Source organism: Bos taurus, chromosome 19, assembly GCF_002263795.3.
Source record: "Bos taurus isolate L1 Dominette 01449 registration number 42190680 breed Hereford chromosome 19, ARS-UCD2.0, whole genome shotgun sequence".
NCBI classification, from domain to species: Eukaryota; Metazoa; Chordata; class Mammalia; order Artiodactyla; family Bovidae; genus Bos; species Bos taurus.
The window spans coordinates 13,774,890-14,061,883 of NC_037346.1; the positions used below are offsets into that span (position 1 = coordinate 13,774,890).

Here is a 286,994-nt window from a genome sequence, read left to right on the forward strand (position 1 = left end):
GAGTAGGGAAAAGGAGCCCAAAATGGTGGTGGCTTAAAGACAAGGAAGGGAAAAGCCTGCGAAAATAGAACAAAAGAAGGTCTGAGGACCGGAGTAAGGACCTCAGGTAAAACAAACAATGCTCCTGGCTGGCCCAATTTACACAGGACAGGCCCAGGGAGAGAAAAACATATAAAGAGAGGAGCCAAAGCTAGCTCGCTCTCTTTCTCTCTCTCCCCCGCGCGCTGGGGTGCTCTTCTCCTCGTGTCTTTGGATTGACGTGCCCTCACGCCTCGAAGGTGGATTTTCCTGCTATCTTCTAAATAAAATAGAGCTGTAACACTGAGCCGTAACACTGATTTGTCTAAGAGCTATAACACAATCCATTCGAGACCTGAGACCTATAACACAGTCTATCCAAGACCTGAGAGCTCACGGTCTATCCAAGACCTGAGAGCTGTGACATGCCAAGGGGGCTTTAATGTCCGTCACTCCAAATCTTTGTTGTGACGAGACAAAGAGCCGAGGAACATACACTTGCGTGACATCACTTTAGGAAAAATGTAGATATATAATAACTAAAGTTTCCAGCATGATGAGTCAGAAGACCAAACATAGAAGCTTTGGAAAGCTAACTCGTTTGTAACTCCGAAACACCTTGACTGGTTTCCAAGCAAGAGAGCTGTACTGTGTTCTAAACAGCATTCTGGAATATCGCCCATTCTTTGTTTAAAATTTATTAATTTGGCTGTGCTGGATCTTGCTTGTGGCACATAGATAGGGGCTTTAGTTGCAGCACTTGGAATCTAGTTCTCTGATCAGGGATTGAACCCAGACTCCTTGCCCTGGGAGCATGGAATCTTAGCCATTGGACCATCAGGGAAGTCCCTCTTCCATTCATTTTTAAGGATGTCTTTGTAGATACCTTATACACTGTTATTAACACAAAAAGCTTTCCTACACCTTGCATGTACCTGGCTTTTTAATCTGAATTTCTGAAAGTTAGTTCCATTCAAGAGGAAGCTTTGCTTTCCTTTCCAGTGTGTTCAGCTGGATGCGAGTAACCTCTCCCAGATCGGCCAGAAAGGACCACCTCTGCTACAGTGGGACACTGCCATGTCTGTAGCCTGTGCAGAAGAGGTAGCCCAGCCATAATAAAGACTTTCCCTTCAGTCGGACACAATAACCGGCCCTCTGCATGAAATGTAAGTGATACTGATCTCGGGGTGCAAGGAGAGCCAGAGCAGCCTGGACAGGACGGCAGTGGCCGTGCTGACATGGACACTTGTTTGGGGAGAGGGAACAGTAGTGAAGAGTAGCTTGGAGGTATCTTGGAACCGAAGTCTCCTATCCACGGAGTCCTCATTGGCATTGTATGCTGCTTCTGCAGGCTAGAGGGTGGGGACAGGTAAATCATTTCCCAGAAACTTGGAAAGCCGGTTTTTGTTTCTAATGGAGGCAGTTCTTTGTCTGTTCATTGTTTGCCTTGTTGCTTTGGCTTCTACCAGTTGAGATGCACTGAGATAAACTGCCCTTTGATTCAACTGACCAGCCTTACAAGGCAAGAGACACAGGTACTTGAAGGATAAATGTCTTGCATCTGTCATTAAAATTCCTTTGTCACTATGAGTTACTTGCTTGGTATGTGTTACGTACTGGGCCCCCTTCCCTGTTAAGAGTAGGAATAAGGAAGTTGAGATAAGAATGTAGAAAATGACCATTAAAATGTTTAATACCCCAAACTGAAAGCTACAAAAATGTTGATTTAATAGATACAGCCTTGAATAGCACCATACCTCCCCTTGTCTTTGAAAGCTGTGGTTAACCTATGCCAGCCCAGATTTGTTTTTCATCTTTCTGGGCTGGGTAATTAAGTCCGAAGCACTTACATTCTACTGTCGAGCACAGGGGATGGATTTCTGTGGCAGCAGATAAACCATTTGATTGAATTAATCTCATGTTCTTAATCAAGCCACATGGTTTTTCTGCTTTCTCTGGCCTCCTGGAGATATTACATGACAGCTTTCAGGTAGTTGGCGATTAGTCTTGTCTTGGTCGAGTTATGTTGATCAGAAGTAGCATCTCAAGAAGTGTGGAGAGGAGAAGGCCTCACAATTGTTTTAAGAAGCCAGCACTTTATTACTAATCAAAGCAAAAAATGCTGAAATGCTGTCATCGCCATTGTGAACTGACAGCTAATTGCCAACTCGTAACACTTCCAATGTACCTCTCTCCTCCCCGGAGAGCTTTCCTTCCAAGTACACTCCCCGTATCTGTATTGTTGGCTAACCTAACCCTCTTTTCTCTCACTAAACAATAGATAACTATTTGAATTCCCCGTCCCACCCCCCACCCCCATTATCACAACATATAACATTATTTTAAGAAGTAAAAAAATACTGGCACCTGCACTGTGGAGTTTAATTTTAATGTTCCCAAACAGTATACCCTATTGGAAAACTGAGTTGGGACTAAGTATCTGATGTTCTTATTTCAGTTTCCGATCTTAGGATGTTGTCTAAGATGAAAAAAGCCATTTTCAGGGTAATTTAATCGCTTTTCCCCAAAATCATTGAAAAGGGGTGAAAAGTTCAGAAGTGCCATGAAGACACCAGCTCCCAAGTACCAGGGGCCTCGGAGATGGGTGAACTGAAAGGAACGCTCAGGAGAGGAGGAGAGCACCGCAGTGGGCCAACCGTCACCGCGTGGGAATTTGCTTTGCCTTTGAGAGGTGGAACGGTTTTCCCATACAGTATCCTGTGGGGAGCCTCTTTTTAAGCAAAGTCAAACTGCAGCAGAAAAGCCACTGGACTGGGGGCAGGAGCCAGAGCCCTATTTTTTTTTTTTTTTTTGCCTAGAGGATGACATCTTGAGAGAGAGAGAGAGAGAGAGAGAGAGAGAGAGATTTTTTTTTTTACCAAAGGACATTTATCTAAGCTCTAGCCACAGGTAGGTGACAGCAATGTCCATCTTACCTGGCTGCCCCCACCCCCTGCTAAGATCTTTGCCTTGTTTTGGGTGTGCATAGTTTCAGATTCAAGACACCTGTCAGATCTCAGTGAGCATAGGTTTAGCTTCAATGATGTAAAGCAAAACGCTTTTGAGAGCAAAATCTCCCAGGAGTGTCTCCACCCCCAGCAACTGCAGAAAAGAAGGCGTTGGTGGGAGAGAGGGGTGGCTATAGACGTCATTGCATCTTCCAGATCCCAGCTGTGACCTGGCTCAGAGTTTTACAGTTAAAAATAACCAGGGCTTAGAGTTGGGGGGGGGGGGGTGGTAAACTGTTTCGTCTCCATGGAAACAAGGAGGAGGGTGGGGGGAAGCCGAGCCTTGGATTTCCAGCAGATGTGGCAAGAGGGGGCGGATGTAGGGGCTGGGAGTTTAGAAGCCCTCTGGTGAAGGAAGATATCCCTGATTAGCATCCAGATTGTAGTCAGACATTGCTCCAGGGTTCTGGAGACAGAACTGCAGAGGTTATGTTTGTGACAATGTATACATTTTGGGTGGGTGCAGTCCTGTTTGAGGCTTACAATTTCCTGTAACACAGATTTGCTACTATTTGGCAAAGCAGAGAGCAGATGAGCAACACAGTAGGGTAGATGCTGCCTTCTAACCAATCTGGGAACCTCTGCTACACCCCCACCCCTTCAGTTGCCCTTGTTTTTATTTGTATACTCAGAGGTTTGACATCAGAATATTGTCACAATTTACAACTAGAGGGGGCTGATGTTTGCAACCTGGGACCTGGGCTAATATGGTCATTAACTCCCTTGCAGTAGGATCAGGTTTTTTCTCTTTGGTATTGTAGGAGATTATGCAAAGTGGCATTAATTACCTAATAAGTCCTTAAAGTTATCTCTTACCATTTCTGGTATTATTACTACAAGAGGTTACTAACTTGTGGTGGGGGAGGAGGTATTTTATTTTTTCATTTCCCTTTTCTTTGAAGGTTTCCTTTGAAACAATTTTTTCCCCTCAAGAAATACATGAATATATTCTAGTTAAAGAAAAAAAAATCAAATCCCTCTATTTTCCTTTTTAAATGACGGGTGCATATGCTTTCTTGTTTACCTGTCTGGCATATTGGGGTGACTTAAGTGCTAATCTTTGTACTGCTACTTAATAATAATACAACCTTGGGCAATCTTTTTTAACCCCTCATTTCTGAACTATGATTGATAAAAGCTACCCAACTGTGTTTGATGAAGATAAATGGGATAAATAAAGTATATAATTCACCTGACACCTCCCTTCCCTTCCCATTGGGCCTTTAATATTTTCATTTAACTCCAGCCAGGTATGAAGCAGCCTTTGATTTTCCCTGGTAAATGGTAAATTCACACCACGATAAAGTCTCACAGAGGGACACTAAGCTCTGAAGAACACAGATCAAATGTTAAAATAGGCACAGGTGCATTTTTTCATGGATGTTGTTTATATTGGAATCTTCATCACTGTGCATCATTGCCACAGCCCCAGGGTTGAATTAAGGGCGGAACGTTTCAGAGACAGATAGATAGATACTAAATGTCTAGTTATCCTAGACATGTTGCAATAATATTTCCTTATATAATGCCTAGCTCAAGAAGCTTGAACTCAGGTTACAAAATTGTAGGTACACTGTAAGAAAACTAAAAAGTCAGGCATGGAAGAAAAAAAATCAGAAAAAGATGCTAATAGTTGTTTCGTTAAGTAGTAAAATTAGGGGTGATGCTTTCAGGTCCCTCTCTATCTCTCCTGGGTGTTTTGTTTTTTTGTAATGTGACTTTTTCATAGATGGAAAAATAAATTACATGAGAACTAGTAAGACTGTACAAATAGAAGTTTATAGTATTTTGCAATGAATAATATCTAGTTAATCCTTATGATAGCCATATAAGGCGCTATCTTACATCTTATAAAATAGCACAAGCATTAGGCAAGTTTCTATAGTAAATGAAATATGTTTTTTTTATTTCTACCCCTCTTGTTTTGGGGGTTTTTTTTGTTTTTAAATATTTTCCACATTTATACAGTTTTCTCCCAGATACCTCGTGTCCACTGTCCCTCTTAAATGTGTGAGAGGACAATAACATCAAGCTTTACTTCCCTGGGGGACTTGCCTTTTTATAGCTATTAATGGCATAGACTCTGGAATTGCAGATATTAGTAAGCAGGCATTCCATTCCAGACCCCTGGGACCTGATGACCCCCTGAAATCAAGATGCTATAGACTGGGGAGCCCTGAACACAGCTATCTTCCACTTGTGACAGATACGTCAAATCTGTCACCCATTTGTTAACCAGAAGAAGCAATACAAGTGGAAGATGCAACTATTTGAGGGACTCATAAAGGTCTGATTAGTCTCAGGAGCAGTCATTGCCCAAGCAATTACGGAAAATATTTTTGGAAAGGCAGACATCAGAAGCCAAGCAGAGTAGACGTTTCCACCCTCTTATTTACTGGGTCTAATCAGATCAGCTCTTATTTTGCACGGAATCTACACTGCTCTAAAGCACTGCTTATATAGATGTAGTCAGGAGCATCCACACCTTCCCTGGGCACAGACAAGTCAGATTTTTACAGCAGACGATCTCTAAGACGTTCCTACAACTAAAATAATTGACACCTTTAAATGTACCTATTTATAGTCTAGTAAAGCACTGCCCAGTAAGGAAGTCACTGGCCTCATGAGGCTATTTACATTTAAATTGATTAAAATTAATTACAATTTAAAAGTCAGTTCTTCAGTCACACTAGTCACAGTGCAAGAGCTCAAAAGCCACGTGAGGCTAGCAGCTACCGTACTGGACAGTGCAGTACAGGTAATCTCCAGCCCCCAAAGTTCTATCCGACACTGCTGGTCCCGAAGACAATACCTTCAAACTGCATTTTTTTGTCGAGGCCTCTGTAAACCCACGTTTCCACATTCTGTAAAGGGATAAAGCACCTCCCTACCCACAGGCATATATGTACAGTCACTAAATGATCTTTCTGAGTTTAGCACTTCTTCCTACTTTCCTTAATCTCTAGATCTTTACACATACATTACACTCAGCACAAACTTTATTTTAGCCCTCCTCCCTCCTCTTCGCTGATGAGGATTTGATTCTTCATGGTAGGCTTAGTTCTACAATGTGTGAAAATGCCCAGTTCCTTGTCACCAAGGAGCTGTTCTGGAAACCTGCCTTCTGTGTAATAAACAAGCTTGAATCTGAAGAGGGATGTATCTATGCGTGCTGCTGAGTCACCAAATTGAAGGAAAGACTGTGGGGGGAGAAACAGAGAGGAAAGCAGCATACAATCGTTTCTATTAGAGATTTTGCTATTTTGGAATTGGCATGTCAAAAATAAGTCACTGGATGAATTGATGGTGGCGCAATTTGGTACTGCAAGATGCCTTTCCCAGGCAAGATTTGAACTAATGTGTTATCCTGAATCAGATTCTGCATTGTTCTCTCTTCGAAAGATTAATTTTGCTTAATTTTAAGGCTTTCTCTCTTTATGATGGGAAAACTAGACATCTTTCCATTCTAGGCCTTTTTAGCTCCCTTAAGATGATCACTAAAATGGCTTTGATGTTATATTTTTGTCTGGAAAGCAGACAGAACTTTTGGATATTCCTGCACCCACGGAATGACTCGGAATCCGGTTGGAGATCAGAAAGAGCATGAAAAAGCCTCAAAGCTTGCGGTTGAAGATGCAGGAGGTCAGGAGAGTGGGATGCAAACCCAAAGCGCTGTGTTCACATCCCTCACCCATCCCTCCTCCCAAAACTATGATTACTCGTTTGACTGATCAGCAACTCTGATGCCAATGATTTACACCCATGAGGAGCTGGGTCTGGTGACTAAAGGGCTGGGTGTGGAGTCGGGACTCTCAGGAGCCTGACTCACTGCCCAGCCTCGAGGAAGTTGTTTATACCTCCCCTTGCCCGCCAGGGCAGGGATGTATTGAATGTCCGCTCTGCATCTACTCAGGTTATAGAGGGACAAACCTACATTAAAAAGAAAAAAAAAAAGACCCTCAGAGTGACACAGCAAATAAGCCCTCCATGAATTAATGCATTCAGCCTGCGCTCCCGAGACCCTCAGCCCTGCCTTGGAGGCACAAGGTGTGGACTTGGTGTTTTGAAACTCAGGTGGTACCTGTGGTTCATGACAGTGGGTTGGCGGTCTTGGGGCAGGCAGAAGATGGCCACTGCTGCTGCTACTGCTGCTAAGTCGCTTCAGTCGTGTCCGACTCTGTGCGACCCCAGAGACGGCAGCCCACCAGGCTCCCCCGTACCCGGGATTCTCCAGGCAAGAACGCTGGAGTGGGTTGCCATTTCCTTCTCCAATGCAGGAAAGTGAAAAGTGAAAGTGAAGTCGCTCAGTCGTATCAGGCTCTAGCGACCCTATGGACTGCAGCCTACGAGGCTCCTCCGTCCATGGGATTTTCTAGGCAAAAGTACTGGAGTGGGGTGCCATTGCCTTCTCCGAAGATGGCCACATCTATAGCCATTTCTGGGCTTCTTTGGTGGGTCAGACGGTAAAGAATCGCCTGCAATGCGGGAGACCGGGATTCGGTCCCTGGGTTGGGAAGATCCCCTGAAGGAGGGCATGGCAACCCACCCCAGCATTCTTGCCTAGAGAATCCCCATGGACAGAGGAGCCTGACGGACTACAGTCCATGGGGTGGCAAAGAGTCGGACACGACTGAGCGACTAAGCACAGCACATAGCCCCTTGAGTCTCTGACAACATAGCCTCCCACAGTCGCTGGAAACTGCCCATACCTGCCCAAGCAAAATTCAGCCAACAGCTGCCATGAGATTTATTTTCTCTTCCCTCTTTGGTTCCAACTCCGGGCTCCCCCTTGCAGGATGGAAGGTGGGGGTAGGAGATTAGTCACTATCTGCAATCTTCACACCTTTTATATTTGTATCGTTTTCTTGCCTTTAACCCTCTCACATCCACAAAGTACCCTAGTTCGCCATCCCTTGGCCCTCGCCGAAACCTAGTTTGGAGGAAGACGCTCAAGTGGGAAAACAGCAGCGTTGGATGTTGTGACACAGACGGGGACACCGCTGCGGTCCTTTGAGCAGAGGTCTGCCGGGGTACTAGGGATGCGCGCGCGGGATGCCAGACTCGGCGGCGGAGCGAACAGTGCGCACGCGCGCCGCCTGCAGCTCCGCGCGCCCCCGGGTCTGCAGGCCGGGCGCTCGCCGCGCGCCTCTCGCGCCGAGGCCCCGCTCCCGCCCCGAGCGCCGAGGCCCCGCCCCCTACCCGAGCGACCGCCCCGCCCCCGTGAGAGGGCGGTGGGGCGCAGCGAGCGTGCGCGCGGCCCGCCCCGGGCGCGGGCGGAGGAGAGAAGGAAGGGTGCGCGCGGCGGCCAGCCCGCAGACGCCGGGAGCCGCGCAGCAGAGAAGAACGCTGGCCGCGAGCCTGGGCGAGCCGGTACGGGGCCCGCGGGCTCGGGCGGGGGGCAGCGGGCGGGCGGGACTTGGCGCCGACCGGGCCCCGTGGGCCCTAGCCGGAGCGGACAGCCATGGGCCCGCGCGAGCCGGGTCTCCAGAAACTTTGTGCCGGCGTCCCCCACCTGCTCCCGGGAGCTTCTCGCATCTTCTGGTCGGCGGGGAGAGGAGAGGCCCGGCGACCTCCGCCGCGACCCCTCCTTCCCGCCCGGCCCCGCCTCGCGGGCGCTCGGAGCACCTCCCAACTCCGGCCGCCCACCCGGGCTGCTCTCCTGCTGCGGCGGCGCCTGGGCCCGGGTCCCGGCCCTCGGCTCCTCGCGAGCATCCTCTCTGCTCCCCTCCCCCTTCTTGACCCCTCTGCTCCCCGGTCCAGCCATGGCCTCTCTCTGCCTCTTCGCCCCGCCGCCACCGTTCTCCGGCTCCGAGCCTCGGGAGCGTCGGCGGCTTCTTGCCTCTTCCGAAGGTTTCTGGTGCATTGATAGAAGCAACTTGACTTTCAGCAATGCCAAGTATTCAACTTGAGGGTTTCTCTACGGTGGTGGATTGGTGTGCACAGTGCCAACGTTATCTTTTTATTTCTCTTAAGTACCCTTGCTCCAAAGCGAAGTTGAGTTCTTGTTTGTGTGCGAGAGGAGTTAGTTGCATGTTGTATGTAGCTGCCTTCTCTGGATTGTATAACTATATTTTATTTAGGTGGATGTTGCCAATGGTACCAGCTACTGTTATGGTAACTGGGCATCCCAGAGGCAAGGGAAGGAGGTGTGACTTTAAAATGCAGTTCTACTGTGTAGGGATTTTTTTTTTTTAAGTACCGCGTTCTTTTCATCCAGGAAGACCTCAGGGCATTTAGCATGTGTTAACTAGCTGTTCTTAGTTTTATGAGCGAGGTAGGTAAAGAGCAGTACCATCCTATTTTACAGATGTGGACATGGAGGCAAAAAGTCAGGTCCTGATTCTTTACTCATCTGAAAAGAATATGGACCAGGGTTCCTGGAATTCCTAGTCCGTGAGGGATTCTTAGTCAGAAGTGTCATGGAATGTTGGAACTGACTCCCTGAGATTGTACAGAGCAGTTAAAAGCCACAGAGGCTGGAACTGTCAGCATCTCCATGCTTGAGACTCAGCGGTGTCACAGAGTTAAGTGATACCAGACAAGTCATAGCTGCTCTCCGTGTGTTTCCTGCTCTTTACAACCAGAGGAACAAAGGTGCTGTATTCTTTCCAAAGTTATCTGAACGCGTGTGGAAGCTCCACTGTCTTGCGCTGCGTTTGGTGTTTCGTGATTGTTCCTTATTGTGGGCTCCTAGAGGCCTCCATTCTCGGGTTGTCTTTAGAAATGCGGGGAAGGAGGCACCCGTTAGAATGAATAGCTGCCTCTTCAGGAGACACCCCTGAGCCTTCACACCAGAGACAGGCTGAGGCAGGGACCCTGACCTGGGTGGGGGCAGAGGGTTGCCTTGTGAAGGTAGGAAGGCGCCCTGCACGGGCGGCTTGACACATGGGCCCTATTCCTGCCTCCAGCTCTGACTCATCTTCTGACGCTTGGGGGAGGAGAGGTAGATGCTTGATATTTTTGGCTTTCCCCCCATAAAACGGGAGACAGTTTCCTTCATTCCAAGGCTTTTGAACGTCACTGTCCAACGTGTCTGTCTATGCTGAGTTCTCAGTTGAACTCTCTCACAGTGGTTGAATGCAGGTATGATTTCTGCAATATTCTTTAATACAATGGTATAAGTATATATTCTTATTATTTAAAAAAAAAAAAAAAACTGGCCAGGTGTGTAAGTCCAAGAAATCCTTTAAAACTTTAGCATTTTTACATGTTGGCTCCTAAGGAGGAATCTTTGTTTGGTAGATTCTTTCGCAATTGGGATTTTATTTTAAGGCAAGATGGTTTACAAATACTTTTTCCCAATACCACAAGAATTAAACATTCTGTTTTAAAAAATTAAAACTTTACAGATAAGATTAAAACTTTCTTTTGAGCATCTGTCGCCAAAGTAATCGCTGTGTATATTTTTATTGGTTTATGTGTTTTCTTTCAGACTTTGCTAAGCATTTTTTTGAATGTTTGTACAGAATGATTCTTTTTTCTGGTTTGCATAGTCTGAAAACTTCTAGCTTTGCTTTTTTTTTTTTTTCTGAGTGACATTTTTAACTATTTTATTTTATTATTTTTAAGTATTAACTTTAAAATGTCCTGTTTATAGACACTTGGTTTCTGTCTAGAACAGGTAGCTATGTGCTTTTAGTCCAGCTAGTCATTAAGTTTTACTAACCCTGATAGCACTGGTAGTATTTGCTCCAGACAATAGGCAAATGATCCTTTCTTAACTTTAAAACAATTAAATCATTAAGATCCTTGGTGCTTCTCTTGGTTGCAAAGGAAAACTTTGCCATTAAAAAATCTCGTATATTTGTCTTTTCTTTGCTTGTGAGGAGGCGTAAAAGGGAGTGGAAGGCGAAGGGAGTTGCTGAAGCAACAGTCCTGGGTGTAAACTTAGCGAGCGTTTAAGATGATAGCTTTAGTTATTTATGACAGTCTCACTGGGGTGAAGACAGAGAAAGGAAAACATTAACGTTTTCCGTGAAAACTGTTCAAATCAGTAATTTCAGAAGATAGATGAGCTAAAACAAAATTCACGTCCAAGAGTTTATGGGCTCCTGGTCGTCCAGTGGTTAGGACCCTGCAATTTTGCTGCTGAATCCTGGGTCTAGTCCCTGATCAGGGAAATTAAGATTTCACAAGTTGCTGGACATGGCCAAAAAAAAAGAGTTTATGGATTTATGTGTTAGACATTTATTAAGACTTCTGCTATGTGAAAAGTTAAGTGCTGACTACTGGGGTAGAAGGCAAATAAGGTCACTGACCTCATGAAACTGACAGGCGGTAGTGATATTCCAAGCAGAAGGATTCTCTCCCCAGATTGGCCAGAATTTGTAAGGCTTCTGAATTCCTGAAAACCAACATTGTGTTTATTTAACCTTTCTTAAGTTGTGAATAGTAGAACACAAAAGGGTATAAAACATACATGGATAACTTAATTATTTTAAAGAATACACAGCTGTAACCATCTTGCAGGTCAGGAAGCACCCTCTTTCCCAATGACCACCTCTCTCCTCACCCTAGAGGTAACCTAGCCAGTACTAGCTTCATTTTTGTGAAAATCATCCCCTTTCTTTTCTATAGTTTTTATCACCTAAATATATGTATATTTTAGTTAATTAATTTCATTTTTGGCTGCTCTGGGTCTTTGTTCCTGTGCACAGTCTTTCCTTGGTTGCGGTGAGTGGGGGCTGTGCTCGTTGCGTGGTGCAAGCTGCTGCTTGCGGCTTCTCTCGTTTCCGAACTTGGACTCTACGTACACAGGCTTCAGCAGTTGTGGCTCACAAGCTTAGTTGCCGCGAGGCATGTATGATCTTCTAGACCAGGGTTTGAACTCATGTCCTGTGCATTGGCAGGTGGATTCTTATCCACTGTACTGCTAGGGAGGTCCTGTCACCTAAAGATTGATCTCTAAACAATATAGTTTCATTTTGCCTGGTTTTCATCTTTATGCAAGGAGAATCAAAGTAGGTATTCTTGTAAATCCTTTCTTTGGGGGTGGCAGCCCATGTCACATATGTGTATATATGTAAGTGTGTGTATATATACATTCATATATGTATTTACACATGTATATGATTTTTTGGTTTGAATTCTTGCTGCATTACAGTTTTTTAAGATTCATCCATGTTGTTACCTGTGACTGTAATTAGTTCATATTTGCATGAATATTCCACATTTATCTATTTGTCATCTGCTGTTGATGGACGTCTGAGTTCTTTCTGGTCCAGGGCAGATGAGTATTGCTGTGTCATAGATGCGCGTATCCTCAACTTTACTAGCTGAGGCCAATTTTCCAAAGTGGTTGTACCAATTTACATTCCTCCAGTGGTGTCAGCCTTGAATTTATAATCCACTGTGCTTGCTGTTTAACCACAATATGTTTGGATATTTCCTGAGTGAATGAATAAATGTCACAGAGGTGGTTTGATTTGACCCCTGGCCCTTCCTGTACCACTGTATTTTTATATACTTATGTTTAATTGTATGGTTTGATCTAACATAACACCCAGCGCCAGAGATGGTTTTCCACTCTATGGCTGAGAAATATACAATAGAATCCTTCCAAAGGTCTTTTTTTTCTTAGATAGATGTGTAGTTACAGGGCAATTTAAAGATTGTAAAAGGAAGCATTAAAAATTAAAGTGTCTAGTAGTCTTGTCAAGGTTTTGGAAGACTTACCGCTTGGGCCACGAGATGCCTTGTGGTGGTGAGGTGTGTCGTGCTGGAGAAGACTTGCCTGGTTCCAGGCCCTGAATGGGCAGGCTTAGAGTGTGACGTGTGCAGGAACCCAGGCTAGTCGTTGTGAAAATACCGTCTGAGGGAGGGTTGGTACTCACATGCTTGTGTACACGTGCAGATCCCGAGAGGCACCAACGCAGGAATTCCCTGGCAATACCAGGAACCACAGCTTCTTTGCTATGAGAAGAAATGGTTTCACAGTCTTTGAAATGTTTTTCCAGGTCTCCCTTCGTACTGGATGGTAGAGGTAATTCACAACTGGGGTTGATAGTTCCTGCTCTCTGAGTAACCAGTTGCTGGGTTAACTTGAATCGCTTGTGTTTGGTGTTGCTAGCTGGATTTAAAACTGGTGTGTGTGTGAGAGAGAGAGAGAGAGAGAAGAGGAAAGAGGGAGGGAGAGAGGATAGGGAGGTCATATCAGGACAATTATTAAATTATTAAGTCCAGGTGTGTGTTGAGCATCTCGTGTACCTGGTATTATCTGCTAACAGTCTGTTTATATCCTGGGGGCAGAATTACAGTTCTGTAGGTTCAGAAAACACCCTTCAACTGTCACCATGAAATTAACTGATAAACTAGCATCTGAAAAAGAAAAAAATGAAAACAGGGCTTCCCCGATGGCTCAGCAGTAAAGAAATCCGCCTGCAGTGCAGGAGACCTGGGTTCGATCCCTGGGTTGGGAAGATCCCCTGGAGAAGGAGATGGCAACCCACTCCAGTATTTTCCTGGGAAAATATCCCAGTCCATGGGGTCACAAAGAGTCAGACACCACTGAGTGACTAAGCACACACATACACACACAAAAGAATATAAGATTTGTAATATACTAAAGGGTCCCCCCCCCAGATTCTCTAAAATAACCATAATTTAAAAAAAACTACTTATATATAAATTAGAATTTTTTGAGAAAAGATACCCACGGGGGAAGATGAAAAGTAGAGTCAGAACCTTAGTGATGGGGGAGATATCTTATTTGTGTTTTTTGATACCCTTTTCCAAAGGATGTAATTTGCAGAGGAACTGCGTTTTCCCCCTGTTGCAGGGAGGAGGAGGAGCTCTGGTGCCGAGGTCACGGCCCTGCCTGCTCACCTCATCATTTCCCATTCTTAACCTTATGTTGACAGAGAGTGACCTCCCATCCAGTTTGGTCAGCTTTCTGCTACCATCTGGAGGTCTCCGTGGACAGAGGGGCCCTTTTGAAATTCATATGTAACTCCTGGGCCCACTGGTGCCTTGTCCCAGAACAGTTCCATCGTCAGTGGACTGTGGCGGGTCTTTCTGACTCTTTAGGTCTTTCTGACTCTTTAGGTCTTTGAGGTTGCGGAGTGGCAGGAGAAAACTCTTTAACAAGAGGGTGTTGCTTCTGTTGACTAGTAAACAGTGACGTAGGCGATAGAGCACCTCTGGAGCCTTCCAGCCAGCAGCCCAGTGAGTCTCATGCAGGATTCTCATGCAGGGTTCTTAGGGCCACTTGGAAAAATATTTCTTTGCCATCTGCTGTGATGGCTTTATAACATAATTTCAGGGGTGGGCAGTTTTTTTTCTATGAAGGGTCAGATAGTACATATTTTAGGCTCCTGGGTCATACAGTTTTTGTTGCAACTATTTAACTTGCTGTTTTAAACATACCTTGTGACACAAAAAGGCGTAGTTAATATGTAACAAATGAGCGTGGCCGTGCTCTAGTAAAAACTTGACTCATGAACACTGAAATTTTAATCTCATACAGTTGCTGTGTGCCATGGAATGCTGTTCTTTTGAGTTCTCTGTTAACGGTTTAGAAATGTATTAACCATTCTTAGCTCACTGGCGGTAGAGAAAGAGATGCCTGACCGGACGTGGCCCGCCTGCCACAATTTGCCGGCCCCTGATTTGAACAAGAGTAGAGTTTAGGTTTGGGGGCTTCCCAGGTGGCGCTAGTGGTAAAGAATCGGCCTGCCAATGCAGGAGATGCAAGAGACACAGTTTTGATCCCTGGGTTGGGAAGATGTCCTGGAGAAGGAAATGGCAACCCACTCCAGTGTTGCTGGGATAATCCCATGGACAGAGGAGCCTGGCAGGCTACAGTTCGTGGGGTCGCAAAGAATCAGACACGACTGAGCAGGCACACAGAATGAGGTTCGTAGGCCAGTGGAGTCTCATTTAGCATGTGACTGGGGAGCCTGCAGTCTGTGGGGTCGCACAGAATCAGACACGAGTGAAGCGACTTAGCAGCAGCAGCAGCAGTAATTAGTAGTGTAATCTACAAAGAACAATGTGTATTATCTTTTTGTGTCAGACTATATTTCACTTAGTTTTGGCTGCACAGGGTCTTCGTTGCCGTGTGTGGGCTTTTTCTAGTTTCAGCAGCTTCTCTTGTCGCCTCGCCGAGCACGGGCTCTAGGGTGCACAGGCTCAGGAGTTGTGGCGTTTGGGCTCTGTTGTTCCATGGCATGTGGCATCTTCCTGGATCAGGGATTGAACCCGTGTCTCCTGCACTGGCAGGAGGATTCTTTATCATGGAGCCACCAGGGAAGCCCAAGATTATTTGTTTAGGAGACAGGTAAAGCCAAGGGAATAACTTGAGGATACTATGTTCTTTGACTCCTGTTTAACTAAAACTTTGATTTCTCCCTTTGCTCCAGGAAGGCTGAGATACACAGTTGCCCTCAGAATTCGGAAAGCCTGCTGTCCTTTGGCAGGGATATAGGAGTATGTGTGGCATTATCAGGTTCCCTCCCTCCAGCTAATTGCAGAGACCTAGCCTGGTTATCTTGTTCAGCTCAGAAACTCATACATGCCGCCTCCCTAGTGGCTCAGCTGGTAAAGAATCCGTCTGTAAGGCAGGAGACCTGGGTTCTTTCCCCGGGTTGGGACGATCCCCTGGAAAAGGGAAAGGCTACTCACTCCAGTATTCTGGCCTGGAGAATCCCATGGACTCTAGAGTCCATGGGTCGCAAAGAGTTGGACACGACTGAGTGACTTTCACTTTTGGTTTATAAAGAAAAATGGGAGGTTAATTCATCAATAGTTTACAAATGAAATTAATTTGGTATAAAAGTACTAAAAATGTGGAATTTGGCCAGGGGCATGAAAAAGAAATCCCCGTGGGGAGAAAGTCGAGGCTCACAGCTTGAGTTTTTTTTTATTTTTTAACTTTACAGTATTGTATTGGTTTTGCCATATATTGAAATGATCCACCACAGGTATACATGTGTTCCCCATCTTGAACCCTCCTCCCTTCTCCCTCCGGGTCATCCCAGTGCACCAGCCCCAAGCATCCAGTATCGTGCATCGAACCTGGACTGGCGACTCGTTTCATATATGATACTGTACATATTTCAGTGCCATTCTCCCAAATCATCCCACCCTCTCCCTCTCCCACAGAGTCCAAAAGACTGTTCTATAATACATCAGTGTCTCTTTTGCTGTCTCGTATACAGGGTTATTGTTACCATCTTTCTAAATTCCATATATATGCATTAGTATACTGTATTGGTGTTTTTCTTTCTGGCTCACTTCATTCTGTATAATAGGCTTCAGTTTCATCCACCTCATTAGAACTGATTCAAATGTATTCTTTTTAATGGCTGAGTAATACTCCATTGTGTATATGTACCACAGCTTTCTTATCCATTCATCTGCTGATGGACATCTAGGTTGCTTCCATGTCCTGGCTATTATAAACATTGCTGCGATGAACATTGGGGTACACGTGTCTCTTTCCCTTCTGGTTTCCTCAGTGTGTATGCCCAGCAGTGGGATTGCTGGATCATAAGGCAGTTCTATTTCCAGTTTTTTAAGGAATCTCCACACTGTTCTCCATATTGGCTGTAGTAGTTTGCATTCCCACCAGCAGTGTAAGAGGGTTCCCTTTTCTCCACACCCTCTCCAGCATTTATTGCTTGTAGACTTTTGGATCGTAGCCATTCTGACTGGTGTGAAATGGTACCTCATAGTGGTTTTGATTTGCATTTCTCTGATAATGAGTGATGTTGAGCGTCTTTTCATGTGTTTGTTAGCCATCTGTATGTCTTCTTTGGAGAAATGTCTATTTAGTTCTTTGGCCCATTTTTTGATTGGGTCATTTATTTTTCTGGAATTGAGCTGTTGGAGTTGCTTGTATATTTTTGAGATTAGTTGTTTGTCAGTTGCTTCATTTGCTATTATTTTCTCCCATTCTGAAGGCTGTCTTTTCACCGTGCTTATAATTTCCTTTGTTGTGCAGAAGCTTTTAAGTTTAATTAGGTCCCATTTGTTTACTTTTGCTTTTATTTCCAATATTCTGGGAGGTGGGTCATAGAGGATCCTGCTGTGATGTATGTCAGAGAGTGTTTTGCCTATGTTCTCCTCTAGGAGTTTTATAGTTTCTGGTCTTACAGCTTGAGTTGTAAAGATATTGATATATCCAGTGAGACGTCAGATGGTTAGATGATCAGAGTGCCCAACTCTTCACTCTTGAGCTCTTAGTCCTATGAAGTTTATTCTAATTTTTAAATTCATTTTTGTCTTCTTTAAGTTAATAATGAGCATCTAAGTACTGAGATCTTATTTGTGAATGGACCTGAGATATCACGATTCTGCTTTTCAAGGAATTTTGAGGCAAACTTATACTTCCCTTGGGTTTAGTTGTTGATGTGTCATTTTTTTCTTCTTCTTTTTTTTTTAATACTGTGGGTCGGGCTTTCCTGGTGGCTCAGACAGTAAAGAATCCACCTACAATGCAGGAGACCTGGGTTGGGAAGATCCCCTGGAGGAGGGCATGGCAACCCACTCCAATGTTTGCCTGGAGAATCCCAATGGACTGAAGAGCCTGGAGGGCAAAGAGTCGGACACAACTGAGCGACTAAGCACAGCATAGCTGAATACTGTGGGTCCAGATGTTCTTCCCTATGGAAATCAGAGTTTACCAGGAATCTATGATTCATGTTAAAGTATTATTTATATAGGCTGTGGCATAAATTGGTTTCCACTTATTACCAAGCAAGCTTAAATGTGATTGTGGAAATATTGCACCTATTTTCTTGGTTCAAGTTGATCAGATTTTTCACACCCAAAGACCATCTCATACCACTTAGCGGTTTAGGATATTTTAGATGAATATTCATATTATAGGTAAAGCACAGTCAGACCAGCCTTACATTCCTTAATTTCTTTCTTTCTATAGTTTTTGTTTTCTTCCCTGGTGAGATGTACATTTTGGTAGTCTTCAGTCAGTCTGTTGTGGTCAGATTGTATGACTCATCAACAAATGAACCGCTGGTGGAGAAGGGGTTCTGGCCTCAGCGGGGGCGCTCACTTTCTGGGTGGAGTCTGGGAAAGTCTCTTGGTGTCCATTTACCTGATTCCTCATCTGGGAACCATGACAGCACAAGGATACTGATCCCGGAGAGGCTGAGCGTGCTCTTGTGGCTTCAGCAAAACAGGCGCTGAGTTTGCAAGTCCTGCGGGACCGACGGAGGCAGATTAATGAGACCTGCGCCTCTCACCCTTCAGTGTGTGTACAGCTTACCTGGGATGTTGTTAAGCTGCAGAATCGGATTCCGCAGGTGTGGGGGTGGGGCCCGAGATTCTGCATTCAGGCTCCAGGTTGATGGCTACTGGGCCCTGGACCACATTTGGTGAGCAGTGAGGGGCTATAGCAAAGGGCTGGTGTTCTTCATTTGGAATCTCCAAATAGGGAGACTTCTTGCAAAGCAGAAACGGAATGGCGCCTGCTTTAAATGGATTGGAGAAAAAGCATGATAGTGTAGTCTCTGAGACACTTCCCCGAGCAGCAGCTCAGGTTTTCAGCACCACTGACTGTTTTGCCTTGTCTTGACCCTGTGCCTTCTCTGCATTGCTGCAGCACCCACTGTTTGCACCACTCATTCGACTCACTTGATGTTGGTCTCTTACTGTTGCTCACCTGCTTTATATGTATATCTTGTGTCATCTCTTGAAGATGATGAAATCCTAGCACAGGGTGATGTCTCTTGTTACCCTGTATCCCTGTTCTGGTGACTCTTGGTGCATAGCACCCCATTCCAGAACCCAGGGGTGTAAAAGTCATTTTTCTTTTGCTCACAGATTCCTGTAGGTCGAGAATTTGGACCTTATGTAGTAAGGACAACTTGTCTTTGCTCCACAGTGTCTGGAGGTGACTTGATGATTGGGAGCTAGGTTCACTGGGGTGTCTTTTTTTTTTTTTTTTTAATACTTTTATTTATTTATTTGGCTGTGCTGGGTCTTAGTTGCAGCATGTGGGATCTAGTTTCCTGACGAGGGATGGAACCCATGCCCCCTGCAGTGGGAGTGTGAAGTCTCGGCCACTAGACCTCCAGGAAAGTCCCGAGAACCACTGAAGTGTCTTGATTCACATATTTAGTAGTTGATGCTGGCTGTCAGCTGGGACGTCCGCTAGGCTGCTGGCTGGAACTCGCACAAATGACCTCTCCACACGGTGACTCTGGCTTCTTTGGGCTGCCTCACAGCATGGCAGCTGGGTTCCAAGAGCACGCGTTAGGAGACCAAGGAGAGGTGTATGACTTGTTCATGGTCTAGCCTCAGAAGCGTCACTTCTACTGTTCTGTTTTGGTTGGTCACGTGGGATGCAGGGTGTTATTGTGGCCATTTTTGGCAAATACATTCTACCATAGTCCCCAGCAGCACTTGGAATAGTGTAAACACGTGGCATGAACTCAGGAAATACTGTTGTGTGCATGAGCGGCAGATAAACATCTAGGGGGACGAGGACCAGGTTCAAAACCTCAGTTCCAAATGGGAACAGGTTGCCTCTGATACAAGTACATGCATACTTTCACCTTTTATAGGTAGTTATTTATAGTCTCTTATTCTGTTTGCAACATGAGAATCTGTGAGTTTATCAGTGGAGCTAAACTTCTGAGGTCTGTGTGTCCCTGTCACTGTCGGCATGCTTTTTTCCCAGCTCTCATCAATTGGACTGCTCCTGTCTTCCTTTGGACTGTGGTCTGTTCTCCACCCAGCAGCTGGCTAGTGCCTTAAAATGATAAGCCTTTGTTAGGCTCAGTTCGTGGGCCGGTTGGTGGTCCATAGGAGGATATCGAGATGTCAGCCAGGCCACGACGACACAGGCAGTTGCTCTACAGCTGCGCTCTATGGGATATCTGTGGCCAAACTATCAAAAGGGTGATTCTCAGATCCCTTAGTTCTCTGTGTGTGATGCATATCTGTCCTCTTCCCAACCATTGCATCAGTTAAATTATATGGCAGGAAAAGAAAAAACAACCCCTCCCCCAAAACTAAGATGTTTTAGCAAATTAGCTTTCCCAATTTAGCTCTCTAGATAAGTGAGAACAATTTGTGAATATTTTTTACTTCGTTTTAACATGAATGCAGCTCAGTATTTGTTTGAATTTTTTTATTCTCAATGTTTTATCAGAAAGTTTTTTTTCTTCCCCTTGAATTTTGCCACACTGTGATTTTTATTTGTAAGAGTTAACTTTTTTCCCCAGTGGAACACATTTATTTTATTTAATATTTTTTGAATATTTATATTTATTTGGCTCCTCCAGGTCTTTGTTATTGCACATGGGATCTTTAGTTGTGGCATGCAGACTCTTAGCTGTGGCACGTGGGATCTAGATCCCCGACCAGGGATCAAACCCAGGCCCCCTGCATTGGGAGCACAGAGTCTTAGCCACTGGACCGGCAGGGAAGTCCCCCCAATGGAACACATTTCTGACTTAATAATGAAAAAAGTAGTATTTATTTACTTACAGCAATGTAGGCTAATGCCTCTATTTTGATGACTTTAAGGGTGTTTTTTTTTTTGAAAGTAGACATTTAATGGAAGAAGAAAATGTGATTACATAGGCTTTTTGTGTATTAAAAAAATAAAAAGTATAGGCCTCCAGTATATATTACAAACCTCTGAAATTCCTAAAGCTAAAAATACCTTAGATCATTTTAAAGGGTCATCACTGGCACCACTGTGGCCATTTTTTTCTGCTTATTCAAAAGAAGAAAAAGCTGTAGATAGAATTTCAGTTCTTTAAGTCCTGATTCTAGTGGTTTTCTTGTCGTAATTTTTTTTTTTTAAAGGTGGCTTCTGTGGCAGTGGGATGGATCCTGTGATTAGACTGCAGGTAGCCAGTCTGCACCTGCTCCGGGTTAGATCCTGGCCCCCACATCCCAGGAGCACTCCAGTTGTTAAAGCTTATGCTTTCCTGAGATTATAGGCCCCCCAGGTAGACACTAATTCTGCATTTTGTTTAGCACTTAGCCCTTTGATGTTCATTATTCAGAGACCAGCATCATCCCTGGCATTTCTTATAACTTGTTAAAAAAAACACAACTCCCTGGGGTTGGTTTAGGACAGCTCCTCCTTTTTGTCCTTCACCTCACCCCTATTCTCCTGGCCCAGAAAGCATTTGTTCCCTCTCAGAAGTAAATGTAGCTGAACACTGTGAACATCCGTGAATGAGCTGAACACCATGGACAGCGACGTGGACATTCCTTGGCGTTCTCTCTGGTCACCCTTGTCCCAGAGACCAGGGCGCTGCAGTGGGAGCAGTGCTGTCACTCAGAGGGCACCTTGGAACCCCTGACCCCTCAAACATGGTCAGTCTTTACTCTCCCAGTAGATACCCGGTTTTCCCTGCATACATTCACTGGGTTGATTTTGACACACCTGTGATGTCATACCCATGTTTTCTTTTATTCACTTTGATTAGAATCTGCTCATCTTAGACATGAAGAAGACTAGGGCTTCTTGCTCTGCCTTCCCGGGGCCTGCTCCTCGCGGTGGTCCCTCCCTCTGCCGTCAGGAGGGCTTTCTGGGACCTGGAGGCTGTACCGTCTGTGGCGCTGTCTCCGTCTTCTGGGCAGTAGAAGAAGCTGGAGCAGCTCAGCCTATCTGGGTCAGTCTTTTCTGTGTGGAGCTCTTGATCTGCTTAGGCAGAGCTAAGGCCCCTCTCGTGCACCGAAGGCACTGGTGGCGTGGGGCGCTGGAAGGGCGGGTGAGGAGGCTGCAGCCGCGCCCCACGGGCACCGTGAAGCGGTGGGCTTGAGCCGGGAGCCTGGCCACCTTGGGCCTCTTCTCGTGAAGAGCCCAGCGCCTTGCCCTCTCCCAGCTGAGATCCCTCGCCCTTTCTGAACCTTATGTTTCCGGTCTGCGAGAAGGGTTTGGGAGTCGTGGTCAGAGGAGCGTCTGTATACCAGTGCCCTCTGAGTGCTCTCTGGCAGAAGTTGTTTTTCTGAACCTTGGACTCGGCTTTGGCAGTTTAAGCAGGTTTTTGGCACGAGACTGACAAGCAGCAGCAGGGAGGGAGCATCCTGTCTGTCTCACTTGGATTCTGCCCCAGGGATTCACAATCTGCTTGCTTTTCCCTGCAGTTTAAGTACTCTCTCACTGCCCAGCGAAGGAGGAGTTAACTGAGTGAGCTAGGCTTTCAGCCTGCCCATCCCTTAACCATGGCCCTTGATAAAGACCTTGCCGCTGAAAAGGCCAGTGAGCCTGGGACCCCAGCCTTAGGAGGGCAAGTGGCTTCCCAAACAGGATAATTATTTGGGAGACCACAGGACATGAATCCCTCTTAATTAGACAGTCACTGGATAACCTGGTTGGAAATTTGATTAGCATCTTCCGCACTGAGGAAGGAGTTATCAGCAGCAGTTCAGAAGCCTTACTTGGTGTGTTTATTGCCACGTGGTGACTTTGCTTTTTAAACTATTAGGATTCTGCCAGGGAGAGACTTGGAAGCGGCATGGGACTGCGCTCTGCTGCAGGACGGGCTGTTCTCTCAAAGTTCTGCCCATTTCCATGTACATTTAACCCTCACGTCCGCACTCGTTTCCTCATGCAGCTGCAGCTTTGTCTTCTTGATGCGATTTCACCTACACACGACCCCTGTGTTACTGGTCGGCCGATGTGGGCCCCACACAAGGGGCGGTAAGCCTGGGAGAGGCAGCTCCCTTGTAGCGAGCAAGGGCAGTTTCTGGGGAGACGCTGAGGGGTCAGCACCGGCACTCTGAGTGCCTCAGTCTGGAAGGGGGATCGGCGGCGCACCGCAGCATCACCTCTGCAGGGTGCTCAGTGTCCCCCGGCCAGCAGCAGCAGCGTCACCTGGGAAATAAATGCCGGCTCCCGAGCCCCCTCTGCGAACCACTAGGTCAGGACCTCTGGGGGCGGGGCCTAGCAGTCTGCTTCCACAAGCCCTCCAGGAGATTCTCATGCTCGCCAAGCGTGAGAGCCACTGCGGTATAAAGCTGCAGCACGTTAGGTCAGTTTCAGGAATGCCACGTAACGATTCCACATGTGTACATACTGCAGAATGGTCACCACGGTAAAGTCCGTCACCGTAGTTAACAAAGTTTTCTTGTGGCAAGAACTTCTAAGATCATTCTCGTAGCAGCTTTCAAATATGCAGTACAGCGCAGATAGCCACCATGCTACATATCACGTCCCCGTGACTGACTGTAAAACTGGAAGTTTGTATCTTTTAAGCCTCTTCATCCATTTAATCCCCACTTCTGAGAACCAGCAATCTGTTCTCTGTGGCTTTGAGCTCTTTTTTTCTAAGATTCCACGTGTAACTGCTGCTATGCAATATTTGACTGACTTAGCATAATGCCCCCAAGACCCATCTATGATGTTGTAAATGGCAAGCTCTCTTTTTTAATGGCTCATTAATATTCCATGGTGTTTGTATCTGTACCACATTTTCTTTCTCCGTTCATCCACGCATGGACACGTTAGGTTGTTTCCATGTCTTGGCAGTGAACGTGGGGATGCGTCTGTCTTCTTGAGTTAGTGTTTTTATCTTTGTTGGATAAATACCCAGAAATGGAATTGCCAGTTCATACAGTGATCCTATCTTTAACTTTTCAGGGACCCTCCAGATGGTTTTCTGCAGTGGTTGCACCAACTTATATTTGCATAAACAGTGGGTTCCTTTTCCTCCACATCCTTGCCAATACTTATTATTTCTTGTCTTTTTGATAGTGAAGTGAGGTTTTGGTTTGTATTTCCCTGATCATTAGTGATGTTGAATACCTTTTCATGCACCTGTTGACCATCTGTATTTCTTCTGTGGGAAAATGTCTATTCAACCCTCTGTTCATTTTAAAATTTGATTTTTTTTTTCTATTGAATTGCATGCACTTTTTATATAGTTTGGATCTTAACCCCTTATTGGTCAAATCATTTGCAAATATTTTCTCCCCTTCCACATGAGGGCTTTTTCTTTCATTTAGTTTCCTTTGCTGTGCAAGAGCTTTTTACTTTGATGTTGTCCTTGTTTATTTTTCCTTTTGTTGCCAAATCCAAAATATCACTCCTAAGACCAATGTCAAGGGGCTTGCCTCCTGGATTTTCTTCTGAGTTTTATGGCTCCATCCTTTCATTATTGCGGTGTGTCACACTGACTGACTGCAGATGTTGTACCATCCTTGAATTCCTGTGATAAATTCCACCAGATCATTGTGTATGATCCTTTTAGTATATTCAGCAATATAGTTTGTTGATATTTCGTTGAGGAGTTTTCCATTAGGTTTATCAGAGATACTGGTCTGTAATTTTCTTGTGGTGTCCTTGTCTGGTTTTGGTATTAATGTCATGCTGGCCTTGTAGGATGAGTTTAGAAGTGTTTGCTCCTCTTCTGTGTTTTAGAAGAGTTTGAGGATTGGTACATATTCTGTAAATGTTTGGTAGAATTCACCAGAAAAGCTGTCTGTATCTTAAACTTTTGTTCATTGGTGGCACGGGGTTGTGGGAAGTGGGGGTTGATGAGGGATTCAGTCTTCTTCGTGGTTACTGGTCTGTTCACATTTTTTATTTCTTCATGATTCAGCCTAGGTGTATAATTACTAGTAGTCTCTTAATGATCCTCTGTATTTCTGTTGTGTATCAGTTGTGAATTTTTTTCCTTCATGTCTGATTTTAAGTCCTTTGTGTGTGTGAGTCTGGCTAAAGATTTGCCAATTTTGTTTATCTATTCAAGGAGTGACCTCTTAGTTTCATTGATCTTTTCTATTGTCTTTTTAAAAATGTTTATTTGGTTGCTTTGGGGCTTAGTTGCAGCTCCGATCGTTGGTCTTCGTGGCAGCACGCGAGCTCTTGTTGCAACCTGTGGGATCGAGTTCCCTGACCAGGGATCACACCCAAGCCCCCTGCAGCGGGAGCTGGAAGTCTCAGCCACTCAGCCACCGAGGAAGCCCTTCCTATCTTTCATAGACTCTGTTTCTTTTCACTCTGATCTTCGTTACTGCTTTCCTTTTACTAACTTGGGACTTTGTTCTTTTCCTGGTTCCTTGAAGTGTCGAGTTAGACTCTCTGAGATCTTGTTTCTTGACGTGCCGGCATCTGTCATTTTGAGCGTCTTAGGACTGCTTTTGCTGTCTCCCGTAGGTTTTGGTATGCTGTATTTCCACTTTAATTTGTCGCAGGTATGCTTTTATTTCTCTTTTGTTTTCTTCTATGACCCATTGGTTGTTCAGTAACGTGGTTTAATCTCCACTTATTTGCGAATTTTCCAGTTTTCTTCTTGTGATGATTTCTAGTTTCAGACTGGTGTGACTGGAAAAGATGCTTGATGTGATTTCAGTCTTAAGTTTATTAAGAGTTGTGTTGTGGCCTAAGTATATGATCTGTCTTGGAGATTGTTGCATGTGCACTTGACAAGAATATGTTCTGCTTTTGGATGAAATGTTCTGTATATATGCGTTAAGGTTACCTGGCCTCACGTGTTTGTTTAAAACTGATATGTGCTTACTGATATTCTGTCTGGATGATCTGTCCATTGATGAAAGTGGAGTATAAAGTCCCGTATTATTGCATCACTGTCTGCTTCTCCCTTGAGGTCTGTTAATATTGCTTTATATATTTAGATGCTCCTATATTGGGTGCAGAAATATTTACAAATGTTTTATCCTTTCATTGACACCCCCCCCTTTATCATTATGTAATGCCCTTCGTTGTCTCCATTTTAAAGTCTGTTTTGTCTAAGTGTAGCTACCCCAGCTTTCTTTTGGTTTCCATTTGTATGGAATATCTTTTCCCATCCTCACCTTCAGTCTGTATATCCTTACATCAGAGGTAGGCAGCACGTCTTTTTTTTTTTTTTAATCCATTCAGCCACTTTCTGTCTTTTGATTGTAGATTTAGTCCAAATACATTTAAGGTGATCACTGGTAAGCCTGTCCTCACTGCTCTTAGTCTCTCTGCTCTCTGCTGTCCTGCTTCATGGTTTGCTGGTTTTATTTATTTATGGCCGCCCTGGGGCTTCGTCGCTGCCCGAGGGCTTTCTCTAGTTGTGGAGGAGGGGCTGCTCTTCAGTTGCAGCTTCCCCTGTGACTGGAAAAGATGCTTGATGTGATTTCAGTCTTAAGTTTACTGAGAGCTGTGTTGTAGCCTAAGTATATGATCTGTCTTGGAGATTGTCGCAGGTGCACTTGACAAGAATATGTTCTGCTGCTTTTGGATGAAATGTTCTGTATGTATGCGTTAAGGTTACCTGGCCTCACGTGTCTGTTTAAAACTGATGTGTGCTTTCTGACGCTCTGTCTGGGTGATCTGTGCGGGCTTCCCGTGGTGGTGGCTTTCGTGCTGTGGAGCCAGCTCTAGGGCGCTCAGGCTCCAGTAGTTGCAGAGCGTGGGCTCAGGAGTCGTGGCACACGGGCTCAGCTGGCCCGCGGCACGTGGAGGCGTCCTGGAGCAGGGCTGGGTCCACGGCTCCTGCGTTGGCAGGTGGCTTCTCAACCCCTGGACCACCAGGGAAGTCCTGATGGCTTTCTGTAGTAGTATGTTTAGATTCTTTTATTTCTCAGACCTTTTGTGAATCTCCCATGAATAGGTTTTTGCTTTATGATCACCGTGAGGGTTACACATAACTTATTAACAGTCACAGTTTCAGTCATTCTAAAACTCTACATTGTCCTCTATCCCCCATGTTTTGTTTTGTTGTTGTTGTTACATTTTACACCATTTTATCTTGTATATCCCTTAACTGTTACATCTTTGCTAGTGTTTTTTTTTAACCTTCATACTGGCTTTATGAGTAACTCATCCACACTACCGTTAGTTTTACGTTTTATTTTTCTAAATTGTACTGTATTTACCTCTACCAGTGAGATTTATATTTTCATATATTTTCCTATTATTACTTAGTGGCCTTTATGTTTCAGCTTAAGAAAGTTGCCTTAATTCTTGTAAGGCCGGTTTACTTTTTGCAAGCCTGGAAAACTTGATTTTTAAATTCTGAATGACAGCTTTGCTGAATATTCTTGTCTGGAAGTGTTTTCTTTCAACATCTTGAGTATATCATGCCACTCCCTTCTGACCTGGAAAGTTTCTGCTGAAAACTTGCTGATAGTCTCTGGTGGTTCCCCTTGTATATACCTCGCTGTTTTCTTCTGCTTTTATGAAAGTTTTCTTGTGTTTCCACTTTTAACAATTATAACGTGTCTTGGTATGGGTCTCTCTGAGGTTTATTTGGAACTTTTCCAAACTTCCTGGATCTGAATGTGTTTTCATCCCTAGTTAGGGGAGTTCTCAGCACTTTTTCCTTTTTCTCATGCTGTGCTTATTTGCTCAGTCATGTCTGACTCTTGGCTACCCCATGGACTATGGCCCACCAGGCTCCTCTGTCCGTGCGGATTCTCCAGGCAAGAACACTGGAATGGGTTGCCATGCCCTTCTCCAGGGGATCTTTCCAGCCCAGGGATTGAACCCAGGTCTCCCGCACTGCAGGCAGATTCTGTACTGTCTGAGCCACCAGGGAAGCTTGATGTTATCTCACAAGTCCCGTAAACAGTCTTCACTTTTTCATTCTTATTTCTTTTTACTGCTCTGTTGGTTTGAGTCTCACTGCCCTGTGTTTGAGTTCATTAATCCTTTTTACTGTCATCTAGTCTGCTGCTGAACTCCTCAAGTGTATTTTTCAGATAAATTACTGTATCCTTCAACTCTGTGACTTCTTTTTGGTACTTTCTTATATTTCTCTTTGTTGAAGTTCATTCATTCTTTTCTCAAGTGAGCATCATTATGACCATGATTTTGAACTCTTTAACAGGTAAATCATTTATCTCCATTTCAGTAAGGACTTTTTCTGAGGTTTTATCTTGTTCTTTCACTTGGAGCATAGCCCTCTACTCCTTCATCTCCCTTAACTCTCTGTTGGTTTCTGTCCATTAAATAAAACAGCCACCTCTCCCAGTTTTGGAGGAGTGACTTTTTGGTTGTCTCTCACATCTTTGTGATTGTCTGCGTGGCCTATTTTTAGCGGCTCCTGGTAGTTGCAGGTGGACCCCAAACTGTCAGAGTTCTATCAGGAAGGGTCTCAGTCACCAGCTTTTAAAGCGTGTAAATTCACAGGCTTGTGGGACCCCTAGCATTAAGTCCCACTGTCCACCAGAAACAGGTGATCTAGAGGTGTTCCCTGGGCCGCAGTCACAAAAATTGGGGTACCAGATGAGTATACAAATTCGTTTCTAGAAGATACCAGAGAGTTGGAGTGAGACAGAGGGAGAACAAAAGATGGTGTCTGCCGACCTCTGTTCCCATCCCCAGAGTGTGCTGAAGCAGAAGCGGCCCCTCAAGTCGGAGCTCCCAGACAAGCAAATAGGCCTCTCACAGAAAGACTGAGAGTGTGCTGATACCTGTGTAGTGCCCCAGGGCTGCCCAGAATTGTGTTTGCCCCCAGAGGTAGGTGATCAAGAAGTGTCCGCGGGTGGCAGCCACAGAATCCAGGGCACCGCACACACGGGTGCCCTGGGACGCAGCAGAGCGCAAGTGCGAAGATGGTGCTCACCCTCTGAGGTCTTCAGGGAGGGTTACGGTAGCCTGCCCACAGGTGGAAATCTGTAACTGTTGTTTAAAAACGATTTTAAAATGTTAAATACGCACATGTCATATGACCCAGCCTTTCCACTCCATGGGCTTCCCTGGTTGGCTAGGCTGGTAAAGAATCTGCCTACAACGTAGGAGACCTGGGTTCAATCCCTGGGTTGGGAAGATCCTCTGGAGAAGGGAAAGGCTGCCCAGTCCAGTATTCTGGCCTGGAGAATTCCCCTGTATACAGTCCATGGGGTCACAAAAGCCTCGGACACGACTGAGAGACTTTCACTTTCCATTCCTAGGTGGTTAACCAGAAGAAAGGAAGGTGTATATCCACTACCTGTCCATTAATGTTTCTGTCAGCTTCACTTGTGCTAGGCTAAAACTAGCGTCAGTAGGTGAACAAACTACATCTGCATGCTGGAACACTACTCAGCAATCAAAGAAAGGAATGACCTGTTAATAGACAGTTTCACAGGTGAATGTGAACATAATTATGCTGAGTGAAAGCCAGACCAAACAGAAAAACCCTGTATCGAATGAGTCCACCGTAGAAGTCTAGAAGATGTAAACTATAGCGACAGGTGGATCAGTGGTTGCTTGGGAGTGGGGCTGGAGGGTGAGGGGAGCGTGAGTTAGAAAGGCGCGTGAGGACATTCTGGGGGCGGATGGATATGTTTATTATTTTGAGGTCATGGTGTCTTGAGTGTACATATGTCAAAACTCATTGTTTTACATCAAATTGTATGTAAGTTATAGCTCCACAGAGCTGTAGGAAAAAAAAAAAATGAAAATGTAAGTGTAATGGTTACCTGGGAAAGGCAGAGGGGACAAATAGGAGAGGAACAAACTCTTTTTCCCGTTCTGCACATGTTGTTTTCCATTACGGTTCATCACAGGATCCGGTTCCTTGTGCTTACGCAGCAGCACGCTGTTTATCCATCCTATATACAATATTGATAGTTTGCAGCCGCTAATCCTAAACGCCCACGCCTTCCCTCCCCCACAGCCCGTCCTTTTAGACAAGTCTGTTCTCTGTATCTGAGTCTGCTTTGTAGATATATTTGTATTTTAGATTCCACGTATAAGTTATACCATATGGTATCTATTTTTCTGACTTCAGTTAGTGTAATGATATCTAGGTCCATCCACGTGGCTGCAAATGGCATTATTTTGTTCTTTTTTATGGTTGAGTAATATTCCACTGTGTGTGTTCATCGTATCTTTATCCATCCAGCACCTTCGGTGGTTTCCACATTTTGGCTTTTGTTAACAGTGCTGTGAACACTGGTGTGCGTGTATCTTTTCAAATTAGTTTTGTCTGGACATCTGCTCAGGTGTGGGATTGCTGGAGTCGGACATGACTTAGTGACTGAACCATATACCACATGGTAACTCTTGGGCTTCCCTGATGGCTCAGCAGGTAAAGAAGAGAGACAGGAGAGAGGGATTTGATCCCTGGGTCGGGAAGATCCCCTGAGGAGGAAATGGCAATCCTCTCCAGTACTCTTGTCTGAAAAACCCCATGGACAGAGGAGCCTGGCGGGCTACAGTCTGTGGGGTCACAGAGTCGGACGCGACTGCGCGCCTGAGCACGCACGGTGACTCATTTTAGTGCTCTGAGGAGCCTCCACACTGCTCCCCGTTGGGACGGTACCAGCAGTGCAGGAGGGCTCCCTGTTCTCCACAGCCCATTCTGCATGTGTTATTTGTAAACTTGTAAATTATGTACACTCTGACTGGTGTGAGGTGGAACCTCGTAGTTTTGATTTGCATTTCCCTAATAATTAGCCATAAGCATCTTTTCATGTGCCTATTGATCATCTGTATGCCTTTTGGTGTCTGGTATTACGGTCTTCTGCCCACTTCTTGGTTGGGTTTGTTTAGAGTTGTATGAGCTGTTTATATATTTTGGAAATTAAGCCCTTGTCTGTTGCATCATTTGCAAATATTTTCTCCCAGTCTGTAGGTTTTCTTCTCATTTTGTTTATGGTTTCCCTTGCTGTGCAAAAAGCTTGTAAGTTTGATTAGGTCCCATTTGTTTATTTTTGCTTTTATTTCTATTGCTTTGGGAGACTGACCTCAGAAAACACTGGTACTATTATGTCAGAGACGGTCTTCCCTGTGTTCTGGGAGTTTTGTGGCGTCATGTCTTGTATTTAGGTCTTAAGCCATCTTGAGTTTATTTTTGTGTGTGATGTGTTCTCACTTCATTGATTTGCATGTGGCTGGGGGAAGATCACATTTTTAATAATGCTGATTGGTGCTCACATTGTCGCATAAATGAGTAAATGAGAGGGCCAACACGGACAAGAAAACAAAATGAAAGTCATTTCAGATTGCTGTCCACCACCAGCACGTTCTGGAACTGACGTTCATGGCCAAGGCCACCTCTGCAGTGCTGCTCTTTGTGGGGCTGGCTGGCTCCCTGCACCCGGCTTGGCTGCTGCACCCAGTCCCACACCGCTGGCCTGGCTGCTGGCACAGGGGACAGAGTTCAGCTTCCTGTGCATTTCTTGCAGGCCCCGTGAGCAGAGCCTTACATGTCAATATGCGGTCTCTGAATCCTCCTCTCAAAAATTCACCTTTACTATGGCCAAAAGTGCACTTACGTGCACGACACATAACCCGTGGTGTGAAAAATCTTAACAGAAAGCTGAGACTTGGGTTGATAGTTTTCAAAATATTTACCTGGCCTCAGCTCAGCACATGGGCATATGAACTCAATTTGTTAAGTTGCAGCACGTGGGATCAAGTTCTCTGGGGATCGAGCCCAGGCCCCTGCATTGGGAGCACGGTGTCTTAGCCACTGGACCCCCAGGCAAGTCCCAGGTTGATAGGTCTCACTGGCACATTCTTTACACATGGAGGTATATTTAACACGCTTTCCACTTCTAGCTTTATTCCAGTCAAACCTAGTTTCATAGTTAAAAAAACCCAGGAGGATTTCTTTTGATCTTCCTGATTGACCACATTCCCACTTCCTTGTCTTTCTACAGATCTGATTTGTATCCAGTCTGATCAGCACTCCCTCACATAAGCCTTTCCAGACCCAGGACTCCAGAGGAACCAGGCACCTCACAAGTGAGTAGCCCCAGCGCCGCCTGTCTGTGAAACGGGGATGCTCTTCTGACTGGAATCACTCCAGGCAGCCCTCCGGGGCCCTGGGTGGGGGATACGCACACTTCTCAGGGCACAGACTAAAGTGGTGTGAAAGACGACATAGACATCCTGTTAAACTTTATTTCCAACACCCATCTTAAGCCAGGGGGCCAATATATCTTGGAGATTAGAAAAATCTTGGGCTGAGAAAAGTGTATTTGGCCAAATCCAGGGTCAGGTCAGCTAAAATGCTCGTTAACTTAGAGGAGTGAATTTTTGCTACCATGGCCTTGAAGTTATCTGGAATTGTTTCCATGGAAATGTCATAGCACAGGTATTCAGATGTCACAAATAATAAATATGATAGAGTTAGCTCTTTTAAATCATAAAGAGCTAAGGTGACCATATGTTCCTGGCTTTTCTATAACTGATCCAATTCAGTATCTCTCTAGTCTACAAAGCCCACTCATTGGAATGTAATACCTAAAGCGGTATCATTTTTACACCTTTGTAAGATCTCTGTGTCTAGAGTTAGGCTTATGAAACTATGGCCATCATAGCCGTGGAGATAGGCAGGAACATATGAAAGAGCATGGCCCTAGGTGGGATCAGAAGTTCTGATCTCTAATTACCACCGAACACCACTCCCCTCAGTAAGAGCAGGACCCCACAAGGCTGTTACTCAGGGATTAGCTGCACTTGCTTTTGTCTTTAACGTTCCCTAAAATAGGAAGACTTTCTCTTTAGTGCCTTAAAAAAAAAAAAATCGTAGCGCTGAATTTTACATTGATTTTGCATGTTGGCATCTTTGACTACCTTTCCTGTTAATCAATGAAAATGATTTGTCTCCATCCTGGGAAGAACACACAGTTATAGAAAATAACCATCTCCAATCGTCTCACCTTCCCGTTCCACAGACACTGCAGAGGCTGCAATGAATCAGTAGCATTTAGGGTACTGACGGATACTGTATCTTGCAGGAAGGCGACTGTAACTTCCGATTCCTTGGTGGAGGAAAACACCCCCTTCTGGTCTTGCTTCCAATGATGCAAGTGTGATTGCTGGTGTCTTCATGAGCTCCAGAGGTCACAGCACGCTCCCCCGGACTCTCATGGCCCCCCGGATGATTTCTGAGGGAGACCTGGGAGGCATTGCGCAGATCACCTCCTCGCTCTTCCTGGGCAGAGGCAGCGTAGCCTCCAACCGGCACCTCCTCCAGGCTCGCGGCATCACCTGCATTGTGAACGCTACCATCGAGATCCCCAATTTCAACTGGCCCCAGTTTGAATACGTTAAAGTGCCTCTGGCGGACATGCCTCACGCCCCCATTGGACTGTACTTTGACACCGTGGCCGACAAGATCCACAGCGTGAGCCGGAAACACGGGGCCACCCTGGTGCACTGTGCTGCGGGGGTCAGCCGCTCGGCCACGCTCTGCATCGCGTACCTGATGAAATTCCACAACGTGTGCCTGCTGGAGGCCTACAACTGGGTGAAAGCCCGGAGGCCCGTCATCAGGCCCAACGTCGGCTTCTGGAGGCAGCTGATAGACTACGAGCGGCAGCTTTTTGGGAAGTCGACAGTTAAGATGGTACAGACACCGTACGGCATAGTGCCGGACGTTTACGAGAAGGAGTCCCGACACCTGCTGCCTTACTGGGGGATCTGAGCCACCGGAGCCCGCAGCAGCAGCCCCTCGAGCGGTACCAGCATCTGCTACACGCCGTCTGCTCCCCTCCTCACCTCTCTTTCCAAATGGTGGACAAATGCTCCTCCCTGAAGTGTTTTTTTTTTTTTACACTGGGTGTTCATGTTTTATTTTGAGAGAGAGGGAGGGGAGGGGAGGAAGACACTGGGAATGCTCACATTGCTACTAACATTTTTAAAACTAACATTTTGGAATAGTGTTTATGAAAATCTTGAACTGGCTTTTAAACAGTTTCAAGTTTCAACATTTTTAACAATTTCAACAGTTTAATAAACTGTTTGGTTCTGCTGTGTTCTCAACCCCATGCCTCTTGGCATCGTGGGAGGAGCTCAGTGCAAAAATCACTTTGGACCCCCATTAACCCTTTAGGTACAGGCTTTGCCCAGGCTGCCAACCAAACAAATGCTTAGGGAACACTGATACCAGCATCAGTCTCCACTGGATCAGCCCTACTCTTTTCCTTTCCTTCTATTATTTAGTGACTCTGTAAGTTTAAAAAAAAAAAAGCCTTTATTATTTAGCTGTTAAATAATTATAATGCAATCTGCTGCAAACACCCTCTTGGAATCAGTGTGCCCCAGAAGTATATTAGCATTATTTTTAATAAATACATCTGCTTAACATATTGGAATTTTTACTGAGAATTTCGGGGGGAGGGGGTGTTTGTGTTGATGGACAAAAGATAGCTCTTGAGTAACCATTAAGGGTATGGCTCCTGTGATAATTGTGAACGCTGCTTAAAACAGACATCGCCTTGAGTTGTGTCAGCGTTTCCCATCCTTGCAGATGGGCGGTATTAACCTCAGGAGACAAACAGCGTGGTCTTCTACACTAAGAAAGTGTAGTTCTCAGCTGTCTCTTGGTAACCGGAGGGCACCGATGCAGTGAGTCCTCCACAAAAGAAGTTGTTTTTTAACAAAAGGTATGCCCCTCTGCCTGCCTACTGACTTACACAGAAATGCCCTAAACGGAACCTCAGCACAAATGATAAGCTAACACAATGGCTTCCTTTGTTGAAACTTGGAAATGTCACCACCCCTCGTAAATCTGACAGCACAACAGGGTAGGTACCCGTTTCTGCGAGTGTCCATTCCATGCCCCTGGGAAGCCACTGCAAGCTCCCACGCTGCCCCTTCCTTTTCGAGGAGAGCCACCTGTCCCAGCAACAGCCTGCTTTTACTTCATTTGCCAGGTAGGTTGTAGCCTGCTTATATCCATAGAAAAATTGCCTAGATTTTGGTTTTGTGTGGCAAGAAGCCCTACATATAATGCCAGTGGCTGCGTATTTATATAAATCATATTCTTCAGATTTTACCTGGTTTGTGGCAATTGTCTCCCTCTGCGTTCTAATTTTGAAAATCTGCCCACTTAAAAACATGCGCCATTATTGTCTGCATGGGAAAATTAAAATGAAATTAATGGTTTCTGTGGGAAATCAGAGCAACCCATAAACGCTTTGGCAGCACATGATCAAAAATCAATCAGAAAACAATCTGTGGTTGTGGGGGCTGGGCTCCTCCAATATGAAGGCAAACTCTAGGCCTGGTGGTCTCTGGAGAAATACCCCAGACTCTCTCTGCACAGGAGGACACCTGGTGGCAGAGGCCCTTTGTAATGAAGAGAATTCTCCTGCGGAGATCCTGGCAGACGTCCACGCCGGGGTGCAGCGAAGCACGCTCTGAACACTTAGGGAGTCTAACACCTTTCTCATCTAAATGTCTGAGTTTATCAGCGAAAAGTCAGAAAGGAAGCTGTGTGGCCTCCAAGGTGTGAGGGGAATTTTTAGTAGAGATCATAAAGGCCCTATCATTTTTTCTAAGCTTAAGAACACACCAGTCATTAAATAAAAAGCAATTAGAAGGCACCTGTAAATAATTGCGTAGATGCACACCACATATATTCAGATGATTTAAGCACCTCTATGAACTGCTAACCAATAGCCACAGGAAAAAACAAAACATAGATAATATCCTGATAGACCCTGTGCTGCTGCTATCTCAAGCGTGTCCAGACAAAAACTACACAGTAAGCCATAAAAAATTTAAAGGCAAAATACACCACCAAAACAGAGCTTACTAATTGCCACTCAAGCAGGGGGGTGAAGCAGCTTGCACAGTGCATTGTGTGGACGTGAGTAACCTTGGTTACTGTTTCCAAGGACACTGGGCTCTTGGCTAACAAGCACTGAGGTGAAGCTGAATGCAGTGTGACTCATTTTAATAAACCTGCGTAAAGAAAATCAACGTGACGGAATTCCACACTCCCCAAATCTTTATTGGCAGATCTAATAAAGCGTTTCCAATTCTAAACAAGATACTGAAAGTAGTGAATACCCTTTGCAGCAAAAGCTTTTCGTTGACGCCTGCTGTATTTTTCCTCTGGCACCTTCCATGAGGTGACTAAACCTATCGTACTTGCTAAGGTCAGCAGTAATTATACTTACGAGTTTCATCTGAGGCGTTCTGGAATACATCTAGAAACGGAAACCTATCTGGTTAACAGGTGAGCACTGTCATCAACATGGACCACTGTGACAGAATAATAGTCCACAAAGCGTTTCCAAAAATGTCTCTGCCGTGGAAATTCTGTCAAACTGGGAGACGTTTCTTGTTGCAAAGGTAGATTTGTGACCGTGGTCTATCATGGAATGTATAACACCAATGAGAAGGCTGCTTGAATTTTGGTGCCATGTCGAAACCCGAGGCACTGCCCAGGCTGAAGTGGAGCCCGGAGGCCCCAGGCAAAGTTTACTAGAAACCGGCCCATTTGTGTCGTCACTGACACCCGCTGGCCCTGCGGAGGGCAAAGGTAACAACTCAGAGACAGCTGTTCCGGTTGTTAGCAGCTGGAGATGGTATCATCCGCAACAGATGAGAAAAAACAGACTGACCTCAGCAACCCTTGTCTGCATCCGGGCATGCGGCCAGGGAAAGCAGAAGCCCCAGCAGCTCAGGAATGAAAACGTTCTCTGCCTTTCTTGGGGAGGGTGGGAGTAAAAGATGGAAGATGGAGCAAAATCGAATTGCCCCAAGTTTTGTCCTGAGGAGGGGAAAATGATCTAATTATGTAAAGAGACAAAACCAATTTTTCCAGTTTACAAACAAAAACTAAGTATGTCAGAGAGCTTAAGCCACACGAAGAGAAGCACCCAAGGTTCAAAAGCGCCTAAGCACGTGATTCACAACAGAGAAACGTGTGTCCCAGGAACAACACAGTCCTTACTCCCTGACTTTTTCCCCGATTTTATGCATTCGGTTTAAGCAGCAAAGAAAATTCCCTGTACCAGAGAGCATGCAGGCGCTCCCTGGTGACCCAGTGGTGTGGACTTCGCGCTTTCACTGCTGAAGACGCAGGTTCAATCCCCGGTAGGGAAGCTAGGATCCCACAAGCTACAGAGTGAGACCAAAAAACCCCCACAACAGAGAGCATGAGCCTTTTCCTTCTAGAATTCAGTGCTGGTTCTGAGCAACGTCCTGCCACTGCTTCTAAGTCACGTGCCTCTACCACAGATACACACCTTACTCTTCTCCTTGCTGGGCCATGAGCTCCACCGTCCAACCCTGAGCAATTTCCAGGTCTCTCACAGAGAAACGGATTGGTCCCTGTGCAGGCGTTCTTGGAAATCTGGACAGAGGCCTTCGCAAAGAGATTTCATTCAGCTGCCTTTCCAAACCTTGTTTGAAAAAAAACACCACGTTCATAGCCTGTGTGTGAGGCAACACAGGGCCTTCAGTGAAGACCCCCAAGGGCAACGACTCATCCAGATACACCAAGATTCAGGGCTCGGTCGAAATGAACATTCTTCTCCACTGCAAAGTTCCCAGGTGTGCTTTGAAAGTTTTCTTGAAAGCTGCTGCTGTTGCTGCTGCTGCTAAGTCGCTTCAGTCGTGTCCGACTCTGTGCGACCCCATCCATAGACGGCAGCCCACCAGGCTCCCCCATCCCTGGGATTCTCAAGGCAAGAACACTGTGGTGGGTTGCCATTTTCTTGAAAGCTGACAGTCTTACAAATGCACGAACAGAGCAGAGAACTGGTTCTGTTGTGACACTGAAGTTGGTAAACCCACCCTCACCCACCTACCACTGTCCAGTGGACAGAAGCAGAAATTTTTCTATAAAAAGAATATCCGTTTAATCACAATTTCCCCCTTTCTATTCATTTTAGATATTAACACACTAAATGTGGCTAAATGCATTCTACTTCACACAACAATAAGTGTTCCAGATACACAAGCACTGGCTCAAAATCCTTCCGACTCCAGTCCTAGAGCAAGAATTTAATTTTCTTCAAATGTCAGTTCTTCACAGTTTCAATGCTACAGCAGCAAATTATTCCTTAGATAAAGGCAATTGTGGTCCATATTTTAAAACATCTTAAGAGAACTAGAGATAAGTTAGCAAACTTCCAGTGCCACGTGCAGTTAGGGTAGGGCGGTTTGACCTGAAACCCCAAAGACTGGCCGCAGGAACTTGGGGGCAAAGTTCGTCTGTGGGAAAGACTAGAACTTGCACAGCCCCTCCCCCACCTCTTGAGGCTTTCCTCCTGATGGGGTGGGCGGGGGGAGCTCCACAGCATTCACATTCCGTTTACTGGTCCCTGTCACCCCAAGGGGTGTGGTGGAAGAAAACAAACCCAGCCGGGTGCGTCATAGAGGAGCTGTCAGGAGCTTTCAGAGCAAATCAGGCAGGATCAGGCCGGGAGGTTTCGGTTCAACACAGTTGATCCAGAAGTTGGCACAGCTGGCGTGATACTGGTGTCCCCCGTACGCCAGCTTGAAGCTGTCAGTTTCCGAGTTGAACGCCTGCCAGGAAGAAACAGACAGGGAGGGGGAGTGGTCAGGCTCCCTCCACGCCCAGGTGCTGACCGGCAGCCGTATGGACCCCGCTCCAGGACACAGAGGCTGAGGCCAGACTGGCACACACACAAAAGCTGAGCAGGTGGCTACAGGAATTCAAGCGAGAAAAGTTTTGTGCCGCTAATTAAAGGCATAAAAAAAATCTTTACTGTTAAACCCAGTTTCAGCAAAAGGAGGCCAGATCTTTCCTAGAAAAGGCACACAGAGGCTGTGGGGGGTTGGCAGGGGTCATGACAGGGGAACGAAAATAGCCAAGGGCCGGGGATCATTTTGATCTCTTTGTGAAGAAGGAAGCCCTTCCCTGAGGCTGGCATTTGACTGTTACATGCCATCCCTGAGGTCTCGGAGGCTCGTAACGTCCTATCATCAGAGAAAACTCAAGATTAAAATGGGACTAATGCCACTGGGAGCTGAGAGCCGAACTGACATCATTAAAATGTCCAAATAGGTTCAGGGCTTGTAAAAAAGATACCAAACACCTAAGAATGCTTTCCAAATGAATAATGCTTGCAGGTAAGTTACAGCCAGCCAGGCCTAACCTCAACCACTTCCTAGGGTGTTTTCTAAACGTCTACAAATAAACAAAACTCTAACTGTCCTGCCCCCTAAATTTGTTTCTGTCTGCTAACAGCCAAGTGCTGAAGCTCTCTAACCTCCTCTGTGTCACAATGACCTGGTTTTCCAGAAGCTGCCCTTTCTGTCACCCTGTTCCTCCTAGAGGAAAATAACCGCCATACCAGAAGCCGATTCTGAGCCACAAAGCATGCACACAAGACAGAAGTGACCCGCGTGGACACATTAGTTGACTGAATCGGACACTGTGGGAATGGGAAAGACTCAGCAAAGCATGTATGATTGGAACAGCTCAGGATGACAGTGCAATCACTGAACTTGCCCTCCACATTCAAAATTAAGATGGGAGACACTAAGCTAACAAGTAAGCGGTTCATACTTTTTTAGGATGCTCTTCTGCAGGCTTCTCTTCTTTCTGAAATAATGTTGAAACCATAAGGTCAACAAAATTCCCAGCACAGGGCCTCTGGCCTGCAAACCAGTCCTTACAGGTCGACCCTTCTCCCTGTGCCACCCTGCCTGCAGAGGGGGCTACAGGCACAAGGCAAACGAGCCCGGTCCACGGAAAGGCAAGACCTGCATCCACTCCTGCAACAGCTCCCCGCACCGCCCCTCGGAAGAAGTCTCTGCTTCTCTGGTCCCATCTCAGGACTTGATCAGCTCCCCGCCTCTGGTCACAGACCGTGCGGAGAAGTGGGCCAGGTGGGCTCGTGCCCCGGGTCCTGTCGGGGACGTGCTCTGCCTTGGAAGTGGTGTGGGGGGAGGTGGTGACTTACCCGGCTCCTGGAGTCTACGTTCAAGAGGCACACCCCGCAAGCCAGCTCCTGAGCATTTTTAATCCCAGGCCGGAGCATACAAGAGGAAAAATCCAGTGAATTTTCATCAGGCTGTGATGACAAGACAAACGGGTAAGGAGACAGCAGTTCCCCACGCTGCTTGGCTCAGCTCTCTGATCCCGCCTCCCAGTTGGTCCAGCAGCAAATTCAGTGAACGCTCTACCACCGCCAGCACAGTCATTCCATTTCCCTGGGGATGTCAGGACGTGTGAAAAACGGTCCCTACCCTCAGAGCTCAGTTCAGGGTCGGGGTGAGGTGGGTATCAGGCAACACGGCGTGATGAGAGCCACACTAGTGTGTGTGTAAGAACCGAGGGCCAGAGCAAAGCGCGGAGGGGCTGGGGCACTGACCCGACTCAAGGGGAAAGGAGCGGGGTGGCAGAGAACGCTTCGTAGAACTTACAGTCATCAGGGCTGAGTCCTGAGGGGTGTTTGGTAGGGGAGGGTGTGGTGGGGAGGGAAGGGTATTTATGTGGAATAAGCAGCATGGGCAAAGGCCTCTAAGCAGATTGGGTAGGAGGAGAAATCTAGGGGGTGGGGGCCGAGCTTATGGACAGAGGGAGGAGACGAAGCGGGAGCAGGAAGGCCTTGAAAGGAGTATGAGGGGCTGAGACTTCATCCTGGAGAGCCTTAAGGGCTGTCACCATGCTGACAGGATGCGGTCTGCACTCTGGACAGACCCTCTGGCTGCAGCGCGGGTGATGAACTGGGGGACTGGTCTCATTACAAGGCTGCGGTAGTGAGCCAGGAGATAGGCCCTGAAGGGCAGAACAGAGGGAGCAACGGTGGAGAGAAATGGACACGGGGAGCTGTTAAGGCCCCAGAATCAACAGGCCTGGAGGACTGGGCACCTGAGAGGATCCACCCTACTGAGGCGGGTGAGAGGAGAAGGAGTCTGGGGTGGAGACGGGGAGAAGAGCCCAGGTTGGTGCGAGCCAAATCGAAGCTGCCTGCGGGTCAGCAGAGCTCTGACGCTGCATGAGCAGGCAGGTGGATACATGGCTCTAGCGCTCCAGAAAGAGGGAGCTGGACATCACTGGCTACAGAGAGTAAACACTGGGCTGACCAGAATGTTCGTCAAGAGTTTTTCCATAAAATGTTACAGGAAAACCCCAACGACCTGTATGCCAACCCAAGATAACAGCAGCTAATACGTCAAGCCCTTACCTGTGCTAAGCAGTACACTAGGCTCTTTTTATGCGTTATTTTATTTCTTACCAAAAAAAAGTATGAAATATGGAATGTAGACTAAAGATTAAAGCTGTTAATTTCTTAAAAGTTATAATACACATCTATCATATGAAGCTTTTAATTCCTCGATGTTTATCCAAGAGAAATGCAAACACGTTAACAAAAGTCTTGTACGACAAATGTTCACGGCAGCTCTATTCCTGTTAGCCCAGACTGCAAACAGCTTGTATCGATAAACAAAAAAATGGATTTTAAAAGAACATAGCATATTCATACAATGAATATTACTCAGTGATAAAAGGGGATCAAACTGATACACACAACACAGATGAATTTTTACAACACGCAATGTAAAAGAAGCTGACACAAGAACATATGCAGCGCATAATTTCATTTATATTAGGTTCCAGAACAGGCAAATCTAGGATAATGCAAAGTTACAGAAAATAGATGGCTGTTTTGGGAATCAGATCAGAGGGCTGGGAAGGGGCAAAAGGGAGCTTGAGCGGGTGATGAAAGCTCTCCACCTATCGATGGGCGCGGGCTACATGGTTGTGTGCATTTGTCAAAACTGATCCAACTATCCATTTACAGTCGGAGCATATCATTACATCTAAGTTATTCTGCAATTATGAAATACACTGAATAATAAAACAAGACAAAAACAACCAAAAATACAAAAGCAGAAAAATGAAACAAAAAACCAGAATGGGAGAAAATATTTGCAAACAATGTGACTGACAGGGGCTTAATATCCAAAATATATCAACAGCTCATACAACGCAACAACAAAACAACCCAGTCAAAAATGGGCAGAGGACCTGAATAGACACTTCTTTAAACCAGACATGCAGATGGCCAGCAGGCACGTGAAAAGATGCTCAACATCACTAATTATTAGATAAATGCAAATCAAAACTACAGTGAAGTACCGCCTCCCACCAGTCAGAAAGGCCATTATTAACAAGTCTACAAATAACAAATGCTGGAGAGTGTGAAGAAAAATGAACCTGCCTGCACTGTTGGTGCGAATATAAATTGGTGTAGCCACTATGGAGAACAGTGTGGATGTTCCTCAAAAAGCTGAAGAGAGAGTCTCCATGTGATGCAACAATCCCACTCCTGGCCTTATACCCAGACAAGACTGTAATTTGAAAAGACACGTGCACCCCTCTGTTCACAGCGGCCCTATCTGGAATAGCCCAGACACGGAGACTGCCCACTGACAGACGAACAGGCACAGAAGATGCGGCACATACGCACAAGGGGATAAAAAAGAGCCATGAAAAAGGACAGAGTGATGCCCACTGCAGCAACACGGATGCACCTGGAGGTTATTATACTGAGTGAAGTCTGAAAGAAAACAGACAAATCCCATACGATACCACTTATACGTGGAGTCTAAAATGTGACACAGATGAGCCTACCTATGAACAGAAACACAGACAGACAGAACAGTCTGGTGGCCTGGAGGGTGGGGACCGAGGGAGGGACAGAGCACGGGCTGAGGTCAGCAGATATAAGCTTTTATATACAGAATGGAGAAACAACAGGGTCCCACGGTACAGCCCAGAGAACTATGTTCAGTATCCAATGATACACCATAATGGAAAAGAATATTAAAAAAAAGAGTGTATATATGTAAGTGAGCCACTTTTCTGTACAGCAGAAATCAATCTATTATAAATCAATTATACTTCAATATAAAAAATCTAATCAAGAAAATAAGATTTTGGATTCTTAATGGGTAGAAGTTAGGTATACCTGAACTAATTTATATTTCTCATATATGCCCTAGAACAGAGTTTCTTAAACTTGGCACCATTGACATTTTAAGCTGGTTAAATCTTTGCTGTGGGGCCTGTCCTCTGCATGTAGGATGTTTAGCAGGATCCCTGGCTAATCTGGGGACAAAACTGCTCCCTTCCCGGCTCAATTAAGAACTGACTTTCCAAAGAGGAAGACGTATGCAGGCATGCATGTAAATATGTACATACGCACAAACACACACCCGTATGTAAGCTTATTATAAACTTTACTGATATGAAGAATGTGTAGCGCACATTTTACAAATAATCAAATATACCACCCTTTTATTGTAAATTTCACATAGTATCTTTTTTTTTAACTGCACTGCACAGCATGTGGGATCTCAGTTGCCCCGACAGTCAGTGTGGAGTCTTAACCACTGGACTGCCAGGAAGTTCTTCCCCCGCCCACCCGCCCCCGTAGTATCTTATTCTCACAAAATGCTTTCTTGGATTTTTGCCCACCTCTTAGATCAACAGGCAACCTCTGCTTGCTCTCCTGAGCGAGTGTTACTTCTAATGTGAATGCTGATGTCTGACGTGGAGGACAAGGGCTAGACTGCCACCACTCAGACATACTTTGGAACTTCATTTGTCTGTCAAATACGTGACTTCTTTGCTGAATCAGATAATAGTTTTTGAATATTGCAGAATCTTTACCCAACTTTTGGTTCTACGCTCAACATAAGGGCTACATACACAAACAGCATACTTTTAAGTTTAACCTACATTAATATTTTCTCTGTATCACTTTAAATCTAGAAAATCAACAAGTCAAGCCCTAGTTTGAAGCATTTGTGGATTTCCATGGTACAAATACTCCTCCATGGTTGATTTTGAGCTACCAGCGCAATGTCACTGAACACAGGGGTGGGAAGAGATCCCACCATCATATAGTATTTCCACAAATGAAAACACTGGACTAGGGTGACCAACTTCCTGGTCAGTGCACGACTACCCCCATTTTATGGACTTCCCGGTGGTCCAGTGGATAAGAACCCACCTGCCAACGCGGGGGACATGGATTCGATTCCCGGTCTGGAAGATCCCACACGCCAAAAGGCAAGTAGGCCGTGCACCACAACCACTGAGGCCTACACCCTGGAGCCCGCGCTCCGCGACAAGAAGCCACCGGGGCGAGAGAGCAGCCCCCACTCGCTGCAACTAGGAAAGCCTGCGAGCAGCAACGAAGACCCAGCACGGCCAAAAATAAGTAACTTACAAAAAAAGACTGTGCCCATCTTAGCTCTGAGGAAACCCCTTGGTCCTGAGCTAACCAGGACAGCTGATTGTCCTCGGACAGACAGGAATAATCTCTAACGCTAAGGAACATGCTTCGGCACGTGGGAAGGAAGTGAGGATGCAAGGACTCCACAGGAACACAGTAAAAGGGGCCACTGTCGCGTCTTGAGAACCAGAAACAAGAGCAGAACAAATCAAGAGCGAGAAAGGCCTTAAGTCACCAAGCTGGGCTCAGAAAAACGTCTGAGTATAAGACTGCCTCGGCTCTGCGGTGTGATGCCTGATTGTAACACAGTCCAGAGTGATCACGCCACGGGGTGGCTTCAGTGAAACAGAGACAAGGGCCTGTAGTCCAGAGTGTGACGGATCTGGGAGCCTGGCGAGTTGGCTTTGGTTTTTCTTCAAGAATACTGAGATGACCAGGAAAACGGCAAATCTGATGACAAAAGAGTGGCTACGTGCTCCATAGTTACTTTAGGCTGAAGCACTGAGGAGTCACCACACTGTCTCTGTATTTGCATAACTATATTACTTTTCCCAGGGAAAAAAAGGGCTTCTCTCACCAGGAAAATGTGTAGATTATATATGATAGTTCCCCATCCCTTCTGAATCTGAAATGGTAAACCACATGCCAGGTTCCACAAACATCTCAAACTAACCTGAGCTAAATCCATTCAGATCACACGGAGGGAAGGAAGAATGACAGACAGTTCTCAGAGAAGAGAAGGGAGGTGCAAGATTCAACTGTATGAACCCACTCCACCTTAGCCGAGCGGAGGATAATTCCTTTTCTTTTTTAGTGCCATCATGACCTATTTGGTCAAACCGAAAAGCAGCCGGCACTGTCACCTGTCCGTCGTCCAATTCTGTCCTTGGAAAAGGGCAACAATTTCACATGCCCTCCCTCCCTCCTTCAACTGGTGTTAGGGTCCTCACAGATACATAAAAAGGGCGCTGGAAAGGACTGAATACTCTAAATGATTATCACAATTATTCACTTTGATAAATAAAACCTAAAATGCTCTTTGAACTGGTTAAAAGCACAGCAGCATGTCTGTAATCTACATTACAGACATTCATCATGTTCTTGAAGAAGGCCTGTTTGAGAAATAATTAGAACCCAAGGAAACTAAATCCTGAAGAAAAAAAAAGTTAATAAGAGCCTTTAATATATGTTTACCAAAGGAATAAAAGAAGCAAACGAAAAGGTGGTATTGTAAACTCCAGTGAAAATCATAAGGCTCTGCATAAATTACTCCGTAGTCAAATTAATCTTTCAAATGACCAAATTAACCTTTATAAATACACATCTATTAGCAAGGGGATTATTGCAGTCCACAGTAATAGTGTGACACCAATCGAAGGGCCTAACTCTAGGAGGAGGCACGCCCTCCACAGGCCACCTTGCACTGCGTGTCACTTACTTTAACTGGCAAGTATGTCACGTATTTAGCGAAGATAAAAAGCCAGCAATATTATACTCGACCTGTATACACTGACAAATCCCAGAGGCAGGCTGGGATATACTGATATAATCCTGAATCTTTAGCCAATAATAAACTACTAAAATGGTATCCAAGAAAATCACTATTAAGGAAGAAGAGTTTGGAAGCAACTAGCATTCCTTACTGATAGCCTTATTCTCCCTCTCTATCCCTCTGCGTTAGACACGGCTGTGTGACTTGTCATGGTGTTGAGAGACTGAGGATAATACGCGCACTTCTTTAAGCACATTGGCCTTAAAGAAGGAAGCCTTTAAGGCCAATGTGCTACTTGTCATGTTCCCTTGATCCTCTCCTGGCGACCAGCTATTTTGTTCCACTCAGTGAAGCTCTATCATCCCAGATGCTGGAGTAAGGAGGGCATGGCATAGAGCCCCTCCAGCTTGAGATGGACATGGAACAGGAGCCGGGGATAGAGCTCTGTTGTTTCACACTGCCAAAGAGGGTGGTGGTGGTCGTGGTGTTTGTTACCATCAAACTTAATTTGACTGCAATAAAATTTACTCTCTTAGAGTCCTGGAGGTCAGAGGTCTAAAATGAGTTGGCAACGCTGCTTTTCTTACAGGACTTCTAGGGGAGAGCACACATCTTCGTCTTTTCTAGTGTCTCGAGGCTGCCTGCACGCTCTGGATCACAGTTCCCTGCCCACGCCAAGACTGCAGCATTCGCCAGTCTCTTTTGATTGGCGCGCTGCTTTGCAGCCATGGAAGGAAAAGGTGCCTGTTACTGGAAGAAAAGCTATGGCAAGCCTAGACAGCATATTAAAATGCAGAGACATCACTTTGCCAATAAGGTCCGTATAGTCAAAGCAAGGTTTTTCCAGTGGTTATGTATGGAGAGTTGGATCATAAAGAAGGCTGAGTACCGAAGAATTGATGTTTTCAAACTGTGGTGTTGGAGAAGATTCTTGAGAGTTCCTTGGACGGCAAGGAGAACAGGGCAATCCTAAAGAAAATCAACCCTGAGTATTCACTGGAAGGACTGATGCTGAAGCTCCAATACTTTAGCTACCTGATGCAAAGAGTTGACTCATTGGAAAAGACCCTGATGCTGGGAAAGCCTGAAGGCAGGAGGAGAAGGGGACTACCAGGGAAGTCCTCTTGCCTTCCTCTTATAAGGATCCTTGTCATGCCTCTGGGCCTGCTGAGATAATCCATGCTGTTTCCCGTTCAAAGACCCTTAATGTAATCACATCTGCAAAGTCCCTTCTACCACCTAAGGTAAAACATTCACAGGTTCTAGGACTTAGAACATGAACATCCTGGGGGTGGGGAGGCGTTATCCTGTCTACTATATCTACCTTTGGTCAAATAGATGGTCGTGTGGAGACAATGAATATTCTGTCTCTAAAACACTATGCAGATTGGCCAGATGATAAAAATGCTATCGTTAAAAAAAATAAACTGCTCGCCTGACATGCCACAGCAACAGGAAGTACTCTGAAATTCACTGCTTATTTCACACTGAAAGGAAGCGGGGAAGAATTTTATTAGACTGAGGGTAATAGTGGAATCACAGAGCCTGGGTGATCTTCAGTTGACTAGAGGTTAGGAGAGTAACAGTCCTGTCTCTTCTCATAGATTTCATATGGCAAAATAAATCAGCTTTGTTTTCCAGGACTGAAGTCTTGGTTACAAACCTACTGAACTTCAATCCACAACCATGAGATAAAACCTCAACATAATAATTCACTCATCAGACTTCCCCGGTGGCACAGTGGATAGGAATCTGCCTGCCAACGCAGGGGACATGGGTTCGATCCCTAATCCAGGAAGATTCCACATGCTGCAGAGCAAATAAGCCCATGTGTCACAACTACCAAGCTGCGTGCTGCAACTCCTCAAGCCCGAGCGTTTTAGAGCCTGTGCTCTGAAAAGAGAGAAAGGTGGGCTTCTCCGCCAGCATACTGAGAAGCCCACGCACCCCAACTAGAGAGTAGCCCCTGCTCTCAGCAACTACAGCAAAGCCTTCATGAAGCAACAAAGATCCATAGCAACCAGAAAAAAAAAAGCACTCACCTCACCTCACTAAAAGAGAGGATTTTTCTCTCTTGAGAAAAAAGTTTCTTCAATCAGTGCTCAGAAGAGGTACGCTTTTGCCACAAGAGGGAGTTTTAGTCCATGGATTAAGGGAGCATTAAACAGAGGGCCGTGTAAAACTGCCGCCAGTGTAACTTCCAACGTAAAGAAATCGTAAGGAGCCACAATTTTGAGGTTAAGACTTGTGCTCTGCTTCCCTTAGCCCAAGCATCACTGCTGCACCCAGAACTTTCTCACTTGGCAAAAGTAACGCAGTCTCCTTTCGATGCAGAGAGTCCCATAGAGTCTTTGGGGGAAGAAACAAGTCATTTTTTAATACTTTGGAAGCTGGGACTAATACAGTAGGAAAAGTGGTTTTAGGCAATGATTTATATTCAATCCCAGGTTTGTGACTTTCAGCCAAGTTTCATCTTTTCTGAGCTCCAACTTCTGCACTTGTAAAACTGGGGATTACGCTGACTTTACGGGATTGTTAACCAGGATTGAACGAGAAGGAATACAGCACAATGTCCAGCAGGTTCTCGGTGCAAAAGAAACAGTAACTATTGTCTCAGTGTTATTGGAACCAAAGAGCCTGGCTGTCGTGACTTAGTTCATTAAGTAGAGCGCAGAGCACGGGGCCTCCAGGGATGCCCTCAGGTAAGGTGTAAGGACCGAAGGCCCACCAGTTAGCAAGAGCAAAGGTCGTGGTATAATCAGGAGAAATATGAGTAGGCAATGACTATTTTTCACAGCTAACCTAGTGAAAACAGCAACGATAACTGGAAGAGCATGCGTGACTGTGGAAATAAACACTCAGCGGCAGCCACAACGCACAGTGCACTCCTGTGGCGTCTAGTGGCGGACGTCTAGCCTTCTGAGGCCTAAAAAAAGGTCAGGCAAAGTCACTCAAGCATCCAGATCCAGACATGGATGCTAGAAACGGATGTGCCCAGTGGGAGTCTGCAGGGGAGGGCATGAATGCCTGGCCACTCTTGCCCTCACGTGGAGGGATTCAGAGCCACCGTAGTGAGGGGCAACACCCCCAGGCTAGGCAGGGGACTAACGCACAGAATCACAGAACCAAGTCCTAAGGCTCCTTTAAAAAGTTTGGGCAAAACTAATCCTTCATGTAAAAAATCAGAACATGGCTTATCTCTGAGTGGGGCGAAGTCAACAAAGGAGCGTAAGGAAAGCGTCTGGGAAGACGGGCTGTATTGGATCTCGACCAGGCCCGGGTTATGTGTGGCATGCATTTGTCAAGACCACTGAGCGGTATAACGAAGATTTTTGCATTTTATTAAGTATATATTTTATTTAAAAAGGAAAAAAGAAAAAAATTAAAGAAAGCCAGGAAGGGCAATCAGAATCTCGAAGGCAAGCCTTTCTCATGAGCAAGATGTACAAGGACGAAACTGGCTTCCACCTCACCCCGAAAGCAGCTCCCTCAGAGCCGTAATCAAGGCTAAGAGTCTCCCCAAATACCCTTTGCTCCAAACAGAAAAGGGCTAGAACCTGCTTAACACACTTGGTCTTCTGTGATATCTTTTCTTTAGAGTTCACAGCCACCTTTTTCTAACAGTACCAGAAGAGAGAGATTTGTATAGCAGTCTAGTTTTCAGTGTTAATAAGAAACCAACTGCCATCAAAACAAAGAACCTTAAAATCTAAGTGGCAAGGGGGCTCCTTTAAGCTCCTCTACAGTCCTGAGATGTTAACCGGGGAAGAAGTATACAGAAAATAACTTGACTGTTTAGATCAAGTCACTGCCAAGACAGACTTCTGGTGTTTCATCTCTTTAACCCCAAAGCTAAGGAACAACTCATCTTCCACAAGAAGGCTTTTGCCTTTCTGCTTTCACCCATCCAATCTGCCCATTCAAGGAGGCAACAGAATACTGTGGTTGAAAAAGCAGACTTAGGACTCTTTCAAACTAAGTCCAGGTCTCACCGATATCTCTGTGCTTCAGTTTCTTCATTTAATCAGGGGAGAATATTATTATCTACCCTCAAGACTGCTGTATTCATTACATCCATGTAGAGAGTCATGAATAGGGTCTGGCACACAGTAAGCATTCAGTAAATGTTGGCTAATGATGCGGACGATGTTTAGGCTTAATGTAGTCCACAGGAGTAGAGAGTTAGGAGCAGAAGATGGGTGACTTAGGAGACACCCAGACCCGCACATTCCTAATGTGTGGCTGTAGATATCTTGCTGCTAAAAAAACATGGAACAGATGCGTGTTGAGGTGAGACCTTTGTGAGACTGAATACAGAGGCTCTGATGAACTTTGATGCCAACAGTGCAAAGGGGACACGCTGGATTTTATGACATCCCCCTCCATCCCACAGCCTCACGGGCACCCACGTGCATCGCCAGCCAATCAACTTCATTTGTGACCGGAGTTTGGAAATACTTTTTTAAAAAGCCAGCGGTGGGACTTGCTGGTGGTCCAAGGGCTAAGACTTTGAGCTACTAATTCAGGGGGCCTGAGTTTGATCCCTGGCCAGGGAACTAGATCTTGCATGCCGTAACAAAGATCAAAGATTCAGGGTGCCACAACTACAGCCCAGCACAGCCAAATAAAACAAACAAAAACCGCCAGGGTTTTATGACCCACACACAACCCTATTACCATTCTGCAATACTCCCTTCCAGCACTGTAATAATAGTTCTGTGTTATTTCAAACTTTGTGCTCCTTTAAAAAATGGCCATGTAACATCCTACTATGAAGATTCACACAATTAAATTCTCCAGATTTGGACTTTTAGGTTATTTTCAACTTTTCACTTTTACAAAGAACAACTTGTGCATTTGAGCTGCTTCTTTTTGTGAGTTTGTATGTAGAACCCTCTACCTTAGGGAGTTTTCCAAAAAGTGGAACTACTTAATCAACCGCTCTGGAGGTCCGTAAATCTTTTCATTCATTCAGCATTTACTGCGTATTGACATGGTGCCTGGCACGGTGCTCAGAGTAGACAGACGACGGACATGTGGTCCTGGTCCTTGTCCTCAATGAGTTCCCAGGTGGGAGGGAAAGCATGCTGCCAGACACCTTTCCCATGGGGTGGCACCAATTTCTTAATGAATTAATTCCCAATAAATTCCCTAAGAAGCAGTCCCATTTTACCACATCAACATGCTAAAGGTTCAAATAAATAAACCAAATCCCAAACTGGGTTTATTAGGTGGTTAAAAAAAAAAAACAACACCTTGTTTTAACTTGAATTATTGTTTACTGATTAGCTGTGCCTCCTCTTTTATGAATCACTTCATGATTTTGCTCTGACTTTACTGGAAGCTGGTGTATTTCGCACTGATTTATGTGTTTTCTTTACCGAACAAAGACTTGAGGCCACTGTCAGTAAAAACTGCCACACTTTTTCTTCTCCTTACCATTTCATCTATTTTGCTCCCCACTTGGAATAACTTTCACTTACTGGGGCTATGCCATTTGATCTACAATGAAAAATTTCCTAAGAAACTACTCAGTGAAACCTGTTGCTTTCTAAAAGGGTTATTTCTGAAGATAATGTAGATGATGTTAGTTTCCTCTCTATGAGAACCCACAAAAGAAATTTCTTTCAGATGTGAGTACCAGGAATAGATATGCTTCCTGAGTAGAGGGTTTATTTTTCTGTTATGAACCCAGTGAATCATGGAACTGATCATGTCTTCTTTACATCAGTGCCTGGAAGGGTCAACGGTACAGCTCACCACCAGCAAATGCCAACACTTTAAAAGCAGGCATTTTTGCACACAACTTCATTCCTGGCTTTAACATTTTCTGCTTCATTTCCCCTTCATTTTCCTTATCCATTTATTAAAAAAATTTAAACCAGTTATTAAAATAATGAGGTATAAAAATGCTTATCTTGTTTGAAAATAAAGGTAAGGTTCAAAAAGTATAAAACGAAAGATACGAAGCCCCACTAATCGCTACGTTAGAACACAGAGAGATAAAGGACACATGCTCTATGATATCACTTACATATGGAATCTAAAAAATATGAATGAATATATACACAACACAGACCCAGAGACACAGAAAACAAACTTATGCTTACCAAGGAAAGAGGGAGAGGGGTGGACAAATTAGAGGAGCATGAAACTAACAGATACAAACCACTGATACTACATAAAACAGTTGAGTAACAAGGATTTACTGTATACCCAGGGAAGTATATCCAGTGTCGTGTAATAACCTGAAGTGGAACATAATATGTAAAAAACCAAAAACAAAACAAATCACTATGCTCTGTACCCGAAACTAACACAATACTGTAAAATCAACTATATTTTTCTTTTTTGGCTGAACTGTGCATACGGGATCTTAGTTCCCTGACAAGGGATTGAAGCCACGTCCACTGCACTGGAAGTGCCAAGTCAACCACTGGACCACCAGGGAAGCCCCAGATCAACTATATTTCAGTTAAACAAACAGAAAAAAAGGACACAGTCCTGATCTTACGGAGCTGAGAAGCTAGTGGGCAAGAAATAAGAAGACACAAGCACCAAGAAGCGTGGAAGCGCCTCCCTGACCAGAACACGCTATGGACACACACAGGAAGGGGCATCTAATGCAGACTGAGGGCCTCTTGGGATGATTTCTGGGGAAAATGACGCAGAGTCCAGAGGGAAAAGCGATTTAACAGAGAAAGACAGGCCAGGGCAGCCCAAGTGATGGAAAAGACCTCCCACACTGAGCTAAGGAGTTTAAACTTGACCCTGAAGACCAGGGAGAGTCACTGCAGGGTTTCAAATGGGATATAAATGCCACAATCAGATTAGCATTTTAGAAAGACCCGAAAGATAGTGGTGTGTAGAACACATCGACTGTGGATAAAAAAGCGAACCAGCAACTGCAGCTATGCAGCCAGAACTGGTAAGGGCCTGAATGATTTACCACATTAAAAAAAAGGTTTCCATTTTTATTATGTTTTTTTCCTATTGTTAATATATGAGAATTTGGTGAAGTTTTGCCAAACTCATTAAATTTAACCTCTCGAATTCAGTTTTCTGGAGGCATTTATCATCAAATAAACAATTCTATCTCTTCTTTTCAAATATGCATACTTCAATTCTTATTGTATTGGCCACAATAGTATTTTTAAAAAATAATTATCCAAACAGTATGATTTTAAGTTATAAATCGAAAAATGGCCCAAAGGAATAATATAAGAGATTTCGGAAATGATTCAAATGCTTTCGGAACTTAATATTACAAACCAGAAGCAACGTAACAATGGCGAGGACCTGCCGCTGATGACAGACAGGTTGCTGGGCGACGTGGGGTCCTCCCGCCCAGCAGCGTGCCACAAAGAGAGCTGGTTGCTCTTAGAAATGGGGCGCCTGGTTCAATGTGGGTAAAGAAGGAAAGAAAATGGAACTGCGCATTTATTCCAGCTGTGGAAGGAAGATAAATTTGACTATTGTGAAAAAAAGGATATTATCTGAGACAAACTGAATTAGCATGAATATATAAAAATAAAATAGCTTTGCCCAGTGAAATATTAAAAAAAAAAAAAAAAAGGTGGAAGAAACCGAAGAGGCAAAAATTAACTGATATCATCTTATGCACATATGCGTGTGTGTGAATAAATCTATTACAAATATGAAATGTGTATGGTCAATAACAGTATTTCACTGAATATATGGCCAAACGGTCAAAAGAGAGAGATGATCAGCTTACACACAAAGGAAATAAAAATAGTAAATTATCATTTGAGACACTAGACAGTCCCTCGGGAAATGAAAGAAATTTAAAAAACACTTTCAGGGAATTGCTTACACACTTTTTAAATTGAGAAATTGACAAAGCTAGAATACAATGTAAGGAAATGTATGCTTCTATGCACTGCTGTCAACTAGCCTTAAGCTACCTGGAAATGCACATAACACGTGGAACAGCAGCTACATGCAGGCATGCATGTACATGTGCAACCATGCACTCTGATTTAAGTCCACTTGCAGAGACTGTACCATCCAAAGGGGAAACAGTCAATGATTTAATGATATTCAGAGTAAAACTATTCGTAATGGGAAAAAATGAAAACAATTCAAGACCTTAAGAAAGTAAAATGGCTCAATGAACCACAGGACAGCAACAAGATGTATCATACAGTCTTCTGTCTGTTTTACTTAGGTCTAAAAAGAAATTTTTTTGCCATATAGTTGATGTAGAATATTATATTAGTTTCATCTATATAACAGTGATTCACAATTTTAAAAGGTTATATTCCATTTATAGTTACTATACAATATTGCCTATATTCCCTATGCTGTACCATGTACCCTAGTAGCTTACTTACTTTCTACATAGCAGTTTGTGCCTATTAATCCGCTCCTCCTCTGTTGCCCGTCCCTGCTTCCCTCCCCTCACTGGTGACCACTAGTTTGTCTCTCTGTGAGTCCGCTTCTTTTCTGTGATACTCATTAGTTTGTTGTTGTTTTTTCTTTTGGATTCCACATATAAGTGACATCATTCTGACTCAGTCTTTCTCTGACTTCTTTCACTTAGCATAATGCCCTTTCGGTCCACCCACATGAAGATGGCTAAATTCCACTCTTTCTCCGTGCCTAAGTAGTATTTCGTCTTCTTTGTCCATGCATCTGTATTGGACTCTTAGGTTGCTTCCGTGTCTTAGCTGCTGTAAACAGTGCTGGTATGAACGTTCAGGTGCGCTATCTTTTTCAATTAATATTAACATTTTTTTAAAAGGACACTAATGGGGAAAAAACTAGAAATGTAAAGGGAGGAACTCAAATCAACGCTTTGCAAAACAGTGGCTTAAGGATATAGATAGAGAATGTTTTCTGTAGCTACGCTCTCATTTAGGTACAATGGGCCTGGAGGCCAACCTGGCGCTATCCCACTAAGAGCACAAATGTTATTAGTATCTCCTTCTGTATTTATAACATTGACTGGCTACAGGAGGGACATCTCCTCCTGTAGCCAGTTGGATTCATCCTCCAATCAAAGGAACATACAGTCAGCTTTGTGGCTTAGGTTTTTTCAAGGAAAGCAACTGCTGAATTGTCTCGTGGGCTTACCGTGAGTGTGGCAAGTGACATGAAGCCAATTAGGTTATTCCATACTTTATCGATGTCCTTTAGCAGCTGCTGGAGCTTCTCACTGCACACCGCAGTGGCTTTTATCCCCAGCTCCACACGTTTCGTTACCCTGTACACCTCGACAACACCTGACGGGGTGAGAGAGGAAGAGTTAGGTGCTGGAGTGAAGAGAAAGAGATAACAAGACACGGCAGCCTCACTGCTGGCTGATGTCCGAGGTGAAACAGGGACTGCGTCTGGACAGATGGGAGCCTATTCCTCGGGATCAATCAACTTTTTTTTTTTTGGCCCGCAACCCCCGGCATGTGGGATCTTAGTTCCTCGACCAGGGATTGAACCTGCGCCCCCTGCACTGGAAGCATGGAGTCTTTTTATTTATTTATTTTAAATTAATTTATTTAATTGGAGGCTAATTACTTTACAATATTGTAGTTGTTTCTGCCATACACTGACATGAATCAGCCATGGGTGTACATATGTCCCCGATCCTGAACCCCACTCCCACCTCACTCCTCAGGGTCATCCCAGTGCACCAGCCCTGAGCACCCTGTCTCATGCATCGAACCTGGACTGGCAATCTATTTCACATATGATAATATGCATGTTTCAATGCTATTCTCCCAAATCATCCCACCCTCACCTTCTCCCACAGAGTCCAAAAGTCTGTTCTTTACATCTGTGCCTCTTTTGCTATCTCGCATATAGGGTCATCGTTACCATCTTTCTAAATTCCATATATATGCATTAATATACTGTATTGCTGTTTTTCCTTCTGACTTACTTCACTATGTATAATAGGCTCCAGTTTCATCCACCTCATTAAAACTGATTCAAATGCATTCTTTTTAATAGCTGAATATTTCATCGTGTATATGTACCACAGCTTTCTTACACATTCATCTGCCAATGAACAGCTAGGTTGGGACGTGTGGAGTCTTAACCACTGGATCCCCAGGGAAGCCCAGGAGCCATCAACAGTTAACGCTGCAGTATAAACTCCCTGGTAAGAGCACAGACTCTAGAGCTATACCACTTGGATTCAAGTCCAAGCTCTGCCACTTACTCGCTGTGTAACCTCAGGCAGGTTGCAAACCTCTCTGTACTTCAGTTTCCTCAAATGTAACACTGGGATAATAGTACCTTCTCAAAGGATGGTTGAAGAGGTTAAACTGGTTAAAACTGTAAAAGGCTTACAACAGCAGATGTTAACCAAATATTGGCTATTTTTTTCCTGGCATCTTTATGAGTCCCTCTGTTTGAATTTGGGAAATACATGTTATACTCACTGAAATAGGAACATTAACAGTTTAAAAGAATCACAATGTCAGGATCACTATAACACACAGGCACACCTTGCTTTACTGCAGTTCCCTCTGTTGTGGTTTCTAGATACAAATATATGAATTTTTTTTACAAACTGAAAGTTTGTGGTAACTGTGCATCAAGCAGGTCTATAAGCACCATTTTCCTGACAGCATCTGTTCGCTTTGCTTCTCTGTCACAGTTTGGTAATTCTCACAGTAGTTCAAACATTTCCATGATCACCATATTCGCTATGGTGACCTGTGGTCTATGATGTTACTGCTGTAGTTGTCTGGGGGCACCATGAACAACGCTGCACATGCTCTGGCTATTCCGCTGACCTGCTCCACCCATCTCCTCCCCAGGCCTCCCTATTCCCTGAGACACAACAATATTGAAATTTGGTCAGTTAACAACCCAATGACAGCCTCTAAGTGTTCAAGGCAAAGAGGAATCTTATCCAAAAACTAGAAATGATTAAGCTTAGTGAGGAAGGCATGTCGAAAGACAAGACAGGTCTCTTGTGCCAGCTAACCAACTTTCGAAAGAAAGGAAAAGCTCTTGAAAGAAATCAAAAGGGCTACTCTAGGGAACACACGAATGATAAGAAAGCAAACAGTCTTATATTGCTGATACACAGAAAGTCTGAGTGCTCTGGAGAGATGATCGTACCAGCCACAACATTCCCTCATCCTGAACAAGGCCCTGACTCTCTTCAGTTCTATGAGGGCTGAGACGTAAGGAACCTGCAGAAGAAAAGTCTGAAGCCAGCAGAAGTTGCTCGTGAAGGTTAAAGCAAGAAGCCATCTCCATAACATCTCTATAACATAAAGGGGCAAGGTGAAGCAGCAAGTGATGATACAGAAGCTGCAGCAAGTTACCCAGAAGATCTAGTTCAGATAATTAACGAAGGTGGCTACACTAACCAACAGGTTTTCAATGTAGACGACACTGCTTTCTTATCGGAAGAAGATGCCATCCAGGAACTTTCATAGCTAGAGAGGAGAAGTCAATGCCTGCCTTCAAAGCTTTCAACGGCAGGCTGACTTTCCTGTTAGGAGCTAACGCAGCTGGGGACTTTAAGCTGAAGCCAATGCTCGTTTACTATTTCAGAAATCCTAGGGCCCTGAAGAATTATGCTACATCTGCTTTGCCTGTGCTCTCTCTAGAAGTGGAATAACAAAGCCTGGATGATAACACATCTGTTCACAACATGGTTTACAGAATATCTGAAGCTCACTGTTGAGGCCTACTGCTCAGAAAAAAAAAAAGATTAAAATATGACTGCTCAGTGACAATGCATCTGGTCACCTAAGACCTCTGATAAAGATATACAACAAGATTAATGTTTTCATGCCTGCTAATAACAGAACATCCATTCTGCAGCCCATGGGTCAAGTAATAATTTTGATTTTCAAGTCTTAGTCTTTAGGAAATATATTTTAAGAGGCTATAGCTGCCACAGATGGTAATTCCTCTGGTAGATCTGGGGAAAGTAAATTGCAAACCTCCTGGAAAGGATTCACCATTCTAGATGTCATTAAGAACATCTAGGATTCATGGGAAGAGGTCACAATATCAACAAGAGGAATCTGGAAGAAGTTGATTCCAACCCTCATGGTTGACTTTGAGGGGTTCAAGACTTCATTGGAGGAAGTAACCATAGACATGATGGGAACAGCAAGGGAATTAGAAGTAGACCCTTAAGATGTGACTAATTTGCTACAATCTCATGATAAATCTTTAACAATGAGCAAAGAAAGTGGTTTCTTGGGGTGGAATCCACTCCTGGTGATGACTGTTAAAATGACAGCAAAGAACTTAGAATATTACATAAACTAAGCTGATAAAGCAGCACAGATTTCAAGACTGACACCAATTCTGAAAAAAGTTCTCCTGTGGGTAAAATGCTATCAAACAGCATTGCATACTATATAGAGAAATTGTTCATCAATGAAAGAGTCCATCGGTGAAACAAACTTCATTGTCTTATTTTAAGAAATGGCCACAGCCACCCCAACCTTCAGCAACTACCACCCTGATCTGCCAGCAGCCATCGACATCAAGGCAAGAGCCTCCACCAGCAGGAAGATTATGACTTGCTAAAGACTCAGATAGATGATGGCTAGCCTTTTTTAATCAATATTTTTAATTTAAGGTTTTTTCAGACATAATGCTATTGCACACTTAATGGAATACAGTCATAAGGTAAACATAACTTTTCTATGAACTGGGAAACCAAAATATTCATGCAACTCGCTTCATTGAGCTATAAGCTTTACTGCAGTCGTCTGGAATCAAACCTTCAATGTCTCCAAGTGAAGTGAAAGTGAAAGTCGCTCAGTTGTGTCCAACTCTTTGCAACCCCATGGACTTTATAATCCGTGGAATTCTCCAGGCCACAATACTGGAGTAGGTAGCCATTCCCTGCTCCAGGGGAATCTTCCCAACCTAGGGATCAAACCCAGGTCTCCCACATTGCAGGTGGATTTTTTTTACCAGCTGAGCCACAAGGGAAGCCCGAGATTACTGGAGTGGGTAACCTGCCTCTTCTCCCGGGGATCTTCCTGACCCAGGAATCGAACTGGAGTCTCCTGCATTGCAGGCCAATTCTTTACCAACTCAGCTATCAGGGAAGCCCCAGTATCTCCCAGGTCTGCCTGTAATTAAGAAATATTTCACTCCTCTGAATGCTCAAAGATTTACAAAGTCTGTGGCTTCATGTATCTTTTACACACTTAACAGGACACAGAATGGTTCTTTTCTAGTGGTCTCTGAATTATGGCTGAATTCTTCCAGCAAGGATGAGAGACACCAAGGTCTCCAAAGACTAAGGACAGCTGCCAGGCATAACCCAACCCCTCCCCTAGCCTGTTCCAGAAAGAACTGGAAGAATGCCAGGGGGTCTTTAGTGGTACACGCTCAGCCTATATACAGCACTGCGGCTTGTCCTTCCTTCCCCAGGGGAAGGTTAGGAATTGCTGCCCACTCTGAGCCAAGTGAGGGGGCTTCTGAGTCAATCTTTCATGCTAGGAAACTACTAGAGGGAAAGATAGGCGCCCCATGAGCTGGTGAACATTTGTTTATGAAGCAGAATTATGCCTGTCTGAGCAGGAAAGAGGAACAAGAGCAGGAGGCAGGAATAAGGAGGGCTCACAGCCTTCAGAGCCACTCACCCAGAGAGTATACACAAGTGACCACTGGGCGCCCAGCACTAGGCGAGGTGCTGGAAACCCAGCTGGAAGCAAATCACACCCAAATCTCTCCCTTCTTGGAGGCGGATTTTAGTGGAGACAGACAGATAACAGATACAAATAACAGAAAGTAAAATATTTAAGATAGTAAATGTGACAGGGCTAGGGAGAAAATCAAGCAGGGAGATGGATAGCAAGTGACAGGGTGGAGAGAGGGAACACGGTTTTGAGTGAGAGGGGTGAGAAGACCTCACTTAGAAGGTGACATCCAAGTAAAGGTCTGAAGAAGATTAGAGAGAGTCCAGTGCCTGTGGTTCTGGCGACAGGCAAACCCTGAGCAGGAGAGGACCACTGAGGACAGGGACTGAGATTTCACGTTAGACTGGGACGTGTGAGAGCTGAAGGCGGCCAGGAAGTTAAGGAATCTGTGAGGTTGGTAAGGGGTAGAAAGGCAGAATTCAACAGAGCCTGGTAAGAACTGACTGGGGACCCAATAACTTAATTTTCTTTTTTAAACCAATGATTTAATGTTAATGCCTCATCTAGTTCAGACTCTTTGATAAACCAGTAACATGTGACTTTACATTGTGTATAACAAGGACTGGGAAACCTGGCCACAGAGACCTGAAGTCAAATAGTTGTTTCTGGGTAGGATTTAAGTGTCTTATCTATAAAAGCAGAAGCTACTTAGTGAAGTCCTATGAGGACTAGGATCCTAGGATCTCTAGGATCTCTAGAAATCACTAGGATCTCTCTTAGAGAGATCTAGATTAAACTACTTGACATAGGGACAACTGAAAAGCCTACAAAGTGTCATGATTTTGAAGAAGTATAATATGAAAGCACATACCTAATAAGTATTCCATGCCTTGAGCTGACTGAATTACTTCTGTGCATACAGAGCTACTACTGATTCCATTTAAAGTATCATTGGCCTTCTTAATGACCTATAAAGAAATGAAATCACATCACCTTACATAATCAGGAAAAGTCATTACAAAGCAGTTTACTATAAGTAGAAAACCCAACAGAAAGCTGGAAGGTGTGAAAATGCATGACTGATTGATGTATGTAGATGACTATGCTGAAACAAATCTCAGAATTTAATTTTGACATTGACGAACCAAGCCTCCGTTTTTTTGGAAGTGGAAAGACAAGGGTTCTTCAGCTTAAATATTATTTTAACTTGGGCAGAGATAATGATATCATTTTGTTACACCTTAAACTCAGTGACGGAAGAGGGCACCGTAAGTGAGTGAGTGGGGTCTGCTACAATAGGTGGGGAAGAAGCCTCTCTGTGTAACTTTCCACACAGGTCCTCCTAGTGCAAGGCCATCAAGGCAGAGCTCGCCCCGAGTCCATCCAAAGGAACCAAGAAGGCAAGATGACACAAGAGGCACACGCGGATGTGTGAACACATGCGACAGACTCACCTCCAGAGCGCTCCCCAGACACCGCTGCCATTCATATGCATACCTCTCGTTCTCCTGTGAAATTTATAAAAAGAACTGGGTCAAGCAGGCAAGCCTGGAACCCTACTTGTGACTTCTGTCAGGCCAGAGTCCTGAAGACTTACTTTCATGTCTATGAAAATCACTAATCCAAGTGCAGTTGACCTTCTGAACGCACTAATGATGATTTTTACTGATAGCTCCTGATAACTGTAACTTCTGAACACATGACTTGTAAATTGGAGGGAAATGGTTTTTAGTGGATTCCCTTCGTAAACGTTGCCTCATTTGTTCCATTAATAGTGGAAGCCTGTTTAAAGGTACACACCACGTAGGCGTCTAGCACGAGAGCCAGTATCAAACCACAGCTTCCTGCTCCACAGTCAGGAAGCTGTGCGTGCGAGTGAGCGTGGGTCTGACAGGACGGGGAGGAGGATGCTCAGAGTGTCGGCTGGAGGAGGAAGCAGCGTGGGACGCACGTTAACCGTGAGAGGATCCAGCACATCTGTCCTCTTTTTTTCTTAAAGATTTTTTTTAAAATGTGGGCCAATTTTTAAATTAGCTACAATATTGCTTCTGATTTTTTCTTTTTTTTTGTAATGTCTTGGTTTTTTGGCCATGAGGCATGTGGAATCTTAGCTCCCTGACCAGCAACCGAATCCATATCCCCCGCACTGGAAGGTGAAGCCCTAACCACTGGGCTTCCAGGGAAGTCCCCCCGCCCCCCACCCCCGCCCCAGCACCGCCTTTTGAGGTTTTACCACTAAGATGATAAAGTCCACACGCTCAAAAAGAACTCCCTGAAGAAACACTTCCCTCCTTGTGAGGTCTCAGGAATAATTCCACTTTTAGGGTCGCTAACTACTCTCAGTGATGTCACATCTAGGAGGAATCTTCATCCGGGGCTAAGGTCACCATGCTCTCACTTATTTAATGACACATCTCATGCCCGGTGCCTTGGGATGGTCTGCCCCTCGCTCCCCAGGTGACAGAGGCAAGCACTTTCTCTCAGGGCCCCAGGGACGCAGAGCCCGCTCACCTCCACCTCTCCCGTCAGGTCTTTGTACTTGTCGCGGATGACGGGCAGGGCAGGCTTCTCGCTCAGCGTGTTGGAGCGGTCCCTGAAAGGCTGCTCCAAAGCCGGGGAAGGAGAAGAGCGGCTTATTTCCTTATCACCAAGGCTCAGGCTTCTCTTGTGCGATCCTGGGGGAGATGGACGGCACAAAAGTTCTGATTACTCGGCTTAATCCAAGCAGAGGCTCTTCCTTGCTCACACGACCCTCTTCTCTAGATGCTGGCGTCAGGAGGTGGTCATAATCACACTTCTCGTTCGGCCTGTCTGGCAAGTGGCACGCTGAACACTTTCCCTTGTTTTCTCATGCCCGAGTCCCCTGCCGTTAATTTTCTCCATTACGCTTCTTTAATCTGTCACAATACTTCCATAACTCTGAATGTGGGATCACTGGAGTCTGGAGGACTAGGGTCTTTCTAAGTATCAGTGTGCAACAGTGTGGCACTTTTCCAGTCATCACTTACGGATTGGTACTGACTTCCTCCATCCTTCTCAATGAACAGAAATCAATGAGCCCTTTTGTCAGGGTGGGATTAAAACCAAAGGGGCAAACTCAAATGCCTTCAGAGAGCAGGTGGGCAAAGGAAATGACTGAAGCAAGTCAGCTGGAGAGGAACATAGTGGGAACCATGACACAGGGCAGACCTCACATCATCTGCTGGAGGGGATGATGCTACTCGGCTCCAGCTGATCATCAAGAGGTGGGAACGCAGGCCTAGGACTGCCAGATACTATGCCTTTCCAAGAAAAGCCAGAAATCCAGGTTGTGAAGTGTCATGGTTTTATGCATCGGCAACTGCTTCACACATTAGAAATCCTTCAGTGTGGGTCAATCAGAGCAGGTCTGCAGACTGGACTCAGATCCACAGGTACTACATGGCACCTCAGCATGAAAAGATATACTCTGTAGCCAGGGATCAAGAGCAGAACTCACTGGCCCACAAGGGGGTCAAACCATTTCTCTGGCTCTTCTAACACAGCACACTTCTCCCCAAAACGAGCCAACAAATTGACCGTGTGTTGCACTTAATTTTAACCCCCAAAGCTGTCATCTGATGAATACTGGTTTAATTTCAGTTCAGTCTCAGGGAAACCCTCTTTTATAGTCTGTTGTCCCAGACTCTGATTTTAAACATTGGAAAATATATTTCCTGCTAACCCAGGGACCACCTTCTTATTCTAAGAACGAACAAACATTTAAATGCAGTGGAAGAAACCAGGATGTAAAATCTGTGTTGAAAGCTACTCACCTTGAACAGAAAGGTCAAAGGTTGCTAGCTCATTTTTGATCATTTCTTCGCTGGATTTCATTTTGCCTTGTGAATTGGCCACTAAAAAGTCAAATTTGCTGATTTTGGGCTTCTCACTCTGAAACTCTCCGAAGTCATCTGTGCATTCCTTGGGGGTGTCGTGAGAAGCGCTGCTGGAGGCCGGGCTCAGGCACATGGCCTCTTGGCTCCGCTCGCCTACAGGCAGGTCTTGTCTGGCGAAATCCCTGAAGTCCCCGCTTTCGTATTCCTTTGGCTCGCTGGCCTGCGGGATCACGTCCTTAAAATTGGCGAAAGGTAGGAAGGTGGTCTCTGGAAGAGGGTCCTCGCTGGCGAAGGTTGTGACTTTGGAGAGAGATGCCACGGTGAGGTTTTCGGAACTGCCGAACGAAGTCTCTTTCTTTTGAAGAACCGAGGCGGCGGCGGAGGCTCCGCTTCCTGCTGAGAGGACAAATGGGGACAGCTTTCTGCCCTGAGAGGCATCATCCCTGTCTGACCAGTCAGAGCTCGTAAGTGTGCTCACTGCAAAACTGCTACTGTAGGTTCCAAAAGCAGCATATTTTAAGTCCTCTATATCTGAAAGGGAAATAAGACCCCACAGTTAGAGGCAAGCTCACCATGTAGGCAAAATGCCCTAAACTCTGCAGAAGCAAAATGTCTAGCGTCTTTGATTAGTTCCATGCGATATTGGAATTGACTAAATTTAGAGCTTGTACTAAAATTAAAGGAGATGGGCTGTAAAATCTGATCTTTAAAAACCTACATTAGCCTTGAGCTGGCATTTATATTTAGTAACAAAGAGTCCATTTCTTCCTATATGACAGTTTCTTAAAAAAAAAAAAAGACAGGAGGTTCATCCACCAATGTATATACTGTTTGATAGAAGGATAGGGTCATTTAATAAAATGTCCATTCACTTGTAAACTTGAAAATGTATTTACAATATTCCCTGCCCCAAACAAGTCTCTTACACGTTTTGACTTCATTGGAACATGTTCATTTATAACATGCTCATATGAAATGTATATGACACACTAATTAAAAATTGACTATCTTGAAACTAAAGTAAAAAAAATGTTATAGCTAACTTTTAATCAATTACTAGGAGTTTCTGTCTAGGCAAGGCCAAATATGAGATTTTAATTAAGTAGTTACTTACCCAGTTGTTATTTTGGTCACTATGGACGTCATACTGCTGTGATGGGAGTATGAGGAAAAAAAAAATCAATCTAAGCTAACTTTAGCCTCTAAACAAATAGAATCAAAGGTCTGGGTCCTCTTGGGCTCTTGTTTCTCTTTCAACTATGTGTAACCTCCTCACTAAAAAAGGAAAAGAAAGAAACACTGGGGAGGAAGACTCATTTTACACGCTTAATATACATTTAAATAATTTAAGAGGTGGCACCAAACAGCAAAAAGAATACAGGTTTTTAATTCAGACAGACCTGCATTCAGCTCCCAGCTGTGCCACCTACCACTTGGGCAATACTAGGCGAGCTATTTAACAGCTCAACTTTGGCTTGCTTACATGTAAAAAAAAAAAAGACCAGGCACTTGGAAGGGCTGTGTTGTGACATTAACGATAGTGTATGTAAAGGGACCAGCCCAGAGTCTAGTAAGCAGCACAGCAATTATTATATAGCACAGCTGCCACCAGCCTCAATGTGAAATTTAGCTGCCTGCTTAGGGCTTAAAATAGAGTTGTTTCAAAGTAAAATGTGAAAAGTCAACCCATCACTTTGGTGGTCTTAGTAGGGAAAATTTCTTGCCCATTTTCCTGAAGCCAAACCAGCTGGGGCTGAGTCATACTGGTGTGGAGAAGCCACCTTCCAGCACCATGGTCCATTCAATCTGGCCGAGATGCGTTTGGTCTCATTTTGGTCACTGTCTACCAGGTAAGAAAGCCAAATGCAAGACTCCCTCTCTGACAACCAAAAGCAGGGCTTACGAGGAAAATGCTCGAAAAGTTCTGTGACCTAGATTCTCATAACTCAGTTAAAACGTGAGCCAGCACCAGGTCTCCTCGTTTCTCTTACACAGCCTGGTTTATGAAAGGGAAGCCATTCATGACACTGCTCCTCTAACAGTGCACCCCAAGTTTCTCTCTCAACCCTATTAGGAAAAGGGCACTAACTTAATATAAACAGGAGGGGAAAAAAAAGATTTAGGTGAAAACATACAGTTTAGAATGAATGAAACAAAACTTTAGACAGAATGCCTTCTTAGTCTCTGGCTGTAGTGTCTGTTTTCCCCACTATTTAAAGGGATCAGAAGGTTCCCTGACTCAAATTAAGTGAAATTCAATCAGAGGGCAGATGCAGTTAAACACAAGATGAGTGAGTCTGCAAAGGGTTCATTCAGAAGAAAGTGTCACAACATAAATTTTTTATTATTAGATCCTACCAGAAAGCTCTTTGAAGAGCTATGTTATGAACTACTCCTAGAATCTCATCTACTAAATTGGTAGCAATTTTCATAGAGACCAAAGATAAATTTAATAAAAAGTTAAGCTCTTGTTCAACCACAACTAAGTTGCTATGGTAATAAAAAAGATCCTCTGTGCAATTATGCAACAAGAAAAAACAAGTTAAAAAAAAAATCCAGAAATGATTGTAATATAATAAGGTAAAAGGCATTATAAACACTAAGGGAATACCTTAGTTGAAGAGCTTTCAAGTATTTTGTGTAATACTTTAGGTCTTCAACAAATCTTATTTTTACTATGAATGATAAACACAATATTTTGCTTTTTGGAACAACTCACGGAAATGACCAATCAAAAGACTAAAATGGAAATATTTTGTATTCTAAAAAATAATGAAGAGTAATTATACAGGATATATGAAAGTTAAACCTCAAGGCTGATTTTTAAATTTTATTTTTGCTTATTTATTGGCTAGACAGTGTTAAAAAAAAATAAGTTAATAAAGTGCAATTCATTTGGACACAAAAGGAAGTACTGCTATTATATAAGGAACATAAGAACACTGTATTCCTAAACCATAGCACTTTATAAGCAATATAAAAATGAGTTGTATTTCCTGGCATGGTGAATATTAGTAAACCATTTTTTTTTTTTTGATGTGGTGAATCAGTTCACTAAGCATAGGTTAAACCAAGAAAATTCTTCATTTCCCACATTAACAGTTCTGTTTTCTAAGCAATCAAATGATATGTATTACTGTATGTTGGTCTCAAAAATATTAAAGATTCTGTAAAACCTACAACATGAGTGATGGAAAAACAACATGGAATAACCCACATTTTATATTGTAATCACTGAAGTTACTGTAGGTGAGTTTTCAATTTGACAGCTGAATTCTGAAAACTGCAGGAGAAAAAGGAAAAGAAAACAGAATGGATGTAATAAAAGGAATAGAGAATCACTACTATGTTTCCAATTCTACTGGAAAACTCTTGGGCTGTGCTGGATTGAACTGCAACTGCACACAGATAATGCACCAAATCGTGTGCTTTAATATACTTATTTGTTTGCAACCAGCAATGTCCTATTACCAAGCCAGAGGAATAAACTACACAATCTGCTTTCCATCGTGGGTCTCAAATCAAGACATGGATTTCCTGCTTATGCTGGCAAGTAACCCCATCAGTCTCTCCCACAACCTCTATTCAAATCCCATCTGAATGGATGTTGTACATGAAAACAGGGTATTTCTTGGAACAAAGAATGTGAGCTGCCACTACAGGATGCAGAAGGCCACGCTGATTTCCATGGATCTTTTCTAAAGCTGTAAGCATGTGCCCAGGTGATAAAGAGTTATTAGCTTTTGAGAAAAGCATTTAGAAAAAGAAAAGAGATACATGTGCAAATTCCAGCACTCCTCAGTGTTTAACAGAGCAATAAAAATGTTCGTTGGACTAAGGAATTTCCAATACTGCTTTAGTCCAAACTCCGTTTTACCAAAGCAAGTCATGAAATATTCATACACTTAAACTTCTGTCCATTTCTGCTCTTATTCTTCCTTCTGAGATCAATCATGTTCACATTCTCTGTTAACTGTAGAGCATGGTTTGACTGTATTGTCTTAAGGATCAAACACCCAGGTGGTGTTGTTAAAGAAAACAGGAATGAAAGTGGTCACGGTGTAAGCATGACAGGGCATAAAATGCTGCTGCTTAATCGCCTTCCAGTGTTTTCCAACCTGCATAGAAACCGACCATTCTTCATTTGTACAGATCCATGTAAATCTAAGGTTTAAGTGCCGTCAGGCTATCAGTCAGCACCTGCAGGTTCCTGGGTCAGTGTTTTAAGTCCAATTGGAAAAAAAAAAAAAAGGTAATCCTCTGGATATTTTTAGTTGGAGGAGGCAGAAGGCCATGGAATAGTGCCAAGACATACCGTGGGACGTGGTCATCATTAAAAAAAACATTAAATGCGCACAGAAGATGGCAATTACAACTGGAGCCTTCGGGCCACACAAGGGAGAGGGCAGCACCCAGGAGAACCTCCTATGCATATCACCCCATATACAGTGACCCTATACAGCCAACATTTTCCAAAACTACTTATGAAAAGCATTCAACTGATGGAAAAACGAAGCTGGAAGCTCTTTAAAACTAAAATGGCTTGATTTTTTGAGCTACTTTAGGATTTAGCCCAGCTTTTTTGATATTGACAAAATTATCACCATGTTCATCAGCTACTTTTAAAAATCAGTAGGGACTTTAATGAGAAAAACAGAGTGACTGTAAAATGTAAATACATCTGAATAATTTCTCAGACACCGAAGTGTGAAGTCAGGCACTAACCACATCTCACTTTACTTGGCATGGGGGCAAACAAAATAGTATTTTTTGGTTTGTTGGAACTTACAGAAGAGAATATAGTCCTTCAAATATTTACTGTGAGTTTATATTATTATATGTATTATCAAAACTTTCTCCCTAAAAAGTAGTGTTACTTTTACTGAGTAATTGTTCAATTTATGAATGTGATTATGTTTTATGCACAGTTATGTTCATTTTCTGCAGCCTGATTTAAAGGAGAAAGGAGTTAAAGCAGCCCCAGATGGACCACTCTACCACTAAACTCCACTGACAAAAGAATTCCTTCACCAAACCCAAAAGACTGGCATAAGAAAATTTCAAACAAAAGGCAACTGATATTATTGCTAGACAGAAGCTACACCAAAATCTTTCTTCCAAATTAGTTAGCACAGATCATAATTAAACATAATATGATTACACAAGGTTTTGCAAACCAAGTATTATTCAACTTGCTAAAGCATTATGCTCCGGAAAACACAGTATTTTGAAGGGTAGACCCACACTTTCTTAGTCTCAATATGCAATCTCCACACCCGCCCCCTCCAACAGCATACTTTAGTTACTGAAAGTAATCTCTCAGGAATTCTATTCAAAATCTTCACCTTCAATGGTTTAATTTTCTTTCTGACTCAAATTTTTAAAAGGAAGTGTCAAAATATAAGAAAAAAATTAAAACCATGGAAATAACTCCTTTTCCCCAAAGTTTTTCACTATTATTATACTCTAAAATGGTAAAAAAAAAAAAAAAAAAAAAGTGTTCAAATTTGGCTTACTCTTGTGACTGACTTTCATGGGTCTTTCTAAAAAAAAAATTCTTTTCTTAAAAATGCAGAGTTAAGAACTTGCCTCATGGACTAAGTTAAAAAAGACCAAAGGAAGGTGGCTTCATAATACATTCTGAAGCTGGAAAGGTAATGCACCCTACAGTTAGAGGAGGAAGTACTCAACTTCACACCCAAATCAAACTCAGTCCGGGACACTCCAGTATTAACAATGAGCACTTTCCACTGCAGAGATTATCTATATTTGGTTCACATATACTCTGTTCAGAAGTCCATCTCAATATCTTTTGATAATTTATAAATACCTAGTTATTAACAGATGTGGCCCTCTTTCCCCAACACTAAACTGAGGTCTTTCCTCTCTCTCTCAGTTTAACTCCTAGTTGAGGCAGGCTCCAAGATGTTTACAAAGCAATAAAATCTACTCAGTTTTGTCACTAGAGGTAAGGAATAAAATTTCTAACATGTAACATAATGTAAGGTTTATACTTTTTAAATGTTTTAAGTTATATTTTAATCCAGTGCCATGTTAAACAGTTATATCAGTGGAATTATAAGAAGAAAAGGCTAAAATGTACCAATACTTTCTTAAGAAAAAGGTGTTTGAGGAAACAAAATAAACAAAAAGGAAAAAACCCTCAAACCACAGGAGGGTTTAAATTTGATATGGACCAGGTATTTTTCTTTGGTCTAACCCTGGAGAAGTATAAATTACACACATCCCCACACTTTCAAAATATGCCAAAGAATTATTTATTAACGTAGGACTTACAGATCACAAAAGAGAGTGATACAGAAGAGCTGGAAAAAAAGTCATCAGAATAAGCATGCAGATCAGTATTTGCAGAGGAATATACCAAAGCAAGTTTGAAAAGGCACATTCACACAGAAAATGTCCCAATTGAAAAAAAAAAAAAAAAGACATCAGAAAAGCAGCCAAAAAATAATAATAAGGCGCTGATTAAAATACAAAGATTTTCAATGTCAAAGAAGAGCTACTTTACAGGTAGGTAAGTAGGTAGCTACAGAAGTCTTGCTAACCCTTTGACAGTGTCACAAAGAGGGTCAGCTCTTGCTGCCAACGAAACCAGATGATCCCAATGACGGCACATCAAGCTGCTATAGTGCTGAGAGATTCAATTTAGTGGGGGTGGGGGGTGTGGGGGGAGAGTGGGGGTGGGGACAAAAGCAGCCTAGTTGAAATTATATGCAGCAAGGGTTCAAAGGGTTAAATGTAATAATATGCAGAGAAATCAGGCAATGTTATTAGTATTATCTACCTTCCATACAAAGAATCATAGCAGGAGTTAAAAGAGACAGTATCCCCTTCAGAGTTAAGTTAGGGTTTCCAAACAGGATTAAGGTACAGAGATAAACTACTAGGTCTTATTCTCTCTTCATCGGGTCACTTCTTATTTCTCGGACAAAATGTACCTTTCAATCCACAATCTAAGAGAGCAAGAGCTACTGTGGTCAAGATGAGGATAATGTAAAACCAAACTGCACTGGAGAAGTCTCTGTGATTTACCTTCTCCAATACATTCACGCAGCACTTCTGCTCAAGAACAATACAGCTCATTGGTCAGACTTCAACCCCTTTTACAACCACTCTAAAGGGATACTGCTCCTTTCGGACAGGAGGTTTACAGATCAAAAGGAGAGAACAATCGGCTTTTAAGAATATCCTCAAATTGAAGAAACTTGGCTTGAACATTACAGGTTCCAAGCAGGGAATGTTTCAGACATACATACTAGGACATGAGCACAGAAGATTATCTTAACAGGTCAATCAGAACAAACTCAGTCATGAAACCAACCTCCCCTCCCAAAATGAGGGGAAAAAAAAGACATCCCAAGCCCAGATTAGACTCATCTCATAACAACATCTAGTTTGGCACTGTGAAAGAATAGAGACTCACTTTCAGAAAAATAGCTTCTAATTCATACCTTCAGAGTCCAAAAGGCTAGTGTAGATATTATGAGATTTTAAAATAAAAAGTCACTATTACTTTGCAACCGACTGCTGTAGCTTAAGCAGCTCATACAAAAAAGAGAAACAGAATCTCTCCAGCAAACAAAGAGCAGCAAAACAGAAAAAAGAAAAACATCTGAAGAAAAGTACATTAAAAAAAGTAGACAGGCAGGGGCATAAGTTGCCCTGCAGACAGCCCACTGCACTAGGCAAAGGCCTTAGCAAAGAGCCCGTGGAACACAGCACTCCTCCAATACCTTGCTCCCGATTCAGCACCCTGTTTAAGACCATTTCCAACATCTCAACAGCCAAAGGATGGATGTAATTTTGTTTTCTGACTTGACCAATTTGATGTATGCAAAAGCCGTCATACTTTACAACTTCTGCCTCAATCTGTAAACTTGGGAGTGTCTTATGTGTCTCTCTCTGGTTAAACAACAATGAACCCTTCACACATGTATGCGTTTTTCTGGAATAATACAGTAATGCTGAGATATTTCTCATTATTAAAGGCCACAAAATAGGTGTATTTCTATATATATATCAAAGAATGAAACAAAATAAAGACTAAGACACTTGGGAATCTAGTTTTTCTGACAGGAGTTGGACTAGAGAATCAACTGCTACATGTAAATCCACATGGAATTTAAACAGGGTTCCCTTCTAAGATTTCTCAAACGTTTTCTGAGGAAGTTAGTAGTTACCCTATCCTACAGTCTACAGACCTGTTACGATTTAATACTTCTAGTCGTAGCGTTAGCACTGAAAAGCTTACCTGAATCCCACTAACAACTGGTGCCCTTCTCCTTGCCAGGCCCTGGCACGCCGGGCACCCACACACAAGCTCTTGCCCTCTGCTTCTCTTGCAGGGATCTGGCAAACTGCAGTACCACTGGCTAGACACTTTTACTTACTTGGCCTAACACGAGTTGGTTTCTGCAAACCAAAAAGAATCCTCTGTGGGCAGCTGACAAACATACCCCGGAGAAGAAAAAAGGAGGAAACACTGACCTCACTCACAGAAACAGAGGGACATTACTGACACCGCAAACATCTTTATAAAATTTCTGGCAATGTGCGGCTCGTTTAGCAGTGGATTTTGATGTGCCTCGAACACCAAGCTGGTGTCAGGTTTCAAACGTCAAACTATTTTAGCTATCCAAGTTTCACTGTATTCACAGTTACCACATATCCGAGTAGCCAGAGAATCAAAAGCAACACTGCTTTAAGGGGACTGGCAATGAAGAGGTTAATTATCAGACATTCATGAAGGTTAAGAGCCAGAGCCTTCCTCTTCTGTAAATGAACACCCACAGAACCACCTCTGACATCTGCGTCACCATCACCAGAGTAATCTCACCAATTCCTCACCTGCGGCAGGAGGATGCTGGCCGCTAACTGTCGGTAAATCCAAAGAGCTATCAGACATGACATGCTTAAGCTCGCCTCCCACATCAGCCAGTTTCATGTCAAACTGAACAGAGAGCGCGTCTTCCGAGTCCTCCTTGCCGACACTGCTGCCCCCGAGGGAAGGGAGATCGAGGGACTTCACCGAAGCAGAGTCTTCTTTGGTGTGTCTGAAAGCCACCGCTTTCTCTCCCAGGGATTTGTCCGAGTTCACGGAGGAAAATTTACTGGAGTGGAAGTCAGCAAAATCATCATCGCTCTTGCCCGAAGAAGTGCTGTCTTTCAGCTCTTCACCACCTAGTCCAGATCCCTCGAGAGAAAGCTGTTTGAAGACGTCATATTTCGTGGACGTAGCAGCAGAGTTTTGTCCACTCTTCCCTGCGATGCCTGTGCTGCTGGTTAGAGGACCAGGACTAGCTTCCTCTTTAAGGGCCTCATATTTGTCATCTGCCTTTTGCTCCGACGAAACAGAACTATTACTGAAAGCCATAAAATCTGCAAAGTCATCCTGTTCCCCGACAGAGGCTGGACTAGAATATTCCCCGAAAAGGTTGAATTCTCCAAAATCATCAGCCAAACCAGCAGTCTTAGTTGACACCAATGCCGCACTGGGTGCCGCAGACCCTGCTGGCTGGGGTCGGGTGGAAACGGGTTTTGATACGCTGAATGCAGCTGAAAAGGACAATGGTTTCTCGTTGCTGCAAGTAACTGAGGAAAACATATCTAGGTCTGCTAAGTTCAGAGGATTTTTCACTTGTGTTTGTGGTTTCTGTTGGGTAGCTCCTGAGGGGAAGGTGGCTGGAAAAGGCTTGTCTTTTGCTGGTGGCTCTAGTGGTGAGATACTATCGGCGGTTTTAAAATCAGTGAAGCCATCGTCGGTCCCTGCAGATCTGAATTCCGCAAAGTTTTCTCCTGAAAGAAAAAACACAACCAAATACAGAAGAATGCCAAGCTGAAAGGCACACGATGCAAAGCGCGTCACAGAACAAGCATATTACAGACATTTGCCCCACAGGCGTCACGCTATTAACCACTAGTTTGATGATACCCTACACCATGTACCCCTTTCGTTTCCACACTGAAGGCTAGCGACAGGGAAACAAATGAAAATCAAACCGAACACACACATCATTTTCATTTTCTCATTTCAGTGTGGTAGGTCTGTACCAGCGCCCTCAACTGGCCGGAAGCATTGCTCTCAGGATGTTTCCTCACTGTGGCTACCCAGCCAAGCCTCCAGGAGAATGAGAAATGGGCGCTGGAGGTACCCGAAGAGAGGCGTATTAAAATCGTGGCCCTTTAACGATAAAATGTGATTTTTACAGTGATAAAATGTGATTACACAGTGATCAATCAGGAAAAAAAAATCACGGTACCTATGAAATATTACAAAGAACTCTGCATCAAATATTTAGGATGTACAAGACTCTGCTCAGTTAGGCACTTAAAGCTTATGCTTAGATACTATGTGGTTTGCTGAAGTATACAGAGGCATTAATTTGAAGGAAATTTGGTGAAAATTTCTGAAAAGGCATCTACTTACTTGCAAAGCATTTTTGCTAAGGGCATATTATAAAGTATTAATAGCTTCTCCCCACACTGTGCGACAAACAAACTGAATCTTACAAAAAGTAAAAAATCTACAAGTACTTGGGCTTTTCTTGAAGTCAGCCATCTCACGGTACCAATCAGCTTTTGTTCCTATTAAAATTCAAAGGGATCTGAACACAAATTCTGTTATTAAAATATTTCGAGGGTTGGATTTAAACTTTATTTTATACTGGGCTACTCTGGGGATAGAGGTACTGACAGAATTTATTTTTTTAGTTATAGAGAAAATAGGTAATAAGGTATTTCTCAGAAATAAACAGATGCAGTTAAGATACTGGTCAAAAAAATCTGGGCTATGGTTCTTAATAGCGTTTCTATTCTTTATTATCACAGTCACATTATCACTCAGGCTTCCCTGGTGGCTCAGACAGTAAAGAATCCGCCTGCAATGCGGGAAACCTGGGTTCAGTCCCTGGGTTGGGAAGATCCTCTGGAGGAGGGCATGGCAACCCACTCCAGTATTCTTGCCTGAAGAATCCTACGGACAGAGGAGCCTAGAGGGCTACAGTTCATGGGATCACGAAGAGTCGGACACAACTGAGCAACGAAAGCACAGTAGAGCATGTAATCACTCACAGGCATGACATTAGGACGTTCAAACAATCTCCATTTTCTAATAGCACCTGAAGGTCTCCCATAAAACCCACTAGGTTATACCAGGTAATGAAAACCAGAGGTAAACCAATTATAAATACAGCTATACTAACATCACTAGTTATTTAAAAATACGAGTGCGATTCTGGAGAGTTATAAACCAAAACACAAGAAGCTTTAATTTCCTCATCTACTTTTTAAAATTATATTTTCCCTAAAAATGAGATAAAGAAGCATATAAACTAGAAAAATGTATGTAAAATAAAAATATAATTCTGAAAATTATCATGAAAATAATACAGGCTTTAAATAGTCTGTGCTTGTAACATGATATATACTTTGATATATCACATGAAAAAAAGCATGGAAAATAATGGAAGCTTATTTTTCTTCCTAATCTGAGATACTTAACCAATCCACCAGCATAATTTATCAACACAGAGAAACCTGTTTACTATTACTAGGGAAATTTTAGAGAGAGAGGAAGAGCATTCAGAGTTTCTATAGTTTATGTTTTCATACATACCACTAATAAAACTAAAGTCAATTTCACAAATTGACAGAAGAAGCAGATACAAAACTTAAAAAACTGCCCTAGAATTTTAGGCAAGTATATCACTGATATTTATTTCTGTAAAATAAAAAGGTAACAAGCAGCCAATTTTGTCAAAGCCTAAATTTTTGAAGTGCTGCTTTAAAATATTTGTGAAATTGACAAGTTTTGCTTGGTTATTTTGTAAAAGAAATCACCACAGCAAACTAAACTTACTGAAGTAGTGTAAATGTTTCCACTAGAAATGTAAGCTGGGTGAAAGGGTTAAAAAGAAATAAAAATGGGTGGGTTTACATGTTCAAAAACACAGGAGATTTTGGGCAAATGAATTAGCCACAGTTATTGGACGCTTGCTTATCAGGAGGTACATAAAGCATATGACTTCGCGGCTACCTTTTCAGTCCCACTTTTGAATCCTCATTAAGTTTCCTGACCTCTACTTTCTAGGCTCTAAAAACATTTCAAAAGATATCACTTTTTGCTAAAACTTAAACAAAAAGTGTCACTTCTCTACACAGTATATTTTCTGCATCTACTTTAATTTATTGTTTAAACTATAGGGGTAGTAAAAAGGAAACATTATTAAACTCAGTCATTTGGACTTAAGAAACTACACCTCTGCTGTAACAGTAATGAAGCCAGTCCAACTTTTTTTTTTTAGTGTTTATATAATCGAATGACAAAGAATTACTGAAATAAAATTACTAAATTCTACACAAAACTGATTATTTGACTAATAATAATATTTTATCAAGGCAAGGCAATAATATTTTAACCCTCTGTGTTATTACCTTCTGTATCAAATATTTTAAAAAACCAATCCACCTAATCAGCTTTCTGCAAAGTTCACCTTTAACATGAGAGCCCCAGTCAACTGCAAAAGTGTTATAAGCCAACAAAGTTTCATTCCATGAGTCAGATGGCCTTCAAGGAGGTTTAACTGTCACACAATCATCTTCCTATTTTACTTCAAATTTTTGCAGTCCAATGTATTCTTAACAAGAGTAGAATTAAAATATATTCTCCCAAAATGAACAAAGTTGGCATCGCTACATGGAGAGGCTTAAAGGTAAGACTGGAATGAGAGCATGACCACAGCAACGACTGTCTGGGGTTCTGTCAGGAAGGCACTGAGAAAGCAGGGCCCGGGTGTACTGCTTACACTGTGGGGGCACCGCAGCGTTTCCCAGGAATAACACAGGTATCACCCAGCCGCTAACACCAGAGCACAGAAAGAACCGTGATATTAACCCACGCTCTTTACTCCAAACTTGCCTTGGCCCATGAGTTGATGACAGCAACACCAGGAGTAAATGCCAAACCAACAAACCTAAGTCCCTCTGGGGTTTATCTTTGTACTCCTAGTACCTAATACAAGCACTGAGCCATTACATTCTACACTATTACTAGGAAACCCAAGGAAACAGTTCTAGAACCTAAGAGCTGTAAAATATTGAGTATTTCTAGAGATATTTAAGCAGAATACTTTCTGTTGATAGTTTAAATTTCACACGTATGCCTTATCCCTCCTGTAACTTCCCTTCACCTCCCTGAACCCACCCCATTACTTGGAGAGAAGGTTGGAACAAATGACTGTGGAAAGATGTCCCAACTTTGAGTGCCCAATACAAAAAGGTAGAATGTGGTACTGTCCACAGGAAGAACTCCTCAGTAGAGAACACGAATTTCACAGCATGCGTTGGTTAAGTTTTAAAGGACATCATTTGACCTATGGATTATCTAAATCCTACACATGAGGTTTCTAGCAGGATTTTGCCACAAATAAAACTTTTGGTCTTTACATATATGGCTCTCAAATTATCACTCTAAATTCCCTTCCACTCTATTTAAGTCCTTCTATTAGAGATGGGAACCACATTGGCACACAAACCCCTCTCAGCCTTCTCATTAAATTACAGCTAATTTTGAAAATCTTGAGGCATACGGACTGGTTGCTGCTGCCTTTTGCACAGTCCACAGATGGCCGCACTGCCAAGAGCTCCAAGTCTTACTGAGCGTTAAAATAACTGAAAGTGGCCACAGGAGCCTAAGGTGACTTGAAGGCTTCTGGTGAAGGGGAATGCACTGTCTTCAAAGGAAATTGCATCAATTTGGGGTCTGCCCTAATTTTTAGAAAATAATTTCCAATAACTGAACCACATTTCACTTCCTTGTAATTTCCAGAGCCACAAAACAAAACAAAAACACAGCCACAACAGTAAAATATAAAAGAACGTTTGGGATGTTAGTGAAAGAATCATAAAAATCTCGTATTAAACAATGAAATAATTCATCCATTTAAGGAATCAAAAACTCACCCAAAGATTTATTCTCTGCTGTCTGTTCGAGTTCTCTGAAAGCACTATATTTATCACCAGGCTCTATGATGAAAAGACAGAAGCTCAATTAAGGTTAGGAACCTTGAGATCACAACTCAAGGACATTTACCATAAAAGGTCACCACTAAAAACTAAGATTTACATTCACAGGTTCATGAATTTATGAACTGCTTTTACCTCCAAACGGAACAGTATTTTCAGAGGGCTTGTCAGCTGCAATTCCTTTAAACACAGCATATTTATCCATTGAAGCTGATGCTTTAGTTCCAGGAAGAGGCATCAACAAAGAAGGGGCACTAAAAGGGAAAAAGAAATATTTCTTAATGACTAGAACATTGTCTCCCTACCATGTCATCAAGGAAGAACTTAGAATTAAAATGGCACACAGATACCTAGTAAAAACTCGTGGCTCCCTGCTTTAAAGAAACTATGTGTACACCACATGTGACCAAAGACATTTTTTTTTCCTTGAAAAAAATAGACTGAAACAACATTCAAGCAGTGATTCTTTCCTTGATTATGTGAAGAGGGGTCAGATCCATGCTGACCATCTAAATCATCTTTTAAGCCATAAAAACCCCTGGAGTGGGATTTTCTGGTGGTCCAGTGATTAAGAATCCGCCTGCCCGTGCAGGGGACACGGGTTCCATGCATGCCGCAGGGCAGCAAAGCTTGTGTGCCGCAACTCCTGAGCCCACCCTTTAGAGCCTGAGTGCCGCAACTCCTGAAGCCCGCACTCCTAGAGCCTCTTCTCTGCACAGAGAGAAGCCACCGCGGTGAGAAGCCCGTGCGCTGCGACCAAGGGTCACCTCTGCTCTCCGCTACTACAGAAAGCCCATGTGCAGCAAGGAAGACCCAGCATAGCCAAAAAATAAATTAATTAATTAAAGAAAAAGACCCACTGGAATGGCATTAGAAATAATTATTACAGAACAACGACCACCTGCAATTTTATATTTAAATCTGTGAAAGTGATAAACACATAAATCTGTGAAAGTGAACTGCTCCAAGTACGTAAACCCAGTATTTTAAATCATGTTAAGCTTCATGTAAATTATTCTCTCAAATGGGTTCAGAATGCAGAGGCGCAATAGTTAAGATAAAAATCTATTTCTGCAATGCTGTTCAACCAAGATGCAAACTGTCCCTCTTGATCATACTACACTGCTTACTGGCAGGAGTTCCCACCTATGATAAGCAGCAGTAAGAGTTAATACATTCAATCTGTATTATTACAAGGATCACATCAAGAAGTTCCAGAAGCTATCTTTGCAGCAAAACAACAATCACTTCAAAATTAGATAAAGATACTTTTGCCTGTGGACACATTTCCCTGCTGAATGGAAAAACAGTGTAATGAGTAGTATCTGTGTGGGTAATTCTTGGATGGCTTAAACACAAACTACAAAAGCTTTGCCTTTTTTTTTTTTTTCTTATCAGACCCTGGCAGCTCCCTGGAAGAACCACCTTTACATATGAATGACTACATTCCACTACTAGTTTGTGGCATTCAATACCACCATACATGCAAGTTATATAAATGGATTTCTATTGAGTTCTTTGCCCTGGAGCAAAAATCTTTCCATAGTCATTTAAATCTTCTTATCAGTGGCCTACAAGCAAGGTAAAAACCCAGCTCATACACATGCGTGCTAATGGGCACCCACAGTGCTGGAGGAGTTAGTGCTTCCAAATACTATCATTTCACTCCACTACCAGGCACCTTCTACACATTTGATCTGGCCAAACAGGTCACTGTTTATACAGAATAGGTGGGTTTTTAACAGTTCCATAAGTAATTAAATGACAACTCATTGAACAGAATGCTGCACAGGAATAAAGGTAATCAATGTCTCAGGAAAAAAACCACAGAGTTGAGTGATTTTTCATGATTTGCGAGTGTTAGCTCTGGGCTTTTAAAGTCTATTGTAAAATCTACTAAATGTGATATTTATTTGAATATCATTAATTTAAAAATTATTTTCAGAAGTGGGAAAAAATAGAGGCTTTTCAGGGTAAGGAAGCAAAAAAAAGCTATGACTCAGATTGTAATTTTACACATATTAAAAAGACATAATTTCAGTTCTATCCTTGGAGCAATTACTAAATAAAACTGTAATCATTATGAAAGTGCTTATGCCAGTCATGTAACATGTTTCATGTTCCAAACATGGAAATGGTTATTACGATTGTTTAATACTAATGAAAGGCACTCAGTGAGAGAGGCATGTCGTTTTAAAATGTAAGAACCTGCATTCTATTGAAAGATGAGACTTAAATAATTTAGTCACCAAAAACTGTTTTCTTCTTTTTCTCTAGTTATCATTTAGGTTTTACAGTTACTCCGTGCGGCTGTGGTAGATGATTTTACCTAGTTGCTCACCCTGCTAAAGAAATCCATTTCAAAAGCAAAACAAGGACTTCCCTGGTGGTCCGGGGGTTAAGAATCTGCCTGCCCCTACCAATGAAGGGGACAGGGGTTCATTCCCTGATCCGGGAGGATCCCACATGCCATCAGGCAACTAAGCCTGTGCACCGCAATTATTGACTCCACGCTCCGCAACAGGAGAAGCCACAGCAGTAAGAAGGCTGCACTCCGAACCTAGAGAGTAGACCCCACTCACCACAAACAGAGAAGGTCATGCACAGCAACCAAGACCCAGCACAGCCAAAAATATATAAATTTTAAAAATAAATAAAAATAAAAAAGCAAAAGAAAATAAGCCAACTCAAAACCCCCATGTGCTTTAATCCTTTTGAACTATTCTAGCATCAGCACCCCATGTCTGCTTTGTTTTACTATATGTGGTTCCCCAGTGCCTGGCACACAGCAAGTATTTTCCAAATGGATAAATGAATGATGTTGCTCCCTTCCAGATGCCCTTTCGTGCCAGGTCTCCAGGACTCCGACATCCAGTTCAACACTGAGTCCAACCAATTTCTCAGATAAACCCTTCTCAGTACCTGTCACTCTAAACTGAGAGCATCTCATCATCTCACAACAGGATTACCATGGAAGCTGCATTTATCCCATACACAGTAGCAAGAATCACTTTCACCATGCCACTTATTTCTAAAACGCTTTACAGATTATGTCACAAATCATAAGGCAGTCCATAACCAGTGCCTGCTCTTAATGTCATTTTTCCCCACAAACGATACTCTCCGCTCCAGCCTATTTCTAACACTTTATTTGCCTTTTCATCTTCTCGAACAATGCCTATTTTTTGGTTATAAATGCTGCCCAAAGTGGTCTTACCTAGCCTTAACTATTTATATCATGACTTAACAAATATCCTTTTCAAATAGTTCACAATATGGAATACAGACCATCGTTAAGATAGGGAATTCATCACACATGAACATACACACGACTGGAGGAGCAGTTCTAAGAGAGCTTTATTGGACAATATAAATACCCAGATAAAGCTGAGCATCTTAGAGCAGGAACTGTGCCTTTTGCTTCTGTATTTTATTTCCAGTGACTACCCCAATGTCTGGCGCCCAGCAGATGCTATGTAAATGTGTCTGAATGAATAAACAAACACTGAGTGTGAATTCTTAGACATGAACAAATGTTTTCATGCAAGGAAACCATAGTAGCAGTCAAGCCAGAATTGAAGAAGAAAAACCTGCAAAGTATGGCTATACATGAAAGTAAACTATTTATGTGGAGATAATGCCACACAAAATTGCTAATACCCTATTAAACAGTTCAAGTCAGGCCACCACCTTAAAACTTTCTATGCTCAAATTTCAATTTCATCTGCTGAAGAGTTTTCTCCCAGAGGAATGAATCATCAATTTGATAAATTCAGTTTGTAACCTTCATACTACAATATATTCATCCATCAAACCTTTATGAACTACATATTGTGGGCTAAGTAATATATATAGACACATGAAATCCTATCGTCAGTTACCTACTGCCGAGGGAGGGGGAACAGTCAGGTAAACCAGTCATGGCAGTTAGGGCACAGATATTCACAAGCTGCCAGGACAGTAGAGAAGGAGACGCCCTGAACTCATCTTGGAGGTAGGGACTGATGGAGAAGGGTTAGTAAAACCTTCCTGCATTAAATCAATTTTTGACATGGAACTAGAATTAACTCTAGAGAAAGCTTCAGATAGAAGAAAACGGGATGTAAAAAGCCAGAAGCTTGAGAGAGCATGGCCTGTGTGGCTGGAGATAAGCTGTGGGGAAATGGCAACAGTCGAGAGGGCTGGCAGAAGCCAGATTACACGGGGCCTTTTCCCACACCAAGCAGGAGCGAGGAGGGGGTCAAAAACAACACATTTCTGATTAGGTGACTGGATATGTGATTTAACAAATTTTTATTTAGCTTTAGCAGGAAAATAATGAATCGTTTTATGCAGGTAATTTGAGATGCCTTGGGTATTCAGACATGTTCTAGACAAGAGCAGAACAGATCAATATGTGGGATTTCCCTGGTGGTCCAGTGTCTAGGACTCCAAGTTCCCAATGCAGAGGGCCCGGGTTCAATCCCTGGTCAGGGAACTAGATCCCACAAGTCGCGACTGAAGATTCCACGTGTCACAACTAAGATCTGGCAGAACCAAATACATACATATTTAAAAAAAAAAAAAAAGTGTATATATATATATATATATATATATATCAATTTGTGCACAGGAAAAGACCTGAGAAAGAAGGATTGTGTGTTTACCACGTTAATAATACATGTGTGGCTTGAACTCCCAGTACTTTACAGTCACATCCCTCGTATGTCTCTTCTATGTGTCATTTACAAGTGCTTGATGTAGTCTTAAAATTAGGAAAATAATTCTTTCCCTATGCCTATCCCTAAGTTGTTCTTATAGTGTCTGCAGGAAGTGCTAAGAGATAATCAACTGGTTAAAACAGAAAAGATAAGTTGCACAAACAGGAATATAAGAGAAATGGAATATGTATCCTGACAAAAACAAGTTCCCAAAACAACCAAAGAAATTCACACTGCTTACTCAAAGCCTCCTATGCTTTACTTGGTGGAAGAAGTATTTATTAATGAATACTTTTAAAAGATGAAGGAGGGATTTCCCTGGTAGTCCAGTGGTTAAGAATCCGCCTGCCAATGCAGAGGACATGGGTTCGATCCCTAGTCAGGAAACTAAGATCCTATATGTCTCTGGGCAACTAAGCCCATGCATCAAAACTACTGAAGTCCATGCGCCCAAGAGCCCGTGCTCCACAACAAGAGAAGCCGCTACAACGAGAGTCTCAAGTACTGCAACTAGAGGAACCCTGCATGAAGCAATGAAGACCCAGCACAGCCAAAAATAAGTAAATAAATGTTTTAAAAATAACAGAGGGACTTTCTTGGCCTGTCAGTGGTTAAGACTTTAACCTCCAATGCAGGAGGTGGGGGTCAATCCCTGGTCGGGGAGCCAAGACCCTACATGCCTTGTGGCCAAAAAACCAAGGCATAAAACAGAAGCAATGTTGTAACAGATTGAATGAAGACTTTAAGAATGGTCCATAACAAACACACAAAAAAAGTCTTAAAAAAAGATGGAAAGGTGTTGACCACATCCTGAATCAGTTACTGTACCTAAAAGTTAAGCTAGTACATAAAACATTAGAAAAACATTTACGCAACTTTATGGTAAAGAATCTGTCTACAAGGCAGGAGACCTGGATTTGATCCCTGGGTCAGAAAGATCCCCTGGAGAAGCAAATGGCTACCCACTCCAGTATTCTTGCCAGGAGAATGCCAAGGACACAGGAGCCTGGCGGGCTACAGTCTATGGGGTCACAAAGAGTCAGACACAACTGAGTGACTAACATTTTCACACAAACGAAAACCTCAAGGCCTAAAAGCCACCGATTTCAACTTAAACATAAGAGAGACATGAATTTTTATATTTCATGTCTATTCATATTTCATATTTCAATTTGAAATATATATGCATTTCAATTTCTAAATGATTTCTGCAGATAGTATACAATATTAGTATATAGTATAGATTAGCAATAATATATACTATATTGCAACATGTTAAAATATGTACCCCTGTCTATAAAGCTTTTCAGCAGTTGAAGACCTGAATCTAATATAAGAATATGAAGTCATCCTTGCCACAAATATACTCAGTTGTAATAAATCAGGTTTAGCACAAGCAGAAAGAAATATTGTCAAGTAGGTGTATACTGGGAGGAACGGTAGAAACTGAAGTTTAAGGTGGACAAAGGGGAAAGAAGTTTGGAGAATAAAAGTATGAATACAGTGGGAATCATCTAGAAATCATGAGAGTAAGGAGTCTTAATTCTCTTTTATTTAGGCTTCTTATTGTAGACTGCCTCTTTCTCAATTATTAAATACTATATTAACGATATGCAACTCTTTTCTACCTGTTTCCATGCTGAGAATTATTTGATTTTGAAGAAGCCGGCAACTCTTGGAAATCACTGAATGAGTCATCAAGTGACCCTGACTTGGAAGCATCTTGAAAATCCTGGAAGTCGTCATCTTCTGGTTTGACCACCTAGGTTTACAGAGGACATTGAAACAGAAAACATCCAATAATAAAAAGCTAAATAACAAATCTTTAACCATCAACTTCAAAGACAACCTTTTAAAATGCTCCCATTTCAGTACAAATACCTAATTTTAGGAGAACACCCTTTAGACATAACATCAGCTCAACCACTTAAGGCAAGAATGCTGCTTAGTACTTGTAAATATTCTTGTAAAAATGGTAAAAGACCGGTTTAACTTAATTTATATAATTTTTAAATAGCTGAATCACATTTAATAGATTGAGAAACTGCCATCTTTATGAAACAGTTTAATCACGTTTGTATATGACAAGTGACACAAACTTGTTTTAATCTATCACATCTATGTATAAACTGTGAACACTCGTAATCCCATGCTCTAGGAAGTGAATGCTGTTAACAGTTCGTTTTATCGAAAAACAAGCTTGTACTATATTGTTCTGCACTTAAATGAAATTATTCAACATGGACATCTTTTTCATGCAGTACATGTGCATCCACCACATTCATCTGAATAATCCAATAGTCTACTACTGTACAGATAAACCAAAGCTTATTTAACATTTTTCTTCTGGTTGATAGATATGCAGCTATTCCTAATTTTCACTCTAACAACACTACAACAAATACTCTTGTATATTTTTGCTCATTTGAGTTACTAGCTCTGTGAGATGGACTCCTAAAAGCATGACTGCTGGTTAAGACGACTCGAATATTTAGAATTTTGATAGCTATTGCCAAATGTGCCTTCCAAAAAGGCTGTACCAAAAAATCCTTTCCCCACATTTTTACTAACACTAAATATATGTTTAAAAAATTTTTTTTGCTAAACTGAGAAATGAAAAATAAAAGGAAACATCTTAATCAGGCTTAGCAGCTTTTTCGAAAGAAACAGCTTAAGGATTTAACTAGCTTTATTAAACTTGATGTTTAAAATACATATGATAAAGAACTACACATTTTTAGCCAAAATTCAAGTATCTGAAGGCTTCAGAAATTCTTTTGCTTTTTAAATAATGAAAAATTCAATGTTGCATTGTTTTGCTGCTGCTGCTGCTGCTAAGTCCCTTCAGTTGTGTCCGACTCTGTGCGACCCCATAGACGGCAGCCCACCAGGCTCCGCCATCCCTGGGATTCTCCAGGCAAGAACACTGGAGTGGGGTGCCATTTAACACTGCTTAATTTCCATTGCCAGTGTCCATCATAATCCAGCAATCTTTACTACATTTCTTGGAAAAAACACTTGCTCGGATTCACTTTCAGAGATAATTTGGAATACACACATCCTCTTCATCTACCTGATTTGCAGCGTAAGCTGACATGAAGCCGCTGGAAGCCTGGGCTGCAGCTCCCCCGACTGGCCCAACAAGGTTAATGCCCATGACTGGCTGCCCGAGGGTGAGGGGCATGGAGCCTGCAGGGCCTGAGGGCATCCCTGTGGGCTGACTCACAGCAGCTGGCAAAGTCACAGGAAAGCCACTTAAGGTTGGAACAGGAGCCGCTGGAAACTGATTCAAAGCATCGGGACTCATGGCAGGAACACCCCTCTACACAGAACAGGAGGAAAACGGGGACATTTTAGGAAACTGCAAACCACATACGGCCCGCATCTGACACAGAGACCTAAATGTAAAATCTGCAGCCCTGGGGTTTTCTCTCTGACTCTCCCAGGACGCAGGAATTTGACTTCAGAAAGTAAGTTATAAGGTTAATGTAAATCTAATATGTAGCAAAGAAATGGCCAACACACACTCAATATGACATTTTCACTCTGACAAGTTTGGTTAATTCACTGTAATCAAATCCTTTACAATGATTTTGTAATATGAGAAAAACTGCTGCCAGACCGAGTACACTTTATCTATATCTAAGGAATTTTAGACAAGGACTTCAAAGGACAGAGAAACTTCATCTATTACTAACTTTCAAGCTCAAAAGGATTACAGTTAGGTCAGAGAATGTTAATATAGTAAAGCCTTTAAATAAAAGAGTATTGTGCTAGCACGCATATCATATAAACAGTACATTCTGAAGAACTCTATCCTGAAAATAACCTAAATTTTAATGTTCAAAGAGTTCTATAAGTTGTACGAAAAAGGATTCATATTCTCCCAGTTTATATTGAAAATATACACCTAACCTTCTAAAGGATGTCTACCTGTGTTGCTGCTATCATGGCGAGAACGGCATAAAGTTCTTCTTTAGTCAGTTTTCCAGGTGTGGTTCGATTGGCCAAGGCCCATATCTGTCCAAGAGTTTCCCTGGGAAGCCCAGATGACATCAGGATGGGATAAAGTTTAGCAGTGTCTATTCCAGTTGGAGTCATTGTGGTTTCTAAAATTTTCTTATAGGCATCTATTAAAGGAAAGACCAGATAACAAATGTAAACATATTACAAATGATTCACCTTTTTTGTTGTCATTGATGCTTATAAACGAATAATCCTAAGTCAAACTGCTTTTACAGAACTGAAGCCACATCAAGGGTTTGAGTTGCTACAAAGATATTCAAGTGGAAATGTCCAGCAGACAATTAGGGTCTGGAGCTTAGAAGAGAGGCTGGAGCTTGGTTCTACAGATGAAGATTTTGGGTTAGAAGTAAGAGGGAGTCTTCTCACCAGGAGACAGTACAGCAGTAAGACAGAGGTGGTGTAAGCAGATGCTCTGGATTTTAAAAAAGAAGTTGTAAAGTAATGATGGTGGAACTAATCTGCAAATATTAATAGCAGTGGGAAGCACAAATTATACCCATATCACCTCTGTCTTGTCCCAGTGAAGCAGAGGCTATTAGAGAAAACATCACTGGGTAAGGTGTTTGGGAACAGAGCCTTCAGAGGAAGACACAGTTACAGATGAAGTGAGAGAGGAGAATAAGTGTTTGAAAAAAAGGAAGGGTTCACTGGGGAGTCTTTCACAATAAAATGGACTTTCTAAAGGACAAAGTGGGAAAAGCTGTTAGGGATAGGGTTGCTGAATAAAATACAGGATGCCAATATTGCATGGGGTATACTTATTCTAAATAATTTTTTGCTGTTCATATAAAATTCAAATTTAACTGGATGTTCTGTATGTGGATTTGCTGAATCTGGTGACCCTAGTTAGAGGAGCTGATGGATGAAAGCAGGTTTAAGGTAGAGAAAAATGTTTAAAAAGAAATTTTACATCTAGCATTATATATGGATTAAAGGTTAGTAGGCGTGCCATACGAACATATGTTTTTTAAGTTTGTATTTATTTATTTGGCTGTGCTGGGTCTTCACTCCTGCATGCGGGCTTCTCATTGAGGTGGCTTCTTTTGCTGCGGAGCATGGGATCTAGGGCACGCGGGCTTCAGCAGTTGTGGCTCATGGGCTTAGCTGCTCTGTGGCATGTGGGATCCTCCCAGACCAGGGATGGAACCCATGTCCCCTGCATTGGCAGGCGATTCTTAACTACTGGACCACCAGGGAAGTCCAAGAACACATATTTTGGCTAGGAAATTACGTGTGTGTTTAAAAGCTTCAGTTGCTAAGTCGTGTCCGATTTTTGCGACCTCGTGGACTGCAGCACGCCAGGATTCCCTGTTCTTCACTATCTCTCAGAGTTTGCTCTAATTCATGTCCACTGAGTTGGTGATGCTATATTTTGATAGTGTCTTTTAAAATAGTAAATTTAAGACAACATTTTAGAAATAAAAGTTATATGATGGTCATTAAGACATTACAGCTAAACATTTTTCCTTCATTTATATAGTTATTTCATATATGAACTGTATTTAATTTTCTGTACTCTTTCAGAAAAAATAAAGTTATAATTTCTTCTGCATATTCTGTAGCCACAATAGTAAACATTTACAACTACACTACAACATTTGAAGTAAAGTATCCAGATAGGAATCTTGGGCAAAAAAGCTTTTTACCTGGAACCAAACTCTCATTGTAAATCCAAGGAGGCATTCTGGGCTGAACAGGATCCTGTGAGGGAAATACCCCCACACCTAGGAGATAAAGAACACCATCTAATGTATGTAATGGTCCGTGCAACAGAAGTGGAAATCACACTGAGTCATGGCTTTTTATAAGAAGCATGCTGGCTGGAGACACTAAAAAAAAGTCACCAATTCAACTAAAATTTGGTTTCTAACCAACTCTCGTACATTAACACTGTCCTAAGGCATAAACTAAAAACACAGTTTATGTTTTTATAAAAACATAAAACAAACAAAAGAAAACAAAAAAACCCTAAGATGTATCAAATCAATACTCTGGATCATATGAAGCTTGTACCATTCACATATATTACAAATTACAGGCAAAAACATGACAGGCAATGGTTTAAAAATTACGTGTACAAAAAAAAAAAAATTGTCCAAGCTTCACTTGTAGCTTTTAATAATGTTTCTTTGCAAAGTTTTATGTTTTAAAATCTTGAATATGACACTGCTGCCTCAGATGTATAGCATTTTTATTTACATTTTTTTGTTTTCACTTTGTCCTGTAAAACAGCCTCCAAGAGTTTGCCTCCTGGGTTGTCCACATTCATCTCTGCAAGCTGAGTTTACAAAAATGTGGATCTTCAGGCAGCAGTGTGTATGGTTTATTTCCAAGAAGCAAAACATATTCTCATTGGTGACTTTTTCAGTTAAATTTTAACTTTTCAACCTTAAGGAAGAACAGAAAGTTTAAGAGGGGGAAAAAGTTTTTATAAAATAAAAGAAGAAATTTTAAATCAGGAATGATTTTGATTAAAAAAACTGGTTATCAAAAAAAATTTTTTTAAAGGAGTAACAGTGTATTGAAAGAATTCAGAGCAAAATCGTAGGGGTTAATTACAGAAAAGAATGCATTACATATTATTTTAAGCAAAAAATTTCAATTAGCAAAATCAAGCAGCATTCATTTTAAGATTAACGCTTAAGGTGTTAGCATTGGAGCGACATTTGGTTACGTGAACTTTTTGCTGAAAATTTCATGAGCTCACCACTCTCTTCAATGCACAGGTTTTGGTCTGAAGTCTTTGCTGCCTCTGCAGTAGTGGTACCACTTACACGTCCATCTACAGCACCCCCATTACTGGCCATTAAACTGGGATGGTTCTTACTGGAACCTGGGCCTAGGGCCTTGTGCCCAACTTCAGAGGTATTAAATTTAATTTGTTCCTGCCCAGATGTACTTAAATCACAAGATACTAGGAGCTTCTCCTCCAAGGAAGAGCCTAAACAAACAGCATGAAGGATTATTTGTATAGTATTGCAAGCTTCTAATTTTTCAACCATCCATTTCCACCCCCAGATTCTAAAGGGAAGGCCCTGCCACATATAATTTAAATTTTGAAATAATTCAAGCCCACACGTTTGTACAGAACTGGAGATACTTGAGTGATTTTAGAAAACTTAACCATCGTTATCTTCTTTGATTCTCAGGAATTCTGTGAGACAGAAGGTAGAATGGCGTGGGGAAAGATGTGTTACCTTAGAAATTTGGTGACCTACACAAGATACAGACACTTCTATAGACTACTGCCTATTTCTGCATCTGTCAACTGAGAAAGTGTGGACAAGAACATGTCAGCTAAGAGCCCTCTCAGCACTATTCTAAATCTCAAGACAGAGTAAGTGCCCCCCCGCCCCACCCCTCGTTCCCACATGTGATTAAAACCGAGGTACAGAAATGTTCAAAGATTTGTCCAAGGACAAACTGATAGTAAATGCATACCCTGGGCTTCTGAACCCCCACATGCTTTATCACAGAACCAGAGAGCACTTTCTAAAGCAGCTTTCCCTGGCTAATTACTCTTAAGAAAATGATCATGGGTATTTCCCCAAACAAGAGTCACCTTCTGAAAAAATCAGTTTGTTACTACAGTTCTAACGTGGTTTAAAGGGATCATAACTTCTTAGATACACCTATCGTTTAAAAGTGGGCATTTAATTTCTAAATACATGGGGCTTTTAAAGTAATCTTTGATATTAATTCTCATTTTGAAATTAATTTCTCATTTAAATGTTTCTTCTCTGCAATCAGCCTCTGTGTTTTTTCAGTCTTTTAACTTTATTGAGGCTTTCAAAGGCTAAGTTTTGGTAAATGTCACAGTGCACTTGAAAATATGTGGGTTATTTTCAAATAACTTTTGATACTGGTTTCTAATATAATTTCATAGTTATAAGAGAACAGACTGTGTATCATTTCAACACCTTTAGACCATGAAACTTCTGCACCTTGTTTTTTTCACCTTGCTTTATGTCCCTGGATATGTTCCAGTGTCTCCTGATTTACAGTTCAGGAAATATGAACAGAGTTTGTATCCTGCTGTTGTATGAAAACCATATAAATCTCAATTGTTGAATTGATTCACAGTGCTTTTCAGGTCTCCTATATACCTCTATTTTTCTGTCTGTTCATTGTATTAATTTTTGAGAGCTTGATACTGAAACTTTAACAAAAAATCTTAATTTACTTAAAAATAACTATAATATTTAGTGGAACTATAACTTTTTTCTGTATTTTCCAAGTCTGCTTTAAATGTGTTAGCATACTTTTGTAATTTAAAAAATAATAATAAAAAATAGGTCCCAAAGTTAGCAATAGAAGTTTCAAATCACTTTTTCAGAACGTGAGGCCCCCAGATTTTTTTTTAAAAATCTAGATTCTTATCTAGAGTCTTATTTTGGTGAATTTCAATAGTACTCACATATTCAGGCCCATGTTTCTTTGCCAACATCACTGTATTATTCTACGTATGTAAGTGAAATAAATTTTTCTAGATTTTTCAAAATATTTTCATTAAGAGCTTAGGAGTTACCTGTTTCCTGCACATTGTATGAGGCTGAAGCAGTAAAGAAACAAGGAATTTGCCCAGGGACACCATGTAAGGCAATAGACATAGGACTCTGACCTGGAGGGAGAGGCTGTGCTCCAGCCTTCTGTACATGCAACTGGCCAAGTGGGGTGGTGGAATGGAAAGACTGAAAAGGCTGGGAAGTGGAGGAAGGCCCACATGTGGGAACTTCAACAGGCCCCTGCATAAAGTCACTGAATTCTTCTTCATCAAGAAAGGCAGGTGATGGGGAGACAGTTTTAGTAGAATGAGATGATGTGGGATAATCTGCAAAACGGAAAATGGCAATGAAACACACAGAAATGAAAATTAACAGGGGAAAAGAAACTGAGATGTAGCACAACTCCAACAGAACATACTGAAGCATGAACAGTGGAGGCGACTAAGAAAGAACATGTAATGACAGTCACACGGAATCATACAATGAATGCAAAACACTTTGATGTCTATCTATAAATAGCTTTTTGGTCTTTTTAAAAAAGAGGTTTTATAGCTATTTTGCATTTGGTTCAAAAGCAGAAAACTGTAAAATTCAAAATTTCTTTCCTCCTTTTATTAGAATAGCACTCATTTTTTTCCTCGAGACCACTAGTAATTTACATCAAAGTGGTGATTACTTTTGAAACTCAACTGATCTGTTTATTTGGATAATATTTTCTCAAACCAATATAAATAAGAAAATCTGCCTATATGCTGCTGAATACATTTTAGAGATACACGCTGATAACTAAATTTCCTTAGGCCAGTAAAAAACAATGCATGACACATACTTATAATTTTTGATAAATCATGCCTAATTGATACACTTAGCATAGTTCATATTTCATAGGAGGATGAAAGCTACTTTACAGGGAATGAAAATTACAGGGGCAACAAGAACATCAAACACATTACCAAAGTGATGCTTTCTTGGGAGAAGCACCAAAATTAGGACACTATAAAGTGTTAAGTCAAATAACTTAGCAGCCAATTAAAAAAATAAACCCTAGCTAAGCACTATGTTTAAAAGAACTCTGCCTCTAAAAGATACAAATGTCACCATGGCTTTTTACTGTCAAATATGAGATTCACTTACGTAATAAACCTCTCTACAGGGATTAGGTTTAATAATCTAAGGCTCATTCACAATAATATTATTGTTGCTTCTTCACATTGCAAACTTTGAATTGCTATAACATTTATTAATACTAAAGTCTAATGTCACAAGGAGCAGTCTTTTTTTTTTAAAGCCCTCATTTGAAAAATGGGGACACTTATGTGCTTCTCTTTTGGATCTATGAAATAAAACCTGGAAGCATTAAAGTTCTATAAAAAACGCAAAATGACTATAAAAAATGAAGAAAAAAGAAAAAAAGCCATGTCATAATGAATCCCAACCCTCCCAATAATGGTTACTGAGAGTGTCTGACAGTGTGTACTTAAGTTCTCAGTTTCGGTTCTCTGACCATTACTGGTAGAAAATAGCAATAATGGAAAACTGAGAGCTACTATGAATATTTTTAGATGGATCCTATTTGGGCTAAACCAATTTTTTTTTTTTTTTTTTTAGGCTATACCAATATTTCCTTGCATTTGACTGGGATTACTTTAATTCTATGTGGCATATATTTGGCTTAAAAACTCATAGCTATATATATATGATTAATAAGAAGTATAAAAATTATGTGATACAGTTTGTATTCACTATTTTAAGATAAACAGTCTATAGGCGAAAATTAAAAGATGTCTTTGGTGGAAAAAGGCTGGAAACTCTTTAGGTGCTTTAGGCCTAGGTTTAAGATCCTAGCTGGAGAAGCTCTGGTAATTCCTTGGGCTTGCTTCAGAAAACAAGTATTTTTCTAGCTAAGCATGAAGCAGTTAACTAGAAACAGCTAACTGCATGCATGCTGAATGAACTCAAGAGATTGACTGAACATCAAAACCCCAATTTATTATTTAACCTGTGAGGTTGTTAAACTATACTTGGCTGCCCAAACAAGGCATTCTATATGGATAGAACAGTATGTGACCTGACAATGACCATCCCTCTCTGCCTTCTTCTCCTTTTTCTAAGCTCCATGCTGGGTCCAATGTTACCATTCCAATGACTATACTCCAATGATTTACTGACTAGCTCATTCAGCTTATACATTTTCACCTTGAGGTAATGCTTTTCCTTTCTGAACTCATTCTGATCACTAATATCCATTCCCTTTTCAATCTCAGTATATATTTTACTTTGGGGCACACTTTTTGTAAGGATAACCTGAGTATATAATCTAACAAGTGAAATTAATGGACAGAGGCAAAGCTGTCCCAGAAAGTCAAGAACTCATTACTGTGCCAACATTAGATTATTTCTTCCTAATATCACCTATAAAATATAAAGGTTTAAGATAAAATTTGTCAATATGACATATGCTAGGAAATAATAGTATTTAGCTGAATTATTTATGAAAACTATTCACCCATTAATGGTAAGCTAATCTTGAAATTAGCTGAGAATAAAATGTCAAAATATCAAATTTTAAAAAAGGATGTGGTAACAGCTATGTGAAGATAAGATTCATTTCAACTGCTACATGTTTAACACACATGCAATCCCGCCCCCCGACCCCCATGAATTCCCTTTACTCTGCTTTATCAGGTACTTTTCCTTTGCTTATTTGATGATGACATAATGAAATGAATATAAAAAATAATGAAATAAAAACTACAAAGAAATATATTTTCAATTCTACAAAGAAAAAACTAAAATTTCACAAGAAAATTATTAAATCCATGACTTTTTAAAGGAATCATTGAGAAAATTTGTAAGTTTAATCACATTGAGTAAAACCTAAACTAGTTCACTAGTTCATAAAAAGTAAAATTAATTTAAAATAATAAGAATGCAATAGTAAACTCATTTACTACATTTGCTTTGAGTGAATGAGTTTTACTAATGTTAACATACTCATTTGTACAGAAGATTTACAAGTAAAGTTAACATACTGACATTTACTAGAAGACAAGAAGTTTTCCCTGCAAGACAGTTATCTAGACCAGAGCTCTTAATCCACTATAAATTTTAAAACATCTAAATCTGTATTTAGCTTGAAGTAAGAATTCAACACTCACTCTACACACACACACACACACACACACACACACGTCAGTTAAAAACACAGGGACTTCAATCATCTTCCATCAAAAGAAAATTAAAATTAAAACTACCTGGTTTCTTAGGGTGTGATGCTGGAGTAGGGTGCATCTTAGCATCTCTGGAAAACCCATCTAAGTTTCCTTTTATGGCTTCCAAAGCATCATCTCTACTCTTCTCTCCTGTCTGAGAGACAATAAATGTATATATATTTCTTCACTTACCTCTCACACTTTGTCCTAAATTCACACAAGTTGAAAGAGAACTACAGATATTCAACTATTTCCTATATTTTTACCACATATGTCAGGCAGTGAATTCTCCAAGTCAGAAAAACACTGACACACAGCAAAATAAAACAATACTCCATAGAATCTTATTAAAAGGTCCATTTAAAACTACTTTAGGGCAGTGGTCCCCAACCTTTTTGACACCAGGGCCCGGTTCATGGAAGACAATTTCTCCACAGATGGGGACGGGGATGGGAGGTGTGTGTGTGGGGTGGCGCGATGGGGAAGGCGGAGATTGCTTTAGGATAATTCAAACACGTGACATTTGTTATGCACTTAATTTCTATTACATCAGCTCCACTTCAGATCATCAGGAATTAGATCCCAGAGGCTGGGGACCCCTGCTTTAGGGTATAGGTGTTCGATATTAAGTCTCCAGTGTTAATGCTTCCCAAGAAAAGGTTGTAAGCACCCCGAAGGTAGTACACACAGGTGGAGAAGATAATGCCTGACATCTCATTCCCTTCAACAATAAAGTCTCTTTACAGAAAGAGAGAAGTCCTTCACTTTTGGACTTAAGACAAAGGAAAATCAATCAACCGCACCTACAGCCGGGGCTGGTGTCCCGGTGACAAAGCCCACTGAGTGAGTGAGAGGAGGCACGCAGTGGGTGTGCGTGGGGCGGAGTACGTTACCTTGGGTTTTACGCTACTCAGAAGTCTGAGCTTTTGCTTCTGCTCTTCAAACTGGCGTCTTTTTCTTTCTTCTTCTAAGAGCTTTTGCTGCTGTTCAAATCGTTTTCTGAAGGAAAAACAACCATTAAAGAGTCAGCTTCAGGGATTATTAACTGACTGTTAGATTCATACTTCTTTTACTAATAGCTTCAGCAACGTCACCTTGCATTTCTAGAACTAAAAACTTCACTGATAATTGTACCTAATTTTCTGAAGATAATCCTATGTCTCCACTATATGAATTCCCAAATATATGAAATAAGTCTAAAAAATGATGTACCTAAATTATAGACATGAACTTATTTCTTATCTAATTTGCAAAAGTAGGAGACAACATTCTACATTCAAAGTATATATATATATATAAAAAAACAAACAGGGAGGTGGACAAAATAAACACACTCTTTGCTCTGCATACAAAAAAGAAACTTCTACTCGGGGAGGCAGTACCATACATGAGAAAGAGCAACGGCTCTGGGAATCAGGAGGCCTGCACTTGGGTCCAGGTTTTTCCAGTAACTGTATAGCCTGGGCTGACAAGTTGCTTATTTCTCTGGACTTCATTTTTCCAAGATGTAACATCAGTGGATTGAATTCTAGGATCTCTAAGGTCCCTTCTGGCTTTAAACTTTTAAATAATAAGAGCATTTTAAAGAGCTTTAAGGGCACTGTGACTGTTTCCTCTTCAAATCTGCACTACAGATTATTTGACCATTTTAAACTTAAGTGCTATCATGCATCTTTATCCTTGCATCCTGAGGTTTCTTACTGCTGCTCCTCAGCAAACTGCTTCTGCATGTCTGGAGTGTACTGTGGGCCTGGAGGACGCATTCCCAGGAATGGTGCTTGTCCCAGGTAAGGCATTCCTCCTGCTGGTATTGGTCCCATTGGGATCCCTGCCTAGAAACAACAGACAAAGACTTAGGCTTAAAAAACACAATTTCTCCTTTTTTTTTTTTTTGGCTGTGCTACGCAGCATGTGGTATCAGTTCCCTGGCCAGGGATGGAAGCTGTGCCCCCTGCAGTGAACGCATGGGGTCTTAACCACTGGATTGCCAAGGAAGTCCCCACAACTTTTTCTTTTAACTACTACAAAGAAAAACTGTAGCTTCCATAACTTTTCTTTTCCTCTTTAGTTGGTGGTGTGTGCTTCTCATCGCGGTAGCTTCCCTCGCAGAGCACAGGCTCTAGGGTGCTCGGGCGTCCGTAGTCGTGGCGAACGGGCTTAACTGCCTGGCGCCGCACGGAATCTTCCCGGAGCAGGGAAGACAGAACCTGTGTCCCCTGCACTGGCAGGCAGATTCTTAACCACTGGACCACAAGAGAAGGCCTGTATTAATTAACTTTAATAGAAGATTCAAAGGACATAGGCTTAAAATGAAAAGCTCCCCTTAATATCTTGCCTCTCCCATGCCTTCATGTCTGAGAGGACCACCACTGCTAACAGTCTGAGGAAGTGTGCATCAAATCTTTCAGACTGGGTGTGTTAGAAAGCACACACACACACACGTTATATCTGGTGAGCTCACTGAGCCATACTCTCTGAGGTGTCGTATCTTACATGTCTTTGTATTTCTAGCAATAGATAAGAGCCTGGCATACAGCAGTTATTCCACAAATGAGATTAAACACGTATTTCCAATATGTATGATAGGATAATGAATATTTTGATATTATTATACCCTTGGTATCCCAACTTTTACAGAAAAAAATATATTTAATGAATACTAAATGACGTATCTTCAAGATCTTTCTGCGTTGTTGGGTGTCGTCATTATAGACATGCCTGAACCGGCTAAGTCTGCTCCTGCCCCTAAAAAGGGCTCTGAAAACGCTGTGACCAAGGCCCAGAAGAAGCACGGCAAGAAGCGCAAGCGCAGCCGCAAGGAGAGCTGCTCCGTGTACGTGTACAAGGTGCTGAAGCAAGTCCATCTGGACACCGGCATCTCGTCCAAGGCCATGGGCACATGAACTCCTCCATCAACGACATTTTCGAGTGCATCGCTGGCGAGGCATCGCGCCTGACGCATTACAAGCGCTCGACTATCACATCCAGGGAGATCCAGACCGCCGTGCACTTGCTGCTACCTGGGGAGCTGTCCAAGCACGCCGTGTCTGAGGGCACTAAGGCTGTCACCAAGTATACCAGCTCCAAGTAAATATAATATGCCTAGCCGCTGTTAACGGAGAAGGCAATGGCACCCCACTCCAGTACTCTTGCCTGGAAAATCCCATGGACAGAGGGCCTGGTGGGCTGTAGTCCATGGGGTCGCTAAGGGTCAGACGCGACTGAGCAACTTCACTTTCAAATGACAAATCAATACAATAGTATAAAGTTTACTGAAGTGTCTAGAAGAATAGCATTGCACAAGAGCTAACCACAAAACTTAATATGAATCATGATGACGGGGACGATGGAAATGATGGTTAACAGCTAATTTTTACTGAGTGAAAATGTCTCTATTCTTCAACCTTCTCCCTGAAAGGTTCCCCTTCAGTTCCCTAACTTGAAACTTGGCTGTCCCTGGAAGCCCTCTCACTTGGGGACTGCTACTTTTCTTCAAACATTTCCTGTAAATGGACAATATTCTCCTTGGTTCCAAACCCCTTTTCTCATCTCTTTTCCTTCAAAACCCTGAACACATTTTAATTTCTTGCAATCAGACTTCATCAGTTACTCTCCTACCCTATTTATGCCATCTACCCCCTCACTCTTCAACTTCAAATCCTTGCTATGGTCCATTCTACTCTTAAACTGCTCCTGGTCAATAACCATGAGGATGACTCATCTAACACTGGCGTTGCAGGTCTCATCACAATCATGTTCAACATACCACTCTAGTTTCCCATTCCATGGTCATCGCCCCGCTCATCTGGCCCAATAGCTGCATCATCTCCAAAATCTTGATTTTAAGCATGCCAATAACTGACCACCACTTTCTGTTCTTCCAGTTCATGCTCTCCAGCAATTCTTTTATTTCATTAATACTTCCCTCCCATCCATTAATCTTTCCACTTTCCCACCACTGATCATGCTCATCATGTCCTCACTTCTCGTCTTGCTCAGCTTAGACTCCAGGATTCAATATTAAATATCCTTGTAAACATCCTTCGCTCCCCTACCTCTGGCTTCCTTGGTATGGTCACCTGGGACTTCATTCTTGTTAGTCAACTAATCACTTTCTCTTATCCTTATACCCAAACCACTTAATCTTACTGGAGAGAAAAACCTTGAAGAGTCACCTTAAATTCTTTTAAAAAATGTTTGTTTGTTTTTGGCTTTGCTGGTCTTTGCTGCTGTGAGGGCTTTTCTCTAGTTGTGGTGAGCAGGGGCTACTCTCTAGAGGCAGTGCACACATTCTCACTGAGGTGTCTTCTCGCATTGTGGAGCACAGACTCTAGGGCGTGCAGGCCTCAGTAGCTGCAGCTCCCAGGCTCTAGAGCACAGGCTCAATAGTTGTGGTACATGGGCCTGGGTGCTCTGAGGCATGTGGGATCTTCCCAGACCAGGGACTGAATCCGTATTGCCTGCATTGGCAGGTGGGTTCTTTGTCGCTGGGCCACCAGGAAAGCCCCATCTTAAATTTCTGGCTACAAATCTCAAATGGTTTCCCAACACAGGAGCCTTACAGGGACTCTTACCTTGTAAGATTTCAATGCTTTGAGTTGCTTGAGATTTGCTATGGCCCAGCATATTTCAATTTCAATATTCCATGTTTGCTTAAAACGAAAGTAATTTTGAGGACTTCCTTGGTGGTCCAGTGATTAAGACTCCATGCTCCCAAAGCAGGGGCATGAGTCCGTTCCCTGGTCAGGGAGCTAGTATCCTGTATGCCACACTGTGTGGCCAAACCAAAAGTGTTTTACAATTGTTGGACACAGTATCCTATTATCCATTAATCAAGTTTGTTAAGAAGCTCGTTTAAAATGTGTATCTTTACTGATTGTGAACTTGTCTATTTCTCCTTATTTTTCCGTCAGTTTCTATCTTACACATTTTGAGGCCAGGTTATTAGGTGCATACAAACTAATATCTTTCTGACGAATTTAATCTCTTATCAAGTGAAATGCCCTCTTACCTCCAGGCTTTTAAGGCTTTTTGACTTAAAAGTATATTTTGTCTGATTTTCCTTTAATAGAAATCATGCTAGTATTTCCCTCAAATTAAAAAAAAAAAAAAGTATTTCTTTTGAACTTTTCTAAAATACCTTCTTGTTCTGAACCTTTACTGAGACTGTGGAAGACTGTTTTAAGGTTTAGAAGTAATACAATACATGTAAAGTACCTGGAACACTGTTTAGCACATATGAGTAAATAAATAGCTGCTAAGTCGCTTCAGTCGTCCAACTCTGTGCGACCCCAGAGACGACAGCCCACCAGGCACCCCCGTCCCTGGGATTCTTCAGGCAAGAACACTGGAGTGCGTTGCCATTTCCTTCTCCAAAATAATAGCAGCTATTATAAAATAATTATCTTTAACATTAGAAGTAATACTGATGACAGAATAGAATACTTTCAAAAACAGTAATGATTCCATTTTTTTTCTGAAACAAGATTCTTCAAATACAGAATTAAACAAGTAGATAAAAGAACACAATAGTTGTAATACAGATATCATTTTATTGTGTTCCTGCCATACGTCAGCCATAGAACCAGTCATATGTATACATAATTCTCAATAAATGTAAGATCACAAGAATTAGAGATAATTCTGATAATGATTAATAAATAGACCTTAAAAAGAACAAACACTTATGAAGTCTGTACTAAGTCCCAGGGGCTTTTCTAAGTGCTTTACATGTATCAATTAATTGAACCCTTATAATAAACCTATGCAGTAGGTGCTCCTATTCAGATAAGGAAACTGAAGTAGAAAATAGTTAAGTATCTCACTCATTACTGGCAATGACAGAGCCAGGATTAGAACCAGGCAGCTTCTGGTTCCAAAATCCATTTTCTCCATCATGCTATGCTGCCTGTCCAGTTATCAAAAACCACCACCAAATTCAGACTTAAAACTATTTTAAATGTTTTTTTCTGCCTATTCATATGCTCAGACACATTACCTGTTCAATGAATACTAGCAACCTGGCAGGTTTATAAATAGTTTCCAGTACTTTACAACTGAAGTTACAAGTAATATTGCTTAATTACTAACACTCTATTCTAAATCCTGGATGGTGGTGGCCATGCATATTTATTTTTAATCACAGTATGGTTCTCTTGCTGCTAAAAATTAGTGTCATAGTCCTAGTATTATATTTCTCCTTCTCCCACTATAATGTAATCAGTTCCTTATTTTTTCCAGTTTTATTGAGATAATTTGACATATGATAATACTGTATAAGTTTAAGGTAGGTAACATGCTTATTTGATACACTTGTTTATATATCACAAAATGATTACCACCATAGCATTAACTAACATTTTTGTCATGTCACATAATTATCATTTCTTTTTTGAGGTAAGGGATTAAATTTCTTTTTAAATTTTGACTTAGTTTACCCAAATCAAAACTTGTTCTTAGTTATGTTCAATAACATAGAACACAGAAGAAATCACTCAAATCAGACAGGCTAAAAGACAAAATGATATATTCCACAAAAATAATAAAGAATGAAAGAAGGTGTTATTATCCACATTGCCTTTCTAGTTACACAATTCTGTTCTTCAAGAAGATTCAAACTTTGTAAATGGCATTGTGTGTTTCTCCTATTCCTTAAAAGTAACTTTATACATGTCATACAGCCTAATTTTAGGCTTTCTTTTGAAATCTAGATAAACTGAAAGGCTAAGAGATACCAATCCTTATCTATACAGTGAATGAATAACACAGGAAAAACAAAAACAAAACAAAACCCACTCAGAAATCTGAGATACATTCAATAAACTACTCAAAAGACTAAAACACAAATAAATTAACCCCCAAGTTGAAAGTTACCCAAGACTACTGAAAACCTGAACAAGTGGAGAGATGCGACAGCAAGACTAAATGAGTGAAAATGTCAATTTCGATCAAAATCCCTACAGGTTTTACATGGAATTTGCTCAACTGATCTCAAAATTCATACTGAAGGGGATGTGGCCATGAATAGCCATTATTCTTTAAAAGAACAACAGAGACTCCACTCCACCAGATAAAGGCTCATCTTGGGTTAGAACACAAGACAGTAAGGCGTGTACTGATGCAGGTATAGACACATACAGCAATGAGGCAAACGAAAGAGCTTAAAAACCAAAGAAAGCATGTGAAGAAATTAGGCATTACAGGAGTCATCTTAGATTTCAACAGGTACAGAATGGGCTACTGATAAATGATTTGGGGGACAACCGTCTATTCAAATAGAAAATAAAATTAGGCCCTTCAGCATCATACTGATACCTAAAGAACAATTCCAGGTAGGTTAAAGACCTATATATAAAAAATTTAATTTGTTAATAAGAAAACACAGGAGAATATCAGTACTACCTCTGGGTTGGATTATGTCATAGATGAGACACAAAAAGCTCAAACCATAAAAGAAATGATTTATCCATCAGACTTAACTTCTACAAAACATGACACCATTGACAAAGTTAATAAATAAGCCTAAGTCTAGAAGGACATACTGACAGCACAAATAACCACAAAGGTTAGAATCCAGAATACATAATGAACACTTATACAGAGTGAAGTAAGTCAGAAAGAAAAGCAGCAATACAGTACACTAACGCACATATATGGAATTTAGAAAGATGGTAATGATGACCCTGTATGTGAGATAGCAAAAGAGACACAGATGTATAGAACAGTCTTTTGGACTCTGTGGGAGAGGGAGAGGATGAGATGATTTGGGAGAATGGCATTGAAACATGTATATTATCATAAGTGAAACAGATCGCCAGTCCAGGTTCGATGCATGAGACAGGGTGCTCAGGGCTGGTGCACTGGGACAACCCTGAGGGATGGGATGGGGAGGGAGGGGGGAGGGGGGTTCAGGATGGGGAACATGTGTACACCCATGGCTGTTTCATGTCCATGTATGGCAAAAATCATTACAATATTACAAAGTAATTAGCCTCCAATTAAAATAAATTTTTTAAAAAATCCATAAACTCAAAACAGAAAGCAAAAAATTGGGAGCAACTTAAGTGTCCATCAACAGAAGAATATATACATATATTTTCCTGCAACATAATACTACAGAGCAGGTGTGTGTGTGTCTATGTGCACGTGTGTGTGCACCTGGTCACGTCTGACTCTTTGCAACCCCACAGACTGTAGCCCGCCAGCTCCTCTGGAATTTTCCAGGCAAGAATACTGGAGTGGGTTGCCATTTCCTTCTCCAGGGAAACTTTGCAACCCAGGGATGGAACCCATGTCTTCTGTGTTTCCTGCACTGGCAGGTAGATTCTTTACCACTGTGCCAGCTGGGAAGCCCCAGCAGCTATATGAACACTTAAAAAAAACCTTTAAATAATACAGTTATAATTTTCTTCCTCTATTTACCCAGAGATTATCACTGTCATAAATTCACTTTTGTTTCCTTTCATTTCTGTATATGTTTATATAATTCATGAATGTCATAATCTCTAGGTTTTAAAATTTTACATGTGTTTCCTTCTGTATTTGACTTTTTTCACTTAACAATGGTTTTCTCCAAAGATTTATCCCAGTTATGGAATGATGCCGATGAAAAATAAAAACGGTGTTGGAAGAAATTAGTCATAAATAAATAGAAACATAATCCATATTTCATGGATTGGCAAACTTAATATCGTTAAAATGTTAATATTACCCAAAGCAATCTACAAAAGAAATCCCTATAAAAATCCCAATGAGATTTTTGCAGCAATAAAAAAATCCATCCTAAAATTCATACAGGATCTCAAGGGACCCCTAATAGCCAAACAGTCTTGAAAAAGAACAACAAAACTGGAGGATTCAAGCTTCCAGATCTCAAAACCTACCACCAAACTACAGCTATCAAAATAGTAATAGTACTGCCATAAAGCAGGCTTCCCTTTTGGCTCAGATGGTAAAGAATCCGCCTGCAATGCAGGGGACCTGGGTTCGATCCCTGGGATAGGAAAACCCCCTGGAGAAGGGAACGGCTACCCACTCCAGTATTCTGGCCTGGAAAATTCCATGGTCTGTATAATTCATGGGCTTGTGAAGAGTTGGACACAACTGAGCAACTTGCACTTCACTTTCACTGGCATAAAGTAAGACTGTTACAGAGCAGTGGAAAAGAACAGAAAGCCAGAAATAAACTCTTGTATATATGGTTCAAATGATTTTTGATGAAGGTGCTAAGACCTGGGTAAACGACAGTCTTTTTCAACAAATGGCGGTCATCAACAGAACTGGGCCCTCAGCCAACACCCTATACAAAAATTAACTCCAAATGGATCGTGAACCAAAATGTAAGACCTAGAACAATAAAACTCTTAGTAGAAAACACAGAACAGAAACTTCATAACACTGGATTTTGCAATGATTTCTTGAATATGACATCAGGCACAGTTAACAAAAGAATGAATAGACAACCTGGACTTCAAGAAAACGTTAAAAATGTGTATATTAAGAGACACAACCCACAGAGTAAAAAGGCAACCCACAGAATGGGAGTTAATATTTGCAAATCACATATATGATACGGGATTCATGTCCAAAATAAACAGGAAAGTCCTAAAACTCAACAACAAAAAACTCAATTCAAAAATGGGCAAAGAACTTGAACAGACATTTCTCCAAAGAAAGACAAAGACTGTATGCTTCTATTTACATGAGGTATTTAGAGTAGTCAAAATCACAAAGACTTAAAGTAGAAGGGTAGATGCATGGGGTTGGAGGGAGGGAAGAATGGGGAGTTATCGAACAATAAGTATAATTTTAGATTTACAAAATGAAGAGAGTTACAAGAATGGATGGTGGTAATGGCTGCATAACAATGTGAATATATTTAATACCACTAAACTGTACACTTAAAAATAGTTAACATGGTAAACTTTATGTGTATTTTACTGTAACAGTGTTGGAGAAAACATAGGAGGAATCATATTACACAGCTAACATAATCAAGACTAGCAGACACACGCATCAGTGGACTGGAACAGAGAACCTAGAAAAACACCCAGATAAACATGCCTAAGTGCTATGGTCGACTATGTCGCCACTCTGATCTTGAACTTCCAGCCTCTAGAACTGGGAAAACTAAATTTCTGTCGTTTATAAGCTATCCAATCTCTCATATTTTGTTACAGTAGCCTGAACAGACTAAAAAACAAGACACAAACTGACAGAAAATATCTGCAAACCACACATCCAAAAAAGGGCTAGTATGCAGAATATATAAAGACCTCTTGACATTCAACAGTTGATAGCTTATGGTGAACAGTGTCAGAATTTGTGGTCTCTGAAGGAGAAAATTTCATTCTGGGACCCAAAAGACACAGTCTCAGTCACTCAAGAGCTTTGTGTAGCAAAGTTTTATTACAGTGAAAGGACAGAGTGAGCCTCCACCAAGAGGCACTAAAAGCAGGTAGCAGAGTGCCTGCCTCACCAGTTGCAACCGTGCATTATGTACTCTTCAACTGGCCGCTTGAATAGACAAAAAACAACACTTCAAGGCTGTACAGATTCCATTAGACCCTTTCCCAAGGCATACATCCTTGAGATAACTTCAGTACAAGATTAGCCAGAAGGAACCTGTTCCAGGCAAGGTGTTTCTGGGTGAGATATATTGTTGCTGAGAAATAGGCTCCCAGGCAAGATTTGTTACAATTTTAATTATTAACATAGAGTCTAAGAAAAGCATTTCCACCAGTAAGACATTGTGCCTTGTGATCATTAGCTCCTAAAGAAAGGCCAGTTCTTGGGCAAGATACATTGTTGCACAAGGCTTAAGGAAAGCAAGAGGGAGAAAGTTCACCTCCTCCTTAAAGGGCCCCGGCCTGCCTAAGCTTTAACTCTCTCACAGTAAAATAACAAAAAAAATCCAACAAGAAAATGGACAGAAGATAGAAGCAGACACTTCTTCAAAGAGAATATAAAGACAGCAAGTAAGCACATGAAAATATGTCTAGCATCATTAAAGAAAAACCAATATGGAGGCCACACTCTGAATATATCCCTAGACCACAGGCTCACAGTCACATAACCAAATTGTAACACTGTTCTGATTTCCCTGAAATGCTGCCTGACCTTAAACAAAACCTAAGCTTTCTTCATGTCAATGTGACATCACAGTATTCTAGCTAATAAGCTACAAAAAAGTAAGCTTAGCAATGAAAAGGAAAGTAAATTTCTAGAAACTAATCACAGTAGAAAACAATGAATTCATTCGTGTTTATAATAAATTGCTAGAATCACTTGTGGTTTGAGGTCTCCCTGTTCAGGAATAATTTGTTTCTTGCCCAATAAAATATCCATATCAAGTAAAGCTCCCTGAATTTTCTTTTGACATTAGTCACAAGGGAAATGCAAATTAAAATCATGAGATATCACAACACACCTATCAAATGGCTACAACAGAAAATAACACCAAATGCTAGCAAGGATGTAGAGAAACTGGATCACTCCTATATTGCCTGTGAGAATGTAAAAGGGTATAACCACTCTAGAAAATAGTTTAACAATTTCTTTAAAAACTAAACTTCCAAATACCATGCCATCTAGCATTCCTGGGCATTAATCCCAGAGAAATGAAGCCTTATGTTCAAAAATCTCTATCACAGCTAAAAAGTAAAAACAGTCCAGATGTCCTTCGGTGGGTGAATGGTTAAGCAGACAATAGTACATCCAATAATGGAATATCACTCAATAATAAAATGAAGGGAAATATTGATGCATGCAACAACTTGGATGAATTTAAAGAGAATTATGCAGAGCAAAAAAAGCCAGTCTCAAAATGTTAGTGATTCAATTTAGCTAATGCTGAAATCATATAATTATAGAAATGGGGGACATATATATTAGTGATTGACAAGAGTTAGGGGGGCATTAAGTGGGAGAGAAGTGAATTTGGTTACAAAATGGCAACATGAGGAGATCCCTGGGGTGGTGGATGCTCTGTATCTTGACTGTATCAAGGCCAACATCCAGCTGTGATATTATACTACCATTCTCCAAGCAGTTACCACTGGGGGACTCTCTGTATTATTTCTTACATACACATGTACCTACTTTACCTCAAAATTAAAAGTTTAACTAAAAATGGTTTACTGCCTCACACATTGTTCATCATATATTTCATTCTTACCTGAATACCTGAAATATTTTGAATATTAACCTCAAAACGTATTTGAAATCTTGTTACCTGTGTTCTTTTTATGAGTTCTGGGGAGTAGAGGGCTATGAGGCAACCAAAACTAATTTTCATCTTTGACTTTTATCTGTGTATCCTTCAAAGATTTAAGGGATGACTAAAGAATAAGAGGTATTCTTCATACACATCTGTGGTTGGTTAAGGCTATTAAGTTTGGAGGAAAAAGGTAAGATTTCTGTAAGTTTCTCCTTTAAGAATACTGAACAGATTCCAAGTAGCATATAATACCTGCCAGCAAGACTAAAGGTTATGGAAAAAGATTTTGGATTATCATTTTTTTAAATGTATTTATTTAGGCTGCACTGGGTCTTCACTGCTGCACGTGGGCTTTCTCTAGTTGCAGCAAGCAGGGTCTACTCTTCTTTGTGGGATCTTCCTGGAGGAGGGATCAAACCCATGTTCCCTGTATTGGCAGGTGGATTCTTAACCACTGGACCAAAAGGGAAGTCTCTTTACTTTAAGATCATTTAGGAGCTCCTGATACTGAGGGAAATTATTTCCGTGGTATCAAACCTAGTAGTTCACTTATTTACTGTTGCTCTGTGTATTAGAGATCCTTACTGTGTTTTGGTTATTTCAAACTCTTTAACACATTTTTCAGATAATTACCTAAGTCAGAAGGGGCTTCCCAGGTGGTGCAGTGGTAAAGAATCCACCTGCCAATGCAGGAGACGCGTGTTCAATACCTGGTTTGGGACGATCCCCTGGAGAAGGAAATGGTAACCTACTCCAGTATTCTTACCTGGAAAAATTCTATGGACAGAGAAGACTGAGGGCTATAGTCATGGGGTCACAACTGAGCAAACACACGTGCAAGTCAGAAAACGGTATTTAGTGTGAAAATTGATTTTAAAATTGTATCCTTTGTTAAGATTTCAGCAGGAAGCTTCAGTTCAGTTGCTCAGTCGTGTCTGACTCTTTGCAACCCCATGAATCGCAGCACGCCAAGCCTCCCTGTCCATCACCAACTCCTGGAGTTCACTCAAACTAATGTCCATTGAGTCAGTGATGCCATCCAGCCATTTCATCCTGTCGTCCCCTGCTCCTCCTGCCCCCAATCCCTCCCAGCATCAGAGTCTTTTCCAATGAGTCAACTCTTCGCATGAAGTGGCCAAAGAACTGGAGTTTCAGCTTTAGCATCAGTTCTTCCAATGAACAACCAGGACTGAGTTCCTTTAGAATGGACTGGTTGGATCTCCTTGCAGTCCAAGGGACTCTCAAGAGTCTTCTCCAACACCACAGTTCAAAAGCATCGATTCTTCGGCACTCAGCTTTCTTCACAGTCCAACTCTCACATCCATACATGACCACTGGAAAAACCATAGCCTTGACTAGATGGACCTTTGTTGGCAAAGTAATGTCTCTGCTTTTGAATATCTAGGTTGGTCATAACTTTTCTTCCAAGGAGTAAGTGTCTTTTAATTTCATGGCTGCAATCATCATCCGCAGTGATTTTGGAGCCCCCAAAAATCAAGTCTGACACTATTTCCCCATCTATTTGCCATGAAGTGATGGGACCGGATGCCATGATCTTCGTTTTCTGAATGTTGAGCTTTAAGCCAACTTTTTCACTCTCCTCTTTCAAGAGGCCCTTTAGTTCCTCCTCACTTTCTGCCATAAGGGTGGTGTCATCTGCATATCTGAGGTTATTGATATTTCTCCCAGAAATCTTGATTCCAGCTTGTGCTTCTTCCAGTCCAGCATTTCTCATGATGTACTCTGCATATAAGTTAAATAAGCAGGGTGACAATATACAGCCTTGACATACTCCTTTTCCTATTTGGAACCAGTCTATTGTTCCATGTCCAGTTCTAACTGTTGCTTCCTGACCTGCATACAGGTTTCTCAAGAGGCAGGTCAGGTGGTCTGGTATTCCCATCTCTTTCAGAATTTTCCACAGTTTATTGTGATCCACACAGTCAAAGGCTTTGGCATAGTCAATAAAGCAGAAATAGATGTTTTTCTGGAACTGTCTTGCTTTGTTGATGATCCAGCAGATATTGGCAATTTGATCTCTGGTTCCTCTGCCTTTTCTAAAGCCAGCTTGAACATCTGGAAGTTCACGGTTCACATATTGCTGAAGCAGGAAGCTTACTAAATCTTAATTAGAAACACATGGTATTCTTTGGTGGCCTGTTTACAATGACTTGCTGCCCTTACTATAAGAAGTTGGCACATCCCTCTGTGGTGTGCATTCCTCCTGGTAGACTCCCCATTGATGTTTGTTTGGGCCACGTTACCTTTGTAAGCAGAAGTGTGATTGATAACTCCTACCTTTGACAGAAAGCTTTAAAAGACATCACAGGGTTTGGTCATCTCTTCTCATTTATGCCAGGAGTCTGAGATGTCCTAGGTAAAGGTCTCAGGATAAAGAACACAGAGCTGAGTCAGAGCCAGCTCATCCAAGGACAGGTATCTCAAATGAGAAATCTGTTTCTGTAAGTCATTGAGACAGGCATTTTTGTTTCTGCAGCATAACCTAGTGAAAGCTGAGTAACTTGAACTTAAACTCTACAAAAGCTTAATTCATTCCCATTTTCTTCCTAGTGGAGATGAATAAAGAATGACTTGGGGATTTCCCCAAGTGGTCCAGAGGTTAAGAATACACCTGCCAATGCAGAGGACACAGATTTAATCCCTGGTCCAAGAAGATTCCACATGCCATGGGGCAACTAAGCCCCTGTGCCCCAGCTACTGAGCACGCATGCCATAGAGCCTGTGCTCTGCAACAGGAGGAGCCACTGTGGTGAGAAGCCCATGCACCGCAACCAGAGAACAGCCCCAGCAGATGCAGCTGGAGAAAGCCCACACGCAGCAACGAAGACCCAGCACAGCCAAAACTTTTTAAAAGCAAATAAAATTAAAAAGAAAAGAATGATTTGGAAGTTTTCCTAAATCTTTACAGACAGCATAGAAACTTTATTTGCTTAAATGACTTCAATGTGACAACAGTTTAAACTTAAATTCTGATTAACTCAACATTATTTATAAGTTATATACATGTGCTCTTGTACTAATATATATATAAAACATGCAGAAATAGAAAATTTTAAATAATTAGGTAAAAAAAGAAATATGTGGCACTTAAAATATTAGTAATACAAAATTCTTTTGCTCTATTTGTGAATGATTTTTTCCCTCCTTTTTTCTTTCTCCTTCTCCCTTTTAAAAAAATAATATAACACTTTTTTTGAATTCCACCAAAGATTTGACTCCTGGATTCAGTTTACTTGGTTTAAATGGATACCATGGCTGAAGATAGTTTACAAAAATATGGAAATCTAAATGGATATGGATAAAGCCCATTTCTTAGGCGGCACTTATTAAGTCATGATACTATCAATTTCACTCACCAATTCTAAACCAAAACAAAACAATTATTTGCTTTAATCGACACTACCTGTGATCATGACCAGTTACACAGGGATATATGTTCAGCATGACAGCAGGAAAATTCTCTTTAATTCCATTGCAACTCTCAGATTCCCATTTACATCTCGTTTTACATGTTATTTTCACCCAACCCCTTGTTTTTTTTTTTAATTGAAAACTTACAGAAAACTTGAAAGAACACTAAAACTAAAAACTTGAAATTAACACTTTGCTCTGTTTCTACACATCTATACTTTTTTTTGGTTGAGCCACTTACAGGTAAATTGTAGACATAATTTCCTTTTTTTTAAAATGAAGAGAAAGTAAATACGAGGTTTATCAACTCCAACGAGTAATAGCATCTAGCTAGTATTTAGTAATACTGTTTTGATTCACCATATTTATTTTTTGGTTATCCTCTGTTACAACGAATGAGGTTTTCTATTTACTTAATAACAAAAGACTCCTTTAAGAAGTTTTTTAAAACATAACAAATTAAAAATGTTAATTAAATAATACATGGCAAAAAAAAAAAAAGCCCACTCCTGTAATCAAGACAGTGGAGTAGAAGGACGTGTGCTCATCTTCTCCTACAAGAGCACAAAAAATACAAATACCTGCTGAACAACCATTGACAGGAGGATGTTGTAACCCACCAAAAAAAGAATAGCCCATGGCCAAGGACAAAGGAAAAGCCGCAAGTAGGAGGGGCGCAATCACATTAAAATCAAATCCCATACTTGCCAGGTGGGCGACCCACAAACTGGAGAGCGATAATGCCAAAGAAGGTATCGCACTGTTGCAAAGCTTCTAGGCCCCACATCAGACTTCCCAACCTGAGGATCCAGCAAAGGGACAGGGAACCCCCAGGGAATCTGACTCTGGACAGTGGGATTTGATTACAGAACTTCCACAGGACTCGGCAAAACAGAGACTCTCAGAGGGCACAAACAAAACCTTGTGCGCACCAGGACCCAGCAGAAAGGAACAGTGACCCCCCAAGACTGAGCCAGACCTGCCTGGGAGCGTTTGAGCATCTCCCCGTGGAGACGTGGGTTGGGGCAGTGGCATATATTCACTTTATTTCAAAGGAAGCCACCTAAGATGCAGACCACACTTATTTCTAAATATAACATTAAGCTCCGAGTACGTAGCTTGGTATGTAGACAATTAACAATAACTTTGTAAACACTGGCTAAGAAGAGGCAAGTACCTGCATAGCAATAGGTCCCTGGGACATCTGAGAACTGTAATTCATCCCTATCATGCCTTGCATGTTAGGCTGCATGACAGAGACCATAGGAAATCCTTGCTGCTGCATCGGCATCAGACCTGCTGAAAAACAAAGATATTGTTAAGGTCGAAAGTAAGCACTTTACTTTCTTAAAACTCTAAGTACCTAAAGGACTTGTTTCTTGGGAAATGGCAGAGTAGAGAGGAAAAGGCATAGGCTCTGGTGTGAGACAGACTTGCTTTAAATTCCAGGTCCATGAATTTCTTAGCTTTGTGATCTTGGGCAAGCTAACAAAACTTCATCTGTAAAATGAAGATAATACTTGTACAGAATTTTTGCACACACTTAAAAAATACACAACATGACCTATCTGGCCTTCAGGATGACCCCCAGGGATCTCTATCTCTTGGCATTCATGTCCTTGTCCTTCCCTCCCACACTGAATAGGGTTGACCAGTATAAGCAATGGGACGCTGTGGAAACGAGGCTTGTTCTCAGTAACTGTGCAGCTTCATCCTTGTTCTCTGGGATCAGCTGTTGGGAAAGCCACTGCCACATCACGAGAATACTCAAGCAGTCCTATGGAGAATGGAGAATCCATGTGGCAAGAACTGAGACCTACCGCCAAAAGACAGCACAAATTTGCCATCTATGTGAATGAGCCATCTCATCAAACCTTTAGATGACTCCAGTCCTAGCTGACATCTTTACTGCAATCTCCTTGGTCCTGGGCCAGAACCACCCAGTGAGGTTACTCCCAGATACCTGACTCACAGACACAGCGTGGTTTACTATTTTAATAGTAAACTGTTTAAGTTTTGGGGTAATTTTCTATGCAGCAGCAAATAACTAGTAGTTAAGAGTTAATATTAATTAAGCTTCTTTTAATACAAAAGTAGGTTAAGAGCATGAACTTCTGAAGCCAACTAAAAATATCACTTGCTAGGTTTGGGACCTTGGGCAAACTTGCTTAACTTCTTTCTGTACCTCGGTTTCACATTCACAAGACTGTTTAATACCTAATATGCTTAAAGAATTGGTACTTCTCTTCTCTTTCCTTATATGGTTAATATAACACCACAAAACAGCCATTGGCATGCAAAGTATATAATGGATGAAAGTATGATTTATCGTATGGTACCTCCCAAACTTTTCCAAAGAAGTAGTCCCAAGAGGACAATGAAAACTACATTCCTCCAGGGATTTAATAAATACTAAATGTCTACTATATTTTAGGCACAGTTCTAAATACTTGGTATGCAACAGAGAATAAAACAAAATCCCTACATAGCCTGAACACAAATTTCATCCTAATTTTATACTGTACCACAGATCACATCCATGCTAGTTCTAGTAGAAGGATTAAAAGAATCAAATTTTGATTAAAAAAAATTAAAGGTCTGGTAAAGCGAAGAGTTGACTCATTGGAAAAGACTCTGATGCTTGGAGGGATTGGGGGCAGGAGGAGAAGGGGACGACAGAGGATGAGATGGCTGGATGGCATCACCGACTCGGTGAACATGAGTTTGGTTGGCTCCAGGAGTTGGTGATGGACAGGGAAGCCTGGCATGCTGCGATTCATGGGGTCACAAAGAGTTGGACACGACTGAGTGACTGAACTGACCTGAAAGTCTACCATGTTTATCTAGTGGATTTTGTGTACCTTCAAGGTATTTACAGAGTTTAGTATCAGAAGCATGGATATTACATTTGAGGTAACACTGATCAGTGGCAAGTTATTCCCTTATATTAATCATTTATTCAAATATTTGAAGCCCTACTCTAAGTCGGGCACCATTCTAGGTACACAGTTTTGGACAAAGCCAGGTCTTGACTCTCATGGAACTTACACTGTAACTGGGGTAGATAATAAAAAGAAATAAGTGAATATCAGGTGAGGGTAGGGGGTAAGAGAGTCAGGGAGAGAAGTGGCTGCCATTTCATAGTCAGAAGAGGTTTCACCAAAAGGATGGCATTTAAGCAAAGACTTGAAAGAGTAAGGGAGTGAGCCATCATGCACAACGAGAGTGCAGAGGCTGGATATAGCACAGGAGGCTGTTATCCCTCTGACGCCTTTGGAGCTCTAGTTTTATGTATTTTCATAATTGTATTTAAGTCCTGAACAGGTAACTCAAAGATATGGCATGACATCTAAAGCCACAGAAGTACAAACAGTTGAAAAACAAGTCTTGCTTCCCTTCTGTCTCCCATTCACTTTGGTGGCCACTCTTCTTGTCAGTTCCTTGTATAGGCTTTCAGAAATAACCCATGTGTAATTTAAAGCCTTCAAAAGATCAAAAAGTCCACTCTAACACACCTGCAAATTCCAGAAGAAAAAAATATCAGGCAACCTTGTGGGCTCTATCCTTGTCCTGTTCCTTTGCTTCATATGTAGATTTTTACTTGAAAGTTTATAAAAATGCAAAATTAGGAGCCACAAAAATAAACACAAAACGCTGTGATGTCTTCCTAAACAACAACAGACCTCCAACCACTTGATCCAAATCTAGGACACATCTAATTAGAGAGAGCTTAAATAATGAATAAGCGTGAGCAAGAATACAACTGACCCTTGGAAAAATTTACCTGAAACTCAGCCTCCATCACTGATTATGAATGGAGACACTGACCACCTGCTACTGAGCTGCTCCTTATCATTTATCTCTACTGGTAACCTGGGAGTCTCTGTTTCTGTAGCAGGCCTACCATAACCGGTCAACACTGGCTTTGTGAGAAGGGCCAGTTTTCAGAAAGGCTTGGACTGTGGAGAGGAAGTGGGTACACAGGAGTGGGGGAAGTGAGAAGACAGACAAGCATATTCTTCTGTCAATGTTCTGTCCCAGTGGTACAGAGACATGAGCTGAGATTATACCCCTTCACTACTGTTTCCTTGAAGACAAAGCTAGAATAGATACTGGTGGGCCCTTGTCTGAAACTGAAAGAGAAGGAATATACCTAGCAGACAAACTGCTAGAAATAAGAGAGACTTAAAATAGTTTAAACAGAAGCAGAATATGTGATAACTTATGTACATGATTATAGTAAGATCAAATTCATATACAGAAAACATAGGCTAAAACAACTAAAGAGGTTCATTTTTTCATTCCATAAGCAGCTATAAAAGACCTGATTATTTCCTATCAGCATGCTGGGTGCTGGAGATACTCATGAACATAAGGCAGACACAGCCCTTGCCCCACAGAGCTAACAATCTAGAAGACAGGAGAAAGTTGGCATTCAGAGAACTACAATTCATTTCATTGTTGTCACTTGTTTCTTTAATACTCCTGTCTTAAAAGTCTCCTTCATCTCTGAGGTTAAATAACAACCTGTTGATTTGATATTTAAATAAGTTTGGGAGGAATGAGGAATAATTTTTCTTATTCCCCAGATTACCCAATTTTTGAGAAATTCTAGGAGTAAGCTGTCAGGTTCAAGACAAGAAAATTTGACTCTATTTGGCAGCAACAGAACTTTTTTTACTCATTTAATCCCCAAGTTCAGAAACAAATAGTGAAAAATGAAAGCTGACAACATAAACGTTCACATACCTTGAGGGGGTCTTAATCCACTGGCAACTGGAAACATGAAGCTGAAAACAGAACAAAGATACATCAGGACTGGGACTTCCCTGGTGGTCCAGTGGCTGAGAATCTGCCTTGCAATGCAGGGGATGCGGGTTTGATCCCTGGCTGCAGAACAAAGACCCCACACGCCTAGGGGCAACTAAGCCTGCCTATCCCAGCTACTGAACCAGCATGTCGCAACCGAGACTCGATGCAGCCAAATAAATAATATTTTTAAAAAATATATGAGGATCTTCCTAGTGCAAAGATTTCAGATAAAACGTAACATTTTACATAAGTAAAACTGTAACCAGGGCCCTGGTATCTGTTCCACGGTATAATAAAGTATTGAATTATCCACCATCAAAACAGGTTGAGCATCCATAGTATGCATGACAGTCAGCAGGTTAGCCAAGGGGGAAAATTTTGAACCAGAAGAGATAAGACTTTGAAACTGATCCTGCTTCTGTCGCTGTGTGACTCCCCTGGATTCCGATCTCTCCATCCATAAAATGAGAGGGCTGGATTAGATTCAATTCAGTGAACATTTATTGGGTGCCTATTACACAAAAGGCCTGAATGAGCTCAGGCTTGCTGAAGACACAGACGCAGGCAAATAACTTTTAACATAGGATAGACTGTACTAGGGCCTGTGAGAGGGCCAGAATACTAACAGAAATGAGAAGAAAACAGACTAATTGGATGGGTTAAATCTTGGGAACGTTTCTGGAGGTGCCTCTCGAGCTATATTGTAAAAGAAAGGCACACTATACAGCAAGTTTGAACAGAAGTTCAGAGGCCGAAGCTGAAGCGCGTTCAGAAAAATGATTTAAGGCTGAATACAAGACACAGGATTGGAAAAGTAAGCAGACTGGAGAAGGCCTTTAAAATGTCTGATTTTGAAGAGTACATAAAGTCAGATTTTTAAGAATTGTGGTAAAATATACATAATATAAAACTTTACCATTTTAACCATTTTTAAGTGTATAGTTCAATGGCATTACGATGTTGTACAACCACCACCAAGATCCATTTCCACAACTTTTTCACCATCACAAACAGAAACTCTGTAGCCATTAAACAATAACTCCCCATTACTCTCTCCCCCCATCAACCCCTGGTAACCACTATTCTACTTTCTGGTTTGATGAATTTGTCTAATCTAGCCACCTTAGATGGAACCATACAGTACTAGTCCTTTTGCATCTGGCTTGTTTCACTTAGCATAACATTTTCAGGTTCATCGAGTTGTAGCACATGTCAGAATTTCATTCCCTTTTATGGCTGAGTAATATTCCATTGTTTGTACTTACCACATGTTGCTTATCCAACTCATCTGTTGATGGACAGTGGGTTGGCTGTTGTGAATAATGCTGTTACGAACATTGATGTACGAGTATTTCTTGGAGTCCCTCTTTCAATTCTTTTGGGTCTCTCCCTAGGAGTGGAGTTGCTGGGCCACATAGTAATTCTCTGGTTACTTTTTGAAAAACTGCTTGTTTTCCACAGCAGCTGTGCCATTTTACATTCCCAATGGACCAGGTGGAGGTTCCACATCCTCCACCAACACTTATTTTCTGGATTTTTGTTTGTTTATGATAGTTATCCTAACGAGTGTGTAGGACTACCTCATTGTGATTTGGATGTACATCACCCTGATGTCAGAGGTTCTCAGCAGAGAAATGATCAGGAATGTGCTGTACATTTCTCTGGTAATGGGGTATGCAGAGAAGACTTGAAGTAAGAAGAAATAGCTAAAGAAACTATTAAAGTAATCTTAATAAGAAAGGGGCCATAACCAGAGTAGGAGGAATGGAAAAGAAGAGATGAATGACAGTTATTTAAAAGGAAGAATCAACAGGACTTAGCAACTACCTGGATGGACAAACAGTATTGAAAAAGCTGAAAGAACTGAAGATGCCTCTGAAATTTGGGGCCTGAGTGACTACAAGGATGGTGACACTGTTCACTGCAGACAGGAACCCAATGTTAGCAGGTGTGGGGAGCAAGGTGCTAGGAAGGTGTCCACAGGGAGCATTCTAACAGGCAATCAGAGAAGTAACGCCAGAGCAAGAGAAGGGTCTGCATCAATCTAGCTAGGCTCTTTTCTTTATTTTTTGGCCACACTTTGTGGCATGTGGGATCTTAGTTCTCTGACTAGGAATCAAATCCGTGCTCCCTGAAGTGGAAGTACAGAGTCCAGTGATTAAGTAGGAAGTCCCCTAGGCTCTTTTAAATAAAGGTAAAAAGAGAAAAAAATATAAGGTCTGGTTGTGGATGAAGGAGTCAAGGGGATGTGTATACATAGTTAGAAGACAACAAAAGGCAACCCTGGAGAATTCTTAGTGAAAACTGTGTAGGGAATGGCCACTGAGAACCAAGGAAATTGATTATAGCTGAAAGTTATAACTGGGGTAGGACCACATTTAAGGAAGGAGTTACCAGTGTCTCATGCTATAGAGAAGTTGATAAGAATGGGGGTTAATAAATAAAGACTGCTGTTTTTAAAAATGATGATCTTTGAGTGAGCAGTTTCATCACAGGATACAGGAGCTGCAGAGATAAAGATTTAGGATACAAAAGATATAATTAGAGACTGAGAAACAAGGTTTTTGAGAGGATAGGATTAACACAGCAAAAGGATGAAGGACTTCTTTCTCTGAGACCAGAGGGAAAGAAAATGGGACAAATACAGAAGAAGAAAAAATCTGAGTGGGAAAAGTCCTTAAATCTGGAAGATAAGAATCTGAAGGGGATTTCTGAGAGTCTTTCTAGGCACATAGTGAGATCCAGGAATATTATGCCAAATTTAAGTGTCTTTGCATTTTTTTATTGCACAACACCCCCCTTGACCAGGAAAAGGCCTAAAACCCAAACTGCAGAGTCTTGTAACTTTAAAATACTTTGATCAAGAACTTTTTTGGTAAGGTGGTTTACAAATTTCTAGTTGGACAGCTATCGGTTACATGTCATTTACAGCCTTGTAGAGGATCTGAAACACTCACAAATCCTGCTGACAAGTGGGCCTGCACCCAAAGAGAGGCCTGAACAGTGAACAGCTTTTCTGAACAGCACACAAAATTTATTAGCTAAGCAATGTGTTAAGTGGATAACATGTTAAAACTGCAAGTTGAAATTTCGTAGGACTCAGTTTTTTTTAAAGTTAATCACACACTAAGATTTATAAACTGAGGAGCAATGTGTTTAAGTAGTCAACATGTTGAGACTTCAAAATCAGTTTTAAAGATTATAGACCTATAAAGGTTACTTTGAAAACATACACAAAAACTAAATTAAGGGTATTACTAGATAAAGAAGACGTAGTACATAATTACAATGGAATATCACTTGGCAATAAAAGGGAACAGAACTGGGTCATTTGAAGAGACCTGAATGGCCCTAGAGACTGTCACACAGAGTAAAGTCAGTCAGAAAGAGAAAAACAAATATCGTATATTAATGCATATATGTGGAATCTAGGAAAACAATACAGATGATCTTATTTGCCAAACAGAAATAGAGACACAGGCATAGAGAACAAAGGTAGGAAGCCCAAGGGGGAGAAGGGGAGCGGTGGAGGAATTGAGAGATAAGGATGACGTATCTACACTACTGATACTATACACTATATACATACTACATATCTATGAGAACCTGCTGCCTAGTTCAGGGAGCCCTGTTCAGTACTCTGTGGTGACCTAAATAGGACAGAAATCCAAGAAAGACGGGGCATATGTATATGTATAGCTGATTCACTTTGCCGTATAATAGAAACTGACATAAAACTGTAAAGCAACTACATTTTAACAAAAATTAATAAAAATAAGAATATTATCGACAAACATGACTTACTCCAATAATTATACAACAACCCAAACTACCTACTGACCTATGTACCACTCATAAGACTCTCTGAAATGTTTAGACCACTAACAGCCACCGTACTTAAAGACTGGTAAGATACTGATAAAGACAGCAAAAGCTTGGCCAAAAACTGGGCAGCAAGATGACAAGCAATTTGACTTCAAAGATGAAACCACTGTGCGTCACTTGTGTCCTGGTATGAAAGCGGCACTGTGAGCTCTATTGGTCACATGCCTATCTCATTCATCCACTTTTAGCTATCTTCGTGACTAACCCAGATCAGCCTTTCCTTCTCTCTGAAGCCTGGACACAACAAGACCTCCCAATGGATCTCCCCACCGGCAGACGCTATGGCTTCTAATGCAGTTCATGTAGCACAGGTGAGGCGCATCTCCCTAAAGGACCATTTGATAAGGCTGCATGTGTGCATGCTAAGTCGCTTCAGTCATGTCTGACTCTGTTAAGACCCCATGGACTGTAGCCCTCCAGGCTCCTCTGTCCATGGGATTCTCCAGGCGAGAATACTGGAGTGGGTTGCATGCCCTCCTGCAGGGGATCTTCCCAACCCAGGGATCGAACCCACATCTCTTACATCTCCTGCACTGCCAGGCGGGTTCTTTACCACTAGCGCCACCTGGGAAGCCCTTGATAAGGCTGCTCCTGGGATTAAACAATGTAGTGATTCCTCCTTAAATCAAATTTCCTTAGTTTATATTCAGGGCCCGCTCCAGTTGGACCAGAATTTTTTCAGTTTTCTCTCACAACTCTTCTCTCCCACTCAGTGCCACAGTCCACCATCCAGCCTACCTGCTGTCCCCTACTGTTCACTAGGCCTTCCCATCTCCATGACAATCTCTTGACCCTTTCCTCTTCCTCAAAATGAAAGAAAGAGAAATTGCTCAGTCTTGTCCAACTCTTTGCGACCCTGTGGACTGTAGCCCACCAGGCTCCTCCGTCCATGGCATTCTCCAGGCAAGGATACTGGAGTGGGTTGCCATTTCCTTCTCCAGGGGATCTTCCGGATCCAGGGATCAAACCCAGGTCTCCCGCACTGCAGGCAGCTTTAACCTCTGAGCCACCAGGGCAGACCCCTCCTCAAAGTGAGGCCCAGCTGAAATAGCTCTTGTTTGCCTCCAATGATGCTTGAATCCACAAATATTTATACAATGTTTTCTGTGTGTACAATGTACTATACTGTGGAAGATAAAAAGATGAGGAGGCCCTTAAGGAGCTTATAAATGCAGGAAATGGACAAGCTTACTAATGATACTATCCCAGAAGGATACAGACTAACCAAGATTTTTCAACTTTTTTTTTTTCCCTAGAATACTTGACTTAAAAAATGCTTTTTTACTTCTCATCTCTTGGACAAATTTTGCCCTTTACACAACTCTACAATTTATTCCAAGTAGCCCATTCAGGATACCAGTCAAAAGTAGGCTAACATTAGTAAAGGTGGAAAATGCCAGTGCTTTTTGCTTCGCCTCTTAGCAGACAGACAAGTACCTAAGAAATACAGTAAATTATGGTTAATGTATTTCCTCTATTAAAAGCTGAGAGAGACCACCTGGTTCTTTTTCTTTTTCCCTAAAATATACTTAGGTCGCAGCCATAACATTAGCTTCTTCAGCCCTCACCACTGGTCTCTAAAAACTGTCCACTTTTTAAATTAAGCATAGTTTCTCAGCCTCGGAAAATCTCCAATGCAGGGAATACTTACCACACATTTTTCAATATAAAATTGAGTTATTCTCTCATATATCCTCTAGTTTAATAATGCAACATTACTACAACCAAATTTTAAATAGAAAACAAAAATTTTAAAGTTCTAATTTCTATCACAATTCAGGCCATATTTAGGGAAAAAAAAAAAACTGTGCTCATGTTAAACTACTACAGACTAAAGGAAACGATCCACTCAACATTCTACACCAAAGATGCCTTCATCTGTTTTGAAAACAAAAACAATCCCCAAATGAAAAACATCCCCCTCAAAAAAAAACAACAAAAACCCCCAAACCTGTGTCTAGAATGCCAAATTCTTTTAAGTTTATATTTCCCCAGAACTTGGTGCCATGATTCATCATATACTTGATCAAATTAATGCCCCTCAAAAAATGTCCTGATGTTCAGAAAAGAGATTTACGTATTTGTCTTCTCCAGCCAGTAATGACTTATGCTAAAAAAAAAAAAACAAATATGCTGAAAAACTAATGCAACAGTGAAAATCTGAAAACAAAAGGGAAAAAAAGCAGTCTTAAATCTAAAGGTGTAGAGAAAATGAAAGATGGAGTCACACACAGGTGGTTTATTTAACAGCAACTGCTTTTTTCTGGCACATATATATATGTATATTACAAGCACCTGCAGGAGGTGATGACTTTAAAGACTTCACACTGTGGTATTCATGACTCCAAAATTAAAACCCTGCATATCAAAAAACTAACACTTGGTTTTCCAAAAATAATTTGGGATGCTTAAGATAAAGAACTAAATTTATCTCCAAATGTGTATGAACCTCGGGTTGGCTAGCAAAACAAAGTCAGACTAGGTCATTAACAGAAGTGGGATATAAACTTCACAGAATCAAGCATTTCCTCAAATGGTAAACTTGCCAGGTTGCACTCATTCATTTCTTTTATCCTTCTGGATATGGGAAGCACTGGCGATTAGCAGCTGAAATATGACAGAGAAAGCAAATTTGTTTAAGGATTAAGTAAAAGTCTGGAAGCTTTGTCCTGATAACTGCCTACGTGCTGTTCAACAGTGAATTGGTGTTTATTGAGGAGACAGGTGTTAAGAATTACCTCTACAAGAGCTCTTTAGCAAATGCAAAGGTCTTCAGGTTTTCCTGTTTCTGGTATGTTAAGGAAGTAAAAGGACAAGACGGTGAAAGACGAAGTGTGCGAAGAGACACACACACATATATCTTGGAAACACCTGTCCAGCTCTGTGAAAAGATCTTTCCGAGCCCCTGGTGAATCCCTGGGAAAGGGAAGTCTTTGGCAGCTTCAGATACAGCCGGGCTAGAAGCGAGGCGTCGAGGTCCCTCCTTGACCCACCCGGCCGGCTGCCAACCGCGCCAAAGGGACCCTCGCCTCCTCCCCGTCTCCTCCCCGCTCGGCCCCAGAGCACCCGAGTGTAGAGGACAGGAGTCCGGCGCCCAGGCTCCATCCGCCCCTTCGGCCCCGGTTACCGGAGGACGACCCTTCTCCCGCAGCCCTAGTTTCCAGGGAACAGGGGTCGGCGCGGGCGAAAACCGCCATAACCGCCGACCACCCGTCGCCGGTGCGGGGCCCCTGCGTCGGCGGGGCGCGTCCTGGTCCAGCTCCTCACACCCACCTGCCTCCCCCGGCGGCCCCTGTGCCGGCTCCCGCGGCCCCGCCGCCGCCAGCTCCACTTCCCGGCCGCAGCGCCATCTTGCTCCGGGCCCGCCGCCGCCACCTTCCCAGCAGCTGTCAGCTCCCGACAGCCACTTCCGGGGCGAACGCCAGGCCCCACCTTGCCGCGGCCTAGGGCGACAGGGCGGGGCCGCGGGCCCACGTGACCCTCAGCGCCTGGGGGAGGGGCCGCGCCACCTCGTCACGTGACCCGGCCGCCGAAGAGGGGACTCCGGGTGCAGTTCTGGTTCGGGGAGACTGGCGGGGCGGTCTGGGCCCAGTTTTAAGGGAGCTGATTCGTTCTCTGGGAAGACTTTGTGGAGGACACAGCTGTCCGAGCTGCAGGGAGTCGTCGTTCCTGCGTTTGAAAAACCATCATCTTGGTTAATGGAAATAGAACGAGTCCAGTTTGAAAAACTGGATGGTGGGTACACGGGTGTTCTTTAATTGCTACTTTTTACACAAAGGATAGATGGAGCCTGAATGCCCCTTTGATAGCTTCACAACGTCCATTAGTGATGAGCTCTACTTTTCCCCTGCAACTTGGAAGATTTTTTTTGGCACCTGTCCTAGAAGCTGAAGCTGTTTAGTCACCTGGTTTCCGCGTTTTTCTTTTACTTACAATCAGGGCCAAAACGGTGGTGCATGGGAAGGTTTATTGCACCTAACCTATCTGGGCATATTTTTACTGTGATTGTTTTCCTTGTCAAACTACTGTAAGAAAATGTAAAAGTTGAACGTAAACTTTTTCAAGCCTTGAGGTATCGTTTGCTTATTAGCAAGTAACGGGTTTGTCGGGTTGAAGGAATTACAAGTTGGAATCAAGATTGCGGGTGGGGATATCGACAACCTCAGATATGCAAATGATTGACAGAAAGTGAAGAAAAATTAGAGCCTCTTGATGAGGGCGAAAGAGGAGTGAAAAAGCTGGCTTGAAACTCAACATGAAAACAACTAAGGTCAGAACATCCAGCCCCATCACTTCAGGGCAAACAGAAGGGGAAAAGGGGAAAGTGACAGATTTTATTTTCTTGGGCTCCAAAATCACTACGGACAGTGCAGAAGGTAGCGGCAGTCATGAAATTAAAGGACGCTTACTGCTTGGAAGGAAATCTATGACAAACATAGACAGTGTAAAAAGCAGAGACTTCACTTTGCCGACAAAGGTTAGTGTACTCAAAGCTGTCGTTTTTCAAATAGTCATGTACGGGTGTGAGTTGGACTATAAAGAAGGCTGAGCACCAAAGAAGTGATTCGTTGCAAGTGTGGTGCTGGAGAACTCTTCAGAGTCCCTTGGCTGTAAGGAGATCAAACTAGTCAATCCCCAAGGAAATCAATCCTGAATATTCATTGGAAAGACTAATGCTAAAGCTCCAATACTTTGGCTCCCTGATGCGAAGAGCTGAGTCATTGCAAAAGGCTCTGCAGCTGGCAAAGAGTAAAGGCAAAGGGAGACGGGGGCAGCGGAGGATGAGATGATTAGACAGCATCACCCAATGGACACGAATCTGAGCCAACTCTGGGAGATAGTGGAGGACAGGGGAGCCTGGCATGCTGCAGTCCTTGGGATTGCAGAATCAGACACACTTAGCCACTGAGCAAGTAATATTATAGTTAGCTTTATCTTTTACTCTTGCTTCAGGGCTTTTACAGGGAGACAGTTCATAATAATAGTTATCCTTTATTGGGCACAAATCACTGGTTAGAAACTTTACTGTTTCAAATCCTCAGTGTCCCTAAGAGTTACTATTGGCATTTCAGATAAAAAAAAACAAGGTTAAAAGAATTTGTAATTCAGACCACACAGCTGCAAAATACCAGGACCAGGATCCAAGTTAAAGTGTTTGACCTCAAAGTCCTTGCTTATTTCAACTACAGTGTGCTATTTTTTTCCCTCATGTCCACAAATTTCATTCCTCCCCTTTTTAGATGGAACTGTGTAGCAGATGTTCCAGTTGATATAAACTGATACATATGACCAAACTCCATATAAATCCATTGACAAATCAAGTAGATATAGGCTTATGTAGCCACTTTAAAAGATGGGTGATTTAAAGACAGGAGAAACTACCTAAAAAAAAAAAGGGGGGAGGAGTATTTCAAGGATCATAAAGACATAATTTCTGTTTCTGCTGGGAATACTTTGTTCTCTTTTGCATGCTGGCTGTTGTAAGTCTCCGGCTGTCAGCCGCTCCTGACATTTCCAGTACAGGTTAGCTGCTCTCATGTGACGCTTCAGCACTGTGGCCTTATGTCTAACATGGCACTTACCACACTATTTGTCCTTTACTTTATCCCCGCCACTACACTGTTAGGGCAGGGACTATGTTATGAGGCTTTGTATTCCTAACCAAACAATGTGTATTTAAAGAATATTTTTTTGTGACGTGATCACATGTCGGGCACAGTGCTAAGTGCTTCTGATCTTGAGACATAGTTGGTATTACCCTCAATTTCAGTAATAATAAAAAAAAGATTGGCAAAAGGGTGGCACCAGTGCATCCACCTCCAGAGTATATTGTGAGTCAAGGATCTGTTTGCAAGAACGAAAACATCACAGGCTTGGTACAGTATTTCTTGCACCTTGCAGCAATAGGTCTCCATTTACGTAAATTCTGAAGATGAACAATTTTTGTCCCATCTAAAATATTTTAAGTTGGAGTCTACCCATCCTGACTCTAGAATAAAAGACTGACTAAAGGAAATAAGTAAGTTTAATTCAAATGTTGCTGAGTAAAGTTTATTACAGTATCGATGACCATAACTAACATTCATGTCAGGTGCCACTCCAAGTACCTTACATGTATGAAGTCAATTTTTTATTCCACTGTACAAAACTCAGTTCACTCAGTCATGTCCAACTCTTTGTGACCCCATGGACTGCAGCACATCAGGCCTCCCTGTCCATTGCCAACTCCTGGAGTTTACTCAAACTCGTGAGTCTGTGATGCCATCCAACCATCTCATCCTCTGTCATCCCCTTCTCCTCCTGCCTTCAATCTTTCCCAGCATCAGGGTCTTTTCAAATGAGTCAGTTCTCCGTATCAGGTGGCCAAAGTACTGGGGTTTCAGCTTCAGCATCAGTCCTTCCAATGAATATTCAGGACTGATCTCCTTTAGGATGGACTGGTTGTATCTCCTTGCTGTCCAAGGGACTCTCAGAGTCTTCTCCAGCACCATAGTTCAAAAGCATCAATTCTTTGGTGCTCAGCTTTCTTTATAGTCCAACTCTCACATCCACACGACTACTGGAAAAACCATAGCTTTGACTAGCTGGACCTTTGTTGGCAAGGTAATGTCTCTGCTGTTTAATATGCTGTCTAGATTGGTCATGACTTTTCTTCCAAGGAGCGTTTTTCATGGCTGCAGTCACCATTTGCAGTGATTTTGGAGCCCAGAAAAATAAAGTCTGACAGTTTCCACTGCTTCCCCATCTATTTGCCATGAAGTGATGGGACCAGATGCCATTATCTTAGTTTTCTGAATGTTGAGCTTTAAGCCAACTTTTTCACTCTCCTCTTTCACTTTCATCAAGAGGCTCTTTAGTTCTTCTTGGCTTTCTGCCATAAGGGTGGTATCATCTGCATATCTGAGGTTATTGATATTTCTCCCAGCAATCTTGATTCCAGCTTGTGTTTCTTCCAGTCCAGCATTTCTCATGATGTACTCTGCATAAGTTAAATAAGCAGGGTGGCAATATACAGCCTTAATGTACTACTTTCTCTATGTGGAACCAGTCTTTTGTTCCATGTCCAATTCTGAGTAATGGAATATTACTCGGCCATAAAAAGGGACACATTTGAGTCAGTTCTAATGAGGTGGATAAACCTAGAGCCTATCATATGAGTGAAGTAAGTCAGAAAGAGAAAGATAAATATCATATTAACACATATACAGAATCTAGAAAAAATGGTACTGAAGAATTTATCTGCAGGGCAGCAATGGAGAAACAGACATAGAGAATAGACTTATGGACAAGGGGAGAGGGGAGGAGAGGGTGAGATGTACAGAGAGAGTACCATGGAAATTTATATTACCATATGTAAAATAGATAGCCAACGGGAATTTGCTGTATGGGGAGAGAAAAGGAATCTCATTGTTATGGCTCCTACTACAAAAAGCCATCAACAAATTTAGAAACAGTGAAATAGAGAGATGAGTAGATTTATTCTTGGTAGACAGCTTGTGTTGCCTCTTGTCCATTTCCCTCCCACCACACCCCAAAAAAAAGTGGGTTCTCAAGCCTTGACTTTGCCATGTGGTTCCAAATGCCTCTCCACAGCATATACAACACCTGCCTTCACACTTGAAGGGAAAAATCCAGCTTACCACATTTGGGTGTTGTTACTTTAAGTACAAGCTTTAGTTCTTCTATAAGAAGTATCACTCTGGATTCAAACCACACGGATGTCATTGAATGTTTTTCCCACTGTATAATCATTTAAAAATCACCTACGAATTAAAACTTGACATGATACACTGAGAATTTAGGATCATTTTTCACCAGTCCCATGTTCTTGTGGTTGACTTCAAATATTTGGTACAGGTGATTATAAGACGATATATTCCATGAAAAAAACATTCATGCTGGAATTATGAAATCACATTGGCGATATAGTTCTTTTAAAAGTCTGTTTTTAACTTTTGTCCTCAGGAGCTACTTTCTTCTTGTTCTGACCAGTGACCTTTTTCCTGTGATAATGAAAGGAAAGTTGAATTAGAAATTTTAGATATATGTACTTTCCAAAGCTCTACCAGTTTAATAAACATTTACTGAAACCTCCACGATCAAGTATATGAGACATTAGTTAAAAAAAGCCGTGTCTCTGCCCTTTAGAAAAACACATCCACCTAAGTGAGACAGAAACACCACAATAAACTACATTACAACATGGCATAAAAGATTCTGACCTAATAAAAAGAATTCACATTGATTAACTGCTAGACACTGTTACAAGTGCTTTATATGTATCAACTCAGATCTTCTAACTTATGAAAAAAGATTCTATTAGTATCCTCCTTATACAGATGTGGAAAAGGAGGTGGAGTGGTTGAGTAACTTGCAGATCATCACACACTGGTAATATTAGATATGAACTCTGATATTCTGATTTTAGAGTCTGCTGAATGGTAAATGCCATCAACTAACTCTTAACCCAAGAAAAACACTTTTGAGAAAATAATCAACATTTGCATACTACAGTAGAGTAATGCCAATCAACTCAATCCTTCACTAACAGCAGCAGAGTTATTATTTATATAACTATTTCCATTACATATAGGGAGAAAGAGGCTTAAAGATGTGAAGTGATTTGTTCAAAATCACACAGAAGAGGTGATATTAGAGCCAGTTCTTGCTCCAAATCCAGTCTCCTCCACCCTCTACTACACCAGGGTGAGTCTGTGGTGCCTGAAGTGAGGTCCACTAGGCAACAGGATTTAGGTGTATTACTCAGTTGGGAAGCAGGGTCTGAAGATATGGACTTAAGAGTAATCAGCACAGAGCTGAGGCCACAGGTGTGGGTAGGATCATTATAGCAACATCTACAGTGGAAAGGCAAGCTGGTGTCAGATCAACTCTTATGTGTATGTTATGTTAAGAAGTATGGTTTTTAAATGTGAAGAAAATAGACAACTAAAGCACCTTAAGCAGGGGCTAGGGACAGGTTTATATCAAGTGTCCTCAAAGTCAGTGCAGCCGTAAGTTTTAATAACTTCAGGGCATAAAGGCTACAGACTTATAAAAATCAACAAAACATATAATTTAAAATATCAGTATTTCTTATTATAGCTCAACAAAGCCACGATCTTATGCTCTAGTTGATTTTCCATCTTGGTAAAAACTTTCCTCAGCTGCTAGTCAGTACCTGAAAAGATTGCACTTTCAATCTTAGCTTTACGATCACCCAAGAATGAGGTTCTGATGTACATGCAACAATTCAGAAAGAGCTCATCGCAGGAAAAAGTCTAGTGAGACAGATAAGGTGACAAAGCAGGGCAACCTCCTGTGCCAATGCACTGGTCTACTAATCTTCTACCAATCCACCCAGGAACTGTTGCCACAAAGAAGAAAAATAAAAAATGCATTAAGGAGGCACAAAACTGATTAGGTATGAATTAATCTTTCCACTGATGTATTTTTGTAAGGTTGTAACATTTATTCCTCCCGTTATTAAAGCTCAAAACCACTAAACCCTTGGGACACTCTGTACATGCCATGTACTGGGGTTGAACATGACTTCCCACAATTAATACAAAATGTCAGGCTGACTCTTCTCAGAAGGAAAGTGCAGGCCAGTTTTCTCACCTGGGTTCACCTTGTTCCTTCTACATGCCTAAATTTTACCTATCCCTGAAGATAATTCTACTTCTGTAAAACTTTTTGCAAACAACACCAATTCATAATGATTTTCCCTTCTCTAGCTTCTATTTTACTTAAAAATTATTTTCTAATTATTTTTTTCATGTATACTAATCTCCTTTCCCTAAGTTCAGGAAAGGGGTCTCATTTTACACCCTTTTAACATCTTACTACATATTATGTATGTAGTACATATGTAATACAAATACATGCAGTAAGGCTAAAGATGGACAGTAAGTACTTGGCAAATGCCCACATTTTATATATGTTATATATTAACTGGTACTGACAGAATTTAAAGTGTCATTTTTCTTAAATACTGGAAAGAATAGTACTATGCAGAATATTTCAGTCTACCTCCATGAGATCATGGTTTCCTAGTAGTGATAGGCAAAAAAGGTAGTCCTGTGTACATTCTAAAAAAAAAAGAAAAAGAAAAAAACTATACTTTGAAATTCTCAAAACATTAAGCTAAATGAACTTATAGTTTACTCAAGTTTATAATTTATATATAAACAAATTTGTGTATAATTTCATATAAATATGTAAATGTTTATAATTTACATATAAATTTATAATTTACTCAAATTATACTTTTCAGAGATGTTTCAACATGCTTCAGTGTAAATCCTACTGAAATCCTTTCCAGAATATGAAGCTTCAAGGAAGATTCCATTGATGTGAGTTGACAGTCCTAACAGGTGGCTTCTGTAGCGTGTCCAGATGCAGGCTGGGTGGAGATAGTGTGTCCATGTGTCCTAAGTCACTGTGTCTGACTCTTTGTGACCCCATGGACTGTAGCTCGCCAGGCTCCTCTGTCCATGGGATTCTCCAGGCAAGAATACTCGAGTGGGCTGCCATGGCCTTCTGCAGGGGATGTTCCTGACCCAGGGATTAAACCTGTGTCTCTTTAGTCTCCTGCACTGGCAGGCGGGTTATTTACCACTAGTGCTACCTGGGAACTCCATGTGGAGATAGTGGACAGTGCAATTCTAATTCACAGTGAATTGAAATCATATTTCCAAAGACGGAAAAAAAATTAATATGTTAAGACAAATTCCAAGATTGAATTAACCAAGTTTCCAAATCATTAGCAACCTGATATATTACTTTTATTAGATTCTATAATGGACTGTTGCTAATGTTTAGTCGCTCAGTTGTGTCCAATTCTTTGCGACCTCATGGACTGTAGCCCCCTAGGCTCCTCTGTCCATGGAATTTTCCAGGCAAGAATACTGGAGTGGGTTGCCATTTCCTTCTCCATAATGGACTGTAGACCTATTAAATTTTATTTCTAAAAATCTATCCTAAGGAAAAAGAAAGCCCATGTTATATGAAAATGACAGAGTCAAACTAACTTTTACCATATACTTACCGTTTATCCTTTGCTTTTTCTAAAAAATATTTTGGAGTTGTACTAATGCTCTCCCTTTCCAAGGGCTTCTTAATCATCTTTTTCTTTTGTTTACTGGAAGTTACAAAGAGAAGAAAGAACTGAATTAAGTGCAACTTAAATTTAGAGAGCTAAAACTAAAACTAGTTTTGGTTCTTGGTCACAAAATTTGTTTATCTACTTACTGGTTTATAGTGACAAAACTGTGTCCACTTTAATATACTAGTTTACCTAATAGTACCTAGAGCGGTAATCCAAAGAGAGGAAATTCAACCAATTTTTACAAAGGCACTGATTATGATTAAAATATGTGTCACTCATATCCTGCCAATAAGCGCTAGAGTCTGATTCTGGCCAATTAACTACTTTTTACTAGCTTTATGAATTAAAATCTGAGCATATTTCACTCACATTTAATATTTTAAAAATCTGAGTACTTAAAATTTCAAGGATGAAAAACTGACAGGGAAAGAGCACACAATATTCACAAGTATTTAAGTGGAAATATTTTTTACTTTAGATTTTTTTTTATAATTTACTTTATTATTTATTTTTATTTATTATTTATTTATAATTTATTATTTATTATTAAATTTATAATTTACTTTAAAATATTTTTACTTTAGAAGGTTCTAGAACAGTAATGTTGATAGAACCACAATGTACGAGTGTGAAAGTAAGAATGTACGTGCAAAGAGAGAGAACTCCGAAGTAAACTTAAGACTGTACCTTAGTAGTTTCTGGAAACCTTTTATGTATTCTGGGACAGGACATCCAGCCTGCTGGATAACATTGGCAACACTGAAAAAGGTACCAGTAAACATAAATTTGTATCTTGTCAAACTGTTGTTTATGTACTTAAACGCTCTGTACAACAGAAGAGGAACTAAGACTATACAAACAAGAAACTAATCCAGTCAAGTGTTCTGATCAATTATTACCAGAAGCAATCACATTGGACTACTGAGAGAAGAGTCTGCTGGACTGCAATCAAGGTACTGCTGAATAATTTTAGCTAGCAACCGATTCTACTCAACATGCATCAAGCCCTAACCAGCACAGCCCAGTGCTGAATGAAAACGCTAAAGTCAGAGTCACACTTAAATTTATTAAATCATAGGGCTTGGCTGACTTGAGCTTCTCATGTACAGTCACTTATTCAATGTACAGTCATTTAGAAGCTTTTGTAGTAAGTATCATCATTATCCCCATTTCCCAGATGGAAAAGAAAACTGAGGTGCACACAATGATATGGGGGGCGGTCATCAGAGTCACATGCTTAGAGCTGCTGAGGAGAACTCAGGTGCATCAAGGCTGCTGGAATACAGTCCCCTACGTATCACACGAGTCTGCTCACGATAAAACCAAGGTTGACAGAGCCAAGGCTCAGAAGGCACAAATCAAAATCTGTGCCACAACTGAGAAACAGGTCAATGTATAAACCACCTCCATCCACAGCTTGATTTGTTAGAAATATGAACTGCTGTCAGTTATCATCAGCCTAACATTACTGTAGGCAGCCCAAGTGTAGGAAATACAACTCAGCTTTTACATTAACATCTAGGATGATGGACTAAATTAAGATGAGATTCTAAAAATGTATCCATCATATGTTACCCAGGCCTCAAGGAGCTACAACTGAATAATACTGGAGTGTGTTACTAAAGCAGTTTTTCCTCTATGACAAGTGACCTGGGACTAAAGATAAACTCCATCTGCCCCTAAAAGTAATGGGAAGAATGTACCATGCTAAGAGATCATTTTGACTAGGCTGTAACATAAAGAGATTCAGGGATTAACTTTAACTATTCACTAATCCAAAAACCTTAATATTACCTTGTGATTAATATCAAGTGATGTTATTGGAAGAATTCTTTGAGTATGAAACTTAAATGAATATTCTCTTGTGAATACTTCCAAAATCTAACAACGGAAGAACAAAAACGAAGCCTTTTGATCGTTTTTCTTTCATGGCTAACATTTGGTTGACTAATATCATAAAAGAATTTGGGACATAGCCATTTTGTAATTATCCATCAATTGTGTATAAGAATAAAGAACTAATTTTGCCAACTTAATGCTAAGCTATTTCTCCTAATTTACCTTCTTAATAATGGTTTATCATCTTCAGTGAAAAATGTAACAGCTTTTCCTTTATGCCCAGCTCTTCCAGTTCGACCTAAGAGAAATCAGATCATTAAAAAAAAAAAAACTCATTTTTGAAGGGAATGGGACCTTCAAGATTCACATATACAAGTCACTGGATTTTTACAGTACTGAAAAAATGAACATGCTGAAGGGACTCTGGTAGACGTGCTAAGACAGATGAGTGGGGGTGGGCATGTGACTCACCTATCCTGTGAATATATTCCACTGAGCTGGTTGGAAAGTCATAGTTGATAACCAAGTTCACACCTTTAAAATCGATCCCTCTGGCTAGCAAGGCTGTACAAATAAGAACCCAGATTTTTCCTGCTCTGAAGCTGTGGACTGTGTTATCTCTCTGGTTAAGAGAACATACGAGAGATGTTTTAGCACCACTCTGGGAATGGAAAACAAGTGCTTCATAAATGCCAGTACTTAGTTCTTTGTTGCTTTGAAAGTTTACATTTGACTTTACCTGTTGCTGTGTTCTGTCTGCATGAATAACATCCACGTTAATACCTTCATATATGAGCTCATGAAAAAGTTCTTTAGCCCTTTCAATGGACTGAACAAAAACAAGAACAGGTGGATTGAAACCCTAAAAGAAAGCACACATAACCCATAATTAAGAATATAACTGCATCATTTCATAAGATTTTAATTCAATTTAGAAATTGCCAAATTTCTCAGACCTGTGGTCTAAGCCTGCCTCCATCTTCCTCAGCATGCATTCTCCACAATGGGCTTTTCCTACTTCCCTTCAACAGTACTCTCCATTTTGCCCATCCCCAAAATCTTGTCTAATTAATCCCCCTTCACCTGTCTACAGCAATGGATGTCTACTCCTTGAAATAAACACGTTTGCTTCTGTGCCTCAGAACATTTTTGTTCCTTCTTAAAATGTAGTAATTATCACTTTAATCCATTATTTATCCTAACTGTGGGTATTCCAAAAAGCTTAGTTCCTGGTTCTCAGTTCTCTCAAAATTATCTTATCAAGTTAGACAAAATTTAAGTTATAACTACCAGCTCTAAGCAAATGATTTTTACATTTTGTATTATCAAACCCTGATTCTCTCTCAAACCAGCTTTCTATATTTTCAACTGTCAGCATTAGGACTTGACCTTGTAATTATGGTCCATACATCCTTTCAGAATCTAATGCGAGATATGAAGCTGTCTAATAGGTAGTCAGACATTCACACAATTTCAGAAGGTTCACAAAACAAATTCATGCATGGCTAAAAATCCCTGGAGTATAATCCTATGTGAATATCTGTCAAAACCTTCTATTTCCTATTGCCAAGTGACATCAATAACTAACAAATAGCACAATGTGCCAAGCACTATTCTAAGTACTATATTTGTATCAATTCAGTCATAAAACAAAAAACCCCACTCCAGTGGGCCCTACTCATGTAAGGCCCCAGTTCTACATGGAAGCAGCAGAGTGGTGGGGGGAGATTTATATATACATGCATACTCTTGTTTTATTGCACTTGGCAGGTTTTTCATAAATCAAAGGTTTGTGGCAACCCTATGTTCGAGCAAGTCTATCGACACCATTTTTCTCCCAGCACCATTTGCCTACTTCTTGTCTCTGTAGCACATTTTGGTAATTCTTACAATATTTCAAACTTTTTCACAATTATTATATTTGCCACGGTGAGCCGTGATCAGTCCTCTTGGATGTTACTAATATAACACACTGAAGGTGATGGTTACCAAGTTTAGCAATAAGGTATTTTTAATTAAGGTGTGTACATTGTTTTTTTGACATAATGCCACTGCACACTTGACTACAGCATATATAAATGCAACTTTCCTACGCACTGGAAAATCCCCAAAATTCCTGTGACTCACTTAATTGTGACACTGGCTTTACTGTGGTGGTCTGGAACTGAACCCCCAGTATTTCTGAGGTCTGCCAGTTCACAGATGTGGAAAAAGGAGGCTTTGGGGGCATCAACTATGTCTTTTCCTAGCCTTCCCTGCGCTGGGGACAGAAAACTTAACTTTATTCTCAGAGGTGAGCCTCTCCACTTGGGACGAGTTGCTCCAATGTGCTTCTTACTGATTTGCCACTGGATTACTAAACACGACGGAGAAGGCGATGGCACCCCACTCTAGTACTTTTGCCTGAAAAATCCCATGGACAGAGGAGCCTGGTAGGCTGCAGTCCATGGGGTCACTAGAGTCGGACACAGCTGAAGCGACTTAGCATGCAGGCATGCATTGGAGAAGGAAATGGCAACCCACTCCAGTGTTCTTGCCTGGAGAATCCCAGGGATGGGGGAGCCTGGTGGGCTGCCGTCTATGGGGTCGCACAGAGTCGGACACGACTGAAGTGACTTAGCAGCAGCAGCAGTACTAAACACGACGCAGGAAAACGTGCTCAGCCTCCCGTCAGTAATACAAGGCTTGGTGAGCTTCATCAAAATTTGAAAATGCAGCCCAAATTTACCTTTTTAACAAGTTCTCTCATGGCCAGTAGTTTTCCAGTCTCTGAACCAACAAAGAGAAGCTCTTGTTCTACCGTCTCTACTGCAGAATTCCTGAGAAAGAAAACATATCTTACAGTGTGACAGCCAATCTTTGTTTTTCCCCATAAATTTTAAATAAATGAAAAAATTTACACATACCTCCAACAGAATGATTTTTTCCATTATCAATATAAGTACCTAATTATTTATGTTTTAAAGACAAAGTTTTTTGAAATTTACTTTTACCTAGAGAATAACTGCTTTACAATGTTGTGTTGGTTTCTGCCATTTAACAACGTGAATCAGTCGTAAGTGTATGTATGTCCCCTCCCTCTTGAGCCTCTCTCCCTGTCCTACGCCTCTCAGTTGTCACAGAGCTCCCTGTGTTATACCAAGGTTTTTAAATTTTAGTTCAAGTACAGCTGATTTACAATGTTGCATTAGTCTCTGGTGATTCAGTTATACACACACACACTTTTTCAAACTCTTTTCCATTACAGGTAATTATACATGGTTTATGTATTTTACCTTTAGAAGTTTGCATCTGCTAACCCCAAACTCCTGCTTTATCCCTCCCCCCTCATTCCCTCTTTGGTATTCCTAAGTTTGTTTTCTATGTCCATGAGTCTGCTTGTTTTGTAAAGAAGTTCACCTGTATCATTTTTAGATTCTACACATATTGTACAATATCACATTTGACTCTACTGTCTTCACTTCGTATGATCATCTCTAGGTCCATCGCGTTGCTGCAAATGGCATCGGTGAGTCGGACGCGACTGCAGCGACTCAGCAGCAGCGGCAGCATTCCACTGTGTATGTACATATCACATCTTGACCCGCTTACCTGTCAGTAGACATTTAGGCTGTTTCCACATCTTAGCTGTTATAAATAGTGCTGCTATGAACACTGGGGTGCATGTATCTTTTCAAATTAGTTTCCTCTGGATATATGCCCAGGAATAAGACTGATGTATCATATGGCAACTCTATTTTTAATTTTTTAAGGCATCTCCATACTGTTCTCCATAGTGGCTGCAACAACTTATATTCCCACCAACAGTGTGGGAGGGTTCCCTTTCCTCTACACTCTCTCTAGCATTTATTCTTTGTAGCCCTTCTGACGATGGCCATTCTGACTGGTATGACGTGGTGCCTCATTGCAGTTTTCAGTTGCATTTCTCTAATAATTAGTGATATCGAGCATCTTCTCATGTGCCTATTGGCCATCTGGATGCCTTCTTCAGAGAAATGTCTATTTAAGTCTTTAAATGTTCTCTTCTGATTATAAAAATGTTATTTCAATTAAAAAAAGACATAAACAATAAGTTGCCCACAATTCTACCATTTTACGATAAATTTTGATATTTTGTTGTGTTCTAGTCATATATTTTCATGTTTCCAATCTTTCAAAATCTTTCTAAAAGTAAAATTAATGGGTAAAATCAGAACATTTTAAAGGTTGCTTCATATGGCTAAATTTTTTTCATAATGATAGCAAAGGTTTATTTACAGACAGATAGTTGGAGTAAGGTGTCTCAAGGCTTTAGAAACACTCTATAAGCCACTGTAATATACTATGTATAAATACTTTTCCCACTCTGTTATCTCCTTTCATAATTATATTTATGGTGAATCTGTTCTATTTCTCTTTTTATACACAGGAGTTTTAAGTTGGAAGTAGCTAGGATATTCTTTATTATTTCATTTGGCTTTTTACTTAACACAGTATTACAAGCACTTTTTCATACAGCCACAATCTTCACTTTTACTACTTCATTTCCATTCTCCTGGCAACAAAACTGGAGTACATGTTCATTCCCTTCTCCAGGGAATCTTCCCAACCCAGCAATTGAACACAGGTCTCCTGCACTGCAGGCAGATTCTTTGCTGTCTGAGCCACCAGAGAAGCTCCATACTACTTCATGGGTTGCACTACAGTGTATCAAGGGGAAGTATTATAATTTCATAAAACTTTTTCCCTACCAATTAGCATAAATGCACCCCAAAATATTTTTAAAAAGGAATTATAAATCAAGTGGCTCAGTAACATCAGCTTCCTTCTCTCAGCCCTACTGAGTTAAGCCATCAAAGAGATTAAATCCTCTGGGTGGCCACAGAGCTCATGGTCATACTTTATGGAAGGGAAAAATCAACTAAACGCACGATGACAGTAATATCTACATGACAATATGAGAATGTCCCTTTAGATTATTCTAACACAGAATATCCTTAATCAATCTTGACTTTAAAGAATATGTTTCAGTAAAACTCTTTTTATTAATCTTAGGCCACACAACCTGTCTCTTTTAGTCTAAAATAATGACTTGTGTGGTTTTTTTAATCAGTGGGATAACGTGGAAGAATTACCTTGCTCCAACGGATACAGTAATGACACTGTCCAAGTTCAGTCTGCACCACTGTTCAACGTCATAGGCAAACGTTGCACTGAACATAGCTCTCTTCACCTTGTGGGATGTACAGGCCAAGAAAATGGAAGCCAGCTGGTCTCTGAACCCAGTTTTGCCATCTTCAAACAGTTTATCTGATTCATCTACTACCAGCCATTCAACACTAAGAAACAACAACAAAAAACATTTGTAGCTTACTGAACTGAAAGATCCAAGACACGTCACTAAACTGTGGGAACACATAAAGAAGTCAAACCACAATGACGCTTCTCAGATCTACATATTGTACCAGAAAAAGGTACAAGAAGAATAAGCAATAAAAAGGTAAAACAAGATCAACATAAATTAATGTACCTATTCCATTAGACCCCAAGGATATGAAGCTCCACTGGCAATGTCAGAACCTCAGATAAACGTTAGGAACTCCATCACCACTGCTGAAAGATGTGAAAAATTTCTAGGGAAACTGTACTAATTGCTTATCAGAATCTGTTAACTTTATTTCAGGCCAGATATTTCTCAGCACCAACACTGACTGAAAGCTGGCAGATAGCAAGCTCCAAAGGGCAATACTACAAGTATTATATTATAGTTGAGGACAAAATATAATCAACTTAATGAAAAACAAACATAAAAGACATTATTAAAGTAATGTACCTCGTTAGGTCTATTCCTGGAGGATCTTGTTTTAATAAATAGATTAGTCGATTTGGAGTAGTCACAAGGATATCTGTAAGGAAAAACAAATGGTACAAATTGCAAAACATTCATCCCTCTTGAACTAGGGGATTAAGCCCCCTGCATTTCAGTTAATAACCTCAAGTGGGGAGAAGTACTGATATGCACTATACCAATAACACAACAAACTAATGTACGTATTTTTTTAATCCATCATAGCACAAACTACTAAATCCTTACTCTCCTTTTATTTGACTTGCATGGATCACAATAAACTGTGGAAAATTCTGAAAGAGATGGGAATACCACACCACCTGACCTGACTCTTGAGAAACCTGTATGCAGCTCAGGAAGCAACAGTTAGAACTGGACATGGAACAACAGACTCGTTCCACATAGGAAAAGGAGTACGTCAAGGCTGTATATTGTCACCCTGCTTATTCAACTTATATGCAGAGTATATCATGAGAAACACTGGGCTGGAGGAAGCACAAGCTGGAATCAAGATTGCCGGGAGAAATACCAATAACTTAGGATATGCAGATGACACCACCCCTATGGCAGAAAGTGAAGAACTAAAGGGCCTCTTGAGGAAAGTGAAAGAGGAGAGTGAAAAAGTCGGCTTAAAGCTCAACATTCAGAAAACGAAGATCATGGCATCTGGTCCCATCACTTCATGGCAAATAGATGGGGAAACAGTGGAAACAGTGGCTGACTTTATTTTTTGGGCTCCAAAATCACTGCAGATGGTGATTGCAGCCATGAAATTAAAAGACACTTATTCCTTGGAAGGAAAGTTATGACCAACCTAGAAAGCATATTAAAAAGCAGAGACATTAGTTTGCCAACAAAGGTCTGTTTAGTCAAGGCTATGGTTTGTCCAGTAGTAATGTATGGATATGAGAGTTGGACTGTGAAGAAAGCTGAGTGCCGAAGAATGGATGCTTTTGAACTGTGGTGTTGGAGAAGACTCTTGAGAGTCCCCTGGACTGCAAGGAAATCCAACCAGTCCATCCTAAAGGACATCAGTCCTGGGTGTTCGTTGGAAGGACTGATGTTGAAGCCGAAACTCCAATACTTTGGCCACCTGATGTGAAGAGCTGACTCATTTGAAAAGACCCTGATGCTGGGAAAGATTGAGGGCAGGAATAGAAGGGGATGACAGAGGATGAGATGGTTGGATGGCATCACCAACTCAATGGACATGAGTTTGGGTACACTCCGGGAGTTGGTGATGGACAGGGAGGCCTGGCGTGCTGCGGTTCATGGGGTCGCAAAGAGTTGGACACAACTGAGCGACTAAACTGAACTTGGCCTCTAAGAGGCAAGAATATAATCATCCCACAGTCTGCTTTTCAAACATTCGTTTGTTTTTCAGGAAAATACTTTCCTTAAATGGAACTTTATTCAGAAGTTCAAGATAAAAGCCAAGTAAAAGAGTTTCTCTGGTGGATGTTAAGAGTAGGGATGTAAGCCAGTCTTATCTGCAGAATACTTCCATGGCAGGTTAACAACCAATAGAATAAAGCAGGGATCATCAGTCTCAGTACTACAGACATTTTGGTTCAGACAACTTGCTGTAGGAGGCTGTTCTGTGCACTGCAGAATGTGTAATAGTATCTCTGGCTTCTATCCCTCTAATAGTAGCACCTCTCCCCGGCTGTCACAAAATATCTCCATATATTGCCAAATATCCCTGGGGTGGAGGGTGAGGTGGAGAACCCCTGGTATATATTTATGTAACTACTGGGTGAAAGGAGATTTCTTTCAGCTTTTCTAAAAATCGAACTAACTACACTTTAAGAATTTTTAGGTGGCAATTAGGATATTTGAAATTTCCAAATCCCTTACACTTCAAGCATGAACTGAACTGAATTTACAGCTTCCATCCTCTTGAATGCATGCTCAGTTGTGTCAGGCCCTGTGACCCCATGGAGCCTGCCAGGCTCCTCTGTCCATGGAATTTTCAGACAAGAATACTGGAGTCAGTTGCCATTTCCTCCTCCAGGGGATCTTCCCCACCGAGGGATTGAACCCGAGTCTCTTGCACTGGCAGGTGGACTCTTTACCATTTGTGCTACCTAGCAATCCCTTACCAAATTTCTTAGATGATTTAGGTCCAAATTTCTTGGCTGCAACTGCTGCTTTGTGGATCATGTGTATCCTGAATCCTGTTCCCTCAGACAGTTTTACTAACTCTCGGTGAATCTAAAACAGAAATGATAAAAACATCAGCTGCTGAAATACTTGGATAAGATGTACAGTCACTTTTTTAGTATTTATAAAATAGATCTAGTATCAATCCGTGAATACCTGAAATTAAGCTTATGATAATCTGTAGATTAACTTGGAATCTTGGCATTTTGGAACATCAATGCCAAATAAGATTCAGTAGTTTCTTCAGGTCTAGTAAACCAGTTCCAAGAGATAAAATCAAAACTCTTCAACTCTGTATTATTTTTAAGAATAAAGTACCATTTCAAAACTATTTCATACTTGGCATGTTTACATTAAGCACACGGGGAGAGTCGAATGGATCACAGTATAGTTTTACTTTCTCAAAAACTGAGATGAGGTTTCCTTTTTTCTAAGTGAGAAAAAAAGTTTTAAAGAGGAACTATATATTACAGACCACATCCCACTACTGTCTGTGGCTCAGACAGTAAAGAATCTGCCTGCAATGCAGATGACCCAGGTTCAATCCCTAGGGAAGATCTCCTGGAAAAGGGACTGACAACCCACTCCAGGATTCTTGCCTGGAGAATCCATGGACAGAGGGGCCTGGCGGGCTACAGTCCATGGACTTGCAGAGTTGGACTCAACTAAGCAACTAACACACATATGTTACAGTAGCCTTCCAACTACAAGGATCTTAGAGCATATACCACAGTATAAATGCTAAGATCATATTTTAGAAAATTATAAGACTTTATGCAGTAAGACACTTAGAAGTATGCTTTGTACACAATACTTGACCATGACAAAGACACGGCCCTTCTCTTCTGGACCTTTCTATTACCCTCAAATAAGAAAGATGACTGGCAAACACAAACACATACTTTTCAGAAACTACAGGTTATACCTGGCTGGCAAGTTCTCGTGTTGGTGATATAATCAGGGCTCTGAAGCCTTTATTTGTGGGTTGTTTCAGGTGCATTAAAATAGGAATGCTAAAAGCCAAAGTCTTTCCAGATCCAGTAGGAGCAGAAGCCAGAAGTTCTCGACCCTAAAAACAGAGTATATTAAGTATAAGGAAGAGTACATACATTTTTAGTGCCAGTCAAATAATGCTACCAGCCATAAAAATAAAATTATACACAGCAAGTCCAGATACTCACATTCCCATCATTCTTCTAACTTCTCCCATATTTGCTTTTCTAACACCACCCATCTCTGCTACCACCACCCCAACGGAGTTTCTGAGCATTATCACTAAAGTTAATTTGAACTGGGTAAAGAAACTAGATAACTAAAATCCAAAGATAATCCACAACCATATTCCCATTATTTCAATTTTCCTTTTCCCTAATCCTCTTTATCAAAGTTAAATCAGAAAACCAACTTTTGGTCCTGGTATCTGTATTGCTCCATCCTTACGGAAAATTTTAATAAATAACAGAAGGACTAAATGTAAAATAAAAAGTGGTGATAACACCAGTGAGAGTCATATATAGGTGACAATCTTCAAAAAGTCACTGTGCTTTTTAAAGCTTTAAGCTAAGGTCACTACAGAAACAACACTTTAATGAAAATTAAAAGCAATTTTGCTATAATGTCAGTAAAAAACATCCTTCAAATATATTCTGATTTCAGTTTCCCAAAGAAAATGAAAAGGATTAATACAGATGAGGAGGGAGGGAACTCATACCCTTTGGCTACTACAATTGGGAAGGCCGCCTTGGTTATGTGGGGAGAAAAAGTCAGCTCTCACTACTATAAAAAGAAACCTCAGAAAAACTTAATTTCCAAAAATCTAAGTTAACTCATACCTCTGTTAACAGTGCATAAACAAATCATGGTATACTCATACAAGAGAATACTACTCAGCATTTCATATATCAGTAACAAATTGATACATGCAACATGGAGGAATCTCAAAAAAAGTTCACAGAGTGAAAGAAAGAAACCAAAAATAAAAGAACACATACTGAATGATGCCACTTATATGAATTCTATAATATACGGCAATAAGAACCAGAACAGGGCTTCCCTGGTGGCTAGCGGTGACGAATCCACCTGGAATGTAGGAGACGTGGGTTTGATCCCTAGATTGAGAAGATCCCCTGGAGGAGGAAATGGCAACCCAATCCAGTATTCTTGTCTGAGAAATCCCGTGGACAGAGGAGCCTGGTGGGCTACAGTCTATGGGGTTGCAGAATCAGACACAACTGAGAGATTAAACAACACGAAGAACCAGAAGAGTGCTCACCTCTGGGTGAGGGTGGGGTGGGGACTGAATGGCAAGGGTATGAAACTGCTGAAATTCACTCAACTGTGCACTTAACATCTATGTATTTTTTCGGTACTTAAATATAGCTCAATAATAAAAGGTACTGGGATATGGGAATTCCCTGGCAGTCCAGTGGTTAGGACTCTGTGATTTCACTGCTGAGGGTGTGGGTACAATCCCTGGTTGGGGAACTAAGATCCCACAAGCTGCGCGGCATGGGCAAAATCTTTTAAAGTACTGGAATTAAAAACAAAGTCAGGTTATATACAAGAATTCAGCACTTCTGAAATAGTTCTTGGATATTATAAACCAAATCAATGATGGATAAACAGAACATAGTCTCTATGCTCAGAAGATGAACACATTTAGTTAAATGGAAAATGTAAGTGCAGTTAGTGCAAATACATAGTATATAAAGTGTAAGATAAATGTTGCAAGAAAAAGAAAACATGGAGAATTGGGTGTTAGGGGAAAGAGTGTTGGTAAAGGAAAAAGATCACATCAAGCAGTAGTGATCAAGACAAATTTTATGGAGACACAGGTATTAGAGATGGAGTTTAGAGCATGGCAAGGATTTCAACAAGGGGAGATAAGGCGGAAGGGAGGATCTCACAGACAGAGGAAACAGAATGAACGCACACACACACACACGCACACACACCCACTTCGAGGCCTTCACACTCACATGCAGCATAACTGGAATGGCTTGCATTTGGATTGGTGTAGGTGTCTGGAAGCCTGCATCTAGAATGTTCTGAAGCAGTCGAGAATTGATTTTATATTCCTGGTCAAGTTGCTGAAACGTAGCAATTGGGTCAGGAAGATCAGTTCCTTGGACATGAATTTTATGTTTATTCCGGAAGAAGTTTAGCTGAAAAGTAAAATAAAGGGATTTGGTAAAATACATTGTCAGATGTTGTAAAGCAATAGTAAGTTTCTGAAATAAGCTTTAGTAGCATATGAAGCTTTCTAGTTAAATTCCAGGCCGTGAAAGAGACATATTAGGTACAATTTCCACCCTTTCATAGAAGGATGACCTTCCTAACAATGAAACCTATCTAGCCACACTTTCCACATTTAATGTGTCAATGCCACGAAGAACATTATTCATACTCATGTGCTACTGTCACAGTCACAATCTTATATAAACTGCTAGAAGACAGGCACTGACTCCATCTAGTTGCTTTATGTGGCACTTAGCACACAAGTGCCGATGCTTTCTAACGATCTACCCTAAAAGCTCTACTTATTAAGACTGAATGCCACTAGAAGAGTCAGGTGATGTTGGGTTTTTTTTTTTTTTTGGCTTTCCCACTCTCTGATCCAGACAGCCAAATTCTGGATTCAGGATTACTAAACGAGCTGAACAACACTCCATCTATAACATGGCAGGAGTGCAGCAAACTCGACAATGGCGTATTTGTTGTCTCTTCTGAAGTCCACTCCTCCTAGTCCCAAGTTAGAAAACAGGTTTCTTAAGAATTCCAACTCTCAAATCCCCGTCACATGAAATTCTTCAAAACCAGTGAGTTTAACATAAAGGATAAAGTGGGCCAATTTTATGTTTATCAAAGGGAAATAAATCTAAAAAAATTAATTCTAAACACATTCTCAAATTTGACCCTAAGTTTCAAGATTTTAAGATACTTTCAAGAATTTTAAATTTTAAAAATTTCAGCCACAGCACAAAGGCTACTTTAAGTTTTCATTAAAGTAAAATCTAGACTACTACAAATAACCTTCTATCTTAACAAAATCATACTGTGATGAACCAAAAAACCCAAGCACAGTGAAAAAGGCACAAGGCCAGAAAAACAATTAGGGTGAAGATATTTTTCTCACCTTTTCTTTTCTTAGCTGCTCTAACTTTCCTGAAGTTAGTTTATTTTTTCTTTTAACATTTTTATCTTCAATCTTTGCTTCCACAGATGATATCCACTGTATAGTAGAAACTTCTTCTTCAGAAGTAATTTCTAAAATATATATTTTTAAAAATTTAAAGATTTTAACTGTAACATTCTCAGGTGGCACAAATAGGCCATATCTTCACAATGAAAGAAAAAGTAACAGTTGATACAACTAGATAGTTTTGGTAACTGGCCTAGTTGACTTTGAAGTTTACGTGATAAAATAAATATGCAAGAATAGCTAAAAAAATTTTAAGAACAATAATTAGTAAAGACTACTTCTGGAATTTCTTTTAAATTTTTTTCAACTTCACTGATAAACTGCATATATTTAAAGTATGCAATTTGAGGAGTTTTGACATATGTATATACCTGTTGGAGTTCCCTGGTGGCTCCGTGGTAAAGAATCCACCTGCAATGCAGTAGACATGGGTTTGATCCCTGACCTGAGAAGATCCCCTGGCGAAGGAAATGGCAACCCACTCCAGTATTCTTGCCTGGGAAATCCCCTGGACAGAGGAGCTTGGCAGACTACAGTCCATGGGGTTGCAATAGAGTTGGACACGACTGAGTGACTAAACAACAGCAACAATACACCTGTTAAACCATCAACACATTCAAGGCCATTTTAATCAGTTCCCAAAATTCCTTGTAGCCCCTTATAATGCATTACTCCATTCCTAGGCAACAACCTGTATTCTCTCATTGTTGATTAATTAACTTTATTTTTTCCTGGAATCTTATACAAATGGAATCATATAGTATGTACTAAATTTAGTCTGGTTTCTTTCACTTAGTATAGTTATCCTGAGATTCATCCATTCAATCTATGTTGGAGCATGTATTGATCATTTTAAACCTTTTATTTATAGGGAGCATCCTATTGTATGGATATACAATCTGTCTATCCTCCACTGTCCAGGGACATTTGAGTCATTTCATATTTTTGGCTATTACAAACAAAGCTATTATGAACACAAGTATACAAGTCTTTGTGAGAACATAGGTTTTCCTTTCTGTTGGGTAAATTCTTGGAGCAGAACAGGTGGATCACATGGTAAATGTATGTTTATTATTATTATTTTTTAATTCTTTTCAATTTCTACCAAAAAAGCCAACTAGAATTTTAACTGGATTTGCACTGATCCTATAGCTCACTTTAGGGAGAAAGCATCTAGTTGCTCAATCAATAAACATGGTATGCCACACTACTCTACTGGGATTTATAACACAGTATTAGTCTCTCAGTTGTGTCCGACTCTTTGTGACCCCATGGACCCTGGTCCCCCAGGCTCCTCTGTCCATGGGACTTTCCAGGCAAGAATACTGGAGTGGGTTGCCATTCCCTTCTCCAGGGGATCTTCTCAACCCAGGGACTGAACCCGGGTCTCCTGAATTGCAGGCAGATTTTTTACTGTCTGAGCCACCAGGTAAGCTCATTTATAACATAAAGCCATGTTAACTGAAACAAGCTTGTACTGGTTTATGAATATAGAATCAGAAGTAAATGAAATAGAACAGAACCCAAAGACCCAAATATATATGGGAAATAAGTTACAATAAAAGCTGTATCTGAATCCAATGGGGAGAAGATGGATTATCAATATATTAAGATAGTCGGCTAGCCATCTGGAAAAAAAAATTACATTAGTTCCTTATTTACTCTTTACACCAAATAAAATCCCAGAGGGCCAAAGATTTCAATATAACAAAATGAAACTACAAATAAGAAAGTATGGGAGAATTAAAAAAATATATATTAATTTAATGCTTAGGGCACAAAAGCAAAAATAAATTATAAAGGAAAAGATATATTTAACACATAAACTGGCAAAAACAAATAAGATTATGAGAGGACAAGCTAGAAAACATGTGTAAACCCAGTATGCTAGACAAGAGTTAATTCGCTAACAAATTAAGAGAAACAGATGGACAGTGTAATAGAAAAAAGGTGCAATGCGACATGAGGAGGCAAATTATAACAACAGAAAAAGAAAACTCTCATACACTGCTGGTGGGCATCACCAACTGGAATGACTTTTTTAAAAAAATAAAAAATTATGCTCACTTTTATGAGGAGACAGTTGGCATTAACAGACCTGAATCATTACTAATCCACAAGACCTTGAATTCTCCCATTACAACTCTTTACATCTATCCGCACTTGCTACTCAACGATTACAGGATGTATCTGTGTGTTTCTGGTTGCCCAATATTTGAATCTTTTCCCTAAGCTGGTGTCAGGTCTTTTTAGAATTCATCTTGATAGAAGGCTTTATAGTAAACTTCCCTGTAGCCAGGAAAGGCAAATGACTTTTATTGCAACACTGTCACCAAAACTGTGGAAGCAAAGTAAATGTTCGTAACACAGAAACTTGTCAAACCAATTAATGGAACATCCCTACAATATATAGCAGGATACTATGCTATGGCTCAATGAACAAAGCAGTGGACTTCCTAATGATACCATGTTTCTGGTGGACAATTCCTAAATATCTAAATTTAAAATAAGTTTATCTGTTAACTATGAAATCCCACTTTTAAGAATTTATCAAAGAGATATACCCACACATACACAAAGTAGAATAACATTTACTGCAACACTGTAAAAGCAAAAGTGGAGAAACAAGTTAAAGGCCCACCACTTAGGAACTTGTCAAATCAATAATGGAATGTATAACGGGATGTGACGCTGCATTAAAATGAACAAGGCAGTGCATTTCCTATTCATTCATAACAAATTCCAAGATACAGTTTTTTTATAAGAGGGGTAGAAGGAAGGAAGTTTCAGAACAGAACAGCACGTAGAGTATGCAGTCATTCATGCTTTTTATGGGAGGTATAAATACATGTCAATAGACTATCTCTACAAAAATATCTAAGAAACTGAGTAACAGAGGTTGCCTCTGGAGAAACAGGGGACTAGAGATAAAACACTGGGAAGAAAATTTACTTTTCACCCTTGTATAACTTTTAAAAATCATGTGTAAGTATTTACTCTACCAAAAAGGTAAAATGGCTAGGAAACTTAATAGATGAACAAGGAAAAAGACAAATACCCCTATAGTTGAGTACTGAAAAAAAAAAAAAAAAAACCTTGTGAAAAATAGCCAATGAGTACAAACAAGTCACAAAACTTGAAATGTAAATATCCAGTAAAGCCTATGAAAAGATGTTCAATCTCACCAGTTATCAAGAAAATATAAATAAAAAAAGTTTCACTCATTAGATTGGGGAGGAAAAAAAAAAGACCAACAGTATCCAACACTGCCATGGCTGTAGGAAGTCACTTTGCAGTTATCTGTTCAAAGGAAGAAGTGTGCGTGCCCTTTCACCCACTGAATCCACTTTGGGGATGCTAATTACAGAAATAACAGCACCTGTATAAAAAGATATGTTTACAAGTATCTTTACTGTAACAATATTTGTAATCACAAATACCCTGAAACAACCTGAATGCTATCAAATGACAAACAGCCATATATTGTCTGACATGTAACCATAAGGTTGTACTATTTCTGTAAACGAAAAAAAAAATTAAAGACAAAAACCATAAATCAAGCCCTAACCTGAAGTTATCTTCTTCTTTTTCCTGTTCTGCTTCTTCCTTTCAATTTGGCTTTCTTCTGTTTTCTCTTCATCTGGTAGCTCCTGATGAGTTCTTAATGCCCCACAATCACCTGGGACAGGCTTTTTGTTTCCAAAAAAGTCCAGTCCCTGTAGCACCTCCGAGGAATCAAAGTCATATTTCCTTTTTCCTATCTAAAACCCAAAAAATTTTAAATGAAATCTGTGGACAGATTTGGCATTGTTATCACTTTAGCAGCACTGACAGTAAGGACGTGGGTACAATGACTCCCAATCTTTTTTGTCTTTCACCAAATATCTGTTGAGCTGACAAGAGTTTGGGCAAATGGAATCCAAGATGACACCTTTTCTGACTTTATAACAGTAATAATAATAATCATAATAGCAACTAGCACTTTTAAGCCTAACATTTAGCTTAATCTGCATAACAATAACACTGCATAATCAGGCAAATTTCTAACCATGTTTAGATATATTAAATTCCTCCTTCCTTCAACTACCCTAACAAGGTAAATAGCAATATTGCAGATGAGAAAAATCGAGGCATTAACAGGTTAAGCAACTTTACCAAGGTCTCAAAACTGGTAACTGGGAGGCCGAGGATTTGAACTTGAATAATCTGGTTCCAGAGTTCAAACTCTTAACAACTACACTATACCGTCAGAGAAAGAAGAAACACAGGTGTGGCACACACACAAAAATGTCTCCAGTCCCAATACCAAAGTTGATATTCAAGATTTTTCACAACTGGGCCCCAACTTCTCTCGATTTATCACTCACTACTTTCCCTCTGTAAGAGCACCCATTTCAAATGGTTCTTCTCACTACTTAATACGCCGTGGAGTAGCGGGAATAAAAAAAAAAAAAAAAAACATGCCCAGGCAAGCCAAGACAAACACCGTGAAATAATCTGTTCTCTCCTTTTGAGGTTGTTGCTGTTTTTCAAATTATTTTCCATCAGTTTCGGAAAAAAGATAATTTTTGAGAGTAAGATTCTAACGGTGCTTTCAATAAACTCAGAAGAGCGGCTAGGGAGGTGGAATGCAGGTGAAACATTTCCTTGCTAGACCCAACCAAGTCTACAGAAGGACAGGTAAACGGTTCATTCAGAAGGCTGCGGTAACCTGAACGCCAAATGAGGGGAAATGCCCCACAACCAGGCCACGGGGTCTCCGAGTGCGGGCTCCCCCAGCAGCCAGCAATTTCTCCGGCTCCCGCCCCTCCTCAGTTACTCGCGCTTCTGCCTGGAAGCGATACAATACCTGGAATCGAGCTGCGTCCGCTGAAAAGCGTCTCAAGTCGAATTTGGCCCCCACGCCGAGCCGGCGAAACAGATCGTGAGCATCCATCTTTACCCAGACAGCTCCGTGGTCTCATAGCGCCTGCGCAGAGGACTTCCTCTCCCAGAAGGCCTAGGGCGGGCGGAAGTGGCTTGGGGAGAGGGCGGGGCCTCCTGGTTGTGAGACGTCGGGCGGGTTTACCGAGTTACGGTCTGTCGTTATTTGTTTGATTAGAAAAATATTTATCTAAATCATGCCAGGCACTCACTGTTCTATACTTTAGGGATAGTTTGGTAAACAACACTACACAAATTTCACCTCAGGAAACTTATATTTTAGTGTTGATAGAAGATGTTAACAAACAAGCAGAATAATTCCTAAATCAGAAAAGTGACAATGCGACAAGGGTAAAAATGGAAACAGGGAGGTCAGTCAAAGTAGAAATGATGGTGGTGGCTTGGACTAGGGTGATGAGCTGAGCTGATGGAATTAAATGGGTAAATTTGAGATATGTTTTGGAGGCAGATCTAAGTACACCTGATGAATTTCATATGAGCGAAAGGGAGGAATCACTCCTATGTTTTTGTTTTAAAATCTGGGGTAAGTGGCATGCCGATTACTGAGTTAGGAAAGACGGAAGGAAGAACAGCTATTTTGTGTGAAGATGAGGCATGGAAAGTGAAAATCACTTCCTATGTTTTGGGCATGTTAAGATGCCTCATAGATTTCAAGTGGCGGTTAAGTCCAAGTGGGCAGTTGATTACATGAGTCTGAAGCTCAGGGGGAAAGGTCAGGGCTAGAAAAATAAATTTAGGAGCCATCAAAATATAAATAGTACAATGCGATCATGTCAAACAAGCATTTAACTTGTTAATTGAGTTATACATATTCAACCATAGAGTGAGAAATACTTTAAATTGTGTGGCTCCTTTACATTCAAGAAAAGCAAATGTGGAGTGAGGAGGAGATGAGGGCTGAGAGTCTGCTGAACCCTCTGATGGAGTTGGTCCCTAATTCTCTCTAGCAGGAGCAGCTTGTTCCAACTGTGTCTGCTCTTTAAAAATAAGTAGTTTTCACGAAATGTGAAAGTTCAAGTACTTTTTCATCTATTTCTCAATGAAAACAATTTATCTCAGTACAGGAGGGGAAAAAATCAACTGAGTTTTTAGGAAATGGAGTATTGGTCTTCAATTTGGCACATAAATACGGCCACAATCATATGTAAAATCAACATGTATGAAACCACAACTGCTGTAGTTTATGTGTGATTTAAGGAATTTCCAAGAATAGTTACTTAATAAGTTTTTTCTTTATGAGCTGACTTTAGAACCCAATCCCTGTGTAAGTGGTGACAAACCTATATGTAAAAGCATGATCATAAATTGGAATACAGAATGAAGCAGGGCAAAAGCTAATAGAGTTCTGCCAAGAGAACGCATCAGTCATAGCAAACACCCTCTTCCAACAACACAAGAAAAGACTCTACACATGGACATCACCAGATGGTCAACACCAAAATCAGGTTGATTATATTCTTTGCAGCCAAAGATGGAGAAGCTCTATGCAGTCAACAAAAACAAGACCAGGAGCTGACTGTGCCAAATGCAGACTTAAATTGAAGAAAGTGGGGAAAACCACTAGACCATTCAAGTATGACCTAAATCAAATCCCTTATGACTGTACAATGGAAGTGAGAAATATATTTAAGGGCCTAGATCTGATAGACAGAGTGCCTGAGAACTATGGACAGAGGTTCGTGACTCTGTACAGGAGACAGGAATCAAGACCATCCCCAAGAAAAAGAAATCCAAAAAGCAAAATGGCTGTCTGAGGAGGCCTTACAAATAGCTGTGAAAAGAAGAGAAGCGAAAAGCAAAGGACAAAAGGAAAAACATACCCATTTGAATGCAGAGTTCCAAAGAACAGCAAGGAGAGATAAGAAAGCCTTCCTCAGTGATCAATACAAAGAAATAGAGGAAAATGATAGAATGGGAAACACTAGAGATCTCTTCAAGAAAATCAGAGATACCAAGGGAACATTTCATACAAAGATAGGCTCGATAAAGGACAGAAATGGTATGGACCTAACAGAAGCAGAAGATATTAAAAAGAGGTGGCAAGAATACACAGAAGAACTGTACAAAAAACATCTTCGCAACCCAGATAATCACAATGGTGTGTTCACACTCACCTAGAGCCAGACATCCTGGAATGTAAAGTCAAGTGAGCCTTAGGAAGCATCATTATGAACAAAGCTAGTAGAGGTGATGGAATTCCAGTTGAGCTATTTCAAATCCTGAAAGATGATGCTGTGAAAGTGCTGCAATCAATATGCCAGCAGACTTGGAAAACTCAGCAGTGGCCACAGGACTGGAAAAGGTCAGTTTTCATTCCAATCCCAAAGAAAGGCAATGCCAAAGAATACTCAAACTACTGCACAATTGCACTCATCTCACACACTAGTAAAGTAATGCTCAAAATTCTCCAAGCCAGGCTTCAGCAATACGTGAACCGTGAACTTCCAGATGTTCAAGCTGGTTTTAGAAGAGGCAGAGGAACCAGAGATCACATTGCCAACATTTGCTGGATCATCGAAAAAGCAAGAGTCCCAGAAAAACATCTATTTCTGCTTTATTGGCTATGCCACAGCCTTTTACTATGTGGATCACAATCAACTGTGGAAAATTCTTCAAGAGATGGGAATACCAGACCACCTGACCTGCCTCTTGAGAAACCTGTATGCAGGTCAGGAAGCAGCAGTCAGAACTGGACATGGAACAACATACTGATTCCAAATAGGAAAAGGATTATGTCAAGGCTGTATTTTGTCACCCTGTTTATTTAACTTATATGCAGAGTACATCACGAGAAATGCTGGGCTGGAAGAAGCACAAACTGGAATCAAGATTGCCGGGAGAAATATCAAGAACCTCAGATATGCAGATGACACCACACTTATGGCAGAAAGTGAAGAAGAACTAAAGGGCTTCTTGATGAAAGTGAAAGAGGAGAGTGAAAAATTTGGCTTAAAGCTCAACATTCAGAAAATGAAGATCATGGCATCTGGTCCCATCACTTCATGGCAAATAGATGGGGAAACACTGGAAACAGTGGCTTAATTTATTTTTCTGGGCTCCAAAATCACTGCAGATGGTGATTTCAGCCATGAAATTAAAAGACATTTACTCCTTGGAAGGAAAGTTATGACCAACCTAGACAGCATATTAAAAAGCAGAGATATCACTTTGTCAACAAAGGTCCGTCTAGTCAAGGCTATGGTTTTTCCAGTAATAATGTATGGATGTGAGAGTTGGACTATAAAGAAAGCTGAGTGCTTAAGAATTGATGCTTTTGAACTGTGGTGTTGGAGAATACTCTTGAGAGTCCCTTGGACTGCAAGGAGATCAACCAGTCCATCCTAGAGGAGATCAGTCCTGGGTGTTCATTGGAAGGACTGATGTTGAAGCTGAAACTCCAATACTTTGGCCACCTGATGTGAAGAGCTGACTCATTTGAAAAGACCATGGTGCTGGGAAAGACTGAGGGCAGGAGGAGAAGGGGACGACAGCAGATGAGATGGTTGGATAGCATCACCAACTCGATGGACATGGGTTTGGGTGGACTCTGGGAGTTGGTGATGGATAGGGAAGCCTGGCGTGCGCGGTTCATGGGGTCGCAAAGAGTCGGATATGACTGAGTGACTGAACTGAACCGAACTGAAATGTAATCACTTAGATTCTGTGAATAGGGAAGAGAAGAGAACCCAGAACTGACTTTTAGTGTATTCCAGCATTTAGAGATCAGGTAGAAGAGAATGTAACTATAAAAATTTGAGAAGCAATCAGTGATGTAGGAAGACAAGGAATGTGGTATTCTGGCAGCCAGACAAAAGTTTCAGAAAGAATGTAGTGATCAGCTATTTAAAAAACTGTTGAGAGGCTGAGCATGAAGAAAAAAAGATCACTGCATTTGGCAACATGGCGGTCACTAATGACCTGATAATTTCAGTGGCAGGGAGGATGGAAATGATTGAGTGGCTAAAGGTAGAGAACTGGAGACTGTGATGAAGCCAACTCTTTCCAAATGTTTAACTGAGAAGGAAAGCAGAGAAGTAGAGTAGTAACTAGAGGCAGATAGGGGTTCAAAGGCAAGTTTTGCTTTTTGTGTTCAGTGTTTTTAAAGATGGGTGCTAAGGGAAATTAGTAAATTGCAGGGAACGATGCAGTGAAAAGATGGAAATTGTTGATGGAACAGAGAAGGGGAGAATAATGGGATGGATGTGGGATGTGATTTTTTTCAGGCAGTGTAGGAGGGCTGAAGAGGAGGAAGTGATATGAAATAACATTCCATGTAGTCAAAGCTATGGGTTTTGAATGTATGAATGAATGTGAGAGTATGCATGTTGAGAGTTGAACCATAAAGAAAGCTGAGCGCAGAAGAATTGATGCTTTTGAAATGTGGTGCTGGAGAAGACTTGAGAGTTCCTTGGACTGCAAGGAGATCAAACTAGCCAGTCCTAGAGGAAATCAGTCCTGAATATTCATTGGAAGGACTGATACTGAGGCTGAAACTGCAATACTTTGGCCACCTGATGCAAAGAGCTGACTCATGGAAAAGACCCTAATGTTGGGAAAGATTGAAGGCAGGAAGAGAAGGGGACGACAGAGGACAAGGTTGAATGGCATCAACGACTCAATCGACGGGAGTTTGAGAAAGCTGCAGGAGATGGTGAAGGACAGGGAAGCCTGGCATGCTGCAGTCCATGGAGTCGCAAAGAATCAGACACAACTGAGTGACTGAACAACAAGAACAACCTTCTGTAAGAATGGGAAAATTTCTCTACTGGGGAAAACATAGTACCTCTGGGCAGAGAATGCCCATTGGAATTGGAGACAATGAATTAAAAAACGAGACTAATCAGCATGATTTAGCTGCTTAGATGAAAGTGTGAAGAAGTTGTATTGCTGGGTTTAGCCAGGATTAAAGTTTTTCAGGCGTATGTGGTAGAAGATTATGGCAGAACCCTGTACTCCCTCTCCTCCAACAAAATCCCTAGGGCTTGATAGTCAACAAAGGTTTGACATCCTGAGAACCAAGGAAGGGGAAGTGCGTAGGCATGGGTCTCTTTTATTAAGAATAATATTCTTCATTATATTAATAAACCAACTCACTTCCCCTCCTTTCAGAGGAAAGGGTTGTATTGAGTGTTGAGTTTGCGTATTTTACTTTCATAAGCACATAGTTGGAGTTAAGTCTGAGTTTAAATTCCAGCCTCTCTTCCTATTAGCTATGACCTGTCAAATTAAGCTCTCTTGGTCTAATTTCCTCATTTCTAAAACGAGGATCATGAAACCTACGACAGAATTGCTATGAGGATTAAGCAGCACTCATAAGGCAATGGCATACAGTGGAAGGAGCATGGGTTTTGGGTGTCAGAAAGACTTATGTGTGAATCATTTAATAATTCGATCTCCTTAGGTAGGTTATTTCACTGCTCTGTGCCTCAATTTCATCGCTGGTAAAATGAGGATTATAGGATTATAATATCTACCTTGAAAGCTAGGAGTAATATTGGTTCAACACAGAGCTCAAATGGTGAGAACTGGCTCAGGATTCTCTCATCTATGTATCATCTATCATTTATCTTTCTATATACCTATTCATCTATCTTATGTATATTTGTCTATATTAGGAATATATATTACATATATGTGTATCTTATTATATAAAGCTTTTGGAACAAAATTTTAAACACAGTAGACGCTTAATAAATATTATCCTTATCTTTCTTGCAGTCCATTCTCCTAAAGCAATAGTTCTTTTTTTGTTTTTTTAATTTTATTTTATTTTTAAACTTTACAATATTGTATTAGTTTTGCCAAATATCGAAATGAATCCGCCACAGGTATACCTGTGTTCCCCATCCTGAACCCTCCTCCCTCCTCCCTCCCCATACCCTCCCTCTGGGTCGTCCCAGTGCACCAGCCCCAAGCATCCAGTATCGTGCATCGAACCTGGACTGGCGACTTGTTTCATACATGATATTATACATGTTTCAATGCCATTCTCCCAAATCTCCCCACCCTCTCCCTCTCCCACAGAGTCCATAAGACTGTTCTATACATCAGTGTCTCTTTTGCTGTCTCGTACACAGGGTTATTGTTACCATCTTTCTAAATTCCATATATATGCGTTAGTATACTGTACTGGTATTTTTCTTTCTGACTTACTTCACTCTGTATAATAGGTTCCAGTTTCATCCATCTCATTAGAACTGATTCAAATGTATTCTTTTTAATGGCTGAGTAATACTCCATTGTGTATATGTACCACAGCTTTCTTATCCATTCATCTGCTGATGGACATCTAGGTTGCTTCCATGTCCTGGCTATTATAAACAGTGCTGCAATGAACATTGGGGTACACGTGTCTCTTTCCCTTCTGGTTTCCTCAGTGTGTATGCCCAGCAGTGGGATTGCTGGATCATAAGGCAGTTCTATTTCCAGTTTTTTAAGGAATCTCCACACTGTTTGTTCTCCATAGTGGCTGTACTAGTTTGCATTCCCACCAACAGTGTAATACCTGGAAAATTTTAAATGCCTACTAGGCAGCCTAGCTGCATGCCTTTCAGCCTGATGGACAAGGCCTCCACCTTTTGGCTTTCCAAACAAACTCCTAAAATGTTCTGTGTAATTTGATGACAGGCAGTCTATACTCTTGCAACCAACAAGTACATGTTTGAAGCAGTAGTTCTTGACCTTAACAGTACATGAGAATACCCCGAGGAACTTAAAAAACAAGACAAAAGAAAACTGGATCCCACCCCCAGAAATACTGTTCTGGAGTAGCTCTCTGGCCTGTAGTTTTTGAAAGCTTCTGAAGTAAATCTAATTGCTATCAGGGTTAAGAATCAGTGCTAGAGTCATCTTTCTAAAGCCCAAGTGACACTATGTTGCTCCTCTGCTTAAAAATTTCTCATGATTTCGGTGGTGGTCTAGTGGATAGGAATCCGCCCGCCAACGCAGGGGAAGTGGGTTTGATCTGGTCTGTGTGCCACAACTACTGAGCCTCCTTGCTTCAACTACTAAAGCCTGCATACCTAGACCAGAGCCCATGCTTCACAAGAGAAGCCATGGCACGGAGAAGCCTGCATACTGCAACAAAGAGTAGCCCGCACACTGCAGCAGAGAGTACCCCAACTCGCCGCAACTAGAGAAAGCCCAAGCAGAGCAATGCGAACCAGCATAGCCAAAAATAAATAAATCCATTTTAAAAAATTTCTCATGATTTCCCATCATCTACTGAGTGTGGTCTGAGCTCATGTGGCATGTATGCTAGACCCCAAGCGGTGATTCTCAGCACTCTCAGGACGCATGACACACTCCCATAAATAACTTTGGCTTGGGTTCAACTGCCTCCAGTTCTCTTACTTGCTAGTTGTGTGATCTCAGGCAAGTTGCTTATCCTCTCTAAGCTTTAATTTTATCATCTAATTTCAGCTATGCCTCTTCTAACTCTGAACATTTGATCCTATTTTTCTTTCTTCTTGGAATGTCCTCTCTCTTTTTGCACTATGGGAAACACCTTATCTTCAAATTTCAGTTTTATGACTTATGATTACCAGGACTTCCCGTGGCTCAGATGGTAAAGTGTCTGCCTACAATGCGGGAGACCTGGGTTCAAACCCTGGGTTGGGAAGATCTCCTGGAGAAGGCAATGGCACCCCACTCCAGTACTCTTGCCTGGAAAATCCCATGGACGGAAGAGCCTGGTAGGCTACAGTCCATGGGGTCACAAAGAGTCGGACACGACTGAGCGACTTCACTTTCACTTTCATGATTACCAAAGGGGTGGGGGGGCATGAAGGGATAAATTGGGAATTTGGGATTAACATATATATATATATGTTATATATATATATATATATATATATATATATATAAAAACTGGATAAACAACAAGGGTCTATTGTATAGCTCAGGGAACTATATTCAATCTCCTATAATAACCCATAATAGAAAAGAATCTGGGGACTTCCCTGGTGATTCAGTGGTTAAAACTTCAGCTTCCAATGATCCAAAATCTTGAAAACAAGATGGAGTTACAGATAAATAGCCTGGAGACAAGGATTGAGAAGATGCAAGAAATGTTTAACAAGGACCTAGAAGAAATAAAAAAACTTCACCGTCCAATGCAGGCGGTGTATGATCCATCCCTGGTTGGGGAGCTAAGATTCCACATGCCTCCTGGCCAAAAAACATAAAACATAAAACAGAAGCAACATTGTAACAAATTCAATAACGACTTAAAATGACCCACGTTAAAAAAAAAAAAAACTTTAAAAAAAGATTCTGAAAAAAGAATATGTGTGTGTGTGTGTGTGTGTGTGTGTCCGTGTGTGTGGTGTTGCTGCTAAGTCACTTCAGTCGTGTCTGACTCTGTGCGACCCCATAGATGGAAGCCGACCAGGCTCCCCCGTCCTTGGGATTCTCCAGGCAAGAACACTGGAGTGGGTTGCCATTTCCTTCTCCGGTGCATGAAAGTGAAAAGTGAAAGGGAAGTCGCTCAGTCGTGTCCAACTCTTAGCAACCCCATGGACTGCAGCCTACCAGGCTCCTCCATCCGTGGGATTTTCCAGGCAAGAGTACTGGAGTGGGGTGCCATTGCCTTCTCCGACATATATATATATAGTGGATATATATACACATATAAAACTGAAGCACTTTGCTGTATACCCAAAACATTGTAAGTCAACTATACGTCAATTAAAAATCAGTTTATGTGTTCTCTGCTAAGAAGCTTACCTTGAATGTCCCCTTCTTGACATAGTCCATCTTCTTTCTCTGAGTTCTTACGGCACTTTGTAAACGTCTCTGTTTTAGCTGTTGCATTTTAATTGTTTTCCACATCATCACATACCAGACTGTAAGCTTTCTGAGGGCTGAGCCTGTATCTCATTTATCTTCATATTATGTTGGCCTAGCATGGATACTGTTTCATCCTGAAGTGATCAATAAATTTTGTTGAATGAATAAAGTGAAATAAAATAGACAAAGATTCCTGAAACTGCCAATCTTGTGGATTCAGCAAAGAACCTGTATCTTTTGCTTGGTGGTTTGGAATAAATTGTGGCTGAGCAAGTAAATAACGTCAAATGAAAACTGTCAGACTGATACCATTTTCTACTGTGACAATGTCCAGCTGACTCATTAAAGGACCATTTCCTCTTGAGAAAAAACAAAACAATTAAAAACCATTGTCAATAAAAGTGGTAAGGACTTTGAATCATGGTTTTGTATAACTGGAATTTCTCCAAAAACCAGTATGGTCTGACTGGTAGACACACATGGTTTCCCAGCTGTAGCAAGTGAGTACACAAACTTTGTATAACACTGCAGTGGGGTTGGTTGGGATATCTTGTTGTTATGGACAGAGTGACCCCTGCATGCCCTAAATGTATGTTTTTGAAAATCTTTTTCTCCTCCACTCCCTGCTCATTCAACAAATTTTGTTATTGTTTTCACAGTGTGCTTGGCATGGACTTGGGCCTGGAGATGCAGAGATAGATATAGTTCTTGTTTTCAAGTAGCTTGAAGTCTGCTAAGGATAGTGACTAAAGTCTGTTAGAACCTGTTTTAAAACAGAGCAAGCACTGTAACATGAGTTACAGGAGGTAAGGGAGTGTTCGGGCTCTGGTGTCAGAATGGGGCGGACTTCGTAGGAAACTAGGAAAAGTTTGTAGAGGAGGTAAAGCTTGCAAACCCTTAAAAAAATTGATGTTGATGAGTTAGATGACAGGCAAAGCTATTCTGAACAAAGGGAACAGTAGCAACAAACTTAAGGGGTTATGATGATCCCTGTTGTGTTTGGGGATCTACTGGTGGTTCAACAAAACCAGAAGTGGATGATGCAGCAAGAGATGGAGCCGAGCAGATGGGTAAGGACTAGCTCCTGTACCCCTTATGAGCATGCCAAAGAGCTTGGACTTGATCTTGTAGGTACTGAGAGCCCTTAAAGGATGTCAAATCACTGATATAAACAGTGTTTTAATTTGAAAAGATCATGCTAGCAGCAACATGGAAGGGAGGCAAGTCGAGTCAGGGAGATCAGAACATCGCAGTAATAGTCAAGTGAGGGAAGAATGCTGTAGCAAAAGGGAGGAGGAGAAAGCAGATCAAAAAGATGTGAAGGTTTCGATGTTGATCGTACTCCCTTAATGATTGAATGTAGGAAGACAGGGAGAGAGAAGCAGCTCCCAGGTCTCAAACTTTGGTGACTCGGTGAGGGGAGCTCTGTTTATGGGGATGGGAAATATTGGAGGGCTAGGATAGTGTAAGAGCAATATGCTGCTGCTGCTGCTAAGTCACTTCAGTCATGTCCAACTCTGTGAGACCCTATAGATGGCAGCCCACCAGGCTCCCCCGTCCCTGGGATTCTCCAGGCAAGAACATTGGAGTAGGTTGCCATTTCCTTCTCCAATGCATGAAAGTGAAAAGTGAAAGTCAAGTCGCTCAGTCATGTCCGACTCTTCGAGACCCCATGGACTGCAACCTACCAGGCTCCTCCATCCATGGGATTTTCCAGGCAAGAGTACTGGAGTGGGGTGCCATTGCCTATAAGGTTTAATTTTAGAAATTTTAATTATATTTAATTATTTTATTGCTTTACAATGTTGTGTTAGTTTCTGCTGTACAATGAAGTGAATCAGCTATATGTACACACATATCCCCTCCCTCTCGGACCTCCCTGCCCCTATCCCACGCATCTAAGTCATCAAAGAGCACCGAGCTGAGCTCCCTGGACTACACAGCAGCTTAAATAGCTTAAATAGGTGGTAGTATATAGAGTAAAGTTTAATTTAAAAAAAAATTATTGTAGGGCTTCCCTGGGGGCTCGGTGGTAGAAAATCTGCCTGCCAAAGCAAGAGACACAGATTTGATTCCCGATCTGGGAAGATCCCAGATGCTGCAGAGCATTTAAGCCCATGTGCCACAACTATCGAGCCCATGTGCTAAAGCTACTGAAACCCGTGTGCCCAAGAACCTTGCAATAAGAAGCCGCAATGAGAGGAAGCGGTGCAATGAGAAGCCTGCAAGCAAAGGCACTGCAATGAGAAGCCTGTGTATAGCAACTAGTAATTCCACTTGTCACAACTAGAGAAATAAAATAAAATTTAATTTTAGTTTTTATTTTTGGCTGTGCTGGGTCTTTGTTGCTGTGCCCGGGGTTTCTTTAGTTGTAGAGAGTCAGGGCGACCCTCTGGTTGTTGTGCTCGGGCTTCTCGTTGCAATGGCTCCTCTTGATGCAGAGCATGGACTCTAGGCACACGGGCTTAAATAGTTCTGGTGCGTGAGCTTAGTTGCCTTGAGGCACATGGAATCTTCCTGGACCAGGGATCAAATCTGTGTCTCCTTCATTGGCAGGCTGACTTCTATCCACTGTACCACCAGAGAAGTCCTAAAGTTTAGAGAACAATTGAGTTTGAGATTTCTGTGAAACACCTAAGTGGGGTTTCTAATGATCATTTGGAAATAGGAATTACTAGTTCTTTGCAAAGGGAGCTAGAAACTTCTAGATCACAGCTTCAGGGTCTTATAGGTAACAAACCTGCAGCCGTTCACACTTAGACAAACATCTCACTTTCCCGGGGGCTAATTTTTTAATATCAAATTCTCAGGACTGACCAATACTCTAGTCCTTTAGAAATCCAAATCAAGGGCTTAAGAAATCCAGATTCATACACTTTTTGTACATTTCTGTTTTGCCATCGAGTTGAATGTACAAAATGTTAAGAGTAAAAGTATGGAATGTACTTTTCATGTTTTAATGACAGTAATGTGTGTGCTTAGTCGCTAAGTCGTATCCAACTCTTTGTGATCCCATGGACTGCAGCCCTCCAGGCTCCTCTGTCCATGGGGATTCTCCAGGCAAGAATACTGGAATGGGTTGTCATGCCCTCCTCCAGGGGATCTTCCCGACCCAGGAATCAAACCAGGGTCTCCTGCATTGCAGGCGAATTCTTTACTAGCTGAACTACAGGGGAAGCCCCTTAATGACAGTAAATGCAGTGTAAATATGAGCACTCAGATATGCCTGTAATCAGACCAGAATTCAAGTAGGCTTTGCCAGGGCCAAAGCTGACCTCAAGGTGGCACTCCAGTCTCACTGGAATAAAGGGCTCTGGCATCATCGTATTCACCTCGAAGTGGACAGTCCACACTGAAGTAAAGAGCTGGCATAAATTCTGTGTCCACAGACCCCAAAGTTAAACTTTCTGGGAGAATTTATAGGGAAGGAAGTGTGTTTGTGTGTATGTTTTAATCCACTCTGATCTAAGGCTGGATCAGCACAAAGGGTATAATATGATAGAAGGTCTCCATCCAAAAAAGACATTTCACCAGGGTTCACAACTAACCAAAATAATATCCTCATTATTATGTAATAATAATTAATAATAAGTAGCTACATGTATTGGTGGGCTTCCCTGGAGGCTCAGTCAGTGAAAAATTCATCTGCCAGTGCTGGAGACTCAAGAGACACGGGTTTGATCCCTGGGTCAGGAAGATCTCCTAGAGGAGGGCATGGCAACCCACTCCAGTATTCTTGCCTGGAGAATCCCATGGACAGAGGAGCCTGGAGGGCTACAGTCCATGGGGTTGCAAAGAGTCAGAAACAACTGAAGCAACCGAGCACTCACACACAGTGAGGACCCCTATTGTGAATTTGAGGCCTCTTCCTGAAACTCTTCACCACCTATAAGAAACAGATATTTAACTCTGTGGGAGAGGGAGAGGGTGGGGAGATTTGGGAGAATAGCATTGAAACATGTATAATATCATGTATGAAACGAGTCACCAGTCCAGGTTCGATGCACAGTGCTGGATGTTTGGGGCTGGTGCACTGGGACGACCCAGGGGTAGGGTGGGGGAGGGAGGAGGGAGGAGGGTTCAGGATGGGGAACGCGGGTATACCTGTGGTGGATTCATTTCGATATTTGGCAAAACTAATACAATATTGTAAAGTTAAAAAAAAAAAAAAAGAAACAGATATTTACATAGTCATGAAATATGGCCCATGGTGTATTTATCAATTATCAATAGCAATTTACAGTGGCGAAATCTAGCTGGTATGTTGAGACAGTGAAGTATAAATGAGAAAGCAAATGCAATAAAATACCAGTATTTGTGCCATAGAGAGATTCTTTTCCTTTCACAGTGGAAAAAAATAGGGTACCGGACCTGATTGGCCAGCAGTGGAGCAGAGGAGAAATTTCTATCTTTGATCTTCATCTGTGAAAGCCCAAATCCCACAAAAGTTTCCAAATGAAATATTTACCTTTCTAAGGGGTAGAGAATTATTGGTGAATCCTATACTCTATAAAGGAAGACTCCCAAGTGAAAGACACAAATAATAAAACTCCAGGATAATATTATTGTACTGACCATACACAGCAGAGGTGGGAGTTAGTTGTCCTTACTCCTGCAATGCTTAATCAAGAGTGTCCAATCATATTTATACAGCATTTTTTAAATGCCTTACGGACATCAAAGCCAAAAAGCTTCTCTGCCTCTCTAGGGGTTAATGTGAGCATTTTGTACATCGTCACCCTAATAGAATGACCAATTTGCCTGAGTTGTTTTTTTTTTTTTTTTTTCCCTTTAAAGAGCTGTTATTTTAGTGAGAAGGAAAAGATGTCCAGAGAAGCTTTTTGTTCAACCTGTCGGTGTTTGCATGATTTACAGTATAATTAACCAGCCCTGGAGCACCAGCCGACCAGCTCCTTTCACTATTCATCATGTTTCCAGTGACTTTAGATCATCAGCTCTGCTGGGAGGAAATACCTCCTCCTTAGAGATGTAAAAATATTGTGTCCCTGATCATTCCCACAGGCGGAATGTGACCCATCTTTGTATTAGTATTGTTTTTCAGACCTAAGGGATTCCTCCCCTATCCCATTATTTTTGCCCGTCATTACTCTCAGAGCTAAAATGTAATTAAGTAATTACATGCAGAATCTAATAATACTTACGGAGAATTTTGCTATTTGATTGCTTATAGTTACTAGAACATATTTGTTAAGATATGAAAGTCTGTAACTCAAAATCTAAAACAAAACACCTAACAAATGCATAATAAATATCATCACAAAAACTATTTTAAATCTCTATATTCAAACCTTGCTAGGTACCTAAAAAACTTCAAAGGTGTCTACTTTGGGTCCAATAACTCTTCTTCTAAAAAGTTATCCTAAATATACACCTCCAACAATATGAAAATACAAATGCACAAGGTTAATAATTGCAGTACTGTTTGTATTTGCAAAATATGGGACACTGTAAATGCCCATTAGCGGAAAGAAATTGAATAAACTATTGGTACAAACACATAATTGAGCACTATATATCTGTAAGAGAAACTGAAGATGATGTCTATAAACTGACAAGGAATAATTTCAAGGATATACAATTCAGTGAAAAAAAAGCGAAGAACAAAAGAGTATCCACAATATGCTGCCTTTCGTGTAAGAAAAAAAGGGAAGTGAGAAAATACACAAGTGACTTTTTTGACCAAAAAGCAAACCAGGAAGGATAAACCAGAAATTAATGAGATTACTGTTACTTACAGGAAGTGGTTGGGAATGAGGTTGAAACGGTGAGTAGAAGACAGAAAGTGATATTTCTCTCGAATATTCCTCTTTGTATAGTTATGTCTTTTGGAGCCATGTTAACGATTCATATATTAGGCAGAACGCATACACACAGAAAAAGAGGAAAAGCCTAAAAATGGAATACAAATAAATCAGCCTAGGTTTTAAATGAATGAAAGTGAAAGAAAGTGAAAGTGAAGTCTCTCAGTCATGTCCGACTCTTTGCGACCCTGTGGACTGTAGCCCTCCAGGCTCCTCGGTCCATGGGATTCTCCAGGCAAGAATACTGGAGTGGGTAGCCATTTCCTTCTCCGGGGGATCTTCCCGACGCGGGGATCGAACCCAGGGCTCTCGCATTGCAGGCAGATGCTTTAACCTCTGAGCCACCAGGGAAGCCCTTAAATGAATAACCACATGGAAAAACGTGTATATATGTGGGACAGAGAATTAACCGAACCCAAGGAACTTTAGAATATATATTTGTTTGGCTATATACTCTCAGACTAAAGAAAAAAGGAACTGTAAGTGCATATTAAACTTGGCTTGGTTTTTTGCAATAGTTGGGTTTTTTTTTTTTTTTTTTTTGGTAGCAGTTCTAAAACTACTTTCTATGTATTCTGAGATTGGGTAAATAAATACACATATAAATATATTATGGACAATGAGTTCAAATTTCTCACTGAGAGAAAAGAGCTTTACAAATATGGAAAGAAAGAAGAGTAGAATGAATTCTATAGTACTGGATTAGAACTGGACATGACAACCCTTCCAGTGAGAAAGACCAGAAGCAGTGTTACCCTAGGAGCAAATTCTGTTTGCTAATAAAAAGATCCATGACTCCTTGAAAGACTTGCTTATTCTAGAGCTAGATCTGGGAAAGAATACACACACACACACACATAGAGGAAAAGTCTAAAATGGAATGCAGGCAAATCAACCTAATGGTTTTAAATGAATAATACAATCACTTGGAAAAGCAGGTGTATGAATATGAGACAGAAAATTAACTGAACCCAAGGAATTTAGAATACATTTTTTTGCTATATGCTCTCAGACTAAAGAAAAAAATGAACTGTAACTAAATATTAAACTGTATGCAGTTTTTGCAATGGTTTGCAAAAAATATATATATTTTTTTGGTAGTAATTCTAAAACTACTTTCAGTGTATTTGAGATTGGGTAAATATTTATGGACAATGAAATTCAAATTTCAAAGAACAAGATGAACCTTGAACTCACTGTATTAAATGAGTAAATTAGGAAATGCTCAAAAAACGGTGGCACATACCAGAATGACAAAAAAAAAACTACACTGAGAGACTTCCCTGGCAGTCCGATGGTTAACTCTAGGCTTCCAATGTAGGGAGCTCAGATTAGATCCCTGGTCAGGGAACCAAAATGCCGCATGCCTCATGGCAAAACGAAAAAAAGAGCTATATCAAAGAGACTAGTACGAGCCAAATCTGGGACAACGAAACATAAACAATGAAAGCCGGGTATTATAACCCATTGAGTAAAATAAGAATATATCAACATATAGATAAATGAAAAGAGTAAAGAATGTGGAAGAAGATAAAGTGAGTCCCAGTAGAATGCCAGCTAATAAACATAGAAGGAATGATGGAATTTAAAAAATCACACACAGACACAAATAATTGCTTTTTTAATAAATTAAAAAATAATTTATTTAAAAAAATCACATACACAAAAGAAAAAAAAATCACTATTTGACAGCTGTCACTCTAATAACTGAATGATTGATGGATGGTAAAATGAGTGGGTGAATTTGGATGAGAAACAGGATATTTACATGACAAAGTATGTTCTTACAAGATATTAATTACAAAGAGAAAAGTAGTGAATTTAGAGTGGAGAAATTGTCAGACGCCGTGTTAACAAAATAATCGAAATAAATGATAATGCAAATTAATAAAATAACAATATTTGGGAAATCTTGGTGAGACATTCACAGGAATTTTGAGTACTGTTTTTACAACTTTTCTGTAAGTCTGGGATTATATAAAAAGAAAAGGTTAGGAAAGGTAATTAAAGCACTTTTGAGGTGTCTGCTAGGCTATAGCAGACAAAGGTCATAATCAGTATATAGGAAGTTAGTTCTGCCTACCTCCTTGGAGACCAGTTTATGGAAAGTCATTGTTGGGGAGTAGGGTGTGGCAGGAGGGCAAAAATTTTATTAAATGTTCCCTTGAATGATATTTTAAAAATTCTTTTTGAAATAATATAAACCTGTTGAAAAAGAATTTTTGATAGCAATTAAAAACATGTATATATAGCTGAATCATTTTGTTGTACACCCGAAAATAACAAACCATTGTAAGTCAACTGTACTTCAATAAAAATAAAATAAAATAACAAAATACATAGCTAATTAAAAATGAAGATTTTTTGTACTTAAAATCTAAGCAAAAGAATTCTATAACTTCTACGCAAAATACTGTATAAAAAGAAAAGCACTAAAATTCTAGTAATTAACTGAAATAAAAATCAACACGATGTTCAAAAAAATAAATAAAATTTAAAACTCTCTACTATGTACCAGAGACAAATTCTTTTTCTAGTCTTTAAATAACTAGATGCAGATTTAAATCCCAGGAAACATACAAATCAAAGAGATTTTAAAGCATTTAGAATGAAGTAATTTCTGTTCTCTTCCCAGATAGTAAATTTAATAGAGATTTCTGATGATGATGGCACTTATAAAGCTTTGATGTTACTGATGCAGAGATACACTCCAAAACTGTTTTTCTCTATCACATAGAGATAAGTCGAAGATCATTGAAAAGAACTGTCCTAGGTAACAAATACTACTACTGCAATGACTTGTTAGACACTGTTCTAAATATTGTTCACATGTTAATAATCCATTTAATGTCACTGCAACCCTGTCTAATAGTGTCTAATAGAGCAGTGGACACTATTATTAGACTCAGTTTACAATTGAGAAAATCAAGGTTCTCAAACTTCCTTGATTAACTGTGCTGTTAGTGTCTCAGTAGTTTTTTCATGGCAACTCAGGCCAATACCTAGTAATTCCATTAACAGAGTTGTTAGGGCCAAATATCTTAACATCTTCCCTTGAAAACAAGGGCTTCCCTTGTGGCTCAGCCTGTAAATAATCTGCCTGCAAAGTGGAAGACCTGGGTTTGATCCCTGGGTTGGGAAGATCCCCTGGAGAAGGGAAAGGCTACCCACTCCAGTATGCTGGCCTGGAGAATTCCATGAACTGTATAGTCCATGGGGTTGCAAATAGTCAGACTCAACTGAGCAACTCACTATCCACTATCACTATCTTAACATCTCTCTGTGATTTCACAACTTAGTAGCCATTAAAATACATGTAAACTGAAAGAGAAAATATATTCTTATTTTATTGTTAAATAATCATCAGTTCAGTTCAGTCCCTTAGTCGTGTCTGACGACTCTTTGTGACTCCTTGGACTGCAGCACGCCAAGCTTCCCTGTCCATCACCCACTCCCGGAGCTTACTCAAACTCATGTCCATTGCTAATGGGATGGATGAGCCTGTTGAGTGCTGTGTGTGTATCTGTGTGTGGGTGTGTTCAGTCACTCAGTCATGTCCAACTCTGCAACCCCATGGACTGTAGCCCACCAGGCTCTTCTTCTAGGCAAGAATACTGGAGTGAGTTGCCATGCCCTACTCCAAGGGATCTTCCTGACCTAGGGATTGAACCCACACCTCTTGCGTCTCCTGCATTGGCAGGTGGATTCTGTCCAGCTTTGAAAACTTTGAGCTCAGATCAGACACTGACACACTCATTTCCTGTTCCACACTGATATTAATGCAGTACTTGCTTTTCATCACAACTGCAGAAAATCCAACTCTTCAAAGACATGGCATCACTGGCACTTCCCTGGTGGTCCAATAGTTAAGACTCTTCAGTCCCACAGGCAGGGGGCCTGAGGTTGCATCCCTGGTTGGGGAACTAAGATCCCAGATTTCACATGTTGTAACTTCCAAGCCCACACACCACAACTAGAGAAGCCTGTGGTCATCGAAGACCCAGCACAGCCAAAAACAAATAAACAAAATTATAAACAAAGAAAAGACATGACATTATCTAAAGGATAATAGTCTAATGCTGGAACCATGATCTATCTTGGTGTACTAGAAGTTCACGTGGTTTCAAACAGATGTTGAGTATCACTGTGTTGCCCTTGAAACTTTAAAATATTCTATGTTGCCCCATTAACTTGCTGCTGTGGCGCTCTACAGTGCCTTGGGGCACAGTTTGAGAACTGTGGATCTAACACAGAATTATTACTCAGTCTTGCAGACAAAAATTCTTAGGGGAAAATCAAAATCAGAGTAGTGTGAACATTAACAAATTGAAGAAAGAGTTAATATTTTACAAATCTTGTTCTCTATGTATCTCTTCCATGCATGTTTTTTATTTTGTTTTTATCTGACTGCTTTGGGATAGATTATTTAAAAATAATTTTATTGAAACATAGTTGACTATAATATTTTATTAGCTTCAGGCATACAATATAGTGATTCAATACTTTTATAGGTTATATGGCATAGACTTCTATTTTGCAGATAACAAAACAGAAACAGAATCATCTGGAATGAACAATAAAATGTTCACATCATATAGGTCAAAGGTAAGTGCTGGCATTTAAGGAGTGGGGAGCAAGGACAGTGCATGATAAATGGTTTAGCTGATAATATATGTAATAAAAATATTTTATACTACCAAGCACAGAGAATGAACTCAAGGAAGTTTGCAAGTTTAATTGAACCTCTCTTTTTTTTGTTGTTGTTATTTCACTTGGTTTTTGTTTGCTGTTTTTTCCTTTCCTATATTTCACTCAGTTGCTTAAAATTTTAATTTATTTTTATTCCCTCTACTGATTTGGAAATTAGGTATTCTACTTCTATTCTTTTAGTGATTAACCTTAAAATATTAACAAATCTTATAATCCTTAATGTAAAGAATAAAGTTCATCAGCAGGTCTAGTCTCCTCTCTCATAATACAAGGACTGAATGGTAGAATCCCTTACATGCAATTTCTTTCTCTCATCCTCTATATTACTCTTGTTGAGCGTTTTATTTTCCTTTTGTTTTATTTTTAATTTAATTTTTTATTAAAATGATGCATGAACTAATCTTAAAATTCTTTTTTTTTTTTTTTTTTTGGCCTCATAGAATGAGTTTGGAAGTTTACCTTCCTCTGCAATTTTTTGGACGAGTTTGAGCAGGATAGGTGTTAGCTGTTCTCTAAATTTTTGGTAGAATTCAGCTGTGAAGCCGTCTGGACCTGGGCTTTTGTTTGCTGGAAGATTCTTGATTACAGTTTCAATTTCCGTGCTTGTGATGGGTCTGTTAAGATTTTCTATTTCTTCCTGGTCCAGTTTTGGGAAGTTGTACTTTTCTAAGAATTTGTCCATTTCTTCCAAGTTGTCCATTTTATTGGCATATAATTGTTGACAGTAGTCTCTTATGATCCTTTGTATTTCTGTGTTGTCTGTTGTGATCTCTCCATTTTCATTTCTAATTTTATTGATTTGATTTTTCTCCCTTTGTTTCTTGATGAGTCTGGCTAATAGTTTGTCAATTTTATTTATCCTTTTAAAGAACCAGCTTTTGGTTTTGTTGATTTTTGCTATGGTCTCTTTTGTTTCTTTTGCATTTATTTCTGCTCTAATTTTTAAGATTTCTTTCCTTCTACTAACCCTGGGATTCTTCATTTCTTCCTTTTCTAGTTGCTTTAGGTGTAGAGTTAGGTTATTTATTTGACTTTTTGCTTGTTTCTTGAGGTGTGCCTGTATTGCTATGAACTTTCCCCTTAGGACTGCTTTTACCGTGTCCCACAGGTTTTGGGTTGTTGTGTTTTCATTTTCATTCGTTTCTATGCAAATTTTGATTTCTTTTTTGATTTCTTCTGTGATTTGTTGGTTATTCACCAGCGTGTTGTTCAACCTCCATATGTTGGAATTTTTAATAGTTTTTCTCCTGTAATTGAGATCTAATCTTACTGCATTGTGGTCAGAAAAGATGCTTGGAATGATTTCTATTTTTTTGAATTTACCAAGGCTAGCTTTATGGCCCAGGATGTGATCTATCCTGGAGAAGTTTCCATGTGCGCTTGAGAAAAAGGTTAAATTCATTGTTTTGGGATGAAATGTCCTATAGCTATCAATTAGGTCTAACTGGTCTATTGTATCGTTTAAAGTTTGTGTTTCCTTGTTAATTTTCTGTTTAGTTGATCTATGCATAGGTGTGAGTGGGGTTTTAAAGTCTCCCACTATAGTCTACGGCCATACCACCCTGAACGCGCCCGATCTCGTCTGAACCTCTCTTTTAAGCAAATTTGTTACTTGAAAACCTGAATGTTTTAAACCATTATACAGGGGCTTGATTATTTTACAAAAGATTATTATTTAAGATTCCTTGGTACATCTAAAGTATGATGTGGTTCATTGATATTAAAATGAATGCTGAATTTTTTAATGCATTAGTTGATAAAATATCTCTCTGCTGTTTACATTGCATTTTGAGTTTCTTTTCAAAAAATTTTATTTATTTGCTTATTTTTGGCTGTGCTGGGTCTTCATTGTGCACATGGGCTTTCTCTAGTTGTGGCAAGTGGGGGCTACTCTCTAGTTGGCATGTGTGGGGTTCTCATTGTGGTAGCTACTCTTGCTGTGGAGAATGGGCTTAGTAGCTTTGGGGGCATGCGAAATCCTCCTGGACCAAGGATTGAACCCATGTCCTCTGCATTGGCAGGCAGACTCTTAACCACTGGACCACCAGAGAAATCCTGCATTTTGAATGTTCTGTCTTTTAGGAGGATAGGAAGTAAAAATTCATCTCCTAATTGTCAACAGAAGAAAATGACATACAGAGAGAAGCAGTGAGTTTATTTAGCATCGTGTATTCAGAAATGAAAAGGCATCTCCTACTCATTTGGGTTGTAAAAAACTCATGTTAAAAATCGCACCTGGCATTTTATTACCAAAAACTATAGTTCTTTTCACAATAAGGTGATGATATATAACAATCAATAAATAAAGTTTAAAGTGCCCAGTTCCACAAGATTTTGTATTAGAGCCAGTGTATGTGATTGTTGCTGAAGAATTTAAGTGTCAATTCTATTTACTGTACTGACCTAGTAAAGATATTGTTGTTTAGTCGCTAAGTCATATCTGACTCTTTTTTACCCCATGGACTGGGGCTAGCCAGTCCTCCTCCGTCCATAGGATTTCCCAGCCAAGAATACTGCAGTGGGTTACCATTTTCTACTACAGATCTTCTCAACCCAGGGGTCGAACCCACGCCTCTTGTGTCTCCTGTATTGCAGGAGATTCTTTACTGCTGAACCACAGGGGAAGTTCATAGTTAAGATAATGCCAGTGTATCCCACGAGTGATATGATGAAAATAGGCTTAATAACCGATGGAAGGAAATGCTTGCTCCTGTTTTATTCCAATGGCCATGATAAAGGGTTCATTTTGATTGTGTAACTTCAGCTCATTGTTACAGCATGAAGAATCAAAGAAAGTTTCATTTCACTTTGTCATCTTCATTTCAATGGCAGATTGACTCAACAAATCTGGGGTTCCAGGAGCATTGAGGGAAATACCACTGAGGTGTCTCTGCAAAGTTATTCTGCAGCCCAGACTGAAATGTCTTCCTTGGGGGCCTCTGCTATTTTACTTTATCTATATATTTATTTTAATTTATATTTTAATTGGAGTGTAATTGCTTTACAATGTTGTGTTAGTTTCTGCTGTACAGCGAAGTGAATCAGTTATACATACACATACATCCCCTGTTTCGTAGATTTCCTTCCCATTTAAGGTCACCAGACAGCAAGGAGTAGTTTCCTGTGTTATACAGTAGGTGCTCACTAGTTGTCTATTTTATCTGGGATTCTTTAAGATAGAAATAAAGGCGTTTCCCTGGGTCCTTGGGAAAAGCAGGGAAATCTAAGAAAATCCCCCGCGGCAAAGTGGTCTTTTTATAGATCTGAATACTAGGTCTCTCATCTGGGTGCCCTGAACAATTGTATTCAGGACTGAGCCATAGTTCACTATCTAAAGTTTCATCTAAATATTATGATGAATTGGCTGCAACAAGTAGATGGGGGAGGAATGTGAAGAATTTGTATAACAAAGAACCATAAATCATCTCTGGTACAGTGGGTCCCCTTATCCCCCAGCCTGTGGGCTTGTCAGGGGAGCTGCAGGGAGCAAGATGAGCGGGAGTGGGGCCTTCCAGCAGTAGGCTACAGCACCTGCGGACCTGGGAAAGCCATTTATCCCCAGCCAAATCCTTCTTGAGGTATCATCCACTCTTCATTAAGAAATATCCATCAAGTGAGTGCCCTCTGTGTGCAAGGCGCCATTCTAGATGCTATCAGGCTAGGAGGAGAGGACAGGGAGAGTAGGACCAGGATGAGTCCGTCATAACCCTGGGTTATGACAAGGACTCTGCTCCCTTCTTCAGCATAAACGCTGGTACATAATTAGGTGTGTGCTTCACTTTGTGAAAGAGAAATACTTCTGAGCCTTTCTGGCATGCAAGTAAATTCCCATCAAGTCAATCTCCTCTACATTCTCCATAAAGCCAACCCTGACATCCTCAGCTTCCCTATGTTCCTGGAGCCCTCTCCTGTGCACGCACCTTGTATCTTTCTTGGTAGGCCTCCCCCACCCCTTTTAAATGTTTGTCTTATTTATTTAGTGAGCGGTGCTGGATCTAAGTTGTGGTCGCGGCATGCAGTGTCCTTAGCTGTAGCGTGTGGGATCTAGTTCCCTGACCAGGGATCCCTGACTGGGCGCCCCCTGCGTTGGGAGCATGGAGTCTTAGTCACGGGGCCACCAGGGAAGTCCCTTGGTAGGCCTTTCTGATGCAACTGACATAGAGTGGGAAGTGAAAACAGCCTGGGCTCTGGAACCAACCAGGCTCAAATCAGAATCCTAGCTCTCCTACTCAATAGCCATGTGTGACCTGGTTAGTTTCTTAACACAGCTAAGCCTCAGTTTCTTCTGTAAAATGGGGATAAAAATAGTTCCTATTCTTTAGGACACTGGGAGAATTAAATGAGATGAGGTATGTTGCCATTGAGAAAATGCCTGGCTATACAGTCAGCATTCAGGAGTTGTTAGTCATCACTATTAGGTGCTTTACAGATGATTGCTTTATAGGTGAGGAAACCAAAGCTCAAGATTTAATAACTTGGGTACGTTGTAACTTGGAGGAAGTATGGCAGTGTGTTTAAAAACTCTGGAGTCAAATAGACCTCATTCACATTCCTTCTCTGCCATTTATCATGTATACAACCCTGAACACACAATTTGATTTCCCTTAGCCTTCATTTTTCTATTTGCAAAATGGAGGTGATGATTGCTAATAATTTCTGCTTCACGCTTATTATGAGGATTAAATGAGATGATGTGTGTAAAGTGCTTGGCACAAGGAATGCACTCAGAAAACAGGAGTCACTCTTATTACCAAAAGTCACCCAATCGACAAGTGACAAGACCTGGATTTAATGGCTCTGAATCCTAAGTGCTTACCCTTTTCTACTAAACTTACTCACCAACTCCTTTGCTCTCTGAGCTAGAATTCTAAGGAATTAGCAGATGTAATCAACACTTGGAAGGCTTTTTCTGTTCCAATGTGCGTGTGTGTGTGTGTGTGTGTGCTAAGTCGCTTCAGTTGTGTCTGACTCTTTGCGACTCCGTGGACTGTAGCCCGCCAGGCTCCTCTGTCCATAGGATTCTCCAGGTAAGAATATTGGAGTGGGTTGCCATGCCCTCCTCCAGGAGATCTTCCCAACCCAGGAATCGAACCCGCATCTCTTATGTCTCCTGCATTGGCAGGCAGGTTCTTTTACCACTAGCGCCACCGGGGAAGCCCCTTTTCTGTGCAATAAAAGTTCTTTACTTTCCTCTTCTGATGATTGGTTTGTTTGTTTGTTTGTTTTTCACAAATATGTACTCACACACCCATAATCTTGAACTAGCCTTTCCCTTCCTCATCAATGGAATATAAATATTTACTGATTTTCCAACCTCATAGAGGAATAGCTAACATCTCAAAGGAAAGGAATACTGCCTTCACCCACATGAACGTTTCAAAGTGCTTGCCTTTGAAAGAGATCATCATCCCGGAGAAAGTATTATAGGGACTCTCTTACGATGAGGTTTGGACTAAAATTCAAGTTTGTGGAATGAAGCCCAGGTGAAAAGGAAAAGCCAGAGCTCATCTTCTTCCTAGCCAGCCCTGCCTCCAGTTACTGCCCACTCCCCATCCCAGGAGGGAAGAGAGCCCAGCCTAGGGTCAAGGAGTGGTGACCAGGTTAGCAACAAGGGCAACAGGGGGAGGAGACAAAAGAACAGAAAGTGGCAGCGGCTGGCTGAATGCCTGAGCATGTTTCTTTGCTGAAAGAGAATGGCCAGACCGTGATTCAAACTGAGAGAGAGGAGGGGGGAAGGGGGAAGAGGACAGCTAATGGATGGGGTGGCCCAGCGGGGGTCAGAGGTCAGGAGGGCACTCAGGAAACTAATTGGCCACTCTGTGCATATTCACTTTCTGCTTCTAGCCTACAGCTGGGCCTGGAGGCAAAGCGATAGGGTGGAAGCTGGCTGTATTTTTTTTTTTTTTTTTTTTAATGTCCCGAGATTCCAGGCCAATGAAAAGCAAGTGAGATAAGGACCTTCTTTACTTTTCCAGAAACACTTTTTCCTTCTTGCAAAGGAAAATGTTGAAGGTTCCACTTCACTCATTCATGCATGCATGCATTTCTTCTTCCTCTTCTCCTTGTCTTTCCTCTCCTCCTCCTCCTCCATCATCATTATCTCCATATGTGAATTGGACGCCCTAGGAAACGTTATGCTGGGCACATTCATAAGACGAGAAAGGATCCACCCTGAGCTTGGATCACAGATAATTAGTTAGGTCTGGGCTTCAGGGATCACCTAGTCCAACTCTCTTGTTTCAGACCCATGGAAGGGAGGAAGGCAATTTGGTCAAACTCTCAGAGCAAGGAGCGAAGGAGGGAGCAGAGCTCAGGTCTTCTCCCTCCTGGGCCGGAGATTTTTTTCCATGACATTCTTCTCAGAAACATATTAACTTTGAAAACCTGAGCAGACTGGTTAACAGCTCAGCCTCAGGGCCAGACAGCCTGAACTAGAATGCTGGCTGCTAGCTTTGGGACCTTACGAACCTTAAACTTTCAAGGCAGCAAGTTGCTCATCTGTAGAAAAACAGGGTTGTTATGGGGATTAAGTGAGCTAAATGCATGTAAGGTGAGCATATGCTTCAATAAATGTTAACTATTACTATTCTTATTTCTTCCGAGCCCAGCATAGACTGCGCTTATGGTGATAAACATGTAACGCAATGAATATCAACTCTTTCTTCTTCTATAATCTCCATGGGCAACCCATTCCAAGATGAAGATTCTCATTCCCCCTTAGTTAAGAGAGCTGTGAGGATTGGAGGAAAATTTTGGAGTCCTGTCTGAACCTTCTTCTGAAAGGGTCTCCAAATTTGGAAGGAGCTGACTCGTGTCAACACATGCAAAAGGCTTAACGCAGTTGCAGGGTACAGAGTTAGCACTCAGGCAATGCCAGCTGTCATTATTATTATTATTCCTGGGAAGGAGAGAGTGCTTTGTCTGTGCAGGGGATCAGGCATTAGGCTGGTTTACCCTTCATCAGGAATGTTGGGAGGGAAATTCATGGATCTGTTGGTAGTTGGCCAAGATGAGGTCTGAGTTCTGTGAATTTTCTTTCTAACTTTTGTGTAGTTTAATAGAATCAGTTGCCTAGCTCTGCGCAGAGTTCTGAAACAGACCATCACTCCAGGACCATTGCACATGGACTCAGAAGCAGATAAAAAGATGAAAATACACTAGATACATAGACCATCTATGAACACTGGCTCTCCAACCCACAGCAGAGCTTTACATTATGGACGTGATAGGGTCACAGAGTGATAAGAGTTTCTATCCAAAACTTAATTTTGAAGCTCCTCTATGCCACATGTTCTCTCCATTACATTATTCATTCATTACTGAAGTGTAATTTACAGACAATAAAATGCAGATCTTAATGTTCAGTTCAGTGAATTTTGATAATGGTATATACTCTTGTAACTTGCACTCAAAACAAGGTCAGGAACAATTCTATCACCCCAGAAAGTTCCCTCTTGCTCCTTCCCATTCAACCTCCCAGTCTTCCTCTTCCCCTCTCTAGGAATTATTTTTTCTTTTAAACTGTTTTATTTATTTATTTATTTTTGGCTATGTTGGGTCTTCATTGCATGCTTTCTTTAGTTGCAAAAAGCAAGGGCTGCTCTCTTGCTACAGTGCTCGGGCTTCTCGTTGCAATGATTTCTTCTGGCTTCTCATTGTGGTGGCTTCTCTTGTTGCAGAGTGCGGGCTCCAGGGCGCTGGCTCATAAGCTGTGACACATGGGGTTAGTTGCTCTGAGGCATGTGGAATCTTCCTGGACCAGGGATCGAATCCATGTCCCCTGCATTGACAGGTGGATTCTTAGCCACTGGAGCACCAGGGAAGTTCTCCTCTAGGCAATTCCGACTTCTGTCACCCTAGATTCATTTTGCCTGTGGTTGGATGCTACACATTTTTCTTTATCTGCCTCCTTTTCTTAAGCATATTTTTTGGGATTCATTCGCATTGCTCATGTACCAGTAATTCATTTCTCTTTATTGAATACTACTCCATTGTATAAATATACCACAACTTATCCATTTTCTTGTGATGGACATTTGATTTTTTTCCAGTTTTTGGCTGTTATGAATAAAGCTGTTATGATTGTTCTTATATATTCTCCTGAGCCCCATTGCATTTATATTTTAATTATAAAATGTATGCAAACAGTTCAGAGATTATTTCAGATATTCATATATCACCATTCATGTTTAATAAATGCTAACATTTTGCCATGTTCAGTTCTTTCAAAAGAAAGTTTATAGATTTAGTTGAAACTCACTCTATATCCCACCCCACTCCTATTCTTCACCTCTGATCCTTCAGGAGTAACCACTTCTCTGAACTTCATTTGAATCCATTCTGAGTTTTTACATATTTGATAATGTATCTGTATGAAAGGATGCTTTCATTAACATGCTAGATACTTACTCCTAAGAAAATTTTCTTTCATTATTTATCAGAGAATTTCCCTTCTGGTTTCTTCTATGTTTTGTTTTGTTTTTTCTTTTTGCATTTTACTTAAACTTTCTGGGAATTTTCTCAACTTTATCTTCCAACTCATTCATTAAGTTTTCCACTGATGTTATCATATATATTTAAAATTTCTAATTTTTTATTTTTTAATTGTCTAAGTGTTCCTTTTATAGTTTCCTGCTCTTGTTTTATGGATATGCTATCTACTCTTACCTGATAAGGAATAATAATTATAGTCTTTTTTTTTGCCTTTATTTTGTTTATTTGCTTTTAGTTTCCTTTTCCTGCATAGAATCTGTTTTCTCCAGGTTGTAATTTCCTGTTTGTTTTGGTCTCTATTTTTCATGTTGGAGTTCTTCTTGAGGAGTCTGGTGGTTCTTAGATGCTCTCTAAAAGAGCATGGGGAACTTAAAAACTGATTGAAAGCTCTGAATTTGAGAGTAGGACTTATCAATTAAGAGGCTCACTGTAGATTTACCTGGCTGTTCCATTTCCTTGGGGGAACCCCTGATGTCAGAAGTGTTAGGCTTTTTCTTGTGAACTAGTGAGAATCCCTAGGGAAGCATTGCTCATTCTCCATCCTGGAGAATGAAGGCTTCCTTCACTACATCAACATTTGGCATATGAACATTCACTTAATCCTCCTGTTCTCCATATAATAACCTGCCCTCAGCTTTGTCTGTTGTTTTCTTTCCAGAGACTCTCTCTTCAAAGTCTTGGCTCCAAGAAGCAAGGGAAAAAAATATGTGACCCTACTGGCTTTTTAAGGGGCTTCCCTGGTAGCTCAGCTGGTAAAGAATCCACTTGCAGTACAGGAGACCCCAGTTCAATTCCTGGGTTGGGAAGATCCCCTGGGGAAGGGATAGGCTATCCACTCCAGTATTCTTCAGCTTCCATGGTGGCTCAGATGGTAAAAAATCTGCCTGCAGTGCAGGAGACCTGGGTTCGATCCCTGGATTGGGAAGATCCCCTGGAGGAAGGCATGGCAACCCACTACATTATTCTTGCCTGGAGAACTCCCATGGACAGAGAAGCCTGGTGGGAGGCAGTCCATGGGGTCACAAAGAGTCAGACACGACTGAGTGACTAAGCACATACATTGGCTTTTTAAAGATTTCCAACCAAAAAATAAAATAAAAAATAAAGATTTTTCAACCAATCTTGATGTTTCACTCCATCTTCACTCATCCTCATTGCCTGAAGTACTTGGTAGAACTACTTCCTACTTTCTCCACTTCTAGATTGGGATTCAGCTTTCTTAGGTTTACTGAGTCAGTTATCTCTCATTTACTTGCTTTCTAGCTTCCAAAATTTCCAAAATGTGTTGTAATCTCCTTTCCCATTCTCTTCATCCTTGTGAGTTTATGCCTTTTGTAAAAAGAATCTTTATTGTTATCTTATTGATGATGGAAGTCTCTCTTACTGTGATTTTAAGTTAAATTTCTCAAAATATTACTGAGGTCTATTACCTTTGAGTATACTTTTTACCTGTTAGGTTTCCATTTCTGTGACTTGTTTGGTTATATTCTTTGAAGATTTTCCTCTTTGGTTGTTGGTCTCTTTCTTATTGATTTGTTGGAATTCCTTATATAATCTGGAACTCATCCTTTGTTAGTAGCATTCATTGTAAAGATTTTCTCCCACTCTGTGGTTTGACTTTTACCTTTATTTATAGTGTTTTTCCCATCTCAATAAAATAAACATTAAATCTATTTAATATATCAAATCTTCATTTTAATTCAGTCAAATTTATCCATTATGGTATTGTGTTTGAGGCTCTTACCTAAGAAATCCTATCCTACCCCAAGGGCACAAAACTATTCTCCAATATTTTCTTCTAAGAGCTTTAAAATTTTGCCTTTTTTAAATCAAAGCCGCAAAGTTGCTCTTTATATACAGTATGAAGTATGAAGCTAATTTTATTTTATTTTTCCATATTGATAATCAGTCATTCTAGCACCACTTACTGAATTGTCCATCCTTTCTCAGTGATCTGTGATGTCATTTCTATAATATACCAAGTTCTTATATTCACAGGTCTATTTCTGAGCTCTCTATTCTATTCCATTGAAGCTATTTATCTTTCTGTGTGTCAAAATCATACTTTTTAGGTTATTACAGCTTTATTTAGGTCATACCTGAATGGTCTAGCGGTTTTCCCTACTTTCTTCAATTTGAGTTTGAATTTGGCAATAAGGAGTTCATGATCTGAGCCACAGTCAGTTCCCGGTCTTGTTTTTGTTGACTGTATAGAGCTTCTCCATCTTTGGCTGCAAAGAATATAATCAATCTGATTTCGGTGTTGACCATCTGGTGATGTCCATGTGTAGAGTCTTCTCTTGTGTTGTTGGGAGAGGGTGTTTGCTATGACCAGTGCATTCTCTTGGCAAAACTCTCTTAGCCTTTGCCCTTCTTCATTCCGTATTCCAAGGCCAAATTTGCCTGTTACTCCAGGTGTTTCTTGACTTCCTACTTTTGCATTCCAGTCCCCTATAATGAAAAGGACATGTTTTGGGGGTGTTAATTCTAAAAGGTCTTGTAGGTCTTCATAGAACCGTTCAACTTCATCTTCTTCAGCGTTACTGGTTGGGGCATAGACTTGGATTACTGTGATATTGAATGGTTTGCCTTGGAAATGAACAGAGATCATTCTGTCGTTTTTGAGATTGCATCCAAGTACTGCATTTCGGACTTTTTTGTTGACCATGATGGCTACTCCATTTCTTTTAAGGGATTCCTGCCTGCAATAGTAGATATAATGGTCATCTGAGTTAAATTCACCCATTCCAGTCCATTTTAGTTCGCTGATTCCTAGAATGTTGATGTTCACTCTTGCCATCTCCTGTTTGACCACTTCCATCTTGCCTTGATTCATGGACCTGACATTCCAGGTTCCTATGCAATATTGCTCTTTACAGCATTGGACCTTGCTTCTATCACCAGTCACATCCACAACTAGGTATTGTTTTTGCTTTGGCTCCATCCCTTCATTCTTTCTGGAGTTATTTCTCCACTGATCTCCAGTAGCATATTATTATATGATTATGATTATACAGTGGAAGTGAGAAATAGATTTAAGGGACTAGATCTGATAGATAGAGTGCCTGATGAACCATGGACTGAGGTTTGTGACATTGTACAGGAGACAGGGATCAAGACTATCCCCATGGAAAAGAAATGCAAAAAAGCAAACGGCTGTCTGAGGAGGCCTTACAAATAGCTGTGAAAAGAAGAGAAGTGAAAAGCAAAGGAGAAAAGGAAAGATATAAGCATCTGAATGCAGAGTTCCAAAGAATAGCAAGAAGAGATAAGAAAGCCTTCCTCAGTGATCAATGCAAAGTAATAGAGGAAAACAACAGAATGGGACAGACTAGAGATCTTGTCAAGAAAATTAGAGATACCAAGGGAACACTCATGCAAAGATGGGCCCGATAAAGGACAGAAATGGTATGGACCTAACAGAAGCAGAAGATATTAAGAAGAGGTGGCAAGGATACACAGAAGAACTGTACAAAAAAGATCTTCATGACCAAGATAATCACAATGGTATGATCACTGACCTAGAGCCAGACATCCTGGAATGTGAAGTCAAGTGGGCCTTAGAAAGCATCACGACGAACAAAGCTAGTGGACGTGATGGAATTCCAGTTGAGCTATTCCAAATCCTGAAAGATGATGCTGTGAAAGTGCTGTATTCAATATGCCAGCAAATTTGGAAAACTCAGCAGTGGCCACAAAACTGGAAAAGGTCAGTTTTCATTCCAATCCCAAAGAAAGGCAATGCCAAAGAATGCTCAAACTACTGTACAATTGCACTCATCTCACACGCTAGTAAAGTAATGCTCAAAATTCTCCAACCCAGGCTTCAGCAGTACGTGAACCATGAACTTCCAGATGTTCAAGCTGGTTTTAGAAAAAGCAGAGGAACCAGAGATCAAATTGCCAACATCTGCTGGATCATCAACAAAGCAAGGGAGTTCCAGAAAAACATCTATTTCTGCTTTATTGACTATGCCAAAGACTTTGACTGTGTAGATCACAATAAACTGTGGAAAATTCTGAAAGAGATGGGAATACCAGACCACCTGACCTGCCTCTTGAGAAACCTATATGCAGGTCAGGAAGCAACAGTTAGAATTGGACATGGAACAACAGACTGGTTCCAAATAAGAAAAGGATTACGTCAAGGCTGTATATTGTCACCCTGCTTATTCGACTTATATGCAGAGTACATCATGAGAAACGCTGGGCTGGAAGAAGCACAAGCTGGAATCAAGATTGCTGGAAGAAATATCAATAACCTCAGATATGCAGATGACACCACCCTTATGGCAGAAAGTGAAGAGGAACTAAAAAGCCTCTTGATGAAAGTGAAAGAGGAGAGTGAAAAAGTTGGCTTAAAACTCAACATTCAGAAAACGAAGATCATGGCATCTGGTCCCATCACTTCATGGCAAATAGATGGGGAAAAAGTGGAAACAGTGTCAGATTTTATTTTGGGGGGCTCCAAAATCACTGCAGATGGTGACTGCAGCCATGAAATTAAAAGACGCTTACTCCTTGGAAGAAAAGTCATGACCAACCTAGATAGCATATTGAAAAGCAGAGACATTACTTTGCCAACAAAGGTCTGTCTAGTCAAGGCTATGGTTTTTCCAGTGGTCATGTATGGATGTGAGAGTTGGACTGTAAGAAAGCTGAGCGCTGAAGAATGGATGCTTTTAAACTGTGGTGTTGGAGAATACTCTTGACAGTCCCTTGGACTGCAAGGAGACCCAACCAATCCATTCTAAAGGAGATCGGCCCTGGGTGTTCTTTGGAAGGAATGATGCTAAAGCTGAAACTCCAGTACTTTGGCCACCTCATGCGAAGAGTTGACTCATTGGAAAAGACTCTGATGCTGGCAGGGATTGGGGGCAGGAGGAAGAGGGGACCGCAGAGGATGAGATGGCTGGATGGCATTACCGACTCGATGGACGTGAGTTTGAGTGAACTCCAGGAGATGGTGATGGATAGGGAGGCCTGGTGTGCTGCGATTCAGGGGGTTGCAAAGAGTCGGACACAACTGAGCAACTGAACTGAACTGAACTGAACAGCTTTATTAAAAACGTTTTACATGTAGTAAGGCAAATGCCTCCTCCTTCTTTTTCAAGATTGTGTTAATTATTCTTAGCTTCTGTCTATCATACTTTAAGGTTAGCTTGTAAGTTTCATATACATAGATACAGTCAAGTTGGTATTTTTATTGGAATTGCATTGAATCTATAATTTGGGATCAAAAAACAATATTGGGTTTTCCATCCATGAACACGGTATATTGCTCTATTTATTTAGACCTCCTGTTTGTCAATAAAGTTTTATTTTTCTCCACGTTGATTAAGACTTCTTTTAGTAGAGGCTTTACTAATATCTTTTAGTTTTGTGGACATGGTGACAGAAACTCTTAAAGATTACATTTTCTACTTAGTTTTGTCCAGGCATATACAGGGATGATTTTTTATTTTTTTGGCATGCTGATCCTGAGTTCAGTCACCTTGCACAATTCTTTTAATAGTTTTGATAATCTATCTGCATATTCTCTTGGATTCTCTATGAAGACAATAGCAAATATCCTAGAAATTAATAGTCTAAAGGGGAAGGCCTAAGGAGAATAGACACATGGAAAGGTTAGTTATGGAGAGGAGAAAGGACAGTGCCCTCTGGATCAGTGGGCAGGTTGCGGATCCAAGTGAGAATCATTCAACTGATTGACAGGGAGGTAAACCCACCCTGGGAGCTGGTAAAGCCTGGAGAATGATCTCTCAGGGATGTAGCATAAATGTCACTACGTTAAAAAGGGGGTTGGATGAGATAAGAAACTCCGAAATTTGAGTTTTGGCCTGTCATGGGACAGCAGCCCCAAGTGACTTCACCTACCCCTGACCAACCAGGTGCTTCCCTGCAGTCTGTCGGCAGCCGCCAAGCTGCTAAATCCATACATTTTCCATCTGAACTATATTACTGAGATTCTAGCTACCCAAATCCTCCTTGCCCTAATGACTGTAGCACTGACAATGCAATCATAAAAATTTAAAATATTCACTGCCACTTACTATATGACACCCATTCTTCTAAGTACTTTATTTATGTTAGCTCATTTTGCCTTAACAACAAAGGCAAACTGTCTCTTGCGGTAGAGACTGTTATCATCCTTGTTTTATAGATGAGGACACTCTATACACAGAGTGTGTAGAACAGAGATGTGCTTGTTCAAGGTCACACAGCTAAAATTGGCAGATGGGACTGGATTCCAAGCAGTCAGGCTGTAGTGTCTGGCTCTAAACCACCATGGATGCTGCTCCTATGAACTGTGCAGGGAGCTGCAGCGGATATGGTGTGTGTGGGGTCTGCAGCCCCAAGCTTGGGTTTCTGCTCCAAAGCTATTCTTTGGCAAATGATTTCCACTTATTATAATCCCTAAGAATGTTCTTAGGGTAGAATCTTTCAGTAGGTTTTAGCCCTTTTACAGCTGAAGAAACATAGGTTCAGAGTGTTAAATAATGGTCTTAGTATCACGTAGGGAGTAAGTGGCAGAATTAGAATGTGAACCCTGCTCTGGGTGGCTTTGTTTGTTTTATTGGCCATACAGGTTGCAGGATCTTAGGGTTGAACCCATGCAGTGTCCTAACCACTGAACTGCCGGGGAATTTCCTCTGGGTGCCTTTAGTGTTCACACACATCTCCTGCCCTACGCCATCTCTATCATGGAGCCAGATCTTCAGAAAGAGCCTACACACTCTCAATTCCCTCTTTTGCATGGGATGGGCAATATGTGGGGGACAGTCTTCAGGGGAAAATCACCATCAACATCATTATTATAAAAAATCCTGTTAAAGGATTTAACAGATTTAACAGATCCCTGACATCTGGGATCACTTTTCAGGCCTCAAAGTGAGGGTCCTTAGAAATGGGAGTCTTTCATCATTGACCTGGCAGCAGTAAGCTGAAGGGTAAATAAAGCCCAAGTAAGTAAATAAGTCCCAAGATAGGTTTCTCCATCTCTGGAGCTGATGGGTTGCATCAATTTACTTCTCTTAGATCCACAGACATAGAAAGCAAACTTATGGTTACCAAAGGCGAAAGTGGGGGGAAGGATAAATAGGAGGTTAAAATGAACATATACACACTACTATACATAGAATGAAGGAGGGCATGGCAACCCACTCCAGTATTCTTGGCTGGACAATCACATGGACAGAGGAGCCTGGAGGGCTACAGTCCATGGGGTTGCAAAGAGTCCAACATGACTGAGCAACTAATCACGGCACGGCACATACATGAAATAGATAACCAATACTGATCTACTGTATAGCACAGAGAACCCTACTCAATAGTTTGTAATAAACCACAAGGGAAGTGGCAACCCACTCCAGTATTCTTGCCTGGAGAATCCCATGGACAGAGGACTCTGGTGGGCTACAGTCCATAGGGTTGCAAAGAGTTGGACATGACTGAGCAACTAACACATAACACACATAAGGGAAAAGAATGATATATATATTATATATATATATATATATATATATATATATATATATACATTCTGAATCACTTTGCTGTATACCTGAAACTAACACCATACTATCGGAGAAGGCAATGGCACCCCACTTCAGTACTCTTGCCTGGAAAATCCCATGGACGGAGGAGCCTGGTAGGCTGCAGTCCATGGGGTCACTAGGAGTCGGACATGACTGAGTGACTTCACTTTCACTTTTCACTTTCATGCATTGGAGAAGGAAATGGCAACCCACTCCAGTGTTCTTGCCTGGAGAATCCCAGGGACAGGGGAGGCTGGTGGGCTGCCGTCTATGGGGTCGCACAGAGTCGGACACGACTGAAGTGACTTAGCAGCAGCAGCAGCAACACCATACTGTAAATCAGTTAGACTTCAAAAATATATGCATACATCTTTGAATAAAGTTTTATAATTTTTGTTATACAAATTTACTGCTATAAAAAATTTACTGTTTCTTATACACTGTTCTCTACTCTTGCTTTTAGATCAAGCATAAGAATTTGTTTTCAGAATTTGAATCACGGGCATGATTCCTGGAGAACTGTGGGGTGGTGCCTGGGATCAGAGACGTGTACATTTCTGTGCACACATGGCCCAAACAAGCACACACATCACACCACCACATTTATGATGAGCAGACCCTGGAGACAAGGCGTGCGTTTGAGGAGCAGGAAGTTCATGGGCTCTGTGGTCTCCATTCCCAGTTCGTTGATGTGGCCAATTACTCCCTGCTGTAGTGGGGTGCAGCCTGCCTTTTTGGAACTGAGTCCCAGCTGGGACAGTCTTTCCAGAGGCTCATCCAGGGGACAGTTCCTATCCTTTGTTCTTGGACTGGCAGGTCAGGTTGCCGAGTGCCCACATCACAGCCCTTAAGCAGGGTCCTGTGTTCTAGGTCGGCGCCAAGCCAGCCTTCCTCCGGCAACGATGCTGTCTTAGGTCAAAAGGGAAAGCATTGTCACTGCCCTGTGGCCGGGCAAACAAGCAGCTAGCTTTGAAGTCTCAGCGGAGGATTTGCTTAGGCTGGAGTGGGGAGCTTGAAGGAGAGGTTTTCAAGCCTGCCCTGAGCCTGGCTGTGTTTGTTAACTCTGCCCGGCCGCCCAGGCCTGGGATGTTTGATGTCTCAGGGGAAGCAGGAGGAGGGAGGCATCCTCTGAGGAACAGCTTTCAACTCCTGCAGAGCCTGCGGTCCTGCCTGCGAGCCGAATGCAGACCAGGCCTGAGTTCAGAAGAGCCGTCACAGGGGACAGGCCTGTGACGGAAGGGAACACCCAGGCCCTTCCCTTCAAGGTGGGCTGCCGGGGTGTGGTCCAGGGTGGAAGGCAGAGGATGATGCTTCCCTTGGGCGCTGTTTCTATTTAGGTTCTTGTTTAGACACTCAGTCGTTGTGTCCGACTCTTGGCGACACTCACGGACTGTAGCCCGCCCAGTGCGCCTCTGTCCATGAGATTCTCCAGGCCAGAATACTGGAGTGGGTTACCGTTTCCCTCCTCCAAGGGACCTTCCTGATCCAGGGATTGAACTCATGTCTCCTGCATCGGCAGGCGGGTTCTTTACCACTGAGCCACCTGGGAAGCCCATATACTGTCTATTCAGGTGGTGGTAGGTAAGAATGAATGGCCAGGGGAGACTTTGAAGAAAGAGAAGACAGAGGCAGTACTGGTACCTTCAATAGCTGTAGACCTGAGGGTCTCACGTGCAGTCTCCTCTTCCCCATCTTCATCCTTCACCAATTGCCTCCTTGACTCCCCCTACCACACCACACCCTTTCTCCCCCCATCCCCAAAACAGCACAGAGGGTCAATTTGCCCTCCCCCCGGGACAGCACTGCTGTGTTCCTGCCTCAGAAACTCTAGGTATGACCAGAGACACTGCCCCCAAGCCCCTCTTGCAAACAACGAAATGCACTGGGTGAGGAACTCCAGTGGGAAGAGGGGGAGAAGCTTCTAGAAGCCTGGGCAACACAATGCTCCCACTGGGCTGACTCTCAGGGCTTGCCTTAGGATTTCTTAAGCGTGTTTGTGACCTTTCAGGCCTGAGCCACAGGGAATGAGACAAGAAATTAAGCATTATTATTAACCAGTTCAGTGTCCAATACACTATTAGTCACGAACAGCTCCATTTCTGTCTCTTTCTATTTCTTTCCTCCTAAATATCCGTTATGCTACAGCCGAAGGTTCACATCCGCTGGAGTTTTACCTCCAACACTGCTCTCTGGTCCATCCCTACACACCTGCCCCACTCCCCCCCGCCCCCGCCCCCCAACCCCTGACATGTTGAGATTGAGAAAAAGCTTGTTCATGATAAGACCTGGAGATCTGGAGTTATAAATCCTTCCAGGATGGCCACTCTATCTCCATGCTAATGCTGGTGGTGCCGCCCAAAAGAGGCTCACCCGGTTGTGACCCATCCCCTCTCACTCCCCAGAGCCCCCTGCTCCTCTTCTGCAAACATGAGACAATGAGCAAAAGGGAGTTACCTGTCTCAACAGGTGTTAGCCTGGCCTCACTTTTCTACAGGGTGATGGAGAGGTCACCTCCGGGCACCGCCCCCCCCCCACCCCGGGCATTCCTGTGATTGCAAAAGCCCACCTTCGGATGTGACCCTCCCTTTGGTCCACCCATGACTTCAGCTGCAGGAGGCCAAGCCCACCTCGGTGGACTTAGAAGACCTCCCTTCAGCTGCTGAGCCCATTGGCTAGAGAGCACACAGCACCCTCGTTGTCTGGGAATGGGGAGGGGCGACTCTGGTGCTGCCACTCGGGTTTGCTCTGCCGCGCAGTCATCGTTTTTCATATTCGCATTCTCTGCTAAGTCACGAGCCCCTTGAGGGAAGAGATTGTTTCTTATTCATCCTCAAATCCCTATGCCCAGCAGACTGCACAGAACATAAATATTTAGTAAGTGACTTGGCCTAATGCTTGTCAAACTCATCACCAGCAAATATTTATTGAGGACAACTTCTATGCAGTGATTCTGCTAAGCAGTGGTGGGCATAAAGATGAATGAGACCTCATTCCCACTCTCAGGGTTTATGCTAGAGTCAGGGAGACCCAGAGGAGCTTCCCTTGCTAGGAGGTCAGAGGAAGGGGCAGGAGCTGGAACTGGGGACCCCGGGGAATCTGGCCACAAAAGTCTGCCAAAACATAAACTCACTGTGGATGCCCCCAGACCCAGATAACCATTCTCTGTGCATCTCTGTATATTTCAGAGTGGAGCTGTTCACTTACCGATGATCTACATGTCTAACTTTCCCCTTTGTGATTCTGTGACTTTGTCTCAAATAAGTGAATAAAACCTAAAAAGTAGAGTCTTTACTTGGGAAGAATTTCTCAACCATTTGGTCCTGAGAACCAAGGAAGTGAAACTTGTCCCCGAGGAACCCCACCCAGAGCCACACTTGTGAGCTGTGCCTGTAATTGTTTGGTTTGAGCTCTCCAGGGATTTTGAGGCCAGAGCTGCCACCGCCCTCTGGAGAAAGGAAGGTGGAAATGGAGGTTCCATTCTAGAGTTCAGGCTATCCCAACACAGCTCAACACCTGTGTGCTGGCCACCAAGAATAGAGAAAACAATAGTGGGGTTATAACTCCTCCTCTCGGACAGAGGACTTTATATATCCAAGAGCCTGAGAGGAAAACAAGTTAATCTCTTGGGGTCCCAGAGAGGCCAGACAATGCGAGGGCCCAATGCTGGGCCCATTGTCTCGTCAAGGGCATCTTCACTGCATGCACTGAGGGTTTAGCAGTGTTCAGGGACAGTGGGAGCACTTTCAGTGGGTGGCATTTTCCATGGGACTCTTTCAGGCTAGTGTTTCTGAAACTGTTCTACTCAAGTAACGCTAGTGGCAGAGAAGAATCAACCTCACACTTCTTCTTGGGCCTGAGGCTTTAGATCACTCAAACGGGAAATTTCTTTGACGCCCCATATTTGATCTTAAAAAATGCCTGTAACTTTTATATTTTCTATCATGACCTTTGAGGTTAAAATTACTTATCTCTGAATAAAATGGATGCTCCAAGATGAACTATGATTCTTATTGCTTCTTGGACCCCCTGACTCTCTGGCCTGTATCCCAGTTTGAGAAGAAGGATGCCTTTCAGGACATCAGACCCAGACACCTGTTCCAACCCAAAGTGGACCTCTAACACACTCGAATGGCCCACAACCTTGATCCCAAACCACTCTTCCAGGTTTTTCCTGTGTTGCCCTGTTGACACACTCCTCCAGTCTGACCCTGGGGGATCATCCCTTCATCTCTGGATTTATCCTGGTCCCTCTAGGAGAATTTGGACATATGCTGGCCAGCAACCCCATTCTTCAGATGTCTAGAGGCAATGGCTCTAAACTTTTTTGCAATCTTCACAGAGCATGCGCAGGGCCGTATGTATGAGATCCTGAGCGGGGTCGAACATAGCTCCTAAAATGGATCCTTAATGAATGCATATCTAAAAGGTTCTGGCTAGGGACTGTCCTTGCAATGGCCTTGGTAGGCTTTGCTTACCCTGATACAACTGTCCACTGTACAGGGCACTGTACAAGGAAACTAGAAATCAAGGCTGCCTGCTTACGTGACGATGCAGAAGTTAGGCGGTCTCAAGTTCCGAGTAGATTTATCATGGATTCACTATATCAACGGATTTCAACTTTCAAAAGAAGTGCCACTAATTCATTTATTCATTCATGAAGTTTCTATTCGTTCAACAGCCTTTTATAGAGAATCTACTGTGTACCAGGCACTATACAAGGTACTGGAGGGGCAGACATAAATAAGAAAAACATGGTCTGGGCCCTCTTAGAACTTGCTAGTAGTAGACAGAACGAAATGGGTCTCCAGGAAGCAAATAGAACGAGGTCAGATGGACCAAGCCCAGGGCTTTCTGCCACTGACCACTGCTGCCTTGGGTGTCACACTAACAGCATAACGATACAGTGAGACAGGCCGGAACTAAGTCAGAGTAAGGGTGAATTGCCTGCGACTATTCCTAGAAAAGTTAAAAAAACAAAATGAAATTTCTCTCTAAGTCTCCTGACCTGCCCAACTGCCTCAGAGACAATGCACCCAACCCTAAGTGTGCAAACACGCCCTAGAGTGAGGAAACTCATGGTTTCGTAAAGTCCTCTCATTAGAGCAGCCATAGGAGAAGGCAACGGCACCCCACTCCAGTACTCTTGCCTGGCAAATCCCGTGGATGGAGGAGTCTGGTGGGCTGCAGTCCATGGGGTCGCTAGGAGTCGGACACGACTGAGCGACTTCACTTTGACTTTTCACTTTCACACATTGGAGAAGGAAATGGCAACCCACTCCGGTATTCTTGCCTGGACGATCCCAGGGACCAGGGAGCCTGGTGGGCTGCTGTCTATGGGGTCACACAGAGTCGGACATGACTGAATTGACTTAGCAGCAGCAGCAGAGCAGCCACGTGAATTGGCACCAGGCTCTCCTCCATGTCACAGACACAGACCCCAAGGCCTTGGAGAAGGGACACAGCCTATGGAAGCCCCCTTGGCCAAGTTAGGCCTGGGATGGGGTTTACACGGGGAGGGGAGTGAGGGCAGAGTGGGGCCTAATTGTGACTCTTGACTCTACTGAATAGCGGGGGGCTGGAAACTCCCATAACTCGCCAGACAGATGCCCATAGTTCCGGAGACTCTAACCACAGACGCTTATCTTTTCTCCTTAGGATCTGTTCTGGTCTGATGGCACTCATCCTGAAAGCTCTAAACTCTAGAACTCGGCCAAGAGCTGGTGGACAATGGAAACCCGGGCTTTGGAATCCATCTAAACAACCCCGCAGCCTGTCTCCTCCTCCCTGAAGACTGACCAGTGACCCCTGAACCCCTGGATTGTTCATAAGAAATCTAGTGTAGCCTTGGCAGCTGCTTGGATTGCCACCCTTTTCACCCTTCAGCACTAGATTCTCTGCATCTTAGCCTGCACACAATTCAACCAAATCCAGAGTCAGTTAGGTTGTATAGCTAATCATGTGTAGAGTCACCTTCTTATGACATTAAGACCTCCAGGGGAGCCACTGAAAAGTCTTGTGAGGTCTGCTAATTCCCCTGCGAGTGAGGAATGTGTTTATTCTTCCAAGGGGCAAAGATCCCCCACTCAAAGTGACGCTGCCACATTGTGTAACCAGGAACACAGGTTGTTGCTGATGTAAATACATGGCCTGGGACAGACCTGCCAGGAGCCCAGGCTCCTTTTCCCAAAGGTGTTTCTAATGAATGGTTGTGCCCAGTGAAGCAATTTCCTGCCTTGTAAATTTCTGCCCAGCAAACCACATCTCCTATCTAGCACTGCCTGGCTCTGGGTCATAAAACAATTCCCCAGAGACCAATCAGAGCCTGACCAGGAGTCCTTGAGTAACAGGAAAATTACCCTCCACCTGCAGACATAATGACACTCTACAAGCTAGTGGCTTTGCAGTTTCTGAACGTAAACATCACATGCCTTACCCCATGCCTCCGCTCTGCTCATCTGAGATGTGGGGCCCACGTATCTGATTCTCAGGCCTTAGTTCACTTCTCAGAGGCACTGGCTGGCTAGTGACCCATTACCTTGACCCAAGAACCTACAGCCTGGAGAACATATTTCACTGTGTCAGATCACGATTTGCAGAGCCAGGGCAAGAGAATTTCAGGCAGGGGGGTCTTGGGCACACAGAAAACAAGTTTTGGGCTGAGACCATACTGGAATTGATCTGGACTTTCTTTTTGCATTTTGTAGGCCGTAGGTCTGAACTGTCTTCCCACCCCCTCTACCACCTGCCTGGTGAACTGACATTCATTATGACGCAGTTCAAGTGTCCTCCAGGGAAACGTCTCTGATTTCCACCCAAACAAGATTTCTTCCACTGTCCTACCACTCTATCTTCTAACACTGACATAGCACATTGGTCATGATAACTTGCTAATTTTTCTGTCTCCCCAGTCAGGCAGGCAATTCCTTCAAGACATCTTGGAATATGCAGTACCCACCACTGTGCCCAGCTCAAGTCAGTGTGCAAAAGACATTTGTTGGATGAATGAGTGAATGGGCATCTATTGTGTATCTCTCTGTTGCACTTAAGAGGCTTTGTATATAGAGCATGTACAAAGAATATTGTCAAAGGTATGAAGCTCTGGGTTAAGCCAGTAAAGAGAGGCATAATCTTCTGTCCTTGAGAAGTCTTCAATATGGTTATATTTCTTTGGGTGATAGGAATATTTGCCAAAGGTATAGAGATCAGAGGGCTTCTAGGTGGTGCTAGTGGTAAAGAACCCACCTGCTAATGCAAGAGAATTGGGTTCAATCCCTGGGTTGGGAAGATTCCCTGGAGGAGGGCATGGCAACCCACTCCAGTATTCTTGCTTGGAGAATCCCATGGACAGAGGAGCCTGGCGGGGTATAGTCCAAAGAGTCAGAAATGGACATGACTGAAGCGACTTGGCACACATGCGTGAGAGAGCAGACTCACAGGTAGACAGAAGTGGTTTGTTTTGGTTGTTGGTTTTCTTTTTTGAGTGTCAGCTCAGAAGCCAGAGTGGGTTCCACGCTGGTCTGTTGCTGCTAAGTCGCTTCAGTCGTGTCCAACTCTGTGCGACCCCATAGACGGCAGCCCACCAGGATCCCCCATCCCTGGGATCCTCCAGGCAAGAACACTGGAGTGGGTTGCCATTTCCTTCTCCAATGCATGAAAGTGAAAAGTGAAAGTGAAGTCGCTCAGTCGTGTCCGACTCCTAGCAACCGCATGGACTGCAGCCTACCAGGCTCCTCCATCCATGGGATTTGCCAGGCAAGAGTACTGGAGTGGGGTGCCATCGCCTTCTCCTCCAAGCTGGTCTAACTAACCCTAATACTGAACTGGCCATAAGACATTACCTAGGACCTCTGTTTTCATCTCTTTCCTTTCTCGTGGCCCCCATTTATAACAGTAATAACAATGACTTGCTCCTTCTTTTGAAGCTTGGGAGGCCCAGACAGAGGTGGTGGTAGGTATACGCTGGGGTCATTTTCCAGGCATACAACTAGTAAACTCTATGACATAGATACACACATGCATTCACTCAAAAAATGTTTACTGAGCGCCTAATGCATACCAGGTATTAGATGTTGGGGACAAAACAGTGAATAAAACTTTTAAGTCCCCACTCTCACAGAACTTACACTTCAGTTAGGGGCAGGCATTCAGTGACGATGGGGATGGGGATCATCGTGTTCTCTCTCACATTGTCCAGAAAGACTGGATGCAAATAACTAACATTTAGTGCAGACTTTCTCATGTACCAGGTAAAGGACTTGATCCACCTTGTATCTCATTTAATCCCTACAACAACCCCATTTTCAGATAATACAACAGGTTCAGAGAAGTTAAGCACCCTTCCCCAGCTTACACAGCTGGTAAGTGGTAGAGCCAGGATTTGAACTTCAGTTTGCCTGACTCGCCCAGCCTGAGCTCCTCATCACGACTCTGTATGGCAGAAGTAAATATTTACCAGCTGAACAAAGGGCTGGATGAATGGTTAACCATCACGACAGTAGCGGCCTGTTGTTTTGCTTCCATGATACAAACGTGAGCACCATGTTTTAAGTTTTTCATTTACTAATTGTGTCAAGCTTTTCCAAAGTGTGCCTCCACAGAAGGTAGATTTCATAAAGATGAACAAACAAGTATCTTTCTCCTCCTCATCTGTATTTCCTGGGGAAGGCAAGCAATTTTACAAAAATAATCGTGAGTTATCATTGACGAAGCCGTGCCAAAGAAACAAGCACCTTCAGTTTTCTTTCCTGGGTTTGTGGTAAAGTCTGTATTAGACTGTGCGTGTGAGTGTGTGCACCTGTGTGCACACACGTGCCTCGTGGCTCAGCTGTGTCTGACTCTCTGTGGCCCGTCATGGACGGCAGCCTGCCAGGCTTCTCTGTCCATGGAATTTTCATTCAAGAATATTGGGGCGGGTTGCCATTTCCTACTCCAGGGGATCTTCCCGAGCCAGGGATCGAACCTGTATCTCCTGCATTGGCAGGCAGATTCTTTAACCACTGAGCCACCTGGGCAGCCCATTAGGCTGTATAACAACCCACCCAAAATATCAGGTCTGAATCTTTGGGAGCCATCAAGGACTGTCAAGGACTCTTTTCCTTAAAGGTGAAGAGTCTTGGCAGATGTGATGAAGGAAGAATATCCTGGATAGTCTGGGTGGGCCCTACACATGATGCCATGCATCCTTAGAGGGAGGAGGAAGAGGGAGACTTGACCACAGGAGAGAGGACAGTGTGACCAGGGAGGCAGGGACTGGAGTGACGTGGCCGTTAAGTCAGGGACCCGGGAGGCTGCTAGAGCTGCAGGAGGCAAGGCAGATTCTCCTCTATAACCTCTGGAAGGAGTTGGCCCTGCTAACACCTGGCTTGGGCGTGATGACACTGATTTTGGACTTCCAGCCCCAGACTGTCAGAGTATATATTTCTGGTGGTTTAAGCCCCTGAGCGTGTGGTCATTTGTTAGAGCAGCCACAGGAAACTAATACAGTTCTTCTAGAGAAGGAGACAGCAGGGAGAACAAATTTTTGACCACCAGTGTAGGTGATTCAGAATTACGCTCTCTTTTAAAATTAAAAAATATGAGGTTGGCCAAAAAGTTCGTTTGGGTTTTTCATAACATCTTATGGAAAAACTCAAGTGAATATTTGGTCAACCCAATAGATTTACCACATGATCCAGCAATCTCTCTCCTGGGCGTATATCTAGATGAAACTCTAATCCAAACAGATCCATGAATCCCTCTGTTCATAAAAGCACTATTCACAATAGCCAAGACATGGAAGCAACCTAAATGTCTATCAACAGATGAATGGATAAAGAAGATGTGGTGCCTACGTATGATGGAATACTATTCAGCCATAAAAAAGAATGAAATAATGCCATTTGCAGTAGCATGGATGCCACTAGAGGTAAGTGAAGTAAGTTAGAAAGAGAAAGACAAATACTGCGTGATATCACTTGTATATGGAATCTAAAATACAACAGAGTACTTCCCTGATGGCTCAGTGGTAAACAATCTGCCTGTCAGTGTAGGAGACAGGGGTTTGATCCCCGGTCCGGAAAGATGCCACATGCCGTGGAGGGACTAAACCCACGTGCCATGACTGTTGAGCCTGGGTTCTAGAGCCTGGGAGCCTGGGCTAGCGTGCAGCAATGACCAAAGCCTGAATACTCTAGAGCCTGTGGTCCACAGCAAGGGAAGCCGCCAGAGTGAGAAGCCTGCGCGTTGCAAAGAGAGAGTAGCCCCCAGTCTCTGCAACTAGAGGAAGCCGGCACACAGCAACAAAGGCCCAGTGCAGTCAGAAGTACGTCAATGAATAACTTAAATACGACACAAATGAAGCAGATGCAGACTCATGGACACAGAGAACAGGCTTGTGGTTGCCAAGGGGGATGGGGTCGGGGGAGCGGTGGAGTGGAAGGTTAGAGCTAGCAGATGTAAGCTATTATATGTGGAAGAGGCAACAAGATCTACTGTGTAGCACAGGGAACTGTAGCCAGCAACCTGTGATAGACTGTAACAGAAAAGAATATAAAACCGGAATCCCTTGGCTATACAACAGAAATGAACAGAACGTGGTAAATCAACCACACTTCAATTAAAACAAACAAACATGCATTCTGTTGCTAGTCAAGATGCCTCCAAAAATCCCTGTCTTGGAAAGCAAGGGGATCCCCCTACCAAAATGGCCCCACCTCCTTCCCCACCCCGCCTCCTTCTCTCAGCTTTGTGTTGCTTTTCATCACCTATCAATCAGTATCTGGCATATTGTATACTTTGCTTATTTCGTTATTGTTGGCTCCCTCCCAGTTGACTGTAAGCCCCATGGGAAGAGAAACATTTTTTAAACTGCTTTTCTCTCCATGCCCAGAAAAGTACGTAGCATGTAGTAAGCACTCAATAAATGTTTCTTGGATGAATGTCAGATGTCAGGTTACCGTCACCTGGCGAGCCCTGACATCACAGCATGCCGTGCTACCCAGATGCTTCCTAAAGTGCCAGTTTACAAAATGCCTGACACAGAGTCTCTGTCCAGGTAATCCTGCTTTCTGTAGCATCGATTTCTATTTCCTGCTTTGTTCAGGCCCCAGACCTTGGAATCCTCTTTGATGTCACATAAAAACTATCAGAAAATTCTAGTGCCTGCAGATCCTCTCCCTTTAAAACCATATCCACAATCAGACAGGCTCTCCTCCCCTCCACCACCAGCCCCTGGTATCAGGCTCCAGTGATGCAATGACTTCCTGAGGGTCTCCTTGCTGCACTCTTGGGCCTTCCCTACAACTCAGCAGCCAGGGGGATCCTTTTAAAGCATAAGCCAGGGACTTCTCTGGTGGTCCAGTGGTTAAGACGCTGCGCTTCTAATGCAGGGGGCCCGGGGTTTGATCCCTAGTCAGGAAACTAGATTCTGCATGTTGCAACTAAGAGCCCACATGTGGCAATGAAGATACGGCACAGGCAAAAAAAAAAAAAAAAGCAAAACAGCATCAGACAGATCTTGCCCCTGCTCTGCTCACAACTTCCTAATGGCCTCCAGCTCCCTCAGAATAAAAGTCCTTCCAGTAGCTTATAGCAGTCCTTACAAAGATGACAAACTCCTTGTCGTTGGTCATCACCCGCAGCCAGCACTCTGCTCACACCCTGACCCCCACGCTCCCTCTCACTCAGCTCTGCAGCTGCTCCGGTCTCCCTGCTGCACTGTTCATAGATCACGTCGCGTGACCACACACACGTGCGCATGCTCATTGCCTGCCTCCCTAACCAGAGTGTGGCGCTTGCAAGCGGAAATGAACTTTCATCTATTTGATTCATTGTTGTATTCTCGGGGTCTAGAACAATGGTGCCTAGCACACAGTAGATGTATTTCTTTTCTTTTCTTTTTTTTTTTTTCTGTTCTTTGGCCATGTAGCATGTGGGATCTTAATGCCCCAACCAGGGATTGAACCCGCGTTCTCTGCATTGCAACTGCAGAGTGTTAACCCCTGGACTATCAGGGAAGTCCCAGTAAGTATTTCTTGAATAAACAAATGAGAAATATTATTTTGGACTAGATGATGTTTCCAAAAGCAAAGGGATACACAGAGGCTTTATAATGGCTTAGGAAATCAGGCATGCTTTCCTTAGAGTATGATTTTTTTTTTTTTTGTCTTTTAAAAAACCAACTTTATCTTTTTATCCCTTTCATAATTAATTGGAAATCATTTAATATAATTGCTTTATTAAGGATGTCTGAACAATAGAGCACAGGAAGGAAACCAGCCTTTGGAGGATATCCCAGTACATATCTAGTGAGACAATTAAGTGTGTGGAAACTGCAAAGAAATTTTGGGTGGTCTGTTGGCATACACATACATATACAGACTGCAAAAAATCTGCTTTGATGATTTCTGCTTTTGATGCCATTCCCCTCATGTTTGCTCTGCTCATTTTTCCTTAGAAAGTGGGGAACTGCCTGCAATGCAGGAGACCTGGGTTCGATCCCTGGGTTGGGAAGATCCCCTGGAGAAGGGAAAGGCTGCTGCTGCTGCTAAGTCACTTCAGTCATGTCCAACTCTGTGCGACCCCATAGATAGCAGCCCACCAGGCTCCCCCGTCCCTGGGATTCTCCAGGCAAGAACACTGGCCAGTATTCTGGCCTGGGGATTTCCATGGTGTGTACAGTCCATGGGGTTGCAAAGAGTCAGACATGACTGAGCGACTTTGAAAAGAAAGGGAAAAAACTGGTCATCCAGGCATGTGTGAAGGTCTGCATACCCCAAAGATTCATTAATAAAATACTGTCATGTTATAAATCTTATCTGACAATCTAGTATTTACCCAGCTGGAATGACCTCTGTATGAAAGAGAGAGACAGACAGACTAAAACAGAGAGAGGTAGAGAGGAGGAGGGAAGGAGGGAGACAGGGAGGGGCTTTATAGACATTTTATTTAGCTGATTGCAACTTCTTGTAAATACTCAGTCTGTTTGAAACAACTGGGAAGTGTTTAAAGTATTTTAAAAAACATGGATTTGTCACTGTGTGGCAAATCCTCTGTGTGGTCCATTATTGGCGATCTGTTCAGAACAGATTTCAGTGGCGTTTATTTGAATTACTTCCTCATTCATAGGGGACACCTCAGCTCTGACTGTCCTTGGGAGGAAGTTCACTCCTGCCTCTTCCTGACCCACTGTTCCTAGATCCCTGTATTTCCCATCACCACCCCACCACCACCAACGCCCTCAACCTTTAGGAGCTTATAGCCAGCTTTAGTCCTAGCTTCCTGGCTCTCTGTCGTCTCCTCCCGATCATCCCCACCTTTTACCTTCTTCTTCCCCTAAAGAGACAGACTCCCCAGTCAAGCCTGCCCTCTCTCTCCTCAGACCTCTTCTCCCTGACTCATCCTTGGTTCTCTGCTTGGTTGGTCATGTACCATAGACATGAGCAAAATCATTTCACCAATTATTGGCAGTTTTATTTACCAAACATTACATTTGTGATGAGCGTATCTGGAAAGATCAACCAGGTCCAGAAGAATATATGAGAAGGCACTCTGGAATTGACATTTATAACCTTATTGCTACTTCTATCTTGGGTATGCCTTTAGAAAAGGTATATGGATTCATTACATATTCTAATGTATTATCTATAGATTATAAGATAAAGTCAAGCATGTATCTGCTGATACTTTTTAAGTTGACCTGTCTTTATACTTAAAAATGTCTGTTAATAGTAGGCTTCCCTGGTGGCTCAGATGGTAAAGAATCTGCCTGCAGTACAGGAGACCTGTGTTTGATCTCTGGTTGGGAAGATCCCCTGGAGAAGGAAATGGCAACCCACTCCAGTATCCTTGCCTGGAGAATTCCATGGACAGAGGAGCTTGGCGGGCTTCAGCACATGGGGTCACAAGGAGCTGGAGAGAACTGAGCGACTATCACTCACTCTGGGATGAGAGAATAGTTAACACACAGTATTCACGAGGTACCAGGCCCACGTCCAAGCACTTAACAAGCATGAACTCATTTACTCAACAATCCTATACAGTAGGTACTACTACAATCACCCAATTTTCCGTAGGAGGACAATGAGGACGGGGTTAAGTGGTGATGCTGGAGATCCTAATCAAGGCATTCTGGCTTCAAAAAGAACATCAAAAACCTTCCCCCCAACCCAGAGCTCAGATTCCCTGGCTGTCTAGACTGTGTTCTTATCCACCTGAATCCAGTAGTTAACACTCTAGCTCTCTCTGCTTTTGGGGGAAATAATTCACTGGTATGGACCATTCAAATCCACTGTCAGGCAGGTTTCCATGACTGATTTCATTGCTTATCCACAATGTGAAACTTAAATCTGCCTTCCCCAGAGCTCACCCAAGAAACCACAGCAGGTCACAGTGAAAACAGAATTGTCTATTAGCCTGAGCTCAGGGTGTAAAGAGATCTTCTGAAAATGTTAGTCTGTAAGGAACTGATCCTTTGGCTCCTGGCTCCCCCAGATAATATTATTTAGGCTAAAGCATTCAAGAGAAAATTCATGGTTGAGTTGAAAAGGGTTGGGGCCTCGGCCAAGTACCATGTGAAAAAAGAGGCCAAGATTTGCTGTCTCTGGTTGAGACAGCATTTGAGACTCCTGGATCACTAAGAACTGCATCTCCCACTATACCGGGATTTTGAAAAACCTGTTGCTTGGGGTAGGAATTCCCAAGCGACTGGTCCATACAGGAAGAAGGCACGGGGGGCTTTAGTTGCAGATGAATCTTTGGAGGGGGTAATGCCCACCTGAGTCCATGCACAGTGGGCCTCCTTGCCACTCTTAGAGTCAGTGAGAAGAGAGATTGGCTTTAGAAGGGAGTGCTCTCAGCTACCAGGGTCACCTTGTATGAGTCTTGGTCCACATAGGGTCTAGTTAAGAAAAATTCCTAGAGATTTCCACCCCTCCCCAAGTCCTCCACACTCCCGGATGACTTCTTGAGTGATTAAGACCTCCTGGGTTTTCAGGATTATTACAATAACACAATGTAATAGATATAAAATCTACCAAATGCAGATACTTACTGCTCCAAAAACAATGTGAATTCAAACATAGGGCTCCAGTTGAGGCTGGAATTCAAGACCTATATTCCCTTCCTCTTCCTGAACTCACAGGAGCCAACGAATAAGCCATCTCCACCAGAGTCAGCAAATCCTGGCCTCTCTTGACACAAGGTGCTCGGCTTTGGCCCCGGCCCTTTCCAACCCATCCGTGAATTTTCTCTCGACCACTTTAGCCCAAATAACATTGTCTGGAGGGGAGCAAGGAGCCAAAAGAGGTCAGCATTTCTAACAGTCTCCATCCCTACCCTGGGCTCTCAGTACCTTTGCCAGGCTCACTAAGAACTGCATCTTCTACTACTTTGAGATTTTGAAAAATCTGTTGCTTGGGACCTCTTCATCATGACGCCCTCCCTTGCAGCCAGCTTGGGAACTGCTCTGTCTAGAAGCCAGAAACCACAGGCTGGTAAGTCTGTGCTGGAGACGGCAAGGAGGAAAGGTCCAGCCTCTCTCTTCCTAGAGTCAACGCTGGATTATTTGTGGCAAAGCGCCTGCTAGAGAGTGTTTAGTCCTCTGGCTTTTCACCTTTTGGACTATTTGTCTTCAATACTATCCTTACCGGAGGCAAGAACCCGGGCAGGAGGTGATACCCACAGGAGCCATTCTCCTGACTACAGCCCCATGGGAGGGAAGAAAGGTTGGAGTTCACGCTTACAATGAAGCTGACAATGTTACCCACGGTGATTCCACGTTTCCTACTTTTTCCTCTGTTCCTGTGACCAACAGTCACCAAGAGTTGGCTCCAAGTCTACTCCGATGAGTCACAGAAAGACAAAGTATTGGAGTCTGACTGGGGGAAAAAACATTTCTTACCTTAGCAATAAGGCTGGCCGAAGACAATGGGACATGTAGCAGCGAGCCCCGTGGAGTAAGTGGAAAATTCCAAGAAGACCAGGGGCCAGGGGTTCTTGGAGAAACCAAGGCAGGGAAAGCATCAGAGGTAGAAATATGAGACTCTGGGCCATGATAAAATAAATTGTTTTAATGGGAGGTTTTCTGAAAGGGCAACTTTTTCTTGTGCTATCAAACAGCCAGCGTCCCTGCCTTGGGGTTTCCTGGGGCTGTCCTGGCTGGCCCCCCAACCCTTCCGGAAGCTAAGACACTACTCTGACTCTCTGTTCAGCCCTTCTAGGGACCCAGAGGTGTGTCTTAACATCAGGAGATCAGAGTGAGCTGGCAGTCAGTCCAAAATACACAGTCTCTGTGTGTGTCCAGGGCCGAGGAAGCGGGTCAAGGGCTTCACTGCTGCCTTGGGTATTTCTCCGTGGGGGAAGAGAGAGGGGGCGAATCACTTTGAAAATTCAACTCTGACCTTTACAGAGAAAATCGATAGACACTTTAGTATTATATACAGGGCAGAGGGGAGAGGAAGTAGAGGGGGGAAATTGCACTTAATTACAGTAGTTTATAGTTTACACCCATTGGACAAATTTACTTCTTTAAAAGAAATCTCCAGATCAGCCGGGATGGGGGGCGGGACAGGGGGAGGTGGCTGATATTTACATTGTGTTTGGCTCAGTTCAATAGCACGTGTCCTCCTCTTCTCATTTCAGTAACAGATTCAAGTTTTCACTTCAGTTTGTTCGATGAAAGAGAGCGATGTAGACACTACGGCTTTCTCTCTTCCTCTTCCGCCGCTTCTTTGTCCCCTGCCTCTAGGACAGACCAGACTTCTTGGGAGAAGCATCGTGACAATACTGCATAGAAGGGGCTGCGCCTGTCAGAGCCAGTGTCCGAGGCGCCGGCAGGACAGCAGGTGAGCAGGGACCTCTCGCAGGTGCTGCATGTCGGGTCACTGCGCTTCTCCATGACAGCTGCCCAGAGGGTGATGATGTGGAAAATAAGGGTCCTTGTTGCTGTGCACAAAGTAAGTGATGTGTGGGCATCACCAGGCTTGGAGAGGACACTGCAGAGAGAGAGGAGAGACAGCTCAGCTGTGCACCTCTGGTGGGGACCTGGGCCCTTAGCGTCTGGCTTCTCTGGGGGAGCTGAGACCCAACTCCACCAGCAAAGAGCTGGAGGCTGGAGGTGTAGGGACCCCGTGCCCTCAGAGTCCTGCAGGGCTGGTCCTGAAACACGCTCCCTTTAGGAAAATCTAGGAGCCGGCCATTCCTAGAAGAGAGAAGTGAATTGCCAATTGCCTTGAAATAGTCATAACTTGCCGACCTTTATGCTGAAATGGGACTCCTCTTCCTGTGAGAGTGCGTTTTATAAATTGCTCAGTTTGGTGGCAATGACAGCTGGATGGGGAGCTTTTGCTTTTGAAGGAAGTAAGGGTCTCATCCTAAGAAAATCTAAGAGCAGGGGTCCCCCAGATCCCTTCCCAAACGGAGTAGCAGAGATCCTGTTAAAAGGTAGATTCTGACTCAGTGGGCCGGGGGTGGGCCTAAGAACCTGCATTTCTAATCAGCTCCCAGGTTGGGCTGATGCTGCTGATCTGTGCCGAGCCCCAAGGCCACAGAGCACAAGAGAAAATCACCACATACTAACGCTCCATCAGGAAGAAGTGTGGGAAATTGCAAAGTGCTTTCTATAATGCTTGCTACTATCAAGACAAGAAATCAGAAAACTGGGATCCAAGGGCTAAAGGCCTTTGAGACCAGGCTTCTGGGTGGGTTGGGGCAGGAGACCCAGCATGGAGGAGTCCCTGAGAAGAGCCAGACCCCCACGTGGGGCAGCCTCCGCTCCCAGAGCCGTGGGCCTCACTCATCTCAACTGTCATGCAAGATCACAGCTCGCGTTTTCCTTCCGGGGAGTCCCTTTTCCCCGGCTTTGCTTCTCTTCCTTCCCTTTCCCCTTTGTTGTCATCTCAGAGGAAGGTTCTGCCCTTTGACTTAACGGTTCGTTTTCTCAAGACTCCCCCTCAAACATTCCCCCTTCCACACAAAGACACAGAAACAGCCACAGCCACACACAACGTGTTCACATATCTATCACACTGTTAAAGGCCTCTTATCCCACTATTATTCCATTAACCAGTTCTCCCAGCCATAGCCTTGTATGGGGCTGCTATTATGTCCATTTTACAGATTGCGAAAGCAAGGTCAAAGAGAGTCCAGGAATTGCCCAAGGTTTCAGAATTAGGAGAGTGTAGGGCCAGAGATTCAAACCAGTTCTGGGAGACCTCCCAGACAGTGTTCTTTACATTACATTGAGGTTAAGAGCCTTCTATTAGCTTTGTTGTTTTTTTTTTTTTTTATATTTATTTATTTGGCTGCGCCAGGTCTCAGCTACAGCATGTGAACTCTTAGTTGCAGCATGTGGGATCTAGTTCTCTGACCAGGGATAAACCCGGGCCCCTGGCCTTGGGGGTGTGGAGTCTTAGCCACTGGACCACTAGGGAAGTCCCTACGAGCTTTGCTCTTGTTCAAACTCCTTTCTCTGGGCCTTGGTTTCCCCACCTTTATGATGAAGGTTGGGGGATTAGATGGGCTGCTAGGCGTGCCGTCCTCCCCGTGGTGCTGGTACAACTGTCCTTGTCAAGCTGCCCGGGGTGCCCTGGTCTGGGCTGCTCCCCGTGCCCCCGCCCCCGCCACCCCCCAGAGCTCCTCAGAGCGGGGCTGAGTGGTGCGTCCATGTGTGGAGACAGGTTTCTGGCCCTTCTGCATTCTTGAGCCCCTGGGCAGGGTCCTCTGATATCTTTTGCCTCCTCTTCCTCCCTCCACCCACCCCTGCTCTCTCCAGTCTCTTTACTCCTCACTATCAAGCTTTTTCCAATTTTCAGATTTCAGGTGGAGGAGAGAGAAAACGGCTTGTGACCTTGCAGGTTTCAATGGAAGAGCAAACACCAAGAACAGATAAGCAGACGCCAGCGAGATTCTATGACCTGTCATTAGGGATGGGCTTCCCAGCTATCAAATGTTTGCTCACATAATAAAATGGTGGCAGAGCCCTAAATGTTGTCAAAGGATCTAGAGTTATTTGCCCCCTTCAGAGTCTAAACACAAACATCTGATAAGGGGCGCGCTGGGTTCCCTCAGAACTGAGGCCCGGCTCAGCCAGCCCCGCGGGGACCCTGCCTGGGGGTCCCTGAGTGACTACAGAGCCCTCCGTCTGGAGGGTAGGGCAGCTGGAGGATTCTTAAGGACATCCTCACCCTAAGAAGGTCTGATCCATAATGGGAAGAGCTGACATTTACTGAGGTCCTACTGTGTGCCAGGCTGCATTGCTAAGGAAAGCCTTGATACGCATCCTTCCATAGAATTCTCACATCACGCCTTTGAATCGTCATTCATTCATTTAACATGGTTTTGTGGGCCTTCCCTATGCTCAGCACATTCGCAGGCACTGGGCATGCAGCTGTGAATGGGACTCTGTCCCCACCTGCACTGAGCTGACATTTTAGTGAGAGTTTTGAACAATGAACGAGTTAAGAAATGCATCACATAAAAATTCAGAAGGAGATGAATACTCTCGAAAGATAAGCATGATAAAAGTCACAATGGCTAGAGGGAAGGGGGAAGAAATTATGCAGGGGGGTCGGGAGGTGATCCCCCCATTCTCTGAGGTTTGAGCTAGATGCAACGAGCATATGCAAAGATGCACTCTAAAGTATACTCCAGCAGAAGGTGTCGCAGGAGGAGAAGTCCTGCGGTGGGAGCCCTCCAGCTCTGGTGTGGCTGAAGCCGAGGGACAGAGGAAGGAGAGGCTTCAGTCTGACCACATAGGGTCTTGGAAGTCTCTGCTTCAATCTGGTTACAGCCAGAAGCTAGTGGAGACTTTTGACAGGGGCGGGGGGAGTGACATGATGGATTTTCCTTTCTCAGAGACCACTCTGGCTGCTGAGTGGTGAACAGAGCACACCCATCCCTGTGGGGCAAGAATGGGAAGTTAGGGGCTGCTACAGGAGCACAAGACTAATGGGGTGGGTAAGAAGCAGTCAGGTAGAGGATACATTTTAAAGGACCGTTAGCAGACCTCGTTGATGGACGGGATGTGGAATGCGGGGTGTGAAATGATCACAGGTAATCTCAGGGGTCTCACCTGAACAACTGATGGCGTTTTTGGAAATGGACAAGCCCAAGCAGAAAGCCATTTCGGTCAGGAGACACTGGGGCAAAATGAAGAGCTGCTGTGTTAGGCAGATTTGATCTGAGATGCTGGTGAGGTATATTAGGCGTGCACCGGTACTTGCCAAAGAGGCACTGGGTCTGTGAATGTGCCCTGAAGGGAGAGGTCAGTACTGGAGATGGAATGATAAGACCCATGGTCGTGTACACCTGACCCAAATTCACGCGGCTGGAGATCACCCAGGAATAAACATGGAGGAGAAAAGGCCAAAGAATGAGTCCCAGAGCCCCTCAACTAGTAAATGTTGCAAAGATGAGCTGGCAGCCAAGGAAATGAGGAGTGGCCAGTGCCATAGGAGGAGAACCAGGAACAGGTAGTGTCCTAAGACTCAAGAGAGAAAAAGAGGGAGTGATCGGCTACGTCAGAGATAGAGATTGAGAAGTAACTGCTGGATCTGGCAATGCGGAGATATTAGTGAACTGGGCAAGAGGGGTTTCAGGAATGTGGGGACAAAAGCCAGTCTGCAATGCTCTCAAGAGAGAACTATGGGGGCGTACAGGTCTCCGTACACCCCCCACCCCAGGTATATACAATAGAATACTGCTGCTGCTGCTGCTGCTAAGTCGCTTCAGTCTATGCAGCCATAAAAAAGAATGAAATTTCACATTTGCAACAGCATAGATGGATTAGGAGGGCATCATGCTTTAGTGAAATAAGTCAGACAGTGAAAGACAAATACTATATGGTGTCACTACATGTGGAATTTAAAAAATACAACAAATTAGTGACGATAATAGAAAAGAGACAGACTCACAGATATGGAGAACAGACCAGTGGTTACCACTGGGGAGAGGGAAGAGGGGTGGGACAAGAGAGGAAATTGAGAGGTACAAACTACTATGAATAAAATAAATAACCCGCGAGGATCTAATGTGCAGCATGGATACTGGAATATAGCCAATATCGTATAACCATAAATGAAGACTAATCTTTAAAAATTGTGAAGTGCTATGCTGAAACTCAGAGAATAAAGCAACTATACCTCAGTAAAAATAAGAAAATAAAAAGAATTGGGGATGAGGAGGTGGAGACAGTGAATACAGATGATTGTTAATAATCTATTAAGGTAGATTCATGATAGCTCTATTCATTACAAGTAATGATTATACTTACAGTGTTTTAGATGAGGGAACTGAGGCTTAGAGAGATTTTAAATGACTTGCCCAGGATGTCTCAACAGAAAACCCACTATGTAAGATTACTGCCTTTTATCTTCTGAGTGGGACACCAGGGGGAAATAAATGCCCCTTACCATTTAAAATCCTCCTTCCGAAGCTCGAGAGACACCCAAGGTTACCCTCAGGGAAAGCCAAGGTTGACCCAGCTGCCACAGACTGGGTGTTCCCAGCCAAGCACTGAGCTGAGTGTTTTACAAGTTTTATTGCATTTTGCCCTTTCAATGATCCCACAAAGGAGAAATCATTATCTTCATGTTACAGGTAAGGAAACTGAAGTTCAGAGAGGCTGGACCTTTGCCTTTGGTCACATAGGTAGAAAGTGGCAGAAGCTGGGGACGGGGTCTGTCTAACCCCTACACTGGCTCTTTACCATCAAGCCCACACTGCCTCACCACTGGGGGGTGGGGGGAAGGTCGGGAGCGCGTGGGAAAGGGGTAGGAGGGGGTGGTGGGGTGGGTGCAGCTTCAGGGGATTTATGATGAGGCTGCCCACCTCCTTCTCATCAGCACCCCTGATGGGTGACTGCTCTGGGCAGAGGGTGGGGTCGGGGGAGGGGGGTGGTGGTCCTCTCCTGACCTCTCTCTATATAAACTAGGAAGTGGAGCAGTGGGTAGAGTTGTGGAAACAGGAGTCTGCTCACAGCCTGCCCACACTTGTTTTAGCCAAGGCTGGTGCTTGCTGTGGTCTGGTTTCCAGGCTAGAGGGCTGTTGTTTTTGCAGGAAGCTCAGGCAGAGACCCACTTAGATGGTAACTCGCCAGGACTCTTTGGGGGGTGGGGGAGCTGGTGACAGGAGACAGGCTCTGGAAAGGACAGAGGGCAGTAGCTGCCAAGGATTCCCAGCAAGAAAGTTCCAGCCTGAGGTTTCTGAAACATGATCCACAAGGTCTTGCGGCATGCCTGTCCTGACGGTGGAAAACACTGGGAGACAAGGTCAAATCCTGGCTTTAGCCTCAGGCCGGCATAACCTTGAGTCATTTTTATAAGCACTTTAAAAATGGATCTTAGAAGGTGAGTGTTGTCGAGTGGATTTGGAGTGAGAAGAACCAAAGTCTGGAACTCTAGCTCCAGATTTACCATCCTGTATGCTTAGCCAGATTCCACCCCATCTTTGAATCTCCATTTTTGGCTCTGTAAATTAGGCATAAAAATTTCTACCTTGCAGGAGGGTTAGCCAGGAAAGGTAAGATGGAAAATCACCTGGAGTCCTACATGGCAAATGGGAGGTACTCAAAAAAAAATGTTAGATTTGAATGTATTCATTCATTCACTCATTCATTCACTCACTCATTCATATTTACTGAATATCTACTAAAGGCCAGGCATTTGGCCACACACAAAGGGCTTGGGTGCTTTGAAAGGCCTGAACTACTGGCTTTTTTTCCTGGGAGGTGGGTGAAAGGGCATCCTTGTGTAGCAGGAGAGTGGGAAGCAGGGATCTGGAGCCCCGGCCCAGAAGGCAGGATGTGCCAGAGAAATGGTCCCAACCCTGAGACATGTTATTGTCAGAACCTCCTTTGACCACGTGCAGACCAAGCAGTGAGTTCAATCCTGAAGGACCTAATGGAAGGTGTCTTCTAGGGGATCACAGACAGAAAGGGGTAGGAACAGGAAGGAAGCTGTCACTTCGAGCATATGACTCAGTACCAGGCATGATCTTCAGGCACTTTGTATATTCTGTATGAGGGAGGTGGGAGCTTCCCCTTTGGAGATGAAGAACCCAAGACTCACAGCCCTGAATTAATTGCCCAAGGTCATGGAGCAGGTGTGAAGGAGCCAGGATTGGCTCAGACCCTTTTCTTAGCATTCTACGATGCCTCTAAAGCAGCCCTGCCCGGGACGGGTCCTGGTTCAATGCCCACATTGGCACAGGAGAGATTCTGAGAAGCCCTGTCCTGTGGGGTTTCTGCTAAACCCAGCTGTTCCCCCAACATATTTGGCCAAGGAATCTTCCTCTCCTTATGTCATGGGCTTCCGACTCCTAGCAATAGTCTTGAAATGCTTTTTGGAAAAGAACACTTTCAAACAACAAAAAAGCAGAATTGCCACCAATTCCCTTCTGAAACTCACCTCTGACCCTTTGCCTTCAGAACAGAGTGTGTACAACTTTTCCTCCCCTTGGGTTCCTCCTGCTGCCAAGAGGCAGCATCTTCACTCTCCTCTTATTTCATTCCATCTTTCATACCCTCTCTTCTCCTGTTGTTTGCAAGAAGAAGGTTTCCTGACTGGAATATAGTTATGTAGGTTTAATTTTTACTCTTGTTCCTGACTGTTACAGACCACAAGAGAAGTGATTACCATAGGCGTTTTAAAGACGGGTATTGCCAGGACTTCCCCGGTGGTCCAGTGGTTAAGAATCTGCCTGCCAATGAATCTGGTCTGGGAAATAAGGCCCCACAAGCCTTGGCTCAATTAAGTCCCTGCACCTCAACTACGGAGCCCATGAGCCCTAGAGCCTGTGCTCTGCAACAAGAGAAGCCACCTCAATGAGAAGCCTCTGTACTGCAAGGAAGAGCAGTCCCTGCTCGCTGCAACTAGAGAAAGCCCGTGCACAGCAGAAGACCAAAAGCAGTGAAAAATAAATAAAAAGATCGGTATTGGAAGATGAGTAGTGTTCAAGTGGGAAAAGTCCAGGATTTAGAAGCTAAGATAAAAAGTCTGGAAGTTCAGTCCTAGCATATCATCTCTTGTGACTTTGGGCAGGTTACCCTGCATCTCTGAGCCTTGGTTTATTTCTTTGTACTTCTTAGGAGGTTTTGGCAAAAAGAAAACAACTAGATAACGTTCATGAGAAGCATAAATTGTACAGTGTTATATGAAGAGTGCTAGCCTTACTAAATGTCATCGTCATCATCCTATAAAACTGTGAGTCTATCGTCAGACTCCTGAAATGTCTGGGGGTTTCGAGATGACTTCACAGTAGTTCTAGAGGCTCGTTCATGTGGTGTCAAGGTCGGCTGGCCACTCAGTCCCATTTGGGGGCCGGTACAGCATCTCAGAGAGCATCTCGAAGCGTTTTGATTAAGAGGCCATTTCCTGAATTCAGAGGACTTGTTTCAACAAGCAAGCATCAAAGTCAACTTGGGAAAGACAGGAATCATTAATCACAGCCCCGTTCAGGGCTGCCCAAGCGGCAGATGGATTGATAAACCTTTCAAAGGGGAAGGTATTCCCAAGCAGGGCTGCTGCGCCTGGCTGCCCCCCTGATTGAGATTGGTGAGCACAGATAAATGTTTTCCCTGCTCACTACAAAGAGTGGGAAATCGCACGGGAGTCGAAGGGCAGGGCAACGGGGACTGTCCTTTCATCTTCCAATGGGTGAGAGAAGGATAGCAAAGTGGGTCCCACACACCTCTCCCTCCCTACCCCACCTCATTCCACAGCCCGAAGGACTAGGTCATGTATGTTTCAGAGCCCAAGATGTGCCAGGCACTTAATCTACATGGCATAATCAAATCCACCCAAAAAGTAGATGCCACGACTTGTTTTAGAGATGAGGAAGGTGAAGGCTCAGGGAGGTCAAGGTCACCGAGCAAGTGGCAAAGCCAGGAACTGAATCCACCTGTTTCATGATACTGCAGGACCAGGAGGAGATGGGGGCAAAGGAAGAACAGAGAAGGCTGAGCCCATGAAATAACTTCCTCAGGAGCACATGGCATTGGATGAAGTGTGATTTGATGGGGGAAAAAAAAAAGATCATCCACAGGACCAAACGCTGCCGAGAGCCTCTGACATGAAGTTCAAGGTTGTCACCTACTTATCTAACAATCAATAAAGGCCAAACAGTTCCCACACTGCACAGACCCCAGCTACTAAAAGGTCCTATTGTGTTACTCTGGAATTGCAACCTGCGTTCAGACGTCTTGTCCTGTTTCCTAACTCTCAGTGTCTTGTTCGAGTCCAGCTGCCCAAGCTGTAGCCTCACCATGGGTCGTCTTTACCCTAATCCTCTCTATGTATGTGGAGGTGGGAGTTAGTCATCAACTGAAATGGTGACTAAGCCTCTGGATTCCCCACTTTCAATGCACCAGGAAGCTGATTCTGAGCTTCTCTATAAAACACCAAGTGAATACAGGCCCCTGGTAAGGCCAGGCTGTCTACTGGGGAGTCCCCGTGGGTTGGCAGAATTGGGTCATTTTCTGGAGCTTACAACACTGGGGGTTCAGGATGAGTTCTGAACTGGGTGAATCAGCCTTGGGACCTCTGACTCACTGTTCCTTTTCTCTATTTGTTAACTGATGGGAAATCCTCAGGGATCCCTCTTGCAAAGCGTGAGACTCTAGAGGGTCTGACTTTCTGAGCCCTCCTTGGGCATACCCTGTCCGTGGATCATGACCAACCCACTGGGGATACTCAACCCCAGTGCCCGCAGGCTCTGTATAATCCAGTCTCCAGCAGCTGAGCACACTTCACTACTCTAGTGCTCTTCTTAGGGATGCTAGGGGAGCAATAAGCCCCTTCAGCCTGTGGCCCATCTTCTTTGCCTTGTGACCTCAGGGATTCTTTTAGAAAGTACCCAGGGAGCCTCAGAAGGACCACACTGAGGCCGAGTGCATACTTGTCACGCTCTCTGCACATCAGCAGTCACAGTCATCCCTCCCCTCCCCCTACCTTCTTGCCAGCATTACCTGTTTACTGGAAGACATGTTGGTGAGCGTACTGATGCTGCTGGTATCTGTGACCACCATCGCAGATGGAAACCGGGAGGTGTGGGAATACTGGGGAGGTTCCTGCTTGTGTGTGTACACTGCAGAGACAGAGTGAAGACAAGGTCAAGGTGCAGATCCCGCAAGAATGTAAGCACAGCTACAGACCACCCCTCATCCCACACCACTGTTCCTTTTTCCCCAGGCAGATAAAAGGGGGTGGGGGTGGGTGGTAGTTATGTTTGGGCAAGGCAGTGTGATGTGATCAAAAAGAATGGCTATGTGTTTAAATCCTGGCTCCTTAATCAATGCAGTTAGCCTCAGTTTCCTCCTCTGTAAAATGGGAATGATATCTGTTGTAGGATTAAAAGAGACTGTGTTTAAAGCAGTTTACCAAATAGATAAATAGGTTTCCACAGTGCCTGGTGGATAGAGGTGGCTGGCACTTCTGTGGCGGGAGCACTTTCTTTCCCTGACTTCCAAAGTATTAGATGCCTGGATATCAGCAAGTAATCCTGGGACTTCCCTGGTAGTCCAGTGGCTAAGACTCCATGCTCCCAATGCAGGGGGCCGGGGTTAGATCCCTGGTCAGGAAACTAGGTCCCACATGCTGCAACTAAGATTGGCACAGCTAAGTAAATAAAGAAATATTCAAAGACAAACAAACAAACATCCCAAACACAACTGATCCTGGGGTATATGTGGTGCATCTGAGAATTTAAGTCCAAAAAAGTTCATAGTAGCTGGCAAAATGAAGGAGCTGGCCTGTTTGCTTAGTTTTTCTGTAGTGACTCAAGTCCTAGGTCTCATGCTAGCAATTGTAGATTGATTAATAATTGTTAAATAGACATGGGTGTCCTTACTTGTATAATTTTGGGCTGTCCCAGTTTGCACTAAAATGCCTTATGACATCACACAAATGAAGTATGATGGACAAACATGTTAGTCGCTCAGTCGTGTCTGACTCTTTACGACCCTACAGACTGAGCCCTCCAGGCTCCTCTGTCCATTGGATTCTCCGTACTGGGGTGGGTTGTCATTCCCTTCTCCAGGGGATCTTCCTGACCCAGGGATTGAACACACATCTCCTACATTGCAGGCAGATTCTTTACCGTCTGAGCCACCAGGGAAGCTCCCTGAGCCTAGATTTCAATAAAAGCTCCAGAAGCATGTGGTTTTCGCTTTTTGTTTTTCCAGTATGTGTCCACCAAGTCTGGAAACTTTGACTCATGCCAGTTCATCCATAAGATTCATGTAAATTCCAGGTCACATGACCAACCCAGAAAGCATGTGGATGTTTGGCCTTGAGGGAGGGACCAGCTTGTTCTACCAAGGAGTCCTCCAGTAGGGAATGGGGGTAAAGGTCACAGCCTGCTGTCTCAGCCTGTCCTTCCCTTGGTGGGAGGCTGGTTATTTCCTGGTCTGGGGCCCCATGAGCTCTCTCTTCAGAGCCAGCCAGGGCAGCGGGGCCTCGGCAGAGCACAGGTCGCTGGTGACCCCTCTCTGTCCCACCCAAGCCTCGCCACTGAGGAATCCTGCCCAGGTGAGGCGGGGGAGCACTGTCAGGGCCGGGGAGGAAGGACAGTGTGACACACGTGGTTCCAGGCTCTGCTGCAGGCTGTAGCAGGTTTTTTAAAAGCCACGAAAATGTGATTGGAATGTGAGATGGTACGCAGGAACCAGCTCTGCAGGCCTGGGGCGGGATGGAGCCCCGAGCGTAGAAGGAGGCTGAACTTAGCCATTGCCCCTCAGACTCGCAGCCAGAAGAGCAACTGAAATCCTGTTTCCCAGCCCTGCCTCCTCCTATTAGACACCCTTAATAAATAATTATTTGCATTTTTATAACTCTTTTTAAATATTTATTTTTCAAATTTTTTGGCCAAGTGGCATGTGGTATCTTAGTTCCCCAACCAGGGGTCAAACCCACACCCCTTGCACTGGAAGCATGAAGTCTTAACCACTGGACCACCAGGGAAGTCCGCATTTTAATAACTCTTAATGCTTACCAAACACAGTTCATACCTACTTTTGTTTCACTTTCATAGTGACTCCACATGCACACTATTTCCATTTTAAGATGAAAAAACTGAAGTTGAGAGTAGCTGAGGAAATCACCACCGGCTACATAGCTACGAAGGCTCAGAGCCAGGATTAAATCTAGGTCTGTCTGATGCAAGACCATTGCTCCATTCCAGAGGCAGCCCAGGTGTGTGCACGGGCTTGTGCTGGAAGATAGAAAACCATCCTTCCCATTTTTTCTCCCCAGACTCGGAGGCAAGGGCCGCCTGACATAGCCAGAGGGCTGGGGCTCTGGGGCTCAGGAGGGGGAGAAATGGGGGCTAGGGGTGGGTGGGAAGTAAATGGTTGAAAGGGGGACTTCCCGGGGGGGGTCCAGTGGTTAAGATCCTATGTTTCCAAGGTAGGGGGCACAGGTTCAATCCCTGGTTGGGGAACTAAGATCTCACAGGCTGCTCAGCATGGCAAAAAAAACCAAAAAACACCCCCAAAGCTAAATGGTTGAAAGGTAGTCCTAGGGTAGGTGAGAACATCGGAGGTGGGAAGCAGCCTCTGCATGGGGCAGAAACTAACGTTCTGTGTGCAGGTGGCTTTTTCCACCCATGTTCATGGTTCTTGATTAGAGATGTTTGGGGGGTGGAAATCGGAGAGTGTGGGGACTCCGGAAGATTTTTCAAATTCAGAGAAGACACTTAGGAGGCAAGTTATATGCCACGTCTGATCATCTGATAACAGCTGCCTGGAATTTTGGGCTGAAAAGGCTAAGTTGAGGCTCGTCGGGAAAAGGGGTGTGCCTGCCTGAGGATCTCTTCCATGGGAACTAGGGCGGGAAAGGGGGCATGGGTTCGTCCCACATTTATATTACCTCCCCAGATCTCTATCTCTAGCTTCTCTTCCCGTATCGGCCTTCACTGGCCTCTGCAAAATCTCCCCTGGGAATTCCAGGGGTAGAGAAGAGGACTGGAAAAGGCACAGCATCGCATAAGAGTTGTGCTTAAGAAATTGTCTTGGGACTTCCCAGGTGACCCAGTGGCTAAGACTCCGTGCTCCCAATGCAGGGGTCCCAGGTTCAATCCCTGGGCCGGGAACTAGATCCCATACGCTGTAACTAAGGATCCCACATACTGTAACGAAGATTGAAGGGCCCATGTGCCTCAACGAAGACTCAGTGCAGCCAAACACATTTTTTAAAAAATGAAAGAAAGAAATTGTCTTGGTTGATCACAGGTAGGGAAAAGTGACCAAACCAGGAAGCTTCCAAGAAACTTCCGACCCAGAGAGTGAAGACACTGGCCATTGAGGCCCCTTGGGGCTCCCTCCCCGACATGCCCGGGTCCTTACTGTGTGAGTTCTGTAGCTGCGTCACTGCAGCCATGAAGGGCTGCTGGGCCATGTGGCTGCCTGGGCTCTGCTGCATGAGGGGCTGCTGGTGAGGGCTGTGCAGCTGCTGGGAGAACTGGACGGGCTGCAGGGCTGCCAGGCTGCCAGCCACGCTGTTGATGACAGGGACGCTCTGAGCTTGGGAGGAGTTGAGGCCTGTGGGAATGAGAGGAAGGATCAGAGACAGCTTCAGGGGTGAGCAAAGGCGAACAGACTTTAACGGTCATCAACAGAGCCCCTGTTGTTTGCCAGCACTGGGTTGAGGCTGTTACATAAGAGGTTGCCCAGGAAGCAATTTTATGGACCCATTTTATAGACTGAAAAATCGAGGCTTAGAGAGATAAGGTGACTCGTCCACATTCCATAGACAGCTGTAGATGGAAATGGGGTTTCAACAGGTCTGACTGAGGTCTGAGGGTTTCCCAAAATTGTCCTGTTTCCCAAAGCCCCCTTGGGGTTGCAGTGCTCTATGTCTGCCCACTCATTGGAAAAGATCTTCATGATGCGAAAGATTGAAAGTAGAAGAGGATGACAGAAGATGAGATGGTTGGATGGCATCACTGACTCAATGGACATAACTCGGGCAAACTCTGGGAGACGGTGAAGGACAGGTAAGCCTGGCGTGCTGCAGTCCATGGGGTTGCAAAGAGTCAGACACGACTGAGCGATTGAACAACAACAACAATATATCTGCCCACTCCACCCATGCCTGGCTCTGAGGGAGGCTTGCTCAGTAAGGTACAGATTACTGCCCAGATATGTCTGTCCAGCAGGGGGCAGGAGTGTGCAGGGGCCCACATTTTGATAAAAAAACAAAACCTCCTCCACAGTCCTAGAGGTGTGCAGCTTGAAGACCCTCCTTGGCCCGCTGTGCAATGATCGGAGAGAGGTCAGATGCTCATTCTCTTAACTAGAGCAGAGAGGCAATAAAATACTGCGACTCAGCCAGTCTGTGAAGTGAGTGTGTCTTATCTGGCAGCACAGGGCTGGTGGCAATGGAAGGACCATGGACTGGAAGGAGGAAGTAATGAGTTGAAGGCTGGTGGTTAGAGTAGGTGCTGCCATCTTTCTGTTCTGGAGGACGGGGCCTCCGTGGTTCTGTACTGTGTCTATAACCTGAGGTCTCTTTAGAACTGGGGCCAGTGCTGCCAAGATCAGGTCCCTGGTACCCATCCTCCATTGGCTCCCTGGGCGGGATTCTGGGGCAGGTAGCTGAAGCAGGGTAGGGCTGGGGATGGGAGGATGAGGGGAAAGATACTCCCAACTTCTTTCTTGGAGTTGCCAAGGTTCCTTTGATTTGACCTCATTTTTGGGGGGGCTTCCCTGGTGGTTGCGATGGTAAAGCGCCTGTCTGCAATGTGGGAGACCTGGGTTCGATCCCTGGGTTGGGAAGATCCTCTGGAGAAGGAAATGGCAGCCCACTCCAGTAGTCTTGCCTGGAGAATCTTGCCTGGTAGGCTACAGTCCCTGGGGTCACAAAGAGTCGGACACGACTGAGTGACTCCACTTTCTTTCACTTTTTTCTGGGAAATGGTGGGGGGAGGGCTAGAACAAGCTGAAGACGGAAGCCCAGAAAAAAGATCTCTTTTTTAGGCAGATGCGGGAAAAGACACCTGGAGAGCCTTTCCTGAGATGGAGAGGGTTCCATAAGCAGGTTCACGGGAGGGGGAAGTGCTCCATGGAGATAGCGCAGAGGCCTCAACAATTGCCTACTCAGAGCTTTAGCTGATACCGTTATCAGAAACCTAAAAGGTGAGCAGAGAAGGGAACGGGAATAAGCCCCCTCCTGGCTCACCTGGGTGGGGCTGGGAAGGAGGGGTCCTCTGATCACTCAGAACAGCACTATCTCTAACTCCCCAGGGGCTCGGCTTCTCCTCCAGGCTCTGTCTCGCTTGACACCCTGATCTGTTTCCTAACTTTCCCATAAGGTCTCAGACTCCAAGGGAGCCCCATGGATTTGCTGTCTTCTCCCCAAGCCCATCGCCACTGCTCTTTTCAGGAAGTCTCTGCCTAGAAAAGCAAATGATGCCGTCTGGAGTGGATGACATTGGAGGACCTGGTTCTGCAACCAGCCTATTGTTTTCGAGTCGTCCTGAGGAGCCCTTTAAGAAATACACATTCCTCGGCCCCACCCAAGACATAATGAGTCAGACCCTTTGGAGGTGAGGCCCAGGAATTTTATTTTCAACACAGGATGTGCCCCTAATGTGCCTCAGTTCCAGGATGGAAAGCCAGTGATGTCATCCGAGCTCTCACGGAGTGTGACTCTTGGCTTTCCCATCTGTTTTCTGGGCACTGGTTTCTGCTTAAGAAGCATGTTATCCAGTCCAATAGGTGAGTAGGGAATGATGAATTGGCACTGCTGGGGGGTCTGTTATCACGTTCTCCTTGGGCCTCTGCAGTCACCAAGCAGGGCCCACATACTCAATAGGATGTGCGTGCTAAGTCGCTTCAGTTGTGTCTGATTCTTTGCAACCCTATGGACTGCAGCCCACCACCAGGCTCCTCTGTCCAGGGGATTCTCCAGGCAAGAATACTGGAGTGTGTTGCCATGCCCTCCTCCAGGGGATCTTCCCAACCCAGGGATCGAACCCTTGTCTCATGTCTCTTGCATTGGCAGGCAGGCTCTTTACCACTAGCGCCACCTGGGAAGCCCTATTCAACAGGACAGGAGTTGGCTATTTATTGCCCAACAACTTGTCTCTTGATTTACTGGCCTGTGGTGTAGAGAACAGAACAAGCTTGGACTCCATAACCGATTCTTCATTCTGACACTCCCTGGGGTAGGACTGCTGTGTCTCAACCATGTTTGCTGGTGACCCTCACCATACTTCATGCTTTCCCCACCGCAAGTACACACATACACACACATGCACACACCCATCTAAGGTCAGTGCACTCTGATATTGGCTGTCTGCAATTGGAGAATAAGATTATTATAAGAAGACAGAGAATTATAGGTGAGAAAAATTAGGAGCAAAATGAAAAAAACTGTGTAACAGCTCCAGGGAAAATTTTAATTCAGATAGTGCCTAAGAAAATATAGAACTGTGTGTGTCAGCCAAAGCTGGAGCGAAGAAAGAAGGTAAATGGGACAGTTTGGTATAGTTTTGGTTGTAGGAATGGAGATGAGGTATCTTATCCATGGGCCTTTTAATCAAATCTCCTAGAAGTCAAGCAAGCTGGTTTCAGCCATAATGGCCCCATGAAAAGGCAGCAAATTTAAAATACCTTTTTTAATTTTGTGAGTCCTCTAAAGGTTCCTTTTATAAAACTAAGTGGGGAAGGTGTCAGTTTCCCAGCAGCTGAGGACAGAGAGGGGGCCAAATGTACTCATTCAATAAACTCAGGTGACTCCTATGGGCTTGGCTCTGTTTTGCCCTCAAGGAGCACAAAAGTCCATCCCTTCAGAAGTGATCTGAGGCTAGATAAGGTTTAGGAAGAATGGACAGAGGAGCGAAAAAGGCAGGAACAAATAAAAAAGTGGTTCATGTGGGCACTGGACACAGGGAGGCCACAAAGACAGCGGGTGATCCCGAGGGTAGAAGAAAGACGGGAAATGTACCTCCCATAGCTATCCCCAAGACCTCTCATGGGTGCTCCCTGGATCACAGGGAAGACTTGGCCTGAGCTGTCAACACAAGGCTGAAAATACACTGAATACGCATCAATGTCATTACTCTGAGAGCAGCATCCACAGGCACACCCATGGCAGCCTTCTTGCACTGAAATGGCCCATCTGTGATGGATGGGGACAGACTGGCTGTGGAAGGTGAGCCCCCAGGGCTAGAAGGACCTGACGCCTCGCTCCATCTTCAGGCCTGGGCATAAACAATCTATTTCTCTTTAAACCTGCCAAGGCTCAGAGATGCTATGACAGTTTCACACAGAGTTCCTTCTCAGTATGTTTCACCACCTGCCAACGAGGTCTCATTTGACCATACAGAATTCCCCATTAAGAAGGAAGCCCATGGACTTCCCAGGTGATCCACGAGTTAAGACTCTGCACTTCCACTGCAGGGGGTACAGGTTCAATCCCTAGTTGGGGAACTAAGATCCCACACGCCATGCCATGGGGGCATGTCCAAAATAAGATCAACCAATTAATAAATCTTATATTTTTTTAAAAAAGAAGGGAACCCCTCATGTCTTACTCCACCTCAAACAACACAAAGGAACATCAACACAACACAACCTCCTGGAACACCCACCACACACTCAGGGATAGGAATGAACACTGGACAAAAATAGAAGCTACAATATTATACATATTCATACTTTATCAATGTACAAGCGTGTCTAAATACCCAGTCATTGGATTGCCCCAACAACCCATTTTACAGATGCGAAGACTGACCCTCATAAAGATGCAATAATTTGACCCAAGATGCACAGCTGGTGAGCTATGACCCAGATTCAACTCCATTCCCTAATTTCTTCTAAGTTTAGGCTGAACAATCCAAATCATGAGGAGAGAGATAAGGAACGAAATGAGTTGAATCAAATCTACAAGGGGTGGATGAGTTGGAAGAATATCTTCTTTACTGTTGTTTTTTTTTTTAAATCAGGTTGACTCATTTCCCAAAGCACTCCTCCCTGCCCCCAAGTTTTCTGACCAAGGACAGAGCTTACTTTGTGCAATGGCCATGACTCCAGAGAGGGGGGTCATGATGAGGTTTTGAGATTGCTGGGGATTGTGGTGGGACAGGCTGTGGATATTCGTCAGGGTGCTGACAGGGGGCAAACCTCCTCCCGAGACTGAGATCTGCTGGAGAGAAAAAACAGGAGCGGCATGAGTGGAACCCAGGAAAGAGCAGTGTCCAAAATGACACCGCTTAGCAATTCCTCGGCACAGCTAAATCACTGATACATTCATGCATTCATTCAGTAACAAGTATTAAGCACCAACTGAGGGACAGGCACTGTTCTAGATACAGAGGAGAAAAAGGTAAGTAATATTGACCATAATCCCTTCCCTCATGTGCATTTTTGTTGACTTCCTTTGAATCGCTAGCCTGTCTTAGAGATTCTTCAGCCCACGTGTATGATATGATTGTCCCTGGTTCATGCTGGAAATGGTTCTAGAAACAGACTCACAGATTTAGAGAATGAGCTTATGGTTGTCAGGAGGGGAGGAGGCTGGGAAGGGACAGTTACGGAGTTGGGGGTGGACATGTACACACTGCTATATTTAAAATGGATAACCAACAAAGTTCTACTGTATAGCACAGGGATCTCTGCTCAGTGTTATAGGTCAATCTGGGTGGGGGCGGAGTTTGGGGGAGAATGGATACATGGATATGTATGGCTGAGCCCCTTTGCTGTCCCCCTGAAACTGTTACAACATTGTTAACTGGCTGTACTCCAGTGTAAAAGAAAAAAGTTTAAAAAATAAAATTAAAAAAGGAAAGAAAGTATCCTCTGTTCTGCTCTATGCTATCTGTATTATTGGTGCTAAAAATATGTGATTGCTACAAATAATAACTGGAGAAATGCCCTGGGATTCCCTAGTGTAGCAGATTAGGGCCCAGGTCTAGAGCCCAGAGTACAAGGAAGCTTTCACTGAGTACAGGATCTGGGAAACACTACTCATGGATTAACTCACAAACCTCACTATACCCATGAGGCACATGCCTCTGCCATTCCCATTTCACAAACTAAAAAACAGGCTCAGAGTAGACATGCATATTACCTGAGAACCAACAACCAACAACCGAATAAATGATACCTCTGGTATTCCAACCTAGGTCTGTTTGACTCTAAAATTCAAGTTCTTACTTTTTATAGAGGGCTCTTCCCCTGCAATTATTACTAAGGTCTGTCTGGGGGAGATTAGTCATTATCCATTATTGGGCTTCTCTGCTTTTCCCAAATCTCTACTATACATTAAAAACAAACACCCCTCCCCCCCCCCCTTTTTTTTCTTTCAAGGAGCTACTATCATAATGACAAAGCTACTAAATAAGGCTTGGTCCCAGGTACTCCCACTCTGTTTCATCATTATATTTTAATGACAGATTAGTAAGAGAAAGCTACTGAGTTCTGTGTATTTTATCCAAGGCCACTCTGATTCCTTTTATTAAGGATTGAATCCTTTCATTTATTCCTAATAGTGTCTTTTCCTTAATGATTGTCATTTTCCCAAGTGTATATATAATGGCATTACAAGCATATAATGCTAAAAAGGTCTCTCCTCCTTGCTAGTGTCATATTGCATGGGTTAGAACTTTCTGAATAGTATTAACCAGTCACAGATGTAATACCAGTAACAATGTAATAGACATGCTTAATTTGATTCTATGTTATCAGAAACACTTCCACTATTTCCCCATGAATTATAAGCTTTCAGTTTTACACACACATACACACAACACACACACACAACATAGTTTTATTCATGATTAAGTACCTTACTTTTTTGTGGTTTTAAAATAATTTTAAAAATTATTACTAAGAAAGGACTGTTCCCCTCTCACTCTGAACTAACCCAGACATTCTTCATGGCACCAGGAATGCTCACAGGTGGCTTAGGGTTGGGATACATACATCAGATGTTTGAGTTGCCTTTTCCTTGTGACCCAGAGCTCCTCAGATTATAGCTCTCAGACCAGTACCCCTGGAAGACACTATCTCCTGCTTGCCCTTCTGATCAATCCCATAGCTTCCAAAGTGAAGTTGAAAAAGAAAGAAAGAAAAAAAACCCCAAACAGGTTTGTTTGTGTTTTAAAAATGAGCATCACGTTGTGAGTTAGGGGTCACATGACCAAGAAGGAATTCTGACCACATCAAACAAGAGAGAACCAGCTTGTTTGCCAGACTTGTTTTTCAAAATGTCAGAGTCATTAAAAAAAGAAAAAAATCAGTGACCTGCCTTCAGACTCTCTCGAGTAATGCAGTCCTTTGCAGAAAGTCAATGGAGTGACAGTAATCTCTACCATTTCAATGTTTGATTTCAATGGTGAAAGAGAAAAGTGGGTGCCGATAATAAAAACAAAACGTGTATGGCTTTAGTGTTGCTTTTCTTTAAATCATTCACGTAAAGCAGAATTTTCTTTTCAATTGGAGGATACTTGCTTTGCTATGTCATGTTGCTTTCTGAACAACAGTGTGATTTCAACAGTGTGATTCAGCTGTAAGTGCTCATATAGCCCCTCCTCCTTGAGCCTCTCTGCCCCGCCCCCCGCTTTAACGTTTCTAAAGTGCTTTCACTGATTGTCCTCAATAGATAAGGACACATGTAGGAAGGCATTATGATGATTGCCCTGTTTTATAGATTAAGAAGGGCTTCCCGTGTGGCTCAGTCTGTAAAGAATCTGCCTGCAATGCAGGAGACCAGGGTTCAGCCTCTGGGTTGGGAAGATCCCCTGAGAAGGGAATAGCAACCCACTCCAGTATTCTTGCCTGGAGAATCCCATGGACAGAGGTGCCTGGCAGGCTACGGTCCATGGTGTGGCAAGAGTTGGACACAACTGAGTAACTAAACCACTGCCACAGAATAAGTAAACTGAGCCTCAGAAGAGTCGAGAGAGTAGCTCTGTGTCACCTGACTAGTAAGTAAGGAAGCCAGAATTCAAACCCAGTTTTGCTGCACCCCAAATTCCATCTCCTTCCTATTTGGGGGGTCACCTTGGTCAAGTTCCTTCCTACTCTAAAATGCAACCACTGGGACTTCCTTGATGGTCCAGTGGTTAAAACTTCACCTTCCAATGCAGGGGTTGCAGGTTCCATCCCTGGTCAGGGGACTAAGATCCCAGATGCCTCGATGCCAAAAAAAAAAAAGATAAGGTAACCAATTCAATAAAGACTTTAAAAATGATCCACATCAAAAAAAAAGAGAGAAAAAATGAATGTCATTTAAAAAATGACATAAAAAAATGAATAAAACGCAACCATCACCTTTGCCTCCAGGACTGATGGAAGACAGGGAGCTGCCAAGAGTATCAGTCTCCATCCTCACAGGGTAATCTGGAGAGTTTGGATGGTATCAGCGTTGCCTTCTGCAGGCCTTTGCTATGCGCTCCACATGCCTACTGCCTATGAGGGTGATGCTGTTACCCCTCCTTTGCAGACAAGGGAATGGAAGTTTGAAGAAATTAAGAAATGTGCGCAAGTGGTACAGTGGCCATGAACGGCGGGCGATCTGCCTCTAGGGCTGAGCTTTTCACCATGGGGGTCTGTTGCTTTGATGCCGTGAGAGTATCCGGCGTGTGCTTTTCTAAAACACAAGGTTCAACACTCACAGACGGCAACCTGAAAGCTGGCCAGCTCTTTGTGGACGTGTGCCACTCGGGAATGGGATGGGGTCCCTGGAGTGCAAAAAGAAAGCTCAGATGCGTTACCCTCGTTTCCAAAACCGATCCCTGGGGGATGATTTCAAATGGACATTCTACTTGAAGTCAGCACACAGAGACTGTCATTCCCTGGCTGGGGCTCACCCCCAAAACAGCAGAATTACAGGCAATCCTCGCCCCACCCCGGTGACGCAGGCATTGTTATCCCCCATTTTCCAGATGAGGAAACTGAAATTAGGCAATGTCCATCCTTCCACTGATAAACAACAACAGCCCAAGACGTGGGCACACTGGTTCCCTCGCTGGTGTTATTTTTAACCATCCTCTCCACTTCTGTCTTTGGTGGATCAAGATCTGCGATGGGCTCGTTACCTATTAACCGAAAACAGAATTTGGGCACCCAGTGATAGTGACATAACATACGAGCCCGGGTGTTGGAAACTAGTGAAAAGCTGGTCGCTGCAAACAAGCTTCCAGGTGTTTGCTAACATTGAGGTGTGCTGTCCTGGTCAATCATCAATCCAATAACAGACTGCCCATTAGGGCGCTGTCGAGCAGAAGAGGAAGAAAAGAGCGTGCCCTGAGGCTGCCTGTGGAGCGCCCCAGCCTGGGCGAGGCCGTTTGCTTCTCAGGAGGAAGGCAAGAAGGGCTCACAGGGAAACACCAAGGACCTTCAAGCAACAGGAGAGGTCTCCCTCCATATGTCCTCCACGGGGGAGCCATGATCTCTTCCTCAAGGCTCCCCTCCTCCTCCGGGGAAGTCTGGGCAATCCTTGGGTCTCACGAGGCAGCCAAAGAAGAAGCTTAAGGGATGAGGGATGGGCAAGGGGGCTGCAAAATGCCTCCCACGGGAGCATCTTTTGTCTCCTGTTGCAGAGCCCATGACCAGGAAGCCATCGGCTCAGGTCCCCAGACTAGAGTTGGCATCCACCTCGGAAACTACACTTTGTTTTTCCTCCAGGGAGCTGGGGACTCAATCACCTGTGACTCACCATTCCTGTGTTGCCTACACAGCGCACACGTCAAGGTCTAAAATGGCCTCAGCTCCCTGCCCCGCCCCCCCACCTGCCTCTGGGTCAGACGCCTTGAGGGTGCAGGGCTCCACCTCGGCTCGGAAGCCAGGAATCCGCAGCTCCTCCCTCCCCTGAAACACAGAGCATGACCCGAAGAATCAAGTTTTCCACATCCTACCCTTCCCAGTGTCGCCACGCTCGTGTTGTCTCGGAAGCCACCCTCCCAAGGGTGTGCTGGTGTTGCTTGTAGCTTAGAACCTTGAAAATTCAGCATCAACTACTCTATTCCTCACCGGGGTGCTCAGCTGACATCTGAGAGGGTAGGCTGTGGTTACTGGTAGAGAAAACGTCATTGAGGGGGAAACAATACTGATATTCACCTAAGAACCACCATGCTGTCATTCACTGAATATTTACCGTCCCAAACACAGTGCTGAGTACCTCTCGTGTTATCATATTTGTTCCGCCAACAACCCTAGTGTTATTACCCACGTTTTATAGACGAGAAAGAAAGAGCTTAGAACCTGGCCAAGGCTACACCGCAATTAAGTGCCAGAGCTGGGATTGGAACCCGGTCATTGCAAACTTCAAAGTCGGTGTTCCCCACTTCCCCCCCAGACTCCACCCTCCGCAATAAGCCCCACCCCACACACCGTTCTGTGCTATGATCCTCACGGGTGCCCAGTGGCCTTCAAAACCCCAGGGCCGGAAGCTTCACCACCTCCTGCCACCCACTCAATCCTGACTTCCCTCACCCTACTAGGCAGCATCAGGGGAGTGCTGAAGAGAAAGGGGAGGGGAGTTTCAAAATGAGGTGCTCCCTGGGTTAAAAAATCTGGCTTTGGAGGCCCTGGGTTGGTTGAGGGGGGGTGGGGATGAACGAACATTTTTATCAACTTAAATGTCACTGGCAGCCCCAAAACAAACAGGGTCCCACCCGGCTTGCTCCTTTATGAGGCATTCAATCAATAAAATGAGAGCAGGGCTCTGTCAGATTTATTGGCTGGGTTCAAACCGAACACCTCTTCCACCCGCCGGAGGCTGGGTCACCGGCTCTACCTTTCCGTTCCAACTCTGGACGGCCCCCGTTTTCCCCGGTGGGGCTACAATGGTTCATTGTTTCAGGCAGGCCTTGTGAGAAGTTGTGTTTGTTTTGCCTCTTATCTTATCAGCTCCAGAGTTACAATGGCCCAGGTGTACTCACCATTTTACCATCAGGTGAGAGGAGATTGTGGCCTGGGTCCAGGCTGGCTGGAGAGACTTGCTGTAAAACCGACTGGCTAGTCACCATGGCGCTGTTGCCATGGTGACTGATTGTTGAGGAGGAAGTGACCTCATTGCTTGCCTGCTGGCTGTAGCGCACTCCTGCAAAACAAGGCAGACCCAACAGTGGGATATTAGTGCCACCTGAGCCCCCGGGATCACTTGTTTTCTAGGGGAGCTGACAAGCGGGGAAAACACTGCCCTCTTTCCCCTGTCTTTCTGTGAGACATATCAGCTGTCTTTCTCTAGGGCAGAGGTTGCTCGGCCTCTGCTTGAAGTCTGGAATGGAAGCTCCATGAGGGCAGAGTGTTTTTATTTCTGTGTTGTTTTGCTCCTTGCTGTATTCTCTTGGTTGGTGTTGTTTAATTGCTAGGTCATGTTTGATTCTTTTGCGACTTCACGGACTATAGCCTGCCGGGCTCCTCTCTCTGTGGGATTTTCCAAGCAAGTATACTGGAGTAGGTGGCCCTTTTCTTCTCCAGGGGACCTTCCCAATCCAAGGATTGAACCTGTGTCTCCTGCATTGGCAGACAGATTCCTTACCACTGAGCCACCTGGGAAGCCCCTTCCCTTGGTAGCCACATGATAAATATGTCAAATGAATGAACAAACAGATGGATGGATTCTACTTCTTGTTGCTTCTACATAGTGCTTTTAGGTTTTAGGGGCTTTCCCATCCCAGCTGGAGTATTTCTTTTGCTCTTCAAAATACCTTTTAGAAATGTTTCCCTGGCATTGCTTGGCTAGGTAGGGCTGCAGAGTATGAACTGACAGGTTTTACAGAGAGGCATTGGCCCAGTGACCCTTGAAAGTGAAAGTGGCTCCGTCGTGTCCAACTCTTTGTGACTCCATGGACTGTAGTCCATGGTATTCTCCAGGCCAGAATACTTGAGTGGGTAGCCTTTTCCCTTCTCCAGGGTATCTTCCCAACCTAGGGATCGAACCCAGGTCTCCTGCATTGCGGCAGATTCCTTACCAGCTGAGCTACAAGGGAAGCCCAAGAATACTGGAATGGGTAGCCTATCCCTTCTCCAGTGGTTCTTCCCGACCCAGGAATAGACCTGGGGTCTCCTGCATTGCAGGTGGATTCTTTACCAACTGAGCTATCAGGGAAGCCATGACCCTTGTAAGGGCCACAACAAAATGCATCGTTCTGTGTACCACCATTCTGGCCAAGGCCCAGTGACCGATGGGACAACAGCAGAGCACGATGGGGCCAGGGCTGTAGCTAGGACGCTTTGGTCCTGGAACTCACATTCCTTCAGTGGGGTCCCCTCTGGCTGACTTCCAGGGCCCAGGGGAAGGTGTGTCTGCCCGGAGGTGGGGCAGGCAGCACCCATAGGCAGGAAGTGAATGCCTAGCAGACCACTGCTGTTTGGTCTGCCAGGGAGGGGAGAAGCAAGCATGTGTACAGCCTCGCGGCTCTGACTCTCCCTCTCCTCAGGAAAGGGACAGTGCTGGGCGACTGGAGGAAGCTGAAGGCAGAAGAGAACCGGGAGCCAGTGTACAGAGTTCAAGTCCTGTTTGATGTGCCCATGAAACAGCCAGAGACAAAGCTGAGGGGGTAGCCAGGCCATCCTGCCCTAAGCTCAAAGCTGAGAAAGACCACGTTCTTATTTTCTGCCTTGGATTTGACAGGTTTAGGGGACCCTGTTCCTACCTGCAAGAGACAGAGAACAAATGCCTAAGGAATCCTTTGGCACGGAGGGCCAAATTCTCCTTCATTTCTCCTTCCGCCCAGTTCCCCAGGATGAAACATCACTGCATCAAGCGTCCAAGTTCTGTTGGCCCGCTCACCCCTGCCCTGCCTCCAGCCCCCAGGGGAGCACCCCCACCCCCACCTGCTCGAGGAGGCTACAAAAGCTCCCCTGGGAGCCAGGCAGGGCTGCCATAACCAGTAGCCCGTAATTAACCAAGACAGAGCTTGCCAAGAGGAGACCCAAGCCAGTTTTCCTTGGATTGTTCGAAGGACGTTCCCCAGGGCTGAAATGACCTAGAGCTTAAGAAGGGTGGGGAGAAAACAAACACACGCTGGAGCAGGAGTCTAACCTTCAAGAGCAGCTTGTCAGACTACAAAGTGGTCTGATGCATGTTCTGTGTGTGCGCTTCTGTTGCTTGTTTCCTTTGATGCAAGGGGCTGCTGATGGGGGTGGTGTCGGAGGCAGGACAACACTGGAATTCAGTCGTTACAGGGCTGGGGCACTATATTTTAGGGGGAACAGGGGCCACAACGTTCAAAGGAATAAAGGAAGACTTCCACGTCTCCAAACCAACATCGCCTGCCCAGTCCTGTCTGTCTTCCTCTGTACCTATCTGCAGTTCCTAGGTCTCATTGCCACTACCCTCTACTCCATCCCACTGGGTTTAAATTAGGTCCTTTTGCTCTGCTCATATTTGCCCCTGGGTTCCCAGGAGGATGCTTACCTAGGAGGAGAGAGATCTGAAACTTTGTGAGCTCAGTAGGCAGCTGGGTCCACCGGAAAAGGGGAGAGGCAGAAAGAAGGGTTTTCTAACGAGGAGAGCTAATGGGAAGATTGTGTGCTCTGGAGCGGGACAAACTTGGATTTCAATCCTAACTTTGCTCTTAACGAAGAGCAAAGATGTGTGATCTTGGGGAAATCACTTCTCTCTCTGTGGTTCAGTTTCCTCTTGTAAAATGAAGAGATCGCTTCCTTAATATGGCTAGTCTGGATCAGAAATAACATCTAGGAAACTCCTCGTAGAAAGTCAAATAAATCGCACCCACGGCTTGGGATCCTACAGGAAGGGAGCTGGTGTAGGGATGGACTCAAAGATATTTGTCCTATGACTCCAGAATTCTGGACAATGGAGGGTAGATTCTAAGTCCTGAATGGAATTACTTCCCACGGAGAATCATTCCCAAAGAATCTGGCTCTGCTGCAACCACTGATGCTTCATCCTGGAAGCAACTTGGGAGGGAGACCTGGCCCCTGCCCTCTTGTTCTTTCCTTTCAGAGAAAATGGACTTCACCCTGCTTTTCTGCCACTTCCTCTGACTCCCTGACCAGCTATTTACCTCCCCAAGATGCTCTGCTCCTGAGAGTGTAGTGATAACGCTGGGAGTCAGGTGAGTTTTCACCTCCCAGCTTGTCCCCATCATCGATTTGGTCTCAAGTCAAACAGACGCTAGCTTTCCCCTATTTAATTTGGCTGAAGGAAGAGGGCCAGTCCTCAGACGATCAAATATGGGTCACTGGGAGACTTCTCCCCTACCCCCAGGCTACATAATTATTTATTTAAAAATAATTAACCAAAGGTATCCACAGGAAACAAAAGCCTGCTTTACATGGGAGCCTGGCAGGAGGGAGGCGAGAGCCGTTTGTTAGTATAGCCAAGGCTGCAGCGCCTTGCAGTTCTTGTTTTCTCCCCTAGCAGAACCTCATTATGGGAGAAATGTAACAGGGAGATGCTCTCGAAAGGCAAATGGTCCTAGACCTCCGCACCCTCCTTGAAGGACCTCTGGTTAAGAGACAGTGTCTGGCTGGGGACTAGGGGATCTCTGTTTTGAGCTCAGCTCTGCCATCAGTGTATTGGGTGAGCTCCAGCCCCCCTTCAGCTCTCAGTCAGAGGACTGCCTGCTTTGGTCGGGGGTGGGGGGGCGGGGAGGAGGAGCTTTTACCACTGCAAAGTGGGGTGGGAAGCAAGTGATTTTTTTTTCAAGTATCACAATGTTTATTGATGGATACAAGTATATAAAATCAGAGCATGAACATAACCTGATAAATTAAGCAGACTTAATACCACTTGCTGCTACTGCTGCTGCTAAGTCGCTTCAGTCGTGTCCGACTCTGTGCGACCCCATAGACGGTGGCCCACCAGGCTCCCCGGTCCCTGGGATTCTCCAGGCAAGAACACTGGAGTGGGTTGCCATTTCCTTCTCTAATGCATGAAAGTGAAAAGTGAAAGTGAAGTCGCTCAGTCGTGTCCGACTCTTTGCAACCCCATGGTCTGCAGCCTACCAGGCTCCTCTGTCCATGGGATTTTCCAGGCAAGAGTACTGGAGTGGGGTGCCATTGCCTTCTCCATAATACCACTTACTAAGAGTGAAAGTGTTAGTTGCTCAGTTGTGTCAGACTCTCTGCAACCCCACAGACTGTAGCCCGCCGCCAGGCTCTTCTGTCCATGGGACTCTCCAGACAAGAGTACTGGAGTGGGTTGCCATTTCCTTCTCCAGGGGATCTTGCCGGCCTAAGGATTGAACCTGGGTCTTCTGCATTGAAGGCAGATTCTTTACCGTCTAAGCCACCAGGAAACCCACAGCTAAGAGGGACCAGTTCAAAGTCTCACCGTTTCTTTCACACCTACAAAGACCACTTTAAGGGCATTTATTATGATCTCTCAAAACTGATCAGTTCTGTGCAAGGAAACCATGTTTCTTTTAAAAAGACCTGCGCACTTGCCCAGGCTCAAGGATATTAAAATGTCGCACATAAAGCCCATTACTAGAGGTAGAAATACCTCTACCAATACTGGTGCTGGTGGTGGACCCCAGAGGAGGGCATGGCACCCCACCCCAGTGTTCTTGCCTGGAGAACCCCATGGACAGAGGAGCCTGGCAGGCTGCTGTCTATGGAGTCGCAGAGTCAGACATGACTGACTAAGCACAGCACAGTGGTAAAGAACCCACCTGCCAACCCAGGAAACATAAGAGACCGGGGTTCGATACCTGAGTTGGCAAGATCCCCTGGAGGAGGGCATGGCAACCCACCAGTATTCTTGCCTGGAGAACCCCATGGACAGGGAAGTCTGGTGGGCTACAGTCCCTAGGGTTGCAAAGAATCAGACGTGACTAAAGCACCTTAGCACACATGTGCACTTGCCCAGGCTCATGGATATTAAAATCGAGCACATAAAGCCCATTACTAGATGTAGAAATACAGGCAATATACTATTACAGCAACAAACATCAATTACAGTTAAGAATTTTTCTGTAACAGCCAAATGGATAATTAAATATTGCAACAACCTGCTCCAGGCGCACCTGTAACCTTTCCTGCTGATGCTTCTCTCACCAAGAATTTGGCAATCACTCAGGCTCCTGAGAGGGAGGCCGTAATGGGCCAGCCGCCTTAAAAGGGGATGCCGAGGTGAAGGGTAATATCACAAGGTCTCTGCCCCCGGCAAGACCAGCCATGTGTTCTTCTTAGAGGATGGAGAGGCCAGGTCCTTGTGTATTTCACAAACTCAGAAGAGGGCTCGAAAGGAGAACTGAAGCAGAATAGGCTCTGGTGCCAGGTGACCCGGGTTTAGATCCTGATTCTACCACATAAGAGCTGTGTGACCTTGGGGGAATTACTTAACGTCTCTGATCTTTGGTTTCTTTATTGTTAACAGTTTCCATCTCTTCAGTCACTGGGGAAAAGACTGGATGTGTTAACAGGTGTGAAATTACCCAGATCATGTTTGGCATATAACAGTTACTTGAGACACATCTGTTTCTCCTGAGGGGGGATGGTCTTTGTCTAAAAGGCATTTTTAGGAAGACTGAATTTACAGAACTCAGAATCCTGTGCCAGGCACCATGGCAGGAAGCCTGGAAGAAGTGGAATGGCATCTTCCCTTCTCTGAAAATGAACATATGACACTCTGGTTTAACAGTGGCTGGCTAAAGGTGCCAGGCAGATAGCCACAGAGCTCCCACAGGAGCAATGAGAAGGCCAGAGAGTGGCCACGTATTTCCCACTCAATTCCTGGTTTCAATTCAGTTAATTGTCCACATCCCTATCACTGGCCCTAAGAACCACAGCAAGTGTGTCCAGCAGCAAAAAGCTGGTATCTAGAGACATCCCTGAGGCCTTGGTGAGGAGGTGTCAACTCGCGCCTGTTTCCAGTCCTCAGCATCATGGGAGATGATGCTATTTCTGAATTGCCAACAGCATGTGGGACAGAGACAAATCACTTGGTTTCTATCCAGTATGGCTGCAAGCTTGTGGTTTCAGAAGCCAGCCTCTCTCCATGCCCTGCATTCCTGCACCCACACCCATCTCCAGGGCACTCTTCACATTGCTGCACGTCGGGATTTCTTTCTAGAACAAAACTGCACCATCGCACTGCCCTGTTTGGACACTTAACACGGCTCTTCACTCCCTCCTGGAAAAGCCCCTACACCTGAGACTGGCAGAATTGGGCCATTACGACTCCGTTCTGCCTTATTTGTGTCGTCTGTCACCACATTCCAGACAGTCATGTCAGAACCCTGCCATCTGCTGCCTCCGTGCCTTTGCTTATGCTGTTCCCTGTGTCTGGAATGCTCTTCCCTTCTTCTCCATGTCCCATCCTTTAAGCAGGCTAAATGTCACCTCTTCTGTGAAGCTCTTCTAGATTCATCCAGTAGTTATCTGTTCTATCCTTTGTATTCTACATGCAGTAGTGACTGACAGCAGAGGCTGGTCACCTGCACAGAAATGCTTGGATGATACGTCTCCTTCTCTGTCTCTCTTAAAGGAAGAGATGACTTTTTACTCATTCGTGCATCCTCAGAACCTAGCAGAGCAGCTGATGTGTGAATATTTACTGAATGAGAGAATAAGCCCTTAGGTGCTTTGAGCATCCCAGCCCCAGAACATGGGAGCATCCCTTCCGGCAGAAGGACAAAATACAGTCAGTGCTGTGCTAATATTGATACTAAAAGTGTGGATTGGGGGAATTCCCTGGCAGTCCAGTGGTTAGGATGCTGTGATTTCACTATCCAGGGCGTGGGTTCAGTCCTTGATTGGGGAACTAAGATCTCGCAAGCTTTGTGGCAAGGCCAAATTAAACAAAAGTGTGGATTGACTCTGGGCTTCCCTGGTGGCTCAGATGGTAAAGAATCTGCCTGCAATGCAGGAGACCCAGGTTCAATCCCTGGGTTGGGAAGATTCCCTGGAGAAGGAAATGGCAACCCACTCCAGTGTTCTTGCCTGGAGAATCCCATGGACAGAGGAGCCTGGTGGCAGACTACAGTCCATGGGGTCGCTAAGGGTCGGACACGACTGAGCAACTAACACACACACAAGGATGGGCTTCAATTCGATTGATGTATTAGGGAATAACTTGAGTGTAACATCCATTTCAGAAATCTGCATCCAGCTGAATGGAGCCACAATAGAAAAACACTACAGTTTTTTTAAAAGCTTTTTTTTTTTTTTTAAATTAAAGTATCATTGATTTACAGTGTTCTGTTAATTTCTGCTGTACAGCAAAGTGACTTAATTATATACATATATATATTCTTTTCTATATTATTTTCCATTCTGGGTTATCCCAGGATATTGAATAGAGTTCCCTGTGTTAAACAGTAGGGCCTGGTTTATCCATTCACATAGGAATACACTAAATGCACGCGTGCACACACACACACACACACACTCTCACACCCTTCAAACATGTCAATTCACTGTATGTGCCATAGCCACATCCGTCCACATCATTTGAAGTTACAACTTTCCTTCCGATTTCAGATAAGTCTCTGCCCACCACCTCAATAATTCACCAGCTTCGCCGCTTCCGACACCCACTTCAATAGGCAAACTTCAGAACTTTCTCAAGGTAAAGTGCCATATTTATTGTTGCACAGCGTTTATGTATTTCCTAAGCATTTAACAGGTGTAAAACTGCTAATGTTTTTTTATTAGACTCTTATCTTTTTTAAAAGGTGTCACTGACGAAGTTTTTGAGTGTTGTGCCCTTAACCCCATTTTTTTTCCCATAAGCACTGCAAATTTTATTGTGTGACCTTGCAAAGCACGGTGGTTTTTACGATGGCTATGTCGGGTTCTAGAAAACTGAATGCGGCCCTATCTTCAAAGATGGATGCAACCGCCTGTCAGGAGGACCCTGGGGAGGAGCTGCCTAGGGTGTAATTAACCACAGGAACTTTCCATACCAGTGCTTCAGGAGCTCAGAACTACCCCCCGCAGAGCTCTCGACAAGTTTCAAAAAACAGTTTAGGAGTTTGGGATTAACATATACGCACTACTAAATACAAACGAGATAAGCAACAAGGACCTACTGAATAGTGCAGGGAACTATACCCAATATTTTGTAATAAACTATAGGGGAGAACCTGAAAAAGAATCTATGTATGTATTACTGAATCACTTTGCTGTACACCTGAAACTAATCAAAATTGTAAATTAACTATAATTTTTTTTTTGTCTGTCCCATGTACCCTTTGTTTACAAAGTCCTTCCACAATTCATTTTTCATCCCATCAACTCTATGAGGAAGAAAGTAGACAGGACTTGTCTAGACTGGATACATAAAGCTGAGTCTTGTGGCTCCAGAGAGCCAGGGCACCACGCTCCTCGGGATGAGCTAGGGCAAAGTGCCGTCTTTCTCTACTCTTGACCCCCCATCTTCTGACTCATGTAGTCCACTCAACAGGAGGATCTAACCTGACCATCTCCTCCCATTTGTCAAAACTTTGTTCTTTATACTTCAGTTTTTCTGTGTGTGTGCGTGCGTGTGTGTGCAGTCACTCAGTCTTGTTCAACTATTTGTGACCCCATGGACTGTAGCCCGCCAGGGTCCTCTGTCCATGGGACTTTCCAGGCAAGAATACTGGAATGGGTTGCCATTTCCTCCTCCAGGGGAATCTTCCTGACCCGGGGATCAAATTTGTGTATCCTGCAGCTTCTGCACTGGCATGTAGGTTTTTTTTTTTTTTTTTTTTTTACCACTGAGCCACTTGGGAATCTCACTTCAATTTTTTTAAATGGTGAAAAAAAGACCAGTTGAGACCCCAATTCCATAGTTCTAGAAATCAACTGGGCACCAGTGTACAGCCACTTTAAACTCATACTCTGCCTCTCTGCTTTGACTTTCTGATGATTCCTGGCCCGTTAATTTCTGGGCTTCAACATTTTTGTCTATAACCTGGGCATGCAGATCTCCCTTCCTCAGAAGCCAGAATGATAAATGAATAAAACGAAGTTAGAAAAAAATATATAAAGTTAGGAAAGCTCTAGGTTTTCCTGGAAAAGAAAATGCTGGGCAAACAGAAGAGCAGTGTCAGTTTAGAAAGTATGACCAGAATTGCTCTTTTATAGAAAGAAGCAAAGAGGTGGGGTCTCCTGGGCAGTGAGAGAGGCTCAGCTTGACCCCATGTGGCCTTTGACCCCGAATCCTGGGGGTCCCTTTCACTGGGGTCTGTGAGCTGCACCCAGAATCCGGTGGGATGCCTTTCACCCTTGACATTTCCAAGCCAATCACCCATCCCTGATAATGCAGGAATGTTCCTCTGGCTGGTGGACCTCTGCCAGCTCAAGGGCTCGTCCCAGCCACCAACAGAGTAAACATTACTCAACCGACCAGGGCCCTGTCACACACATTCTTCCCCTGTGTTCCTAACCTCACGCAGAGCACAGCCCGGCCCTGTCGGGTCTGGAAATGGGAATCGAAAAATCAGGCAGGAGCGAGAGTGCAGAGGAGAAAGAGCTTCCAGAAAGGAAACAACCACGTCCATCAATTATAAGCAGACAGAGCTGTCTTCCCTGTGAAGTCAAAACACACTGGGCTGGCAGGGGTGGTGGCTGCGACAGAAAGGAATTAAGCCAGTCTTGATGGGTCCAGTACCGCATCCTTATAAGTCCTCTCCTCCTTTTCCTAAAGAGGAGCCACTTTTTAATTTTTAGTTGCCGCCTGTGGGATCTTGAGTTGAGGCACGTGAACTCAGTAGCGGCATGTGGGATCTGGTTCCCTGACCAGGGATCAAACCCTGGTCCCCTGCATTGGGACCTCAGTCGTAGCCACTGGACCACCAGGGAAGTCCCGAGGAGTTCCCTTTCTTGAGGAGAGAGGCAGAGACACAAATTATTCAGACTGGTGAACTTATAAGACACTCATTTGGGTATGAAAGAATGCGAACAATTCCCCCGGCTTGAAATTGAGAACTCAAAACTTGAAAACTTTCCAAGAGGCTGGCATTGCTGCCTCAGTTTCCTCGCTGGCCACACAGGACCATCGCCGGTTCTTATTAACATTTTCTTCTCTCCGAGGATACAGATGGATGTTTGCCAAAGATTAAAAATCTGAAAGCCTGGGAGTAAAAATCTGAGGCAAGATGAAAGCAATTTAAACACGGGGCTGGCTTCAATTCCAGATCTCTTTCTCCCCGAGGTGGCTTAGTTAGGAGTCCAATTCAAAAGAGGAGAAACACAGACAGGCCTGCGGGGACGGTAAACATTCTTGAACTCAAGGAGTAAAAGTTGAGTGATACTTCAGGGAAGCCCACAAACTGGTTTTCTTATAAAAATCAAAGCAAACGTAACCAAGGAAAGAAAAAGGCTTCTATCAAAAGCATCTTGGCTGAGAAAAGAAGCAAATGTGCATGCACCTGAGAAATGGCTCAGGTAGGGAGGTGGACAGGGCGCCAGCAGCTCCGCCTGTCCTCCGCACAAAGCCCAGCTTGGCCACCACGCCTGCTCCTTAGCAGAGAGAGGGTTTCTGCTGGCAAACGCCAGAGGGTTTGCAGGGAGCACGCCAGCCTGGAGATGCAATTGCAGGTGGAAGCCACCCGGGTTAACCCTCGAGAAGCTGAGAGGTCTTCACACCTGTAAGTGTTTTACACGGTCTGCTTCTCAGTGGGTTCCAGATGCCCACTGGACAGAGTGGAAAGCCAAGGTTCAAAGAGGAAGAAGTCATTTTCACCACCTCTTACCTAGGGTCTCCCAGCAAAGAAGAGCTATTCTAAAGCTGACCTCTCTCCTTTCCTGAAAGCCCCACATTGACCCCAGATACACACTGACCCCAGAATGAACCTCGGGGCTTCCCAGGTGGCGCTAGCGGTAAAGAACCTGCCTGCTAATGCAGGAGACATAAGAGACACGGGTTCGAATCCTAGGTCAGGATGATCCCCTGGAGGAGGGCATGGAAACCCACTCCGGTATTCTTGCCTGGAGACTCCCATGGACAGAGAAGCCTAGCAGACTACAGTCCACGGGGTCGCAAAGAGTCAGACACAACTGAAGTGACTTGGCATACACACACATGCTGAGCCTCCCATGATAATGCACAAATAGTTTGAAATGACTTTGTCTCTTTTCTTGTTTCTTGGCTGCATCTCTCACTGGAACATAAGCCCGATGAGTGCAGGACCTTGTCTGTCTTCTCCACAATCTCCTTCCTCAGAACCTTGCACAGACTATGCTCTGCCCTCGATAAGAGGACATGAGGAATGAATGCATGACCTGCCCTTCAACCTGACCAAGCAGTGGAGAAGTGACGACAGTATCACTGATCCTCTGAATCTCTTGAGTTTTCTGAGGTTGATGAGACACATGTATTTTTAAGGAGGAAGAAGGGGGACTGAGAGAGATGGAGAGAGAGAGATTAAAATACAATCAAAATGAAGAGAGAGCATTGATGCATTTCAGCAACTTCACCTTGGAAGGTGCAAAATGCGGGTGCCTAGGAGTAAGTATGACACAGCAGCTCTTTCTTTTCCCACCGGAGACCCCAGATAGTGCTTTATCTAGAGTGGAAAGAGCCAGTGGGATGCCTGTGGGGAGCCTACCCATTCCCCACTTCCTTTTTTTAAAAAAAGCTTTTTATTTTATATTGGAGTATGGCCAATTAACAGGGTTGTGACAGTCTCGGGTGGACAGTGAATGGAATCAGTCATACATATATGTGTATCCATCTCCCCCAGACTCCCTCTCATCCAGGCTGCCACATAACATTAAGCAGCTCCTGGTGCTAGACAGTAGGTTATCCATTTCAGATATAGCAGTGTGCCCATGTTTATTCCGACCTCCTTAACTATCCCTCCCTCTCCCATCCTTCCCATCCTTCCCTACCTCTTGAGGCCTAAGCATATACAAGGGGCCTTTAACAGCGTGGGAATAGGCACCTCCATTAACACGAGCTGACCATTTCTAAAGGGTTTAGGCTGCTGGCAGGAACCCCAAATGTAGTCTTGCCATGTTAGAATGCAGTTTTAGGCCCCTTGGGTTAATTCGGGGGTCAGGAGGATCAATTACTGGGGATTTACCATGGCAACCTGGGTAACTCAAACGGCTTTTTATCCAGAGGAGTCTAAGGTGAAACTAAGAAGGGTTAACGATGGACATCGTTAGGCCTAAAGGCTGTGGGGGCAGACAGAGGCCTGCCGCAGTCTGGTTCCTGGGGTTTCCTTTCTGAGAGGCTGCCTTTGCTGGCAGGGTAATGTGGCTGCAACAAAGGCCCCCTCAGCTGGGCTGACGGGGAGAATCATGACGCTCCTGGTGGGGCTGGGGAACGGGGAGGGCCATAAAGTCATCAGCAGACTGAGCCACTGGGTGTCCACATAAAAGTGAGGGCCCATAAACAGACATCAGTATTGTGACTGAAGGGCTAATAAAACTGCCTTAGAAGAGAGAGGTTTTCCACTGCGACCTATTCATACGCAGGACCCTACTGGGAGGTGATACCCGAGAAGATCCTTGGAGGCCTGGCAAGTGTCAGAACTGCCTCATTATGGGATGCTTGCCTGGCCAGACCCCAGCCCCTTTCTCACTGCCGTGGAGGGCAGCTCCAGCATCACTGTCATCACCATCACCATCATCAGCGACAGACAGCCCCGGATCACCCGGCAGGCCCGCGGATGCTGGGCCAGGGAGCAGCAGGTGCTGGGCACTGAGGCCACGAACGTGGATGATCACTGGCTTCCACTGACCAGGAGCACCAGCAACGTGTGTAGGGAGCACCCCGAGACCTGATAGCTGCTTGGTTTCCTTTCTGTCTCTCCATATGACTGGTAGGCAGTAAGTCCCATCCCTTTTCTAGACCTCAGTAGCTCAACGGAAACTCAGGAAGAGTGATTCTTGCTCTTTTCTTGCCCCAAGGGATGCTGGTAAGAGATGATAAAGGGAAGTAATCTAGAGTGAAGTACGTTGGACAGAGAAAGACACATATCCTATGATATCACTTATACGTAGAATCTTTAAAAAAAAAAAAAAGAGTACAAATGAACTTACCTACAAAACAGAAATAGAGTTACAGATGTAGACCCCAAACTTATGGTCACCAGGGGTGGGAGGGAGGGATAAACTGGGAGATTGGGACTGGCAAATACACACTACTGTATATAGAACAGATAACTAATAAAGACCTACTGTACAGCACAGGGAACTCCACTCAGTGCTCTGTAATGGCCTAAACGGGAAAAGAACCTACAAAAATGAATAGATATGTATCCACCTGCAATGCGGGAGACCTGGGTTCGATCCCTGGGTCGGGAAGATCCCCTGGAGAAGGGAAAGGCTACCCACTCCAGTACTCTGGCCTGGAGAATTCCATGGACTCTATAGTCCACGGGGTCCCAAAAAGTTGGACACGACTGAGCGACTTTCACTTTCACTCTTTCATGTATATATAAATGATTCACTTTGCTGTACACTTGAAACTAAAATCAACTATACTCCAATATAAATTTTTTGAAAAAGGAAGTCATCTAGTAGAACTAAACTGAACTAGTAATCCAAGCTAGTACACCAAACTAGGACAAGCTAAATTAGTAGAACTTAAGGGAGAAAGAATAATAACTTGTTCTTTGAAGATTTCCTGGTAGTGTTTAACAGTGAGTGATTTTTTTTTGGTGAACTGTATACTTCAGTTAAGCAGTATTCATGGAAGTGGAGCTGAATGACGTCGTTCCTAGAAAGGGGAGAATATACTTTATATAATAATATGTACATACTATATTGAATAGAATGAAAGTAATTTCACGTTCAGCTTGAAAGTGAATAAGAGGCTTATAAACCAGGGCATTTACGTATGAGGCTTTTGGATAGGAAGCTGTCTGGAAGAGATACTGTCAGTCCACAAATACATAGAAGGTGTATCATGTGCCAGGCACGGGGCTGTGGGCTGGAAACTCAGTGGTGAAAAAAGCCAACTTGGGCTTAGATGTCAGCACAGCCCACGTTTCTCTCACTCGGCATGCATGTTAAGCTCAGCATCTGTCTCTCTCCCTCCTGGATGAGCTGGAGTTTTAGCGGGTTCGGGGACGACCTTCTTCATGGTGAGAGTAAGACTGACTCGTCTTGTTTCTCTGTCTTTGACAGGTAGGAATGCAAACCCTACACTCCACCTGGAAATAGGAGTCTCAAAAAGGAGAAAAAGGCTCATTTCCACTTCCACCCCTAAGACATCCCGAGATAAATTAAGCTCCTATTTTGTATCCACCATGTAAACCGATGTTTCACAAATGGGAGTTGCTGTCTAGAGGTTTTCCATCCTTGCTAAGCAAGGACTCACTGGGCCTCACTGCCAGCCTGATCCAACAGGTGCCGACTGCAAAGATGCCCCCTGTAGCGGGCAGGGCCAGAAGGCCTGGGCAGGCATGCTGCCATTCAAAGGTCCTGAAAGTGTTAATTTTCAGCAGTTATAGGTGTCTCGTTTATATCCATTATAAATCTGTTTATTGTGACTGGCCCCACCCAATCTGCTGGAGCTGTAAAGCTCTAATGGTCCCTAATAAAGGTGGAAGGCACACAGTTCCTGAAATGGGGAAGGAGAAAGGGAGTGAGGGTGACCAGGAGGGAGAGAGGCAGATATGAGCTTAACAATAAAATATCACAATGGCCAAATTCCCTCTGCAGCTTCAAACAGCAGAGCCCCGGAGCCCCAGTCTCCAAATAATAACCTGTCAGAGCTGAAAGGTCTCATCGGCCAGAATCTCTGAGATGTTAGACGATTGGTCCAAGGTCACCCCTGCTTCTCAGTGCCTCGGGGCTCCTGGATCCTAGTCTAGGACCCTCAGACCAGCTCTCTCACTTCTTCTACTTCGACAGGAGACCTTCAAGACTGCCTCCAACCCCTTTAGACTCCAGCCTTGCCCCATCTAGCCTGTGATGTCCAGCCCTGACTATCCATCCACATCTCTTAGGGAATTGTTGAAACTTCCCCTGCCTGTCCACTTATTCCATATTCTGACTCTAAAAGGAGTTGATGGGGGTCTGCGCGTGTTTTCAGTTGCTTAGATGTGTCCGACTCTTTGCGACCCCATGGCCTGCAGCCCACCAGACTCCTCTGTTCATGGGATTTTCCAGGCAAGAAACCTGGAGTGGGATGAAATGGCTTTCCTCCTACAGGGCTCACCCAGGGATCGAATCCGTGTCTCCTGCATCTCCTGCATTGGCAGGCAGGTTCTTTACCATTGAGACATCTGGGAAGCCCCAAAGATATAGGTACTTTTATAATAATAAGCTCCCCAGATGCCTTTGATGTGGCCTGGGAAGCAGATCTGAGAACCACAGATCTTGTCAATACTTGAGTTTCATTCTCCCTGATGTCTCCAATGACTAGCAGGGTTCATGAAAAGGGAAACTCTTCCAGGGTGAAACTGCAAACCACAACCTTGTCCAGAACTCAGGGAGAACCAAAGCTCTTCCTATCTCTTGATGCCCTGAGGGTACCTGAGTCAACCCAATAACTCCTTCCGGGTCAAGCACCACATGGGGGTGCTGGATGCATTTTATCATGTTTAAGCCTCAAATGATAGCCGGAAGGAGATACATATTATGATTCCCGTTTAACAAATGAAGAAACCAAGGCTCAGAGAGGCTAAGTCACTCATTTGAGGCCATATGGCCAGAGAGCGACTGAATCACAATTCAAGCCCAAGCTTGTTTGGGGTGCTATACCTTGCTACCCAGACACACCCCTCTGAGCATGGTCCTGACAAGGGACTGCCTGTGACCAGCTCGCCTGGGGGATGTGGACTTCCCTTAGGAAAGTCATTAGACACTACACTGTACGGTGTGTCTCCAGCTTGGCAGGGACATGCAGTGTACACGTCCTGAGAAATCTCTTGACTACCCGAGAGCACTGGAGAGACTGAGCCTTGCTGGTCAAGCTCCTCCGTGGCTGAACTCACACAGGTGTGGTTTGGACAGGGCTGCTGAAGCCAGACCAGAGGGTGCTAGGGAGGTGTCTTAAAGCAGATGGCTCAGGTAGAGGAACGTTGCTTCTAGAAATTCAGCCCTCAGGAGTATCTGAGGTTTCTGGCGTTCACTGTGGGAACTGCGTCCACCCAACCCCTTCTTACTGCTCTTTTGCCTGAAGTTTGGGGAGCTTCCTTCCTAAGAACAAAGGTCATGAAGCTTCTCAGATTTGGCCTCCACCAGGAAAGCACCACACCCGCTCTAAATGGCAGGTTTCCAGGACTAATTACCAACAAGCAAGGATACTCACATCTTTCATTAAAGGAAAGGAATGCCTTATTAGGTGGAGGAAATTCAGGGTCATCTTATGTACCTGACCTTTTGCTACATGGTCATGACCCCCGTGTACCCCATGGCCATCCATGGTTCTTCCCAGCTTTCTCTCACTGTTTAGCATCAATCCACTGAAACCTATGGCAATGGATGTGTGCTCAGTCACTCAGTCATGTACATCTGACTCTTTGTGACCCCATGAACTGTAACCCACCAGGCTCCTCTGTCCATGGGATTTTCCAGGCAAGAATTGGAGGGGATTGTCATTTCCTCCTCCAGGGAATCTTCCTGACCCAGGGATCGAACCCGGGTCTCCTGCATGGCAGGTAGATGCTTTACTGCTGAGTCATTGGAAAAGCCCGTGGTACTGCAAACGCCCTATGGCTATCACAGAGCAGTCCTTCCTGGAAGTAGAAAAGCCTTCCTCAGACCCAATTACTCCAAGAAGCCAGCTTGAGTCTGCCACAAACACCAAGATGATTATCTAGTAGAACTACTCAAATTGTCTCAAAGTCAAGATCGAAAGATAAGAGCAACAGGAGGAAAGAGGAATAACCCAAACCACTAAGCTCTGCCAGGACTGCTAATAGGTACCATTTATGAGAGCCTGCTACATCCTGGGTGCTTTACATATATTATCTCATTTAATCCTTTGGCATCTGCATGAGTTCAGTTCAGTTCAGTTCAGTCGCTCAGTCGTGTCTGACTCTTTGCGACTCCATGAATCTCAGCACGCCAGGCCTCCCTGTCCATCACCAACTCCCGGAGATCACTCAGACTCACGTCCATCGAGTCAGTGATGCCATCCAGCCATCTCATCCTCTGTCGTCCCCTTCTCCTCCTGCCCCCAATCCCTCCCAGCATCAGAGTCTTTTCCAATGAGTCAACTCTTCGCATGAGGTGGCCAAAGTACTGGAGTTTCAGCTTTAGCATCATTCCTTCCAAAGAAATCCCAGGGCTGATCTCCTTCAGAATGGACTGGTCGGATCTCCTTGCAGTCCAAGGGACTCTCAAGAGTCTTCTCTAGCACCACAGTCCGAAGGCACTTCTGCACTCAGTCTTCTTTACTGCCCAACTCTCATATCTGTACATAACTACTGGAAAAACCATAGCCTGGAGTATCTTTAGCGTGTATTAAATGTCAGTGTTGTTGATAGTCAGACATCTATGGCACGGCCAGGCACTGGGGTTTTTAGAAGTCCTCCAGTTGATTCTAAGGTGCGGCGAGATTTAGGAACCGCTGTCCTAGAACGCAGGTCAGCAAACAGTGGTCTGCAGGCCAAAGCGGCCTGTTTTTGTGTGAACTATGAGCTCAGAATGGTTTTTATATCCTTAAGTGGTTTTTAAAAAGAAAAAGAGTATTATGTGATACACAAAAATCAAGGAAATTAAAATTTTAATCCCCACCACAGCCATGTCCATTTGTTCACAGCTGGTCCATGGCTGCTTTTGCTCTCCAAAGGCAGAGCTGAGCAGCTGCGACTGAGACAGTATGGCCTGAAAAGCCTGAAACAGTCACCATCTGGCTCTTTACAGAAAGTTTGCCAGCCTCAACACTAGAGTTCCTTTTTGAGGGGCTGCGCTGGGTCTTCGTTGCTACATGTGGGCCTTCTCTAGCAGCAGCGAGTGGGGCTCCTCTCTAGTTGTGTTACATGGGCTTCTTCGCTTGTTGTGGTACCTGGGCTCTAGGTACACGGGCTTCAGTAGTTGCAGTGTGTGGGCTCAGTAGTTGGGGTGCCTGGGCTTACTTGCTTCGAGGCATGCGGGATCTACCCCAACCAGGGATCAAACCTGTGTCCCCTGTATTGACAGGCAGATTCTTAACCACTGGACCACTGAACCACCAGGGAAGTTCTATAGCAAAGTTCTTATGAACAGCTAGGATGATAACCAGGATTGAATGTGTTTGACTTTATTTTGGGGCTAGATTTCAAATATACACACATATATTATGGTATATACATATATATGCTTTTTTCCCCTCCCCATCCATGTTTGATATTGTGGTTTCCTATCGAGCAGTTAGCTTCAAACCTTGCACAGCTCCCTGCCTGTTTCTGCACCCTTGGCGCTTAATTCTCTCCCAGTTTTTGTCAGTTTCCATCAAACCTTCAACAAACAGACTCCAAAGACACTTCTCCCATAACCTGCAGGCAGGGGCAATGTGCTTGCAGGCAGCTTCCTTCCACCTTAGGACCCCACGGGAGGCAGCAAGGAGTCCTTGAATTCCCTAAGGGTCCTTCAGGGGGATTAGGCAGGCAGGTAGGGCTGCTCCAGCGATAGGACTCCAGTATCTGCTCGGCCCCTTTGTGACGAGGCTGGAGCCCCACTGGCCTGGGCAGCCAGGCTTCTTTGTATGCAGACCAGGGCTGGCCCGCTATCAGGGGGAGGCTGCCAGCAGAATGCTCTGAAGGCTGGGCCTCTTAATCTCATTAATATCCTGATTGTCTTCCCCAATCTAGTGGCAGCCGATGGGGTGGTACCCGCAAGATAAAATGACCTTTGAATTCAACAGATAAAATGGCAGTCAGATAAAGTCCCTACAAGGAGAACACTGGAGCCCTGGCCACCCCGGAACTCCACATCTCTATAAACATGTTTTCTAAAATAGCAGACGACTCAAGGCAGGGTTTGCTTCTCTTCTGAACGAAAAGAAGCTTCTGCTGAGGGACAATGGGGCTTCTTTTCTATGGGGAGGTTTGCTGCTGCGGAGATGAATATTTTTACAACTGCCCTCATAAACCCCCTCAGCTTGTCTGCTGCCCCGGGAGTGGGCGGGACTCCAGAGGTGAGCCGAGGTGCTCGCACTGTCTCCACAGCCCCATTAAGTTGTTAAGGCATTTAGTGCCCCAGACAGTGCCGACTGCAAGGGCAGTTCAACTCTCCACCCAGATGGGGATGGGGTGGTGGAAGAGGGGGCTTTGATTTCTTCCCTGGGCAGGGCACAGAATCCACCTTGGTCAGGGGCAACAGTTGCGCGGGTTGGGGGTGGAATAAGCCGGGGAAGCCGCCAAATAGCCAGACTGGGAGACCCCACCCTTAAAGCCCCTTTGTCATTCAAAGAGGAATAGTAAGAATGTGGGAGAAGAAGGAACTGTGGGAGGATCCTGTGTGTTGCTTTCCATGCTTGAAAGTGCTTAGCATCTGTGTAATGCAAAGAGAAAGTCGGGTGTATCCCTTCAAAACCAGTCTCTGCCGCTTATGAACTCTATGTGCATGCATGCTCAGTCACTCAGTCGTGTTTGACTCTTTGCGATCCCGTGGACTGTAGCCTGTCAGGCCCCCTTGTCCATGGGATTCTCCAGGCAAGAATACTGGAGTGGGTTGCCATTTCATCTTTCAGGAGATTTTTCCCCACCCAGGGATTGAACCTGTGTCTCCTGCGTCTCCTGAATTGCAGGCAGATTGTTTACCACTGAGCCACTGGGGAAGTTGGACAAAATACTTGCATTCTAAACACCTCACCTTCCTTGATTATAAAATGGGGTAAGGATATAGACAGTGTCTATCCTACGAAGTTGTGAGGATTCAATAAGATGATGCAAATATCAGCCCAGGGCCTGGTATCCAGGAAGGGCTCAATCAGTATTAGCTGATTATTCAAAGTTACTCACAACCCTGCCACTGGGCACTTTTGAGATTTCCTTGGATTCTGTAGATTTCACTGTTAGGGAAAGTCAGAGTGACCACATGGATGTCCTGACTCAGGATCTGGTTAGTCTAAGACCCAGGGTTAGATTTCTGCAGGCAAGTTAGAGATGTAACAGGGGATGAGGGAGAGGCGGGAGGCAGGATTCTCTGGTTCTCCAGCTCTGATCTGACTATGGTGGGGCGGGGGTGTTCGGGGGGCGGGACAAGGACAGCCCTGGGCTAGGAGAGGGAGGAATAGCATTTGCAGGGAGGGAGGAGCAAGCAGCCACAGAAATACACGCCTCTGTAATAGTAGTGGCCCACCAGCTTAGTTGCCCCACGGCATGTGGGATCTTTCCAGATCAGGGATCGAACCCGTGTCTCCTACGTTGGCAGGTAGCTTCTTTACCACTGAGCCACCAGGGAACTATTGAGCCTGTGCTCTGAAGCCTGGGAGTCGCAATTACTCAAGCCTGTGCATCCTTGCTCTGAAACAAGAGAAGTCCTTGCATCACAACTAGAAAATAGCTCCTGCTTGCCTTAATCAGAGAAAACCCACACAGCAACAAAGACCCCGCACTGCCAAAAATGAAGAAGTAAAATGGTAACAAAACAACAACACAAAAGAAAGACACATCTCCTCTTGGGTAAAGAGGCTTTGGGGCTCAGGGCATCCAAAGGTTATCCTGCGAGGCTCCTTCTCGCCTCTGGGACTCCCTTTATTTCCAGGAGAATGAGCCTCTACCTCCTTGAAAGGTGATACAGAAGATCAGGTGTTGGGTGAGTGAAGGCTGATGGAGACCTCTGCCCCTCCCTTGGTGTTGCAAGGAGGCCAAGAGACCTTGCTGGAGGCAGCTGGGCGAGTTTGCCACAGTCAGGAGGGGACAGTACACAAGGCCACCAGAGATGATGTAGCCGATCCCAGGGCTTGAGCCAAGGCTGGCCCAGCTTCCATCCCACGCCAACTTCCTCCTCCTCCTCGGGCGGATCAATACAGGCACCAGTCTCCAACCAGTCCGCTTCCTCACCACAGCCCTGCTCTCTGACCTTTGGGGGGCCTTTCCCTTGATTCTGCTCCAGAATGGAGGTCGGGGCCATCACTCCGGGCCTGCTCAATGGCCTCAGAATGGGCTGTCACAGGGCCTATAACCGGGGACAGCTCCTGCTGGCGAGAGCTGGGATGGGGGGCTGCAGATAAAGGCCTTCCCGGCTGAAGATAAATGGCTGCTGGCAGCCGGCTACAGTAACTCCAGGCCCCCAAGCAGAGCAAACAAAGGGTGCCCCTGTGACACTCCCTGGAAAGATGAAGGCCCATCAGAGGCAGCCAGGCTTGTTCAAAGCCCCAACTTAATTGTCAATTAAGCATGCATGAGGGACACAAAGCCATGACAACCCTGGGCTGCATGCTGGCGTGTGATTGTAAAGCCGGGAGGGGCAACGCTGAAAACAGCTGATTCTGCTGACCATGTGTTTGTAGGGCACCTTGTAACCAATCAGCCGCTGACAGAGGCAAAGGGCTCCTCCTGCCACTCCTATTGTGCCGGACATTCCAGGGCCAGGGTCACGCTGTGGTCACCATGGGCAGGTGGGGCCACAGCGCTGTCAGCGTGGCCAGGAGGGCGGGGGCTCAGGTACAGAACAGATGCTCTCCTCCCCAGGGAGAAGGGTCAAGGGAAGATGCATCTCGAGGTGCCTCCTGTCCTCCTGGCTCGAGGATTGGGATTTGGAGGGGAAAGAGGGGAGAAGGTGGGGGCTTGGGGATGGGGACTTTGTCTTGGGGATGGGGACTCGCAACTCAAGTTGTGAGTCTTGAGCCTGGATGTTCGTTTCTCCTTGGCCACTGTAGAGCTCTTTTCTGCATCCAGGTATGTTTGGGGCTTGATTAGAGACCATACCTTGGTTGCAGGGACCATGATGGGAAGTAAGCATATCATGAGGAATGCAGACCAAAACTTCCCCAAGCGCTGGGCTTCAGCCTGTCATCTGGGTGGCCCTGGGCACACTTCCCAGGAGACGGTCACAGCTCATGTGCTGCCCACCCTGGGAGCTGATGACGGGGACACTTCCTGGGGTGTAGCATCCTATACCCCAGCCTCAGGCCCAGAACATTTCACTGTCTCTTAGCAATAAGGCCCCAATCTGTGAAACTGAAAAGGAAATAGATTCCTGCTGCCTGTCACAAAAGAGGCTTGAAAAGCTATGGCAGAAAAGCTACGACCAACCTAGATAGCATATTAAAAAGCAGAGACATTATTTTGCCAACAAAGGTCCTACACGCAAAGCTATGGTTTTTCCAGTAGTCATGTATGGGTGTGAGAGTTGGACTATAAAGAAAGCTGAACATCAATTCTAAAGAAGAATTGATTGTTTTGAACTGTGGTGTTGGAGAAGACTCTTGAGAGTCCCTTGGACTGCAAGGAGATCCAACCAGTCAATCCTAAAGGAGATCAGTCCTGAATATTCATTGGAAGGACTGATGCTGAAGCTGAAACTCCAGTACTTTGGCCACCTGATGCGAAGAACTGACTCATTGGAAAAGACCCTGATGCTGGGAAAGATTGAAGGTGGGAGGAGAAGGGGATGACAAAGGATGAGATGGTTGGATGGCATCACTGACTTGATAGACATGAGTTTGAGCAAGCTCTGTGAGTTGGTGATGAACAGGGAAGCCTCCTGTGCTACAGCCCATGGGGTCACAGAATTGGACACGGCTGAGCAATTGAACTGAACTGACTCTTGCCATGACCACTTGTTTAGCTTTCTGTGATAATGATAAAGTGAAAGTGAAAGTGAAGTCACTCAGTTGTGTCCGACTCTTTGTGACCCCATAGACTGTAGCCTACCAGGCTCCTCTGTCCATGGGATTTTCCAGGCAATAATACTGGAGTGGATTGCCATTTCCTTCTCCAGGGGATCTTCCCAACCCAGGGCTTGAACCCGAGTCTCCCGCACTGTAGACAGAAGCTTTACTGTCTGAGCCACCAGGGAAGTCCGATAACGACAATGGTGACAGTAATTATGGTTTGGGCTTTCCTGGTGGGTCAGTGATAAAGAATCCTCCTGCCAATGCAGGAGATGTGGGTTCGATCCCTGGGTTGGGAAGATGCCCTGGAGAAGGAAATGGCAACCCACTCCAGTATTCTTGCCTGGGAAATCCTATGAACAGAGGAGCCTGGAGGGCTACGGTCCATGGGGTCGCAAAAGAGTCAGACACAACAGCGACTAACAACAACAAAACGGTTATGGTTTACTGGGAAAGATGCTGTTCACACAGTCTCTCATTGAATTCTCATGTGGACCGCAGGTGCTAGGTACCCTATCTCCATTTCACAGACAGGAAACTCAGAAAGAAATTCTATGAACTGGCCGCGCTGCAGGTTATGGGGGTTAGAACCAGGATGCAAAACTAAGTCCAGAGAATCAGTCCCTGGTGGGTGTGGACCATCGTGATGAACTGAGTTAAAATTCAGGCAGAGAGAAAGGTAGGCACTAAAAATATACAGTGGCCCATAATTATTGTTCCATAAATAGCAGCTCCTCCCTACAAAGGGGCACAAAACTCTCAAAGATAAACTTGATCCCTGGCAGTTCTCCACGCCAGCCTCCCAACTAGCCCAGAGGCCCCCAGGGGCAGGGGCGTGTGTCTTACTCATCACTAGCTTGGTGCCCGCACTCAGCCTGTCTGTGCTGTAGGGAGGCACAGGGTGGGATTCTACAGCCCTGGGTTCTAGTCCTTGTTCCACTACCATCACCTTGGGGAACTCTGCAAAGTTACTACCTTTTCCTGGGCCTCAATTTCCTTCTTCCGAGTACCTCCCAGTTCTAACATTCCCTGATATGTAACACGGTCTCAACTTCCGGGGACTCCGGAGAATCCACGTCCAGTGGAACGTGCCTTCTGAGGCCGATCGATCGGTGGTGTCTTGGCTGTGCTGCCCGGCCCTCTGCCCAGGCCCTAGTACCTGCTCTGGCCCCTCCAGCCCCGCCTCTCTGGGTCTCCTGCCACTATACAGAATGCCTAAGCCGACGACCCCGTGGTGACCTCACCACAACCCCAGCTTGTCAGAAAGCCACTGGGCCTTTGTTTGGCTTGCAGGCTCCCTGACTTTGGTGTGGAGATCACAGGTCCCAGCACAATGGCCATTGTCTTCTCAATAACGCCCCTTGCCCCAGCCACGCCCCCCGCAGCTCTCAGCTCCAGCTCTGTGGATTACTACCGCAGAGGGGCTGCATTACTTTGCCATCGGGCCAGTGATCATCTGCAGGCTTCTCTGCCTCTCAGGAGTGACCCCAACTTTCTTCCTATGTGGCTGAGCTCTTCCCTTCGGTGGCAACAGCACCCAGAAAAGTGCCCCTCCCTGGCCCAGGCTTCACGCTGGACAGAGACCCCTGAGGAGGTCATGCCTGCGGTGTGGGGGGTGGGGGCACAGTGCAGAATGGATGCTTGCAGATGGATCAGGTCGGGGCTCCGAGCCAGTGCCCCTGGCACTCAGGTCAGGTCCCCGGTCTCAGGCCTCTCCCAGCAGAAGGGCAACCAGCTGGTGAGGGTGCAGAGCAGTTTAGAACCATCCCCAGAGTTGGAAGTGGCGCTCGACTCCGTCTGCAAACCCCTCCCCGAGCAGGCAGTAGACCGTACCACGCTCTGTCTACACCGGCACCACACCAACCTCAGTAAACTCATCACACTGGGAAGAAGCCAGCTTTCCCAGAAGGACCCACGTGGCCCTCAGCACATGGGGGTGGTCTCCCACCAGGAAGGAAGGTGTGGGATTCTGTCCTGACAAGCCCACGCCCCAGAACAGGGGCATCCTCACCCAGGCCGGGCGGGGCCTGGCACACACAGCACACAGTAGGTACTCAGCCGATTTTGACCAACTCATCACTGCCAAGGTTTCATGTGACCAACCCTACCCTAACTCTGGGAGCGCACAGATGTCCCCAAGCAGAGGGGTCCTTGCCCAGAGGCCCCTGGACGACTCCTGCTGCAGCTGGACAGAACCCTGGGGATGCACATGAACGGGCGACCCCTCTGCCGGCGGTGTGGACCCGGCACACCTACAAGACAGGCTGCTCCATCTCATCCGGCGGCGGCCCTGACCTGCTGAGTCAGCAGCACCCCCCCCCCCGCCCCCCCGCCCCAACACCCACACTCACACAGAAGAAAAGAGCCTGGAGAAGAACGGGGAGCAGGGCTCCCTGGAGGCTGAGCAAGGATGCAGAGGAAATCTGACCATGGCTACATGCAACTCTCATGAGAACTGTTCAGCAGAAGAAGGAAGTCAGCCCTAGGACCGTCCCAAAGCATTTCCTTTTCTGAGACATCATGAGACCCCGGGGGGAGAAGCCGGAAGGTCAGGTTGCCAAGCGGTGGGGCTGGGCCCTGCTTACCTGGCAGCTTGTTTGGAGGGGAGGTGCTGGGCTGGTGGTGGGGGGAGCCATGGGAGAGCAGGGTGTTCAGGCCATGCGTCTGGCTGGAGCTGTAGGCGTCCATGGCCAGCTTCTGCCGGAACGCCTCCTCCTTCCTGCGGTTTGCGAACCAGTTGTAGACGCGGACCTCAGTGACCAGGTTGGAGCCCAGGCCGTGGGCTTTGGAGGGGGAGACGCCTCGCTGCAAACATTCTGCCCTGAGAATAGGAGAGAGGGGAGACGGTAAGTGAGGGTGGTCGGTGGGGAGGCCCCCTGGCATTTGGCCCCAGGTACACGATAGCGGGGGGCTTCCCTGGTGGCTCAGTGGTCAAAGAATCCGCCTGTCAGATAGGAGACTCAGGTTCGATCTCTGGGTCAGGAAGATCCCTGGGAGAAGGGAATGACAAGTCACTCTAGTATTACTGCCTGGGAAATCCCATGGACAGAGGAGCCTAGCGAGGTAACATACAGTCCATGGGGTCACAAAGAGTTGGACACGAGTGAGTGACTGAACACATATGCATACTATCATGGAGCGGGGGGTAGGTGATGGCAAGGAGTATGAAGCGTTCAAGGATAGAGTATTGGAAGCCTGAGAAATGGCCAGCCTGGGTAGTTATCTGATGAGATGGCTGGATGGCTGGAGCAGTGTGGAACACAGGTTCTGAGCAGGCTCACTGCCCCAGAAGTCTGGGGCTTAGCCTTTGGTGTGGCTCCTGAACAAGAGAGGAAGGTGAGGGGCAGGCATCTCAGGCGGAAGGTCCAGGTGAGCCTCCTGACACCGTATGTGACTATTTTTCCTGTCCTACAAAAGACCATTTCGTTTGCTGGCCTAGTCTGAGCCCCTCCATAGCACTCTGAACGGACTTCTGGTCTTCCAGGGTTTGGACACCCCACAAAGGTGCCATGGAAGCCAGATTCCTTAGTCACATAATAGGAATTCCTTCCAAAGGGCAGGCTGGGTGAGGTATAAATGAGGACACAGCAGAGACAGCTGGTCTCCAGTCATCATCGCTGAGGAAACCCCAGGGCCAGTCGTGAGAGAGATTCTTAGACACCACTGGATACTGGGGGGCTTCCCTCTCATCAGTGGGGGCCAGAGCACAGCTGAGGACTCTGTGACACATCTGGGCAGATGGTTTCATCTCCCCAGGCCCCTGCCAGACTTCCCTAGCTGCATCATCTCCCTGCCAGAGCTGGTCCAGCCCAGAGACAGAGAGAACACACAGGTCTTAGCCAAAGCAAAGAGCAGATTTTTTAAAAAGTGAAGGTTGGAATCAGAGCAGATGGGGCAAGAATGAAGCTAAAGGATATACAGAGGATTTTCTAATAGTTTTCTTTAAAATGTGACAGCCTGGGTGGGAGGGGATTTGGGGGAGAATGGATACACGTATATATATGCATGGCTGAGTCCCTTCACTGTTCACCTAAATCATCACAACGTTGTTTGTTAATCGGCTATACCCCAATACAAAATAAAAGCTTAAAAAAAATGCCATGTCATTAAAAACAAATGAACTCTACAAAAACAACTCTAATCAGTGTGGGCAGAGTGGAGGGAATTCTGACCAATTCTTGCTCTCTTGCTAAGTTTCCCTTTGAACCAACATTTGGTCTCGTCCAAAGCCAGTCTATGGCTAAGGAATAGCTTTCCCTTGGTCTGTAGGGGGATCAAACGCATGATTCTCCCTTCATTGGCATATTTTAGACCATCATTCTCCATCATTCCCTGGGATAACAGTTCTTAGGGCTATGCTACAGAAAGACATCCCCTGGTTAACAATCAGTTCAGCAAAGTGAAGTGTGTTTCTTGACTGCAGGACTTCTCAGAGCCTTTAATATAGGAATGCACGTTGTGACCCCCTAAGAGAAAGTTACGCAGATGATGGTTCTTAGACTGATTTATTAATGACTTGAAATGAGGGTTCTGCGGGACACACTTTGCGAAAGCCCGATTTAGCCACATTTAGCTGGATGAGTGGGCTTCCCTGGTGGCTCAGACGGTAAGGAATCCGCCTGCAATGTGGGAGACCTGGGTTCAATCCCTGGGTTGGGAAGATCCCCTAGAGGAGGGCATGCCAACCCACTCCAGTACTCTTGCCTGGAGATTCCCCATGGACAGAGGAGCTTGGCGGGCTATGGTCCACGGGGTGGCAAAGAGTCGGACACGATTGAGCGACTCAGCACAGCACCACTAGCGTCTCAACCTTCCAGGACCGAGGGGTGGAGCTCAGGCCCCTGTGCTCGCCCGCCTGCTCTGGGGGAGCTTCCGGTGGCGTTACCTGTTACACTCCTCCACTAAGGCCTCCCTCTCTTCCTTGCTGGGGTTCTTTTGCCGGTCGTAGGCCTGGTACAAGATTTGCTGGGACGCGGGCCCCCATTTGAACCGGTTGCGACGCATCTTCTTGTTGGTGGGCTCAGAGCAGGCGTCATCGGACTGCCCAGGCCCCTGGCTCTGTTGACTGAACTCTGGAAAGAGAAACAGCAGCTGATCCTGACTGCTTTTGTCTGTCAAATTTCCAGAACTCTGGACTGTCTGGTTGAATTCTGAAAAGAGAAAGGAGTAGATTTGATAGGGTCTGTAGCCTTCACTCAGCAGGTAGACAGACAGACAGACAGACAGATCAATGGACAAAAATACTTTTATGTCTCTCCCCTGAGCTTTGGGGGTCTGCTGTTAACTATAGGTGGGAATACAGGGGTGGGGGCAGGCTCACCCCAGGCCCCTCACTGCTCATTTCTGTTGGCTCCACCAAAACCAACCCCTTTCCTTTCTTTGGAGGAGCTCAAACGTGGCTGACCATTGTTCTCAGGACAATTTATTATTACTATTATTTCATTGGCTCACTGGCTCTCAGACATGAAGCAACACTCTGAATCCTGAAGTCTTGTGTTTTGATGTCAAGGAGATGAGTTCCACCAAGTCTCAGGTCTAGAGGGAAAAATGCTAAAAGGTACAGCTTGCACTTAGACAGAATGTTCACAGGCTGAAAATAGCTCTCTCTACTCATAGATCCTAGGGATCCACATTATGTTATGCTCTTTGAAAAACCGCAAACCCCAAACCTTTTGACTACTGCTTTGAAATAAATATAACTGGACTTTTGTATTGGAAAAAGAAGCAGCAGCTCTTTAGAGCTCAATCATCTCAAAGGCAATGATGTGTGTGTGTGTTCAGGGGTCCATTTATGAGGAGAACAGCCCAAGAGGGAAAGGTCTTACACACCTGCCCACACATTTGAAAGATGGGAAGTGCAAGAGATGGCAAACTCAGGACTTTCTTAAGAATGGTGTTTTAAGAATTGGAGACAAGTAAATATAGATGGTATGGAGCCCCCTGACAGTCCAATTCCCAGGACCCAGGCATATCATGACCCTCAATATATTTTGATTGAATGAATGAAAGATGACAAATCACCCAGTGGTGATGCCCTAGCCTCTGTGGCTGCAATGAGATTTGATATTTACTCATGAAAGAGGCAGCCTCCTTGTTCTCTTCCTTACATCTGCATGAAGCAGAGTTCATCATGGTATTAACTCCATTTTGCAGATGACCAAGCAGAGAGGCCAAGCACCCTGCTGAGCAAGAACCCATAACAGATTCATTTCCTAACTCCTGGTCCCCGTGTTCTGGACCTTGATGTTTTTCTTTCTTGGTTCCTGGAGTCCTTTCTGCACGTCTCAGAAAACTCTCAAGGTCCAAAGTCAGGCCACAGCTTGAATCCTCTGCATAACACCCTAGCGTGCGGCCTTCCACCTACCTACCTCCAGCAATAGGGAACTTGCTAAGATCTAAAGATCCGTTTCCATTTTGGCCCATCAAGTAGTGGTGGGTCCCTAACAAGCCTAGACCCGCGATACAAGTAGTGCTGGCCTTTGTTTAATTAGTTGTTGATCAGCCGAGTTAACGAGCTGTGTCCTTGGTAGACAGACAGAACATGTCACTGGAACCCTTGATTGGAGCCCCATCCACTTTGGAAGATTCTCAGGCCACTTTGGGCTCTGTTTTCACTGGTTCCCAATAATTCCTTTAGATACCTAAGAGTGTCTCTGCCACATCTACTAGCAGGAAGTCACTGACTCCATGGGATAATGAGGGTCCCAGCCAAGTTCTGCAATTCCTGGTCCCTTGGCTTCTCTGCCTGTGGAATGGGCCTGGTGAGGACTTAAGGGCCCTAAAGAGTCTTTTAGAACATATGCCTCTGGTCAGGATGATGGTGACGACAATGATGGTCATCCAAATTCCCAGGGAAGTTCTACTTTTCAAAGTGCTTTTACAATTCCTGTATTATTTGGTCTTCACAGCAGCCATCTAAGTGCAGGGAGTTTGGGACAATCAGAGCGGGGAGAAGGAAGTCCCCTGCTCAGTGGATGTATGTCTCAGTGTCTCCTCTCCTCCCTGTGGTCCTGTGGAGTTGTCGTGAATAACAGCCAAAGCCACTACAGATAATCGCAAGGACCCAGGATCAATACAAGGTTCCTCATTTGATGTGAAGAGATAACCTGTCATCACAGTGAACGTGTAATGAACCATTTCTACAGTGAGGTTATTATACAAAGTCCTCCAAATGTATCCCTTCAACTAACTCTCACACCTCTCTTAGAAGAATTGTTATCTCCATGAAGAAATTTGAGGTTCAGACCCATTAGAGGCATGGGCAGGAGCCAGGATGTGAACCTAGCCTGTAGACACTGAACTCACAACCCTTGATGGTGATGCCCCATATACATCACCTCTCACTAAAAACAAACCCAAAGCACACACCCAGAAAACCTTCCAACTGGCCTTGGATGCAGGTCACAGAACCTACTCCTGAAGTTCTGCCTGTGGTGGGTGTGAGACGCACTCGCAGCTGCCCACAGGGTAGGGGCCGCCTCTGGCTGTTGGCTGCCCTTTTTGAAGAACCAGACTCCCACACATTCTCCACTCACCACCAACTCTCCCCTACTTCTTTCCAGATTAATGGCAGGAGGGCAGGGGGGCGGTGCACAGAAAATGTTTGTTGCCCATAAAAATTAACTTGGAGAAGATGGCATCAGTAACTTCTTTATAGGCTCAAGAGCCAGTCTGGACAAGGAGATTCTATCTGTGAAGATAGGCTCATGAATATTACCACTTATTACTTTTAGCTTCTTATGAAAATTTGTTATCATGTGTGTTTTTTATTCTCCCGATTTTCTCTTACTACTTGTCACTTGTCCACTTGTGTCCTTCTTTTATTCACCTCTCTTCCTATTTTTTATCCGGTGCTAGTATATCTTGTATTTAACCTTCAAGAATTGGTTCAAATGACACCTCCTCCAGGAAGCCCTCCAAGATGTCTCTAGGCAATTTAGCAATTCCTCTGGCTGTCCCTTGCGTACACTTTTATAACAGCTTTTAGAAAGCTGTCATTATTTATTCAAACATCTCATCTTCCTCACTAGGTTGTAAATCCCTGGAGAAAAGAACCTGTGTATCTCACAGGCCAGCAAGTGCTTGGCACCTCATGCTGCTGCTGCTGCTAAGTCGCTTCAGTTGTGTCTGACTCTGTGGTGCCCATATAATATTTACAGAATGAAGGGATGCTTCTTAAGCTTTCTGTCTCATGGGACTTTAAAACAATAATAACAATAATTGAAAAATCCTTTGCAGAGATGGTCATACATTTTTGCAAAATGTCATTCTCAAGCATCTTGAGAACCTTTCTGGGACTTCTATCTTTTAGAAGTTTTTGGTTGATCTTTCCTGCCTCCATCTTTCTGAGGGAAATCCCACAGAACACAGAGAGGCAACTCAAATGGGAGATGATGCTTGAGGCTTGGATTGGAGTGAAAGCGCATCCCAAGGGTTCTCTGGCCTTTGGGAGACTATGGCTCCTGAAGATTTTTCTTGGGCTTTACAGGAATTACAGAGAGTTGCTTCATGTCAGACACACAAATTCTTAAAGACATAGTCACCATGGATGGTGGATCATCACAGAGTTTAAAAGGGGTCTCTTCCTCTCACTGTGCTTCTTATAACCTACTTATCTAACCACCAGGGAAGCTCCAACTTATCTAATGCTCCCAGCAAAAGAGCAAATCACTGCAATATAAGGTGAACCCCTAACCCTTTCCTTGCATTTTGAAGGCCTTTCCAGCCCATGGACATTGAGACAATAAATACTGAAACCATCACTTCAGGGCAGTGTGTGACAGAAAACAAGAGTGATTTTTAAAAGTAGTCCTCTAGTAAGAGGGGAAAAACTCAGCCCAGAAAGTGGTGGAAACTCATATCTGAACAAAGACAGAGAAGCCCACAGCCCAGAGGAGAGTATGTGGGAAGAGCGAAAACTTACATAAAATTTTCCTAGAAAAAGGGCTGGATTGAAATAATCAAAATATAATGTAAAAGTACACTTTTCCTAAAATAAAAACACTAGGTCACTGATACTCTTATCATTCAAATGCAGTTCAAACTTCCCTAGCCTTCCAAACAAAAATCTCTCAGGGTTATTGCGTGGAAGAAACCTTGGGACAGAAAGGAAATTTGGGAAAGACAATGGGAAGGATAAGAATTCATCACTCAGAGTTGCAGATGCAGATGCTTTTACTGAGTCCTGCCTTAGCCAGAAGCAGATTCTTCCTCTGACAGGCTCACCAGCTGGGGTCTCAAAGCTCTACTGATTTTGGTAAATGTGAGTAAGCATCTTAAGTTGCTTCAGAACTCAGTTGTACCCACCCCCCACCCCATCCTCCCAAACAACAGGGTCAAGTTCCTAACATATCTATAGGTACGAATGCCTTCTATTTTTTATACTCTTCAAGAGAGAAGGAAAATAATAATAACAGTGATTGATATTATTGATTGCTACTAAATGTCTTCCTTGGAAAGTCTGATCCATAGTCATGGATCAAGGCGAGAAGATGCTTGGCTTACTTTGGGTTCAATATTCTGCCGTTACCTACTTGGTTTCAAAGAGAAAGATGTTGCAAGCAGGGACCAAAACATTCAAGGTGTGCTACACACACCGATGGGCTTGTCAAATCGACTGGCTAGGGACTAGGGCATCTCGGGAGAAGAAAATGACATAAGCCAACTCATTGCAGGGCATCAAATCCACCTGACAGCTTCCTTATAGTTGCCAAGTGCCACGCAGACCTTGTTGATGAGAAGGAAACTGAGGCATCGCACAGGGGTCAGAGTTAGGGCAAAGGTCAGTCTTGACTGAGGCAGAGGCCGGTTGAAAGCACTTACGTCGGAGGATCTCCCGCTGCTTTCGGACGTACCAGGTGTACAGGGCGGCGCGCTTCTGGGTCTTCATGGGGGTGCCTTTGTTGAGATGTTGGGAGAGGTGTGATTGGTTCAGGCCGGTGACATCCACTACTTCCCTTTGAGGGATGTTGTGCTGTTGCATGTAGCCTTTGATCATTTTGGCAGCCCTCCACGGGTCCTCGCTAGACAGATTAAGCAGAGGGTTAGGATGCTGGTGGAAGAGGTCGGGGACAAATATCCTCTTTCTAGAGGTTTTCCTTAAACTCTGTGCAAAACTCTGACCTTCCCCTATTTCTCCTCCTGCCCAAGTAACATCCTGAGGAGAGAGGCGAGGCCGAAATAGAGCCTGGACAAAAGAGGGGATGAAAGCTCCTATATAGTGCACTCCATCCCTTTCAACTGAGATCGGGAGAATAAAGAGGAAGATGATTTCCTTGCTTCAGTAATAGGAAAGCAAGCCCAGCACTCTCTCTCTCTGGAAGCAGAAAGAAAAGTTCCTGGGTGTTTCTTTTTGTTTTTGTTTTACGTTTTTGTTTGTTTGTTTGTTTTGCTTTCCTGCACTTTCCTGGAATGTGAGAGATTTTAAAGGAAGAGCAGAGGTGTCATTCGCTTGTGACTAGGCTGGTTGATCCCCACGATAGGAGGTAGCATCTCTAGATTCACCTGGACTTCTTCCACATCACCTCCCTTTGGGATGGGCGTGTCCACTTGTTGCGTAAAAAATGGCAGTAAAACATAAGTGACCACCTCCGGAGAAGCAAGGAGGACGTCTTAGCCAAATGTTAAACAGTTTTCAGAGTTTCAGAAAACTTTTAAGAAATGATGTTCCTCTCCTGGGGGGCTGAGGAATCACTGCACTGACGTGAGGCAAATAAAATTAAAACAAAAAATTCTTCACAGCCCCGCCTCCCAAATAAGACCACACAGACAGAAGGATAATTTCAATTTCTGAATAAGATGTGAATGATTCCAAATGCCACTCTCTTTCTATATTCTTACATGTCTCCTTGGATAGGGTAAGAGTGTCGGGAAGTTAATCTTTCTCATAAATTTCAAGCTTGGGGTAAGAAAAACTTTTCATTTAAGTTCATTTCATTCATAAACACAGGTAATGGAAAAAAACTTCTTTAGAACACTGTATTAGTGCCTCTTAATTTATTCCAAACGTTTTCAACTTTGCCAATATCTTTTCTTGCTTATTGAAAAGTGAGCAATCTAATTGAAAACAAAAATTAAGAGAAGAGTGCACAATATAGAACAAAGATATTCATGAAACAATAGATCCATATATATTATTTGTTTAAGGCAGCTACATCATTAACTTAAAAAACCCCAGCATCCCCTTACGGTTGATGTATATAATAGCCTGATAAAACATGAAAAAAATGAAGGGAATAATTAGGTTCAGAGGTAACAATAAGCAAAATTTCAGAGGGCAAAACAGAGGGCAAAAAACCAGATATAGGTGAAGATGAAATAAGTGATTTATTTCTAGATGATGTCTATGTCAACATGACAATCACCTTTGTGTCATGAATTTTTTTAACCTAGTAATTAAACAGATTTTTGTAAGCATTTGAAAAATTGGGATTATTTTAGCAAGTCTTGGATATTAAATTTATGAGAACACAAGTTTTGATAGAGATGTTTTTGATAAATGCAAACTCAAAATTACATATAGCTTAATATCTCAAGTATTTATAAAGGTACTTCCAAGTAATACAACAATATTTAAGTAAAAACAGGAACAAAAAATGAGGAACTGCGTCCATTTCAAATATGGATAATTCACCTTGAGTAAGAGGAAAGTAATATAACATTTTGAACATGCCCGTGTAAACATTAGCACTCATTTTAAAAGTTTATTTCTGCTAAATACTTGCACAGTATTTTTAGGGTAAAAAAACACCTTCAACAGATATCAACAACAGCTTCCAAAGTTAGACAAAGTATTTGGGTTTTTAAAGGTAATGCTGCTTCGACAGATTCTTTAACATTTTTGGTTTTGTTTAAATTTTTTACTAGTATTTATTTTGTGTGTTTAAGAAACCTAACTGAAATAGTGTAATATTCCGAGAGCAAATAATTCCGTGGAAAAAGTGAATTAGCTTAACGACTGAAAAGGTTTAAAACAAAAAACAAAAGGCCAGGGAAACCATATAAATGATAGCAAATCTTTCAGCCCGCATTAAAGCCTGGGGATAAGATGGCGTAGTTACACCTTTATAGCTCTGACCACAGAATTCTCATGGATTCACCGGGAAGGGCCCCAAGAGTCGGTTACGTTTTGAAATTTAAAAATACAGCCAGTGATCTGGGGTTCGCAAGCCGGGTAAACACACAGATCGGGAGAAGGGCGCCCGGCATTGTCCTCAGGGCGCAGGTGTCAAGCGCCCGACCTCGGCGCCCGCCTCGTCGGCCCAGCACGCTCCTTTCCAAACAATGCCACGAACCGAGAGGCCCTGGACCCCGGCTCCGATCGCCGCGATTTCTTCGTTAAGAAGCCTCCCCCGGGGCTTCTTGGGGAGCAACCAACTTTCCAACTTTTCACCGCGCGCGCCAGCCTAGAGCCGGGGCCGGAACCGGCAGCGCGCAGCCCCGACCCGCTTTCCCCGTCTCTCTCTTTTTGGAGATGGAAAGAGCGGCCAGCCGCTCCCCAAAGTGACTTGTCCTGTTCTTTTCTTTCCGCCTTAGCGGAGCAGTGTGGACCAAAAGGGGAGTGCGCGCCTCTGGCGTGTAGCAGCCAACTGCGCAGTGACCTGGGGACCGCTAGCGATTTCTTGAAAAATTACTTTAATCAAGTCTGACCACTCCTGAAGGTGGGGGAGGGAAGTTAGCAGCCGCTGGGGAAAGGAGGAGAAACCTTAGGGCCCGGCCTGTGTGTTCCCCACCCCCGCCCCCCGTGGGGGTCTTGGGCCCTCTAGCCTGGCTCTCCGCCCCCTGGAGCCCGGAGCTCTGCGCAGCGAAGAGCGCTGAGGTCCGGAGCCCAGGGCCGGGCCTGGCTCTGTGCCCTCCCGGCCTGCGGTGTCGGCGACCTCCGGGGCAGCCCGGGTCAGGCGCGGGGCGGCGCGGGGGCTCTCCTGGGAGGGCAGGGCAGCCCGGTGTGTGTGTGCTGGGAGCTGCGAACAGCCTCGCGAGTCCGCTTTCTCCTTTCCTTCCCTCTCGAAGCCGCGTTTACAACTTCACCAATGAATAACCCGCCTCTCCGTTCAACCTAATCACGACTTTTTGTGTATCTTTCTGTTGATGATTTATAGAAATAAATTAATAACACCCTAACTCCACGTGCTTCAGTTTATATTACATCTCTGCCACGTCTAACCCGGCGCGGGGCTGGGTGCCGAGGGACGCCCCAGGTTCTTCTTCCAAAACCCCGCTGGAAGGCGGGTGCCTGTAGCCAGGCGGATGGGCCTAGGCCCCGCGGGCCCCGGTGCCCGGCGGCCGGACATCGGCGGTTCCTCCCGGCCCGGGGTCAATCTCCGGCCCGCCCCGGCGCCCCAGCCGCTCTTCTGACCCCTCTCACCTTCCTGCACCCCTAGCCCGGGCGGGGGAGAAACCGCCGCCAAGGGGGCAACCCGCCAGGCAAGAAAGAACCTCAAACCCTACGAACTAACTGTAGCAACAGACTTTCGGGAAGTTAGAAAAAAAAAAAAAAAAATCTAGAAATTCCCCTGATTGTTTTGCTAGAGAGTAAGCCGCCGGGTCCCCAGGTAGCAAATTCAAATGCAAGGTCATAACGCATCCCAAACGGCCACTGCGGGCGGGTGACCCGGGTTGCCCCGGTCCTGGGCGCGACTCCGGTCCTGGCCTTGCCTGGGGACTGCGGCGCTGAGGATCCGAGGCCAAACGAGGGTCTCGGTCCCAGAGTAGCCTGGCTGGGAGCGACATGCGGTCTAAGAGAACCGCTCTGCTCCTTGGATAATTAGTAACAAGCTGTCAAAGCCCTAGGCCGCTCAGAAAGGCTTAGCAAACCACCCGGGGCCGGGAGACAGACGGCCGGGCAACCGGCCTGCCTGGATTCCTCGGGGACGCCGGGGTGTCAGCGGCGAGATCCGGGAACGCCCTCCTTTCTCCCACCAAATCCACCGCAAACCCAAGGCTTGAACGCACTGATCCCTCGCTTGCTAGAGACGCGGTTTCATTGCCCCTTGCGAGTCCACTCCAACCCGACAACGTGCAAGCATTTCCTTTCGCAGATCTAAACGGGCTTTGGGGATTCCAGATAACCTCGGGGACTTGCGCGGGCGCTGCAGACGAGAGCGCCCATCGGAGAAGGCACCCCCCAGATCCCTGCCCCGGAGCCGCCGGTCCCTCTGTGGAGAGCCGCAGGACGCGGCTCCCCAGGCCGGTTCCGCAGATGCGGCTCCCCGGGAGAACTGCTTGTGGCCTGGGGTTGCTGCGGGCCTGGAGCCTCCGCACCGGCGAATTGCCGAGGTTTCACTGCGCCCATTCGCACCTTCGGCCGCGTGGGCAACGGCTCTGCAAGCTCGGTTCTCCCAGGCCGAACCCCAACACAGCCGGGAGGGCCCCGCCGGTCCCGGGCGCTGGGCTGGGCAGGAATTCACGAAGTTTCGGGGCTCGGGCCGTCCGATTGAGGGGCTGGGAGGGGTCCAGGTGTTGGAAGAGAAGCGGAGCGCCCCCCCGGGGACTTCTCTGGTGGAAACCAGGCTTGGCAACAGCAGTCGGGGGCCGTGTGGCTCAGCCACGGGGCCCAGGGCTCCGGGTGTTCAGGCGCACCCCTCCGCACCTCGGCCCGCGCCTACCTGAGCATCCGGTCCACCTCCGCCCGCTGCTCCGCCGCCTCTTCGGTGTTGAGCGCTTGCAGCTCCTTGAGGATGGGAGGGGTGTCATAGTCGTCCCCGTCTTCGGAGCCCTCGTCTCCGGACAGGCGGCCCTTGGCGTGGCCGTTCGTCAGAGTGTGGAAGACCGGCTTGGTGTCCGGCTCGGCCCCGCTCCCAGGGGACAGGGGCAGCGTCTCCAGCTTTACCCCGAAACTCGGGGACGGCAGCAACTCCTCCAAGGCCTGGATCAACACCTCCTTGGTGACCCCGGAGCTCAGCAGGGCGCTCAGGAGTTCTTGCTGGAGCGACGTGAGCTTGGACACCATTTTCCAAGGACAGAGAAAGAAGGGGGTGAGGGGGCGGGCGGGTGGGTGCGAGAGAGGAGGGTGGAGGGGAGTTTCACAAGCGAACCCCAAGTCCAGGAACCCCCCCCACCCTTCAGCCTCCAGACACCTGTTACTCCCCGGGGTCCCGGAGTCTCCTCCGAGAGGAGTCAGAAAACTTCTAACTTGCCATGATCGCCACCATTAGGCCATATAAGATATGCAAATTAGCGGGGAGGGCCCGGCTTTCGGCAAGATGCAAATGGTCGGCGGCGTGGGGTGGGGGTGGGGGGCGCGGGGGGAGGGGAACCGAGAGAGTGAGAGTGTGAGAGGCAGACCCGAGAGCCCGAGACCCGAGCCGGGAGCCGGGATGCTAGGGTCCAGGGTATTCACGCCGGGGTTCTGAAGATATTCGTGTACCGCTTCCGTCTATCAGCCAAACTTCAGCTGACCTTTGGACTCGTTAAACGAGTAGCTTGCAGCCTGATGTGCAAGGCGCCGGGACTTTTCCACCCGCTGTGGGTCCGGCTTTAAGTCCGGAGAGAAGGAGAAACTGCGCTCGGGGGCTCAGGTGAGGGCTGGAGGAAGCTGGGGTGCTCTTGGGAGAAGCAGACGGAGGAGGGGTACTCTCGCACGCGTCCCGACCAACCTGCAAGCGGTGGGCCCGGAGAGCCGGGCCGGCGGAGGAAGAAACTGACCGCAGGGGAGTGGACGCGGAGACCTGGGGAAAGAGGGGCGTGTTGGGCGGGGGTGAGTGTGGAATGCAGGGTGGGTGGCGGGCACTGAGTTCTACCTGGGTTACCGCTCTGCCGACCCCAGGCCTTCGGGCGCCGGGGCTGGCGGCTTGGATTTACAGAACTGTCGGTCCCAGAGCGTAGGCCAGCGGGAAGGAGGCCGGGAGAACCCTTGGGACGAGGAGGCGCCGACTAACTGGGTGCAGCGGGGCCGCACCGGCACCCAGCCCGGCCAAGCCGCGGGGAGCTGGGCGTCCGGGCCCCCGGGCTTCAAAACCCAGAATATCAAAGCGCGCGTTCGGGGCAAAACTGGGATTGAGGGGCCTCCTTTCTGCCAGTGAAAGTTGGCTGGGCAGTTGAAGCCGCACGTCTTCTGGGCGCACTGATTTCTGGTTTATTCGCAGCTCCAGGACACAGCGGTTCCCAGGGCCAGAGACTGATCTCTGTGGACGCGAGGTCAAGGCGGCGGTGGCTGGCGACTCCCACGCCAAGTTGGGAAGGGGCCGACCAAGCCAGCGAGGGACAGAAGTGATTGTTCACGCCGGCCCGGCCCAGGAAGGAAGGCGGGAACCTCTCAGCGCTATCGGAGTTCACGGAGGCGCTCAGAGGCGAGGAAGAAGGCAGGAGGTGCGCCCCGACTCCAGGCTGCCCTGGACCTGCAGAAGATCCAGGGTAGCGGGGGCTTTTTAGGACCCATGGCTCACAGTCCCGTAGTTCCTGGGGCAGAGGACACCTCCTTCCCCTCTCTAAGCCTCAGGTTCATCACCTAAGAAATACTGAAACCTAAAGCCCAGAGGATGCGGCATTGTGTACACTGAGTGAGCCCACCTGTGAAACCCTGTATTCCAGGAACAGTGTTCACACTTTTCTGAGAAGGCAGGCAGTCGGTTCCTAGTAGTAAAATCTAGCCCTAGGGAGGTTCAGGATTCTCAGAACCAGGCAAATTCAGCGCTGGGCGTGGGGGGGACTGGGAGCTTAGGGACAAACATTCAGAATGAGCAGGGCATTTGCAAAGGAGCTTCTAAGCAAAGTCTCCCCACTTTCCCACCTTTTAAAGACAGTTAGGAGGAAGAGGGGAATTTCAGCAGGAGTAGGAGTGGGAATGCGGAGGGTCATCAGATCTGTCTGCTTGGTTCAGGTACCAGGGCTGAAGCCCAGATGTTGTTGATCCAAGTCAGGCTGCTAAGGAGCCTGTCGTTGTTATTTAGTCCCTAAGTCATGCCCTACTCTTTTGCGATCCCATGGACAGTGGCCCTGCCAGGCTCCTCTGTCCATGGGATTTCCCAGGCAAGAATACTGGAGTGGGTAGCCATTTCCTTCTCCAGGGGATTTTTTCCCGACTCAGGGATGGAACCCATGTCTGCTGCATTGGCAGGAGGATTCTTTACCACTGAGCCACCAGGGAAGCCCCGCTAAGGACCTAGGTTGACTTTTTAAATTACAGGGTTTGCTCTGTACTCCTGGACCACCCACGAGAAAGGGGTGGTTGTGTGCACGGAGCTCTGGTGACCTTTACAGCATCTCAGTGTCTTTCCCCGAGAAAGGGGTAAGAAGTTCATAGAAACGAGGGCTCTTCATTTCACCTTATTGTCTTGGAGTTTGTTGTGACATATGGCACCTCCTTGCCCCTCACAGTTCAGCCCAATGGGAGAACATTTTTTGCCTCCCCAGCTTCCCTCAGCAGGGATAATGAAGTGTTCAGAGTAAATGTCCCTGGAGAACAATCGCTTTTTCTCTGTCCCTCACTTGCTATCATGATAGAAGCAGTCAAGTGTAATGAAGATCAGTTTCTGTGTTTAGCTGGGAAAACCCATTAAAAAACCAGCCATCACTTCCCTTTTAACAACAAAGCTTTGATTTGTAGTTCCGACTGCTGTGTGCCCAGTCTGACTCTCAAGCTTCCTTATCTCTCAAAATTCAGGTGTCAGCAAACCCATTCTTCCCCCCTACCCCAGCCAATGGAAACACACAGAACGTTGCCCAGAGCACAGGGAAATTTCCTATGCATGTCCAGGTAATCTGGCTAGTCAAAGTCAGCAGCTTCCTGTAACTCTCTTGCTCAGGTATCGGTATATACTACCTGATGCAATATGGGTGCTCACCAAGTAACTGCAGCTATAGATCTGTGGGCAGACCCATTATCTATCTCTTCATATGGAAATTTAGAAAGAAAAAGTGGAAGGATCCCAGCAGGGGGTCCTTAGGGATGTGGGTCACAAACACTCACCAAATGAATTATCTCAAAAAGCACTTTGGTTAGGCTTCCTCCGAACAGAGGAAGCCAGAACATAAGTGAAATACTCTTGTTTATGCTTCACAAAGGATAAAGTAATGATGGACTGAGACAGTAGCCCCATTTTAAAGAACTGGGAAAAGACGATGTAGGACGTTTTAAAGAGGTGGCTTGGAGCTCCTGTAATAAGTTAAAGAAGGGTTGAGATTGGGGCTCAGGATTTTTGAGTAGGGCTTTAGGATGAAAGAGAAAGGGCTCCAGTTTTACTGTGTTGGGAGACGGGAAGTTGAAAGAGGGCATTCTGCTGTGATTCCACAGCAGAGAATAGAGAACAGATGTTGGCATCAAACAGACCTAAATGTGGGTTCTGCAATCAACTTAACCAGCTGTGCAACTTGGATAAGCTTGCGTTGCATAAGCGTCTGAGCCTCAGTTTCCTTAGGTGGAAAATGATCCTAATACTCTACTGGGTTTTTGTGACGGTGAAAAAATAATGAGTTGGTAACTGCAGGTTCAAGTGTCTGACATGTTTAGAAAGAGACAGCCCATCATGAAAACATGCAAAGAAGTAAGGCAGCTGGTCTTCTGGGGCTCTTTTATTCCCGGCTTTTGTTTTTCTTTTTTGAGTTACTGAATTTAAGGAGAACAGATTAGGTTCTTCTACTCAAACAATGAATCCACTCGTTCACATCCCAAGATTTTTCTATGGGGAAATGTAGTCCCTGATCCAAGATAATTTAAAATCCAGTTGGCTCACTAGTCTATGAAAGTTTTCTGGGCACCGTCTTGGAAGTTTCACAGAAGGGCACTTGTGGTTCCCATGGCCTCGGTCTCCCCCGTAACTTCACAGCCCAGGTGACCCTGCTTTCTGAGCTTGTGCACAGTCTTCTTCCTACTTTCCATGGTTCCCCTGATTTGCTTACATCTGGGGGAACCCAGTCCTCTCTGTTCTCTGATGCTCCCCTCTCCACATTGATTGGGGAGAGTCTCTAGAAAGCCTCACAATGAAAGCATCTCTAGAGTTAAGCATGAATACCACCCTATCCTAGTCTGAAAGTGGTTGGAAGCCTTATTGTTAAGAGAGCAGCGTTGCAGCCTAGAGAGCATTCTAGACTGTGTCATTAGAGCTGAGTTCCCATCTCTGGATATAAAACTCTTTTCCGGGTAACTCTTCACCTCCCCCAAAAGGCTTGGCTGGGCACCTTCTCTGATTCTGCTTTTGAAAGATGGCCATTTAAGTTCCCTGTTTTTTCCATGATTTGAAATTCCAGAATGACCACGTTGTCCATTTCCAGACTTTTGGGCAGATGATACATGAGCTCAGGCTGGAATTCTGAGTAGTACTAGAAATGGGACACCATGGAAAGTAAACTCCAAGAAGATGGAGACCGTCTCATGACTTACTCTTCAATGTCCGGAGAGGTGTCTGATCCATAAAACATGCTCAATAAAACCTTGTTGAATAAATGAGCAAGTAATCATTCCTCCACAATACCACTAAGAGTGATTTTTGTGTCCTTATTTATACTTGATTTTTCTAGTTGTCAGCAAGGAAGTAGTAGTCTAAATACCTTTCCCAGACCCAAATGGGTATATCATGTGTGACTCCACTTATATAAAGTTAAAAAGCAGGAAAAACTAATCCATGGTGATAGAGGTTAAATTTGAGGCTACTTGGGACTTCTCTGGTGGTCCAGTGGTTAAATCTTCGCCTTCCAACACAGAGGGTGCAGATTTGATCCTGGTTGGAGAGCTAAGATCCCACATGCCTCAGTGGTCAAAAAAACCTAAACATAAAACAGAAGCAACACTGTAACAAATTCAATGAAGGCTTTTACAATGGTCCTCTTAAAAAAATTGAGGTTACTTTGGGGGATGTATTCACAGGGATGGGTAATGAGGGAGCTTTCTGGGATGCTGGGAAAGTTCTCTATCTTGATCAGGATGGTGGATACATCATCAGGCTACTCACTTAGGATTTGTGGATGTTGCTATACATTAAAACTCTGTTCATGTTAGCTGCTCAGTCGTGTCTGACTCTTTGCAACCCCATGGATTGTAGCCCACCAGGCTCCTCCATCCACGGGATTTTTCCAGGCAAGAATACTGGAGTGGGTTGCCATTACCTTCTCCAGGTGATCTTCCTGACCCAGGGATTGAACTCTGGTCTCCTGCATTTCAAGCAGACTCTTCACTGTCTGAGGTACTGGGGAAGACCAAATGATAACTTAGTGAAAAGTATATAATTCCAAAGCGTAAAATGTAAACAGTGGCAGCCACCTCCTTACTGCCCTCTTGTTTACAGTTTCTGCATGGCCCTATACATTCCTTCCCACTTGTCATGTATGGTTTATTACCACTGAAACTTACAGGCGAGCATGTTTCAGGAGTGGGCAAACTTTTTCCATAAAAGGCTGGATCGTAACACACTGGTAAAGAATCTGCTTGCAGTGCAGGAGATGCAAGAAACTCGGGTTCGATCCCTGGGTTGGGAAGATCCCCTGGAGTAGGAAATGGCAACCCACTCCAGTATTCCTTCTTGGAAAATTCCATGGACAGAGGAGCTGGGTGGACTACCATCCATGGAGTCACAAAGGGTCAGACATGACGGAGCACATCAGTGTGTTAGTAAGTATTTTAGGCTTTTGAGGCTTATAGTCTCGTCACAACTGCTCAATTCTGCTGTCATAGACAATACACAAATGAATTGTGTGGCTCTGTACCAATAAAGCTACTTACAAAAGCAATTGGATGGACTTCACTCGTGATCCAGTGGTTAAAAATCCACCTGGCAATGCAGAACACACCAAAACCAAACCAAAAAACAATTGGCTGACTGGATTTAGCCTGTGGGCTACAGTTTTGCCGAACCTTGGATAAAACTATGTATCCGAAAGAGACCTGAGAGGCATCTCACTTCACTTCTTCGTCTTTGGGATGAAGAAACAGATTCAGGGAGGAGAAATGACTTTCCCAAGAGATATTAGCGCAGATCACCTGGGAGATCCTGGATTTGGAGTCGAATAGAGCAGCTGTTTGTGGGTGTGGCTTTGGGAAAGTTACTTAATTTGAGTCTTCATATTAGCACCATATGTCAATGGTGATAATAGTGGAATTTCTATCTCCTAGGGTTATTGGAAGAATTAAACTAGATAACACAGGAAAACACCTTGTAGAGTGCTTGGACTTGGTTTCGAATGAAGTGCTTTCTCAATCATAGCACACAGCTCAAGGGCTCCTTCCTGTGTCCCTTCCTTCCCTCCTCCTAAACCACAACTTCTAGGGTAAGTTCATTGACAAACACAACCAGGTGTCTAATACCTGTGAAGTCCTCCGGGGACAGCTGCAAGCTTGGGACAAATGGCTCCCGGAGGATGTCAGATCCTACCACCCCAGCCCTCAGCTTCCTTTCTAGAAATCCCTTCCAGCTCTGTGCTTTTATTTCCCCCAAACAAGCTGCTATCAGATGATCTTTGCCAGGAAAACTCCTAAGGGTAGAGGAGAGTTCTCTCATTTGATTCAACAACCCACCTCCTTCTTGCCCGGTCATTTTTAGAAATAGGGTGTTCCCAGGAGCTTGTAAAAGATTAAATTAAAAACGAGCGACCTAGTATGATATTAAACTAATAAATACTACACCTGGCATAGACAGCCTTCACTCCAGAGCAGTAAGCTAGCCCTTCTACTACACCCATGAAAAGTGAGGTTGGCAGGGGGCCCAGCACACAGCAGGGGCTGTATAAGTGTTTATTGAATCAACAATATGGGCCAGGCTAGTGTTCAGAAAAGAAAGAAAGGCGATACCCTTTACTAAGATTTCCTACAATCTGTTTTCAGATTAATAGTCAAAGAATTGTTAGTGAGGGATCCTCATGGTACTCTCCTCTGTATTCTTCCTGCAAACCTGTGAGCTAGGCAGCATCAGTCCTGCTTTAATGATGAAGAAATAGAGGCTCTAAAAGGGTAAATACTGGCCCAAGGACCCACAAACGGTTAAGGAGTGGAACCTTTGCCTTGAATTGAGGACTCCATGGTGCTCCATTAAGTACCTTCCTTCTGGGGCCTTGGCATCTTCCAAACCCAAATGAGACGGGAGAGAAAGGGTATAGCGAAGCATCCTAAACAGTTTCAGGGCAGAGAAATCTTGTGATGTTTTAGAGAGAGAGAGGTCAAAGTCTTTCCTGTCTAAGGCGATTCCAGCCACATAAAGAACTCTTAACATTTGTACAGTGTTTTATGGTGTGCAAAGAGCTTCCTCCTTTCATCTGATCCTCAAAACAGTCTTGCAAAGAAGGCAAGGCAGGCATTAGTATTCACGTTTCACAGACGAGGAAACCGATGCTCAGAGAGGAAAAAAGACCCACCGAAGATTCCAGTACCACCCTCTATTGACCCAAGTCTTCTGAAGCTGGACTCTACAGTCCTCTCCACAATATTGTGTTTGTACAATGATGAGATTAGCACAAGGCACAGCCCAGAACAGGTACAAGATTTAAGGATAAGGTAAAAAGAGTTACCCCCCCATTCTAGTCCTGAGGTCACGCTCAAATGATGGAAAAGCTGGAACGGTGTCACCTCTTCTTCCATGGTGGACACGCCCCTACTCTGCCGGGTGGTGTCTGCTCAGGAGGTTGGTGACATGATCTGAGGCATGAGTGGCCACTGGGCCTCAGCTAAGGGATGAGCAAGGTCTTCTTTAATGCTAGGTGACTAGACACAGACCCTGCTCCCAGGCCTGGGGGTGAAGAGCACACAGGGCTGCTGAGTCAATGCAACAAACATTTGTTGAGCATCTACTGGATGCTGGGCACTCCAGAAGCTGTCTAGTCATGCTGAGATGAATGTGATACTGTTGCTGCTCTGAAAGAGTTGGTTTTATAATGGGAGAGAGAGACACATATACACTCACTTATCTTTTTTAAAAAAATGTTTTGTTGAATTATTTTATGTTGTTTTTGGCCACACCGTGTGACATGTGGGATCCTCGTTTTCTGATCAGTGATCTAACCCATGTCCTCTGCACTGGAAGCAGAGTCTTAACCCCTAGACCACCAGGGAAGCCCCACATACTCACTCCTATTGCTAGACAGGGTGGAGCAGGCTTTACAGTAAGCACAGTGCTGACCGCTTCACATAAGGCATCTCATTCATTCTTCATAACGGCCCTGTGAGATAAAACTATTCCTCCTACTTTTAGATTTCTCCATTTGTGCTCAGAAAGCTCAAGATGTACAGTGAGATCGTGTGTTGCCTAGCTTCACACATTTTCTGTACTTGCCGAAAGGCAGCAACGGTAGGGGGATTCAGGGTAGGGCTAGGAATCAGGCTGATCTAAGTTTGCAGCCTGTCTCTCCTGCTTCCCAGATGTGACCCTGGGCAAGCTGCCACTCGGAACCTCAGTTTCCTCGTCGGTCAAAAGGAAAACAGTGTAGAATTTGGCAGGAAAGATAAATACGTAAGCCACTTGGCACATGAATAAGTAGAAGCAAATGCTAATAATACTAGGAGAATCAGCCACGTTCTGTGGGGACTCAGAGCGCTTGAAGGGTAAGTAGAATTTTGACAAGAACTCAGAGAACATTTCAGGCAGAAAGAATTATTAAGCAAAGTCTTGCAGACATGAAAGGAGGTGAGGAGGTGATGGGGGCTGCAGAGGGCAAGCTGAGTTGTCTGGACCATGGAGGGATCTTGCTAATGATGATGCTGGGAAGTTAGGGAGGACTGATATGAGCAAACCCTGGATGCCATGCCCGGGGTCTGAACCTCTCTCCTTAGGCAAGGTGCGTGTGTGCGTGCATGCTCAGTCACATCCGACTCTTCGTGAGCCCATGGCCTGTATGGACTGTAGCCTACCAGGCTCCTCTGTCTGTGGAATTTTCCAGACAAGCATACTGGAGTGGGTTGCCATTTCCTACTTCAGGGGCTCTTCCTGACCTAGGGAGGATCCTTTCTGGGGTGGGTTTGGGACTCAAGCTGCAGGCCCCACCAGTCCTCTTTCTTCCCAACTCCCACCTGGCAACCACTGCCATCCTCAACACCCTTAGGGAGACTGGTATGGGCACAGAGAGGTGGCGAGAGCATGCTGGAGCCCCACGGCACTGCAGGGACAGGACAGTGGCCATCCCTGATCCAGGCTGACAGTGTCTGTCTGCCGTGGGTTGGAGCTGAGGCCCCAGGAGGAAGAGATGCTTGGCTCGACTTCCACAGCCTCAGTGGGGGCATCGTGCATTGGTCCAGAGGCTGGGCAAGGGGGAAACTGGCAGCTGGTGGGCTGTGTGCCCAGGCGTGTACTGAGTCACAGGCTGGGGTTCCCAGACAGTAACCTGTTATCTTCCCTATCCCCCCAGGGAATCAGGCATTAAATAGCAAATAAAAAATAAACAGGGAGGGAGAGACAGAGAGAGGGAGGCCGAGAGTGAGGGGGAATGTCCCCAAGATCCCGCTGGACGGAGGCAGCGTGTGTTCTCCCCGCTCGGCCTTTGCCCAGACTTCAGCCTGGTAAGAATGTTCCGTCACAGTCTGTGGGCTGGACCTTGGCCTCTTTCCACACATTCAGAAACACCGGCTAATGAAGTGGATATTGTTTTCTGGTCCGTCTCTCTCACCCGATGGCTAGTTCCCCTCCATGGGCCTCGCTCAGCAGTGGTGTCAGGAGTGATATAGAGGCTGACCGTTTCCCATCACTGTCCCACACACCTCATTAACTCCTCCTTGCAGCTGGAGGTGAGCATTACGGATTAGAAAAGCCAGCGGGCTCTTCAGAGAGCGGAGGGACCCGCGGTTTCCCAGAAGTTCCTGACCCACGTGTTCTCTCCTGTAAGACATGGGAGGTGACCTTCTGGGTTATAGAGCCACCGGAACAAAGGCATGTCCACAGCTCTTAGAGAATCACTTTTTTTTTTTTTTAATCTTTTTAATAAGAGACTTGCTTTTAAAAACAGAGGAATAGATTTGAAACTTACAAAAACAAACTAGTGAATGTAACAAAAAAGAATCAGATTCACTGATTCAGAGACCAACTAGTGGTTACAAGTGGAGAGATGGAAGACGGAAGGAGCAATAAAGGGGTAGGGAATTAAGAGGCAGAAACTATCAGACATACGTTAAATTTTAAGGATACACTGTACAACACAGGGAATCTAGCATATATTTTCTCATAACTAAAATGATTAGGGGACTTCCATGGTGGTCCAGTGGTTAAGACTTCGCTTTCCAAAGCAGGGGGTGTGGGTTCAATCCCCGGTTGGGGGGCTAAGATCCCACATGCCTTGCAGCCAAAAAAACAAAACGTAAAACAGAAGCAATCCTGTAACAAATTCAATAAAAGCTTTAAAAATGGTCCGCATTAAAAAAGACTTTAAAAAATGATTAATACTGTAAACTTATGTATATTTTAAGTTATGTCTATTAACTCGAAGTTAAGTTATGTATATTCTACCACAATAAAAACTTAGAAAAAAAAAAGAGGTGTGAGACGAGAGCACTTCAATGTGGAATAAAAGAATATTCTTTGGAATCAAAGAATACCAAAAAAAGAAAAGAAGAGTACAAAATTACTTTACAAAAATTACACCAGAGGAAACCTGAAGCATTATCTATTGAAAGAAATGCCTCTGTTTCGAATCTGATCTAGCCCTGGCACTGGGAGGCATGTGATACTTGTTGGGTGAAGGAATGAGTGAACGGTGTATTTTCATGACAGATCTGTGATGCGTCAAGGTGGACGGTGTCTCAGGAAGCGAAGTGCCCGGCCACACAGTGTGGAAGCCGGTGGCAATACCCCATCCTCCACTGTCGCCTTTTTCCAAGCCGTCTTTTTGTCTCCTCGAGATCTACCACTTGTCAAGACTCTCTGGTGAAGTCATCCCGTGAGGACAATGGTCTGTACTGAGCACCTACAAGAAGCGACCGGCTGCTCCTGGCATCCAAACAGGCCCACTCCCTGGTCCTGAAGCTCTTCATTTTCACCGTGGTCTCCCATGGCTCATTAGTAAACATTTTTTTCTAATCTATGTGAGTATTCACTTAAAAAAAAACAACAACCTACTTTTGTTTTCTAAGCTACAAAACTAATAAACTTCACCCTATGATCCAGCAATTCCACTTTTGGGGGGATATACCAAAAAACTGAAAGCGGGGTTATTTGCACACAAAAGTTCACAGCAGCCCTGGTCACAATAGCTGCAGTGTGGGCAGTTCCCTGGCAGTCCAGTGGTTAGGACTCAGCGCTTTCACTGCTGAGGGCCCAGGTTCATTGGCTGGTCAGGAAACTAAGATCCCACAAACCATGCAGGATGACAAATAAAAAGAAGAAGAAAAAAAAACAGCTAACGTGTGGAAGTAACCCAAGTGGCCAGAGCAGATGGATGGATAAGCAAAATGTGGTGTCCACATATAGTGGAATATTTTCTAACTTTGAGAAAGGAAGGGGAATCTGGCAAATGCTACAACACAGATGAACCTTGAGGACATTATGCTAAGTGAAAGAAGTCAGTCCCAAGAGGACAAATATTGTATGATTCCACTCAGAGGAGACACAGAGAACAATCGGATTTATAGAGGAGAGACTACAGAGACCGTTTCAAGGCAGGGTGGGGGTGGTGGAACTGGGGAAGGGTAGTTATTGTGTAATGGGTGCAGAGTTTCAGTCTGGCCAGATGAAAACCGTTCTAGAGAAAGATGGTGGTGATGGTTACACGACACTATGGATGCACGTGATACCACTGACATATACATTTAAGAACGATTAAGACGATACATTCTGTTTTACCACAATTTTTAAGAACCTAACAGACATGCAAAACAGAAAACAATCAAAACTGGATCAGGTAAAAAGAGAGGCTCCTTTCTTATCTGTTCACTACCTGCTTCCCAATCCCCAACTGTCTCTTTCTCTGAGCATTTGCTGTTCAGTTTACCTGCTTCCTGCATGCATGCTCACACTGGGGTGTATGTGTGTGTGTGTGTGTTGTGTGTGTACTTAAAAAAAACCAAACCAAGGTCCCTGGTTCCCTCTTTTCTGTTGTATACTCCTCAGGGGCTGTCCAGAGGAGACTTCAAGCCCACGGGCAGCGGGGACAGATTGCCGGGTCTGAATTTCCATTCCATCCTGTGACAAGGGACTAAAGGACTTAACCTCTCTGGAGCTCAGTTTCTGCATCTGAAAATGGGTACATTATTAATCCTTGTTCTCTGGAAGTTTCTCCCTTGACCTGGACTCTGAGAGCAATCAGGGCTCAGGGAAGTCTGCAACCGGGGAAGGTGGGGGAGGACCTTCCAGGAGGTGGTAAACGCCTATTTACAACATGTGTTTCATCTTTCCGCAGACGGTCCAGCTAAGAACAAGTTATCTTTATCTCTCCAGCAATCGAGAGCAGCTGTTACAATATAGATATCCTTTTTAAAACAGTAGATCCTTGGAGTGAAAACGCATATTGCAAACTTTAAGAAGAGGTGACAGAGCAGTATGCAGAAAATATTAGGACCCGGGGCACATGGATTGGTAATATTAGGAAGATACTGGGGTAGTGGATTATGCGAAGCACTTGGAGTCAAAGTGCCAAGTTCAAGTTCCACCTTATAGAAACAAATAACCTTGAGTCATACAAACTGTAATGCTGCCAGCCTCAGTTTCCTTGCCCAGAAAGAGGGCATCATATTTTGTATTATATAGAATTACTGTGAGGATTAAACTGCCATAGTATGCAAAAGTGCTTTGCAAACCATACAGCTCTTGCACCTGCTGCTGCTGCTAAGTCGCTTCAGTCATGTCCGACTCTGTGCAACCCCATAGATGGCAGCCCACCAGGCTCTCCCGTCCCTGGGATTCTCCAGGCAAGAACACTGGAGTGGGTATACAGCTCTTAAGCAAGTGTAATTGATTATTACTGACTTACTGTGATAATGGATTTATGTCAATATTTTGCCACAGGCCCATGCAATAGCAGAATCTTTTTTTTTTAATTTTTCAAGAATGAAAATAATTTTTTGTTCTTGGTAATATATAATCATTGTAAAAAAATTAAAGCAAAATGAAAAAGTACAAGTTTCAATAATAATAGCTGCTGTTGACACTTTGAAATCCTTATTTATTTAGAGAGATTTCAATAGATTAAATGAGAAAAAAGTTTCAAGTATTTTTATAGTATGACCCTAGTAATAGCTTATGAATTACTCCCAATCAAGTATTAGTGATGAGAAGAAACATGCAAGTTACTAATTAACATCATATGAGACTTCCCTGGTGGCAGGCACAGTGGATAGGAATCTGCCTCAGGAGACATGGGTTCAATCCCTGGTCTGGGAAGATCCCACACATCTCAGAGCAGTAACAAAGCTCATGGAACATAGCTACTGATGCCTGCATGTTTGATCCGGTGCTCTACAACAAGAGAAGCCACAGCAGTGAGGAGCCTGCCCACCACAACTAGAGTAGCCCCCGCTTGCCGCAACTAGAGAAAAGCCCACGCAGCAATGAAGACCCAGCACAGCCAAAAGTAAAATAAATAAGCAAACAAAATTATTAAAAAATAAGATAATATGATCTTTTAAGGTTTGTGTAATCTGGAAATTCTATCATTTATAAAGAAGTTTCATGCATTTAAATTATAATGATGTACTAGTTAGGACCTAGGTTCAACCTGGGTAAAAATGGATATCACATAGTGTAAATTCATAGTTTTGGTGCAGATTAGATTAGAGAATGCACAGTGTTGTCACAAACTGAGCCTTCATAAATGTTAATTGCTACTATTGTCAATAATAATATATTAAGTTTATTTTGTTCCTGCCTTCTGGTGACGGGTAGTTGATTCAACTAATCTGTGATCACCTGAGGTAAAGTAGTAGAATTCTCAGTTTACAAGGTTTGAAGGTAGAACAGAGCTGAGATGATTGTATAAAGACTCTTTGAAAGTCAGGAGTGGTGGGTGGTAACGGACAGGTAGTCAGGCTGGGTGATGGTCCTGGGACTTCTAACCTGTAATTACCACTGTGGCTTCTTTGGTCTAAACTTTAACCACTATACTGAGATTTCACGTGACTTTATCCCTATCTTCCTGTCCAAAGCTGCTTTAGTGCTACTGACGGATTTGCTAATATGTGAAGAAATAGTACTTTTTACCCCTCTGCCAAAGATGGGAAATATTATAGGAACCATCTCATAGTTCAGAGCAGAAAAAATTTCTTCCCCTTAATCTAATTCTACAGTCTTTCCCCTGTCCCTATCAATAGGAGTTGTTAACACATGGTACATGCAAAGCTTGGGAGAGAATGAGAGACAGTTTTTTGAAGTTTTAAAGTTACTTTTTATGTTTAGGGGAGAATGGGTACATGTATCTATATGGTTGAATCCGTTTGCTGTCCACCTGAAATGATCATAACATTGTGAGTAGGCTATACTCCAATATAAAATAAAAAGTTAAAAAAAAATAAAAATAAAATGAAATGTTATTTTTTTTTATGGTTAAAATATTGGGAAAAAAGTTATTTTTTAAAACCACTTTTGCTATCACAGGAAATTTCTTCCGTATCATGGAAAACACACACCTCTCCCAGTTTGCAATGAATAGTGTAAATAACATTTGTGACTTTAACCACAACAAAAATGTGCCACCTTTTAGGTGGTCTTTGAGGTTCACCTTTCAAAAACTATTTCAAGGAGCTAAGTTTTGGTTTTGTTTTTTTTCTCTGATCACTGCTGACTGACTAAGGACTCTAGGCTGTTTACACGGGAGAGCTTTAGATACGGTTATTTGTGTGGCATTGTATCAAGGCCTTCAAATATTTGCCGGGAGGTTTGGTGGAAAATGTCTAGGCCAGTGCAAACACTGCCGGCCCCAGAGAAATCCAGGAGGCTCAGAAGACCATTCCAGAACCCCTGCTCTGTCGTATTGTCCCTACAAGGGGACAATCTCTGAATCTCTGTCAGACAGAATAAGCCCATTAAAGAGACCTATATGGGTTCACGTCATGAGAGTCTCCTGATTTAGCCACCGCTGGATTCGATCATTCCTCCTCTGTGAGAGGTATGGTGGAAAGCCGTTGACCTCACAGTCAGGCAAGCTGAGCACCAGCCCTCCGTCTGCTGGGCCACTTACTTGCTGGGCCACTTTGGCAAGTCACTGGCCCTCTCTGGGCTCTGATTTTCTTGATAGTAAAAGGAGATGACTGAACAAAATGATCTCTAAGATCCCTTTCTTTGAGCCTATCTATAAGGGCTTCCCTGCTGCCTCAGACAGTAAAGAATCTGCCAGCAATGCAGGAGACTGGGGTTCAATCCGTGGATGAGGAAGATCCCCTGGAGAAGGAAATGGCAATCCACTCCAGTACTCTTGCCTGGAGAATTCCATGGACGGAGGAGCCTGGCGGGCTACAGTCCACAGGGTCACAGAGAGTCAGATGGGACTTAGTGACTAAACAACAACAATCTCTCTATTAAGTACCTCTGGGTGTAGTCACTGAACCAGTAGCCGACGATACAAAGAAAAATAGGTTCTTTGTCTTCAGAAAGTTTGATTGAATGTTTATAGTCTTTTATTATTTCTCAGCTCCCAGCAGTTCCCTACAAGCTCACATTCTCAGAGGGTGTACATGGGCACATAATAAATTATTTATTGATATATTACAATATCAATTGTAATATATTGTAATATATTACAATGCATGTTGAAATAACACTGTCTGTTTCCCTGAAATAATATTGTCTGTCCACTCTGAATTTTTGTACAGGTGACCACACACTCAGAAGGCCAATGTCTGAATAAATCAATCTATAATAACAGTTACCTTTATGTGTAACAATGGCCATAATTTATTAAGCACCTACTAGGTACCAAGCTCTTTGTTAGGTACTTTAAAATTTTTAGCTCAAGAATTCTCAGAACAGTCTTGTAAGGTAGGCCATGTCATCTCCACTTTACAAACAAGGAAAACAAGACTTTTAAGAGGTAAAGAAACCAGCCCAAATTCATATTTATACTAAGCAGCTTCACGTTTGGCTCTCTGTGTTTTCAGAGTCGGGTCTCCTAGCCCTGAACCTCTTGCTTTGGGTATAATGTTCTGCATTTTACAAAGTGTGTATATATATACACGTGTATTTATGTTTTCAGATTTTGAAGATAAGCAGATTCAAGCATAGAGAGCTTCAACTTGGTACTCTGTGACAACCTAGAGGGGTGGGATGGCAGGGGTTTTTGGGAAGGGAAGTTCAAGAGGGAAGAAAAATATGTATACCTACTTATCGGAGAAGGCAATGGCACTCCACTCAGTACTCTTGCCTGGAAAATCCCATGGATGGAGGAGCCTGGTGGGCTGCAGTCCATGGGGTCACTAAGAGTCGGACACGACTGAGTGACTTCACTTTCACTTTCACTTACTTATGGCTGATTCACACTGTTGTGTGGAAGAAACCAATACAACATTGTAAAGGAATTATCATCCAATTAAAAATAAAACAATAATAATTTTAGAAAAGCATAGAGAGCTTACGTATCGTACCCCAAATCCCTCGACTAGAGAGTGGCAAATATGGGACTCCAAACCAGGTGTTCTGACTCAAAAAACCAGAACTTCCCCTCCTTGCCACATCACTTGTGCATTGATGACTGACTTGCTTCTCTATAGGATTTTTTGAACTGCCCACTTCCAGGTGGGGCCAGCATGCCACATGTATCTCCCCCTTCCTACACGGCTCCCCCCTTTGTACACGGCTTCCTATTTCCTTCCTCAAACCTACTTTTCCTCCGATCCCCCAATTCTATAAATGGTATGTCCATCTTTCTACTGGTTCGTGCCTCCGAACAAGAAGGCATCCCTGTCCCTGACACCTGTATCTTACCTTCAGCAACCCCTGTTGGATCTTCCTTCAGAATAAACCCAGAATCTGGTCCCTTCCTGGCACCCCCATCAACACCCGCTCCGTCATCCCAGGCATCTTTCCTATTGTCTGGTCTGGTCCCCCTGCTTCTGCTCTTGCCCCCTGTAGCCTGTTCTCTACAGAGCAGCCAAGGAGTTTTCATTCAATCAAAAGGTAATGTTTGGACTTCCCCTATGGTCCAGTGGTTAAGAATTCACATGCCAATGTGGGGGACATGGGTTCGATCCCTGGAAGACTCCATATGCTGTGGGGCAGCTAAAACTGTGCATCACCACTACTGAAGCCCTGCTGCTGCTGCTTCTAAGTCACTTCAGTCGTGTCCAACTCTGTGTGACTCCATAGACGGCAGCCCACCACGCTGCCCCGTCCCTGGGATTCTCGAGGCAAAGAACACTGGAGTGGGTTGCCATTTCCTTCTCCAATGCATGAAAGTGAAAAGTGAAAGTGAAGTCACTCAGTCGTATCCGACTCTTAGCGACTCCATGGAATGCAGCCTACCAGGCTCCTCCATCCATGGGATTTTCCAGGCAAGAGTACTGGAGTGGGGAGCCATTGCCTTCTCCGCACGTGCTGCAATTACTGAAGCCTGAGCACGCAGAGCCTGAGCTCCACAACAAGAGAAGCTGCCGCCATGAGAAGCCTGTGCACAGCAATTAGAGAAATCTTATGTACAGCCAAAATAAAAAAAAAATAAAAAAGAGATTCATGTTGTTCTCTGCTTCTAAATATACAGTGGCTTCCTGTATCACTCAGAGCAAAAGCCTGATGGAAGGTACTTGACTCCAGCCACAGGGTCTCCTTGCTGTTCCTGGAAACTGCCAGGCACATCCCTGTCCCTGGGCCTTTACACTTGCTCTTTCCCTGCCCTGGGAGGTTTTCCCCAAAGATTTCTCCCTCAAGTCTCTACTGATCTGTCATCTTCTCTCTGAGGCTTTTCCTGCTCACCCTTAATAAAACTGTAGCCCACCTCTTATTTGATATTCTCAAGCCCCATTCCCTTGCCTTTTTTTCTTCTTCTCCAAAGCATTTATCATTATCTGACAAGTCATGTGCTGAACTACTTAATTCGGTTTATTGTCTGCTTTCTCAACACTAAGCCCCAGGAAGGCAGGGATTCCTTTTTTTTCCGGTGGGGTGGGGGCAGCGAGGTCGGGCTCATTCTCTGCTGGTAGAATCTACTAGTGCCACCTGGGCAACCCATATAACCCCAGAATCTAGAACAATGCCTGGCACGTAGTGGTCCCCAATAAGTGTTTTTTGAATGAATGAGTGAATGAATGAAAAACTCCCCTGGTGTTTGCATTTCAGTCCTGCCTGGTTTCATCTTTTCACCATCTGCAGAGCAGATCATTTTTATCTCAGTCACATGGCCATTCTTCCGAGGTATGGTTCATTTATCACTGCCTCTTCACCTGAGCCCAGCTCCTACCCAAGAAGCTCTCCCAAGAGGCGTGGGTGATGCGTGGCGGTACTGGGAACTTCCGGACTAACCTGCATTCTGTGATTGTAACAAGGGACATTGACTTGGGCACTGTCCTAGACTCCTGGATGCTCCCCTCTCCTACACACTCTCATTTTTAGGAGTCACCCAGCTACTGAAGGCTAATCATTCTGCTTGTTGAATGATAATTATTCAAATGTTCAGCCACAAAGACAGAGAGTGAATCAGGCAAGAAAGAAACTTCATATGAATACCCATCATTTCCCCTCCTCTCTAAAGGGGTAAATGCCCTCAAAGGAGCCCCTGCATTTCTGGATTGAAGAGAGAGGGCAGGAGCACAGGAGGAGAGGCAAGGTTATTCATTTTGTAATTTGCGAAAAAGGAGTCACTGATCCACGTTTCTGCCTGAGATATTGAATGATAGGATTGTCATTCAAAATTTCTTTAGGGGTGATGCTGTCGATTAAAAATGAAGCATGCACTTAATTTTGTGAATGAGGAATCAGACATCAAGGAACAGTGGTATTTGCCTTCATCTACCTGAAGTGTCCCTGACCATCTCTGGAGGAGCATGTCATCATGAAATTACCCAGCAATGAGAGAGAGAGGAAGAAGTGAAACTCATTATTCAAGCCCTCCAATCCACCCTGCTAGTGTTGAGTCATGGCTGGGAGCAGAGAAGGCAGGGCTGGAAAGAACTTTAGAAGTGGCATCAGAGATCTAGCTGGGATGGTTCCTAGAGATGTCGAGAGCAAGCTCAGTGGTCAATGGCACATGGAGGCAGGGCAGAGGGAATACTGACTCTGGGTCCTGGTCACATGGGGAGTTCACGACTGGAGAAGAGCCAGAATTCACCCATCGTCAGGTGCCATGTGGAGCCATATCCAGGGTCTCCTTAAATGACCTTGGTGACCAGCCAGTCTCATATCCTCATTTTCCAGATGAGGAAACAGAGACCAGTAAGGCAGAAAGAGCAGTGAGGCCAAGAAGGATATTTAAAATGGACCTTCACCCCTCCGGGTTCTCTTGAGTTTATTTAAGCAGGCCTTGCAGTTCTTTCTGTCCTTCAGTGTCAGAATAACTGATCCATCAGTTCTGTCTAGTCTCTGAGGAAATGATCTTGAACTTGAAAATCAAATGCCTAAATTCACTGGACCAAGTTAGTTTCTTGTACTGTCCCTCCTGTTCCATGCCAGTGTTTCTGCCCAGGAGTGGGGTCAGTTTGGTCAGAGCAGAGGGAAGAAGTATAGGGGACTCTCCCAGGGCCATCATCACTTAACAAGGAAAGGAATGTCCTGCCGATCAACGAACTCCAGGTAGGTAAAGCGCAAGCTGGGGAGCTGGAAGAAGATTCAAGGAGCCATGGGAGTTGTAGACACGCTTTATTTTGGGATGGCTGATGCAGCAGCTGGGAACTTTCCGAGTGGCCTTATTTAGCCCTGCCAACAGAAGTGGCAACTCTCCAGAGTCGCATAATGGTGCACCTGTACCATATCCTATATGAGCTCATTTATCACGTAAGCGTGCTAAGTCGTTATCAACAGGAAATGAGGGGAGAGAGCCTGACCACCACCCTCTTGGGAGAGCCTGACTGTCACCATCTTGGCCTGGCAATGCTCCCCCACAGAGGGACCCCTAGGACAGGCTCCCCAGAGCAGACTCTCCCAGTGTTCTTGGCATACAGCAGGTGCTAAACAGGTGATTGTTGGATTGCCCCAGTAGATGCCATGCTGGAAAACTTGCAAGCTGTCAATTTCACCATTGGACAATGCATGAGTTTACCCATCACTCAAACACTCTACGTCCAGAATTATACTCAGAATTGTGTAATAGTCAAGAGATATATGTGTGTTTTTATTCTGACCTTCATGGGTCTGGAAACCTTGTTCAGTTCTATCACCTGTGACACAAAGTGAGCAAAATATGAGACAGTTCCCATGTAAGACCATGTAACTGAGAAGACTGTGGGAGTGGATGTAAAAGCAGTTTAAAAATAATTAATTATTATTTATTTTTGGCTGAGCTGGGTTTTCATTACTATGAACAGGCTTTCTCTAGTTGCAGTGAGCATGGGGCTACTAGACAGTAATGGTTTGTGGGCTTTTCATTGCGGTGGCTTCTCTTGTTGCAGAGCATGGGCCCTAGGGTGTGTGGGCTTCAACAGTTACGTCACATGGTCTTATTTGCCCCGTGGCATGAGGAATCTTCCCGGGCCAGGGATCAAACCCGTGTCCCCTGCATTGGCAGGTGGATTCTTAACCACTGGACCACCGTGGAAGTCTCAGCAACGTCTCTACATTGTTGTGCTGATGTAACACTGCGTTCGTGCTAAGTCGTGTCAGACTCTTTGTGACCCTGTGGGTCCTCTGTCCATGGGATTTCCCAGGCAAGAATGATGGAGTGGGTTGCCATTTCCTCTGCAATCCCGAACCAGGGATGGAACCCGAGTCTCCTGTGTCTCCTGCACTGCAGGCGAATTCTTTACTGCTTGAACCATCATGGGAAACCTGATGTAATAGTGATAGGTTTCCCTTGTAGCTTAGTTGTTAAAGAATCTGCCTACAATGTGGGAGACCTGGATTTAATCCTTGAGTTGGGAAGATTCCCTGGAGAAGGAAATGGCAACCCACTCCAGTATTCTTGCCTGGAGAATTCCATGGACAGAGGAGCCTGGTGGGCTACAGTCCATTGGGTCTCAAAGAGTCAGACAGAAAACTAACACACTTTACTTTTCAGGGCTGAGTCAAACTGCAATGATTTTCATGCGCAAAACAGAGCCTGGTAGGCATGGGGTCTCAAAGAGTCAGACCGACTAAGCGACTTTCACTCAGTAATAAAGATCATCGTCATCATCATAATAGCTGCCTTTCTCTGAGCAGTGAATGAAGCTACTACTAAGTACCTGCTACTTAGTAGCACATGCTAATTACTTTACAGATGTTGTCTCATTTAATCTACCTAATGACACTAGCAGGCTAATATTACCCCCTTGTCTGAGGTCTCATAGCCACAGAAGCTAGAATTTGAACCCAAGTCCTTCTTGCTCCAAAGCCACGTTCTTGGTTTGGACACCCACAACACGTACTCAGCCTTCTGCCCTACTCTAGGCCTCTGTGTGTGTGTGTGTGTGGCTTCTTTAAATATGACTCTTCGACCTTTTAAACTCTCTCCCCATTGACTGGCCACCATGTCTTTCCAGACCAGTGGCTCTCAAACTCACACAAAAGTGTCCAGACGAGTGAGAGAAGAAGGGGAACTGGCCGAAACCTGGGGCTCCTTTGCCTCCACGCTGTTTGAGAGTGGGGCACACAAGCCGACACTGTCCCAGCATCACCGTCAGATGGAGCATCACCCCCGCTGCTCAGCTCCTTCTGTGCCTCTGACCTTCCTGTTGTTCTCTGTGCAAACTTGCTCTCGTGAGGTCTGCCTGAAATGCCAGGAATAAAATTGTCTCTAAAGCCAACTCTCCTTGAGTTACCTTAGGGCACGCCTCTCACCCCATTCCTCACCCAGGTGTGTTTCCCTGGGGGTGGGCTCAGGTCCCATGGGTGCCTAGTAACTTCTCCATCTAGGACTGTGCCTGGGAGCTGCAGCTCTGCTGTTCTGTTCTCAGGGCCTCTGGCATCTAGGTGCCAGACTACTTTGTTTGGCTCTGCTGCGTGGCCTGCAGGATTTTAGTTCCCTGACCAGGTATCTGCCCCCTGCAGTGGAGGCTCGGAGTCCTCACCACTGGGCTCCCTGAGTGCTGGATTTGAGTCACACCCTCTCCCGCTCCTGTGGTCACACAGTCTCCAGGTTAATGTGGTAGGACACTAAGAGGACAAACCCATTCACCCTCCTCAGATCACTGCGTTGGCTTCTGCATACACTGAAATTCAAATCACCCTACCACAACTACTAAAGGAAATCAACCCTGAGTATTCATTGGAAGGACTGATACTGAAGCTGAAGCTCCAATACTGCGGCCACCTGATGCGAAGAGCCAACTCATCAGCAAAGACCCTGATGCTGGGAAAGACTGAAGGCAGGAAAAGAAGGGGTGACAGAGAATGAGATGGTTGGATGGCATCACTGACTCAAGGGACATGAGTTTGAGCAAGCTCTGGGAGATGGTGAAGGACAGGGAAGCCTGGGGTGCTGCAGTACTTGGGGTAGCAAAGAGGGGGACATGACTGAGCGACTGAACAACAGTGACTACTACCACCACTACTGCTGTCACTACTCTCATTGTTACTACTACCATGACTGCTACTACCACTGTTCTTGCTAACACTATGGCGTCTGACTCTGTGCGACCCCATAGCCAGCAGCCCACCAGGCTCCCCCGTCCCTGGGACTCTCCAGGCAAGAACACTGGAGTGGGTTGCCATTTCCTTCTCCAGTGCATGAAAGTGAAAAATGAAAGTGAAGTCGCTCAGTCGTGTCCGACTCTTTGCGACCCCGTGGACTGCAGCCCACCAGGCTCCTCCGCCCATGGGATTTCCCAGGCGAGAGTACTGGAGTGGGGTGCCACTGCCTTCTCCGCCACGATCACTGCTGGTAGCTGTAGCTGCTACCACTATTAATACTAGCACCGCCAGACTTCCTCCTGCCTCTACTACCATCACCCCCATTCCTACCATCATTAATTGGTTGGTGGTTTAGTTGCTAAATCGTATCCAACTCTTTGCAAGCCCATGGACTATAGCCCGCCAAGCTCCTCTGTCCATGGGATTCTCCAGGCAAGAATACTGGAGTGGGTTGCCATTTCCTTCTCCAGGGGATCTTCCCGACCTGGGATCAAACCTGGGTCTCCTGCATTGCAGGCAGATTCTTTACCAACTGAGCTATGAAGGAAGACCACCATTAGTACCTCCATTACTATTACAATTACTACTCCTGCCCCTGTTATGGCTGGCTGCTGTTGCCAAAGACTTTTGTGCTTGACTCAGGGTATTTTACTTAAATTGCCTCATTCCATTCTCACAACAATCCTTGAGGTAGGAAATACCCCCATCCTTATTTTACAGATAAGATAACTAAGCCTTGAAGAGACCCGTGAGTTGTCAGAATTTCCACTGCTGGTAAGAGGCAAGTCAGGCTCTGAATCCGAATCGTCTGACTTTTGGAGCCCATGCACTTCATCCCCGTGCTCGATGGCCTGCCGGGTGAGGAGGTAACACCCACGCTGGAGTCAGGAAGGCCTGGGTTAGACACCCCACCTAGGTGGGTAACAGGCAAGTTAGTCTTCCCTGTAAAATGGGGGTTTCCCTGACATGTATAGAGTTCTTTCGAGGATTAAATGAGAGGATGTATATAAAACATGTATAGACATGTATAGAGTTCTTTCGAGGATTAAATGAGAGGATGTATATAAAACATGTATAGACATGTATAGAGTTCTTTCGAGGATTAAATAAGAGGATGTATATAAAACATGTAACAGAGAAGCTGCACATAATCTACCCTGATTCCCAGGGAGCCTAGCAGACCTTCTATCTCTGACTCTCCACCCACAGCCAACAATAGGTCCTCTGCAAACATTTGCAGAATGACTCACTCTCCACTCAGGCCATACACACTATGCGTTTATCATTCATTCGTTCACTCACTCATCACACAATTATTGAGTACCTACTGTATGCCAGGCACAGTGCTCAGATCGTGGGGGGTAGAACGTGAGGAAAGCAGACATGGTCACTGCCCTGGCAGATCATGCCCTGGTGTGCAGGCTCCAGGGTCTGCAAAGGCCAGTGAAGGCACAGAGCAGCTAGGTGGTGGTGGGGTTTAGTCACTAAGTCCTATCTGACTCTTTGCAACCCCGTGGATTATAACCTGACAGGCTCCTCTGTCCATGGGATTCTCCAGGCAAGAATACTGGAGTGGGTTGCCATTCCCTTCTCCAGGGGATCTTCCCAACCCATGAATTGAACCTGGGTCTCCTGCACTGCAGGCAGATTCTTTACCAACTGAGCTCTGAGGGAAGCCCAAGCTATGAGGGAAGCCAGGTCAAATAATGTCTTAGCAGACTGGGGAATGGAGAGCTGAAAGGGAGAGAACTCCCATCAAAGGAAAGAGAAATTCCACTGGTGGATGGATCAGATGCATCTTGCCAAGGGAAAGGAAGTGGCCAAAGGTAGCGGCCCAGAGGTGCCTGCCAGGTGACCAGTGCCTCTTTGAGGGTACTAACCTATTCTTCCATAGCAGCTCCATTGAAGAGGGGGCACTGGGACAGTAGAGGTTCCTTCAGAATCAGTAAGGGACAGATTACTAACCAAGAGACAAGACTCCCATCTCGTGCCAGGCACTGGACTGGACTCCAATTCTCGCCACTCATGAATGGCCCCCACTTCACAGATGAGAACATTGAGGCTCTCAGACATTCAGTGACTTACTCAAGTTACTGAATGTGGATGTCAGCATGCAAACCTGGATCCATTTTGTTCCAAAGCCCAGACTCTTTCCATCATGGGACACGTTGCCTCTTTCTTTTACTGAAGAGGCAGGAAGCCCAGGGAACTTCCTCCCTCAGCTCTGATCCCCCAGGGGAGCGGGGTGGTCTGAAGCAGTGTTTCCTGTGACCTAAGGGAATGGCAATGTCTTTCATATGAAGGAAGCAGTGCTTGGTACCACATAGGGTCATTGATGGGATGAGGTCAAGGCCATTGGGCAGTGTGGGTAGTGAAAGGCTATGGAGAACAGCAGTTGGTATCAGGTGGACCTGGGCTTGAATCTCAGCTGGGCCAGTTTTTTTTTAACCTCTTTAAGCCTCAGTTTCCTCCTCTGTAAAGTAGAAGGTAAACTCATGGTACTTATTGTAGGATTAAATCAGTTACTACAAGAGGAGCTTCTGCAATGCATGTATACGGTAAGCACCCAATGTGTATTACTGCTGCTGCTAAGTCGCTTCAGTTGTGTCCGACTCTGTGCAACCCCAGAGACGGCAGCCCAGCAGGCTCCCCCGTCCCTGGGATTCTCCAGGCAAGAACACTGGAGTGGGTTGCCATTTTATCAGTGTTTTTTTTTTTTTTTTAGTTCTTTGTTTATTTATTATTTATTTTTGGTCTGCACTCTTTGTTGCTGCATGTGGGCTTTTTCTAGTTGCAGCGCGTGGGCTTCTCATTGCGGTGGCCACATTTGTTTTGGAGCTCGAGAGAGGGTGCTAGGGCGTGCAGGTTTCTGTATTTTCGGCTCACGGGCTGAGTAGTTGAGGTGCATGGGCTTGCTGCCCCACAAGATGTGGGATCTTCCTGGACCAGGGATGGAACCCAAGTCCCCTGCCTTGGCAGGTAGATTCCTAACCACTGGACCACCGAAGAAGTGTTATGAGTGTTCTTTTACTAGAAGGACCTAGCACCGTGCTATGTCCTCAGGGTGCAGCTAGCTACTGGGCTTCTTTTTTTCTGGGGCCTGACAACATTCTGGCCACCACACCCCTTACCCAAGTCAAGTGGGTGCTTGGTGAGCTTATGAATTTTTATAAGGTTCTGTTTTTTCATGTGATGCTCCAGTGCCATTGGACACGTCAGCTCCTGACCTTTCGGCCGGTGGAGCGCTTCCCATAAACAGAGCCATAAAAGCCCACTGGTTTTCTCCTTGGCACTTGGTACTCTCCCTCTCTCCTTCGCCATTTGAATAGTGATGTCATATTCCAATATCCTCTCACCTCTACTGAAAAAGTCCTCCCCATGATTCCCTCCTGAGCACTCAGCAATCCCCGGAGGGGAAGTTGTGGTTTCAACAAGGTGCAAGCATCATGAAACCGAGACAGAACTGGTGGGGTGGAGAAGTTACTCAAAGGTAGGAGACAGAGAAAAACACCTACATACATTGATAAAGCCCCAGTCAGTGACCAAGGTGGGTTTTTTTGTTTGTTTGTTTTTGAGGCTTGCTGTTAAGACCTTGGCATGAAAACATTTAAGAACATATAAACAGAATAAAACATCCACTCATTTCCTCCCCTAAATGCTAGGCCAACTATTTTCCTCTGACTGCTTTCAAGTTTTCAAACATTTTTATTTATTTTGGCTGCGCTGGGTTTCTCTAGCTGTGTTGCATAAGCTTCTCTTGCTGCGGCGCCCGGGCTCTAGATCGAGCAGGCTCAGTAGTTGTGTCCCGAAGGCACTAGATCAAGTGGACTCAGTAGTGGTATCCCACTGGCTTCATTGCCCATGGCACGTGGGATCTTAG

The 286,994-nt window shown here is 43.8% G+C and overlaps 4 protein-coding genes and 1 long non-coding RNA gene across 21 annotated transcripts; 2 read left to right on the plus strand and 3 right to left on the minus strand.

Annotated features, from left to right (window-relative positions):
* The first annotated feature begins 8,338 nt into the window (after nucleotides 1–8,338).
* Nucleotides 8,339–33,969, plus strand: DUSP14 (dual specificity phosphatase 14). Of its 3 annotated transcripts, none has more exons than XM_010815757.4 (3): nucleotides 8,339–9,620; nucleotides 31,536–31,620; nucleotides 32,619–33,969. In XM_010815757.4, the coding sequence occupies exon 3, from the start codon at nucleotides 32,711–32,713 to the stop codon at nucleotides 33,305–33,307; it is 597 nt and encodes a 198-aa protein (XP_010814059.1). In that variant the 5' UTR covers nucleotides 8,339–9,620; nucleotides 31,536–31,620; nucleotides 32,619–32,710; the 3' UTR covers nucleotides 33,308–33,969.
* A 1,630-nt stretch (nucleotides 33,970–35,599) lies between these two features.
* SYNRG (synergin gamma) lies at nucleotides 35,600–121,031 on the minus strand. Of its 10 annotated transcripts, none has more exons than XM_005220010.5 (23): nucleotides 120,885–121,031; nucleotides 113,664–113,704; nucleotides 110,092–110,213; nucleotides 94,967–95,097; nucleotides 94,159–94,264; nucleotides 93,308–93,419; nucleotides 90,170–90,379; nucleotides 88,256–88,489; nucleotides 87,195–87,272; nucleotides 85,456–85,652; nucleotides 84,596–84,844; nucleotides 83,151–83,284; nucleotides 76,958–77,076; nucleotides 76,760–76,822; nucleotides 71,648–72,595; nucleotides 62,717–63,310; nucleotides 61,434–61,597; nucleotides 60,377–60,430; nucleotides 59,794–59,890; nucleotides 54,427–54,575; nucleotides 39,552–39,662; nucleotides 39,155–39,190; nucleotides 35,600–38,148 (listed from the first exon to the last, which is right to left on the minus strand). In XM_005220010.5, the coding sequence occupies exons 1-23, from the start codon at nucleotides 120,959–120,961 to the stop codon at nucleotides 38,017–38,019; spliced, it is 4,158 nt and encodes a 1,385-aa protein (XP_005220067.1). In that variant the 5' UTR covers nucleotides 120,962–121,031; the 3' UTR covers nucleotides 35,600–38,016.
* A 2,587-nt stretch (nucleotides 121,032–123,618) lies between these two features.
* On the minus strand, nucleotides 123,619–147,701 carry DDX52 (DExD-box helicase 52). 2 transcript variants are annotated; one of them, NM_001103238.1, is made up of 15 exons: nucleotides 147,598–147,701; nucleotides 146,317–146,509; nucleotides 142,683–142,813; nucleotides 141,526–141,711; nucleotides 139,473–139,616; nucleotides 138,487–138,598; nucleotides 136,370–136,442; nucleotides 135,672–135,875; nucleotides 133,286–133,376; nucleotides 131,297–131,419; nucleotides 131,029–131,179; nucleotides 130,780–130,855; nucleotides 129,406–129,477; nucleotides 128,659–128,751; nucleotides 125,071–125,614 (listed from the first exon to the last, which is right to left on the minus strand). In NM_001103238.1, exons 1-15 carry the CDS (start codon nucleotides 147,682–147,684, stop codon nucleotides 125,560–125,562), a joined length of 1,791 nt encoding a protein of 596 aa, NP_001096708.1. In that variant the 5' UTR covers nucleotides 147,685–147,701; the 3' UTR covers nucleotides 125,071–125,559. The 2 variants fall into 2 exon arrangements, with proteins under 2 accessions (XP_059733883.1, NP_001096708.1); XM_059877900.1 differs by lacking the exons at nucleotides 146,317–146,509; nucleotides 147,598–147,701 and adding an exon at nucleotides 143,120–146,286 and having other exon boundaries at nucleotides 123,619–125,614.
* Nucleotides 147,702–199,076: 51,375 nt separating this feature from the next.
* HNF1B (HNF1 homeobox B) lies at nucleotides 199,077–260,724 on the minus strand. Of its 5 annotated transcripts, none has more exons than XM_005219982.5 (9): nucleotides 260,201–260,724; nucleotides 255,420–255,619; nucleotides 250,483–250,669; nucleotides 248,183–248,418; nucleotides 222,907–223,067; nucleotides 217,031–217,163; nucleotides 212,360–212,554; nucleotides 208,985–209,103; nucleotides 199,077–200,015 (listed from the first exon to the last, which is right to left on the minus strand). In XM_005219982.5, the coding sequence occupies exons 1-9, from the start codon at nucleotides 260,542–260,544 to the stop codon at nucleotides 199,995–199,997; spliced, it is 1,596 nt and encodes a 531-aa protein (XP_005220039.1). In that variant the 5' UTR covers nucleotides 260,545–260,724; the 3' UTR covers nucleotides 199,077–199,994. The 5 variants fall into 5 exon arrangements, with proteins under 5 accessions (XP_005220039.1, XP_005220038.1, XP_005220037.1 ...); XM_005219981.5 differs by having other exon boundaries at nucleotides 217,031–217,166; XM_005219980.5 differs by having other exon boundaries at nucleotides 217,031–217,166; nucleotides 250,483–250,747.
* An 82-nt stretch (nucleotides 260,725–260,806) lies between these two features.
* Nucleotides 260,807–265,002, plus strand: LOC101906072 (uncharacterized). Its single transcript, XR_238597.5, has 2 exons — nucleotides 260,807–261,112; nucleotides 261,680–265,002. It is a non-coding gene; the product is annotated as an uncharacterized lncRNA (long non-coding RNA).
* Nucleotides 265,003–286,994: the final 21,992 nt, after the last annotated feature.

Excerpts from the sequence above, each read along its gene's own strand:
- HNF1B (XM_005219980.5), bottom strand. The coding sequence starts at position 260,544 with ATGGTGTCCAAGCTCACGTCGCTCCAGCAAGAACTCCTGAGCGCCCTG. Across the intron at positions 223,068-248,182 it reads CCCTCCAAACAAGCTGCCAG|GAGTGCGCTACAGCCAGCAG; the intron begins GTAAGCAGGGCC and ends CTTGTTTTGCAG. Across the intron at positions 200,016-208,984 it reads ACATGTCTTCCAGTAAACAG|TGTCCTCTCCAAGCCTGGTG; the intron begins GTAATGCTGGCA and ends CTCTCTCTGCAG.
- DDX52 (NM_001103238.1), bottom strand. The coding sequence starts at position 147,684 with ATGGATGCTCACGATCTGTTTCGCCGGCTCGGCGTGGGGGCCAAATTC. Across the intron at positions 133,377-135,671 it reads ACTGTATCCGTTGGAGCAAG|GAATTCTGCAGTAGAGACGG; the intron begins GTAATTCTTCCA and ends TTTCTTTCTCAG. Across the intron at positions 128,752-129,405 it reads GGTTTCCAGAAACTACTAAG|TAAACAAAAGAAAAAGATGA; the intron begins GTACAGTCTTAA and ends TGTAACTTCCAG.
- SYNRG (XM_005220010.5), bottom strand. The coding sequence starts at position 120,961 with ATGGCGCTGCGGCCGGGAAGTGGAGCTGGCGGCGGCGGGGCCGCGGGA. Across the intron at positions 77,077-83,150 it reads AATTCTCAGCATGGAAACAG|TGCCCCTTCTTTGTTGATGC; the intron begins GTAGAAAAGAGT and ends TTTCCCTTTTAG. Across the intron at positions 60,431-61,433 it reads ACCTGACGGGAGAGGTGGAG|GAGAACGAGAGGTATGCATA; the intron begins GTGAGCGGGCTC and ends TAAATTTCACAG.
- DUSP14 (XM_010815757.4), top strand. The coding sequence starts at position 32,711 with ATGAGCTCCAGAGGTCACAGCACGCTCCCCCGGACTCTCATGGCCCCC.